Source organism: Loxodonta africana, chromosome 1 (genome assembly GCF_030014295.1).
Source record: "Loxodonta africana isolate mLoxAfr1 chromosome 1, mLoxAfr1.hap2, whole genome shotgun sequence".
NCBI classification, from domain to species: domain Eukaryota; kingdom Metazoa; phylum Chordata; class Mammalia; order Proboscidea; family Elephantidae; genus Loxodonta; species Loxodonta africana.
The window spans coordinates 132,926,275-133,214,632 of record NC_087342.1 but is presented as its reverse complement, the minus strand read 5'-3'; positions in this window follow the sequence as shown (position 1 = coordinate 133,214,632).

Sequence of the window (288,358 nt, the reverse complement as noted above, 5' to 3'; positions counted from 1 at the left end):
AAGTGAAGACATCAGAACCAAAGATAAACCCATGGGCGCTAGGTCCTACTTCTCTCAGTCCTCCACAACATTCTTTGCAATATCAGGCATGTAATAGATGTTCGAAAATAGTTGAGTGAGTGAACACAAATAACAATAAGTATGCCATAAGTATGGTTATTGAAAGGTACCCCTGGCCGTGCAGAACTCTCATATTCTGTCAGCTCTTTTAATCTTCATGAGTCTAAGAGTTTGGTCCGTACCACTGCTGCCCTAGAACCAGATGTTAACCACTGATTTTCTGAGAAAATACACAATGCACTACCTGCAATTTGGTAACACCAAAAGATGCCAGTGGAAGAATAGAGAAGAGAAGTATGTATACCTTCAGGGCTGTTCCACATCTGCTGGCTCCGAGTGGTGTTTTCAAGGTGTCAGTAACTCAGCAGTGCACAGCATGCTTTCATCTTTTTTTCTTATTGAGTTTCCAAGTAAGAGTTTATTTAAACAGTAGGTCTGTGACAACAAAAAGTAAAACTAAAAGTAAAACAGTAAATCTATGGCTTCTCACTCTTAAACATCAATGTAGGGAAAGATATAAATGTGATAAAAATCAGATTTACCTATTACATGCCTCCTCAATAATTTCATCTTGACCGTTGCCAAGAAGGATATTGATAGTTTAGATTGCTTCAGAGAAGAGACTTCCTGAGTCATACTTGCCCCAGCAAAGCAGAACACTTCATTTAAAATAACTATTTTCATAAATAGCTAACACAGGGTATGATATATTTTTTACTGGAGTACATAGAGTAAATATTCAAATAAGTTACTTTTTTTTTTCTATGCACCTGCTTTAAAATTAGTCTATTAGTAAAAGAATTGACTTTGTTATAATTCATTAAAGAAAAAATTCTGACTAACTCGAAAAAAAAAATTATACCACATATTGAAATCAATGGCCATTGCCATTTCTGGCTAGTGCTCAGCATCTTTTTGATTACAAAGGTTTATTGGTTTTCAGAAAGGTGAAAAGTAATAAAAAGATGCCATAAAACTGAAAGAAGGATAGGATGAAACTATTAAAAAAAAAAAAAGATATGTAGAGACTTCTGAGGAAGTCTAATGCCAAAATCATCATCTAAACAAACATTTTTCTATGAATCAGAAAGCTCTCTGACTGGAATATATAACACAAGAGGAGAGGGAGGTGAGGAGAGGGAGGTAAGAAGAGAGGAAAATCACACCAGTGATTTACAAAGCATAAATTGAAGCTACTCTTACCTACTATAAAAATATACTGCACGTTAAGATGATATACAAGGGAGTAAGTGTGTAGAAGCAAAGACCAAGTCTTTCTAGAATTTAAGAAAAAAAAAAAGAATTTAAGAGCAAACTTTAAAAATTAATAAGTCAGGATTTTTACTTTCAGAAAACATGGAGTAAAAAGGACTGGATTTACCTTTCAATCTGAAACAACCACAAAACCAGATAAAGTATCTGAAAAACAGTTTTCAAGGTAACAGACATCAGGCAACAAAGGACAGTGATGGCTGGGAGATGGGAAACACAAAAGGTGAGCCCTGTTACTGTATCAGCAAACTGCCTTAAGAGAGTTACCAGTCTGCAGTGAAGTCAGACAGACTCCCTGAGTTGAAGAGATGGAGCTGAAAAGTCCGTGAATACCAACACAGCTAGAGTCTGCAGGAATATTAGAGAGGAGAGATCTGTATTTAGAGGGAACTCTGGAGATCTGGGAGCCCTGGTAGCACAGTGGTTAAGAGCTCAGGTTGCTAATCAAAAGGTTGGTAGTTTTAATCCACCAGCCATTCCTTGGAAGTTCTATGGGGCAGTTCTACTCTGTCTTGTAGGGCCACTACGAGTTGGAATTGACTCTATGGCAATGGGTGGGCTGGAGATCTGCATGCTGCCTTTTTTTTTTTTTTTTTTTAATATTAACTTTTATTGAGCTTCAAGTGAACGTTTACAAATCAAGTCAGACTGTCACATATAAGTTTATATACATCTTACTCTGTACTCCCTCTTGCTCTCCCCCTAATGTGTCAGCCCTTCCAGTCTCTCCTTTAGTGACAATTTTTTTTTTAATTAACTTTTATTAAGCTTCAAGTGAACATTTACAAATCCAATCAGTCTGTCACATATAAGTTTACATGCATCTTACTCCCCACTCCCACTTGCTCTCCCCCTATTGAGTCAGCCCTTTCAGTCTCTCCTTTCGTGACAATTTTGCCAGCTTCCCTCTCTCTCTACTCTCCCATCCCCCCTCCAGACAAGAGCTACCAACACACTCTCAAGTGTCCACCTGATTTAATTAGCTCACTGTTCATCAGCATCTCTCTCCCCCCCGCTGACCAGTCCCTTTCATGTCTGATGAGTTGTCTTCAGGGATGGTTCCTGTCCTGGACCAACAGAAGGTCTGGGGAGCATTGCCGCCGGGATTCCTCTAGTCTCAGTCAGACCGTTAAGTATGGTCTTTTTATGAGAATTTGGGGTCTGCATCCCACTGCTCTCCTGCTCCCTCAGGAGTTCTCTGTTGTGCTCCCTGTCAGGGCAGTCATCGATTGTGGCCGGGCACCAACTAGTTCTTCTGGTCTCAGGATGATGTAGGTCTCTGGTTCATGTGGCCCTTTCTGTCTCTTGGGCTCTTAGTTGTCGTGTGACCTTGGTGTTCATTTTCCTTTGCTCCAGGTGGGTTGAGACCAATGGATGCATCTTAGATGGCCGCTTGTTAGCATTTAAGACCCCAGACGCCACATTTCAAAGTGGGTGCATGCTGCCTTTTTAAGCTATGTGTCGGTATGTATAGGCCCCTTGGTGGTGCAAACAGTTTGCACTCGAGTACTAATCCAAAGGTTGAAGGTTCAAACCCATTTAGCAGTGCCATGGGAGAAAGGTCTGGTAAGCTACTTCCATAAAAATTACAGCCAAGAAAACCCAGTGGAGCAGTTCCACTCTGTAACACATGGAGTTGCCATGAATGGTAATTGACTCAACAGCAATGGGTTTGTTTGATTGTTTGTTTGTTTTAATAGGTGTGTGTAAGTATAAATTTGACAAATGTTTATAAAATATCAAAAAAATTTTTTGAAGTTAACAAAAGAATGAAAGAACAGATGTGATACTTAGAATTAATGCAGAAATGATAATGAATTCTTGCCTTGTGTTTATATCCACAAGAGAATTCCTGAGACCCTTTGTGTATGGGAATCTCCATTTGGTTTTTCCATTTGATTTACTAGCCCTTAAAATCTTGTTCTAGACAAAGTCTTTGCTAACCCCGTGAAAGTGATGAGCGGCTTAACAAGGTCAGAGGTGTGCATAGCAAGGGCAGCCCAGATTCTGAGAGGGAAATGGGTACGAGGGACCTCCCAGAACAAACAGGGGATACTGAAAGGCTTTTAGCTCTAAGAAATTAGAAGCTGGATTAAAAAACTCTATACTGAATGGGTTAAATCTCTCAGCCATCACAACACAGTGTCACCTGCTTTAATGAGATCACACTAGGTGATGTCAGCCCTTTGAGTGGGCGTTCTGTGTGTAAGAGGTGGAGGGGGAAGGGAGGGAAAGAAGGAAGAGGACTTTTCCCTGGAATAGATGTCTATTCTCAGATAAGTCACCCCTGTTTTACTGTACTCAATTACTTCTTTTATTCATTTGAAACACTGACTATGGGCCCTCAGGGATACCAAGTTTCCTTTATGGTTTATTGTTGTTAGCTGCCTACGACTTATGGTGACCTCATGCACAACAGAGCAAAACACTGCCTGGTCCCACCTGGTCCTCATGCCCATGAAGGGGTGTGGGTGGGACTGCTGTGGCCCACAGAACTTTAATTGACTGGTTTTTTGGGAGTAGCTCAACAGGTCTTCCTTCCTAACCTGTCTTAGTCTGGTGAAGAAACCTGTCCCATATCACAGCAACATACAAGCCTCCACGCACAGAGGGTGTGTTGGGCAGCAGTCAAGCCTAAGTCTCCCACATGGAAGGGAGGTTTCTACCACTGAGTCACCACTGCCCCCACCAATATTTGATGCAGAATTTAACTTAGTATATTTGATAAGTCAAAGAGCCCATTGTTACACCCTGCTTGAAGATTTACTCTGAAGATCTACAGATCTTCGCTTTTCTAAATAAAAGATAACAAAGCTCTTGTTTGGATTGTTCATTGTACATAATAGGATCCCCACAGGCAGTCTGAGCAACAAGGTGAGGGTAGGGGGCTGCCAGGGACTGGGGTTCACTGGTATCTCATCACATCACATGTCCAAGTTTCAGGTGCGTGCAAACAGAGAAACAGTTTTTGATATGAGTGATTTTGCTTCATAAGCAACCTTAAGAAGGATAGAGGGATACCATGAGGACCTTTGTATCATTACAGAAGTGATAGCAAAGCAGGTCGTAAGAGCGGGGGTACAATGAGGAGCTCCTACTCAGGGTAACTGATGAGATAACATTATCTATTTATGTAAGTGGAAGAATATGCAATAAAATAAGTGTAATATATGCAATAAATAAATAATGGGATAAATGAAAGTGATGCAATAAAAATAAGTGATTTGATCATCCTGCGAGAGATGGGAATATATTGTTTTGTGTCCTTTGCTTTTCTATACAGAGAATATTATTGAATGTGTTATACACTTTTCCTTTTTAGAGTTGCCTTTCTGAAGAGGAAGCTTTTACAGAGAAGATTGTACCATAGGGGGCTGTCAGCCATTCCTGGAGGGTTACTGGGAAACTCCTTTGCCTTGCTCAAGGATGTATCTGGAATCTGCAGACTCGATTCAGATTGTTGCCATTGCAGTACAGTTCCAGCAAGTTCTCTTCCTTATGAGCTTTCTTCCCTTTCTCCAGAAGTGCTGAGCAAACCTATCACATTCAAGTGTTAATCACAAATTTTGTTGTCACCTCATTCAGGTGTAGAGTGTTCAATTAGAACAAGAGAAATGGCCAGGGAATGATTGGATTTCTGGCCCCAATGTATGGGTGGATCAGAAGGTCCTGCCCAGTCCCCCCTCAAATCTGAGAGTTTAGATTTATATATTCTGAAAATCCATACAAATGTGGTAACATAATTTGCCATTGTGGTGCTTGACCCGTAGTATTTTTTAGCTTTAAATTTAGCGGAAATAACTATCTACAAAACATTAAAGCAATAGTGCAGAATGCTCATCTGTGTCAAACTGGACAGGATCTCTTGAAGAATCAAGTTTAGATGCAAGAGCAAAACTTACTGAAGGAGCAAGGAGAGATAAGTCTAGGCTCAAGGAATATTTTGAGCAAAAATCCAGAAATAGGATAGGTGACCCCTGTAATACAACTGTCATATAATACCTGGGACCAGCACTTTACAACTTCAAAGAAGATGTCATAAATACTGACGATTTGGCAGCAAGAGTAGCCCCAAGTGGCCTTTTCAAAGTCTGTGTAACTTCCCATCTCCCTCTCCCGTCACTCTCTGCCTCACCCATCCAATTTATAGGTAACAATAAGTCATTCCTCTCCTCCTTTCACCCCTAAGTAAGTAAGTGACCCTATGACCCGGGCGGGGTGGGGGGGGGTGGGGGGTGGGGGGGTGGTGGAATCTAATCAGAGAGATGAATAAAAAACTAACAGAATTAAGTACATTTTCAGTTCAGTGTCAAGTTGATAGCTTTTTGTTATTTAAATAGATTTACAATCTTGCAAATAGATCATGGCAATTGCCAAACGTAAAAGAGCACATGCCAGACCCAAGAATTACATTCTTTAGCATAAGAGAAGAACAACATAGATCTTGTGGATGTCCATGGAAGAATATGCAATAAAAATAAGGGATTTGGTTAACCTACAAGTGGCATTGAGACAAGATCTTTAACATGTGTGATAAGGGGTTTGATGAAGAGAACCATAAAATGAAGAACACAAATCAGTGTGGAGTGTAATGTGTAAGGTATATCCTTGTCACCGAGAACTTCTCCAATTAGCTTTAGAACTAAAATAATTGGATAAAAGTAGTAAAGAAAATATAATTCTGACCATTCAAAAAACCGTTAATACAACAAGCTCTTAGTAGGTGTTAGGAAATTCACTGCTGCAATCTGCTTTACCTCTTAGAAAATAGTGAAGCAACCAGCTTTCTGCCTTCTGCTAGTGACAATGCCCTGAAACAAAGACTAGATCCACAAAAGTTAGACAGGTCATTTAAAATATCCACTCTTTCAAAAAAGACACTTGCAATACTATTTCATCGTTTCATATATTTTTAGAAATAGTGGGATATTTAAACCTGACTCATTTTTTTTCTTATTTGATAAATTGGCAAAAAAAGCCAAATATTAGAGGCAAAGTTACTTGTATTCTTTATTGTGTCATAGAAAAAAAAATTTTTTTGCCCTATTACTTTCCTTTTGCATTGCAACAACTTCAGGAGTTTACAGGTTGGCAGTATGTAAGCTTCTTTATTCCAGATTGAACCTGTAAGTACACATACATTAACTTTTTTTGAAGTCAGATTCAGAATGATTTCTAAGTGCAGACAATTCCTATTCCTTTAAAGGAGAGAAGGAAGGAGTTGTGATTATAGCAAAAAAAGAGCATTTCATTCAGCTTCTTAAGGCCTGAATTCAGTCTTAACAATTAGGGAGATCTTGAAGCTCATTTTGCTTGTTGTTACCTGCTGTCAAGCCCACTCCGACTTATGGTGACCCCCAGTCCTGTGCCTTCTTCATGATCATTGGTATGCTCGAGTCCGTTGTTATGGCAACTGTGTGTTTTGTGCCTGGAAATCTAAGGGGCTCATCTGCTGGCTGTGTATCAGACAATGTTTTGGTGCGATCTATAGGGTTTTCATTGGCTAATTTCTTGGAAGTAGGTTGCCAGGCCTTTCTTCCTAGTGTGTCTTAGTCTGGAAGATCCACTGACACCTGCCCACTATGTGCGGCCCTGCTGGTATTTGAAATACCGGTGGTATAGCTTCCAGCACCATAGCAGCAGGCGTACCACTGCAGTACGACAAAATGACGGGCTGGTGGTGGTAGAGTGTATGTAGCGTTAGCCAAATCCCACACTTTACAGGCTGAAAACCCACAGAGATTAAAGTGGGGAAGATGAAGTTTGTTGGGGGAGATTGTGCTTGAACCCTGCCTCTCAATTCAGTACTTGAGTCTCTAAAGAATTCGTCATCACGGGCCACTCCTGTTACCTCGCTTAGATACCTAGCTGTAATCTGAGGGGAGGGAGACTAGATTCAGGTGCTGTAAAGGGGTAAGATGCGGCAACATGTAGCACTGTGTAATATACAAGGGTATACAAGAAAATGAACAAGAATCTGGAACGCAGAGAGCTGGAGAGTGAAAGCACAAATGCCCAATCTAGAGCGAATTTAATTCAAACAACATTAGCAATAAAAACTAAGGGTTAGGCGTTCTTTTACATCCTATCCCCACCACTCAATAAGCAAACCACACAGGCACAGGCCACTTGCTCCTGGACCTGCAGCTCTTCACCAAGTTTTCCAAGCTACTTTCCAGAGCTGCACGTACGGCCCTTTCCAGTTATGAGAAATTCTATGATGCTGTACTACCACACACACTCTCTCTCATGTTTACCCTGTTCCATATGATTTTTTTGTGCTTCCCATCCTTTTCTTCTTGAAAGTAATAGCTAAATAAAAAAGCAGACAATTCATCATTATGTTATTAAAAGTGAGAAGCAAGGAAAAAGGCTTTACTGACCTTCTGCTCAGTGGTAGATATTGTGTGAAACACGCTTTGCATATACATGATCTCGATAAATTCTCACAACAGTTATGTAAAGTTTGCTCATTACGTTGCTTCACAGATAAGTGAACAAAATCTCAAAGGGGTGAAGTGGCTTACTTAAATTCACCTCAAAATGGAAAAGCCCGGTTTCAGAATCAGATAGATCTCCTTTCTAGTTCAATACTTCCTCACTAAACCACAGTTAAGATTTTCTAAGAAGAGCAGAGATGAATGATACATCTATAGAAGCTATCTAACTCCAGTGAAGTGACTACTCAGTTTGCTTTTATCAAGATGGATACTAAATGTAAGATTTAAATTGGGAGATCCAAAGTACTGGTATTTGTAGATTTTCCATCATGTTGTGTTGGATGATGCAGCTTTACTATTTTACACTGCATACAATCTTATGTGATTCATTAGTTTCTAAAGTTGTACATAATTCCTTTTGAGGTATATTAAGAAATATTATTCTTTCAAGGAAAAATTTTAGCGATTCGGTTTCCTTCCTAATTGTTCACGTGAGTGTTCTGACTAGAAGGAATGGGAAGGCTTCACTCGGTGAAATTTGAGTTGAGATTTAAAGGATATTCAATTTCTTGTTGTTGTTGTTCTTAGGTGCTGTTGAGTTGGTTCCGACTCATAGCGACCCTATGCACAACAGAATGAAACACTGCCCGGTCCTGTGCCATCCTTACAATCGTTGTTATACTTGAGCTCATTGTTGCAGCCACTGTGTCAATCCAATTTGTTGAGGGTCTTCCTCTTTTCCGCTGACCCTGTACTCTGCCAAGCATGATGTCCTTCTCCAGGGACTGATCCCTCCTGACATGTCCAAAGTATGTAAGACGCAGTCTTGCCATCCTTGCCTCTAAGGAACATTCTGGCTGCACTTCTTCCAAGACAGATTTGTTCATTCTTTTGGCAGTCTGTGGTGTATTCAATACTCTTTGCCAACGCCACAATTCAAAGGCGTCAACTCTCCTTTGGTCTTCCTCATTCATTGTCCAGCTTTCACATGCAAGTGATGTAATTGAAAATACCACGGCTTGGGTCAGGTGCACCTTAGTCTTCAGGGTGACATCTTTGCTCTTCAACACTTTCAAGAGGTCCTTTGCAGCAGATTTGCCCAATGCAATGTGTCTTTTGATTTCTTGACTGCTGCTTCCATGGCTGTTGATTGTAGATCCAAGTAAAATGAAATCCTTGACTTCTATCTTTTCTCTGTTTATCATGATGTTGCTCATTGGTCCAGTTGTGAGGATTTTTGTTTTCTTTATGTTGAGGTGTAATCCATACTGAAGGCTGGATTGATCTTCATTAGTAAGTGCTTCAAGTCCTCTTCACTTTCAGCAAGTAAGGTTGTGTCATCTGCATAATGCAGGTTGTTAATGAGTCTTCCTCCAATCTTGATGCCCGTTCTTCTTCATATAGTCCAGCTTCTCAGACTATCTGCTCAGCATACAGATTAAATAGGTATGGTGAAAGAATACAACCCTGATGCACACCTTTCCTGACTTTAAACCAATCAGCATCCCCTTGTTCTGTCCGAACAACTACCTCTTGATCTATGTAAAGGTTCCTCATGAACACAATTAAGTGTTCTGGAATTCGCATTCTTCGCAGTGTTATCCATAGTTTGTTATGATCCACATAGTCGAATGTCTTTGCACAGTCAATAAAACACAGGTAAACATCCTTCTGGTATTCTCTGCTTTCAGGCAGGATCCATCTGACGTCAGCAATAATATCCTTGGTGCCATGTCCTCTTCTGAAACCGGACTGAATTTCTGGCAGTTCCCTGTCGATATACCGCTGCAGCCGTTTTTGAATGATCTTCAGCAAAATTTTGCTTGCATGTGATATTAATGATATTGTTCTATAATTTCCACATTCAGTTGGATCACCTTTCTTGGGAATAGGCATAAATATGGGTCTCTTCCAGTTAGTTGGCCCAGGAAGCTGTCTTCCATATTTTTTGGCATAGACGAGTGAGCACCTCCAGCGCTGCATCTGTTTGTTGAAATATCTCAATTGATATTCCATTAATTCCCGGAGCCTTGTTTTTTGCCAATGCCTCTAGTGCAGCTTGGACTTCTTCCTTCAGTACCATCGGTTCCTGATCATATGCCACCTCTTGAAATGGTTGAATATGGACTAATTCTTTTTGGTATAATGACTCTGTGTATTCCTTCCATCTTCTTTTGATGCTTCCTGCATTGTTTAACATTTTCCCCATAGAATCCTTCACTATTGCAACTTGAGGCTTGAATTTTTCTTCAGTTCTTTCAGCTTGTGAAATACTGAGCATATTCTTCCCTTTTGGTTTCCCATCTCCAGCTCTTTGCACATGTCATTATAATACTTTACTTTGTCTTCTCAAGACGCCCTTTGAAATCTTCTGATCGATTCTTTTACTTCATCAATTCTTCCTTTTCCTTTAGCTGCTCGATGCTCAAAAGCAAGTTTCAGAGTCTCCTCTGACATCCATCTTGGTCTTTTCTTTCTTTCCTGCCTTTTCAGTGACCTCTTGCATTCTTCATGGATGATGTCGATGTCATTCCACAACTCATCTGGTCTGCGGTCACTAGTGTTCAATGTGTCAAATCTAGCCTTCAGATGGTCTCTAAATTCAGGTGGGTTATATTCAAGGTCATATTTTGGCTCTCGTGGACTTGCTCTGATTTTCTTCAGTTTCAGCTTGAACTTGTGTATGAGCAATTGATGGTCTGTTCTATAGTCGGCCCCTGGCCTTGTTCTGAGTGATGATATTAAGCTTTTCCATTGTCTCTTTCCACAGATGTAGTCAATTTGATTTCTTTGTGTTCCATCTGGCAAGGTCCATGTGTACAGTCGCCGTATGTTGGTGAAAGAAGGTATTTGCAATGAAGAAGTCGTTGGTCTTGCAAAAGCCTATCATTCAATCTCCGGCATTGTTTCTATCATCACCAAGGCCATATTTTCCAATGACTGATCCTTCTTCTTAGTTTCCAACTTTCGCTTCCCAATCTCCAGTAATTATCAATGCATCTTGATTGCTTGTTTGATCAATTTCAGACTGCAGCAGCTGATAAAAATCTTCTATTTCTTCATCTTTGGCCCTAGTGGTTGGTGTGTAAATTTGAATAATAGTCGTATTAACAGGCCTTCCTTGTAGGCCTATGGATATTATCCTATCACTGACAGCATTGTACTTCAGGATAGATATTGAAAGGTTCTTTTTGACGATGAACGCAACACCATTCCTCTTCGAGTTGTCATTCCCAGCATAGTAGACTATATGATTGTCTGATTCAAAATGGCCAATACCAGTCCATTTCAGCTCACTAATGCCTAGGATATCGATGTTTATGCATTCCATTTCATTTTTGATGATTTCCAATTTTCCTAGATTCATACTTCGTACATTCCAGGTTCCGATTATTAATATATGTTTGCAGCTGTTTCTTCTCATTTTGAGTTGCACCACATCAGCAAATGAAGGTCCCGAAAGCTTTACTCCATCCACGTCATTAAGGTTGACTCTACTTTGAGGAGGCAGCTCTTGCCCAGTTGTCTTTTGAGTGCCTTCCAACCTGGGGGGCTCATCTTCCAGCACTATATCAGACAATGTTCCGGTGCTATTCATAAGGTTTTCTCTGGCTAATGCTTTTCAGAAGTAGACTGCCAGGTCCTTCTTCATACTCGGTCTTAGTCTGGAAGCTCAGCTGAAACCTGTCCTCCATGGGTGACCGTGCTGGTATCTGAATACTGGTGGCATAGCTTCCAGCATCACATCAACACACAAGCCCCCACAGCAAGACAAACTGACAGGCACATGGGGGCAATTTCTTGTAGTTTCCAATATACACCCAGTGCCAAATACATTACCTTAAATTTTTTGCCCCGTTCCCCAGGTAAAGCTCTGCAAACTGACTTTTATACAAAAGGAAACACCTTTAATGGAATCAAATAGTTCATTACTTGCAACATCAATATTTTAATTATTTTTTCCTTCGTAATTGAAATAATTATTCTTATTTCCCCTCCTGAAAATCTGAATTCTTGCATGCTTGTTCTTTCTTAAGAAAGTGGGGCACATCTGTATCATTGGAGAATGAGTATAAATAGAACATTCAGATGAAGAATGAGACACTGAGCAGAATGTTTTTGTTTATTTTTTCTATGTCAAAACTATACACCAACTTTGAATGTGGTCTCCTTGTAATTAGTTGAGTATTTGTTGGTTTGTTTTGCCATCAAATCATAAATTAATCAAGATCCTTAATATAAGCTGGTCTGGCACAGGGACTATGGTCTGCAAAGGAGGAGTAAGTTGTTAGGTGCTGACTAGTCCGTTCTGACTTATAGTGACCCCATGTGACAGAGTAGAACTGCCCCATAGAGTTTTCTAGGCTGTAGTCTTTACAGGAGAAGATCACCAAGTATTTTCTTCCCTGGAGCCAGCCACTGGGGGGTTCAATTCACCAACATTTGACTTAGCAGCTGAGCCCTTAACCATTGTGCTATTAGGGCTTCTTAAGAGAAGTAAAAGGGAGCTAAAAGTAAACAGAGAAGACACTGATAGATTCTACCAACTTTAAAGGCACTAACAGGCCATTTCTTGATAATGATATGATTCTCTGGTTCATCCTGTTTTGATAAGTTGTTGTATTTTTTTTTTTTTGTATTAGGTGCCATGGAGTGGCTTCCGACTCATAGTGACAGAGTTTTCTAGGCTATAATCTTTTTGGGCCCTGATTGCCATGCCTTTCTCCTCTAGAGCGACTGGGTAGGCTCAAACTGCCAACATTTCTGTTACCAACCCAGTGCTTAATCATTGTGCTGCCAGGTCTCATCAGTGTTTCAATAGGGCTGAACCAAATTATCTTTCCTCTACCTCCTTATTCTGACCTTAGGTTTCTTTATGTTACTTCTTTTTAGAATATATTTTCTTCACTTCCAGACTTCTGTCTTGATGTCTCTGAGCCTATCCTGCTTACTCAATTCTGATTTCTGGTTGCATCCTTTGTATGACAATTCCATTTGAGAGTTCTTGACCTTGGCCTGTGCTTTGTTTTTGTTGTTAGGTGACTCATAGAGATCCTACGTACAATAGAACGAAACACTGACTGGTCCTGTGCCATCCTCATAATCCTTGTTGTGCTTGAGCTCATTATTGCAGCCACTGTGTCAATCCATCTGTTGAGGGTCTTCCTGTTTTTAGCTGAGCCTCTACTTTACCAAGCATGATGTCCTTCTCCAGCGATTAGTCCCTCCTGATAACATATCCAATGTACGGGAGACAGTGTCTCGCCATCCTTGCTTCCAAGGAGCATTCTGGCTGTACTTCTTCCAAGACAAATTTGTTTGTTCTTCCGGCAGTCCATGTTATATTCAATATTCAATGACAAAATCATAATTCAAAGATATCAATTCTTCTTTGGTCTTCCTTATTCATTGACCAGCTTTCACATGCATATGATGCGATTGAAAGCATCATGGCTTGGGTCAGGTGCACCTTAGTCCTCAAAGTGACATCTTTGCTTTTGAACACTTTAAAGAAGTCTTTTGCAGCAGATTTGCCCAGTGCAACACATCATTTGGTTTCTTGACTCCTGCTTCCATGCGCATTGATTGTGGATTCAAGTAAAATGAAATCCTTTACAACTTCAATATTTTCTTTGTTTATCATGATGCTGCTTATTGGTCCAGTTGTGAAGATTTTTGTTTTCTTTAGGTTGAGGTGTAATCCATACTGAAGGCTGTAGTCTTGAATCTCCAGTTCTTTGCACATTTCATTATAATACTTTACTTTGTCTTCTAGAGCTGCCGCCCTATGCCCAGACTCATTAAATCAATTTCAGTGATTCATTAGAAAAAGTACCCTCTTTTTCCCCAATTTATTATATTTCTAATTTAAGTCACTATTACATTTCTAATCCTAGAACCAGTTAGGTAAACTTTTCACATTTTCTTCATTGGTTGAAATATATATTCTGTTATAGAAAATGGTAGGTGTTCAATAAAAATGGATTTTTTTTTTTTTTTTCCCCAGAAACTTGGTGTTTGATTAATATGCAATTCTCATTCTGGTCAACATGGTCATTATTTTGGAATCCAATTAAATTGTCTTCGACATGTTTATTGAATAACTCGTAGGGGAAATTTTAAAAAATTGTGTTTCATTAAGTACTTAAGTGAAAGATAGCTATGGGTATGAAGGTATATAGAACATAAACTCTAACTTTAAAGAGCTGAAAATTTGGTGAGGGTAACAGTTGTGGAAATCAATGAAGTATAATTCAAAATGAAATTCAAAAATGGCAAAAGAAGTAGAATCAGAGTAGGCACATAGTTAATTTAGGAGCTCAGGTTTAATCCAGGAAGTAGCACTTCAGTTAAATAGAGAGTGAAAATTATTTAAGAGCAAGGCTTGAAGATGTTGAAATACAATATGTATCAGATTCACTGGGGTCATTGGGATTGGAGCAGAGGGCTTTGGGGGACGTTGCAGGAAATATGTTAGAGATGAATGTCACCCCTATGATGGTTCTTGCGGATACAAAGCAACTAGAATGAATGGCCTTCTTTGTGAACTATATAGCACACTAGGGAGTATCTATTACACTGAACCAACCTCTGTCCTTTTCTGGGCACATCGTAAATTGCAAACAATTGTAGAACAGGGTTGTAACCCAGGAGCTCCCTGAGGCCTCTTGCTCCCTTTTCAAAAGAACAGACCTTCCTAACAAGGAAATCAGAAGTTTGGTCTCAGTCTTTGGACCAGGCTCCCTTTGGAATATTTTCGTCAGAGTGGCAGGTCTTTCTGTATGTGCTGGCTACCCTGTGGATACTTTCCAGCATGTGATGGTTAATTTTATGTGTCAGCTTCAGTAGCTACGGGGCCCAGCTCTTTGGTCAAACACTAGTCTAGATGTTGCTCTGAAGGTGTTTTGTTGATATGATTAACATTTACAATCAGTAGCCTGTAAGTAAAGGAGATTACCCTTAATGATGTAGACAGGCCTCACCTAATCAATTTAAAGCCTTAACCCAAGTTTCTCAAAGAGAAAGAATTCTGCCTCAAGACTGTAACAGACATCCTGCTGGAGTTTCTAGTCTGTACCTGACCTATGACTTTTGGACTTGTTAGTTCCCACAATTGCATGAGCCAATTTCTTAAATTCTATCTGCCTGCATGCCTGCCTCTCTCTCTCTCTCTCTCTCTAACTCTCTCTCATCTGTCTGCCATCTGTCTATTCATCCATCTTCTACTGGTTTTGACTCTCAGGAGAAACCCTGATGCCATATTTATATCTCAAGTTCTCCCAATATCCCTTGTGCTCCAATCTTAACAGCTCAGGACAGCACTGAAATTTCTGCAGCTCAGTAACTGGTTAGGCCACTGGTGATGGATGGGAGCAGTCTGTCCTGGATATAGGAGGAGCATGTGTGTAGCAAATTAAAAAACAGCAATATAGCTGACCAAAAGTCAGTTTGTTATTTATTATCACTGCGCACTGACAATTCTAAACAATGTCATGTTGTTGTTGTTAGTTGCTATCAAGTCATCTCTGACTCATGGCAACCGTATGTATAAAAGAACAAACTGTTACCTGGTCCTCTGCCATCATGTTTGAGCCCATTGTTGTGGCTAAAGTCATTCCACACATTGAAGATTTCCGTATCCATCCCTACTGCTTTTCCCCAAGCCATGGATCAAACCTGGGCTCTAAGAAGGGGAAATCTTAGATTTAAACCAGGCATAAATTTTATTGAAAATGAATCTATCCTTCTATCTGAAAGTGACCTAAAATTATGGCATCAACCAAGAGCCTCAGAGATCTGATGGTGCCTGTTTGAAAGCAATGGAAGAAAAAAATAAAATGTGTACTGCTAAGTACAGCCAATCAATAAAATGGTTACAATAAAATCCCATCCATAAATAACACTAGTCTGTTGATGATATAGAAAGCTGACAACTCATCTTTGTTCCTCTGAGACCACTGTACATCTTTGGCTTCATTCAGAACGCTTGCAGATACGCAAAGTCTTCTTGCTTCAAGCTACTTGAACTCTGTTCCACCAACACAACTTCTTATGTCTTCCTTTGAATACTTAAATTCCTGCTTCTTAAGGTAGGGAGGCAGCTCTGCAGTCTCCTGGCTCTGGGCTCACCTCTTTCATTATTCTGAAAGCCCCATATTCCAAGCAAAATGGCCTTCATAGAGTGAAAAATGAAAGATTTATTTCCTTTCTTTCTCCTTTCCTTAAAACAATGTTCCCCTTTCCCAATCCACCCCACTCTAATATGGCAGAGAGAGTCACTTCAGGCTCCCTTTGAGACACTTTCTCCCCATCAATCCACAACCTTCTTCACTAGGGGCTTATGTTCAGAGCCAAATTCAACTCCATAGGCTCCTGCTGCTAAGCCTTCAGCCCACTTTTCCTCCTTCCTTACTCTGTAATGCTTTGCCTAAGCTCCTCTCAGTAATTCCCTTTTCTGCTTTTGGGACACCTGGAAAGTTTTCAACTATCTCGAGGAGTTTTGTGTAATTTTCAAAAAAAATTCTGTAAGCCAAATCATGCTGTAAGGCATTTTATTGAGGATGTACACTTTAAAACAAAGTTTGAGGGGTGTTATCATGACACAAGTGTGGAAACTGATTTGTTTATTTATTTATTTTCCAAAAACAAAGATCAGGTTATCTGAAGAACACATTTAAGTGTTGCAGGAAGGGTCTGGAAGATGCTCTCAGTGCTGCAGGGATGAGTGAGATTGCGCAGTGAATATAGAAGGAAGCCTGAAAGGAGGAGGATGGGATAATTAAGAATTTTGTTAAATCTTGGAACTGGTGTCCAGTTTAGAAATGAGTTTACTGCCACATAACTTTTTAAATTTAGCATGTTATGCTTGAGAATTGCGTTGTGCACATTATTTAATACTTACAACAGCCTTTTGATGGATCTAATTACCATTCTCACTTTACAGAGGAGGAATCTGAAGTTTACAGTGATCATCCAAGAAACGGTAACATGCAAACAGTTCTGAATCCTCCTCCTCCACATGGAGTCCTTACCCTAGAGGTGGCTCTACAACATGCTACTCTTTTTTTCCACAACAAAGTGAAAATACTTTGGGCGAAGGGGAGGGGTTGTGTAGTTTATAGTTCCCTTTATGGAGCCACTTCAATATACCAGTAACTTTGTTGTTAGTGTTGTGTGGCGTCCAGTCAATTCTGATGTATAGTAACTCTATGGGACAGAGTAGAGCCGCTCAGTAGGGTTTCCTAGGCTCAAATCTTTACAGGAGCAGATTGCCAGGTCTTTTCTCCTGTAGAGCAGCTGGTGGGTTCAAACCACTGACCTTCTGGGTAGCAGCTGAGTGCTTAACTATTGCGCTACCAGGGCTTCTTTCAGGAACTTTACCTATGCAATTTCTAAGCATTTCAACTATTCTGCAATTAAGCGGTGGTGTGCTAGAGTCAGCTCACACCAGCTTGTAAATCAATTGCTAAATTCTCAGAAAAATTTTGAGCCAGTTAATAAACAGCCATTATTAAAAATTAAGTTATATAAACTTACATTAAAAACAAAGATAAGAAATACTAAAATCCCATGATTTCCTCATTATTTTACTATTACCTATGCTCTTGAACTTGTTTATGTGTACCTATCTGTATGGTGGAAACACTCTATAATGGTGTGCTACTGCACGTCTTTTCCCAATGCCACGTTCAGTGACATCACATTGATAACCTCAAATTGACCATTTTGAGAGTATTGATACAATGGAAATCAACCAACACTACAAATCAGGGCATGATATATTATTTTGCTGATTGTACGGATTTGAGAAAGTGATGTTACTAATGTAGATATAAGGCAAAAGTGTAAAAGTGCTCCTACATCTTTCTTTAATCTAATCTTCATTGTGGCAAATAGCAGACCGTTTCTTATCTCTAAGTGTCTCTAGCTGTTACATTGCGAATAGGACAAAAATTGAGGAGGCATTCTTCGAGTATTTGAAAACTATTACTGGATTCAGTCGAGAAGTCACTCATGTCATTGATGAATGAATGAAATTTTTAGATCTTCACTGTTTCATTCTCATTAGAATAAATGAAAATATCAACCAACATTCACGTTAGAACTGCACTTACTTGTCAATGATATGAGCAACTTCTTTGCTGAATTGGATAGTAATCAAGCATGTATTCTTTATCTGATATTGTGACACCATTGATGACAACCAAATTATAAAAAATTATAGTGAATTTTTAAAGAAAAAATTAGAAAGATATTCTTGCCTGAAACAGCCACAAAAAAGGATAAAATAAGCGAAACAACAGTTTTCAAGAAACTGGGCATTAGGAAAGAAAGGCCTGTGGTCCCTGAGAAACAGAAAACAAATGAGTAAGCCTTAAAATTACTCCAGTTTACTTTTGTGAGAGTTCCAGGTTACAATGTAAGGAGGGAAGACAGGGTACACCTGGAGGACTTCCTGGGCTGGGGAGCAGAGCTGAAGGTCTGGAGAGACAATCATGGCTATAGTTCACAAGGTAAAAGACCAGAGAGTATTGCAAACAAATTAAAAAAAAAATTGTTTTTAATAATACCATTTTCAATGGAATCAAAGAACATCAAATACTTAGAATAATTAGAAAACTGTATTGTCCATTGTAAACTAATATGTATTATTGAGGAAAAAAATTTAAAAGACCTAAATAAATGAATAAATGGAGAGGCATATATCACATTCATTGATAGAAATGCTCAATATTGTTAATATCTAGTTATGGTTTGAGCTGTATCCCCCCAAAAGATAACCCCTGTATCCATGAATGTGACTTTCCTTATAAAATAAGGTCTTTCTTTCAAGTTGTTATCAGTTAAATTATGGAGGTCATGCTAGAGTAGGTTGGGTACTAATCCTCTCTGAGTGGTGATTTATGAAAGAAAAGAATGAAGAGAGACACACACGCCTTGGAGGAAAAATACAGGCCATGTAAAATGCAACAAGAAACACCTAGGGCTACCAAAAGCTAAAAGAAACAAGGAAGACACTTCCCCAGAATGATCTGGGAAAGACAGGACTTGCCAGTGCTCTGATTTTGGAATTCTAACCTTCAGAACTGTGAGACAATAAATTTCTGTTCTTTAAAGCCACCCACTTTGTGGGAGCCTAGTGGCTCCTGGTTAAGAGCTCAGCAGCTAACCAAAAGTCAGCAGTTTGAATCCACCAGCCGCTCCTTGGAAACTCTGTGGGGCAGTTCTACTCTGTCCTATAGGGTGGCTATGAGTCAGAATTGAGTCGACAGCGGTGGGCCTTGGCACTTTGTGGTATTTTGTTATGGCAGCCCTAGGAAACTAAAACAGACGTCAATACCACTTCACCACCACCACAAGGAGCACAATTAAATGTTCTGGAATTCCCATTCTCTGCATTATTATCTGTAATTTGTTATGACCCGCATAGTCAAATGCCTTTGCACAGTCAATAAAACACAGGTAAACGTCTTTCTGGTATTCTCTGCTTTCAGCCAGGATCCATCTGACATCAGCAATGATATCCTTGGTTCCACATCCTCTTCTGAATCCGGCTTGAATTTCTGGCAGTTTCCTGTCAATATACTGCTGCAACTGCTTTTGATGATCTTCAGCAAAATTCTACTTGCGTATGATATTGATATTGTTAGATAATTTCCGAATTTGTTGGATTACCTTTCTTTGGAATAGACATAAACATGGATCTCTTCCAGTCTGTTGGCCAGGTAGCTGTCTTCCAAATTTCTTGACACAGACAAGTGAGCACTTCTGGTGCTGCATCCGTTTGTTGAAACATCTCAACTGGCATTCTGTCAATTCCTATAGCCTTGTTTTTCACCAATGCCTTCATTGTGGCTTGTACCTCTTCCTTCAGTACCATTGGCAAATTCTTTTGGTGCTTTCGGCATCTTTTAATATTTTAATTTCCATCTTCTTTTGGTGCTTCCAGCATCGTTTAATATGTGCTCATGCAGAACCTGTACATAGACCAAGGGGCAGTTGTTCAAACAGAATAAGGGAGTACTGTGTGGTTTAAAGTTTAAACAATGGGCTCAAGCATGGCATCAATTGTGAGGATGGTGCAGGACCTGATAGTGTTTCGTTCTGTTGTACATAGGGTCACTATGAGTTGGAATTGACAGCACCTAACAACAGCCACCAGAATGACTAAGAAAAGAAAAAAAGAAAAGGTTTGCAGTTTCTATGGTTTGTGGGAACGTAGAGAAACCACAAACCCATACACTACTGGTGAGAGTATAAATTATTAAACCAATTGGGAAAAATGTACAGCAATATCTTCTAAAGTTGACCATAGGCATACCCTCTTGTCCATCAATTGCACTCCTAGATATGTGTACATTTAACTAGAAGGCATACGTATGTTCCCCAGAAGATTTGTACTGGAGTGTTCTAGGCACTATTCATGATAGCCCAAAACTTGAAACTACATGAAAGTCTACCAACAGTAGAGGATACAAATAAATTGTGTTCTATTTCCAATGGAATACTGCACAGCAATGAGAATGGATAATCTAAAAGTTGCATGCAACACGGATGAATCACACAAACATATGGTTGAGTGATAGAAGCAAGGTACAAAAGAAAATACATGATTTCTTTCTCTCTCTCTCTCTATAATAAGACAAAACTAGTCTATGCAGTTACCTCAGGGGCAAGTGACTAGAAAGGAAAATAAAAAAAGTCTGCTGTGTACCGGCGCTGTTCTGTTTCCTGACTTGGGTATAGGTGGTATCAGAGCTTTCAGTTTGTGAAACTTCATGAAGATACACATTTCAAATAAGTACACATTTCTATATGTATACCGTACTTTAATAAAAAGATTTTAAAATATTTGATATCCAAAGTTTCAGACCTCGTACCACTCTGTAGAAAATGCTACACCTCTAAAGCTCTAAAATTAGAAAATGTTTCACAACCAGAGAACAGAAATAAATAAAGCTAAGTTAGTCTTCTAAATAGCAGCATATTTTAAATTAATTGCTACAATGGTTGCTACATTGTCAAATACAATTTCACAAACGTATTTCAGTTTTATATAGGCATAGTTTTATATAGGTGCAGTGGTTAAGTGCTACGGCTGCTAACCAAGAGGTCGGCAGTTCAAATCCGCCAGGCGCTCCTCGGAAACTCTATGGGGCAGTTCTACTCTGTCCTATAGGGTTGCTATGACTCAGAATCGACTTGACGGCACTGTTTTTTTTTTTATTTTTTATTTCAGTTTTTTGACAGGCTGTTTTATCTTTTCAAAATAGCTTGTCTTTTCTAATTATAAACTAATAAGATATTTGTAGGAATTACAGAAAATACAGAAAGGCAAAGGGAAGATTGTAGATGTCATTTGTGTTGGGTACAATTGATATTCTAGTATATAGTCTTTCAAATATCTATACATATAATCCTCTATATTCATAAATTTAATACAGTTTTGGTTCTTTTCTTCAAATCTTGGATGCATACTCTATACTCCATTTTGTGTGCTGGCTTTTTACACTAATCATTCTGGTATGAGTATTTCTCCCACGTAATTTAAAAATCTTCAACAGAATTACAATGGCTATATAATAATCCATAATCAGATAAATGCATTAAAATTTAGTTAACCATTTTATTATTTGGGAGCATTAATTTCCTTCCAAATGTTTTGTCGTTATAAAGAACACTGCAGTAAACACCTTCACACATAAATCTTTATTAGTAAGTGCTTATTTAGAATACATTTATCAAAAAGAAATGAGTAAAAACACAATTTTTCCAAGATTCTTTGAAGAATATTTATTGCAAAATTATTTCTAAAGAATTTGGACCAGTTATTTATTCCCAGTAACCGTGTATGAGACAAGCAGTTTCCCTGAATCCTTGCCAAAATGAGCATTTTTGCTTTTACTGTTTTCAATATTTGCAATAATTATTTGCTAGGTAAATATAGTAACTTTTAATTTTTCTTAACTATTAATGCAGATGACTGTATTTCATATGGTTAGTAGTCATTGGTGTTTCTTCTTAGACTAAATTGCTATGGGAGTCCCTGGGTAGTGCAAATGGTTAAAGTGGTTGACAGCTAACCAAGAAGCTGGAGGTTCGAGTCTACCCAGAGGTACCACAGAAGAAAAGTTTGGTAAGCTACTTCCCCAAAATTAGACATTGAAAACCCTATGGAGCACAGTTCTACTCTGACACACATGGGGTCACTGTGAGTCAGAACTGACTCAACAGCAATGCTAAATTTTTATAACAAATGGTTGTCATGAAAAGACTGAAGTTATCATCCCTTTGTGCAGGTGTTAGGTTAGCACGTGATCATCCTCCACATGGTGATCCAGGGACATATTCTTTTTCTTTTGTGGCTCCATCACCCGCTAAAACCTTCTTGTTTAGTCCAGGTCATGCCATATATAGCAATGGAAGGAGAGTGTGGAGTAGACACATCTACTCTCTGAAAAGCCCTGCCCTTGAAGTGGTGTATCATTTCTGCTAAGCTCTCCCCAGAGCTTAGCAATGTGGCCATGAGGGAGGCTGGGGCTGAGTCTAGCCATGCATCACACTTCAATTCTGAAACTACTGAAGAAAAAGAGAATGGATTTTTGTGGACAGCTTGCAGTCTCTACCATGATGTCCTTTGCCCACCATAATTGGGAGATTTCATGGGTTTTCCCAAATAAATCTTTACATGTTGTTGTTGTGGTTAGGTGCCATTGAAAAGGTTTAGACTCATAGCGACCGTATAGGACAGAGTAGAACTACCCCACAGGGTTTCCAAGGAGCCACTGGTGGATTTGAACTGCTGAACTTTTGGTTAGCAGCTGAGCTCTTTACCACTATGCCACCAAGGCTCCAAATCTTTACATAAAAATGATAAAAAAAAATTTTGCCATTAATGTTACAAATATGTTTTCCAATTTATCATTTTTTTGCCTTTGGATTGTTATAGTCTACATAACTCTCTAATTTTTTTAAATAAAATTACAAATATTTTCCTTTTAGTATTCTTGCATTGCTTTTATAGGTATACTCTAATTTTTCAGCTCATAATCAGCTGATCTTCAATATTGTCTTCTTATCTAGTAGTTTTACTTCTTCTATTTAACTTTTTAATACCTCTGGAATTCATATGAGCAAGAGTTGGTGAGGAGTGATCACTTAACTACATACATATTTTCCACGAATAGTTGATTAAATAATCTTTTTTCCAAATACTTCATGGTATCATCTTTATCATAAACTAAATTCCTATACCTGCCTTGTCTATCTATACACTATCTACTCTGTCTGTTCTGTTCTTTTTGAGCTTTTAAGTTTTCGTTTAGAATTACGTGTTTCTAAATAGTGTAGCATTTTATTTTCTACCCGGTATAATATTTCCCACTCGTGACCATAGTTTCCCCAAATTTTCTTGGCTGTGTTTATCAGAATAAACTTGAGATCACTTTCAAGTCTCCAAAAAATACTTCCCCCTCTCTGTCTGTATCATCTGTGTATTTTCTCATTGGCATTCTTACTGAATTACATTGAACATGTACATTGATTTGGAAAGAACTAACATTAATTATATTAAAATATATGATCTTTACAATTCAAGAACATGGTATTTCTTTTCCTTTATTGAAGTTTTTAGTCTTTTTCTTTTTAAATACCCTGTGGTAAAGACTGCATGTTTTTTCTTTAACTTCATTTGGGACGAGGAGTGTCTTAGTTATTTAGTGCTGCTATAACAGAAGTACCACCAGTGGGGTGGCTTTAACAAAGAGAAATGTATTCCCTCACAGTTCTAGGAGGCTGAAAGTCCGAATTCAGGGCTCCAGCTACAGGGGAAGGCTTTCTTTCTCTGTTGGTTCTGGGGGAAGGTCCTTGTCATCAATCTTTACCTGGGTTAGGAGCTTCTCAGTGCAGGGACTACAGGTCCAAAGGACGTGCACCACTCCTGTTTCTGCTTTCTTGGTGGTAGGAGGTCCCTCTCCTCTGTTGCATTCTCTGTTTTGTATCTCAAGAGAGACTGAGTAAGATACAACCTAATCCTGTAGATTTGAGTCCTGCCTCATTAACATAACTGCCTGTAATCCTGCCTCATTAACATCCTACAGGTTAGGATTTACAACACATAGGACAACCACATCAGGATAACCACATCAGGTCACAAAATGGTGGACCACCATACAAAACTGGGAATCATGGCCTACCCAAGTTGACAACCATTTCTGGGGACACAATTCAGTTCATAACAAGGGGTCTCTTGTTGCTTGCTCAAAGAATCAATAGCCACAAGTAGTCAAATAAAATCATAAACACTTATAGAGCACCTACTATGTTCCTGGCACTCTGCTGTTTATTGGGATTACTAAAACTGAAAAAGATATAGTACCTGCCCTGAAAGGATTTACAGGTCCAATAAACCTGTTACCATTGAGTCAATTCTGACTCATAGCAACCCCACATGGCAGAGTAGAACTGCCCCATAGAGTTCCCAAGGAGCAGCTGGTGGATTCGAATTGCTGACCTTTGGTTTAGCAGCCATAGCTCTTAATCACTTTGAGCTCCATACATCCAATAATTGAAGTAAAAAACATATATATTATTATATATGTATACAAAATATGCATATTATATGTATATGTATATGTATATGTATATGTATATGTATATGTATATGTATATGTATATGTATATGTATATGTATATGTATATGTATATGTATATGTATATGTATATGTATATGTATATGTATATGTATATGTATATGTATATGTATATGTATATGTATATGTATATGTATATGTATATGTATATGTATATGTATATGTATATGTATATGTATATGTATATGATATTGTATGGTATTATATGGTATTATATGATATTATATACATATATTATTTTATATGTATATAAAATATGTATATTATTATAATACAACAGATAACCAATTACATAAAAAAGATGCATTTAGAAACCTGTTTGCAGAACATCTCTTTATAAACTTTCTTCCTCACTTCTTTACATATAAACAAGGACACTCAGCAAGAAACTCATAAAACTTGTTCAGGGTCTACAGGAGACTCCGTGTTGTACCCTGACAGTCAGTATAAGTAGAGGCCTGGCTTCTGTCCTTGAACAGCATGCAACCAGCAAAAGGATAAGATCAAGACATCCACAGCAACTCTGACGTAACCAGTACAAATAACTCGACATTTGATAACTACTAATCTATTCATCATAAATACCAGTTGGTGCAGGCTGAATAATTTAAACAAAGAGAAAAGTTGAATATGATCATTATCCTTCAGATATACTGTTTAGCCTGTTTTGTTTTTAACCTCCATGTTTTTTCAATTATTTTTCTTTATCCAGTGATTTTTCAAATGGAATCTATTTTTAAATCTTCATCTTACCCAATAATTTCCCTGTTTCCCATAATAAGCAAGTACTGATTTTCACTGATTTGATAAACCCTGGTAGAGAAAATAAAATCAAATGCCTGAAAAATCATGTGAGATAGTGTTAAAAAAAAAGGAAAAGGGAAGACATAAAGGAGGATTGAGAGCCTCTTGCTGCACCTGCCCACCCGCAGCCTGCTGAGCGGCATTTTGTGGTGCTCAGTTAGCTGGTGCTTGCTCACGAAGGAGGAAAGTTCTATTTTGCTCCCACTCTCCCTGCTCAAGCATCATGTCTGAAACCGTGACTGAGAAGATGTGACTAGGTGCAGTCTCAAGTGGCTGAGTTGCCTCTTTTAGGAGATTCCCTCATCATGAGCTCTTTTCATTTCCACCAGTTATCTTCAAAATGTTGTTTACAGCATCAAATTCCCAAAGTTTCTTATTTTTTTTATTTTCAAAAGAGGTTTGCCTGGTTAAAACCAGTGTCCTTGAAACTAGCACCTCTGCAGCCCAAAATGTGTAAAAATATCTCATTTTAAAAAGGAGCAAGTATTATTCATAATTTTTTTTTTAGAATTATTCTTCATGTGTGTTTTTTCCTTCCTAAAATATCATAAATATTTTCCAAGAAACTCATAAAACTCACTGCCCTTAAGCTGATTCCAACTCACTGCGACCCTGCAGGACAGAGTAGAACTGCCCCATGGGGTTTCTAAGGCTGTACATTTTTATGAAAGCAGACTGCCACATCTTTCTCCCACGGAGCAGCTGGTGGGTTCCAAACGGCCGACCTTTTGGTTAACAGCCAAGCACACTTACCTCTGTGCCGCCAGGGCTCCTTAAGAAACTCATACTGATACCCAATTTCCCAAGTTAATATTATAGTTGAAAGGAGAGGTCCTGTGCTTTAATTAAACACCATCTCCCATCCTAGCACCTAGTGGGTGGTCAGCAGACACGAAATTGCATTTAATTAAACACATCCGTCAGCCCCCACGCATCTGTCAGTTTGCCGTACTGCGGGGGTTTGTCTGTTCCTGTGATGCTGGAAGCTATGCCACCGGTATTCAAACACCAGCAGGGTCATCCATGGTGGACAGGCTTTAGCTGAGCTTCCAGACTAAGACAGACTAGAAAGAAGGACCAGGTGGTCTACTTCTAAAAAAAATTAGCCAGTGAAAACCTTATGAACAGCAGCAGAACATTGTCTATGTAGTGCAGGAAGATGAGCCTTCTCAGGTTGGAAGTTGTCAAAAGACAACTGGGGAAGAGCTGCCTCCTCAAAGTAGAGTTGACCTTAATGACGTGGGTGGAGACAAGCTTTGGGGACCTTCCTTTGCTAATGAGTCATGACTCAAAATGAGAAGAAACAGTTGCAAGCATCCATGAATAATCATAACGTTGAATGTACAAAGTGTGAATCTAGGAAAATTGGAAATGTTCAAAAATGAAATGGAATGATGAACATTGATATCCTAGGCATTAGTGAACTGAAATGGACTGGTACTGGCCATTTGGAATCAAGCAATCATGTGGTCTACTAAGCGGGTAATAACAACTTGAAGAGAAATGGCACTGCGTTCCTTGTCAAAAAGAACATTTCCAGCTCTATCCTGAAGTACAACACTGTCAGTGATAGGATAATATCCATACGCCTACAAGGAAGACCAGTTAATATGATTATTATTCAAATTTACACACCAACCACTAGGCCAAAGATGAAGAAAATGAATATTTCTACCAACTTCTACAGTCTGAAATTGATTAAACATGCACTCAGGATGCATTAATAATTACTGGATATTGGAATGCAAAAGATGGAAACAAAGAAGTATTGGTAGTTGGAAAATATGGCGTTGGTGATAGAAATGATGCCAGAGATTGCATGACAGAATTTTGCAAGACCAATGACTCCTTCATTGCAAATACCTTTTTTCAACAATATAAATGGTGACTGTACATGTGGACCTCGCTGGATGGGGTACACAGGAATTGAATAGACTACATCTGCGGAAAGAGATGATGGGAAAACTCAATATCATTCAGAACAAGACCAGGGGCCACCTGCAGAGCAGACCATAAACGGCTCCTAAGCAAGTCCAAGTTGAAGCTGAAGAAAATTAGAACAAGTCCATGAGAGCCAAAGTATGACCTTCAGTACATCCCACCTGGATTTAGAGACCACCTCAAGAATATATTTGATGCATTGAACACTAATGACTGAAGATCAAATGAGTTGTGGAATGACTTTAAGGATATTATATATAAAGAAAGCAAGAGGTCACTAAAAAGGAAAGAAAGAAAAGACCAAAATGGATGCTGGAAGAGGCTCTGAAACTTGCTCTCAAATGTTAAGTAGCTAAAGCAAATGGAAGATACGATGAAGTAAAAGATCTGAACGGAATGTTTCAAAGAGTGGGTCAAGAAGACAAAGTAAAGTATTATAATGACATGTGCAAAGACTTGGAGATAGAAAACCAAAAGGGGCAAACACACAAAAACCTGGAGATAGACAACCAAAAGGGGCATACACACTCAATATTTGTCAAGCTGAGAGAACTGAAGAAAAAATTCAAGCCTTGTTTTGCAATATTGAAGGATTCTACGGGGAAAATATTAAACTACACAGGAAGCATCAAAAGAATACACAGAGTCACTGTACCAAAAATAATTGGTTGAAGTTCAATCATTTCAGAAGACAGCATATGATCAAGAATTGATGGTACTGAAGGAAGAAGTCCAAGCTGAACTGAAGACATTGGTAAAAAACAAGGCTCCAGGAATTGACGGAATGCCAATTGAGATGTTTCAACAAGTGGATGCAGCGCCGGAAGTGTTCACTCTTCTATGTCAAGAAATTTGGAAGACAGCTACCTAGCAAATCAGCTGAAAGGGGTTCATATTTATGCCTATTCCAAAGAAAAGTGATCCAATTCAATGTGGAAAATATTGAACAGTATCAGTAATATCACATGCAAGTAAAATTTTGCTAAAGATCATTCAAAAGCAGTTGCAGCAGTACATCGACAAGGAGATGCCAGAAATTCAAGTAATATTAAAAAGAGGATGTGGAACCAGAGATATCATTGCTGATGTCAGCTGGATCCTGGTTGAAATCAGAGAATACCAGAAAGATGTTTACCTGTGTTATATTGAGTACACAAAGGCATTCTACTGTGTGGATCATAACAAATTATGGATAACATTGCGAAGAAAGGGAACTCCAGAACACTTAATTGTGGTCATGAGGAACCTTTACATAGATCAAGAGGCAGTTGTTCGGACAGAACAAGGGGATACTGATTGGTTTAAAGTCAGGAAAGGTGTGCGTCAGGGTTGTATCCTTTCACCATAGCTATTCAATCTGTATGCTGAGCAAATAATCCAAGAAGCTGGACTATATGAAGAAGAACGGGGCATCAGGATTGGAGGAAGACTCATTAACAACCTGCATTATGCAGATGACACAACCTTGCTTGCTGAAAGTGAAGAGGACTTGAAGCACTTACTGATGAAGATCAAAGACCACAGCCTTCAGTATGGATTACACCTCAACATAAAGAAAATGAAAATCCTCCCTCACAACTGGACTGATAAGCAACATCATGATAAACAGAGAAAAGATTGAGGTTGTCAAGGATTTTATTTTACTTGGATCCACATCAATGCCCATGGAAGAAGTAGTCAAGAAATCAAACCAATGCTCATTGCATTGGGCAAATCTGCTGCAAAAGACCCCTTTAAAGTGTTAAGAAGCAAAGATGTCACCTTGAAGACAAACACCAAGGCATGGTGTTTTCAAATGCCTCAAAGGCACGTGAAAGCTGGGCAATGAATAAGGTAGACCAAAGAAGGATTGACACCTTTGAATTATGGTGTTAATGAAGAATAGTGAATGTACCATGGTCTGCCCAAAGAATGGAAAAGTCTGTCTTGGAAGAAGTACAGCCCGAATGCTCCTTAGAAGCAAGGATGGTGAGACTTTGTCTCACATGCTTTGGACATACTACCAGGAGGGATTGGTTGCTGGAGAAGGACATTATGCTTGGTAAAGTAGAGGGTCACTGAAGAAAAGGAAGCCCCTCAGTGTGATGGATTGACACAGTGGCTCCTACAATGGGCTTAAGCATAACAGCGATCATGAGGATGGTGCAGGACTGCGCGATGTTTCATTCTCTTGTACATGGGCTTGCTATGAGTCAGAACCTATTCCAAGGCACCTAACAAGAACAACAAACCAAGAAAGTCCCAGTCTCTCAATCTAAAATCTTCCCTTATAGCTGAAAGTTAACTCTAAACATCAGAGAATAAAGAAATTTTTTCAATTTGGTTTCACATAAACACTAGTTTTATTTTTAGTGGTATGGTAGAATTCTAGTCCAAATGATGTATTTTTAAACTTTAATATAATATAAAACAGTATCAATCTAGAAATAGCTGTATGATTTCAAAAAGTCTTCAGTTAATAGTTTCTCTAGAGCCTGTGACATTAATATGGTCTCTTTAGCCTCTATCAGCATACATTTAGAATTTCCTCCAGGGGAAAGATGTAGATGTTTTTCGTTTCCTATTCTGTCTCCCTAAGAACATTCCAGTGCATAATAGCGATGATGTTAGTCCTTGTGATACAGCCATCAACTCTAAAGGCATTAGTAACCAGTGGAAAGGAGTCTCCAAATGAGTTGTAAAGAAGATCATGAACAATAAATTAAAATAAAGAGAAATACACAAACAAGAACTTTCTATAATAATATCTAGAGGTGGAAAAGTGTGATGAACTAATGTTAGCTAATACTTTTCTTTAAATGTTCAGACTCGAAAGATAGTGTTCTAAACTGAATACATGTATATAGAGAGAGAGAGAGAGAAAGAGAGAGACAATGCAAGTTAGGCTTTCACTACACCTGCAGATTTTCAGATCCTGGGCAGCATCTTTATGGTGAAATGGCATGTGAAATGGCACATGCATCCTCATATCATTAAAATCATAGTGGTAGAATTTACAACACATAGGAAAATCACACCAAATGACAAAATGGTGGACGATCACACAATACTGGAAATCGTGGACTAGCCAAGTTGACAGATACTTTTAGGGGACACAATACAATCAATGACAGGTCCTGACTGCATCCTTTCCAACAAGCCACTGCTTTTGTTAGGAAACATATCTAACACCTGCCTGCTCTTTGTTTCTCTGCGTGGCTCTTGAATGTTTCTGGTCTTGTCCTCACAAGTCCCTTGCTACCATGTTGACACACAGATGACACAAGCCTAATGGAGATGAAATTTAAAGACTAAAACAGTTTGTATATTACCCCACCTAAGAAATCAAGAGTGTGTCTTCATTCCTTTTACAAGTCATCTACTTTGCTTTGCACTTTTAACAGTTTCATTCACCTCCGAATATTTGGAACAGGATTATGTTATGTGCTAAGTGAGATTTTACACTACTTGCAAGCTCATTAGTTAGCTTGGCTCGGTTTCATGGATACTGACAGAAGATACAAGATAACCAGGGTCAGAAACAAAGGACTTTGTGGTTTACAGCAATAGCAATAGTCAGAAAACGAGGATTTGTGCCAGTTTCCAGAGCTCCAATTCCCACAGGGTGAACATAAAGAGGGCTTGATGATACTTGCCCATGCAGTGGCTTGTGTTACAGAAGAGAACTCCAAGCTTAGGAGATCCAAATCTTTCATAACTGACGGTATACATGTCTGCCCTTTGCCCTAAAGAAAGACGTTATCTTTGTTACACTGGACGATGTGCAAACATGCCCTTTCCTCAGGCGGTGGGGGTTGGCGGGCAGGGGTACAACCTCTACCTTCCCAGACTGTTCTCAATACAAACGTCCTGGAAGAGGTAGTCTGGAACAAGGACAGTCAGTGCCTCAGCTCACAAGACAATCAGAATTATGAGAAATTCAGGAAAAATTCCATCCTTATACTGGAGTGCCAAGGACAGGGAAAATGAGAAAGGTCTGTCCTGGGTGCAGAAAATAAAAATAGCCAGCAATTTTAAATAATGTCAGTGATAAAATACTCTTCCCTGAGAGGGAGGGGGTAGAAAACACACACACTCATAAAACCTTCTTTTGTTTCTCTAATTTTACATTTGCTGCAAATATAGTTGAATTTTAATAATATATGTCATATTCAAATTAAAAAAAAATTAGCACATTTTAATTACTTATGCTTTAATAATAACTGTATTATTTGTGAAAGTTATCTTGGAGAACTCACAGTTATAAAGTGAGTAGTCCCCTAACACACAGGAACTAACTCATGGGTGTTCGTTTCTAAGAGTAAGTCTACAACAGTTCAGAATAATTCAGACTCACTTTGGTGCAGTTTTTATCCCCAACTGCATGTGTATGACTACATATTCCTGCATTTAAACAGTAACAGCACAATGATGGTAAACATGAAGAAACAGAGCTTAAGTTCCTTCAATTATGCTGTACTATATAGGGCCTCTATGAGTCCGAATCGACTTGATGTCAGCAGGCTTGGTTTTGGTTTTTTATATGACTACTTGGAATTTTCAATTATGTTTAATTTTTTTTTTTTTCCACTGCAGAGATATTTGAAAGCCTCTAGAATTAATCCTGGGAAAAAAGACATGTTGAAATTGCTGGAATTTATTGGAAAATGAGACTTTATGAATCTGTCAATTGTATCTTCATATTTAGTATTTTTTCTAACAATTTAAGCATATGTTGCTTCTTGAAAAAAGTCTTTTTGAGATTAAAATTAGTAAAAATTGTTCCTATGTGAAGTGTAAATGAAGATATGTTGATTATCTGGCTATACTGTCTATTGAATATGAATGTATAAAAAAGAGCAGTTGTCACAAAATCATTGGCACGTTTTTCAAAGATAAATCTCAAAAACAGCAAATGTAACTAAATTATTAATAACTGTGACAAGCAAATATGTAAGCGTGAGATTCTTTAAATAAAAAATACATTATTGTAATTAGATAATGTTAAAGCCTTAGTTTTCTCCCTTGTGTTTTATTTTTAGCTAAAAAATTTACCAACATAATTGTTACATATATGTATGAAGATAAATTAAAAAAAATTCACTGCGTTTTTCTGTCCATTAATATTATTCACTTTGTTTTGTGATTATTACTGAACATAGTTATGCCGTGCAAAAGAAGGGGAGGATAAAAAAAATGATTGTTTCTGGGTGTCAAAAGCTCTAGATGCACCACTGATCTGAGTTCATAAACAATGAGCCCACACAGAGATTATGAATGAAAACCACTCTAAGTAAACAGGAATGGATCCTAAGTCTTTAAGAAAAAAAATTAATAAATGGCTGACTATCATAGAACTAGATCGAGCCTTTGTTTTGTACCTGGTGGGGCATTTCCCACTCATGACAATTTTTTCCCCAAATTTCTTGGTTGTTTTTGTAAAAATAAACTTGAAATTATCTATTAAGTTTCTAAAACATCTCTATCTCTATACCTTTCCTATCCTATCCTATCCTATCTGTCTATCTATCATCTTCTCATTGGGATTTTTATTGAATTGCATTAAACATGTAACTTAAATTGAGAAGACTGACATTAAAATATTCAGTCTAATTCAGGAACAAGATATGTCTTTTCATTTATTTTTTAGATTTTTTTTTCTTTTTAAATATGCCCTGGTAATGACTGTTTGCTTTTCTTTTAACTTTGTATAGGTGAAAGATCTTTTGTAGCTTGCACCAAGAGTTAAAAACCACAATAGCCTGATAAAACCATTGGCATTTATTGAGCACCTACTATGTTTCTGGTATTGTGCTGTCCACTGAGATTACAAAAAGTGAAAAAGCATAGTTCTGGTCCTGAAATGATTTGCAGTTCTAGTAGCCCACTCTCTAGAAGAAAAGAGGAATTCTGCAGCAGGCAGATAGTATAGTTGTTGGAATGGTAGAACTGCTTCTTTATAATATTCTAATGAGTTGAGACTTCTCATTACACCAGATGCTTATATTCCCCTGTGCCAGCTGCCATTTAGGAGCCCTTGAAACAATCCTTCTCTATAACCTAGTAATTATACCAATCATCAAGTTCTTAGTTTGTTGTAGATATTTTATTAATACATGACTTATTTTACTTAATTATTAAACCAATCTGAAGATGCAATTATTATACCCATTTTACAGATGAGAAAATAGCCTTGGAAACCTAACAGAACCCAGTCCATAAGCAGCAGAGTTAAAAGTCTTAACTTGGGCTCCTGGCCTAGCCATTTCACCGAACTTCCTTTCTCTCCTTGAGAAGTTGAACCACCAGCAAATCTTTTATAAAGAGCCCCTGCCGCCACCACCACCAAATACACTGCAGCTTCTAAACACACATGAAAATAGCTGAGGTAGAATTTGCTAAATTTGCTGTTAGTGGCAAAATATGCAAATAGACAAATGGTACATACAACTGGTATGTTTGTTTGCCAACTGCTCCCCCTCCCCTTCAGGTATTTTCATAAGCAGTGCTATGCTAATTTTTTACAGCAAAAAAAAAAAAAATTGGCATAGTGGTGCTTATGAAAATACCTCTGCGGGGAGGGATGGTTGGCAAACAAATGTAGAAGGTGCGGGCGTTATTTGCGTAAAAATACAGTACATTTTCTGCCTTCAGAAGACCTTTGTTAGAAAAATACACATTACAAAGGAAATGAAATTGTACTTACTGTGTGGATAGGTAAATTGTACTTATATTACATAGATTAGATTTAGAGAGAAAAGTAAGATCACACATGAACTATATTTCTTCTCCAAATCAGTTTTCCTAAATATGTTTCATGTGATCTTCAGCTTATAGATACTTCTATTGTTCCTTTTGTCACATAGACATTTGTGAAATATTATACACAGTAAACTAATTTTTCATAAATATGACCCTGTTTAAAGTTCCTAATAATCAAATTTAGCAATTACGCTATATCAAATTTAAGAAAACATGGTAATTGTCATCTCTTCATTGTAACGTGAAATTTACTCCAACACAATGAGGGTTGATTTGCTGCCTTCTCCTTCCCTCTTTAATGAAAAGGAAGATAAAAATACTTCTCTTCAAGTGACTGAGAACTACAAAGAAAAATAACATACATGAAAATATTGATGAGTCCCAAATCTCTTAACCTAAATGAAAAGACTACATTAACAATTCAATCTGTCTTCACAGTAGATAATAAAAAAGTAAATGAGAAAGAATAGTTTCAAATATTATTCTACTAGATTTATCTTGTATTTTATCACCATAGTACACTAGAAACAATGGGAAAAATAAACCTGCAATACAAGGAAAATGGAAAGGATTAGAAATCTTAAGTTGGGAGAAAAGTGTACTAGAACGCTTCAGAAACCAAAGACCATCTGTAGATATCATTGAGATATTAAAGATATTCTTTACTTTGTATGAAATTTGTAACAGTGTTTTTAAGCTCTTCTTGCCTTTTTAAATATGATACAAACTCTGGACTTGGTGGAAATTAAGTAATATTAAGAGAAAAACAGATCTGTAGTCTATCTTGGGGCTAAAGAAGTCAACAATCTTATATTTGCAAGGCCTCTATTAAAAATCTTTTCAGAGGTTCTGAACTCTCAAGCAAAGTGTAGATCTCTGAGAAAACTAAGCAGAAAAGGAGAAATATGGCCAGTCTCTCATTCCCCATTAACTCCTGGACAGACTAAGCCCGTGTTAGAATATTTCCAATAACCCAACTTATTTAGAAGTTTCCTTCCTAAGGGAAAATATAAAGCAAGCAGCTTCTCTTTCTCTCTCTGGGATACACACATACATATCACACACATATACATATCTCACGCACACAAACACACACATACAACCCCCAAAAAAGACTGATAGGGAAGGAAAAAAGTTTTCTAGATCCACAAAAATTCAAGTAGGATAAGAAAGTTTGCAGGACTCCAGGTAAATTTTTCTATCGTCTCTCTCTATCTGGTCTCTCTATCAAGGTCTAGAAATGTCCTGGCAGTAGACTTCATTCATTCATTTTTTTCAACACATTTTTGAGAGTTTGACACGCACTGTGCAAGGTTTTTAGGCCACACAGATCAGTGTGATAACAAGGCTCCAACATCACCACCTTCCTAGGTTTTCAAGGGGAAAACATGGTGTTACATCTTGCGCTGATATCAGCAAAAACCCTCGGACTCAGCTTTTAAATGACTAATTCTCCCAGAACACAGGCTGCCCTCTCCTTTATGTTCTGGAGCTTCTTCCCCTAATCCCTTCTCTGAATTATCCATAACCACAAGCAGCAACCCTGAAAGCTTTTGGACCTTTAAATAAACATCTGAACAGATGTTCACCTCACTAATAAACAGATAAATGGAAATGGAAAAACAATGAGATGCAGTTTTAACCCCTCAGATTTGCACAGTTGGAAGGTGCAGATTATATAAGAATTATCTATGGCAATGTTCTAGAAATATATTGGTGTGATACTATTGCTTCTTGAGATATTATGAATGCACATAAAGAATAAACCACTTCATTTTGGAAACTGCAGGCTAAATACAGAAAACAGGCAGCTTTACTGCGGTACTCTTTGGGGTCTTTAATCTGTTAATGTTCTTCAAGAATCTTCAGTGCACTGGTTATCAGTGTTAGCTACACACCCTTTTTTTTTTTTTTTTAATACTGATACATGGGTCCGACCTGCAGAGATTGCAACTTCATTGGACTTTTGGGTGTTTAAAGACTCCCCAGGTGACTCTAATGTGCAGCCGAAGTTGAGAACTTCTGCATTCTGCATAAAAAAGAGATAGAAGATGTAGCATTTCTCAAGTTGACCTTGAAAGGTTTTATTATTGCAGTTGTTTTGTTTTCTTTACTAACTGCCTAGCAGCTTCTCTTTGCTGTTTTAGGTGCCCTCCAGTCAATTTCTACTCACAGCAACACCATGTGACAGAGTAAAAGTGTCCCATAGGGTTTTCTTGGCTGTAACTTTTACGGAAGCAGATCACCAGGTCTTCCTCCGGAGGAGCAGCTGGGTGGTTCCAACTGCCAGCCTTTCCGTTAGCAGCCCAGCGCTTAACTATTGGACCACCAGGGCTCCGTTACAGCATCTCTTAAAACGCCATTATTTTGCATAATGTGGGTTAAAGAAAGGTGTTTGGTTTGGAGAAGAGAACACTACGATTTTGAATGGTCTCCACTTAATGCCATATCTGTCATATTTAGACATATCGGATGTGTTTAATATTGCTGATAATGGGATTTTGATAGTTTGATTATGATCCCTGGTACAGCTGCATGTCCAAAAGCACTCTAACATTCATAATCTGCAGATGGTCCTGAATTTTTATGGCTTAAGGGATCAAGAAGCTTGAGCATAAATCCACTATACTACTGTAAAAGAAAGAGGTTGAAGTTGTAACAGATTTCCATTATTATAGCTCAGAGATATAACAACAACAACAAAAAAATCCACCAAGTCTGACTCACAGTGACCCTATAGGACAGAGTAGAACTGCCCAGTAGAGTCTCCAAGGAGCACCTGGTAGATTTCAAATGCCAACCTTTTGGTTAGCAGCTGTAGCACTTAGCCACTAAGCCACTAGTGTTTCCATATAGGTCCTAGCCTTGCTTCCTTTTTCGAGTCAGTCTTTTGGAGAGGCTTAGATCCTTGCTGACTCCTTTTGCTTGACTCAAGCAAAATAAAGCTTGCTGAAGATAAGGTTTGTCTTTTGCCTGTATTCTTACTCAGGAAAAGACAAGAACCCTTTGTGTCAGATTGGCAATTGGTAACAGCAGCACTACCTTTAGTTTTTTGAGGAACCATCAAACTGTTTTCCACAATGGCTGTACCATTTTACATTCCCACCAGCAATGGATGAGGGTTGAATTTTTCCACATGGTGTTGCAAGTATTTTAAATACCTCAGTAAGGCATATTTAACTAGAGTATTGGATATAAGTTATATGAAACCTTAGAAGTACACCACCTCAGTGAAATTTCTAGTGCTTCAATAGCCTAGAATATCTTGAGACATCATTTCTAAGTGAAAGATAAGTTGTGGCATCTTGCACCACAAAAAACACAGTGCTTAATGTGCTGTTTTGAATTTGGAAGGCAAAGTATTCCATGTTTGAGTGTGCTAATTTGATTCATTTATGTAGAGGAAATTATACACCTCAAAAGTGGAAAATGGGATGTTTTACATTTACGGAACTAGTTTTCTACCTCACTATCTTTGTGAACAATTTGCACTGGATTAAGAAGCAGTTGAAGTTTTGAGTGAAAAGCAGAGCAAGAGAAAACTGTACCTTAAGTCTAGAGTGCAATGCAAGCTGATTTTCCACCTGGACCTAAATGACCCATCAGATCCAATGGTATCCAAAATGTGTATGGCAAATGTGGGTGCTGTATGCATGGACCCTCTGACATCCAGTTGTAAAAGAGTCAGACCTCTAGGGTAGTGGATCAAATTCTTGTTCTCTCTCTCTTTTTTTTTTTCTGCTTATAACATTTCTCCTTTTGAGAAACAATTCCTAGCTTGTTACTGAGTTCTGGTAGAGAGCAAACCCTCACCATGAGACACAGAGTGATTATCATAAACTGGATATTGTCTGACCAGTCAAGCCATAATGTTGGCCATACAGCTTCAATATAGCCACAAATGGAAATAGTACATAAGAGATCAAGCCTGTGGAGGTCCACATGAGACAAGTAAATACATGAGAACATGTCTCTTTGACACTGATTCCTGCTGCACTGAGTTCCCTCAATCCTACTTATGGCCACCTTGGGAGTGTCTTATGACCATTTAACTGAAGAGGAAAAATATTGGACCAGTTTCTAGATGGTTCTGCTAGAAATGCTGGCAGCAACTAAAAATGGATGTCTGTAGGCACCGGGTTTTTGGGTAGTATTAAAACCCCACTTAGAGGTGGTCTGTGGAAGAATAGAGAAGAAAAATTCTCTCAGTGGGAAGACCTTTGAATGGTATATTTGTTTTTTTTTTTTACTTTGTGTGGAAATAATTGGTCATACATACAGATATGCACTGATTTTTAGGTGATAACTAATTATTATTATTTTTTTAGGGATTTGGAAAGAACAGAATTGGAAGAATGGTGAAGAAATCATCGGGGGAAGAGATAAGTAGATGGAATTATCAAAATAGGCACAGAATATTATGTCCCATGTAAATATTCAGTAAAGGGCATCTCTATAGAGAAGCTTTCAATAATTAGGTGAAAAAATAACATGTTTTGTGAATGCCAGTCAGTCTCTTTCCCCAAATACTCCATGTTTGCTTAATGGGCCCATGTATTAAAAAAAAAAAAAAAAAAATGGGCCCATGTATAGACCCTCACTAAGTCTGACCTGGTTACAATTTGCTGGGGAGTGCCTTACTAATGAACAGCCAAAACCAACACTGAGCCACTAATATGGCACCTGATGTCAGGTTGATTACACTGGACCTCTTTTACCATGGAACGGGCAAAAATTTGTCCTCTCTGAAATACATGTCTATTCAGAATATGGTTCTTTCTTTCCTGTTCCTAACACATCTGCCAACACTACAAACTGTACACTTACAGAATGCCTTAGTCGTCATTACTATATTCCATACAATATTGCTTCTAATCAAGAAAACAATGCTCCATAAGTGAAGAGATACCAGCATCAGGCAAGCAGCACCCACTCCCCAGAGTGGTGAGTTTAAGGTTTGTGGGAAGATGGTTACACAACATGATTGTTGCAATTGGTGTCACTGAATTGTTTATATGAAAAATGTTGAATTGGCAAATGTGTTGTCTGCATTTTTACAACAACTAAAAAAAGAATTACAGAAAAAATATCAACCAGAATACAATTAAAAATTTTTTTTTTCCGCAGTTTTAACTATTCAAACCTCTTCCCTTTGTTCCTTCAGGTCTAGGAGAGAATTCTTTCCCGCAGTTGCTACCGCCATGAGACTTAAAATTCTGTTTTTTACCCTTTCGAGTATCTAGTTAATTGCTAGATTCCTGTCATGGATTGAATTGTGTCACCCAAAAAATATGTGTCAACTTGGTTAGGCCGTGCTTCCCAGTATTCTGTGGTTGTCCTTCATTTCGTGATTGTAATTTTATGTTAAAAGGTTTAGGGTGGGAATGTAACACCACCCTTACCCAGGTCAGACCTGTAAGCCAATGTAAAAGGAGCTTCCCTGGGTGTGGCCTACATCACCTTTTATCTCTCAAGAGATAAAAAAGGAAAGAGAAGCAATCAGAGAAGTGGGGACCTCATACCACCAAGAAAGCAGCGCCAGGAATAGAGCGTGTCCTTTGGACACGGGGCCCCTGTGCCTAAGAAGCTCCTTGACCGGGGAAGATCGAGGACAAGGACCTTCCTCCAGAGCCTACACAGAGAGAAAGCCTTCCCCTGGAGCCAATGCAGTGAATTTGGACTTGTAACCTACTGGACTGTAAGAAAATAAATTTCGCTTCATTAAAGCCATCCACTTGTGCTATTTCTGTTATAGCAGCACTAGATAACTGAGACAATACCTAATTATTCTTTAGATTAAATTCTCTCTGTGCACATAACTGATGTATTTTCTGTCTCCTGACTAGGCTTTGATTGATACCCATGTCAATATTTGTTGAATGGATGAAAAAAAAACAATGTGTTCTTTGTGGAATTCTGCCACAAACTTTTCAAGCAAACGACCCACAAGACTCTTGGTGTGTTCTTATCATCTGGACAAAGAATTTTGTGTTGAAATCTACCTGAGTTGCCACAATTTCATTGTTTGGCTTGCTAATTGATTTTTATTTTATTGCCTCTATCTTGAATGAAAGTATTATGTTATCCTGTTAGCTGCAGTTGCTTATCTAAATTAACTGGGACTGTCTCTTCAGTATGAAATCCAACAACCAGGTTCTGAAAGTAGTAACAGGAATGTATTTCTCATCCTTACGACACCATTGCTACATGGATAAGCTACTTACTTTCTCAATATCATTCTCTACATCAGCTTCCACAAATATAGTTTTTTTTTTCTTTTTTACTTAGTGGTAACCAAACAGCCTACTGCTAAATAAATTGAGAGAATTCAGTGCCTAAGATGTTCAAAACTCTCCACACACCTAAGCAGTTGTTCTCTTTTATAATTCTCTATTAAGTATGATGTTGCGAGTAACTCAAGACAATTTTGAACATAGAAGTTAATATTACTCAAATGATTTCACTTCTGTTCAAGAAAAAATTGCTCCCTAACAATCTGACAACACATTGCTGAATTAAATGTGGCATCTCCCTGGCATATTTACCAGTTTTTAAATCACAAACCAGAACAAACTGGAATTTGAAATAACACAATACAAATTAGGAGACAGCCCCAACTCTTCAAATTTCTAACCAGCAAAATTAAAAAAAAAAAATAGATGTAGCATTTACGTAAAGCTTAATTGAACTTTTAATTTGCTTCTAAACATCAGATGAAGTTTTTGATATGGGAAACCTAAAAAGGAGGATCAGAGTTAATACTTCCTAATCCAGTGCAAATTGTTCGCAAAGATAATGAAGTACAGAAATTGTCCTGTAGATGTAAAACATCCCATCTCCCTCTTTGGGATTCTACAATTTCTCCTAGATAAATGCATCAGTCATCTTAAAGATGTTTCCTTGCTTATCTCTTATGTAAAATAATTTTTCTCCATTTTGTAATTTATTTTGCACCAATCTTGAATTGAGAATGAACTTCTCAATATCATTGACTGACATTTATTTAAGCAAGTCTAACAATCAGTGTGAAACTGGAGATGAAGCAAGTAATTAATTGTTCAATTTAAATAGGGAACTCAGTGCAGAGTAATATCACTCTTTCTGAATGCTCTCTTATTTTGCTCATTCTCCCACAACCTAGTCCTAGTGATAGTATTTGCTGTTTGTAAATAGTGCTAAAGTGACATGAGGAAGGTGAAGTATTTAAATGACATGGCCTCTCACAATAGAGGATGCTTATCTAGAAACAGACAACAGGGTACAAATATGAGGGACAACTCCATGGTCAAAAGCACAGGTGGGTTGGGGAAGTTGAATTATTTAAATCCTCTCTCTACATCCAATGATTTTGGTGATCGTCTTATCAGACCTTTATTTTCCATCTATTTTGATTCTCTTATCACTCTCTGTGGGTTTCTGTAATAACCTCAGTGGCTATATATTCATGTTTTCTTACCTCAGCTCTGAAGCTAAAGGACAGTCTTGCCTCAGAGAGGTAACCTAGGTCATTCATAGCTGCAATGCCAATGACAGCCCAGGGGTGCCTCCAGTCTTTGTACCTCTCATCACAAGGAGAATTGAAACATTATTTCTCTTCGTTTTTTAAAATTTTCCATAGAATAAGAGGTATGATATTGGTAAAACAAGTCACTTGAAATAAGTCTCTAGTGAAAAAGGGTATTTTGCAGCCCCATTTCAAAGTTAATGAAATACAAAGCAAGTAATGTTCAAAATAACAATGAAGTTTGGGTTCTGTTCAATAAAAACAAGTTAAAGCCAAATTTAGGCTTTTGCCACATTATTAGCCAGGCCCCAGTTGTTCCTAGGTATTGCAGCACATATGGTCTGCGAGATCACCCACAGTCTTCAGGCGCCTTAATACATGACCATATGGACTGGCTGAAATCCCAGGGAGCGAGAGGGCTTTGGTTACCCGGCATTGTGAAGCATCTTTGCTTTGTGCATTTACTAACATGTATTTTCCAGGATTATAGGATTTTTGTTTTTTAAATCCATAATTTGGTATATTATTTTAAAACATTTTGAGTTTCAAAGTACAGTTAAACTCTTTTCCCTGACTATACACAATCTCATTTAACAACAATATATGGTCAACAGTAAAATAAGAATTTATAATTTTAATAAGATTGGGGGCTTATCAAGTTGTGATGTTTCTCTTTAAATATTCAGTTATGTATTCTCTGTAAGAATCTTATTTTAAATTCTTTTGCATCTGTAAAAAAAATCCAAGTGCAAATTGCTCAAGTATTTTATTTTTAGCCTTTATAGCTTTATAAAACCGAAGAAATTGTATTTATATATAGGTTATATATCTGTATGTAATATAAAGTTATACATAATACAAAGGCATATGTGTTATGTAAAGGACTGTGTGTATATACACACACACACACATATATATGTATATATATTCTGAGCTTATAGCAGAAGAAATAAAACGAGTTAAGAGTAATGCATCAGGCCTATGTTTTGTGCTTTTCCTATATTATCTCATTTAATCCCTGCAAAATAGGAGATTAAACATGGGACAAAAAGAAGACTCAGAAAGTTTAGACTGCATTTCAGTCTGGTATGTTTTGATCTTCTCTTTCATCCTTCAAATAATATATGAGGCTCCAACTAATATATATAAGGCTTTATAAGATATTATTAATTTTATGGACATCAAATTGATTTTCAAACAGATGTGATTAATAGGCAGGATAAAAGAGTGCAAAGAGCAACAGCATTTAAGTCAGATCATACGCAGGTTTTAGTTGTGCTGTGCAATCTTGAACAAATTAAGCTTTCTCATCTATAAACTAGACATATTAGTATTTACTTTATGAGGCTGTCATGAGAATTAATTCAAATAATTTATGTAAACCTCTTGATCTGTGATAATATGATAGGTGCTCAATAAACATAGGCCCTTCCCTCTTATTAGTTATAACATTAGTTATAGTATTCAGATATTTACATGTGTTCTTTGAGAATCCATTTCCCTCAAACGTGGGGATACTAACGTCTACCCTCAGAGTGATTGTGAGAATTAAAAAAGATTACATGTGTAAACTGAATTTAGTATACAATAAATTGTTATTGCTACTGCTGCCAAATAGGAGTCAATGGAATGACCATTTGTAAATAAGAGCCTATTTTATTGATTAGAAGTCATTATTATTGTGGATATTCTAGAGTGAATTGAAAGCACTCATTATCTCTCTATCCTAACCCTAAAAATAAATGTCCTCAAGTCTGTTTATTCTGAGACCTGGAATGACAAATCTGAGAAGACATAAGCAGGCTGAGATTCTCCTATCAGTAACACTTTGTGATAAAGAATTGCAAATTCTCTGCTCCAAATAGCTATTTAGAGAGACCTTGCCCTGTACTAATACCGCCTGATCATTGACAAGCTGAAACAAGACCATTCTGCTCCCAGATTTTGGCAAACAACTGCTGCTGTCATAATTGGGTTTGCAAAATTTAATTACCCTTTGGATGGACAGACCAATGGCAATATTTTCATCCATATATGATTAGATTTTCTTCAGAAGTTCCCACCTACACGTTAAGTTTAGTCACACAGTCTTGGGGGGCACGTCTCTAATTCAGCTGCCGGTTCCTTGCCCTGCCTTCATGGTTGGGCCTGTGACTGGCAGAATGTGCAGCCTGGTCTGAGCTTGGTGAGAGGTGGATGGAGCTCCCTGGCTGACTGAGTGTCTTCTCAGTTCCTACAGATTGAAGACCCCTGAATCTGTACACTTTCTCCATTCAGCCTCCTGGCTTGGTCATTTACCTGCCACAAAAGACTTGATAGCTGATGCGTTAGAGCTCAACTTAGCATCTATGTCCCATATAATAACTTGGGGAAGCCAAAACACTTCATGCCTTTAATTGCCCACTATATCTTCAAGTTGATATTGTAACCCCCCAGGTTGTTTAAAGGAAGATCAAGGAATCATCTCTTTCAAGAGTTCAAAACTGGGAGTGCAGGCAAGAGTCCCTCCTTACCCCCACCAATTTACCATGTGACTCTAATTTATTTACCTTTAATGAAATAAAGGGACCCTGGTGGTGCAGTGGTTAAATGCTCGGCTGCTAACCAAAAAGGTGGCCATTCGAACCCACCAGCTGCTCTGTGGGAGAAAGATGTGGCAGTCTGCTTCCGTTAAGATTACAACCTTCAAAACCCTACGGGGCAGTTCTACCCTGTCCTATAGGGATGCTTTGAATCAGAAGCAACCCAATGGCAACAGGTTTGGTTTTCTTATTTTTAGTGTTGCTTTGTTTTTTTTAAGCGCATAGAAAGGAAAAGCCAGACACAAACATTTGTTTAGATCTCTTTCCTCTTTGTGCCTCTTCCAGTTGTGCCACAATTCCCACACTGGAAACACCCTAAATTTCCTTGTACTTTTCCTATATCAAATCCTTCCTCTGTCTGACTCCAAAGCAAGCTATAACCCTTGATTTGCTAAACGGAAAGTGGAGGAATTTGGAAAATTCTCTTCCAGAAAAATAGCATGTCTTCAAAAGACATGGCTTTACTGAAAAAGTTTCTTTTGAGGGTCCAAAGCGGCATATTACCTAGATTTTTCACTTTATATTTATCCGGCAGCATTCCTAATTTCCCCATCACAATCCCTTTCCCCCAAAAGATGGCTCTGAGGCTATTAGGATGACAAGCACACTCGTGAAGGTAAAGTAAAAGGGATGTATTAGTAATCATTTTTTATAGCAACTGGGTTTATTATTCACATTTTACAGACGATAAAATTGACACTGAGGATGCTTGCCCAAGGTCACTGAATCAACAGCCTGCACCAGAGCCTGGGCCTGTAAACCACTAGAATATATAATTCCGCGCAGTTAGAATTCATAAACTCCAATTATGTAAGTAGATTCTGATGATTGGCAACCCTATATATATACTTTAACACTGTATTGTGTTTTAGGTGAAAGTTTACACAGAAAAGTAGCTTTCCATTCAATAATTTGTACGTAAAACATTCCATGACACCGGTTGCAATGTGTCATCACTTTCCCTATTTCCACCCTGGGTTCCCTGTTTCCGTTTGTCCTATTTTCCTGCTCCTCCCTGCCTTCTCATCTTTGCCTTTGGGCAAATGTTGCCCTTTTGGTCCCGTACGGTTGATTGTTCTCTGGAGCGCATTCCTCATGGGTGTTATCTTTTATTTTATAGCCCAGCCTATTATTTATCTGAGAGGTGGCCTCTGGGATAATAATTGTGTTTTGATATTATCCCTAGTAAACATGTTAAAAAAAAATTTTAGATCTTAGTTAAATGAGGAGAGAGCCTGAGAGTCTTTTTTAATTTTTTATTTAAATATGGCAATCCTAGCAAGGTTGTGTCAATAGAAGAAACTACCCAGAAATATATTAACATCAGATACCATTTCTTGTATTACAAAATAAAATTCAGCATGTACTGTATAAACACTCTCCAGTGTCTACTATGTTCTTGGCACTGTGCTACTTGTTGATAACACAGACATACCAGACCTGTCCCAGTATTCAAGGAGCTTACAGTTTAACAGGGAGGAAAAAGCAATATAACTACAATAAATATAAGGGCTCTGAAGAATTATTGTGTCAGTGTCCTACCAGGCATGCCATGAAAGTACATACCGTAGTATCTCACTTAACTTTTTCATTCTTTACTATACTTACCAAAATGCTTTAAATCCAGTTCTGTTGAATTCATTTGAATGCTCCCAAGTATGACTAAGCTAAGAAAGAAAATTTCTCAGAATTGAAAAACAAATTCCTAGGAACTTCTCTTACCATTTCTAAGATTTTGCGGTTCTTTCCAGGAAAACATGAACATTTCCTTAGTTTTTCTCTTCGTTTGGATCATATTAATAAAGAATTCTCTTTAAAATAAAGAATTCTCTACTGTATTTAAAACATTCAAATTAATTATCATAAAAAAAGATTTATGGTTCCTGAATATATTCATATTTAACTTTGTAAAATTTCTAGACAATAATGTTATGTTTTTGCTTGCCGGCTACTGACCACAGTTGAAGAAAAGGGGGATTTCAAGAAATGTTTGCCTAGAGTGAAACTTTAAATGAATCAAGAGGGTCTCAGGAATCAGATTCACAGCAAGAAGCATCCACTTTCCAAGCAGCAAACGGTGAGCCTGCCATGTGATATTAAAAAACTTCACCCTCCACCACACACACATTTTAGAAAATGATAAAAATGTATTGCTCCTCGATTCTTTTCTATAATAAAAAGTTTTACAAAAGTAAGGCACGTTCTTGCAAATTTTCTGCATCGGAGTCACAAGAATATTCCAAATTAAGACATTTACTTAGGATTCCATTTGTTTTCACACTTTGCTAATTAAAAACCTGTCCATGTGCTGCAGCTAAAGTTAGATGAAAAACACTAATCAGGGATATTTTAAAGTCCTAATTTTCAGTTTGAGGTTTTGACTTTTGATCTTGATATAGGGGGAAATTCTTTAGGGGCTTTGGAGCATAACATTTCAGAACGTTTTTCTTTCTCACATCAGGGGAGAGAAAAAAATAGGCAGCAGCAGGTTTGTGTGCAGTAGTGAGTTATTGTTGCGAATCTTTTTACTCCCAAGTCTTCTGGTACAGAGATTTCATAAAGAATAAAAATGAATCAAAATTGGCAGAACATAAAGTACATAATCATGGAACCTAGGCAGCTCCAGAGGCATGTGGCACTTCATGAAGAAATGCAATGAGAGATTCAGCATTTTACACTGTTGCTCCTTGGTGAAGAAAATGAAAAAATTCAAAGGAACCACATAGAGTTGAAGCCAGGTGACAAGCCTTTGAATCTGAAGATTCATAAATATAAACAAATTTATATGCTCTTCCTTAACTCTGTTAAGTAAACTTGGAATCCATTAACTGCCAATTTAAAGATGAAAGAATAATTAACTTGTTACTAGATCGATTTTGCTTTCCTGAGGTTTTTATCTATGGACCACAGACTCTATGGAATTTTAGTAACTCAATTTCTCAAACCCCCTTTATAAATATAAAAGTTAATGTTAAACTCCCCTTAAATACTTGTATCAAATTGCTTTCATAATTATGTATATAGCCTTAAATATGATTGAATTTGTTCATAATTCTTCTCACATAGAAATTTCTTCAAATAATTCATTTTTCAATATTTTGAACAGAGCCCTTTTAATAATACGTAAGTATGGGATATTCAAAAATAGAAAAAAAAAAACTATGCTCCAAGAAAAGTCTCGTGTATCTCACCCTCGGAAAGGAATTGGATTAGTAAACTCCTAAGAAACAAATGAAGTAAGAAAATGTTATTACCATACCTGGTTGATTTAATGTGGTGAGTCTATGAAAGAAATGATGGGCAAAATGATTCAAGAAATCTAATTCATTATGATACATTTACTTTTTTAGTTCTGTACTTTTAAAAATATAGATCCTATTATTCTTTTTATCAAGTCATTTTTGCATCCTCATTCTAGCATTACAAACGGCAATATTGAGGAAGACAGATGCAGCAACTTGTCCAATCACTTAAAAATCAAGAAGGACAAGTAGGTGTAAAATTTAAGTTGTCTAACTCCTCAGACCACTCTCGCATTCACATCTGTAACTATCACTTCCTCTCAAAGACTACATGAAGGAATAGCTCCTGTTCTAAGCATGTCTCCGGAAATACAACAGTTTCTTTCCCCCTCATCTCTGATGTCATCCTTGATGCCTTCAGGGTGTGAAAGAGAATTATGAGTCACCCAAACGGGCTTCTGAATGGAAACCACAGCTAAACTAGGACAGCGAGGGCGGCAGAAGGAGGGGAAGCAGAGGCTGGGAGAAGTGTCAGGGAGATAAAGTCACATTTTGTGTCCCCAGCAATCATTCTCTCACCTCCTGACCTTCCTGCTATTTACTCTCCTAGGAGGGTATCATCATGGAAACAGTTGGCAAACTTTCTTTTGAGTCTTAGTTCTGGCACTTGATTGAACTTTGAAAAACTATTGGGCTTTCTGATTTTCCTTTTCCTTTTTCATACGATGCATTGATAATAATAACTGCTCACTTGACCTCACTGGGTTTGCATTCAGATTCAATATGATGATTTGGAAGTTCGAGCATTTTACAAATGGAAAGCCCTGGTAGAGGTCCTTAGCTTGAGGACTGAGGCCCTTCACCCTTGCAGAGCATTCCCCTCGACAGGGCAGGGGTGCTCAAGGGAACAAATTCAGGACTAGAAGATCACTAAATAAAGTAGCATCCAAACAATGTGAGAAAGGATAGTCATAAAGTGCATGAAAAATGACCCATCTTACTTAACAGGGATTTTTCTATTTAACTCAGGAATGGGTATGGTTTTCTACATTCAGAGCCTTCTGTTCCTAAACACTAATGGATAACAATGACCAAATACTTGTCCTTTGACTTTTCTTTTTGTAGACTCCGTGCACATTAGTAGCTTCCTGGTAGCAAATCACCAGCCAGATTCTTTGGTTGTTATCTATAAGCCAGTTACTACCAATAATTAGTAACCCTGGTGGCATAGTGGTTAAGAACTTGACTGCTAACCAAAAGGTCAACAGTTTGAATCCACCAGCTGCTTTTGGAAATTCTATGGGGCAGTTCTACTCTGTCGCTATGAGTCGGAATTGGCTGGATGGCAATTTTTTGTTTTGTTTTGTTACCAATAATTAAGGAGCTCTGGAGGCACAGTGGTTAAGTGCTTGGCTGCTATCTCAAAGTTTGATGGTTCAAACCACCTAGCAACTCTGTGGAAGAAAAGACCTAGCGATGCACTCCAGTAAAAATTATAGCTTAGGAAACCCTATGGAGCAGTTCTACTCCTTCATACAGGTTTGCTAAGTTGGAATCCATTTGAAAGCACACAACAACATCTACCAGTAATTAATAATACTATTTATGAGAGGCGTAATACTAGTCAAGTAATCCAATATAGTTGTAGATAACAGTTTGATCATATTTGTTGCAGTAAAACCCTTTTACCTGAGGATATATTCTAATTAGTTAAATGGAGACTTGGAAAATGTGGCTATTGCCACCTAGTTGGGTGAGTTCTTTATGAACAAAGGTAACCTCCTCCATGACTAGTTTCAATTTGAATTTTCCAGACCTAGTCCTGACCTTACCCTACCCACATGTACTGATTATTGAAGTGTGAAAGTCTTCTGTCTTGGGGCCAATTGGAATGCTAGAATGGTTTGAGAGTCACACTACTTTTGCCACTGCACAGGGCAAAGACATATATGACAGATAATAGAAATAAGATCCATCTGAATAAGACAAAGCCCCATATCCTCAACTATATGGAATAAAATGCATCAACAGTTTGAGATGCACAATAATCAGTGAAGTGTCTGAATGTACCCAGTGGTTAGGTCCTCTCGCAGACCACAAGCCTTCATGGCCATGGGCACTGCCCCCTTAGCAACACTTAAGGCGCTGCTATTCATGTGCAAATTATTTCCTAATCCTCCACTGGTATTCCATCTCCCCCAGGTCTCACCACTCACAAGGCTGCTCCACCAGGTACTTCCTGGGGCATGGGAGGGGGCAGAAAGATGGAGGTAGTCAGTCCTGGTAAAATTCATGGGAACTTTCTAGCCCTCTGTAGATTCAGATGAAGATGGAGAAATGGGATGGTTATGTTATACTTTTCAGCACTTCTCTGCAGTTTTGACACATTTTTGCTTCTTCCAAGAACCACTGTTGTCTGCTTGTGTAGTTTTTAAAGCCCAGCTAAAGCCTCCCTCCTCCCTAAGCCCTTCTGTTTCACCCCGATTGGACTTTTCTCTCAAATCCTGCAGCATATATGCCTGTACCCTAATTTAAGTCATATTTACACTATCTTGAAACTTTCTCAAGTTATCTATAAGCCTCCCCAACTAGACTGAAATAATTCAAATGTAACATAATCTAACCTAGGTTTTCTCAACTGTGGCAATATTGACATTTTGGATTGGATGATTCTTTGTTTTGGTGGGCTGTCCTGTGCATTGTAGGGTATTTAAGAGCATCTCAGGTCCTTGCCCATTAGACGCCAGTAGCACACCCCAGTTCTGACAATCAAAAATGCGTCTAGATATTGCCAAATGTCCCCTAAAGACAGAGTCACTCCTGGTTGAAAACCACTGATCTAACCTGATATTGGAATATTTTTTATATTTGGTATTTTTTATTATAGGTATGATACTTGATTTCCTAACTATAATTTCCATGAAATAATTTTCCATGGAATAGTACAGGCTGTTTGTTCCCACATATCTGCAAATGACATAGCCTTTGGGGGCCTAGAGCCTCTGTGAAGGACAATAGAGGGCTGAGTCCAAATCCTGGGAAAGCTTTCAGGTACTTTCTGTACTTCCTGTCTGAGCACCCTAACGGTAAGGAAGGTGGTCAGAGATGGTAAATGTCCCGATAAAATCCAGAGTTGCTGGTTGAGCAAGCTGCTTTCGTTTGAAAAATCAGATAAAGCCTTTGGAGCTGTTAGTGCCATAGCCTCCCCTGGATGTCACTACTGTCAGCCCCAGGGAATTCTGCTTAGTCAGTGCTCTGACCTCAGCTCCTGCCACTGTCTTGGAGACACCTCCTCTAAAACACAATACTTCAGAGTACAGGCCTAGGTCTTAGTTATCAGTGATGCAGTAACCTCCTATGAGCAGGAGCTTTAGACACAGTACCCCTCAGTCAGTGCTATTGGCTGCTGGGCTCAGGTGGTTCTGCCCTCCTGTTACACTTTCCAGAACTGAATCCCCATAAAACTCTATGCTGACTTAAATGGTGTATCACTCACTGATGAGTTGGTTAATGGCTAAGGCCCAGGAAATTTGTTAGATCTTTTGTGACGACCATATGTCCCTGGTCGATCATTAAGGTCAGAATCAGCAGGCTATTTGCTTCATCCCACTCATGAGCTCCAGGCTTTTGGAGTCCTGGAATTTCTTTCCAGATTCTATTCATAGTACCCTTCTGTCTGGACTGTTAAAATTAAAGACATATCTGTTCTTTCCTGTTCCTGAACACCCTTAAGAAAATAGGTCGGCTTGCTGTGTTTTAATTGTAAAGCATCTTGTGAATCTTTGTAAAGGAAGCCAAGTAAATGCGTGTTGTTGTCAGGGTAATTGTTTCCTAAAGAATGCACACACTTCGGCTTTGCCAACCAAATCACTCCACAGGACACGTAATTTAAACCACCATTTTATCTTATTTGTTGAAATTAAATAACAGGAGGAGAGTTTATTTTAACTGCTTCATTACAAAGGGCTGGAAAAGAAAGCCCAGAGCTTTTTACATATAATTCACAATTATTTTCCTTTTATTTTATTGTTGCCGTATTAAAACAGATGTATACGTAAGTGTAGGATGCTCAGTGACGATAAACAGGACACATATTTCTTTTATTGTGTTCTGTGCATTTGTTTTTTGTTAACGATGCCAGTCTTTTCTCGAAATGAAAAAAATAAATAAATTTCAAAGATAGACTCGAGGGGAAAAAAAAAAAAGCTTCCCCAGCTCTAGACTGAGCATATATTTTCATTGACCGATATATTTCTACTTTGTTGTTTATGCTCAAAACAGTAATCAGATAGGGCATTTCTTTAGAATGGCAGATTTCTTCTCTATATGATCAATTTTAAGTGGATTCCCTCCGGCAGAGGGCGAGCCAAGTGCTACATTTCATGACATTAGGGGTCTCCTTGAAGAACAATCCAGAAAAGAAGAGAAAAAAGGGAAAGAATGTACTGATTGGCTTGACACGAATTATCTGGAGAAAGCTGCTGTCTCAGCTGCAATCTACCAAGTAATTGAAAAAAAGCTGGTAACAGAGCCTTTGATCTTAAAGAAATTTTTGGTCTAGTAGACAAACTTGGAAAGAAAAGGACTTTTGAAATTGCCCATCAAGATAGTCTTTTTTTCTTATGGAAGTTTCTTAGGTCTTAGTATAATCCACACTATTACTGCTTCCTTTTGCTAAGTCTCACTTACTTTTCTAACACTTATCCATCCCGAAAGTCAACTGCTTCTTGTCAACAAAAGTTTTAGAGTTGGTCATGTCAATTGCCCCATCTATGCTGCTTCCATTGTGACAATAGAAGGTGACCAGGTGTAGAGTGGCTAGATTAAAAAGAAGTACTTTTAAAAGCTGAGACTGTCAGGTTAATGTCTACCGAAAATCTACCCCACCCATCAGGAAGTATTCATGCACAAATGGAGGAGTTTAGGCTATTTTATAATCATCCAGTCTTAGGGGAAAAGCAGAAATTTGAGGCCATTTCATAAATATCTTCTCTTATTTGGAGACTTCATAGGCAAAATGGAAGCAAAATAATCTTGCTTAATCTAAAGGATCAATAACTGACTTTGGAGAGTTTCACGCTGAAGAGTAAAAGAGCAAAGATTTGTTTTTCCACTTAGTTAACAGTATCAATGAAGGTAAATGCTTTTACTCAATATAAGTTCTTTTGCAAAAAAACTAGAATGTGCTACTCTTTATAGGGTGTTTGTATGCCAGGAAATACAGCAGGTGCTTTAAGTACGTTAAATTTAGGAGCTGTGTTACAAGACATCAGATAAAATACAGAATGACCAGTTAAATTTGAATTTAAGATGAGCAGTGAATACTTTTTAATATGAGTGTATTTCAAATATTGCATGAGACATACTTATACTAAAAAAATTATTCATTGTTCACATGAAACTCACCTTTGATTGGGCATTTTATATTTTTATTTTCTAAATTTGGCATCCCTAAACCTTGGGCCTCACAGATTAAATTCACAATGTGGTAGAATTGGGTCTATAGCCTTTCAGACACAGAAACCAGACTTGCTTGGTAACAGAGATTACACTCATAGCTCAGTCACGTTAACCAAATTCATAAACATCTATTTACTTACAGTAAAAAAAAAAAAAAAAAAAACCAATAACAGGTCACTGAATACCCAAGTTAGCATGATAGGCCCATACAGTCTCTATAAGCACACCTATAGTGCATTACAGTCACACAGTTGCTGTAAAATTGGTTTTCAGGCACAGGAGCTCATTGGAATGTGTGAATGTTTTATGGTTTAATGCTAATACAGGCGGAAGGATTGATCCCATAGGTGGAGCTTAGCAAAGAGACCTTAATACTTAAAAATCTACTGGCTAAAATTCCATCTCCTGAACAGTGCTCAGATGGATTCTCCTAATATTTGTCTCTGTGACTCCCTTTTCTAGGCTTCCATGGCTTGTCCAACCTCCTACCTCACAGGGGCACATACTTCCGTTAGCTGTATTAATAGCTCCAGTCAGATTACTGCTGCTAGAAGAAGAGCCTGTTTCTATCCATTAGGTGATGATTTTGAGGTTTAACTTTCAAAAGTCCATCTTATTTCTCTCACTTTCTGGAAAACATCTCACTGTGGTCATCATATAATTACTGTAGTTGTTAGACAGGCAGACTTCTTATACTACTATTCTCTCTAAATAAGAGCATTGCTGATAATTTAGTTCAAGCTAAATGTTTATCTGTATAATCTCATTAATGGCTCTGTACAATCCCAGGAGGAAAGTACAGTAAGTCTCCTGCGTTAGGAACTCGGATTTATGGACAAGTGGGTCTTTAATGTTATGTAAGTTTGCCCTCACTTTGAAATGATTGAACCAACACATACTCACAACAAATTCTTCGTCACTATCACCCTCACTTGCTGCACGTGCAGCCTTTAAATCGCCGAAACACCTTCAAGCTCACGCACCTGCTCCAATTTACATACAAATTCTTAAAGACACACTTGGGAATGGACCTTGTTTGTAACCTGGTGACTGCCCGTACTCTTACTGTTCCTCATTCACCAATGAGAGACCTAAGGCTGAGACAGATTAAGTTGCTGAAGGTAGCATAGTTATATAATAGCCAAACAAGTGTAAAATCTAGCTCTGTCTGATTGGGACCATGGCTCAAGTCTCCTACTACCTTTCACAGGAATGGGTTATCCGATAAGCAAGGTACCCGTGGGCTTACTTGTGCGTATTTACTAATCTGGAGTGCACAATTTCACATGGATTGTGCACAACAGATTGGTAAGGAAACACAATTAAGCCCATGAATACCTTCCTTAATGTAAGCCTGTGCATATTTTGCTTCCTGGTTAATCTGCCCCTGTTTTCCACTTCTAACTATGTTAAATATGGATTAATGTGGAAAAAAAAAAAAAGCTGAACAAATTTTAACTTCTCCTGTGGCCGAACTATCATAGGAAACCTAAATAAACTATGGCTATGGACAAACCTAATGGAACACATTTCTTCTCTGACACACATGGGGTCACCACAAGTCAGAATTGACTCAGTGGTAACTGGTCAATGACCAAAGGCACAATGGTACTTATAAAGGAATGAACACAGGGTTTGGGGTAATAAAGACCTGATTAGAATCAGATTTCCATTACTGGGGAGGATGATATAAGAAGACCAATTTAAAACATTAAAAAAAATATATGCTTAGATCCTGATTCTTCATTTTTTAAAAAGGCATAATACCCTTAGGATTGATGTGAACATTAAATTATTAAGCATCTAGCATGGGGCTTTGAAAAATGAGGATGCTCAATACACATAAGAATTATCTCCTTCCTTTAGGTTCATAACATGAAACGCATATTCACTAATTATCCTTGGCAAATTCATTAAGGATCTATTAGGTGTAAATACACCAATCAATATCACATTCCCAATATCTGTTTTCCAACTGAGAAAGGGAAGGCTGTATTTGTTATCCCCAAGTGGTTCTTTATAAACCATTTTGTTTATTCTACAATGCACATTTTTAAAATATATTTTTTATTTTAGAATAGCTTTAGATTTATTTTAAAAATTGCAAAGATAGTACACAGTTTCCATATATCCCACACTAAGTTTCCCCTATTGTTAACATCTTCCATTAGTATGGTGTATTTGTTACAATTAACAAACCAGTATTGATGCATTGGCATTTACTAAAGTAGATACTTTGTTCAGATTTCCTTAGTTTTTACCTAGTGTCTTTTTTCTGTTCCAGAATCCCATCCAGGTTATCACGTTACTTTTAGTTGTTACGTCTCCCTAGATTCCTCTCAATGACAGTTCCCTTGTTTTTTTATGACCTTGACAGTTTTGAGGAGTACTGGTCAGGTATTTTGTCTCTCACTTCGGGCTCATCTAATGTTTTTTCTCATGAGTACTGGCCAGGTATTTTGTATAATGTCTCTCAGCTGGAATTTGTCTGATGTTTTTCTCATGATTAGACTGGGGTTAATGGGTTTTGGGGAGGAAGACCATGGAAGTAAAGTGCCATTTTTACCACATCGTACTGAGTACATACGATCAACATGACATCAATGTCAATGTTTATCTTGACCATCTGGCTGAGATAATTTTGTCAGGTTTCTCCATTGTAAAGTTATTCCTTTTTTCCCCCGTTTCCATACTGTACTCGTTGGAAGGAATTTACTATGTGCAGCCCACACTTGAGGGAGTGGGGACTTATACTCCACTTCCTTGAGGGTGGAGTGTCTACATAAATTATTTGAAATTCTTCTACATGGAAGTTTTGTCTATGCTCCTCTGCTTACATAAACAAATGATCGGATAAATAAGTAAGTATAGGCTCACAGGTATTTATTTTATACTTTGTATTATAATACAGGAAACCCTGGTGGCGTAGAGGTTAAGTGCTACAGCTGCTAACCAAAGGGTCGACAGTTCAAATCTGCCAGGCGCTCCTTGGAAACTCTATGGGGCAGTTCTACTCTGTCCTATAGGGTTGCTATGACTTGGAATTGACTGGAGGGCGCTGGGTTTTTTTGTTTATTATAATACGGGAAACCCTGGTGGTATACTGGTAAGTGCTAGGGCTGCTAACCAAAAGGTCAGTAGTTTAAATCCAGCAGGTGCTCCTTGGAAACTCTAGGGGACAGTTCTACTCTGTCATATAGGGCCGTTATGAGTCGGGATCGACTCCACGGCAACGGGTTTGGTTTTGGTTTTGGTTATAATACAATACTACTTAATTAGTTTGTTGCTCAAATTATTCCAGCTTTGACCTGCTCTTTCAGTTGGAATATCCTTATCATTGTGGGCTTTTTGTTTTTTCTGTTTTTTTTTGTGGGGGAGGGATGCCATTTGTTACCCTTCGTTAGTGCTTCATATACTGTATTTTGTTGATTCTACAATGTACTTTTCATCCCTGAAATTTGTACAACTAATGATATGCTACAATTATAATTGACAGCGTTTTTTCTTCTCTAGTCATACATAAAATAATAGTGTACCTTCCAATCAATAACATCTTAGATTCAATAAAATTCAGAAAGTACTAATATAAAACAATATTGTAGGACATTATTTTTAATTTTTAGCACCCTTGTCTACTCCAGCTTTTAAATTTTACAGAGATTAATTTCTTCAGAGGTTGTTATTGTTTTGATATTTTCTGGTTTGCTGTAGGTGCATTGCTTTTCTTTCTGTGGTTCATTTGAACACATATGCATTGACCTCTTAAGACAAAGAATTTGTAGTTCAGATACAAGGCTATCGGCAATGGTCATTTTCCTTATTCTTTTTGCTATTTCAGTGATTTAGCTCTTTACTCCCTAATGTCAATTCTAAAGCCATCATTTGAGAGGCAAAACTATATATGATTAAAGCATTTAATCATATATAGTAATAAATTCCATTTAATGTAAAATATTTTACAATGCTGGTTACCTCCATTTCAGTAATAATTTTAGGGTGGATAAGAGGATTTCAATTTGCTGATAGTAGAATTTTATTACTTCATATCACTTCCAAATGTAAAGATGCATCATTTTGCCTGGCTTGATTAAAAAAAAAAAAAAAAAGCCACACTTAAGTATTTAAGTCCCTTTATTAATTTGTTAATGTATTTATTGAGCTCTGTCTGTGTGTCCAGTCTAGTGTCATAGGCCTGTGATTGGTCCTTAAAAGCTAATGTAAACTTAAGTAGTATTTAGAGATTGTCTAGGGAACATTTATTTAGTTACTTTTTAGAACAAAAACAAAATAATTTTTTATATGTTGCCTCTGAAAATTGCAGCAAATGTCCCATTAGTGAAAGTTTAAATAGCCTGTCTTAGTCTTCCTTCAATAACTTCCTAGAGGAAATTTTTACAAGATCAGGAAAACTGAATTTTGCAATAGCAATTAACTTTTTCAAAGCCTCTACCAAATATCATATCAATCTTTACATTATATAAAGGAAATTAAGGCTTAGAATGACTATGTATTATAATTTAGTAGCAAACTAGTAATTCAGCTCTGACACACTAATAAAACACTCATAAACTGGGCCCGTTTACTCACCAACAAGGTTAAGATAACTTAGTATATAAGCAAATAAATCACTCAGCATACCTGATGTGCACTCTTCCATAACATTGTTTGCCATCACACATGTTTAGAAACCCTTCTGATGAAATCTAATAGCTACTGAAGGGTCATCCTTCAAACTTGTGACAAATGTGTACTAGAACTGAAATCTTTATGACAAAAGACCCCCCTAATATTCAATTATAGAGTGTCTTTGCTCGATGGCACTGAGGTTGGGGGTTTGCTAAAATACAGCCTGATAGAGGAAAACAAATTTTAATCTATTGTAATGATTAGATCTTTTCATTAAGCAACAAAGGACTTTTTTTTTTTTAGTACCTGAATAGTGTATTAAATTTCCAAAGCACCTTATATTTATTAATTATTACTCTAAAAACATGAGAGAGATAGTTTGAGCTATTTTCAAAACTGCTAGTTTGTTCCAAATTTAGGGGTAAGAAACAAGGATGAAGGTAATTTGGCTAATGCAAGGAGTTATCAGATCTGCAAAATACGCATCTGAAAAAGAATAGTCTGTTAAATTATTACTATGAATATTATTAGTCATGTTAGGGTTTCCCATGTGGCACACTCCAGAATATGTTTCCATCAGAAATTCATTTTGCATGTTACATTCCTCTATTACCACACTATAAATGAAAATTTCAGTCAACTCCATACACTTAAACAATTAACTAATTATTCTGCAGAAAATACATGGTGCCAAATTGATTCCAATAGTAGAAGTCAACACAGCATGTACGGGGTTTTGAAGTTTGTTTGTTTGTTTTTAACAATTTTAGCTGGCCCAATTGCATTTTTGTATGTAATATTGATTAAAATGAATGTTGCTTAAATGCTATATATAGGGTCTGGAGATGTTTGTTATTAATTTTACCTGGCCCAATTGCATTGTTTGTATGCTGTATTGACTGACTTCATCCCACAGAACTGAGAGACAAATTCAATCTGTAAGAGATATTGAAAACCAAGGATGAGTTTACATTTTTATTGGTATAGGTCTCAAATCAGTTTCTCTTCTATTTGCTTAAGGAAATTCTAAAAATTAAAAACATACCTGAGACGGCTTTTATAAATAATACATACTTCTAAATAAAAATCGGATTAATTATTCAACACAACTGTTTATACATAATCTCCATTCTCTGTGGGTATTTAAGATAGCACATTTTAAAATTGCTCTAATAAGCATTTTGGTAACAAAGAACAAGTTATTATTAGATGTGAAGACATATTGTCTGTGTATGCTTGTATTCCTGTCTTTGATGGAACATGTTTTAAAGTAGTGAAAGGTACAGATAATAGAATTCTGTCCATAGATTATAACGTACTTGATACAAGACAGTCAGTGTTCCCATGGAGAAAAACAAATCCAATTTTACCATACATGTTCTTATTATTAACTAACAGATCAGCTTTCTGTATGAACCACTGGAGGCATTAGGCAAGAGCTTCTTTCAAACTATCCTGTGCCTAAGATTCACCTAGGACACTTGTTAAAAATTCAGATTTAACTCTGTAAACCTTTATCTAAAGTACAATTAAAAAAAGATTAAAAACAACAACAACAAAAACCTCAAAAATAAACAATAAAAACCTCAAAATAATTGCATGTCTTAGGGAGGCTTGGGGAAGAGTTTCAGAACAAAGTTTGCACATCTTTCTGGGCTCCAAAGAAGAGAGAAACTGGGAGAAGGTGCTGGGAGAAGAACAGAGGAATTACCTGTGTGTTAGCATCATCCTATAAAATGGATGCTCCCTGAAGATTCAGTCTCTAATTACATCAAATTTCAATTATAGTATCATATTTTCTTGGAATTTTTCACATGTAAAATTTTCTGTTCTGAGTTTGGTCAAATCTTGTTAACTTCTTGCTGATATTACAATTAGTTCATTTGTATGTTTTTATACCCTTTGCTGTTGAGTTGCTTCCAACTCATAGTGACCCTATTGGACAGAGTAGAACTGCTACATAGGGTTTCCAAAGAGCAGCTGGTGGATTTGAACTGCCAACCTTTTGGTTTACAGCTATAGCTTTTAACCAAACTGCACCACCAGGTTTCCATGTTTCTATAGTCATTTAAAGTAAGTCTTTGTTAAAAGTTGTAAGGATTATCAATCCCATTTTATCTTCTGAATTACATGAAAAATATGTCATTAGAAATTATGAAATGTGCTTTCATCTTGCAAAGAAAAGGAACCACAACAAGGTAACTGATACTTGGCTGACATGTTGCAAACATGAATCCCTCCACAGGGTAACTCTGACGTTGGACAAAGCATGGTACCTCTCTGAACCTCAATTTTTTCATCTGTAAAGTGGGGTGTTGAAATGACTATTGGGGTTAGTAGGTGACATAATGACTGAAGCAGAGGTGGGGAGAGGGATAGGTGCTCTTCAATGCTAATTGTTGGCATTCTAGAGTTCGTAGCACCAGACTTCCTGTTTTTCAGGAGATAAATTAGGCACCTAGATTCTATGAGAAATCTCTCCAATTTTTAGCATTAGCAGCTAAATCAAAACTTTATAAAATAGCACATTGTGGGCCAAACAATGTATAAGTGAGGGCTAGATTTAGCCTGTGGATCATCATATATATAATATTTGTGCTACACTAGCTAAGGACGTGTTTTGCTCTAAATTTCTTAGATTCTACTTTTGCAGTTCTCAAAGCATGGAGATATCAGTGATGTGACCCTACATACTGAGTCTAGACTGGGAGGACCTGTCTACCCACATGATTTGTACTGAAGCATTTACAGTAAAATCTCTGCCATTTTGCTGCAGACATCCAGTTCTGGGCCTGGTTCCACAGAGCACTCCCTAGTTATAACCGTTCCTAGTGCCTGGATCACTCTGCTGAGACTAGATATGGGAGTAGAGCTCCTTTGCTGATCTCTGAATAAGATGAGGCTCATGGTTTGAGATACCATGGTTTATTCTTCCTCTTTATGCCTTAAAATTCCAGACAGGGCAGAAATATGAAAAACAAATATCAAGAGTTGAACAACAGCTGTATTTAAGAAGTGTACTTTGACACCTGGTTTTGTTTTTAAACTTAAAAATTAAGTTGACTTGGGAAATATTTCAAACAAAGGTAATGTAAAACACATAAATGTATCTATCTATCCTTGAGATTAAACAAATACTAATAAACATTGACTTTTGCTTTCAGATCTCTCCTTTTAGGGGGAAAATATATGTACATATATATATAAGTCATACAAACATTCTTTACCTCCTCTTCTATTCCAGGACATATATTTGTGCATATCATCCCTGTGCATGTTTTTGTATTTATTCTCCATGTGTGTACATGTAGCCTACATAAAAAATAAATATTGTTTTGTGGTTTTCTAAAAAAATTAAACAAAAAAAATTCAAAATTAAGATGAAAATTGTATAGTCACTCTGGAAAACAACTTGGGAGTTTGTTATAAATTAAGCATACACTTTCCATATGATCCAGGAACCCCATTCCTAGATATTTATCTTGAAGAAATAAAACATCCTGATCAAAAGGGGGTAAATTCAGAACAAACTTTCAAATTTTCATGGAATTCAGACTTCCTGAGGCCATTGAGGCTGGATGAACTCCCAAAACTAATGCCCTAAGCAAAGAGGGATTTGAGGATCCTGACCCTAGCGATGATATTTTCAATTGCCTCGTATGTATGCAAGAGCTGGCCAATGAAAAGGAAGACCAAAAAATTGATATATTTGGGAATATGGTGTTGGCGAAGAATATTGAATGTACCATGGACTGCTAGGGGAACAAACAGATCTGTCATTGAGGAAGTACAACCAAAAACTCCTTAGAAGTGAAGATGGTGAGCCTTCGTCTCACATACTTTGGACATTTTATCAGGAGGAACCAGTACCTGGAGAAGGACATCATGCTTGGTAAAGTAGAGGGTCAGGAAAAGAGAGGAAGACCCTCAACGAGCTGGACTGACACCATGGCTGCAATGATGGGTTCAAGCAAGGAATTGATTGTGAGGATGGGGTGGGACTGGGCAGTGTTTTGTCCTGTTGTACTTGGGGTCACTATGAGTTGGAATTGACTCAATAGGACCTAACAACAAGATAATCTTTAAACCTTAAACCCACAAATATCCCCTGAAGTCATCTTTAAATCAAACAATAGTCTAGCTTAATTAGTAAAGAGTGTATTCCTTGAGCATTGTGCTCTTTTAAAGAACTATCTATATAGGATCAAATTGGCAACAGCAACTTGAAAGGTTAGACAGGACATTTAGGGGACTGTGAGTTTATGTTAATGGTGGAGAAATAATTCAGAAAAGGAGGGTTAGAATGGTTGCACAACTCAAAGAGTGTAATCAACGTCACTGAATTTTACAGGCAGAAATTGTTGAATTGGTATATGTTTTGTTGCATATATTCTCAACAACAAAAGAGTAAAATAAATTATTAAGAAAATAAAAAAGGAAGTTAAAAGGAAATAAATGTGGATACATATAACAATTTGTATGAATATGGAGTTAAAAAATTAGTTTCAAAAAGTTACATATTATGTTTCCATTTATTTGATATTCTTAAAAAAATAAAACTATAGTGATGAAAAAATCAGTGTGTGGTTAAGGCTCAGAATGAAGGGACGTTTTGGGGGAGACAGAACTATTCTGCATCCTGATTGTGGTGGTATTATATAAATCTATACATGTGTTAAAATTCTTAGAACTGTACACCAAAAAAGTCAATGCTGCATTAATTTTTAAAATTAAATACATACTGTATTTTTATGTTTGCTAACTGCACCTTCCCCCCACGAGGTATTTTCGTAAGTGAACTATGCTTTTTTCTTTTTTTACAGAAACAGTTAAAAAAATAAATTGGCAGAGAAACACTTAAGAAAATATCTCACAGGGGGAGGGGGTGGCTGGCAAACAAATGTAGAAAATAAAAAAATGAATAAAAATTTATTTATTTTATTTATTTTTTAAAAATAAGGCATGTGTTATTTGTGTAAAAATACAGTCTCCTCATTTATAAATGTGATAATAAAAGCTTTCTTATCTACCTCATAAGACATTGTTGAAATCAAATGATATAATATCTGTGCATTAGTTAAAAATTGAGTTGAGAAATCACAAATAACCATGATTTAAACCAGATAAGAATTTACTTCTCTCTCATGTAACAAGACAGTTTGTGGCCAGACCCAGATTAGTGTGGTGTCTTGATTTTGTCAGCAATGAAAGCTTCTTGTTTTTTGTTCTTACGTAGGCTATGAATCTTGTCCTCATACTTGCCACATTGATGCTCAGTTTCAGCTAGTATATCCCAGTCCCATGAAGAAGGAGATGGGCAAACAGCAAAGTAACAACAGTAAAAGGAGAAAAATTGAAATCTCTTATCTTTTTAAAAAGAAATCCTTCCCAAGGCTCCATCCAGTGACTTCCAAGTACATCAATTGTATATTATTGGCTGGGACTCACTATCTGCAAGGGATGTGGCAGTCTGCTTCCAGAAAGATTACAGCCTTGGAAACCATACGGGACAGTTGTACTCTGCCTGACAGGGTCGCTATGGGTCAGAATTGACTCGAAGGCAGTGGGAATATGTGCAGAGCTGGGAACAGAAACCAATTCCTCATCTAGTGCTCTTTCTATGTACTGCATGTGCTCTGCTGCTTACTAGTGAGACCTCACACCAACCTTTTGCATTTATTAGTACTTTCTTGTTTTCCTTCCTTGTGTTTAAACTTTAAAACAAAAAAACATCCAATAAAGCTTATTTATGAAGCTGACCAAATTGATGCTGGATGACAAGGAGTACAATTTATAGTATTTGTTTTCCTTAAACTACCGGTAAAAAATGTTTCAGGTTGTAGGGACTTCTTTGTGAAATTGGGTATTATGGCTTGGGAGTTGTAACAAAGAATATCCATGTCCTCCCCCTTAGTTCACAGCTCTCAGGAGGTTAGGGGGCCACGTGACTTGCTTCTGGCCAAAGACATATGAGCAGTATCACTTTTGAACCAAAGGATTAAAGAGCTGGTGCAGTAGAATGATCTCGCACTCTCTTCCCTTGCCTAGGCACACGTGGAGGTCTCATAATGAGGTGTTGAGCTACATTTTGGAACAAGTCTTGGCTTTTGACTTACTACATACGGGAATCTGATTTAAAAAGGTTAAAGACTCTTCACAAGAAATAAACTTTTGGTGTGTTTAGCCTCTGAGAATTTATTAGTATAATGTAGCCTAGACTTTCCTAATACAAGGGCAGAACTAAGAAGATTAATTCAACATGATTAGAAGTAACTAAATGTATTCTTTAATTAAATGTTTTGAGCCTGATAACAGTTCTAATTCCCAGTATAGTTGCTTTCTGTTTTCTTCTGCAGGAAGGAGGGAAAGAAGATGAATCACAGCCAGAAGGTTGTACCTTCTATAATGAATCATAACCAGAAGATTGTACCTTCTACAATAACCCCCACATTGTCTCAAAAATAAACAAGAAATTAACAAAAGACAGGCAGTTTATAAAAACACAGGTTGTATTTAAAACTCTTACTTCACCTTTTATTAGTATATAAATTATAAAATTTCATTAACTGTTCCAAATTCATGACAAGGATGAAATATTAGCGATCACATCAAAAACAAAACAAAACAAACAATAAGCAAAACCTGCTGGCTAGCATTAGAACCATTGCTTCTCTCAAGAAACTTTGTCTATCAACATCCGACTGAGGGGAAAGAGAAAAAAAAAAAAAAGAGACTTGTGTTCTTCTGTGGAAAAGGATTTAGTGTTATTTGCATTTTGAAACTGAGCCAAATCATTTCATGAAACAAGCAGACAGCCAACAAATGTTCGTTGAATGAATATGTTTTTACTCATGACGGGGTTCTTAGGGTAGTGAAGTCATCTCAACTTTTCAGCCTGAGTTACTGGAACATACTCTAGTTTGAGCCCTTCTGCATAAAATTTAAATAATTGTTTAAAATTCAAATTTTCTTATGTATTAGCTTTTTATTGCTGCCATAACAGATCACCACAAATTTGGTGGCTTAAAAAAAAAAATTGCCATACCGTTTGTTCTGTAGATCAGAAGTCTGACACAGGTCTTGGGATGATTCAAGGTGTCGACAGGGCTCCATTCCTTTCTGGGGGCTCTAGAGAATTCATTTCCTTGCCTTCTCCAGCTTCTAGAGACTACTCACATTCCTTGACTCATGACCCCCTTTCTCCAACTTCAAAGCCAGCAACGTTGTGCCTCTCTGACCCTTCTGCTGTAGTTTCGTCTCCCTCTGACCACAGCCAGCAAAGGTTCTCTGTTTTAAGGATCCATGTGACTAGATTGAACCACCTGGATAATCGAGGAGACTCTCCCCATCTCAAGATCCTTAAACTTAATCACATCTGCAAAGTCTCTTTTTCATGTAAAGTAATATATCCCCAGGACATGGACATCTTTGGGGTGGGGGTGGGGCACATTCTACCCACTACATGTTATAAAGAACCTGATGCATTGCAAGAAGCATTTCACTTGGAACTCAGAGACCTCTGCTGTAGACTTGCTCCCCATTTCTGGCTAATGTGGGCAAATATTTAACTTTTCTGGGCTTTGCCTAGGCAAAAACATAGGCACTACCTCAGCTGATTGAAGGTAGATAGTTGGACAGCATAATCTCATGTGGGTTCTTTCTTGCTACAAAATCTGTGATTATATTATTCTAATATGGGGACCCAATTCTATATTTGGAATTCCCTGTGTATAGACTTATGTATATTTTAAAGTTAATTATTTACCTATTTTCTTGTCAAATTTCCTAGTGCCTTCTTCCCCACTTGATTAAGCTCCTAATTGGTTCCCTACCTGCAATCCTGTTTAACAAACTCAATCTTCCCATGTTGCTTTCCCTTGAGGTAATATTCTATATCAGGTGATAAATTAGCCAATGAATAAAGTGGTTATTTGTTTTAAAAGCACATATATTGTGCCTTAATTATACAAATAGGCAACAATGTTTGACACGGTTGGTAAGAATTTCAACAGAATGACTGCCAGTTGGTTTAACATGTGGCTTACAGATTTTTCAGATGTCATCAGTTGCTTCTGTGGAATTTGGGTACAGAGGTGTTAGGAGTGCACATGTTGAAGTTAGATCTGAGTTTAAATCCCATCTTTCCCACTTACTAGTTATATTCTGGACAAATTTCTTAACCTGTCTAAGCCTCAATTGCATTATCTATAATAATACCTAATTCACTGGGCTGTTGAAAAGATTAAATGAGATAATGTACATAAAGTAGTTAGAATCATACTCAGCATAAAAGTACATTCAATAAAGAATGGCTATTGTAGATATTTTTATTGCTCCTCTTTCACTGTAGTATCCAGCCTCCACAGTAGACTGGTGCACTCAGGTCTCTCAAATCTTCTACTTTCACTCACCAAACATTCATTGGGCATCTTTTCTGTATAAGGCACTGGGGATACAGAAGGGAGCAAAATAGACAAAGTGCCTTCTTTTGTTGAGCTTCCATTTTAGAAGGGGAAGATAAAAACAGGAGCACACACAAATAAACAATATTATTTCTGATTGTGATAAGTGTTCTGAAGGAAATAAAAGGGATTATGTGACAATGAGTAGTTGGGTGGGGTGAGGAGGGGCTATACGTGGATCAGGGAGGATCCAGTTTGGGAGATGACATCTCAGCTGCCACCCAAAAGATAAACCTGATCCAGGCAAGTGAACAGTAGACATAAAAGAACTGAGACAGGACAGAGTATGGTGTGTTTGAAAAACAGAAAGGAGTCTTATGTGATCACAGCCTGGTATTCAGTGGAGAAAATGGTATGAGATGATGTCAAAGAAGGGGCCAGGAGTCAGATTACTCAAGTTTCTTAGATCCAGAGTAAACACTGAGAATTTTAGTCTAAGAGCAATGAAAAAAAAGAAAAAAGTGACAAACCATCAAATCATAGTATGCAAGAGTAACATGTTTTTACATACATTTTTTATAAGGTGATAGGTGCACAGGAAATAGATTTGGGTCTAGAAGAAAAGAAGAGTTGGCAAGAATGGAGTCAGAAAGAACAGGAGGTTATTTCAGCATCCTGGGGAGGTATTGTGGAAGTGAACATAGGATGAGAGGAGTGGCTGTCAGGTTAAAGATACATATTTGTCATACGACAGTAAGATTTACATGAAATTGGGAGGTGAGATAAAATTATTACTCAAAAGACAAATTTCAAGGATGCCTCCTAGATTTTTGGCTCACTTATGTGTGGTTTACAGTGGCATTTACATCATTAAATGAGAAAGAATATGAGAAGAATAGGTTTGGAGGGTGGTAAGAGAATAAGAACAAAGAATCCCATTTTGGACCTATTTTGAGCTGCCTATTGTCTATAATTACCTATAATATCACCATGGTCAGGGGATCATAGAAGTTTTCTAAGTAGAAATGACAAACAATTCCCCCCGAGTTTGTGTTCCCTCCTTTGTATGCCAGTAGCATTCTGGATATAACTCTGTCATATGTCAACCTGTCCTGTAATGATCTTGTTGATTACTCAGGTCCTAGCAGTCTGTGAGTGAGCTCCATGAGAACATATTTGTATCTCAAGACAAGACTCAATGTCTAGCCAAAAGTAGTAGCCCCCAAGCAAAGGAACTTGCATAAGAACAACTGTCTATTCTGCAGTCAGCCCCAGCCTGGCTCTAACTGATGATATTGAGCTTCTCTATTGTCTCTTTGTGCCGACGTAGTTGATTTGATGCCTGTGTATTCCATCTGGTGAGATTCACATGTATAGTCACTGTTTACGTTGTTGAAAAAAGGTATTTGCAATGAATAAGCTGTGTGATCTCCAGTGTCTATCATGTGATCTCCAGTTTCGTTTCTATTACCAAGGCCATATTTTTCAACTGCTGATCCTTTTTCTTTGTTTGCAACTTTTGCCTTCCCATCATCAGTAATAACCAATGCATCTTGATTGCATGTTTGATCAATTTCAGACTGCAGAAGTTGTTACCAATCTTCAGTTTCCTCATTTTGGTGTTAGTGGTTGGTGCATAAATTTGAATAATAGTCATAATCAACTGGTTGTCCTTATAGATGTATGGATATTATCCTATCACTGACAGCATTGTACTTCAGGATAGATCTTCAAATGTTCTTTTTGACTATGAATGTCATGCCCTTCCTCTTCAATTTGTCATTCCCCGCACAGTAGAACATATGATTGCCTGATTAAAAATGGCCAGTACCAGTCCATTTCAACTCACTAATGCCTAGTATATCCATCTTTATGTGTTCCATTTTATTTCTGATGACTTTAAATTTTTCTAGACTCACACTTTGTACATTCTACGTTCCAATTACTAATTGATGTTTGCAGCTATTTTTTCTTATTTTGAGTTGTGCCACATAAGCAAATGAAGTTCCTGAAAGTTTTATTTCCTTCACGTCCTTAAGGTTAACTCTACTTTGAGGTGGCAGCCCTTCCCCAGTCATATTTTGAGTGTCTTCCAACCTGAGGAGCTCATCTTCTGGCTCTATATCAGACAGTGTTTTGCTGCTATTCATAAGGTTTTTCACTGGCCAAATTTTTTTCAGAAATATATTGCCATGTCCTTCTTCCTAGTCTGTCTTAGTCTGGAAGCTCTGCTGAAACCTGTCCACCATGGGTGGCCCTGCTGTATTTGAAATACCAGTGGCATAGCTTCAAGCATCACAGGAACACACAAGCCACCATAGTATGACAAACTGATAGATGCATGATGCATGATGGTGTGAATACATATATAAGTGTTATTAACATTGCAATGGTTAAGACTGTGTGTCGGCTTGGCTGGACCATGATTCTCAGTGTTTTGGTAGTTGTATCATGTGACAACTTCCCTTTTGAAATCTGATAGATGATCAACCCCATGATGGAATCTGCTGAGTGGTAATGGTGGCGGTGGGGCCTGTGGCAGCTCACCGTCCCCTCCACCTTCATCTCTCCACCTTCCTCTGCTTCCTTCCTTTCTGCTCGCCTTGCCAGGGAGGGCTTTTGCTTGTTCTGGATCCTGAGCTTTCTCATGTTCATCTGGCCTCAGGTTCTTGGGACTTGGGCTGGTCGCTTGCCTGCAATCTTGCCTGCCGATCTTGAGATTCGTAGATCTTCACAGCCTGCAGCAACACTGTTTTCCAGCCTGCCAATCTTGGGTTCACCAGCTCCTGGAGCTACATGGACCAAGAGAATCCTCTTTCTTGCCTCACAGACTTGGGACATACAGCCTCTAGGGGCCACGTGGTCCATTCCCTTGATGTAAATCTCTCTTTATATGTATAGTGGCATAACGGTTAAGAACTACGGTGCTAATCAAAGAGTTGGCAGTTCGAATTCACTAGGTGCTCCTTGGAAACTCTATGAAGCAGTCCTACTCTGTCCTATAGGGTCACTATGAGTCAGACCACTATGAGTCAGAATTGACTGGACAGCAATAGGTCTGGTTATATATATATATGTGTATATATATATTTTATATATATATTCCCTTTGCTGGTTTTGCTTCTCTGGAGAACTCAGACTGTGACAAACATATATTAATATATCTATTTCTTTGCTCTGTTTTCTGATGGGGGCCTCAAAAAAATAATACCTCACTAGCAATTGAATGCATCTAATGCCTAGACCTTGGTTTCTAAATATCATTCTACAATAAAATGAACCAGAGCTTCTTAGAAAATGTCTAATTCTAGGGCTGGGAAAGGAAAAGTACAAGATGAGCCTAGAACATCGTTTCAGTCCAGAAAACAAGAAAGTACTGAAAAATTTGGGAGATGTTTCAAAAGGACACAGGAGTCAACTTGAAGTGGCTCCCAATGGCCAAATCTGGTACAATTTGAGCAAAAAGAGAAATAGAACAATCCATTATAACCCTCAGAGTAAGACAAATATTCATAAGTCCAAATAAATAAATAATTAAATAAGCAAATAGATCAGAGAGAAAGGGAAGCTCTTCCTCACAATAGAATTCCAACTAGTAAATATAGGGTAAATAATGAAAACAGAAGATCACCATTTTAGCAAACACCCAGTAACAATTTTTGCAGTCATGCATCATCAGTGGATATTAAAATTATGGCCAAAATATGGCGAGGCATAGGATACTTATACAGTCACAGAGAATATCCCCACAAGATGCCTACTTATTTACCAAGGGAAAAAATGGTATCCTTACAGTGAAAAAATCTTGGCAGACACTACCTTAACATCACCATTAATGAGACAGATCAACATCACACACTTCCTGATACCATGCCCAGAGATGGACACAACATTAATTCTACAGTATTCTTGCCCAAGATGCAAAACCTGAATCTAATCATTGGGAGTCATAAAACAAACCTAAATTAAGGAACATACTACAAAATAACTGTCCAGTAGTCTACAAGAGTGTCAAGGTCTTGAAAGACACAAAGAAAAAAAAAAAAAGTGAAAAATTGTGTCAGATTAAGAAAGAGACTAAGAAGGTATAATAACTACATCAGTGTCTGATCCTGGATTGAACCCTGGTCCAGGGAAAGTAAACTAACAGGACAATTTATGAAATTTGAATGAAGTTTGTAGAGTAGTTAATAGTATTGTATCAATGTTAATTTCTGGATTTTCATAGTTGTACACTGGTTATTTAAGATCTTAACTTTTGGGAAAACTGAGAGAAGATACATAGGAATCTTATGCACTATTTTTGATAAGTCTAAAATTATTTTAGAAAAATAAAAAATTACAAGTTCCTATTTATACTTCCTTTCCTAATAATTTTTAATAATTTCAAATATTTAATTTTATTGAATTATTACCCTGCATCTATTAAAATGATAATATTTTTCAACAATTAATATTGTGACCCACATTATTTAATTCTTCTACTGCTAAATAAAACTTGCACTCTTGGGGAAAACAGCTTTGTCATTAAATATTATCTTTCTAAACAATGGAGCCCTGGCGGCACCAGCGGTTAGGCGTTCAGCTGCTAACCAAAAGGTCAGTAGTTTGAGTTCACCCACCGCTCCTTGGAAACCCTGTGGACAGCTCTATTCTGTCTTATAGGGTCACTGAGAGTCAGAATTGACTAGATGGCAACAGGTTCTAAACAGGGCTGAATTAGTTTGTTTTCTTATTTGTAATTTTTGGATCTGTATTTATGAGTAAGATTGGCTGTTACTTTTCTTTCCCATAATGTTTATTCCTGCTTCTCAGTTTCAATTTTGTAATAAAATGACTTGGAGAATTTTCACTCTTTTTTATTCTCTCTCTTTTTTTTTTTTTATAAGTTTGTGTACTAATACGTTTGTCATGGAGTTGATTCTGACTCATGGTGACCCCACATGTATCAGAGTAGAACTGTGTTCCATAGGGTTTTTTTTTTTTTTAATAATTTTTATTGTGCTTTAAGTGAAAGTTTACAAATCAAGTCAGTCTGTCATGTATAAACTTATATACACCTTACTCCATACTCCCAATTACTCTCCCCCAATGAGTCAGCCTGCGACTTCCTTCCAGTCTCCTTTCATGACCGTTTTGTCAGTTTCTAACCCGGTCTACCCTCCCATCTCCCCTCCAGACGGGAGACGCCAACACAGTCTCAAGTGTCCATCTGATACAAGTAGCTCACTCTTTATCAGCATCTCTCTCCTACCCATTGTCTCCACGGGGTTTTTAATGGCTGATTTTTGAAAGTAGATCTCCAGGACTTTCTTCCAAGGCACCACTTGATGATAGATTCTAATATCCAACTTTTTGGTGAACAGAGAAAAGTGTTAACCAGTGTTAACCATTTATATCACCCAAAGAACCTTGGTATTTACTCTATATAGTTCATCATTTTATTATTCATAAATATTTCTTTTCCCAACTCCTGTGGAATAAACTTTCTGACCCCACTGATGTTACACTTGGCAGTGTGACTTGCTTTGGCTAATGGGATGTGAGTAAATGTGATACAAGCCACATCCAAGCAGAGGCAATATTGTAACTGCATGGTTATGGTGGGTCTTTCTTGTTCCTGTGTTTTTATGGTAAGAAAGGTTTATCCAGGAAAGGGGCTGCTCCTTCAGTGTGAGTCCTAGAATTAAAAGTCATGTGTAGCAGAGATGATCACAGTTCACAGCTGGAGAAAAACTACAGCAAGAAAAAATAATATAACATAAAGTAAGCTAGTGCTATTTTATGATTGCATGTTACATAGTATAACCTAGTAAAAATTGACTAATAAACGCTATAACTTAAATATTTTTTTAAAATTTACTAATAAAACCAGTTCAGGTGTTTCCTTTGGGGGAAGATTTTAACTACTGATTAAATTTTCTTGATGGTTATAAGACTATTCAGGTCTTCTATGTCTTCTTTAGGCAGGTTGATAACATTCTTAGATTTTCATCTACACTTAAAATTTTTCGGTACAGCTTTTTTTCCTAGTATCCTCTTTTTATATTTTTAGTGCCAGCAGAAACTTATAGTCATGTCCCTTTTCTCATTCCTTCATATTGTATATTTGGGCTTTCTTCATTTCTTTTCATATCTCTTTCCATTTCAGGCAGAGAGAAGTAAGTTTACCTAGAGATTTATTACTTTTTCAAAGAGCCATTTTTTGGCTTTACTGATTATATTAGGTAGGGTTAGTTTTAGGCGACAGTAGTAGGAAAATCCCAAATAACAATGATTTAATAACTATACAGTTTTATTTTCACCTCACATAAAAGTTCAGAGAGGTCTTTCCAGGATCAACATACTGACTTTGTTCAATGAAGACCTTAAGGAATGAGGCTCTTTCCAGTAGATATTTTCACCTTTGTCCTCATGGTCCAAGATAGAGGAAGAAATAAATAAGAAAAGAGTTACCTAGTAACTCTTTTTAAAAGGACTCCTAAAAGCTGCCACAAAACATGTTCATTAGCCTATCCTTTGCAAGAGCCTCTTTCCATAATCACTCCTAGCTGCAACTGTAATTATTATCCTGGGTCACATGTGCCCAGTTTTTAACTGAGTGTTGTGTTCCTAAGAACAAGAAGAGAAGAGAACAAAAAGAGAATAGATACTGGGTGAAAATGATTAGTCCCTGCAAAGTTGACCTTTACTATTACCTATGAATTTTTCATTTACTAACTTTTGCTCTTATCTTCATTATGTTTCTTTCTATAAAAGTTGAGATAATAATTTTTTTCTCACTTCTTTGATTGTAAAAATAGCTAATTCAAATTCAGAATTTAGGAGTTTGGTTCAAGGTGTTACTTGAATCTCGTAGTTAAAAAAATATAAGATTACTCTTCTAAATTAAGTTCTCTCAATTAGATGTGAAAATGAACTAAATGTTAGCAACGTTGTTTTTGTTGTTAGGTGCTATCGAGCCAATTCCAACTCATAGCGACCCTATGTACAACAAAATGAAACACTCCCTGGTCCTGCACCACCCTCACAATCTTTGCTATGTTTGAGCCCACCGTTGCAGCCACTGTGTCAACCCACCTCAACTCTTTTCACTGATTCTCTACTTTACCAAGCATGATACCCTTCTCCAGGAACTGGTCCCCCCCCCGACAGCACGTCCAAGGCACGTGAGACGAAGTCGTGCCATCCTCACTTCTAAGGAGTATTCTGGCTGCACTTCTTCCAAGACAGATTTGTTTGGTCTTCTGGCAGTCCATGTATATTCAATATTCTTAGCCAACACCACATTCAAATGCATCAGTTCTTTGGTCTACCTTATTCATTGTCCAGCTTGCCCGTGCATATGAGGTGATTGAAAATCAAAACCCAAACTCACCCTTTCTTTCCCTCCAGATATTATAAAAATTTTCTTATGCAAAGGAAAAAAGCCTTGTTTACTTGGACTTACAGAAATTTGTATTTTCCTGTTTTTCTGCATTTTCCAACTTATCTATAATAAAAATACATTGGATTTAGTCAAGAAATTTATTTAACCAAAGTAATGTGAATCAGAGGCAATGCAAAGGTTCTATAAAATATTAACAATAGCAATAGCCACTGTTGTTGTTCTTGTTAGTTAGTTGGCATTGAGTTGATTCTGACTCATGGCGACCCCATATGTGCAGGGTAGAACTGCCCCATAGGGTTTGCAAGGCTGAGATCTTTTGGAAGTAGGTCACCAGGCCTGTCTTCCAAGGTACTTCTGGGTGGGTTTAATCAACCAACTTTTGGCTAACAGTTAAGCACATAATTGTTTGTGCCACACAGGGATTCAGCAATAACCACTAACCAATATAAAACAAAACAAAGCAACAAACAAAATGGGCAAGTCAATCAAATAAACTTGAGAAAGTATTGGAAAGTAAACTAAAAATTATTTGATTAGTAATAGAAAATAGTGATGATTATCTTAGAATAAAAATATATCCAATTTAAAATATCTTGATAAATACATTAGTAAAGAAAATCAAAGTAATAATGATATTGCTGATTGCAAAAGACACCAGATCATGTTGAGTTGTCTAATGTGTCCCTTACTGCTTTGCGATGACCCTGACTTATGCCAAACATATCCTGTGGCAAGAAACCAGTCGTGCGGCCATACTGCATGTGTTGGAAGCCTACAGTCATAGCCAGATCAATAGGTCTCAGTCACATTGCTAACAGAAATGCTGATTAACAGCCACCTAAGTGAGTCTCCTTATTAGTGTATTTACTCAGACAGAAAATTAGCAAATCCCATTTACTCAAATCATGACTACACACTCATCCACTCCTAATCAATGACCATCTCCTTCTCTTCCTGTATGAGGTACTGCATCTTTTAAGTTAGAATTCCATTTCCTAAAACATTGTCTATCCTTTGTCAATACCAATCAACTTAAACATTTGATATTATAACCTGCAGAACAACCTCGCAATGTACACAGAAAGTTCTGAGATTATATAGACAGGTGATGTGTTTTCTGGGGAATCCTAACTTCTGGGACACCTGACAACAACAACAAACAGTGCTTGGAACATTGTTAAGTGCGATGTAAGTGTAAGCTATTGTTATTATTGATATTATCTTTCTCCTCTGCTATCCTCAGTTGCCATTTAACTTAGTCTTTTAGTGATTCCGTAACAGAAATACCACAAGTCAGTGGTTTGGTGAGCAGAAATTTATTTTCTCACAGTTTAGGAGGCTACAAGTCCAAATTCAGGGCCTGGCTCTAGAAGACTGTCTCTGTTCACTTTGGGGGAAAATCTTTGTCTCTTCCAGCTTCTCGTCCTCCTTTGCTTGGTGATCTGAAGGTGGTATCAATATTTCTCCCTTTGTGCTTCTTTGCTTCTGTGCCTAATTCATTCTTTTTATATCTCAAAAGTGATTCACTTAAGACACATCTGATACAGTCTCATTAACATAACAAAGAAAACTCTATTCCCAAATGGGGTTACATCTACAAGTATAGGGATTAGGATTTACAATACCTATATTTGGGGGGACACAGTTCCATCAATAATATCATTATATAAAAAAATTATGGTTCTGTTAATAAGGAAGAAAGGGATATGGCTGTTAGGCAGACAGCTAACAGCGTCTAACACAATACAGGGTTGAAAAGTGTTTTGAGTTGTAATTTCAAAGGCAATTTAAATCACTGCCTGTAGCAAATTGAAGGTAAATGTGATATTTGGATATAAAGATCATGAGGGATCTGGGCGAAAAAAACAGGAGAGCTGTCAGTGCTTTGCGCAAGTTTTTCACAGTGAATTTTAAGTGTAATTGTGTGCATAAAAACAAATTTATTTTTAGAAATGCAAATGAAGCACCTGGAATAACTGAAAACAATATAGCTCTGTGTCTTATATTATCATCCCTAATCATATGTATTATCTGAGTTTATCAAAAATGTTTTGAACTGAAATTAAACTCAACTTTCTCTAGATACCCCTCTAAAAATCTGCTCTCATTTTATTTCCTCCTTATACAGAAAAACTCTGGAAAGAGTTGACTCTAGTCATTGTCTTTACTTCCACTATGCGGTTCTCTCTTGAACCCAATCCAGTAAAGCTCTTATGATCATTGCTCCCGTCTAATCTCTTCTTGTCAAGATCATCAATCATCTCCAAGATGCCACCCCTCCCACAAAAACGTTTGCAACATGCGATCAAGAGGGACTGAGTGTGTTTCATTCAGTACTGGAACAGTGTCTGGCTCATAGTAGTTGTTCGATCCATCAGTGTTGAAAGTATTAATGAATCAATGAATGGCTATTTGCTTAGTAACCACTTTATCTATATGCAACTATATAAATCTCAAGTAGCTTTTGAGACTGTCTTCACTACGGTGAATTAAAGCTTTCAACAGGCTCCTTTCTTTCAAGCAGGTAATGAGAGAAGTGTTTTATGTTTTATGATACACATAACTTAAAGTATAAAACCCTACCTTGTAAATTGCATGACCTTTTTATGTAGTGTTTTTACCAACATTTTGACATAAACGTTTTATCTATTTAACAAAAAATCTTATAATAACTTGAAATCTCAGTGCTTTGAATTAGATCATCTTTGCCATTGGGGGCTCTTTAACAGTAGTCCAATATTTTCTTAATTAAGATCAAATGCTGTGATTTTTTCTGAATATACCAATTAACACCTTGTAAAACACGAGACGCTTCTTATTTCTGTTAGGGCTGACACTATTACATAATTTGTTCCTGTTTTGTGTACAATATTTTGATGAACTTGTTATAGCACAGTCTCATTAAAATTGTAGCTCTTATAAAATGTTAATAGCTTTAGGAACACACATAGATACACAAGGCAATGTATAAATAGATCCAATAAAAGATGTTTTTAGAAAATGATGAAAAAGTAATTGTGTACAAAGCTTTTATTTAGTGGCTGCTAGTACATACTAATACAAATTACCTAAGTTAATCAAATGGAAGAGACTTTTTAAACTTGGCTTCCAGTGTCTTTCTTATCCTCCCCCCCCCCCCCCACATTACCTATATTTTTGCTGTACTTGCTTCTCAAGGAGAATCTTCTCTTAGATCATGACTGGATGAATTCAAATAGCTTTACAAAGCATCAACATTTCTATCTGTGGACTATACGCTCCATTTATTGTGTCCTCCTCTCTCTCTTTCCCACTCTGCCCCATTCCTCTCCTCTGCTTCCTTTCATCCATCAGCTTCCGTTCTTGCTATTGCCCTGGATTCAGTGATTACATTCTCTGTGGGTTGTCGTTTCACATCTCTTATTATCACCCAGAAATAATATAGTAAAGATGCTTCTTTTTTTCAGTCTCTGACCTCTGTTATTCTCTCTGCTTTCTTCTATTGCGATTTCATCTTAATTACAGTTAAACTACCATCCGCCTGGGAGATAATCACAACATTTTGGATCTCAACATCTAACTCATTCCACCCCAATGACACTTTCATATTCAACATCATTGAGAAGACTAAGGTGATCATTTGTTCTCCTAAATCTCCTCCACTTTCTTTTTCCCGATTTCTCTTACTCACATCCTTCTTCTCTGCTTCTCCAACTTACGAGTCTGGTATAATTTCCTACTTCTTTCTCTTTATCTTAAAAAATGATGAGCCTATTCGTAACAGAGTTGTGAATAACTGCTTACAAGTAATGGAGTTTCTTTAAATTTGTTAATTTTTAGTCAGAAAATGTGTTGTTGGGTTCAAAGCAAAATATAAAATTATTTGGAAGACCATAGTGGCATATAAAGCAGCATGAAACTACAGAAAAGATTAACCTTAAGTCACTACACTATCAAGGTAGTTCAAGCTAAAATGAAATTTTTAAATTCTATTGATATATTTTTTCCCTTAGCTTTAAAATCTATGCTTTTCTTTCATTTTGTTAACTGAAACATGTTTTCATATAAACCATCATAATTACCCGCTAACCCCTGGAGTTGTGATCTTGTGCACTAATCCTTCTCAGTTGCACAGCGTTTAGAGTTTGAAATCTACATTTATGTTTCTAAAAGTGTTGAGCTTCATAACAGCACTAGGAGGTAAACATCATCATCACCCATTTATAGATGAGCACATGGAGACTCAGAAAGGTTGTTGATCATGTCACATGGCTCAGAAGAGGCACCAGGACTGGAATGCAGGTATTCTGACCCTCTGGACAATTGCTGGCTTTCACTATTCCACAGATGTCTCTACAGTAGAATATTTATAAAAATGAACATAAAAACATTCTCCTGGTCATTCAGGGATTAGGTGTTCTACAGTGGCATGACAAATGAACACATAATGTATTTGTTTCTCTCTCTCATTGTGTGTGTGTGTATGTGTGTGTGTTTGTATTACTTTTTAGAGTGAGAGAGTTGATTTAAGTTTACCCCCCTCAAATGTTTAAGCTTATCTTTATGATTCTGGAGCAAGATAGAGATTACAGACTATTTAAATACTCTATGTTCAAGTTGCTATTCCTATTTCAATTAGGGAATCAGATTAGATTCTATAAACCTTGCATAGAATGAAAAAGATAAACAGAAGTAACTTGGGATTATCATTTTACTTCCCTGGACCTCAACTTCCTCATCGAATAAAATGGTGGGGATAGACTAATTTAAAATAATAATAATAATAAAACCTGTAATGAATTGAGTGCTTAGTATGTGCCAACTACCGTGCTAAATCTTTGTATTCATTATCTCATTGAGCATTCACAAAAATCCCTTGAGTAGGAGAATAATATTAGCTCCATTTTACAAATGGTGAAGCTGAATCTCAGAGAGTTAAGTAGGCTTCCTAAGGTGACATGGCTGGTAAGTGACTGAGCTGCCACTTACTAAAACCCAGTGGGTAGCAGGTAGTTCTGATAGTTTATAGGAAAATGTGTTTCAGTTAACAAGATGAAGAAAAGCACAGATTTTAAAGCTAAGGGAAAAATGTATTAATAGGATTTTAAAATTCATTTTAGTCTGACCTACCTTGATAGTGTAGTAATTTAAGTAACTATGTTCTCGGACCTTGTTCTGTTCTATCTTAAAGTCTGTCTGTCCTAACTCCAAGGCAGTAATGCTGCTCACTGCTACATAACGTCCGTGGTTTCTAAGGTCCCCTATAGCAATGATTTTTCATTATTCTTTTCTATTAAGAAGACATGAAATTACTTCCTGTTTTCTCATTACCCACTGAAACATTCAGGACTTGCTTTCTTAATTATGAAGTCAAAATTTGTTATTTAAGTTAAAGAACTAGACAAGGGACTAGTAAGTGGAAAACCACTGAAGTTCTTAAATTAATGTTGGATGTTGCTAAATTAAGAAATCTTATCATTCATGGAGAACTTTGTTAATAAAATTTCAATAAAAACAAAATCACTCAGTTCTATTACCTCCAACAACAAAAAATATACTCCAGTTTCTTTCTCATTTGGAACATTAATGTTTGAATAGCATTTCAACTACAAAAAACTATAGATGTTTGTAAAACATGTAATAGCAAGGTCTAGGATTCTCTTGATGAATGATTAAAAAGTACACAATTATTATTTTCAGTTAAATTATTCAGTTAAAAGGTATTAATACTATATTAAAAGTTTTCTTCTTAAAGATAACAAAAAATCAATAAACCATATCAAATATTTTGTAATATGATATTTTTATTGAAAGTTAACTTTGTTCTCAAAAGCATTTGGATTGTTATTTTTCTTTCTTGAACTGATAGAGGGATAGGAATGATCAGAATTAATGTCTCATTAGTACTTTGTTTCTAAATGAGCAAGAAAAAAATCAGAGGGCTACTAATTCTAGCCTTAACACTGAAGTCATTTCTTATTCTGAATGTAATCTTTACTTTCGTGTTGCTGTTGTTGTTAGGTGCTGTCTAGTCAGTTTTGACTCATAGTAACCTTATGTACAACAGAAGGAAACACTGCCTGGTCCTGTCCTATCCTCACAATCATTGTTAAGCTTGATCCAATTGTTGCAGCCACTGTGTCAATCCATCCCATAGAGGGTCTTCCTCTTTTTTGCTGACCCTCTACTTTACCAAGCATGATGTCCTTTTCCAGGGACTGGTCCCTCCTGACAACATGCCCAAGGGATGTGGGACAGTCTGCAATTGTAGCTTCTAAGCAGCATTCTGGCTGTACTTCTTCCAAGACAGATTTGTTCCTTCTTCTGGAAGTCCATGGTATATTCAATATTCTTTGCTAACACCATAATTTGAAGGCATCAATTCTTCTTCAGTCTTTCTTATCCATTGTCCAGTTTTTGTACACATATGAAGTGATCGAAAACACCTTGGCTTGGGTCAGGTATAACTTAGTCCTTAAAGTGACTTCTTTGCTTCTTAATACTTTAAAAAGGTCTTGTGCAGCAGATTTGCCCAATGCAATGCATTATATGGTTTCTTGACTGTTGCTTCCACAGGCATTGATTATGGATCCAAGTAAAATGAAATCCTTTAAAACATCAATATTTTCTCCGTTTATCATGGTGTTGCTTACTGGTCCAATTGTGAAACTTTTCATTTTATGTTGAGGTGCAATGTATACTGAAGGCTTATTTTCATAGTATGATGTATTTGCTATAAAACTTCTACTATTAAAGAAAGAGAAATATATTCAATGACATAATTTGAACTGTCTAATAGGCTCTTGGAGCAGCTGTGGTGGCGCAGTGGTTAAGCACTTGGCTGGTAACTGATAGGTTGGTAGTTCAAACCTACCAGCTGCCCTGCAGGAGAAAGATGTGGCAGTCTGCTTTGTAAAGATTACAGCCTTGGAAACCCAATGGGGTAGTTCTACTGTCCCTTATTGGGTCACTATGAGTCAGAATTAACTCAATAGCAGTGGGTTTGGTTGTGGGGGGCTTTTAGGTAGGCTCTTTAAATTTTTTTCTTTAAAATAATGTTGGCTATACACATATGTGTTAGACAAGAGAACTGATCATAAAATTTAAAAAAAAATACCATAATTGGATTAAGGAGATTATTTCAATTATTTTAAAACTTAAAAGGGTCAGGCAATTCATACTAAGAATTTATGGGTTTGGTTTACAAAACTAGAAAGCATGAAACAGTGAAAATATTGACCAAATCTACCAGGTAATAATTTAGTGTTTAAATTTATTTCTTTAATGTCTTTTGAAGAACTTCTGTTGTATTGGTACTTAATGACTATCTTCCATAATAAACAGAAAATTATTTGTTTCACAAAATATTGATTGGCCTTAATATACGTACCTATTTCATGTCTTCCTTAAACTTACAGCAAAGTGCTCCTAGCATCAGCAGACCAAAAAAGTGAAGCAATTGCTTATAGCCCATTTTAGTCATGTTGAAGAGAGAAATAATTATCTTTCCAAATATCTGGATCTTCAACAGTTTACTATTATGGCCAGAGATACTTCCATTAGGCTCTCAAGTCATTGCTTAGTGCTAATTTAGGCCTGGCTCCAAATCTTCATCTGGTTTTCTGCCTTTGAAAAAGGCTTAGTCCACATATGACTCTCAGAGAACCTAGGTTGAAACTAGACATGGGCTAAGCAAAGTCCTTGCCCATCCCCCCGTGTGCTACTCAAATTACTTTTTCACTTTGTTAGGACTCAGAATCCTATCCTCATCTTCAGAGAAGCCTCCTAAACCCAAGCCCTATCAACAGAATAATTCCACCCACGGACCCAAGCCTCCATACTGGACTACAAGGATAGCTCTCAGGAAAAGATTCATGGCAGAAAAAGATGATGGAAAGGAAGTATGTGCGCATAACAGAGGAAGGAGAGTTACCCTGGAAATTCAGAGGCTAAGAAACGCGAAAATTCTAAGTAGCAGCATCTGGTAGAAAAGAAGGCATTTGTCTTGGTCCCTGAGTGAGCAGGCTGGGCAAACATCCACAACAGCATCCCCAGTTCAGAAGTCTTTTGGGAAGGATTCCTCAGGGGAGGAAATATGAAAACAAGGGGAAATTCAAAGTGGGAAGCAAGAGTTAGAGACTGGAGGAATAACAGAGAATGAGCAGGAGGGGCAAAAGTCTCAGGGACAAGAACTTCAAACACATCTTTACAATTAAGAAAGAGAAGGCCTCTCAATAGAGTTACCATGAGGGCCCAGGGAAAAAAGCATGACCCTCAGACTGTGGGGTCACTGAGCTCACCACTGTAGGAGACCGTGTAGGAATTTGAGGGTGTTAAAGCTCCAGATTACCATGTGTGACTGCTGGAGATCCCTGTTGTTATTAGCTTCCCTGGAGTCAGCACCCAACTCACAGTGATCCCATGCACAACGGAAAGAAATACTGCCTGGTCCTGCACCATCTCCATGATGGGTTATAGATTGGGCTGTTCTGATTGAAAGGGTTTTCATTGCTCATTTTTTGAAAGTAGGTTGCCAGACTTTTCTTCCCAGTTCGTCTTAGTTTTGAAACTTCACAGAAACCTGTTCAGCGTCATAGCAACGTGCAAGCCTCCACTGACAGACCACAAGTGTTGGCTACGCAGGAAGTGCGTTGGCTGGGAATTAAAACAGATCTCCCACACGGAAGGTAAGAATTCTACCACTGAACCACCACCACCCCCTTGCTGGAGGATCTTATGCGCTATGAATTCTCTTAGAATCTGGAGGGGGTGGCAGTGGCCATGTCACGGTTGTTCAGGAATGTGGCCACCGCTTTTATTAGTCAGGACTAGCAAAAAGCACAGGCCAAGCCCTCTTCGCGATTTTGCCAATATTACTCTAAGTCCTTGCTTTAAAGATTTCTGGAATAAAGTAGGATATAAACAAGTAAATACCAAACCCACTGCTGCCGAGTCAATTCTGACTCATAGCGACCCTATAGGACAGAGTAGAACTGCCCCATAGAGTTTCTAAGGGGTGCCTGGTGGATTTGAACTGCTGACCTCTTGGTTAGCAGCCATAGCACTTAACCACTATGCCATCAGGGTTTCCAAATAAGTAAACAAAGAATGATAAATCTGTTTTCTCTTATGCTCACATTTTTCATACCTGTCCTTTCAATTAGGTTCAAGATACACAGGCTGCTTAAGGCAGGAGAGGGAGGTGGTTTTGGTAGTGACATATTATCACCTATTTAACCTATAAATGAGTTTGGAACAGGATAGAATATTCTCTGTATGAAGTGAGGAGCTGAAGACGTAGAGCTAAGGCTAACAAAGAATGAGGAGGAAAGAAAACACGTGGGTAGTAGATGCTGGTGGAGAGATCCAGTTGGAGAACAGAAGTAAAAATCAGAAGGAATAGATACTGTGGGAATAGCTGAATTTTTTTTGGTAGAAACTCCTAATGAGAAGAAAATGTCATTCCTGTACTGTTTGGTATGGGAAAGCGTAGGTGTTAAACAGAGGCCTCAATGAAGAAAATTTGGGCAGCCAATAAGCAAGCCTCACCTGCTTTACATTTCTTCCCAGGGCTGCGCCTATGTGTTTGGCATCTGGGGACACTCAGACACAGAAAGAGAAAAGGATGAGCAAGAAAAGGAGAGAAAACCAGCAGCAGGGAGTAGAAGATAAGTAGATTTCTTGCAAAATATGAAGTATGTAAAACAAATTCTTGTAAATATGAGTTAAGCAAGGGGATAAATTCCTGGGTGGTGCAAACAACGTGCAAACAATGTGTTTGCCTGCTAAATAAAAGGCTGGAGGTTTGAGTTCACTTTATTATGCCTCACACATAATAAGGAAACATATAATAAAGAGAACAATAAAGAGAGGAGAGTATTGATGACATGTCACCAATGAGGCCTCCCCAAAGGTGAAAGGACTGATCCAGAAAAACTTATAATTAGCCAGATAGTCAAGGACTTCGGTTATTCAGAAGATATAATCAGCTAGAAACCCACTGCCATTGAGTCAATTCCAACTCATAGCAACCCGATAGGACAGAGTAGAACTGCCCCATAGGGTTTCCAAGGCTGTAATCTTTACAGAAGCAGACTGCCACATCTTTCTTGTGGGTTTGAATCACTGATCTTTCCATTGGCAGCTGAGCGCTTTAGCCACTGAGCCACCAGAGCTCAACTAGAGTAAAAGCTTATTTTGGCTTTTGCCCTTTCCCAAAGGGCATTCTTAGTCTTCTCTTCCATCTTTTTGTCATAACCCCAACCCCACTTTCTATAAATTTTATTTTTAATAGAAAATAAGTATGGATTCTAAATGAGAAGGTATTTACGCATCTGGAAAAAGGTGAATTTTGTCCTTGAAATGTTATGTTCTGTTTGGTTTAATCAAAGACTGAACAAAATCTTCTTTTGAAAGGAAACTACAGAAACAGCCTTTTCTTTCTCACTTAAAAGAATTCATTCCATCAATCTTGATTCGTTGAAACAGATTGAAATTGTATCTCTTTTGTCTCTGCTGACCTTCATCTCTGAATGAGGCTTCATAGTCTCTTATAATAAATTTCTCCTGAGATTCCTGGTATCAGTTGCAATTTCCAGGAATTAATAATAAAAAAAATGTTACTTTGAAAGAATCACAACAGAAAATTGAAGAAGCCCTATTTCTTTCAGGATATTTTGTTTAATGGAATGAACACTGATCGAGAACCAGATTGAAGACCAGGTCCACAAATTTCTACCTGAAATGACACACAAATGGTATATTCAACTTCATTAGTAATCAAAAAAATAAAGTTAAAATATTCATTAAATTAGTAATGATCTCCCCAAATACCCAGGATTGGTAAAGACTAGGTGAGACACACTCTGTTGGAAAACAAAACGTCAGTATCATCAGGAATCTTAAAAATGCTCATGCAGCTTGACTCAGGGATTCTCTTTCTAGGAATCTATCTCAAGGAAATCATTTGAAAAACACAGACTACACTTTATACACAAAGGTACTTCTACCGGTGAAAAGTTTGACACTTCCTAAATATTTGGAGGAAATCTAAAGACTATCCATGATGTGTACACACAAAGCAACCTTCAAATGCAATATATGTTTATTGATGAGTGCATATGTATGGGCTAGAAATCGGCTGTAACCTATCTCAGGGGCCTCATTATCTGCCGAACATGAAATGAGCCTACATTTCTTTTTACATCCTATTACCATAACTCCACTCCCCATTGGTTTGTTTGTCAAAAGTTCGTCCTGCTTGCAACGTTTCTATGAGCTGTTTGGGGAGTTTCCGAGGTCACTAGCTCACACATGCTCCAGGCTATCCCATCAATTTCTCTCATGTCTTCCTAATCTCACAGCCTTTCTGCTTCTTTGGCTGCAGATGGCCTTCCACTGAGAATGCCTGGTGACCATCACTGAGGCGTCCTCTCCAGCCCTTTGGAAGAGAGGCTGCCTTCTTCGCCCCGCAGCCCAACTGAGAAGAGCTGTGAGATTTATTAAGTCACCCTAATAGTTTAGGAATGAGGAACGTGTAGCTCAGAAGTCCACTACCAGAAATGGCCAAACTGAGTGGCCCAGACCCACCTTTGAGGACCCACTGGGCCACCAACAGAATACCACACGGTGAGGGCCTCCTCAGCCCCTACCAACAGGACTCTTTATGCCTCAGAAATGAGATGTAACCTCACCCCACCACCCATGTGCTCATACCCCAAGGGAGAAGACACTGTCCTTTATGCCCCAGGCCCACTGAGAGAAAATGCATGGTGTTGTTGGAAATCTTATCCTCTATGAATGTGGTCTGTCTCACTCCCATAGCTAGGATGAGATGGTCATAAGAGCTCACAGTCCCCATCCCAAAGTTTGGGTTAATCAATCTTAGAACAGCAGTCTAGACTGCACAGTGCTATGCTGCTAGTCCATTCCAGTTCCTCATCTTTCCACAAACAAGAGGCAAACTGAAGATTAGGGCTTAATACCCCCTCCCACCACGGTCCAAATCCTTATGTCTAGCAAGCAAATTCTTATACAAAAAGGTATATACATCACAGAAAAAAAAAAAGTAATTTTTAGGTATACAGCAGTCTGAATCCATATTTAGGAAAATGAAAATAAAACACATGTCTAACTCCATAAGAAAACAATCTGTAATACAGTTAAGAATACATTTTCATTTCTAAATAAAATACTTGACATACTTTTCTTAAGCTGGCCTAAGTCATTCACTAAATTAAAAATTACTAAGTACTTACTCTTTGCCAGATCTTAGGAATTCAGGGGTGAACAAAGCAAGAAGAATTTGTCCAAGAACGAAAGGTACATATCTGCCTTACAATTGCATTAATAAAAGGGCAGATGGAATACTCCTTAAAAGAACAAAGAAAAGTCTGCTTCAAAGAGAACTTCCATTTTCTGCTCTTAATTCTGAAACTACTTTGTTACTTATAAAATGGTAGTTTCCCAATTTTAATGATTATGAGATTCACCAAGCACCCACACATAATCTAGAGAGAGAGAAAAAGAAAGACAGAGAGCCCTGGTGACACGACAGGTTAAGTTCCCAGCTGCTAACCAAAAGATTATCAGTTTGAACCCACACAATGGCTCCACAGGAGAAAGCCCTGGCAATCTGCTCCCATAAAGATTTCAGCATAGAAAACCCTATAGGGTGGTTCTATGCTGAAACATGAGGTGGCTATCAGTAGGAATCAATGCAATGGCAACAAAAACCAATAACAACACACACACACATACATTCCAAACAATGTTCTGTAAATCACAAATATATTTTGAAAACTTACCAAAACTTTAGCAATGCCCTCAGTTCCTCACTTCTTCCGAGCTTCTCCTTTAGATACCAAGCAGCTTTGCAATTTACTTTAGTTTTTAGTTGAAGTCACTTAGGAGTCAAATGCTGTTCATCTTCAAGTATGGATTTGTGGCAGCTCTGGGTCATCTCATAATGGATGACCAGTGGGAGTTCAGAGCTGTGCATGGGGCTGGGTCTACACTTGGGTGGACGGGGGCACTAAGGCAGGGGTTAGCAAACTAAGGCCCCATTTATTTATAACTCCCTGTTTTGTAAAGAAAGTTTTATTGGAACAGCCATGTGCATTTGTTTACATGTTGCCTATGGTTGCTCTCAACCTACAATGGTAGAGTTGAGTAGTTACGAGAGAGACTGTATGGCTCGTAAGGCCTAAAATATTGACTATCTGCCCTTTGAAGAAAAAGTTTTCCAGTACTGATCTTAGGTAAGAAATGTAGCCTGGGATCAGAGCTGGAAAGCTAGCTCCCTGGTGAATCAGCCAAAAAGACTATAAACTGAAGCAGTACCAAAGAATTATAGCCTCAATAAAAAAGAGGATCAAGAAAAAGAGCACATTAAAAGAAGGTGAAATATGGGGTCAGCAGCTCACCTTGTGAATATCCACTGACTGCATAGGTACACTTTTCTACAATGTAGTGAACGAAGCCTTGTGGCAAAAGGTGATATCCTGTTCTAAAAACCTCACCCTGCTCTCTCTCACACTGCTGATCAGGATAAAGAGGGTACTTTTACAATGCAACTAACACAAAGCTGTCATGAGACTGGAGGTGACCCATGGGGGGATCAAGTGTCCTTGGATCCAGGGGACAGGTGGCTCTGGCTCTGAACCTGGCCTCCACGAGGTTCTAGTCCAGAGCATTTTATAGAAGGTGTTTAGGCTCTCCCTCTCGAACAATTGGAGTAGGTTTCAGACTCAGGACTCAAATGTGGTATCACACAAAGCTAAGCTTGTACACAAAGTGGGTATGTACAAAGGATACTTTTCTCCATTTTTCGGAAACCAGTTTTCCCTGAGGTTGCCTCTGAATCCACCCAGACAATCAGGTTTGTACATTGTTTAGGTATAGGGTGAAGGGAGTGAAAGAGGCCTGGTTCCCCATCTGTTGTTCCTCAAAATCGGCCTCTATGTCATCTCTTATTTCTATCTGCAAATTCCCTACAGATCCCAGCATCTCTCTCTACTACTTTTCCTTAACTCTCTGGTATACAAGACTCACTCTGTCCCCTCGCTAGAAGTTTTACGAGGTCATCCCGGGACTTGTGTTCCTAGACACAGCATAGAAACGGTTTCTTAAAATTTGGAGGAAGAAATCTAAGAGTTGCTTCAAATTTACTTCTCAAATTTATTAGTTACCCTTCATCTTTTCTATTCCTTTTAGGGCCTGCGCTCTTAAAACTTAAAAGCCAGAAGTAGCTCCTCCTCTGCTGCTTTTTGCCAACGTATCGTTTTCATAAAGCAATGAGCCAAGAATGCCCTCTCACCTTTAGTTGGGCATAGAGGAACAAAAGGAAACAGGAAATGGCGAGGGGAAAATTAGTTAAGATTTGGTTAGTATTCCAAAACATAACCCCACTGAAACCAATTACTCAAGTTCTTCCAAAGGAATATGCCATAAGATCATTGCACTACCATACACAAACACGCACACACATACACATGCATACACACAATTAAAAGGCCAATACAAGGGAAACATTTTTTGCAATATAGACCAGAGATCAAAGTTAATATCTTTATATATATAGTCGTCGTTTTGGGGTCCTGTCGACTCAATTACAACTCCTAGCGCAGAGCTACCGGGCAGGTTCGAACTGCCAGTCTTTTGGTTAGCAGCCAAGCTATTAACAGCTGCACCACCAGGTACCCTTCATGTCTATGTTATAAATTAGTAAAAAGAAAATTGGCAAAGGGCACAAAGTAACAATTTACAAAACAAATAACATAAATGACATACGTAAGCATATACTAAAAAATATTAACAGTAAATTAATAAACATAAAATCACATAGGGATATTTATAGGAACCCAGCTCCCCAGTATCCACCCTGGTACACTAACACAGAATTTCAAAGGAGAAGCTTGAGAATCTGCATTTTCAGTTAAGCACTCCCAAATGTTTCTAAAGCCTGCCAAGGGTTGGATCCCACTGGCACCGAGGAAATCATACTTTCTCAGGGATATTAGAGTCTGATTAAATTAGGATCACAAATGACCCTAGCTAGGAAGCCAAAGTTTAAGTTCTCTAAAGTAAGAATCAAAACACAAACAGAAAGCAAAAACTACAACCAGTGCCACCACCACCACCCTAATGAGATGGCATTTATAAAGGATACCTTTATATCACCTATATCCCAATTCTTCCTCAACCTTTTTTGTTTTTTTAATATATACACAAATTTTACTACCACTATTTAATTTCAAATATTTGCATGTCTTTACCTATGAAGATTTCTCTTACCTCAGTTTGGAAGGGAGAGGTGATCAGTTACTGGTTTTCAGATCTTCTTTGGTCTGGTACATGCTGTCTTGATGATTTCTTTATAGAATTCCACTGATAACACAGAAACCATAGTAGTTACCTAAATGAACATATGTCTCCCATGGAACCCAAATATGTGCACGGCAGTCCTGTTACTAGGTGCTAGTTAGGTGCGCTCAAAGTAGCTAACACCACGATGATGTTCCATAGATAAATGCGGGTCAGATGTAGCCTAAATAAAATTCACTTGAAACAGATTTGTTTAAAGTGGCCTGCTCTGTGGTGACAATTCCATTTGCATTCAGTATCTAAATGTAAACAAGATATGCTATAAGCGAAAGGAAAATGAGAAACAGTTCCACCATCACAGAAGATGCCATTTAGAGCGCTGCCTTAATCTCTTGGCAGAAATATCTTACTGGCTTCATTTTGCAGCAGATTGTTTTGATTTTTTTTCCCCCATTCTAAAGTTTTCATGCCAAGCTACATAACTAGTACATTAGTGCCAATGTTTGTTAACTGACCAGAAAACAAGAAAAAATCACATTCTAGCAAACTACCTTATGTCCTGAACCATTATTGAAAAGTCTTTTTAAACACCTGCAGGAAAGTTCTGGCTTGGAAGATAATAGAATAAACAGGTACACTAGTATCTTCCCAAACGTGCTCTGCATCAAGATAACACTCACTACCTTTTCCCACACTTAAATAACATTTTAAAAAGTTCTTCTGTCATTTCACATGTTGTGTTGTATTATAATCATCTCTCTAGATGTTTGTCTCAACTCCCCATCATGAACAACTTGAGGAGGTCATCCCTGGCATTATGGCATGTAGTAGAGTATAAACCTAACAAATGTTTGCTAAGGAAATGAGTAATTCCATAAGCAATGAAGAACAAGGCCTTGATTATATCTTAAGTCTAGCCAGGCTATATGAAAGTGATGGAATAAACCATTTATTCAATGTGTAAAATGGGTAATTTCAAGAACAGACATTAATTCTTAACAAACAGAATTAAATTAGCCTTTTAGTGTGTCATCCACACAGGTTGGGCACTCAGTGAATATTACCAGTTGATTTGCTTTTCCATTTGTAGACTTGAAGACGGTGAAGGAGTTCTGCATAAAGACTTTTAGAGGTTACCCTGACTTGGCTAGCTCACGTGCAACCTCTATTGAAGCCAACTTTAGCCCTTTTTTATTTACCATAAAGAATTCTCTTACATCCAAAGCAGCAGCAAAAAGTGTAGATTTTTTACTCAAGATTTTTCAGTAGGTTTTTCTGAACATTATGAGGGGAAAGAGAATTTAAATGTATACCACACAGCAATCAGCTTAATTAACATTACATTCCTTATTTCTGTTTTCCAAAGTCACTATCCAGGATTCCTATTTCACTCTCTGCAAACCAGTACCTTCTAGAGGCCTTGGAAATCCATTTTCCCTGTATACACAGCCCTCCTTCCTGTCTCCACCTAATGGGTCTTGTCTCTTGGATGACCAGGCTACAGTAGACAGGTCATCTGTCAAATAAATAAACATATTATTATCTCATTAGGTCTAAAGTTCCTCATGAAGTGGCAATTAGTTAAAATAAATTTCATCACAGGTAGAAAGAAATTCACTTCAAGTGTTTGGAGATAATAAAAAGTAGTTACTAGAAATTCAGAATAAACCTTCAACCAAATCTAAATGTTCAAAAAGTGATACATATCTATTATTTAAGAGCTTTTTTTTTTCTAATTCTAATACTCTAATTATTACTGTTGCAAACTTATAGGCTTTGTTAAGACTTCTTTAATAGATTATAGACTAGGTAACATCAAGGAAGAGATAGGAGACATTTACCATTTAATTAATACATTCAGGTCGACTCTGTTGCTGACTGCAGTGTCAGATGCAAATGTCATGGATTGAATTGTATCCCCTCAAAATATATGTCAACTTGGCTAGACCATGATTCCCTGTACTGTGTAATTGTCTACCATTTTGTCATCTGATGTAATTTCCTATGTGTTGTAAATCCTACCACCATGATGTTAATGAGGCAGGATTACAGGCAGTTACATTAATGAGGCAGGGCTCAAGCTATAAGATTGGATTGTGTCTTGAGCCAATCTCTTTTGAGATATAAAAGGGAGAAGTGAGCAGAAAGACAGAGGGACCTCATTACCACCAAGCAAGAAGAGCCAGGAGCGCACGTCCTTCGGACCTGAGATTCCTGCACTGAGAAGCTCCTAGACCAGAGGAAAAAACGGCAGGGAACTTCCTCCAGAGTCAACAGAGAGAGAAAGCCTTCTCCTGGAGCGGGCACCCCGAATTCAGACTTCTAGCCTACTACTAGACTATGAGAGAATAAACTTTTGTTTGCAAAAGCCATCCACTTGTGGTATTTCCATTATAGCAGCCCTGGATAACTAAGACAGCAAGTAAATGTAATCCAGTGTTCACAGATATTAATCTTGAGTTGTTAGAATATGGGAGTTCCTGGCTGGTGAAAACGGTTGTTTGACTACTAACTGAAATGTTGGTGGTTAGAACCGACCTAGAGGTGCTTTGAAAGAAAGGCCTGGTGATCTGCTTGAAAAGGTCAAAACCTTGAAAATCCTATGAAGCACAGCCGTACTCTGCAATATATAGGGTCACCACGAGTCAAAAAAGTAAAGTAGAGGGTCAGCAAAAAAAAAGGAAGATCCTCAATGAGATGGATTGATGCAGTGGCTGGAACAATGGGTGCAAGCATAGCAATGATTATAGGATGGCGCAGGACCAGACAGTGTTTTGTTCTGTTGTACGTGGGTTGCAATGAGTCAGAACTGATTCAGCAGCACCTAATAACAAGAACGTGAGTCAGAATTGACTCCATGTCAACTGATTTTGAAGAATATGTGTGTCTATTTCATTATCCTTTGTGTTTTTCTTTATTTTTAAATTTTTCTTTTCAAAATTTCTTATTATCTTGACCATTTCTTGGTCAAGCAAAGTCACCTTCTAGCTACCCAGTGTCTTCTTCTGTGACATGCAGTATCTTTCTGCTTTATTCTTTGACCCTTCTTTCCCTGAAATACTTTGGACTATCCTCTCCTTTCTCCTCCTATCCCTCATCTATGAATAGTTTTCCAGTTCTGTCCTTGAAGGGTCTCCCAGATAGGAAATCGCAGGTAAAGGGAGCCACTCAAAGAGGCCATGGGATACCTGAGTGGAGCTGGAAAGCAGAGAAAAGCACAGAAAGAAGCTTAGTCATTTGCCTGCAGTGGTTCCCAAACATGTGTGGACTTCCCTGGAAAGACATCTTGATCAAAAGAGGGGAAAAACAATTAAAGCAAGATGAAAATGTCTGTTATCAAGAGTTATCAAAGCATGAAGCATTAGGAGGTAAAAGTTACAAGCAATAAAAATCACAATGTGTAACCTTCAAGAGGACAATCCTTGATAATTACCAGAGTGATCTCTTTAAGAGGACCCTGAATCTTGAAAGCAAACAATTCCAGAAACACCAGATGCCCCAGCACTAATAGGGAATTAGAGCCACTCCCATCAAACATGGCAGAAATAGATCTGGGAAGAGCTCTCTCTGAAGTTAGTGATGCAAAGCCTGTCAGCACACCTTTATTTAACAGGAATCTATTATTACTTCACAAACAAAATACGTAAAGCCATTAAATATCTTAAACTTGAAAACATTTAATAATGATAGTTTTCCAATGCCATTTTATAAGTGCTGCTGAGGGAAATTACCTTTTTCTTTAAAATTTTAATCACAGTATTTACAAGGTTACTTCGTTTCTCATTCCTCAAAGAGCATAATTCATGTACTGTTTAAAAGAAGGGTCATTAGAGCAATGTCAACCCATAGAGCAATGCTTCCTTTTAATAAAATTTTAGGATCAATGTCACTAAAATCCCATCTGAAATTTATTTTCTCTAAATTAATTTAAAAGGAACGTGGGTTTTTAAAAGTACTACTTAATCTCCGACAATATGCAAAAACCCTTCAATGGCATTCATAGTTATTTTAAAACATTCCTTGGGTAAGAATATTGATTAATGCTACAAAAGGATTTAATTGTATTGAATAGCTTTGAATAAATAAAATGATTTTTATTTAGATATGTCTTTATTTAATGGTTCAGGGCATTCCTAAAACACCAGAAATAAGTATTCAGTTTGGGTTGGTAAAAACTCATTTCCTCCTTCTTCAGGCTATAGTTCCCTTTCAATAAATATTTGAAATTCTTATTATAGGCAGAAGAGGATACTTTATGATTTAGTGCATTAAAAAAAATTTGTCAAATCTTTGCTCTTAAACTCACAAACTACTGCATGGATTATGCAAATCCCCAAACAATTCTAATATAAGGCAGATTAAAATTAGTACTGTAAAAGAATATGAATTACCAAAAAAGGAAAAACGAAAGCCTATTAAGTGAGCCTTTTTTAGTATCTTGGCCTAGTATTTTTTTTTTTTTTTTTGGCCTAGTATTAAAATGTTGCAAGTATTATGCTGTTGTGTTGTTACGTGCCATCTAGTCGGCACTGGGTTTGGGTAGTCGGTTCCAACTCATAGCGACCCTATGTACAACAGAACAAAACACTGCCTGGTCCTGCACCATCCTCACAATCATTGTTATGCTTAAGCCCATTGTTGCAGCCACTATGCCAATCCATCTCATTGAGGGTCTTCCTCTTTTTCACTGACCCTCTACCAAGTACGAAGTTCTTCTCCAGGGACTGATCCCTCCTGATAGCATGTCTAAAGTATGTGAGATGAAATCTCGCCATCCTTGCTTCTAAGGAGCTTTCTGGTTGTACTTCTTCTAAAACAGATTTGTTCTTTCTTTTGGCAGTCCATAGTATATTCAATATTCTTCTCCAACACCACAATTCAAATGTGTCATTTCTTCTTTGGTCTTCTTTATTGATTGTACAGCTTTCACATGCATAGGAGGTAATCAAAAACACTTGTGCTTGGGTCAGGCACACCTTAGTCTTCAAGGTGACTGCTTTGCAACATTTTCTTGCAGCAGATTTGCCCAGTGCAATGTGTCTTTTGATTTCTTGACTGCTCCTTCCATGGATGTTGATGGTGAATCCAAGTAAAATGAAATCCTTGACAGCTTCAATCTTTTCTCCATTTATCGTGATGTTTCTTATTGGTCCAGTTGTGAGGATTTTTTTCTTTATGTTAAGGTGTAATCCATACCAAAGGCTGTGGTCTTTTATCTTCATCAGTAAGTGCTTCAAGTCCTCTTCACTTTCAGCAAGTAAGGTTGTGTCACCTGCATAATGCAGGTTGTTAATGAGTTTTCCTCCAATCCTGATGGCCCATTCTTCTTCACATAGTCCAGCTTCTCGGATTATTTGCTCAGCATACAGACTGAATAGGGATGGTGAAAGTGTACAACCCTTACACACACCTTTCCTGACTTTAAACCACACAGTATCCACTTTTTCTTTTCAAACAACTGCCCTTTGATCTACGTAAAGGTTCCTCACGAGCATAATTAAGTGTTCTGGAATTCCCATTCTTCACAATGTTATCCATAATTTACTATGATCCACCCAGTCCAATGCCTTTGCATAGTCAATACGACACAGGTAAACATCTTTCTGGTATTCTCTGCTTTCAGCCAGGATGCATCTGACATCAGCAATGATATCCCTGGTTCCGAGTCCTCTTCTGAATCCAGTTTGAATTTCTGGCAGTTCCTGCAGATGTACTGCTGCGACCACTTTTGAATGATCTTCAGCCAAATTTTACTTGCTTGTGATATTGATACTGTTTGATAATTTCTGAATTTGGTGGGATCACCTTTCTTGAGAACAGGCATAAATATAGAGCTCTTCCAGTCAGTTGGCCAGGTAGCTGTCTTCTGAATTTCTTGGCATAGACAAGTGAGTACTTCTAGTGTTGCATCCATTTGTTGAAACATCTCTATTCGTGTTTCATCAATTCCTGAAGCCTTGTTTTTCGACAATGCCTTTAGTGCAGCTTGGACTTCTTCCTTCAGTACCATTGGTTCTTGCTCATATGGTGCCTCCTGAAATGGTTGAAAGTCAACCAGCTTTTCTTGGTGTAGTGACTCTGTGTATTCCTTCCATCTTCTTTTGAAACTTCCTGAGTCATTTAATATTTTTCCCATAGAATTCTTCAACATCACAACTCAAGACTTGAAATTTTTCTGCAGTTCTTTCAGCTTGAGAAACGCAAAGTATGTTCTTCCCTTTTGGTTTTCCATCTCCAGGTCTTTGTACATGCCATTATAACACTTTACTTGGTCTTCTCGAGCCGCTGTTTGAAATCTTCTATTCAACTCTTTTACTTCATCATTTCTTCCTTTTGCTTTAGCGACTCGAAAGGAAATGTCATAGACCCACTCAATTTCTTTCAACAAAAGGGGGAAATTTATTTGCAAATATAAATTTATCTCATGGAACCTAAGACCAGCCTCCGGAATCAAACACATCTAGAAACTAGATAATTAGAAACCAAAAACTCTCTTTCTTTCCAGAGTGGCAGGGTCTTTCATTTCTGCTTCTCTCCCTTTCATTTTTCTCTTTTTCTACAGAACTGCTCTCTCTACTTTGATGTGCACAAGGCCAAACATGGCTGCCCCATACTTTAATTTGCATCACATCTCAGTTCAAGAGCTAATGGCAACTGGCCTATGTCTTTGAGTCTCAAACTCCAAAAAAGGAAAGCTAAGTGGCCCAGCCTGAGCTAGGTTTTCATCACTGTCCAGATTACTTTGAACTCAAGAGAGAATGAGGCTCACCACTATAGTGGGGTGAGGAAGTTCTCAGACAAGGAAAACCCAGGTTAGGCTATTAACTCAAATGTTGTCTAAGAGACAGGATAGATGTTGCTAAGAAAAAGCTACCAGCTTTAGTCAATAAACATGTTCAGGGAGTTGCCGCTTAAGTAGGGATTAGGTTCTATAGTCAGCACACATTGCAAAACCAAGTCCAGACAAAATATCCTAAATCAGCCTAAATTTGTTTACTTATGAGTGTTATGTGTACAATCCTAGTATTTTTTGCAGTAAATAGTAAATAATTCTAATTGGCTTAATGGAAACCGTGGTGGCATAGTGGTTAAATGCTACAGCTGCTAACCAAGAGGTCAGCAGATAGAATCCACCAGGTGCTTCCAGAAACTATGGGGCAGTTCTGCTCTGTCCTATACGGTCGCTATGAATCGGAATAGGCTTGATGGAAACAGGTTTGGTTTTTCGTTTTTTTGTGGTTTAAACAACACGGAAGGAAGCTTTTCATCTCACAAGTAGTTCCAGGGATTGTTAATTCAGTCATTCGGTGACATCATGGGCACCAAAATTCTGCTCAGGTTTCTGTTCTGTCATCCTTACCATGACTGACTGCCCTGGCTAGCGCTCCTTGTGCTCACAAATGACCACAGCAGATAGGGTGTTAATTCAGAGAGAAGGATACACAGTCTCTTCTGCGTTCCTCTCTTAAAGAGTGATGCACATTGTTTCCAAGTCCACCCGCCTCCCATAGGCCTCCTCTTGAGTCTAATCGGTCGGAACTGGTACAGAACCCACCTCTGAATAAATCCCTTGCCGGAAGAGTAGGAGGTTTGCACTAATCAGTATTTAGCTAGGGTTCGTTCTTGGCAAGGCTGGACACCACACACAATCAGGTCTCTTTTAACATGGAAGAAGAGAAAAATGAATAATTTAAGACTTACCTATGAGGCTCTTAGGAACCCTGGTGGTCCATTGGTTAAGCGCTCAGTCAGTTAACAAACATTAAGTGGTTGAGTTTAAAGCTGTTAAATTAACCAACCCTTTTGATAAGTTAAAAATAAATTGTCACTAAAATTGTCAACCAAAATCTACATGTAATTTTGATCTAGGAAAGGCCACGTATATAACTTTGACTTGTGACTTTAACTTAAAGAAATCTGTTATCAACACAATCCAGAACAGCACAAAAAAGACACAGCCTTTTTGTCAAAATAGACAAGACCAGATTACACAGCGGTTCCAACCGAGCAGCCAGTCTGCGGGGGGAAGCTCTGATAGCCTGCTTCTGTGAAGATTTACCAAGGCCCTGGAAACCGTACGGGGCCGTTCTGCTCTGACCTACAAGGTCGCTATGAGTTGGAATGGACTTGAGGGTAAGGGTTTGGTTTTGGTTATGAGGCTCTTGATTCCAGCTGTTGTTTATTTTAGGTCTAATTAAAAAAAGAACATAAACCTCAGAGCTCACCAAGTCCAATGACTCCAAGTTTCTTTAACCATGAAAACAGCTGTGTGTGTACTATCTACTGGCATCCCGTGAACCAGTAATTTTGAATATTCTTTGGGAACTTCTTGTCTAGGCTGCACAGGTGAAGCTCTAAAACCCCACCTAATTATTGAAGAAATAAAGTAAAATTACTGTTTAATTCCAAATAGAAGTGGAATGGGCTGGCCAGCAACTAACAACAACACCTTGTGAAAAAGTCCTTTGGATAAGAAGAGAGAATTATCTTCACTGGCCCAGTCATTTTGTGGTTTATCTCACAGATGCCTCAGGGGGTCATGCTGGCCTTAGGCACTGCAGGAGACCCAACAATGGATGGCTGAGCATTATAAACCCTGTCCCTTCTCTAGGTCATGAATAGGGTCACATTCTGACAACCTGGAAGATCCACCTCTGTATGTTGATTGGTACTAAATTTCCACTAGCCTCTGGGAAACAAAGCAGCATTATTCTGTAGAAATTTGCCTTCAGGCGGCAAAAATACTTTTATTTGTATCTTAAAATTGTTATCCACATGTCATAGTGCAGATTCTGCTATTAAAAAAATACATATATTTGTGAGCTGAACTATAACGTCCTTGAAAGTGGGGCTTTGTCTGTTACCCACAGCTTCAATTTTGAGTTCAGGGTCATGCTACTTAACAAGCTCCCAATAAAAGAAAAGATATATTTGCTTTCTTTACTCAGTTGCATACATTTACCCATCCATAACATTTTGACAGTTGCTTTATATCTGCATTTACTATCCTCCAAACTAAAGAGCATAATCCCCTTGTAAAATGTTGCAGTGTGGCAAACATACGTATCAAAGGATTAACGTTAAAATTGAGCAGAGTACACTTAGTCCTCAAGAGGTGGAACATAAATCCCCACTTCCTAAGTATGAGCTGAACCAAGTAGTGACTTCCTTCTAAAGTATGGAAAGGGGGGAGAAAGTAGCTTAGCAGTGGAGAAACCTGACAAATACTACCTCAGCCAAATGATAAAGATTAAGAGCAACAGTAATAAGTTGTGTTGATAGTATGTTCCCTTAATAAAATGCAATGAAAACAGCACCTCACCTCTGTGGTCTTCTTGTCAATAACCCATAACTTCAGTCTAATCACGAGGAAAACAGCAGACAAATCTCAACTGAGGGACAGTCTACAAAATACATGACCAGAATGCCTCAAAACTGACAAGGTCATCAAATACAGAGAAGTATGAAAAACTGTGACAACAAAGAGAAGCCTAAAGAGACATGACAATTAAATGTAATCCCTGGATGGGATCCAGGAACAGAAGAAGGATATCAGATTAAAAAAAAAAACCAAGAACAAAGGAAATCTGAATATAGTATGGACTTCAGTAGATAACAATGTATCAATATTGATTCATTAATTATAACAAATGTACTATAAAAATGTTTGGTTAGATGTCAATAACAGTAGAAACTGGTTATAGAGTATGAGTCCCTGGTTGGTACAAATGGTTTGTGCTCGGCTACTAACTGAAAGGTTAGTGGTTTAAACCCACCCACTGGTGCTGTGAAAGAAAGGCCTGGCAATCAATCTAAATCAACTTGGCAGCAATGGGTTCGGTTTTTTGGTTTGAGTGTAGAGCAAAGGGAACTCGCTGTACTGTTTTTGCAATTTTGTGTAAATCTAAAACTGTTCTAAATAAAAAAGTTTATGTAAAAATGTTGAACAGAGTAGCGTATCTCCCATTCGTCGCTAGAGATTTGGTTTTTGTTTTAGAGACATGAGGATAGGTCACCTGAGGGAACATGTGGGCTGCAGAGCAGATACATTTACCCAGGCTTGCTGCCTCACACTGACCTAGAGTGGAGAGGGAGGAAGAGAAAAACAATCACCCAAGTTAAGGACCTTTTAATTGAGTATCATTCTCGGGTGAAGAAATGGATCAACGCCGATGATCCACCAAACAGATAACATGTGCCTTTTCTACGGGGAAGAGTGAATAAAAAGTGAGGCTAGAGGCCAAGCTGGTTATTCTAGTGGAGACCACTCTGCATGTGTATAAAACGACACATTCTTACTTTGGCTACTGACTTTGAATGTTGCCACTTCTGGGTGATTTTTATATTTTTTGATTTGCCATTCATAGATGGTCCTGTTTTATTTTAGATTTTTATTTCAGCTCTCAAATCCTCAGATACTTGGATTTACACTGATGGGCATGCCCCAGTTTATTTCCCGGAATTGTTAATGTTGCAGGTCTCTCCGCTTTACAACAGTTCATCTCTTCACTGAGCTATCCTCTGTCTTCAATCTTCCTCATCCTTGACTAATTTAATTTAGGAAACAAATACACAACATCATGAAGGAATCTTCATAATGTTCACCAGCCAAGAAACTCTTGGGGCCAACAAAGTTATCTACTCAATCTTGGTGAAGATTGGAGAGATCCAGCATTTGCTTCCTTCTGTTGGGCAACATACAAATGTAGCAATGATACTGTGTATTCCAAATTCATTACCAAATATGAGCATATAACATATTATATCTTGGAATGTGCTGTGTATCAGTTTACAGAAAAAGAATTCTAAAGGCTGCCACCAAATTTCTTCTTTGTGTCACTTGACAAGGAGATACTGAAAACAATCACAACACCTGGATATATTCTGAGATCACGAGCCGTAAGTTTTATATAGAAACTGAGAGTTTCAAAAGTTTAAAGCTGTTAAATTAACCAACCCTTTAATAAGTTAAAAATAAATGGTTACTAAAATTATCGACCAAAGTCTACATGTAATTTTGATTCAGGAAAGACCACATAAATAACTTTGACCTGTGGCTTTAACTTAGAGAAATCTGTTATCAACGATTCAGAATAGCACAAAAGAGACACATTCTTTTTTTTTTTTTAATTTTTATTGTGCTTTAAGTGAAAGTTTACAAATCAAGTCATTCTCTCATACTCAAATTTATATACACCTTGCTATATACTCCTGGTTGCTCTCCCTACAATGTGACAGCACACTCCTTCTCTCCACTCTTACTTTTTGTGTCCATTTGGCCAGCTTCTGACCCCCTCTGCCCTCACATCTCACCTCCAGACAGGAGATGCCCACATAGTCTTATGTGTGTACTGGAACCAAGAAGCTCTCTCTTCACCAGCATCATCTTCTATGCCATAGTCCAGTCCAATCCCGGTCTGAAGTGTTGGCTTTGGGAATGGTTCCTGTTTTGTGCTAATAGAAGATCTGGGGACCGTGACCTCCAGGGTCCTTCTAGTCTCAGTCAGACCGTTAAGTCTGGTCTTTATATGAGAATTTGAGGTCTGCATCCCACTGCTTTCCTGTTCCCTCAGGGGTTCTGTGTTGTGTTCCCTGTCAGGGCGGTCATCAGTTGTAGCCAGGCACCATCTGGTTCTTCTGGTCTCAGGCTGATGTAGTCTCTGGCCCTTTCTGTCTCTTGGGCTCATAATTATCTTGTGCCTTTGGTATTCTTCATTCCCCTTTGCTCCATGTAGGTTGAGACCAATTGATGCATCTTAGATGGCTGCTTCCTAGTGTTTAAGACTCCAGACACCACTCTCCAAAGTGGGATGCAGAATGTTTTCTTAATAGATTTTATTATGCCAATTGACTTAGGTGTCCCCTGAAACCATGGTCCCCAAACCCCCACCCCTGCCACGCTGGCCTTCGAAGAGTTCCATTTATTCAGGACACTTCTTTGCTTTTGGTTTAGTCCAGTTGTGCTAACCTCTCCTGTGTTGCGTGTTGTCTTTCCCTTCACCTATAATAGTTCTTGTCTACTATCTGAACACCCCTCTCCCTCCCTCCCTCCGCACTCTTGTAACCATCAAAGAATATTTTCTTTTCTGTTTAAACTATTTCTCCAGTTCTTATAATAGTGGTCTGATACAATATTTATCCTTTTGCAACTGACCAATTTCACTTAGCATAATGCCTTCCAGATTCTTCCATGTTATGAAATGTTTCATGGATTCATCATTGTTCTTTACCAATGTGTAGTATTCCAGTGTGTGAATGTATCATAATTTATTTATCCATTCATCCGTTGATGGGCGCCTTGCTTGCTTCCATCTTTTTGCTATTGTAAACAGTGCTGCAGTGAACATGGGTGTGCATATATCTGTTCAAGTAAATGCTCCTATTTCTCTAGGATATATTCCAAGGAGTAGGATGGCTGGATAGTATGGTAGTTCTATGTTTAGCTTTTTAAGGAAGCGCCAAATTGATTTCCAAAGTGGTTGTACCATTTTATATTCCCACCAGCTGTGTATAAGTGTTGCAGTCTCTCCACAACCTCTCCAACATTTATTATTTTGTGTTTTTTGGATTAATGCCAGCCTTCAAAAAAAAAAAATTTTTTTTTTTTTTTTTCCTGGAGTGAGATGGAATCTCATTGTAGTTTTGATTTGCATTCCTCTAATGGCTAATGATCGTGAGCATTTCCTCATGTATCTGTTAGCTACCTGAATGTCTTCTTTGGTGAAGTGCCTGTTCATATCCTTTGCCCATTTTTTTTTTTATTAACTTTTATTGAGCTTCAAGTGAACGTTTACAAATCAAGTCAGTCTGTCACATATAAGTTTATATACATCTTACTCCATACTCCCACTTGCTCTCCCCTCTAATGAGTCAGCCCTTCCAGTCTCTCCTTTCGTGACAATTTTGCCAGCTTCCAACTCTCTCTATCCTCCCATCCCCCCTCCAGACAGGAGATGCCAACACAGTCTCAAGTGTCCACCTGATATAATTAGCTCTCTCTTCATCAGCATCTCTCTCCTACCTGCTGTCCAGTCCCTTTCATGTCTGATGAGTTGTCTTTGGGGATGGTTCCTGTCTTGTGCCAACAGAAGGTTTGGGGACCATGACCGCCGGGATTCCTCTAGTCTCAGTCAGACTTTTAAGTATGGTCTTTTTATGAGAATTTGGAGTCTTTTTATCCCACTGCTCTCCTGCTCCCTCAGGAGTTCTCTGTTGTGCTCCCTGTCAGGGCACTCATCGATTGTGGCCGGGCACCAACTAGTTCTTCTGGTCTGAGGATGATGTAGGTCTCTGGTTCATGTGGCCCTTTCTGTCTCTTGGGCTCTTAGTTGTCGTGTGACCTTGGTGTTCTTCATTCTCCTTTGCTCCAGAGAGACAAATTCTTTTTGTCAAAGTAGATAAGCCCAGATTCTCATTTAAAATAAATGGATTTGCAGTATTTAAAAACTTATTTTCATTTTTTTTTTAATTAGTGACAAAGATGTGTAAATATATATCCCCATCTTTGTTTTATTTGCTTTTTGGAAAATTGATAATATTAGATTTTATATGTATGTGTATGTAAATAAATAAATAAATTTTTATACACATAATATATATAAAATATATGTATATATAATCATATTAAAAAAACCATTGCTGTCTCACATACTTTGGACATGTTATCAGGAGGGACTAGTCCCTGGAGAAAGACATCATGCTTGGTAAAGTAGAGGGTCAGCGAAAAAGAAGACCCTTGATGAGATGGATTGACACAGTGACTGCAACAATGGGCTCAAGTATAGCAACGAATGTGAGGATGGTGCAGGACCGGGCAGTATTTTGTTCTGTGGTGCATAGGGTTGCTAGGAGTCAGAATTGACTAGACAGCACCTAAGAACAACATAATTATATTATATGGTATAATTACTTACATAGTGTGTGTATAGATAGTATGTGTGTGTGTATACAGTATGTAAAATCTCCATGAGGATCTCTGCTACTCTCTCTACCAACTGTCTTCTAAATATAGTGCATTTTCCTAAGCAGGTATTTGATAATTTACACTAAAGTGTGGTGGATGCTAATAATTTTGAAAGGAATCTCACTACATGGCTAACAGGAGAAAATTTTAGCTAAGTCACTAGAAGAAGAGAGGATCTTAAAAGGGACCATGAGAAAAATATAGCAATACCACTCATTCATTCATTCGTTATTTGTTCAAAGGCAGTTGATTGTCTACTCCTTGGTTTGCTCTGCTAGGCAAAATGGAGGATGGAAAAAAAAAACATGGTTCTGTAAGCTTACCAAGAGTGGAAGAGACGAGGTGTACCTAATAACTAGGTACAAAGTAGGATGTGAAAGATGTAATGACTGACAATTGAAATATTGAGGACTTGAGGGAAGAGAAAGATCATTTCCAACTGAGAAAAAAAAAGTGATAGAAGATTTTCTAGAGATACCTTGTAAATAGAATTATGATAATTAGCATAGCTAAATGAATAATCACCTAAGTGGACCCTGGTGGTGTAGTAGTTAAGAGTTCGGCTGCTAACCAAAAGGTCGGCAGCTTGAATCCACCAGATGCTCCTTGAAAACCCTATGGGGCAGTTCTACTCTGTCCTATAGGGTTACTATGAATCAGAATCGACTCAATGGCAATGGGTTTGGTTTTTAAGTGGACTTACGGAAACTGAGTGACAGTGATCAAAACTGATTCTCTGGATCATGCTAGAATATTATTAAAACAGTGTCAGATGAAATGTGACAGGGAGTCAGTGACAAAAATTCACCTGTTTATGTAGCTACAATGTGCAAACTAACCAACCTGACAGTGTGATCATTCTGATTCCTAATGATTTCATATTAGTTTCATTTAGCAATTTTATATTATAAATTATTAATTTAAAAAATCTCTTTTTTCTAATTTATGCTACCTATGTGCCAAATTTTTTAAAACATTCTATTTGCTCATCACAGCTACAAAACAACTAGCATGAAATCTAGGAGTCTGAGATAAACTAGCTAGAAATTTTAAAAGCCCAGTTAATATGTAACACAAAACCTATTTAAAAATAATGGTAATGAATGTGACTCATGATAACCATTAGAGTTGTGTAAAAATTAAATTAATGGCGGTTTCAAAACATGAAATGATCATTTCAAGGGAAAAAGATTAGTTTTGTGTGACCATATGCTGCAAATCCAGATTAGAGATAGAGACCAATAAGAAAAAAAAGAAGCACCATGATAATACAGAGACAAAAAAAAAAAAAAATTGCCCGTTGTACTTGACTCACTTTCCAAACACTCAGAGATTCTTTACTGCCTTAATGTAACCCCATCCCCACTTCTTTTAACACGGGATACAAGGTCCCCACACTTGATTCTGTCTACTTTTCTAGTATCCAACTCACCCATTCTCTGTTTAACAAGGTTACTTGCTCTTCCTGAAAACACCTGTGGGCTTTCCTTTATCTTGACTTTGCTGCCAAGGAGCAAGGATGAATAGACTCTTCTCCACATCTCTGAATGGAATAAGCCTATCTATTCATTGAGGTCCAACATGAAACACTACTTCTTTCATAAAATAAAACAATCTTAGTTACTGCATCCTTAAGTTTGACTCAACACTGTGCAAACATGTTTTACAATTCACAATGGGAATTGGGAAGAGGTGGACAACTTCTTAAACCAAAGAATACTCAGAGGGCTCAAATGTCAGGTGTTCTGGGACCTCAGAAACAGTGGACCAAAAGGAAGGGAAGGAAGCTGAGGCAAAGAAGAATAAGGAACAACACAGAAACCATCATTTGAGTTCCTTTCACCATTCTTTTATCATTTTTCTCTCTTTTTTATCTATTAGAAATGCCCCATCCATTCCATCTGCTATCCAAATCTTATTCACATGAAATCCTATAGCATTGTACTCTGTATAATACAGTTGTACACTTAAATGTTATAGAAATACATACATACATTATAAACAAATATTATAAATACACAGTACTAATATACTAAATGCCTAATTTGCATTTATAATTAAATAAAAATTTATGATTTGTATAAATACAAATATACTAAAAGTCATTGGTGTACCTTCTTTCAAATTGGTCACCTTAAAATCCGTATACTTATGTTAAGGTAACTTCATACTGGTAATGTCTTTATTGGAATTTGTCTTAGACACAGGCATTGTGATGGTTAAGATTGTGTGCAGACTTGGCTGGGTCATGATTTTCAGTTGTTTGGCAGTTATGTAATGATGTAGTCATCTTTGGTGATGTGATGTGATATGATCAGCCAATCAGTTGTAAGGGGAGTTTCCTTGGGGGTATGGCCTGCATGCAATAAAATATGGACATTCTGGCAAAGCTCGCTTGCTCTGGATCCTGCATCCAGCTCATCATTGTCTGACCTCTGGTTCTTGGGACTTGAGCCCAGTGGCCTGCCATATTGCCTGCTGATCTAGGGACCCATCGGCCTCCACAGCCTGTGAGCCAGCAGACTGCCGTCTAATCTGCCGATCTTGGCTTCGTCAGCACCTGCAGCTACACGAGTCACCAGAAGCCTCCAGCCTGATACCTGACCCACAGACTTGAAACTTGTTAGCCTCTACAACTGCATGAGCCATTTCCTCGAGATAAATCTCTCTCTATTTATATACATGTATACTTCACTGGTTTTGCTTCTCTAGAGAACCCAGCCTAAGATAGGCATATACACAATTTTAATACCTTCTACATGAGAAATATGATTTTCAAGTCAGTAAAAGCCAAGTCAATCAAACTGCCCAATAGCCTCTTCTGGTTAAAAAAAAAAAAAGTGTGTCAATAAGAGACAAGTATTCTTAAGTGGTTTTGGAACAAACTCTGAAGGCAAATCCAAACGACAACATCCTTTCCAAAATTCTTAAGCTATGGCAATATCAATGGACTTAATAGCTCATTTGCCAAAGTGGCCCTTTGAATGACAATGTTCTTTTGCATGTATAAATCACATTGTGTATTTTAATTATCCCTACCTGCTACATATTACTCAAATATTGTTTTGTATTTTGTCTTTTCAAAATCAAAGATTGTAAACTCCTCAATGACACAGTTTCTGCCTCATATTTTCATAACCTTCACAATGACAAACATCTTTATGTTTGATGAGGTGGCCATACAGGACTTCCTGTCAATACAATGCATGAGAGTGCTTCAGCATGTAATTCAAGAGTCAGTGAGCTAGACCTCGTATCGGAAATGACTTTTGATTTTGTTATTAGATTTGCATAATGATTTTGCATTTTAACAGATAAAAGTCCCCAACGGACAAAGCCAAAAGCAATTAAACAAACAAACAAAAAAGAACGAAATGGTAAACTGCATTTGCAGAATTGCTTTTGGATACTGGAATATACATGAAATAATGGAAAATACTGAAGTCCTAGGTTTAATATTATGGTCTCAAGAGATCTTATGATAACAAACAAAACCAATCAATTTAGCTTATTCTGTTTAGTTATTATTCTCACTTCAGGGGAATTCTGAATCATTATACATGAAATAATGGAAAATACTGAAGTCCTAGGTTTAATATTATGGTCTCAAGAGATCTTATGATAACAAACAAAACCAATCAATTTAGCTTATTCTGTTTAGTTATTATTCTCACTTCAGGGGAATTCTGAATCATTAGACTTAGTAATTTCTATAGCTACTATGAGTCTCTGATTACATTGCTCACCTAATGAAACAGTAAACAGATTAACAAATTAAAAGCCCTCAAGGGAGAAAAAGGCTAAAATATTCATTTTTTCAAATTTCAAATGTTTATTCAGAATTAGTAGTTACCTAAGGTAGGCTTAAGGAGCCCTGGAGGCGTGTCGTTAAGTGCTTGGCTGCTAACCGAAAGGTGGGCTGTTGGAAGAACCGGTCCTCTGTGGGAGAAAGATGTGTTAGTCTGGTCCGTAAAGATTACGGAAACCCTATGTGGCAGCTCTATTCTGCCCTAGGGATGTTATGAGTCGGAATCCACTCAACAGCAAGGGGCTAATGAGGTTTCATCATGTAACCAGATTCAAATACTAATTTTTTTTATATATTTTATTTTTAAAAACATGACAATCGACAGTTTTACAATATTTAGAAGTGAAGGATTATATGGACACAATTTTTGAAATAAGCATTTATCAGGACAAAGCAATAGTTTTTGAAGTTCAAGGAAAAAGCTGAAACTATAATTGCACAGTAAATTGATATTTTCCTAATCTCCCTACATTTATGTCCTGCTCCTTTTAAGTAGGAGCTCAGGTGGCGCAGTGGTTAAGAGCTATGGCGAGCTACTCCTTGGAAACCCTATGGAGAAGTTCTACTCTGCCTTACTGGGCCGCTATGAGATGGAATCCAATTGACGGCAACAGGTCCTTTTAAGTAAGTGGACTTCCATATCATGAGTTCTTCCCTGAAAATTCAGTCACTCCATGGACGAACATTTTGCAATAATGACCGTGGGTAGAAACCAACCCTATGGAAGCATTTTTTATGTAAAGTATATCTTTAGAAGTCTGGTGGTAGGTTAAGCAGTGAGTAAATTTCTGTGCCTACAAGAGTTGACACGTAATGTTGAAGGAGCCCTGGTGGTGCAGTGCTTAAGCGCTTGGCTGCTAACCAAAAGGTTGGTGGTTGGAACCCTCCAACTTCTTCATGGGAGAAAGATGTGGCAATTTGCTTCCATAAAGATTTACAGCCTTGGAAACCCTAGGGGGTGTTCTACTTTGTCCTAAAGAGTCACTATGAATCAGAACCTACTAGATGGCAGAGTTTTGTTTTGACAGGGGAGGGTACTATGCAGTTTGAAAAAATAATGTTCAATAATGTTACACTGGGAAACAACCCAAGCTTGACCTTGTAATGCAAACTGCAGAAAGTTATGCTCCATCAAGAATTTTAACAAGGGGTAATGGTTTTTAAAAGGTTGAAAAACACTAGTTAAGCCATTTACAAAGTTATTTAAACTGGGTAAAGTTTGCTTATTCTTTGGCAACTGTTGATCAACTTTACATTTTTGTTTGTTTACTCTCAAATGTGAAATACTTATCTAAACAATCCATAGATATTTGGTTTTGTCTGTCAATTAAAAATGAAAAATGTGTGCATAGAAAATGCGTGTATAATACTCTACATTCTACACTGCATTAAGGAGTTATGCTGCTCTACTTTAAGAGGGATCTAAGTAGACTTTACAATGACACTGTGAACTCTGTGAATGAAATGACTCACCGAGAAGGTGTAATAACGTGGATCTGTTGCTACCATTACTATTAGATTATACTATTAGTCTATAGTACATTATTAGTCTATACCACGTTATTAGTCTGCACCACGTTATTAGCCTATAGCACATTATTAGTCTACACTGTTATTAGTCTACACTACATTGTTAGGCTACACTACATTATTAGTCTACACTACATTGTTAGTCTACACTACATTATTAGTCTACACTGCATTTTTAGTCTACACCATATTATTAGTCTATACCTTATCACCAGTGTATACCACATAATTAGTCTACACTACATTATTAGCCTGTACTACATTATTAGTCTACACTACATTGTCAGTCTATACTACATTGTTAGTCTATACTACATTATTAGTCTATACTGCATTTTTAGTCTACACTACATTATTAGTCTACACTACATTCAGTTTGTGCACCACAGAATCTGTGGTAGGTTTTCAGTAAAACCCAGTCTTCCTCTCTCCCAATCCTGTTGTTCAACCACTACTATTTGATATTCGTGTGATTTAATACAGTGAAACCTATGCTTTTTTTAAGTCACTTAATCTAAACCTATGACACAGCACAGGATTATTATCAATGAATGTGGCACTTTGAATTATTTATGTATTAGTTTATGGCTCAGACAGACTTTTTCATTAAAACCAACATTATTCTTTACTCTTTCTCAACTCCGTGTAGACCAAAAACCTAAAGGAGAACATATTGGAGGTCAAACTATACCATATTGTTTTCAGATATTTGTTTCATATAAAAATATATTTTAAGCAGATATTTGGCTTTCATTATTTAACTCCTCTGGAAGACATTATCATCCATGCCCGTTACCTGGTATCAAAGCAAATATCAGTTTACAGACTTACGGTTTAAAAGCAGGTTATCAGTTTAGAGTCTCTCCGTTATACATGGCTGCATGTGATCAATTTGGAATATAAAAAATGTTTCAGACTATTTGTAGCAAATTCTTCTTTTCAAAGCTATAGCTTGCAACCTTCTCTATTTAAGCCTCTATTTTTTTAAATAATTTTTATTGTGCTTTAAGTGTAAGTTTACAAATCAAGTCAGTCTATCACACAAAAACTTATATACACCTTGCCACACACTCCCAGTTACTCTCCCTCTAAGGAGACTGCCTGCTCTCTGCCTCCACTCTCTCTTTTCGTGTCCATTTCACCAGCTTCTAACCTCCTCCACCCTCTCATCTCCCCTCCAGGCTGGAGATGCCAACACAGTCTCAAGTGTCCACTTGATCCAAGAACCTCACTCCTCACCAGCATCCCTCTCCAACCCATTGTCCAGTCCAATACATGTCTGAAGAGTTGGCTTCGGGAATGGTTCCTGTCCTGGGCCAACAGAAGGTCTGGGGGCCATGACCACTGGGGTCCTTCTAGTCTAAGTCAGACCATTAAGTCTGGTTTTTTTTACGAGAATTTGGGGTCTGCAACCCACTGCTCTCCCGCTCCCTCAGGGGTTCTCTGTTGTGTTCCCTGTCAGGGCAGTCTTCCGTTGTAGCCAGGCACCATCTCGTTCTTCTGGTCTCAGGATGATGTAGCCTCTGGTTCATGTGGCCCTTTCTGTCTCTTGGTTAAGCCTCTATTTTTTAGATAAACGATATTTCTATTTATTCTAGGACTTCAAGAGGTCCTTGCAGTAGACATTCAATAAATACTTGAAGCTGAACTTAAACAAGTGCCCTGTTAATTCAAAATTAATTTCCCCTTTGCAGGAAGTGTTCATCCAGAAGCATTTCACCTCTCTGACCAAGGAAAGTAAGAATCTAGAAATTTCAAGAGAGAACCTAACTCATGATTCTTTGTGTTAACTGCCTAGCATATGCCACTGGGAACAGAAAGTGAGCAAAACATGTTCCCAAGGAGTCCACAGTCTAGTCAGAAAGAACGGTTGGAAACCAAATCACGTCTCAGCATGATATGTGCTGATAGTGGTTAGTGCAGAATATTAGCCGAACAGAGAAAGAACACTTAGTTTGATCTTATGAAGGGAGACGAGGATGCTCAGTCAGGGAAGGCTCCTGAGAGTAGGTAAGTCTTACGTTACTGAGTCTTAGAAGATATAAGTGGGACCAAGCATGGAGTGGAGGAGGCCATTCCTGTAAGAGGTTACAGTATACACAATGCCTGAGAGACATAAGTGAGGAAGGTTTGTTCAAGGAGATGAAAATAGTTCAGCGTGGGCAGAATAAGAGGGGAAGGGGAAGAAAATGGGGAGTAGTGAGAGCTAAGAATGTAATTTGCCACTTTAACGTCAAAAGATGGAAAAATCTTTGGAGGTTTCTAAATGAACGCGAGACATGATCTGATTTGCAGAGTCTGAGTCGTATCATAGACCCTTTCCAGTTGGGAAGGGAGAACAAGAGAGAAGTTAATGCTGATGAGCCAGGGGGACGTGGACAGTTTAGTTCTTCACTGTGAAGCATTAATAGTTTTAAGTACAACGAACTTCTTTCACATTAAAATCTCTCGTCAAACTTAAATATAATATATATTAGCTTCCTGGGACTGTTGTAACAAAATACCACAAACTAGGTGACTTAAAAAAATAGAAATTTATTGTCTCACAGTTATAGAGGCTAGAAGTCCAAATCAACATATTGGCCAGGCCATGCTTCCTCCAAATCTCTAGGGAAAGATCATTTCTTGTATCCCTAGTTTCTGGTAGCTCCAGGTGTCCCTTGGCTTGTAGATGAATCTTCACATGACAGTCTTTCCTCTGTCAGTCTCTCTGTGTCTCTTCGCTTCTATGAAGACGCTACACTGACTGCAGTGGGACTCGATCTATCCTAGTATGACCTCTTAACTGATAACGTCGTTGAAGACCCCATAGTCAGACAAAGTCACATTCACAGGTACCAGAACAAAACACAAACTCGTTGCCATCAGTTGATTCTGACTCATAATGACCCTATAGAACAAAGTAGAACTGCCCCATAGGGTTTACAAGGCTGTAAATCTTTATAGAAACAGACCACCTCATCTGTCTCTTGCGAAGCTGCTGGTGGGTTTGAACTGCTGACCTTCTGGTTAGCAGGTGAGCACTTAACCACTGACTCCTTTCACAGGACTCCTTTCACAGGTACAAAAAAAAAAAAAAAAAAAACCCAAACCTATTGCCATCGAGTCGATTCTGACTTATAACAACCCTATAGGACAGAGTAGAACTGCCCCAGAGAATTTCCAAGGAGCGCCTGGTGGATCTGAACAGCCAACCTTTTTTTGGTTTGTTTTCAGCCTAAATGCAAAATCTTTTGCTTTTAGACAAAAGTAATCTTTTGAATTACTGTTGACTTTTTAATCCCGAATAGATAGTCCTTAAAGGAACATAATGCTCAAGGCAAACATTTTTTACTAGTTAAGCTAAACTACTGTTTGGTTTTAAGAAGACTTCAGAGTATATTTTTGGATTAAGGTTTAAAGATTATCTCAGGGCAGTAGTTTCAGGGGTTCAACTAGCCTTTATGGTTCTAGAAAGTCTGGATTCCAGTAAAATTTGAAATTCTGTTCTGTATTTTCCCCCTTTTGACCAGGATTTTGCTATAAAGAATGCCGGCAAGAAGAGTGGCTTAGTAGAATGGGAGGTGGCACTTCTCTCCTGTTTTCACATGAATATAACAATGTGGTCGACACCATTCCAGAATGTAATAGGGATGTAATCCACAGTTTAAGCAGAAGAAACTTAAGAGAGGAAATGGAGGAATTTTATCCCCAGCAGTGCATTGCAGGGGCTTTGAGTAGAATGTTGCTGTTAGGTGTCATTGAGTCGGTTCCAACTCATAGCAACCCTATGCACAACAGAATGAAACACTGCCCGGTCCTGAGCCATCCCCACAATCATTGTTATGCTTGAGGTCATTGTTGCAGCCACTGTGTCAATCCACCTCGTTGAGGGTCTTCCTCTTTTCCGCTGACCCTGTACTCTGCCAAGCATGATGTCCTTCTCCAGGGACTGATCCCTCTTGACAGTATGTCTAAAGTGTGTAAGATGCAGTCTTGCCATCCTTGGTTCTAAGGAGCATTCTGGCCGCACCTCTTCCAAGACAGATTTTTTTGTTCTTTTGGCAGTCCATGATATATTCCACATTCTTCTCCAACACCACAATTCAAAGGCGTCAATTCTTCTTCGGTCTTCCATATTCATTGACCAGCTTTCATATGCATATGAACCCAATATGCATATGATGCAATTGAAAATACCATGGCTTGGGTCAGGTGGACCTTAGTCTTCAAGGTGACATCTTTGCTCTTACAGGGAACCAGAAAAAAAAGGATATCTAAGTAACTGGCTCCCAATACACATTTATTTAGTACTTTTTCTTCTTTCTTAAAGGCAGGAGAATTGGAAAAATCTTTCCCTCCATAGCTGCTGCTGGTGTTTTTGCAAGTGATGGTTAGTAGAACATGTTGGTAGTAGAAAACAGCTTCAGCATTTCCAGAACTGGCTGTAATTTGTGCCAAAAGCAAATAGCAATAGAAATAGTAACACCAATATTGTTATTACCGTATTGGGAGTCAGATAGCTCTCCTGTGCCTTCAGCTTTCATAAGTAGTGCTCAGTATCCTTATCTTGCCCGACCTCTCAGCACAATTTGCGTATGTAATATAAGGGAGCAGAGAAGGGTAGAGGTGCAGGTTGGAAAACTGTCACCCAGTTAACAGCCGGCTTGACTTAACAAACCATGACTGTCTCTTCCCAAGGGGTTTACCTTTTTTAATTGCAGGAAATGCTTGAAAATTAAGCTCATTTTAATAGAAGTGTTAACTGGTAGAAAATTTCCTGAAAACAATTTAGAGAATTTGGTCATATTTATCAAAAGCCTTTTATAAAATGTCAAACATTTGATCCAGAATGTCATTTCTAAGAATATACCGTAAAGAAGTCATCTAAAATGAGCACAAAGATTTTTAAGCACAAAATGCATATTATAGAGATATTTATAGTAAAAAAGAGGGAAATGTTTTGAATAAATAACAATAAAGTGTTAGTTAAGTAATCATTAACCCATATTGAATATTTTCAGCTATTAAAAAGCATTATATAGAATTTTAATGATGTGAGAAAAATATTACTAAAATTTTCTTTTCTCTCATTTCAAAGAAGAGTTCCACTCAAGTTATCTCAATAAGGGAGAATTTTTTCATAAGGATATACCTGAAGTGAAACCGGCATAGGATAAAGAGCCATCAGGAACTGGGGTGACTTGGAAGTTCTGGCCTGTCCACTCTCTCTGCACTTCTGCCTTTTTTAATATAGCCATCTCACTGATCCCATTTCTACCAATGGGAAGACGGAAGCACATGCTCACGTATTTCTAGACATGGCTGTCTACCATTGTCATGAAGACAGGATTAAGTAGAAAGTGGCTTTGCTCTGAAGTGCCTGTGAGGAAGTAGGCATGCTGACGGTGCTAGTAAATAAAGTAGGGTTCGAAACTACATTTACAGTCTCAAAACGTACTCCTTCTCTCCCTCCCTCGTTCATTCTTTCAACATGTATGCACTGAGTACTTACAAAGGCACACATGGACCCTGCCCTCACAGAGCTTATAGTTTAGAACAAAGTAAAGACAATTAAAATCCACGCATGCGGTGCTAAAATAAACCTGTGCTGGGAGAGTATCCTCAAGGAGAACCCAAAGCAAACTTGGAGGAAAGTTAGGAAGGCATGGGCAATTAACATTTTCTTAAGAGAATAGTTTAGAATGGCTGGAGTTTGAATTTGTGTGTGCTTTTAGGAATTATATCAAGCAGTGTATCTGGAAGGGTAGGGAGAAAGTAGAGCTTTGTAAGCTACATTAAGGACTTAGCATTCCTCTGAGTGCAGTGGATAATTACGATAAGTTTGAACAGGGAGAGAAGGGCTCAAATTTGCAAGTTATAAAAATCCATAACTGCAATGCAGAGAATGCATTGGTTGGTGGACAGCCTAGAGGCAGGGAAATCAATTGGGAGGTGGCATTAGGAATACCAGCAGAGACAAAGTAGCCTGCACTAGCGATATTTCAGTGAGTGGAAGCAAACTACAAAAGCTTGAAAGATATTTAGAACCAACTGGGCCTGGAGAATGAGAATTTTGTGCGGGATGAGGGTGGGGACAAGTCAAAGATAAAGTTCGGATTTATAGCTTAGTGTTATTAACTGAGGGAGAAAAACAAAAAAGCAAGTGAGGGAAAGATTATAAGTTCGTTTTTAAGCATGTTGAGTTTAAAGCATCATTGGGACATCTAGGTGTGATGCTGTATTAGATATATGTGCCTGAAATTCAGGATGCTGCTGGAGACAGGATTTACTAAATCATGAGTATTTGGATAATACTTTAAACCATGGGTATACGTGAGATAATCTGGGAATATTATAAAGAGTGAGAAAAGAAAAATAGCTTAGGATAAAGGACAAACATACCTCAAGGACAAGCAAAAGAAGAGACACCCATGCAGGGAGGAGACAGACATAACTTTTAAATAGGAAGAAAAGTATCCAGCATAAGTCAGTGTCACAGAACTCAAGGAAACATAGTGTTAAAAAAAAAAAAGTCTATTTATAAGATACACCATAATAGTAAATTAAAGGAGAAAAATCACATAATCATATCAACAGATGACAAAAAGGAGTTGATAAAACTCAGTAGATCTGCTGAATAAAACTGTTTGTAAAATGGTTAATGACAAGTGCTTCTTTAATATAATAATACATGTGTATATATGCAGGTTTGCGTGCACGTGTGTGTGTGTGTTGGAGATCCTGAAGACCAACCCCAGGATTGATGACTCAATAGGAGGACTCACAGGACTCAGCACATCATCGTACTTAGCTATGATTTATTACAGCAAAAAGATATAAACTGAAATCAGCAAAGGGGAAAGGTGCATGGCGTGGAGTCTGGAGGAAATCATGTGAAAGTTTCCAAGAGTCTTCTCTCAGTCCAGTTACACAGGGTGTACTTAATCTTCCAGCAATGACTTTACAACATGAGTGAAACACCTACTAGGGGCGCTCATCAGAGAACTCAGTGCCAGGGTTGTTTCTGAGGGCTGATCATGTAGGCACTCTCCGCCTAGTAAAATTTGAAACTCCCAAAAGGAAAGCAGCTGTTCAGTATGAACCATATTGTTTGCACAAACAGTTTAGGCACAGGAAGTCATTTTTATCAGAGCATGGTGGGAACCCTCCCCAAATCCAAAGTTCAGCCTCGCTATGTTAACTATTTTCATCTATCTGTCTGTCTGTCTGTCTACCTAATCTCTTTAATATATATATATATATACATATATATATATATACACACATACACACATATATACCTGGATAATAGCTAATGGCACACCACTGGAAAATCAAGAGAGATGCGCTCTCTCTCCACTATTACTGAATATTATTCTAGCAGTATTAACCAATACAATTAAATGCAGGGGGAGGGGGAAAACAGGAGGCATAAATATTGGAAAGTAGGTAACAAAATGATTAATATTTAAGAATGATATAATTTTATGCTTGAAAAATACAGAAAATTAATTCTAGAAAGTAACAAAACAATGACAGGATTTGGGAAAAGTTATACTAAAAGCAATCATCAGAATGTATAATTAGTAAAAACTTCATTTACAAGGAAAAAAAAAACAAACCCAGTGCCGTCGAGTCGATTCCGACTCAGCAGAAAAGACAAGCTATCTAAGAATGAACTTTTGAGGAAAGTGCAGAAAGCCTATTCAGCTTGAGTGGATATGTCCCAACTGTGTCAGAAATGAGTGAGGGCTGGGCTACCACCACAGACTGCTCTGACAGGGATCACAATAGATGGTCCAGGACAGAGCTGGAGAAAACTCTAGAACAAAATTCTAACTCACAAAGAAGAAGAAGGAAAAAAAAAAAGACCAGACTTACTGGCCTAACAGAGACTGGAGAAACCCCAAGAGTATGGCCCCCAGACACCCTTATAGCCCAGCAATGAAGTCACTCCTGAGGTTCAACCTTCATCCAAAGATTAGACAGGCCCATAAAACAAAATGGGCTGGCACACTAGCCCAGGGGCAAGGACAAGAAGGCAGGAGGGGACAGGAAAGCTGCTAAGGGGGAACCCAAGGTCTAGAAGGGGAGATTGTTGACATGTCAGGTGGTTGGCAACCAATACCACAAAACAATATGTGTATTAATTGTTTAATGAGAAACTAATTTGCTCTGTAAACCGTCATCTAAAGTACAATAATTAAAAAAAAAGAAAGAAAAGAAAAGAAGAGAGTGAGAGCAGTGAAAAAGTGACAAGCCAGTGTGGGTAGAGCTGAGAGTAAGGGGGAGAGAATGCAGAAGGAGGCTGGAGAGTTAAAATGGAGCTTTGTAAAGTGTGATTTGGATTTTTATTTTCTTCATTCCTAAAGCAATAGAAAATCTCTGAAGAGTTTTAAGGGAGACTATACTCAGTTGAATAATAAAAACCCAAACCCAGTGCCGTCGAGTTGAATAATATTCCCCCCGAAATTCGTATCTACTCAGAACCTGTGAGTATGAGCATATTTGGAGATAGGGTCTTTGTTGATATAATCAAGTTAAGATGAAGTCATACTGGATTAGGGTGCGTCCTAATCCAATGACTGGTGCCCTTATAAGAAAACGGAAATTTGGACAGAGAGACACAGGGGAAGTCATGTGCAGATGCAGACACAGACACACAGGGGAGAAGGCCGTGTGAAGATAGAGGGAGAGATCAGAGTGATGCATCTACAAGCCAAGGACACTAAGAATTGCCAGCAACCACCAGAAACTGGAAGAGGCAAGGAAGGATTCTTCCTTTAGGGTCTTAAGAGATACTGTGGCCCTGACAAAATCCTGATTTCAGACTTCCAGCCTCCAGGACTGTAAGAGAATAAATTTCTGTTGTTTTAAGCGATTCAGTTTGGAGTATTTTGTTATGGAAGCCCACGGAAACTAATGCAGGAAACATATAATAACATTTGCACTTTGAAATAATCCTTCTGGCTGCAAACATGGGAAGAGTTTTTATTTGAGTTGTAGTAGATATAAATTTTGGATGGAGATTTATGAGGATAGTGTCCACTATTCTACTATATAGTAAGAAATACAGACAAGAAAAACCACTAGTTTAGGCAATAGAAAAGAAAAAAACGAAACTAGATTTTCCTAGTGATGTTTAAGAAATAAAATTGATAAGACTCTACGATGAATCGAAGATAGAGATAAAAATGGGTGAGGTGCTCACACAAATCTTGAGTTTCTGAATTGCAAAATTGTAAAGAGGGGAACAGCATTTAAGTGAGATAGAAAACACTGAAAGAGAACCACACTGAAATGGTATAAACTCAAAACCTTTTTTCCTGAAAACTATCTCTCTAACATAATTTTCAAGGGTCTACTTTGAAACTCAAAAACTGAGGCATAATTTCTTAGTTATCTTCATTTATCTCTTGAGAATGTCTGAATGGGGCTGGCCCAGGGACAAAAAAAAAAAAAAAAATTCCATAAGTTAGAAATACATCTGTAAGTATATAATAATATTATCATGCCAAATATAAAAGGTTTTATATGATAAAATTATAAGCAGAAACCTTATAACCACATCCTCCTCTAGAGAAATACAGCATTTATTCAATGTTATTACAGAGTTGAGAGTTGATAGGACAAGCAAATTTTAGTTTTTCTTTAGGTATTATCTAAATGTTTTACCATGAGTTTGTACCTCTGATATAGTAAAAAAGAAAAGATTAAAAAAATCATTTTGGAAAAAAACAAGGATAAATAAAACAGAGAAAGAAAAAAAAATTTTTTTTTTTTTTTAAAGAGAGCTGTAATCCTGAAGCAGGTGAGAAGTGGTAGCAGGAGAGACCTGGCAGCAGGGAACCAGTAGCAGGAGGTGGTGCAGTGGGCCTCCTGGTCCACAGACAGAGCAAGCTGAGTGCCTCTGGGGAGAGCGTAGGGCCAGGGAGAGGCGTGCCTGCCAGCACAGTTGGGAAGAGGCTGACCTGATGGGAGAACTGTATCCTGAGTGTTCCTGAGCCTGAAATGTAACTGTTACTTCCCTAATAAATTCTCAAATTGTGAGTATGGTCTGTGAGTTACGTGTGGCCATTGTGGTGAATTATCAAACCCAGTAGAGAGTGCTATGGGAGAGAGCGTTGGTGTCAGAATTGGTAGAGATAGCAGAGAGAGGAGGTGTATCTGACCTCCACCTCATAGGAATCAGCCTTGGGCTGTTGATCTTGGTTCTCCTTCACTGTTGCGAAGTTAGAGGAGGTCAGACACCACTACCATGCCATTTTAACACTTGCCTTTAATATATTTTTTGCCTCAATTTTTTACTTATTTTCTTCAACCTTAAATGTTATGTCAAAGTTTGTAATTCTGAATCCAATTTGTTTTGTATTTGTTTTAAAATTTTAAACTCTAAAATTAAATTTTATTTCTTTTTCAAGTTTTCTCATCATTTTTCCTAAAATTTATGCAAACATTTTATCCCATATAATTGTATAGCAGTATTTGTTTTCTTATACAATATTATTTAATATCATAATTATTTTTCTATAAATTAATCTGCAATTTAATGTTTAATGTTGCCCCCCAAAAAGGAAAGTTGATGCTGTATTAGGTTTCCCCTGAAACCTCAGTAGCCCAGCAGATGTGTGCCCCACAGTTTGCAAAGCCTAGCCTTACGTTGCCCTCCATTTTATAAATTGGTTGAGAAATATTAAGCCAAAGGAGGATGGAATTTGGTAAGACAAGTCTGGTGAAAATACTGAGGCTGAGGAGCCCATCACTGAATACTGCTTCCAGAAAAGTCATATGCCTGCAGACAATGCCTGGGTACAGTAATATATAGAATTGGAGACAGGTTGATATTGTTATATGACATATGGTTATGAGCCTCAAGAAGATAAAAGACAGTGAGGATGCCAAGTTTTCTCCTTCTTTAGCATTGTTGCTGTTGTCGATATGAGGTCCCCATTCTCCTAGTCCATCTGAGTGGCAACTCCACCCTTTGAGACTGAGGCAGCTCTGCTTCCAGTGTTCCTTGTTTCTTCAGCTTCTGCTTCCTGATTCCTTGGCCTCTTGAACCATCAGGCCTCAATGCCCATGTCTGCCTTCCTGGACCAAGTTCCAGAGCTCTTTAGCTCCACAGATTAGTGCCTGGAGTCAGTTCCAGCTCACAGCAATCCTAAGTACAATAGAATGAAACACTGCCCGGGCCTGTACCATCCTCACAATTGTCATTATACTTCAGCCACTATGTCAGTCCATCTCATTGAGGGTCTTCTCTTTTTCACTGACCCTACTCCATCCACATCATTAAGGTCAACTCTACTTTGAAAAGGCAGCTCTTCCTCAGTTGTATTTTGAGTGCCTTCCACCCAAGGGGCTCATCTTTCGGCACTATATCAGACAATGTTTTGCTGCTATTCATAAGGTTTTCACTGGTTAACTTTTGCAGACGTATACTGGCAGGTCCTTCTTCCTAGTCTGTCTTAGTCTGGAAGCTCAGCTGACACTTGTCCACCATGGGTGATCCTGCTGGTGTTTGAATACAGGTGGCATAGCTTCTCATAATACAACAACACACAAGCCCCACGTATGACAAACTAACAGATGTGTGGGTGTCTTTAGCATTAGTCATTTCATATATGTTCTTACTCTTTCAATTTTTGTCCCTTTCATAAAGTCTCCCAAACTCACCCACTTCTTCATTCTAGACACTTCTTCCTGCCTCAGCCTCTCCACATCTCTTTCCACAATGCCGTGACCCCATGCCATTAATGCTGTTGTCCTGTTGTTCGTGTTATCAGAAGGCTTAAACTACTTTTAATTTTGTTCTGCCCACCATGCATCCAAGGAAATATCTGCAAGGCAATTATTGATCACGCAATTAGGCCAGCCAAGTGAGTGACCAGTGGGGATACCAGAGGAGACAGCTAGGTGGGCCCATGTGCCCTAGAATACACAAAAGTGAAATGGCCATGTTCCCTTTTTAAGGAATGAAAAAAGTAAAAATCACTCTATGAGACTATGAGACATACTCTGCTATTTAGCATAGATCGATGTGAACTACTTGTGCCATCAATCTATTTATTTACCTTCTGTGTAGGATGCATGGAAAAACAAAAATGTTATCATTAAACTCCTGCTTACACCGGAGTAAATGATTAGCAAAACACATGAAAATAAAAATGCATGTGGGAGTATCAAAGCTTTGTGTCTTATTTTATAAGATATTTTCTTATGAGATCACTGAAAGTCACTTAAAAAGGCACTTCTGATTTTTTATAAGTCTTTCTCTGGAGTCATTCATTGTACTGTAGTCTGTTTTTTTGACACAGGAAATGAAGGTTTTCCTTGTGAAGCAAGCTCAATGTTCTGCAATGCACAGGCCATGACAGAGTATTCCAGAAACTGTGTCATTTCCTTTTTAAACTTTTTTTGATAGTTAATCAATTTCCTCCACTTTACAAATCTTACACAAATGTGATCTGGACTAAAGAACACGCACTGGGAAAGAATAGGGATTTATATAAAATTCATTTCCGTGTTCTAATGTATACACCTTTTAAAAATACAGGCAGTCCAGAATTCTGAATTTTTTAACACTTGAAATTTTTATTCATATTCTCCTATTATTGGGGAAAGGGACTTTAAAAGCCCAAAACAATTAATTCTAATAAAGAATGATGACATAATCAATAAAATCTTTAATTCATCTCATTTTCAGTACTAAAAAGGAAAAAAGATTTTTCTTTTTTTTTTTTTTTAAGAAACTAATATATGAGGCAATTTGTGGTAATTATTGTGGAATATAAAAGACTAAAGAAACTTTAAGACAATCCCTGAGCCAAGGAACTTCTAGTTTAAATATAGAAATTTGACTATTATTAGGAAACTATGATAATAATTTTTTTTTTTTATGATAATTCTTAGACTCCCAGAAGTCTGCTGTATTCAGGGAGATGATGGAAGGCTCACTTCACCACAGAGGACTGTGGTGATCAAAAGACCTAGTAATCTTTGACATTTCCCTCTCCTTCCTCCCAAGTATCTGTGCCAGTACTGTCAAACTTACTGTACAAATTCTTAAACTTTTCTGCTTCTCAGTTGTAGTTAAAATCCAAAGCTATAGATGCAAACCATCCCTATCACTTCATATTAGATTTCTACAAAGACCAGTTTTCAGAAATAATTATTACAAAAATCCAAATAGTACAACTGTTTCTTCTCTTTTGGAAACCTGGGTTCTTAAATGCAACTAACTGGAACTGCCATGGTTAAATCTTTGACCACACCAACTCATAGCTGTTCTTCCTTTCCTAAATGACATCAACAATGATGAAGAAGTATATATGTATTAGTGGGGGCAGAGGCAGGGAGCAGTGGCTATCAACTTTTAAAAATCACTTTACTGCGCTGTACCATAATTCACCATTTAATGTAAAAGAATTTTTCTCTTTTTATATTTCATAAAGCATATATTAACCCAGAGATACTCCTAATATCTGACTCAAGAGTTTCTGGTTGCAGCTCAGGGACGTGTGTGTGTGTGTGTGTGTGTTAGATTTGACTCAACAGCAATGGGACATACATACATATACAGTCTTTTTCCTTAAGAAAACTTTCCACCTGTGTTTTCCTTTTTAGCAGTAACTATAAAGAAAATTGGAAACCCTGATGGTGTAGTGGTTAAGTGCTAAAGCTGCTAACCAAGAGCTTGGCAGTTTGAATCCACCAGGCACTCCTTGGAAACTCTGTGGGGCAGCTCTACTCTGTCCTATAGGGTCACTATGAGTTGGAATCAACTTGACGGCAGTGGGTTTGGTTTTTGCTTTGGTAAAAAAAAATTATTGCTTGAGATATCTGACTTCTCTACCTATAAACCAAAAAGCCAAACCCAGTGCACTCGAGTCAATTCCGACTCATAGTGACCCTATAGGACAGAGTGGAACTGCCCCATAGAGTTTCTAAGGAGCACCTGGCCGATTTGAACGGCCAACCCTTTGGTTAGCAGCCATAGGACTTAACCACTATGCCAGCAGGGTTTCCTCTCTAGCTATAGAACAAGCAAAAGGAAGACTCCCCAGAAAATATCATATATCCTAAGATTCTAGTATTGTTCCTAACAGCATGGCAGACAAAATAGAGCTACAATTATCCTTAGGGCATCACTTGGAGGCAAAAATTCACCGATTATTTTTCTTTTGGATTATTTTCAAGAAACTCCCTTTTATAGTAGAGTGACTGTTATCCTTCAGAAGGACGCTTAGAGCCATCTGCAGAAATTGAGATGAGTCCTTAAAGCTTGAGATTGATCTTCCTTCTCGACAACGTATCTATTTGAATTCCCAAAACACTGGTCAATAGAAAATAATTTGCCATCCCAAATAAAGTAGAACAATTTCCTTGTAGGATTTTAAAGCCAAGATATATCTATATTCATCATTTTATGTATGAAAAATATAGGAGAAATAGAACTTTGTCCATACTACCCCTTACTTTTGATCTTCTGGTTTTAAAGCATTGGCTGGATTTTTAATCCACTGTTATGTTAGTACTAGAGCTCTTTCTGAACAAAATCCTTTCAGTTAAAAACCTTTGGTCACTGTGGTCCAAATGTCCAGGTGCTATACAAATTTAGAATGTCCTCATCTGTCAACCCTGATCACTCATTGTCTCATATCACAGGCTCCCAGAATCTTTCTCATGAACTCTCCTTTGCTGGTTATTTTCAGAAGCACATTTTTTTTTTTTTAATCTCTCATTATAAATGAGTTGATTTCTTTTTAAATGAATTTATTGTTAAATGCTTTATTTTTCCATAATTTGATGACTTTCTTACCCTTACTCTGTGAACTGGAAGTTCATGCCAAGAGTCTGAAAACTCAAAATATTTAGGTGCTATTTATACAAATAAAACAGTAAAGCATGATAAACCTGAATTGGGATCTATTCCTGGTGGGTTTGTTGTTCTTATTCATTTGTTTTACCATTGTTTCATTCCTACGAATATATAAGGTATATTGTTCTTTGCTTCATGGAATAAATTGTCCTAAAGATAATTCAGTAAAAGATCTCCAGTCTTCTGCTCCTCAAATCCACTCTTCAGCCAATGGCCAAGGGCATCTATCTGAATGCAGATATAAGCATTGTAGCTATCTTCCAAAATTCCCTCATTGTGTACCTGCAGTGCAAATTCTGAGTGACATAACATACAAGACCCTTCATAACCTGATCATATTTGTCTCCAACCTTATCTTGTATTTATGCTTCAACATGAAATACACCTGATTGTAGTCCAATCCTACACACACACATACACACACATGACACATACCTGATTGTAGTCCAAGCCTACAACATGCACACAGTCTTGGCAACATACACCTGATTGCAGCCAGTCCTACACACACACACTCACACACAACATATGCCTGATTGTAATCCAAGCCTACACACACACACACACATATTCTTGGTTTCCATCTACAGTTGTAGTTATGTTGGTTCCACCGTCTGAAATACTTCCTCAGCCTAAAACACTCATATCAAGCTCTTGCAAGCCCTTCATGACCCCACCTCTGGACTGAATTACATGACTTATTTTGATGATCCCATAAAACTGTGTCTTGTTGTTGTTGTTGTTAGGTGCCATCGAGTCGGTTCCCACTCATAGCGATCCTATGCACAACAGAACGAAACACTGCCTGGTCCTGCGCCATCATTACAATCGTTGTTATGCTTGAGCTCATTTTTGCAGCCACTGTGTCAATCCACCTCGTTGAGGGTCTTCCTCTTTTCCGCTGACCCTGTACTCTGCCAAGCATGATGTCCTTCTCCAGGGACTCATCCCTCTTGACAACATGTCCAAAGTATGTAAGATGCAGTCTCGCCATCCTTGCTTCTAAGGAGCATTCTGGTTGTACTTCTTCTAAGACAGATTTGTGTTCTTTTGGCAGTCCATGGTATATTCAATATTCTTCTCCAACACCACAATTCAAAGGCGTCAACTCTTCTTTGGTCTTCCTTATTCATTCTCCAGCTTTCACATGCACATGATGTGATTGAAAATATCATAGCTTGGGTCAGGCACACCTTAGTCTTCAGGGTGACATCTTTGCTCTTCAACGCTTTGAAGAGGTCCTTTGCAGCAGATTTTCCCAATGCAATGCGCCTTTTGATTTCTTGACTGCTGCTTCCATGGCTGTTGATTGTGGATCCAAGTAAAATGAAATCCTTGACAACTTCAATCTTTTCTTTGTTTATCATGATGTTGCTCATTGGTCCAGTTGTGAGGATTTTTGTTTTCTTTATGTTGAGGTGTAATCCATACTGAAGGCTGGATTGATCTTCATTAGTAAGTGCTTCAAGTCCTCTTCACTTTCAGCAAGTAAGGTTGTGTCATCTGCATAATGCAGGTTGTTAATGAGTCTTCCTCCAATCTTGATGCCCGTTCTTCTTCATATAGTCCAGCTTCTCAGACTATCTGCTCAGCATACAGATTAAATAGGTATGGTGAAAGAATACAACCCTGATGCACACCTTTCCTGACTTAAAACAATCAGTATCCTCTTGTTCTGTCCGAACAACTGCCTCTTGATCTATGTAAAGGTTTCTCATGAGCACAATTAAGTGTTCTGGAATTCCCATTCTTCCAAGTGTTATCCACAGTTTGTTATGATCCATACAGTCGAATGCCTTTGCGTAATCAATAAAACACAGGTAAACATCCTCCTGGTATTCTCTGCTTTCAGCCAGGATCCATCTGACATCAGCAATGATGTCCCTGGTTCTACGTCCTCTTCTGAAGCCAGCCTGGATTTCTGGCAGTTCCCTGTCGATACACTGCTGCAGCTGTTTTTGAATGATCTTCAGCAGAATTTTGCTTGCGTGTGATAGTAATGATATTGTTCTATAATTTCTACGTTCAGTTGGATCACCTTTCTTGGGAATAAGCATAAATATGGATCTCTTCCAATTGGTTGGCCAGGAAGCTGTGTCCCATATTTCTTGGCATAGACTAGTGAGCACCTCCAGGGCTGCATCTGTTTGTTCAAACATCTCAATTGATATTCCATCAATTCCTGGACCCTTGTTTTTCGCCAATGCCTTCAGAGCAGCTTGGACTTCTTCCTTAGGTACCGTCAGTTCCTGATCATATGCCACCTCTTGAAATGGTTGAATATCAGCTAATTCTTTTTGGTATAATGACTCTGTGTATTCCTTCCATCTTCCTTTGATGCTTCCTGCATCATGTAATATTTTCCCCATGGAATCCTTCACTATTGCAACTCGAGGCTTGAATTTTTTCTTCAGTTCTTTCAGCTTGAGAAACACTGAGCATGTTCTTCCCTTTTCGTTTTCCATCTCCAGCTCTTCGCACATGTCATTATAATACTTTATTTTGTCTTCTCAAGATGCCCTTTGAATCTTCTATTCAGTTCTTTTACTTCATGAATTCTTCCTTTTGCTCTAGCCGCTCAACACTCAAGAGCAAGTTTCAGAGTCTCCTCTGACATCCATCTTGGTTTTTTCTTTCTTTCCTGTCTTTTCAGTGACCTCTTACATTCTTCATGGATGATGTCCTTGATGTCATTCAACAACTCGTCTGGTCTTCAGTCACCAGTGTTCAATGCATCAAATCTATTCTTGAGATGGTCTCTGAATTCAGGTGGGATATACTCAAGGTCATATTTTGGCTCTCGTGGACTTGCTCTGATTTTCTTCAGTGTCAGCTTGAACTTGCATATGAGCAATTGATGGTCTGTTCCACAGTCGGCCCCTGGCTTTTCCATCGTCTCTTTCCACAGATGTAGTCAATTTGATTTCTGTGTGTTCCATCTGGCAAGGTCCTTGTGTATAGTCACTGTTTATGTTGGTGAAAAGGTATTTGCAATGAAGAAGTCGTTGGTCTTGCAAAATTCTATCATTCGATCTCCGGTATTGTTTCTATCACCAAGGCCATATATTCCAACTACTGATCCTTCTTCTTTGTTTCCAACTTTCACATTCCAATCGCCAGTAATTATCAATGCATCTTGATTGCATGTTCGATCAATTTCAGACAGCAGCAGCTGATAAAAATCTTCTATTTCTTCATCTTTGGCCCTAGCGGTTGGTGCATAAATTTGAATAATAGTTGTATTAACTGGTCTTCCTTGTAGGCCTATGGATATTATCCTATCACTGACAGTGTTGTACTTCAGGATAGATCTTGAAACGTTCTTTTTGACAATGAATGCAACGTCATTCCTCTTCGAGTTGTCATTCCCAGCGTAGTAGACTACATGATTGTCTGATTCAAAATGGCCAATACCAGTCCATTTCAGCTCACTAATGCCTAGAATATCAATGTTTATGTGTTCCATTTCATTTTTGACAATTTTCCTAGATTCATACTTCGTACATTCCAGGTTCTGATTATTAATGTATGTTTGCAGCTGTTTCTTCTCATTTTAAGTTGCACCACATCAGCAAATGAAGGTCCCAAAAGCTTTACTCCATCTACGTCATTAAGGTTGACCCTGCTTTGAGGAGGCAGCTCTTCCCCAGTCATCTTTTGAGTGCCTTCCAACCTGGGGGGCTCATCTTCCAGCACTATATCAGACCATATTCCGCTGTGCCTATTTTACGTAAATGCATTTAACTTCATTGTATTCTCATTTTCTATTAATACATCTTCCTACCCACTGTGAGTGAATTCCTTGAGAACATGGACTCATTTATCTTCAGGTTTCCTGGCTGGTATCAATAAAAAAAAAAATAGGTGCTCATAAATGTTTGTTGAATGAATGAATAAATTAAAAAATCAGTCAGTCAATGTTGTGGCCTAGAGAAGGAAACATGCTTAAACATTAACAGGTTGTCCCATTGGCAAATATGTGCATAAACTTTATAGTCCAAGAATGTAAAGGCAAGATTTACGTTTTTTTATAACTCTATAAAATGTTTTAGTGAGATGCTTTTCTTAATTAATAGTCCTTTTTTTATTTTGAAAGCTTTATTAAAAAAAAAAAATGCAGCCTCCTTTTGTCAGTAATGGCAGGACCCATGGTTTGTGGAAGCAGCACTGGGATCAGTGTGGGAAGACCTGCCTAATGTCCTGTCTTTCCCATTTGTTGTTGTTGCTGGGTACCCTCCAGGCAATTCTGACTCATAGCAACCCCATGTGACAGAGTAGAACTACCCCACAGGGTTTTCTTGGCTGTGATCTTTACAAAAGGAGATGGCCAGTTCTTTCTCCCGTGGGAGCCACAGGTCCCTTAAACCTTCAAAGTCTGTTTCGGTATGTTTAGAATGCTTATATGGGTTTTTTTTTTATAGTAACAATTATCCAAACCACTCATGAGGTTTCAGTGTATATGAAATGAGACAGCTCTATGACAGCAAGAATGCAAGAAATTTTTTTTTTCTTTTCTAAGTAAAGCTCTGGATTCTATGTGCCCCCATCTCAACATCCAGTTACACTTAAAGAAGGAGTCCGACAAAAACCATTACCTGTGCTCCTCAGTGAACATAGTTATAATCCACAACTTCTGAGAATTCCCTCTTCCACCCCTATTCTTCTTGCACTTTACTTGTCTTTAATGCGTTTTACCCCCACCTCATTCTCTCCTTACACCTCCTTCTCAACTCCCCACCAAAAGTCCTTATTCCTACCCAACCAGTGTGGGCTTTTCTCTTCACATGTACCTCCCCAACCTCACCCTCCCCCCACAATTTGCTCCATCAATATCTTTTTTCAAAGGAACAGAAAACAATAAAAAACAGCTCACGAACACTCATATATTTGTAGTTTGTATTCCTGTTTTACATATGTGATGCTTAGGAAAAGACACACAGAGCTCTAGGAAAGACACACAGTCATGCACACACAGGGATTATTGTCTCTCAGAACTCTGCATTCTCACCAGCATAACCCTGATCTCATTTTACTGCCCCATCCCGAAACTTAGCATAGGGCCCAAGCACAGACAACCCCTTGCTTATTCATATTCACTCAGTCATTCAAAGCTTTTAAACACCAGTCTGTATCAGGCACTGTGCTAGCAATGGAAATTCTGGCCTCTGATTTCAAGGACTTCAAAATATAACAGAACAAATACACATGAAAGTAAATGTTTATGCTATTGTATGATAAGTACAATACTTCAATTAACTGACCTTTATTTTTCTCCTTTGTGCAAGGAATTGTGTGAAGATCTAGTGATACTGTAGTGGACATGATAGATACTAAATATATATATGAATATGAATACAGAGAACATGTTGGGTATAGGCATAGTCTAGGAAATCCACATAGGTATCTCTAAAGAAGTGGTCTGTAACCATTTATCTGAAGATTACATACCATTTTTGCCAGCTCTCAGGCAAGGAAGAGATCCCTGAGTGGTGTAAGCATTTGCAATCAGCTGCTAACCTAAAGGCAGGCAGTTTGAACATACCCAGTGGCACCGCAAAAGAAATGCCCGTGATCTGCTTCCATAAAGATTACAGCCAAGAATACCCTATGGAGCAATTCTACTCTGTGACACATGAGGCTGCCATGAGTCGAAATGGACTCAACATTAACAGGATTTTTTGGTACGGGGTAAGGGAACTGGTATGTGTAGAAAGGTGCCTAGAGGCTAGATAAGGCTGGCACATAGCAAGAGCTGAGAAATTTTTATTCCTTTAGAAGCCTAGACAGAGTGGAAGAGGGATAGACTGGAAAGGTGTGCAGGGCACAGCCCACGGGAAGCCTGACAAAATCAACAAAGGAGTATTAAGCTTTATCCTAAAAGCAATGAGAAATCACTGAAGAGTTCTAAACGGGAGAGAAACATCAACAGATTTGTATTTTTGGAAGTTCCTCAGCCTAGTTCAGGATGGACCACAGTCACTTTGAATGCTGAGTGACCAATGAGGAGGTCACTTCACTGGTCTTGCGGGAGAGGCTGGTAGTGTGGACCAGCGTGGTGGCAGCTAAAATGGGAGAAATTGATGTAAAGAGAGAGGTTTATTGGATAGAATTAATAAGACTTAACGTAGATCGGACTAAGGAGGTTGGGGAGAAAGTGGGGTTCTGGCTTGGTTAGGAGGACCTGTAACTGAGATAGGGACGCTAGAGGAGAAGCAGATTGAGAGGCCCGTTTAAAAAAACAAAAAAAACCACTGCCATCACATCAATTTTGACTCATAGCCACCCTGTAGGACAGAGTAGAACTGCCCCATAGAGTTTCCAAGGAGCTAGGAGGATTCAAACTGCTGACGTTTTGAGACTTCTGGCTAACACGAGGCCATAGACAGAAGCACTATGCCATCCCTCCACAGCAAAGACCCAAAAAACTAAGTAAAACAGAGACAAATCTCATTCCTGGAACCTGAAGTGTCAAATGGAGAGATAAAGAACTCAGCCAAACACCGAATGGAATAAGAAACTGACAGAAGACAGAGAGGGAGAAGCAATATGTGCAGAGGGCCCTATCAGCTAACACAGCACAGATCTGCCATCTTGGACTCCTGTCAGGGATTGGCAAACAGGGAGCACGGGAAAAGCAGCTTTGCAGAACTCCCAGTAGGAGACAGAGCACCAGGTAACCAGCGATACAAGCTTTCCCACGCCTCATTCTCTCCCCGCTGCCCTACCTCCAAGCTTTCTGGCTGGCTGTGGTGGCTCAACCAGCCAGGAAGTGCAGTGTCCATGTCACTTGGATTCGTCCCACCCACACTGGAGATCGGCGGACAGGGAGTAGGGAAAGCAGCTTCACGAAATTCTCCGCAGGAGACAGAGCACCCAGTAACCAGGGATGTACGCTTTCCTAACCCTCCCTTCCCCCGCCTTTCTTCCCCCTTCCCCTCCTCCGGCCCACTTTGCTTCCTGCCAGCTGCAGTCTCTTGGCTGGGAGGCAGCTGCTTTGGCCTCAGGCTGCTTGGATTCACCCTGCCGACACTGGTTGGGCCCCTGAGCTGGTGTTGGTTCTTTCCGTCTCTTTTGGTTTCTTCTGTGCCTCCTACCACCTTCCCTTCCTTTCTCTGGAACACCTGGCTCCGTGTGCCATCTTTGCTTCTTCTTGAAAGGCTGTGAAGCCACTCTCAACTGGGGAATTACTCCCCTGGCCTGCGACACTATGTTGGTGGGATCCCTGGGCCTTTTTTTCCCCTTGTTTTGCTTTGTTCTGTTTTGTTTATTTTCTTTTCAAAGCTCGGGAGCCCCTTCTAGCTGGGCTGCACTGCATGGCTTAGGAGCCACTCCCCCAATCTGCACACCCGTGTAGGTAGGATCCTGGGGGCATTTTTTTTTCTTCTTTCTTTTCTCTTTTTCCCCTTCTGCCTTTCTTCATTTCTCAGTTCTCCTCTCTCTCCATTTATCTTCTTTTCCTGTCTCCTGAATGCCTGATGCTGTGTGACGTCTATATCCCCTTAGCCAGGCTACACTGCACAGCCTGGGAACCACTTCTCCAATTTTAGCAGCCCCACCAGTGGAACTCCAGGACTCCTGGGGGCTTTTCTTTTCCAAATTTTTAAGTAGTTATTTTTTTTTCTTTCTTTTTCCCTTTTTCTTTTTGCTTTTCTCCATTTCTCGGTTTCTCATCTCTCTACTCCAACAGCAAGCTCCCTTAGCACTCTTTTTTTTCTTTTCTTTTCTTTGTTTGCTTGTTTGTTCTGGTTCCTGTTTCTCTCTTCTCTATCCTCTTTCCCATACCCCTATTAGGTCCACACATCACAACCTCCCCCCTCTTTCTTGCCTACCTGCACTGTGCACTGAATATCACACCCCCGAGCAGCACAGGGACAGCCTACTAGAACCTGCCCAGCACCGATTCCTAGGCTGCCCTGCCGGCCTTAGTATGTGCCACAAACAACCCATCCCAGCCTCTCCCCTTCAGCTGGACCTGCCTTGCTACACCATAGCTGAATGACTGGCCCTGCTCATTGGACAAGGAGGTGAAAATTATCGTGACTACAGATGAGCAAACAACAAAGAATGCACAGCTCATCTGCTCAGACATAACCAAATGAAACAAAAGAGCAGGACAAAACAAACAAATCTACAATCAAGAAATGAAGAAAATAACTACTGAATGTCCCAAAGACAGCAGGCAATATCAAAACATAAAAAAAAAAAAAAGAAAAAAGAATAGGATGGTTCCAGTAGTCATCCAAAAAAAAAAAAAAAAAAAAAACCAGATGACTTTCCAGTAGAAGAAAAGGCACTAGAACTACCTGACAGGGAATTCAAATCTCTAATATTCAGAGCAATCCAAGAGCTGAAGCAAAAAGCAGACAATAATGAGGAAAAAATAGATAAATTTATGGAAAAGGCAAACAAATTCATGGAAAATACAGACACAAAAATGGGACAATTCAGGAAAGTAATACAGGAACAAAATGCCAAAAGAAATTCACAAGAAATCATACAAAAACAACAATGAGAAGTCCAAAAGATAAACAACAAGATTTCAGAAATGGACAGTGTCATAGAAGGGCTGAGGAGCAGGTTTGAAACAATGGAAGACAGAATCAGTGAAATTGAAGACAAATGCTTGGATACAACTCTGTTTCAGGAAAAATCAGAAAAAAGAATGAAGAAAAATGAAGAAACCCTGAGAATTATGTGGGATACAAGCAAAAGCAAAAATTTATGAGTGATTGGAGTTCTAGAATAGGAAGAGAAAATGGAAAACACAGAGAGGATCACTGAAGAATTGGTGACAGAAAACTTCCTTAATATCATGAATGATGAAAAGCTGACCATCCAAGAAGCTCAATGAACCCCATATAGGATAGAGCCCAAAAGAAAAACACCATGGCATATCATAATCACACTCACTAAAACCAAAGATAAAGACAAAATCCTTCAAGCAGCTTGAGAAAACCAAAAAATCACATACAGAGGAGAAACAATAAGACTAAGCTCTGATTATTCAGCAGAAACCAAGCAGGCAAGAAGGCAATGGGATGACATATATAAAATCTTGAAAGAAAAAAATTGTCAACCAAGAATAATATATCCTGCAAAACTTTCATTCAGATATGATGGTGAAATTAGGACATTTCCAGATAAACAGAAATTAAGGGAATATGTAAAAACGAAACCAAACTTACAAGAATCATTAAAGGGACTCCTTCAGTCAGAGAACAAACAACATCAGACCACAGCCTGAATCTAGGATGCAAGAGTGTACCAGCCAGATACCAACCTAGAAAATGAACTCTCAAGGACTATCCAAAACCAAAACAATTGCAACAGGGAACCAGAGAGGTTAACCTGTAAATGACAACAACGTCAGAACAATAAAAGAGGGAATAAATGGCATAGGTATAGAACTTTCCAAAGGAGAGGAAGGCAAGGCGATAGCAGGTGGTAATAGACTGGCTCAGACCTAGGAAGATAAGGATAAATTTCAAGGTAACCACAAAGAAACTTAACAAACCTACTCATCAAAATAAAGAAGAAAAATATAAAGTCCTTAAAAACTCATGAAAAGGTTTACATACAAACATAAACAATGGTTGGTAGTTACAAGGGAGGAGATGGGTAGGGATGGAAAAACACTTAATATCTATTGACATCTAGCTCAGTTGGCATAACAGAGTTTATAAAGAAGATGTTCTACATTCTACATTGGTGACTAGCGTCTGGGATCTTAAAAGCCTGTGAGCGGCCAGCTAGGATATTCCACTGGTCTCACCCCTTTAGGACCAAGGATGAATGGAGAAAACTAAAGACGCAAGGGAAAGATTAGTCCAAAGGACTAAGGGACCACATCTACCATGGCCTCCACCAGACTGAGTCCAGTACAACAGTGTCTGGCTACCACCACTAACTACTCTGACAGGAATCACGGTAGAGCGTACCGGACATAGCTGGAGAAAAATGTAGAACAAAATTCTAACTCAAAAAGAAAGAGCAGACTTGCTGGCCTGACAGGGACTGGAGAAACCCTGAGAGTATGGCCCCCAGACACCCTTTTGGCTTAGTAATGAGGCCCTCTCCTGAGGCTCACCCTTCAGCCAAAGATTGAACAGGCCGCTGGAAAAAAAAAGACTAAAGGAGTGCACCAGCCCTGGGGCAGGGACTGAAAGGTGGGAGGGAACAGGAAAGCTGGTAATAGGGAACCCAGAATTGAGAAGGGAGAGTGTTGACATGTTGTGGGGTTGTTAACCAATATCATACAACAATGTGTGTACCCACTGATGAGAAACTAGTTCTGTAAACCTTCATCTAGAGTTCAATTTAAAAAAATGTTAAAAAATTGCTGACCTTTTGGTTAGCATCCATAGCTTGTAACCACTATGCCACCAGGGTTTCCAGACTAGGAAACCCACCCCCCCCGAAAAAAAAACCAAACTCACTGCCGTCAAGTCGATTCTGACTCATAGCAACCCTGTAAAGGATGATATGAATTCAATTTGAGGTGTTTGGAGATATCCAGGCAAAGATGTCCAATAAATTCTGAATACACATGTGTGAAGTTCACGGATAAAGAGTAGATGCTACTTTAGGAGTATTCAGAGAAATGAAGAGTCCAGTAACTGAAGATTCCCATTAAGCTTAGCAACACATCCCTATGTGGTCATTGAAGATCTTAGTGAAAATACTTTGAGAGGAGGGGAGTAGTGTAAGAAGGAATGGAGTGAGGAGGAATGAGGATCTAAGTAATACTAGCTTCTGTAATACATCAGTCCCAAAATGTGTGGCTTAATACGATGAACTTTAACTGCCCACTTCACAGTCCAATGAGGGTTACTCTCTTAGGACATTTAAAAAGAAAGTGACATCCAACCTGAGTCTTGAAGAGGAGTTCACCAGGAAATCAAAGATGGCATTCCAGACTCGAAGAACTGAGTATGCTAAGAGCATAACTCAGCAAACATATAGCATTGATCATAAGGGAGATGCGGTGACAGTGTGTATGTCAGAAGTGAGGAAGTTAGTGGTGTTATCCTAAAAATGAAGGATTTTGCCAAATAATTGTCAGTACCTCATCTCAAGGGTATTTCCAGACCAAGTTAGTAATGAGTCTCTAGGATCTGCTCTAGGTCCAAAAAATAAAAAGATAGAAAAGAACTTTTATTTTGCTAGTTTCTTCTCCTTTCACAATACTTATTATACTCTACTGGAGCCCTGGTGGCATAGTGGTTAAGAACTCAGCCGCTAACCAAAAGGTTGGTAATTCAAATCCACCAAGCGCTCATTAGAAACCCTATGGGGCAGTTCTACCCTGTCTTACAGGATTACAATGAGTTGGAATTGACTCGATGGCAATGGGTTTGGTTTACTATATTCTCCTACATGCAATGAACTTATCACGATCAAGCATTTAATACATAGAAATACTACTTACACATTTTTTGCTGTAAGTTTTGTTTACTCACTTTTTTTTTTTTTAATCTTTATCCCCCAACTTTATTTTGTAATTCTCAAGGACAATATTTGACATTTTATCTGTGAGTCTTATGAAACTTCATTGCTATTTCCCTAACAGAATTCAGAGTAAAAAAGAAAGTTTGTTGAAATTTGAGATTCTATTGTAATTAATTAAAAAAAATATTTTTCCTACATAACTGAATTTTTTTAAGAAGGTGAAGAATCTAAAAAGGGCATTTCAGGACAATGTCTCTTATTTCATTAAAAGGCAACAACAAAATGTGATGTGCAGTACTATTGGCAGTAATTGGAAGAGTAATTATTCAAGAGAACTTTGAATTTAAATTGTCACTTCACTGCATATGTTATTAAAATACCTGCCAATCTCTCTAAAGATGTCAGAATCAATGACAAAAATAATGCAATGCCTGATGAATTGATTTCAGAAGTTTTATATTTCAAAATTAATGTTATGTGCTTATATTCAAATTAACATGTATATGCTATAATTTTTAAATGAATTTTATGTTTTGATTATTTCTACAACACAGTGAATTGATTATAAAATATGTTATTCAAATTAAATTTATGTATTAAAATTATTATATAACCTATTTATTAGGTAAAAGTTATTAGCTATATACTTGTAAAATCCTTTTTAAGACATGTTCTATTAAATGCCTTTGAAATCATGCAAACTTAACTTTTAGTATTCCTGTTTCCAAAATGGTAGGTGAAATAAGTATTTTAATTCTACTAGATTCACTGAATGACTTTCAAACAAATGTAAGACATACAAAAATTTTACAAACATTTCTAGGTAACTGAAATTAAAGAATTAAGAACACGGACAAAAATTTACCAAGGCAAAAAGTTCCAGACTATCACACATGCATTAAGAATTTCAACAATGCAGTTATGTTCTCCATGTCACTTGAAAACTCTCATTCGTAGCATTTCCTAACCATCCACAGAGATGGAAAAGCTATACTGCCTCAGGTTGTATCTATTTATACCATACATCTGAAAAAAAAAAAAAATCTGAGGAAACCCCAAAATTCAACAATTCCAAATATTCTGCCACTTGTTATGTAGATGCTGCCAAAGAAGAAAGAGTGCCACCTAGTGAATTCCTTAAGGAATCTTTCCTACCAGTCATTCACTTGGTGGCAGTTCTATACTCTGTCCTATAGGGTCGCTATGAGTCAGAATCGACTCGACAGCACTGGGTTTTTGGTTTTACTGGTGGCAGTAGTTAAGCATTTGGCTGCTAACCAAAAAGTTGGCAGTTCGAATCCACCAGCTGCTTCTTGGAAACCCTATGGAGCAGTTCCACTCTGCCCTATAGGATTGTTATGAGTACGAATCGACTCTACAGCAGTGGGTTTTTTTTTTTTTTTTTTTTTTTTGTCTGTGCTAGGTGCCCTGGTGGCATAGCAGTTAAGAGCTCAGCTGCTGACCAAAGTGGTCGACAGTTTGAATCCACCAGCTATTCCTTGCAAACCCTGTGGGACAGTTCTACTCTGTCCTATAGGGTTGCTATGAGTCAAATCAACAGGAAAGCGGTGGGCTTTGTTTTGGTACTCTGTGCTAAGGAGTTCTGGTGGCACAGTGGTTAAAAGTGCTCCTCTGCTAACCTAAAGGTCATCAGTTGGAATCTACCAGCCGCTCTGCTGGAGAAAGATGTGGTAGTATGCTTCTGTAAAGATTTATAGCCTTAGAAACCATATGGGCAGTTCTATGTCCTACAGTGTCCCCATGAGTGGGAGTTGGCTAGATGGCAGTGGGTTGGGTTTGGTTGGACTCTGTGCTAAAGAGGACCCCTGGTAGCACAATGTTTAAAAGTTCAATTGCTAGCCGAAAGGTCAGCAGTTCAAACCCACTGGTAGAGGGAATCCACCAGCAGCTCTATGGGAAGAAAGCCCTGGCAATTTCTCCCTTGAAGTTTACAGCCTAGGAAGCCCTATGGGGCAGCTCTACCCTGTCCTATAGAGTCACTTTTAGTTGGAATCGATGTGATGGCACACAACAACAAATCTCTGTTCAGGACAGGTACACACTTCTCTCCAGCCACTCATGCTAATATTTTAAAACACTGGAATTCTCCCACCAGCTTTTCCATTGCCCTATGTATACCTTATGTGTTATCCCATGTCTGGAATGACCATGCCCCATTTTCACTTCCGTTAAAAGTCTATTCCCTCTTTATGGCTACACTTCAATGGCACCTCCTCAGTGAGAATTCTCCAACTGCCCCCTCCCGAACCCACCAAAGTTACTTTCTGAGGGTTTTATGCTTCCACTACATTACCTATCTATTTATCTATTTCTCTATCTAATCTACCTATATCTTACAATAATATATATATAATTGTGTTACTATTTTTTAAAATTTACTTATCTGTATATTCCATCCAATTATATTTTTAAGGACAGTGACGATGTCTTCCGTGTGATAAATGATTAATTATTATTGTATGAATCAAAAAACTACTAATAATAAAAAGTCATGGTTCTTTTGCAGGAGTGTTTTCTTTTTTCCTGCTTAAGCAATCTAGATTTTACAATCTATTTTGACAGTATCAAAGACTTGGATGACCACTTCTAGTGTAAGCTTAAATTGGTAGCAGGCTAATTGTCTCTCTGAAAAGGTGTTTATTCATTACAGATTTCTTTACTTCCAGGTGAAATCAGTAATAACTAATAGACTCAGGCTATGAACTTTTGATTATAAAACTAAAAAAAGGCTCACAAGATGCTCAGTGAATGTTTATGAATGGATTAATAAATTGATGTTGTTAAGAACTCTGTCAGTGTAGGGGCTACATCAGAAGGAGTGGTGACCAAAAGATAATCATCAATAGCCAAGAGAAGTCTAAAGGGTACAAATTAAGCCCCATGTTCACTGTCTTAATTGAGACCATACAAATTCTCCAACTCTCCTTATCTCAAAATTATGTCACAGCATAAATACGGCACCAGGTTCGGTATGAGAAAGAAGGATGAGGAGAAGTGAAGTGAGCCAGAACTTAGCTTAGGTGAAGGAATAACAGAGAGCCAGGCAGGTGCTGAAGGTCAGTGCTCACAGAGGAGCCGCCAGCAGGGAATCAAGGCTTGTCTCCAATGACATCAGGGGATCTCTGGTCCCTGGAACAGACCAGTGTGAAGGATGAAGTGGGATCTTATCACCAGAATGAGACAATGGGAGGGAAGTCCAAATAGGCAGGAACTCAGATTGAGAACTCAGGTGAGAAGACAAACTGACACCTGATCAGAGTTTGGCAAAAAATTTAGACAGTGGCAAAAAGAAAACAGGTTCATGCTAAGAAAAAAAGAAAGCTGTTCCAAATGCAGTGAGTGGCCTGGATTCAGAGCGAAGATGAGAGCACAACTGTGCAATCCAATGCCAGTATTTCTCAAATTTCGCTAAACAATTTTTAAAAAATCCCAGTATCCAGGTTGCACCCCATATGAATTAAGTCACAATCTCTGGGCATAGGATCTGAACTTTGGAATGTTTTTAAAACACCCAAGGTGTAATGACTACCCAGCATTGAAGACCACTGCCCTAGTATGATAGCCAAGCAGAATAAACTTCCCACGTCATCTTTGAAGGAATTCAGAGCCCCAGGCAGACATGGTCATGAAGAGGACTGATGGCAGCCACAACGTTCAACATCGTATTGAAAGTACCAGAATCAGACAGAGGAGGCTTGTGGAGATGGCGGGAGATCTAAACCAGAGCCAAAGCGGGACTAGAAGCAGAGTAGAATAAGCCTGGTCTGGGGCTTTTAGGGAAACCAACAAAGCACAGCGATAGTTCAGAACCAGGAGAGAGATTCAGTTTGGGATAATGGACATGCAGCAGAGATTAAAACAAAGCAATCCGTGGAGACATTACTTTAAAGTAATCATTATTGTGTGCTACACATTCTTTGTGGCTTAGCTAGTTCCCACTGAATTAAAAAAAAACTAGAACCCGAAGGTGCGTTTACCTGTTTCCATTGTTTTTGTTTAACCTAGGCCTTGGTGGGGAGGAGTGGGTGGCTACAGAAATAGGATGAAAAGCCTAGAGGAGAGAACATCTTAATGAAAGAAAATATTCCATTGCAGATGAAATCTAAAACTTGAGTTTCCTCCAGATTCCTATTTGTGTAGTTTGGGACTGCTTGAAGGAACTTTTGAATTGGAAAAAAAATTAATTGGAAACAAAACTTAAGTGATTATAACGTTTGAAAACATTAAACCAAAACACATCACTCACTCGCTCTTCTATCTTTGTCAATCCTACCTTTTAAAGAAGGCACTTTAGAACACAAAGGTGAAAGTAACTTTAATAGAGAAATACAATTAATTTTACTTAGGTCGTTTTCTATCTTATTCGATAGAACTCATTCAGAATATGAAGCGTCCTTCAAAAAAAGTGAATGATTCTTATTAAACAAAATAAGTATACACAGCAGGTTATTAAAACTAAATAATAGCATGTAATCTTCCAAAATATAGTGTAGCATTCTCCATCGAAACTGCTACAAACTTACAAACATATATGGGTAATATCTTGGCATGAGCTCCTCTTACCTTTTATTGCCTTCTTGCACCTACTTAAATGATGGTATTTTGGGACTATCTATTTGGACATCAATTTTTTCAGTGTCAAAAGAGAAAGCAATCAGCAGTATCTTTAATACAAAACAAAATGTAATAATATTCCATTAAATTACACCACAATGAAAAGAAATGATCTACAAAATATATGCAACAATGTGGATGAATCTCACAAACATAATGACAAGTGAGAGAAACGTATGCGTCCATCTCTCCGAAAAACAGGCAAAACCTATTTATGCTATTAGATGTTAGGATAGTGTTTAGTCTTATGGGCAGAGCACAAGTTGAGACTTCTTGGGGTGCTGGTAATGTTTCGGTTCTTGATCTTGGTGCTTATTACCTGGGTGTGGTCAGTTTGTGAAAACTCATTGTGGTGTACACGCCTGAAGTGCAGTTTTCTGTAAATTATGCTTCGATAGAAAGTTATTATTAAAATCCCACTAGAAATGTCTCCACGTGCCCCTGTTTTAAATGCCACAGGTTAAATCAGAAGCAATATGAAGTATTGGCTACAAATTGTTGATTTGGAGTCCGGCGGCCTGTGTTTGAGCCCTTGCTCCGTTACTTACCAGCTGTGTGGCCTAGGGAAATGACCCAACCTCTCCAGAAATCAGACATCAGTAATATGGGGATGGTAAAAGACCCACCTCAGAGAGTTAACACACTTCGCTGCTAACCAAAAGATTAAAAGTTTGAGTTCAGAGGCACCTCTGAAGAAAGGCCTGGTGATCTACTTTCAAAAAATCAACCATGAAAACCCTATGGAGCACAGCTCAACACTTACGTATATGGGGCTACCATGAGTTGAAATCTAAGTAATGGGAAAAAACATAGAGAGATAGTGTTATTAGCAAGAGTAAATCAGATGATAATTGTAAAACAGTTCTGTTTCTAGGTTCAGCAGCATCAGGATTGAAGGAAGACTCATAAACAACTTGCGTTATGCAAATGACACAACCTTGCTTGCTGAAAGTGAGGAGGACGTGAAGCACTTACTGATGAAGATCAAAGACCACAGGCTTCAGTATGGATTACACCTCCACATAAAGAAAACAAAAATCCTTACCACTGGACCAGTAAGCTACATCATGATAAACAGAGAAAATATTGAAGTTGTTAAGGATTTCATTTTACTTGGATCCACAATCGACACCCGTGGGAGCAACAGTCAAGAAATCAAAAGATGCATTGCATTGAGCAAATCTGCTGCAGAAGACCTCTTTAAAGTGTTAAAAAGCAAAGATGTCACTTTAAGGACTAAGGTGCACTTGACCCTTGCTGTTGTTGTTGTTGTTAGGTGCCGTTGAGTCGGTTCCCACTCATAGCGACCCTATGCACAACAGAACAAAACACTGCCCGGTCCCGTACCATCGTTACAATCATTGTTATGCTTAAGTTCATTGTTGCAGCCACTGTGTAAATCTACCTCTTTGAGGGTCTTCCTCTTTTCTGCTGACCCTGTACTCTGCCAAGCATGATGTCCTTCTCCAGGGACTCATCCCTCTTGACAACATGTCCAAAGTATGTACGGCACAGCCTCGCCCTCCTTGCTTCTAAGGAGCATTCTGGCCGCACTTCTTCCAAGACAGGTTTGTTCATTCTTTTGGCAGTCCACGGTATATTCAATATTCTTCGCCAACACCACAATTCAAAGGCGTCTACTCTTCTTTGGTCTTCCTTATTCATTCTCCAGCTTTCACATGCATATGGTGTGATTGAAAATACCATGGCTTGGGTCAGGCACACCTTAGTCTTCAGGGTGACATTTTTGCTCTTCAACGCCTTCAAGAGGTCCTTTGCAGCAGATTTGCCCAAGACAATGCGTCTTTTGATTTCTTGGCTTCTGTTTCCATGGCTGTTGATTGTGGATCCAGGTAAAATGAAATCCTTGACAACTTCAGTCTTTTCTCCATTTATCATGATGTTGCTCATTGGTCCAGTTGTGAGGATTTTGGTTTTCTTTATGTTGAGGTGTAATCCATACTAAAGGCTGTGGTCTTTGATCTTCATTAGTAAGTGCTTCAAGTCTTCTTCACTTTCAGCAAGCAAGGTTGTGTCATCTGCATAATGCAGGTTGTTAATGAGTCTTCCTCCAATCTTGATGCCCCGTTCCTCTTCATATACTCCAGCTTCTCGTATTATTTGCTCAGCATACAGATTAAATAGGTATGGTGAAAGAATACAACCCTGATGCACACCTTTCCTGACTTTAAACCAATCAGTATCCCCTTGATCTGTTCGAACAACTGCCTCTTGATCCATGTAAACGTTCCTCATGTGCACAATTAAGTGTTCTGGAATTCCCATTCTTCGCAGTGTTGTCCATAGTTTGTTATGATCCACACAGTCAAATGCCTTTGCATAGTCAATAAAACACAGGTAAACATCCTTCTGGTATTCTCTGCTTTCAGCCAGGATCCATCTGACATCAGCAATGATGTCCCTGGTTCTACGTCCTCTTCTGAAACCAGCCTGGATTTCTGGCAGTTCCCTGTCGATACACTGCTGCAGCCGTTTTTGAATGATCTTCAGCAAAATTTTGCTCGCGTGTGATATTAATGATATTGTTCTATAATTTCCATATTCAGTTGGATCACCTTTCTTGGGAATAGGCATAAATATGGATCTCTTCCAGTCAGTTCACCAGGAAGCTGTCTTCCATATTTCTTGGCATAGATGAGTGAGCACCTCCAGGGCTTCATCTGTTTGTTCAAACATCTCAATTGATATTCCATCAATTCCTGGACCCTTGTTTTTCACCAATGCCTTCAGAGCAGCTTGGACTTCTTCCTTCAGTACCATCGTTTCTGATCATATTCCACCTCTTGAAATGGTTGAATATTGACTAATTCTTTTTGGTATAATGACTCTGTGTATTCCTTCCATCTTCTTTTAATGCTTCCTGCGTCATTTATTATTTTCCCCATGGAATCCTTCACTATTGCAACTCGAGACTTAAATTTTTTCTTCAGTTCTATCAGCTTGAGAAACGCCGAGCATGTTCTTCCATTTTGGTTTTCCATCTCCAGCTCTTTGCACATGTCATTATAATACTTTTGTTTGTCTTCTCAAGAGGCCTTTTGAAATCTTCTGTTCGGTTCTTTTACTTCATCGATTCTTCCTTTTGCTTTAGCTGCTCGACCCTCAAGAGCAAGTTTCAGAGCCTCATCTGACATCCATCTTGGTCTTTTCTTTCTTTTCTGTCTTTTCAGTGACCTCTTGCTTTCTTCATGGATGATATCCTTGATGTCATTCCACAACTCGTCTGGTCTGTGGTCACTAGTGTTCAAGCACCTGACCCTAGCCATCACCTTTTCAATTGCCTCATGTCCACGTAAAAGCTGGGCAATGAGTAAGGAAGACCAAAGAAAAATCGATGCCTTTGAATTGTGGTATTAGTGAAGAATATTGAATATACCAGGGACTGCCAGAAGAATGGAGCCCTGGTAGTGCAGTGGTTAAGTGTTCAGCTAACTAAAAGGTCGGCACTTGAATCTACCAGCTGCTCCTTGGAAACCCTGCAGAGAAGTTCTGCTCTGTCCTACAGGGTCACTATGAGTTGGAATTGATTCAGTGGCAACGGGTTTGGTTTTGGCCAGAAAAATGAAAAAATCTGTCTTGGCGGAAGTACAGCCGGAGTGCCCCTTGGAAGTGTGGATGGTGAGGCTTTATCTTATGTACATTGGACAGGTTATCAGGAGAGATCAGTCCCTGGAGAAGCACATCATGTTTGGTAAAGCCAGCAAAAAAGAGGAAGACCCTCAAGAAGATGGATTGACACATTGGCTGTAAAAATGGGCTCAAGCATAACAACGATTGTGAGGATGACACAGGACCTGGCAATGTTTCATTCTGTTGTACATACAGTTGCAATGAATTGGAAACCACTTGGTGGCACTTCACAGTACAGCTAGATAGTACATTTCTTTCACTTCTGCACAATGCTGAAACAGTCCTTGACATATTAGAATTGTAAGGTTGGCTATCTTTTTTTGATTTTTATTCTTATCACCTCAACTCTAGTAAAAAGTCAGTAAAGGCTGTGAGGAGGTGGGAAGTTCAAATGACTAAAGATTTTAGGCAGATAAGATAAGCAGTGAATCACGCAGGTATTAGTAAGAGAGTCTTAGTCCCATAGCACACCCCACCTAAAGACATTCAAATGAAAAAAAAAAAGTATGTGTAAATACTCTTTACACCCAAACAGAACACCTCCGGGCAGGGAAAAATTTAGCCTTCGGGTTTCTGACCCCTTAGGGAGCATACTATTTAAAATTTTAGCTACTAAAGTTAGATAGACCATGATTCCTGTCTAAGTTTGACCCTTCGTAGCTGTTTCACCTAGAGCAAATTATTCTATCTTTCCAAGCCTCGTTTTCTTCACTTGTAAAATGGAGATTTTAATATCTTACATTGCGTTGTGTGGATTAAATGGAATCACTCTACCCTTGCCTGGCACATAGTTATGGTAGCTAGGAAATAGTAGTATTTTTTAATATCTCCCATCTCCTGAATTGATGAGCAGCACTAAGAGAGAGACAGAAAGCAAAAATAATACTAAAAAAACCCTGTGATTCGGCTGATGGATTGATCAGATGATAATGGGGTTTCACTCTGCAGATTGCAAAAATGATATACAATTTTTCTCCTCAATTCCTAACAAAAGTTGATTGCTGACTACAGAATATACATAGGATTTTGATTTATTTCTTTTTTTTGGATACATGATTTGATTTATTTTGTCAGGATTCGTCATTAAGGTTAGTTAGTTCACTTTTACCTATTCCATCCTTTGACGCAGGAAAAGCAAACACTTGAAGCCCCTGACATGGCCTATGTCTACGAAGTAGGACGATGCTCTCTAGTTTAGGACTTTGGCTTCTCCTGGCCCCATTAATTCATTTCAAATAATATGTATTAAGCACTTAGCATATCCATGCATATTTTTGTGATAGGCACATAAAAAGATATAAATCTTATTAAAGCACAGTTCCTTCTGCAAAAAGACTTAGAGAGAATTAAAGGGAATAAGTTATGCATAGAGCTAATCAACATAAAGCTGACATAATCAAATACAATCTTATATATGCAAAGGTCTCTCGGAGCAAAAGAAAAGCAATAAGGTTTTTAGTTAGGGGTGTGTGTGCAGAGACTGAAATAGATGGAAGACAGAACTTTGGGGAATAACTCCATTTAGGAGGTGGGGAAAAGAAAGAAGATCCAGACGGAAGACATAAAAAAAAAAAAAAAAAGAGTGAACTCAGGAGGAAAATCATGACAAAAAAGGCATTCTTTGAGTGTCACTGGTAAAGAAACTTTTTAAGATGATGTGATGGTTAAGGTTGTGTGTCAACTTCATTGGGCCGTGATCCTCAATGGTTTGGCAGGTATGATGTAGCTTGGCAGCTATGTAATGATGCAATCATCTCTATAATGAGATCTGATGTAATGTAATCACCTCCATGATGAGGTCTGTTATGAGCAGCCAATCATAAAAAGGAGTTTCCTTGGGGGTGTGGCATGCATTCATATAAGTGGACTTTCTGGGCAAGCTTTTGGGCTTTTTGCTCATTCTGATCCTGGCTCACCCACCATCTGACCTCTGGTTCTTGGGACTTGAGCTACTAGCTTACCTGCTATCTTACCTGTCGATCTTGGGATTCATCAGCCTCCACAGCCTGTGAGCCAGAGGCCTGCTGTGTGACTTGCTGATCTTGTGTTCACCAGCCCTTGAAGCTACTTGAAACAGAAGAAGCCTCTGGCCTGACCCACAGACTTGGGACTTTCCAGCCTCTAAAACTACGTGAGCCATTTCCTTGATATAAATCTCTATATATATTTATACACTTCACTGGTTTTTCTTCTCTAGAGAACACAGCCTAAGACAGATGAAAAGTTGAACAGCATCATTAAATACTGCAGTGGCTGGAGAGGATAGAGAACAGATGACTGGATTTGCTATGACATGTTATTTGGAATCACTAGTGTCCTTTCTGAAAGCAGGGTCTGCAGAATGCTAAAAAGGAGAGAGTGCAAGAGGCAAGGAAGAAATGGGAAGTGAGTGAGTTCAAATGTGTAGTTTTTTCTTTTGAAAAGTTAGACAATCTCAGAAAAGATAGAAGGATGTGGACTGCCAAATGAAGAGAGCTTGGGGGAGATACAGATTATGTGAGGGAATTTAAAATGTATCTAAAAGCCTTGGGAAGTGGTGCAGTAGAGTACATGAATCGGGAACTTAGATACATACATGATCAGATTTTGTTTGAGAGTCACCCTGACCATAAAGGGGAGAATTCTGTTTTGTTTTTTGGTTTGGAACTGACTGATGAATTGAAGCGTGTATATATATATATAAAACCCAGAAATACACATACATATATATATACATAATGCCCCTTCAAAAGTTGTAAGAAGGAATCAGTGCAGTAACGCAGGGGTTGAGATTGGAATAACACAAACAAAAAGAAATAATCAAAGGGTATGATATCAAACACAGGGCAGGGACTATGTCCTCTGAGTTAAGAGCCACGAAAAAGAGCAGCAAATAGAGAAAAATGTTTCCTTGCTTGTTATGTGTGTGTTGTGTTACTTTGTACAGAAGAGAAAAATTAAGGAATTAGTGGTCTTCATCCTCTGGAGAGGTAAAAGCAAAAGTCAACTTTTCAGAGTCAGTAGGTGCAGAAGCAGATACTTAAAGGAATAGAAAAATTTGGGAAGAGTCATTGTGAGAAAAGAATGCCACAGTGAGTCAACTGATACTGAGCAGAGGTTAAGGCCCTGTGATGGTTAAGATTGTGTGTCAACTTGGCTGGGCCATGACCTCAGTGTTTACATGTGATCAGTCCCATGATGGAATCTACTGTGAGTAGCCCATCAGTTTAAGGGGAGTTTCCTTGGAGGCTTGGCCTGCATCTGAATATAAGCAGATGTTCTGGCTTTTTGCTTGCTCTGGATCCTCTGGCTGCCTCCTGTCCATCTGACCTCCGGTTCTTGGGACTTGAGCTATCAGCTTACCTGCCGATCTTAGAGTTTCCTAATAAGAGCCTAGATAGCTGTTTCCCACTGACAGGAGGTAAGCAGAGTACATGGGCACAAATGCAATTAGGTCAGCTGATATGGCATAGATGTTCTGGAAGTTTTCTTTTGGTTCCTTCTCTTTCTTCAATGAACTATGAAGCAAAGTCAGTGCCTGAGAGTATGGAAGGGGAATGAGATGCTGGAGGGTTTAGGAGAGATAAAATATTACTAGCATTATTACTATAATATAAATTCTGTTAGAAAAATTCAGAAATTCATATTTTTGGAATAAGGTACAAGTAATTTTCTCACACTTTATGGTTTTGTTTATAATATGTTTGTATGTGATGATTAGTTTATATATTTATATTTATAAAATATGTATGTTAGTGGGTTAGAGATAGTGGTAAGAAAGTTGAAAATACACAAGAAAGAGTGGTTAAATGATCCTGAAAGAATACATGAAAGGGGGATTTCAAACACAAGTGTTAGTCTTGGACAAGAGGGAAGGAGGTAAAGACAGCCACAAGTGCAGATGTGTGTATTCAGAGGGATTTCAAACCTAACAGAATGAATCTCTTTTCTCTGATGAGATGCCTACAGTGAAGAATAGCAGAAGCTTTGGGAGCACAGCAGGCAAGTTAAAGAAACAGCCTGGATTTGGAAGAGCAACTAACCGTGAGGGATGAAAGAAAGTGCTGAACAAGTGTGTGGAACAGACTGTTAAGTGTCATTGAGTAACCAGTTGACATTGGATAGCATATATTTTTGGGATCAGCAGCCCATATGGTTGTATGATTTTCTTCAGCATTTTCTGAAGCTAAAAAATAAACGTCTTGATTTATATGGAATTTAGCTCCTTCCTAAATAAGAGGCACCAGAACAAGAAAATGTTAGGTGAGGCTGGCTCTCTAATATGAATGTAACACTTGAGGAATATTAAATGAATGTTCATTGATTCATTAATTCAACAAAAGGTTACTGAGTGTCTTCTACATGTTATGAACAAAAACTAGAGCCTACAGTCTAAGAGAAGCACACAATCAAATTCACTCACAAATAAATGGAAAATCACAATAGCGAGCCCCCTGGGAGAAGGTGAGGAGAGGAGGAAGGTGCTATAACAGCATACGATAGTGATTTTTTTTTTTTTCCATAGCAGGATGAGCTGAGAAAACTTTCCCAAGGGAGAAAGTGAAGATTGACCAAAGACCTGCTGATGGAGTGGGAGTCCTTAGAGGAAATGGGTGAGGGAAGTGCACCCTGGGCAGGGAAAACAGCATATGTATAAACCCTGGGTCTGTGGCCAAAAGATTGGCTGTTCTAATCCACCAGCCACTCCTCGGAAACCCTATGGGGCAGTTCTACTCCGTTCTATAGGGCCTCTGTGAGTCGGAATCGACTCGACGGCAATGGGTTTGGTTTGGTTTGTTGCGTCTGTGGCAGGGAGCTCAATGAGTAGCAGGGCCTGAAAGACAGCAAGGGGAAGGGTGGAGTTAGTTAATAAAAAAAACAGAGTAGGCCTTGAGGTTCAGGTTAAGTATTTTTGCCTTTACCCTCAGAGCAAAGGAACCTGATGAAGTTGTCAGCAGAAGGTCTAGCGATCAGATTTGCATTTCCCAAAGACCATGCTGATATTAGGAGCAGTGGGGGAAGTTAGAAAGTTCCCTACAAGAGGTAATAGGTATGGATTTGCGAGGGAAGGGAAGACCCTTACAGGAGATGGTAGGTGTGAGTTGGTGAGGGAGGGGAAAGGGTGATGGAGGCAAAGAAGTAAATGGATTCAAGAGATAATTGAAAGTTAAAACTGACAGGGCCTTGTAGTGGATTGGATAAAAAGTACGAGGGAGAAAGAGGGGACAAAAGAACCACCAGGCTTCTGGCTTGTACGGCAGGCTGGATGGTGCAGCTTTGGGCGTCGTGGAGGAAGACCATAAGTTCAGTGTTTGTCGTATTTAAATTGCCACAGTCACAGAAACCGATTACCAGTTGCTGTGGAGCAGACCGAGGCTCACAGTGATGTCACGTGCATGAGAGTAGAACTGCACTCCACAGGATTTTCAATAGCTGATTTTTCAGAAGTAAATCACCAGGCCTTTCTTCTGGGTCACCTCCCGGTGGACTCGAACTGCCAGCCATTTGGTTAGCAGCTGAGCACTTTAATTGTTTGTACCACCCAGGGACTCCACAATCAAAGTGTTGTATGCCGTGGAGTCAATTCTAACAGAGTAGAACCCCTTAACTAATTAGTTTGGCATTAAAAGTATAATCAGAATCAATACGTTTGTTGTTGGTGCTAAATGTAACCTACATTTGAGTGTTTGGTTCTGAAATCGCCTGTGTCTGTTTTCAGATTCTCCCTTTTCTGTCATCATTTATGGGTATACTGAATGACGATACTCTCACATGCAGAGAGACTTTGCCATGCTATGACAGCATACTTTCTATTAGAGAGCAAAAAGTTAACACTATTTTATGGGTTAGGAAATTGCAGGGGAAAGAAGTCAGGAGCAGCATATGGGGAAAACCTAAAAAATCCAAGCCTGCTGTCATCGAGTCAATTCCGACTCATAGTGACCCTATAGGACAGAGTAGAACTGCCCCCATAGAGTTTCCAAGGAGTGCCTGGTGAATTCGGACTGCCAACCTTTTGGTTAGTACCGTAGCACTTGACCACTATGCCACCAGGGTTTCCCATATAGGGAAAGAACAAGGCATTTGGCATATGTAGTTCTAGACTCCCGCTTTGGCTCAGCAGTTAGCTACTAGCTCTCTGACCCCAGGCTGATTACTTAACCCCTAGAAACCTCAGTTTATACCTTTTGAATTTTTGAAGATACAAAGCAAGAATAAATGGGCTGAACCATGATTTCCAAAGTACCTTCTAGCCTAAAACTTAGAGGAGTTACTTGAGATCATAAAGCTACCAGTAAATAGCCGAGGTTCATATTCCGTACTCTTAGATTTTTGAGTTACTTCATGAGGCCAGAGTTCTTCCTCCCTAAATAAACAGGAAAAAAAGAAAGAAACATCCTAAAGTGAGAAGCTGACAGGCTTAAAATAAAGGCAATAAGGTTAAAAAATACAGAAAGAAGATTAGAAAAAAGTGATAATGTATAAAAAATCAAAAAACACATTATTGAAGGGATGAGTTATAAATAAATGCTCAGAAGTAGGTCACTAACATACAGAAATTTGAAACAAACAACAACAATGACAAAAGAAAAATAGTAGAATGATAATAACAATTAGCTGTTAACAACAACATACAAAAACCCTGCAGTAATTAGCACCAAACATGCTGGCATTAGGGCAGAACAAGATTTTCCTGCTTGTTGCTATTGTAAATCTGTGCAGTTTTTGCAACATTAATTATTGCTTTTTCCTGATTATTAAAACAATGTATATAATTTTTTAAATTATTAACTAAAGAAAATAACATTCCTAATTCCACCCACTCTAGAGATTAAAAATGTATTAGATTACTTTTTACTTTTCCTATTTATTTTACTTTTTTTCTTTGCATATTGATAATCATTATAAATTTTAGTTTGGAATAATACATAGCATATACAATCCTGAATACTGCTTTGAACATTTTTAACCTTTTATATTAAATATTTCCCTTTCCTAAATATTTTTCAGAATATAATTTTTATGCATGGGTAGTAAGTAATTATTTAGATACTTCATAATTTATTAAACTAATACCCTATGTCTGGAACTTCAGGGTTTCTAATTATCCACTATAATGAATAAAATAATGGAATGGAAACCTCTAAACCAAAATACATTTGGCTTGTGATTATACAAAGCTGTCCCACTATAAAGATATTGCATCGAATGGCATGAAACTCTTTAACATTTTTATACACATTTTCATTTTTTAAAGATTGTACCAATTTACATTTTCATCCACAATATAGGAAAGTATCATTTTCACCATAGCCTTATGCTAGAACATATTTCCTTTCCATCTTTGGGCAGGAAAGCAAGTCCATTAAGGCTAAATGTAGAGTAGCAAAAGACTTATTTAAACAGGAAACTTTTAATTAACCAAATACTATTTAAAAGAGAAGCAAAAGAAAAGCATTCCAAAGATGAAAAGAGACAAAATGTTTAAGACTGAAATGATTGTTTTCTATTAAACTCTGTAGTTAACACCTGTTGTTTTGCCTGCCCAGAATTCATTCTCTCTTCTCTTAGTGATGGAACCCTTTCTCCTTTGGGTGCCACTTCTTCCCAGTTCTTACTTTCTATGGATTTAGGGGGTTGATTTATATTCCCAACTCTGGGAGGCCACTCAAAGTTCTATATACCCCTATTTACGTGAAGGTGTCTGGGATGGGCCTGTGGCACAAGCTGGAGAACTTCTGCAAGAATTACTGGGATAGAGGTCAGGATGGCGCTTAGGTCAGAATTTAACAAGCGCAGCTAAGAGAATAAACAAGCATTGCAGAGGAGAAGGGAAGAGAAAGAGATAGTGAGAGAGACATGATGACTTGATAGAGAACTCACCCCCTCCCCCAGTGGGCTTGTCTAGTCTCCTGTATCTTTCTGCCCACGGCACTCATCTGACTTCATCCTTCTAAATTAGCTGGGTCTGTGATACCCAGAAACATAAAATGTCTTACACAGAAGCACAAAAAAATACCAAATCCCTCTCTGTAAACCCTGAAGAATCATAAAAAACATTTATTTGCTTTACCTTAAAAGCCCAGGGGTTTTATATAGCACTTCATGAAGAGAGCTTTCAAAAAACCACTTGATGTATTTATCTGACTCCTTAAAACTTCTCACTCTAGACAGCCACACAAATTTTCTCTCCGTTCATCCAGCTCCTTAACTGCCAGTGTGCTCCCTTTTCCTTTCTGCCTCTCCACTTGGGACCCTCCCTCCTATGCTCAGACCCTGAATATGGATTCTGGTCTGTCTTGCTGATGATATTCTCTTACAGGGAACAGCTCTCTGGATTCTGGTAAAAAAATCCTCCACCTTATGACACATAGAACTCATAGTTCCGGATCTAACTTTTCTGCTAGTCACTCTCCATGAGCCAGAATTTTGTTTATTTATTACCCTATATCCAGCATCCAACATCATGCAAAGCATAAAGTCAAACTTAATGAAAATATGTCCAGACTTTCCTAGTGTACAGTAGAAGAGAGCTGTGGAAGAAGCATGGGCAGGACAGAGTAGGAGAAAGATAGTAGAGAAGGGAATGCAAGGGGCACAGAATTAGAGCATTTAAAACATAACCAGGCAGTATCCTTCAGTCAAGTCAACGAATCTCTATTTTCTGACCCATCCCCATTCTTCCTTCTTTTATCATCTTCCTCAAGATCCTTGCATCAGTTGTGTTGTGATAAGGTACAGGGCAAAGGTGCCTTCCAGGTTCCCAGACACTAGGAGTTGCTACCTGGTACACCACCAGGTTCATTCCCAGTTTCTCACTGATAGTAGAAAAAGATATTTTCAGGCATTAGAGAGAATATCTAATGGTGATTTTCCATTTAAGATCATAGGAATTAAAAGATCCTTGACATAGAGAGCACTTTAGAGAGGGGATATGTGTCAGATGTCCAAAACATTTTTATGTCAAGAACAAATACTCACAATTTTGTCCTTTACTGAAATCTTTCAAAACTATATGTATGGAGAGAGGAATCTGAGTTCCTCTTATTAGAAAGCATGCACAAGAGGAATCGGTGATAGTCATTGTCTTCTTAAATGCCAGAAAGAAAGAAAAAAAAAAAATGGAGGAAAGAGCCTATGTAGAGAATTCCATTTTCCGGAAGACAGGGCTTTGTTTTTTGTTTTTGTTTTTTATCCGTTGCAAGAAAAGAAGATACAACTTGTAGTGTTTTGACATTTACTTTGGCAAATACAATCGTCTGAATTTAGCTTTCAGTCAATTCAACTTAATTTGAATCTTAAAAGTCCTAAAATTGGCTTAGAAAGAGTCATCACCCCTGGTTTATTAAAAAATAATAAAGACAAATATATGTGGGAAGAAAGTCATCATTTTTATAAATAGATTATGTCTCTTCCATAAGTGTTGGTAAGAAATGGGAGAAGATGACCTATGAGAAGTCACAATTTTATGAAGTTCGTTCCACTTTGGGTGGCAGAAAGGAAGGGCCTTACATTCTCAATTATTTCCAGAATTAATTACATGCATTAGTAATAGAAGGATTATCCTGAATCTAATACGTATTTTAACTAGCTTTTTTTTTCCTATGCCAGAAAGACATATATTTTTCTCTGTTACACAACATTAGCACATAAGCTTGCTGATCTAGCAATGGCTATTACATGATCAAAATAAATACTTGATTAATTTAATGAATATTAAAAAACACTTATGTCTAAATCCTAGATTTATTTTTGGTGGGCAAGAAGTTAAACAAGTGATGATCTAAGAGGAAGAGGAAGGGTAAAATTTACAAAATATAGGGGAAAATCTTGTAAAGCATGAGAGTTCAACAGAAATAATAGGTTATGTTTGAATCTCTGAAGGAATTATGTTGTTAAATCCCTATTAAAAGTAGCCAATGGACTGGTCCATATGATCACTTGCCCAAAATTCTTCTCAGGCATTTTAACACTTCATACAAGTAATGAGAAATTCTGGTATGTTCCATAAAACTTAACCAGCCTCAGATTTTAGTGGAAGAAACTATCTGCCTGACTATATGGGGGGAAATATTACACTGAGGATACATAACCTTATTTCATGGAGCCCTGGTGGTGCAGTGGTTAGGAGCTTGGCTGCTAATCGAAAGGTTGGCAGTTGTATCCACCAGCCACTCCTTGGAAATCTTATGAGGCAGTTCTATTCTGTCCTATAGGGTTGCTCTGAGACAGAATCAACTTGATGGCAATGGGTACATTGTTTCATGACCAGCTACCCCTCATACATGTGTTTGCATTAAAATCAGCCTGTAGGCTACAAGAAAAGTTGGATATAATGCATGACAATGAAAAGGCTAAATGTTTCCCAAATTAAGTTCACGTAACATGACCATTGTTAAAAACTAAGCAAATCACTTCGGTAAGTGTCTTAGTTATCTAGTGCTGCTATAACAAATACCACAAGTGGGTAGTTTTAACAAACAGAAATTTGTTTTCTCACAGTTTAAGAGGCTAGAAATCTGAATTCCAGGTGCCAGCTCTGGGGGAAGTCTTTCTCTGTTGGCTCTCGGGAAGTGTTCTTGTCTCTTTTTCAGCTTCTGATTCTTGGTTCCTTGGAGATCTCAGGTGCCATGGCATCTATTTTCCCCCATCTCTGCTTCCTTGCTTAATCTGCTCCTCTTATATCTCAAAAGAGATTAATTCAAGACTCTCTCTATGTTAACATAACAAAGAAAACCCATTCTCAAATGGGATTATAACCACAGCCACAGGGGTTAGGATTTACAACACATAATTTTGGGGGACACGATTCAATCCATAACAGTAAGTAATATGCCCATGGAATAAGTAACTACAGAAAAAACATCTCTGGTATTTCAATAAACTGAACTAATAGAGTACTGCATCATGGCACCTTAGGAGTCTAAATCTATAAAGAGCCATTGTAGTGGGCTGAAACGTGGGCCCCCCCCAAAAAATGTGTCCACATCCTAATAGCTGGAATCTATGAATATCACCTTAGTTGGAAGAAGGATCTTTGCAGGTACAATTAAGTTCAGAATCTTGAGATAATATGATCCTGGATTATTTAAAATAAAAAACCAAACCCATTGCTATCAAAACAATTCCAATTCATAGCAACCCTATAGGACAGAGTAGAACTGCCCCATAGGTTTCCAAGGAGCAGCTAATGGATTCGAATTGCCAGTCTTCTGGTTAGCAGTCAAATGCTTAACCACTGTGCCGCTAGGGCTCCCTGGATTATTTAGGTGAGCCCTAAATGTAATATCAAGTGTCCTTATAAGAGACACACGAAGGGGAAGACAGACAGGGAGAAAGTGATGTGAAGACATAGGCAGAGATTGCAGTGAGGTAGTCACGAGCCCAGGGATACCTGACCAGTCACCAGAAGCTGGAAGAGGCAAGGAACAGGTTCTCCCTAAATCTCTCAGAATGAGCATGCTTCTGCTGGATTTTGGATTTCTAGACTTCAGAACTGTAAGAGAATAAATTTCTGTTGCTTTAGACTGTAAAGTTTGTGGTAATTTGTTGTGGTAGCTCCAGGAAACCAACAGCCACCTAGAGAATTCTGTATTTTAAACTTGTATAGAGAACTAATTCCTACTACAGAGAAAACTCTGGACTGGTGCTTAGGATAGATGGCTTCTTATCCAGTTTCCATGCAGAATTAACTACGTGACCTTGAGCAAGAATATTAGTCTTCCTGTTAATCAGTGTACTTTGAGGAGTTGATCTAAATGATCTTAAAGCTTTCTTCCAGCTCCAAAATCTACATCTCTGATAATGACAGCGTAGCAAACTGTGGGGGGAGAAGCACACTACCACAGCGTAAACACATACAGTCTCTCTCTTTCTCATACACGCACACACACGTGGTCTTAACACACTCACACATATTCTTATAAGCAAACTGTTGGGTTTAGGTTACAGTGGTATAGAAGGAAGAAAACATAAGAGTAGCTATAATTGCTATTATTTATTATGCCAAATGCTGTTTCATATAATCCTCAGAATAAATTTTCTGTGTATCAGCCTGGGTCTGATTTAGTCACCTAGTGCTGCTGTAACAAAAATATCACAAGTTTGTGGCTTTAAAGGACAGAAAATTATTTTCTCACAGTTCTGGAGGCTAAAAGTCTAAGTCAGGTCATCAGCTGTGTAATTTCTTCCTTGTCAATAGCCCTAGGTGTTCCTTAGATCCTTGGCATTCCTTAGCTTATAGACAATCTTCACAGTCTCTGTCTATTCTGGTCTTTTTATAACTCAGAAGTGATTAGGTTTAAGATACACTCTATGCTGGTATGGCCTTAATAACATACCAAAAGTAAAACTCTATGTCCAAACAGGATCACACCCATAGGTACAAGGGCCAGGAATTCAACACGTATTTTTGGTGACACAATTCGGTCCATAACAGGGTCTAGTCAGAAGACAGAAACAACATAGTAGGTTAACAGAAGACGTTTAATATAAAGAATTAATAACTATGATAAAAGAATAATTACAAGATATTGTTGTTGTTGAGTGTCATTGAGTTGCTTTTTGACTCAGAGTGACCCCCTGTGACAGAGTAGAACTTCCCCCATATGGTTTTCTAGGCTGTAATCTTTATGGAAGCAGATCGCTAAGTCTTTCACCCATGGTGGAGCCAACATTTTGGTTAGCAGCTGAGTACTTAACTATTGCAACACCAGGGCTCCTTAATCACAAAATGTAAGAAAACTATGCTGTACCCTATATGGCACCAGAGGACTGAAAAAGAGTACCCAAGGAAGGACAAACTTGGAATCAGACCTAATTGAAAGAGGTGTATTTCCGCTTCCAGATGACAAAGAAGTTTACAGGTTTGACCAGGCTGGAGCTGGTCTGGAGTTGCTGGGTAAGCAATAGGCAGGATGCGGACAGGAAGCAGAAGATGAGTAACTGGTAGTCCAGACATGCTGTAAAAGTCTGAGGACCAAATGGGGCAAAGGCCTTCAAAGTGCGAGATTTGTGGAGGATCTTGCAGACAGAAGGACTACCTGTTATATGACCCTCTGGGCCATGCATGCACACTTAGGGGAGGGCAGGCGGCTGCATGCAGGCTGAATAGAGCTCTAGGCTTCACATCCAGAGGGCTACAGAAAGGTTATTATCAGGCAGAGGCAACAGGCTTGCAGAGTGACTGCACGCATTCTGGGCCTGCGGCTGGGGCAAGCTATACAGGATGTCTGCATATGCACACTGCTGACCCCCTGGCCCACAACAGAAATTGTAAGAAACCCCTTCCTTCGGCTACGTCCTTCCAGCAAACTTTAGTAAGAAAACTTAACATTTAAACAGAAAATGCTTAGAGGAATTCTGTTGTCACAGAGCATACATGACAGGGGGCATTTGGGGCAAAAACCCCAGTGCCGTCAAGTCAATTCTGATTCATAGCGACTGTATAGGGCAAGCGGCAATAAATTGATAACTGCGATACTTGTGAAGTACCTATTACCTATAGTCATACATGGAGACATCAAGGCTCAGAGAAGAGAATCCAGACACTAAATGGCAGAGCCAGAAATTATGTCCACAGCTATAAATGATCAATAATTCCTGAAACTAGGCTCTAACCACACCTCAAGAGGAATATGATGAAAATTGTCCACTTAAAGTCTTTTATAGATAGCTTTATGTTTTGAGTCCATTATTATTCTGAATATGACCAAATGATCAAATTACCTAGTGATAATTTTTCTCCACTCTTTATTAAGTAAGAGAAGCAATAACAAGACCACCCCTAAGGTTTCTAACCTTCCCACCACCCCAAGGCTGGGTTAAATGTCCCCCTTCTCTTTGTCAAATGCCCCCCTTCTCTTTGCTGGTAATACGCCTATGGATTTCTTTGTAACATTCATCACACTCAAATGTAATTTTCTTCTTGCCTGTGTGTTCCTCACCCTAAATTCCAAGTTCCTCAGCTATGGCAACTGAGACTTATTTATTCATCTCTTCAGCTCCAGTACCTAGTCCAGCGCCACGGCTCATAGTAGGTATTTACTATCAGGGTGATGAACTCAGCTAAATACAACAAATACATATCAGGGATTTATTCAAAGAAGCCATTTCTGCAATATAACTTAGAGCCAAGATTATCCAGGTGATTGAGGGCTTAAAGAGCACACACCAGTCAGTCTTGAAGAGCCTTGGGTGACAGACAAGGTCTACCATGTCAAAGCATCAGAGAGTGAATTTCCAAAGTCATGTCCTGGAGGGAGGGTCAATATATTTGGAAAGACTAATCCAAGCAAGAACCATATTCAAGGGCAAAGTGGCCAAAAGAAAAGCTGGGAGTATGTAGTTGAAAGATTGGAAGTATTGAAACACAAGGAATGGTAGGGCAGGCTAGAGAGAGGAGGTCTGCATTAACTCCCAATGTGACACGCCTCTGACAGCTTTTGATACCCTCCTGGCCTGCGTTTGTGGAGCTATGTGGAGTAGGTTTAAAGGGTCTGGAATGGTAAATTTAGCACATTATCTAACATTATAACAATCTTCTTGGCTCACTCGTCTGAAGATTCTCACACTGCTGTCTAAAGTCATTTGCATCTGTAGGCTAAACCCCACTTCATCCTAAATGAGTCAGCTCCACAGTGTTGGTAAACTGCTGGAGGAAATAGCATCCTCAGCCTTGTAGCAAGTACCTCTAGAACCAATAACTTCCTATCACTATTAAGTTTTTTTTTCTTTTGTTTCTATCTAGGTCACCTTTTCTCTTTCCTCCACTTCCTTGAAGAATAGGACCTTGCCTGTCCCTACCTATTCCATCTTCTTCAGGTACTACAGTTCTAATTTCCATGTGTCTGCCTGTGTTACCTACACATCTACTTACTGCCAGACCTTCCTCTCCATCTGCAAGTCACCTGTTGCTTCCTGTTGGATTCCTGGTTGTCAAGTCCTCACTAACCAGAATCTTTCCTGCTGACTCTCCTGGAACCTCTCCTTGACAATCTGTTAGCCCTGATCCAAGAACATAAATGCGTCCAGTTTTCTAGATACTGAGTATCTTTAATTTGATCAATATATCAACAATTAAGCCCCAGTTAAGCTACACTGACCACATATACAGTACTACAAAGTCATTTTTTATTTTCAAAATGGAAATATTACTAGAATCACAGATATAGGAGGAACATGAAATTATATTGAGGTATATTAAAATTTCTCTATTTACCAGGTAAATAAATAAAATAATGTTAGAAATATTTTTATCACAGACATGAAACAAGATGTTTCAAATTAATATTCCCTTAACCAGAAATCCAGTTAATCATTACACACAGTTATCAGTTAAGCACAAAACGAATGTGCTTGTACATATATAAATATACATATCACCACAGTGCTTTGATCCCAAATGTAGTTAATAACCTTCCATATCTGCTAGGCTTGACATTCATTTTTTCATTCTTTCTTATACAATTTTGATATGTAGGACAACAGAACTCTGGAACATCAATTTTTGCTGTGAAGAGATATAATGAGGATGTGGAAGAGATCCACATTCTGCTCAAAAGGCTTACAGAATATCTACTAACTGATTCCAGGTTCAGTTTTTAGCACAAGGAAGTCTCCTATAATTTATTGTAAGCACTAACAGTTTTTAAAATTTTATTTTGTTTGACATATCTAAAATATGAAGAACTGGATTTTTACTTTCAACCAAGACAGGGTAACAGACAAGATTCACTCTTTATCTTTAACTTAAAAAAAAAAAAAAAAGCCTCAGTATATGGAATAATAGTTTTTAGACATTGGACAACAGGCAGAATGGGAGAGCAATCTTTGAGAAATGGGACACAAATAAGGTGAGGCCTAGGGTCTCTTAGCTTAGAGTACTGGAGAGGAGAGAGCTGCACAGAGATGAGAGAGTTGCAGAGAAGACAGAGATGCACAAAAAGAGAGAGAGAGATCAAGAAACTGGCAGAGTTAACCCAGAACTAAAACCATTCCTGAAGTCCACTCTTCAGACAGAGATTAGACTGGACTATAAACCATAAAATAGTACTCATGAAGAGGGTGCTTCTTAGCTTAAGCAGATACACGAGACCAAATGGGCAGCTTCAGTCTGGAGGCAGGTTGAGAAGGCAGGAAGCGACAGGAACTGGTAGAATGGATACAAAAAACCCAGGGTGGAAAGGAGGAGTGCGCTGTCATGTTATAGGGATTGCAACTAATGTCACATATCGATATGTGTTTAGATTTTTGTATAAGAAATTAACTTGAGCTGTAAACTTTCACCTAAAGCACAATGAAAAAAAAAAAAGAAATTGGCAGAGGGTCTTTGGCTGTTGGTCGGAACCTGCGTGTGAAGAAGTCACCTGAGGCAGGGAAAGAGCTACCAGAAAAGGGCAGGTAGAATAATCTCCATAGTTCATAATAGGGCTGAAAATAGATCACATTCCCACCAGCTAGAACAGAAGAAAGCTGCAATTCAAAAGGCAGTAGGTAGAGTATTTAGAAGATATTGCCTCAGTAAAAAAACAAACCAAATCCATTGCCATCGAGTAGATCCTGACACACAGCAACCCTATAGGACAGAGTAGAACTGCCCCATAGAGTTTCCAAGGAGCAGCTGGTGGATTTGAACTGCTGACCTTTTGGTTAGCAGCCGAACTTTTAACCACTGCGCCACCAGGGCTTCCTGTGCCACCTAAACCAAAAAAAAAAAAAAACCTATTGCCGACGAGTCGATTCCGACTCATAGAGACTCTATAGGATAGAGTATAACCACCCCATAGGGTTTATAAGGAGCGCCTGGTGGATTCAAACTGCTGACCTTTTGGTTAGCACCTGTAGCACTTAACCACTATTGCCACCAGGACTTCCAGAGCCACCTAGTGGGGAATAATTAGTCCCAGGCTTCAAGGTGCCCTAGTCTCACCTAACAAAGCTTACAAGTAAAACTCTAAAGGATCAAACTGTTTCCAGGTAACTTAACTGCAACCCAGAACAAAGGTCAAAATATTTAAAAATCAAAAAAATATTGGCAACCAACAACATAAAATTCACAGTGTCTGACATCCAATTCAAAATTACAGGTATGGAAAAAGTGGGAAAACACAGCCTATAATGAGAAGAAAAATTAATCTATTGAAATAGCCTCTAAAATGGCATCAATGACTGAATTAGTAGAAAAGGACATTAAAGCAGTGATTATAACTATAGTCCACATGTTCAAAATCTGAACCACTTAATTACTCTAGGCAATAATAAAGCTCATTGCATGCTTGTTTTGTTGTTTTGTCACAGAATACTTCTGTGTTATTCTTTTTCTCTTATTTTAACAAGAATATGTTTTTCTGTATTGAGTAGACTAGGGAGTTAGAAAACCATTTCCGTTTGCTGCAGTCAAAAGAAATTTTTTATGGCTGTGTGGACATATTTCTCTACTTATTTCATTGATTTGTGGAACTTTCAATGTCAAAGCACATCGGAATCCTTCAGAAAAGTTAAAAGGCATCTATCATTCCAAACGACCATCGGTATAGTGGGACTTAGTTAGGATCCAAGGTGGAAGTGGAAGAGGAAAATGGAAAGTCAGATATCAGATCACACTGACATACATAGCAGACAGGAAACATGTTTATGGTAGTGCTGTGCGTTAATAAAATGTTGGCATATCCTGGATTACAGTCAGGTCAAATGAGCCTTTAGGTGAGTGTGATGCATGGTTAAGCAACAAATTGCTCACCAAGTAATCTCTTCCCAGCTGGCCAAATCACCCATATATCTTAAATTAGGGCCCGTCTAGTCCCTTCAGTTAAATGAGAAGAGCTCAAGGGGTAGATGGGTGGTGGATGTGGTGGTGGTGTGTTTGTGTTTCTAGGCTTTTCAACTTTTAACCATATCCAAAATACCTGCAGTAGTAGAGCCAAAAAAAAGCACAGAAGGATAAGGAAGTGGTAATAATATCTGTTGTTAACTTGTCTTCACTTTCATCCCTTTCTCCCCACCGTTTCCCCTTTAGTCTGTGCTAACAACACCTGCCTCTTTACTGCAGTGCTGATTTCATGTCTTCATCTCAAAACACTCTATGTACCTCTGACAGGCTACTGATCCTTAGATGTCACTTTCATCATGTCACTCAGAGAGCTGCAATGGCTTTCTGTCACCTTAAAGCAGCAAGCCAGAATTCCTGTTTCTTATAATTAAGTAATATGTGAAAGATGTGGCCTGATTCTCCTAAAGAAGTAGCCTGAGCTCAGGAGTCAGGCTTTCAAGGTGCCAATCCTGGCTACACTATTCATTGCCAATCCTGACTACACTATTCATTGGCTGTATAACCCTGAATAAACTGTATAAGCTGTATAACTAAGCCTAAGCTTACTTGCTGTGATAGTTAATTTTATCTGTCAACTTGGCTAGGCTATGGCTCTTAGAGGTTTGGCCAGACACTGCACTGGTTGCTATTCTATAATGTAATGTAATACAATGTAACATAATCACCTTTCATGGTGTGATCTTATGTGATCAACCAATGAGTTGAGAAATGAGTTTCCTTGGGAGTGTGGTCTGTCTCCAGAACACAAATGAATGTTACGGCAAAACTTACTCTCTCTCTCTCTGTTGACCCTGTACTCTTTTCATGGCCTGACTAAATGAATAATCTCTTTTATAAGGATCAACACAAAGCTGGTTCCTATGAAGCAGAGGTTAAGAATGTTCCCAATGTCAAACTTCTACAAACTGCTCTACCACTCCATCATCTACTACTCCTCCCTCAGTACCCTCCATTCCAACTTTGGGCTCCATAATTTGCTGTAATGTCTCACAGAATTCACAAATTGTATCAAGGAAATGGCTCACATGGATTTGGAGGCTGGCAAGTCCCAAATCTGTGAGTCAGGTGTAGGCTTCTCCCTACCCACATGGCTGCAGGGGCTGATGAACCCAAACTGGTAGGTTTACAGGCTGCTGGCTCACAAAGCTGTGGAAGCTGGCAAATAAGGCCAGATGATAGTCCACCAGCCCATGGGACTGTGGAAGATGATGAATATCAGAATCAACAGGTCAGACTGCAGGCGTCTGGCTCAAGTTCCAAGAATCGGAGACCAGACAATAATGAACCGGATGCAGGATCCAGATGAAGAGAGAGGATCTCACCACCACCAGAAAGAAGAGTCAGGAGTGGAACGCATCTTTTGGACCTGGGATCGCTCCCCTGAGAAGCTTCTGGAACCAGCAGAGAGAGAGAGAGAGAGAGCTGTAACACAGAAGACGGTGAGAAGCAGTGGCAGAGAAATGGCAGGAGCAGAACCAGGAGATCGGCAGGAGATGGCCCGGACCAAGGAGCAAGAAAGCTGTGTGCCTTCAGGCAGGAGGCTTGCTGGAGGAGTAGGGTGCCTCTAGGCACTTGGTGAAGCTAGATTTGTTGACTCATGGAGCTAGAGCTGAGTACCTTCAGGCTGAGGCTTACTGGCAGAGTGGAGTGCCTCTGGGCACTTATTGGCAGAGCTAAAGGAGCTTTGTAATGCTTGCCTGAGCAGGGCAGAGACCAAGGGACCAGAGAGAGGTGTGCCTGTGGGCATGACTGAGAAAAGGCCGTCCTTATAGAAAAACTGTATCCTGAGCATTTCTGAACCTAAATTGTAACCTGTTGCTTCTCTAATAAACCCATAAATGTGAGTATGATCTGTGAGCTCTGTGTGGCCATTTCAATGAATTATTGAAATCAGTAGAGAAGTAGAGAGTGACATGGGAGGGACAGTTGGTGTCAGAATTAGTAAAGATGACAGAGAGGCATGTTTGACCTCCGCTTCATAGGAATCAGCCTTGGGCTATTGTGAAAGATTTAGAGTTTTGTGTATATTCATAGTATGATGTCTGGTTGACAATTTGTTTCTTATGGATCAGGTTCTTATATACTAACCCTAAGACTCAGCTCACCTGTAGGAGAAGTAATGGAATTGTGTCCTGAACTTCAAAGTTTAAGTCCAGTCCCAGGACCTAAAGTAAGTCATAAGGATATGCGTAACCTGTAGGACCCAGCCCCACTAGGGCAATCAACTTCCCTTTCTTGCTTAAAAAAATACCGTAGAGCACTATCTAAAGAGAACACTTGTAAAAACTTTTAGCAAATAAGGGTAATGTTCATGAAATCGCAGAACTCCCTACTTCCCTCTGGCTCCAGCAATGCTAAACATACCCGTTATTTTGTTCTTTGCATCACGGTGTTGTTTCTCTCCCTCTGCCAGCAACACCCTGTCCGTCCTCCTGGCCTGGTCACCTTGCACTCACCAATTGCAGAAAGACTTCGTTGACCTACTTCCCCCAATCCCACATGCATTCCTGGATTAGTTGTTCTTATCTAGTGTTCTTTATGCATGTTCTTGCTACTGCACCTGCACATTGCTTTAAAATATTCCGTTTTTAGGTCTGCCTCCCCCATTAACTGCAAAGCTCCTTAAATCAAGACCCAGGCCTTATTTATCTTTGAATTCTTAGCACCTTGTATTATGCCTAATAACAGGAATCCATAAGTACGTTTTTGACGAAAAGATGCTTTGCTAACTTATTATAATAGGAGACAAATAGATTTTACCATACAAGTACTTTTAAAAATCTTTGAATTAAATTTCTCACTAGAGCTCAACTTCTATACATTTGCATATAATGACAGTTCTGAATAAGAAGTGATCCTTGAGCCAGTAAATATTTATATTTCCCGGTAATATATTTAAAAATGAATATTTTATCTATGACTTATATACTTCTTATTGCGTTCCAGGAATTATTCTAAGTGCTTTATAAATATTAACTTGTATAATCCTTATATCAATCCCATGAAAGAAGTGTTATCACTATTCCCATTTATAGTTGAGGAAATGGAGATACAGAGAAGTTCTATAACTTGGCCAAGATTGCTCAGCTACTAAGAGGATGAGCCAGGACCTGAATCCAGGCAATCTGGCTCAGAGACCAGGGCCTCCCCTGCAAGCCTAATGGGTTTGCCAATAACTCTTCAGCCACAAAATAAGTGGGCATGTTTGTGCATAGGGGACTTGATATATAAGCCATTTCCTCCCATTTCCCCTTGTCTAACCTTCTTAAATAGATATCTTTTAAATCTCACACTTTAGACAAGCATTCTATTGAATTACTTTCCTCTAAGGAGGCTGGCCTATTTTACAAAAAAAGAAAAACGAAAAACAAAAATAAGAGCTTAGTAATCCTCACAAAATCCATTGAGAAATGTACATGTTAGGAAAAGGAAATATTTTTAAATGGGTATTTAGTTAGATGCTTATCCCTTAGGACAAAACTGAATAGTGATTTCATTCTGCTCTGAGAGTTAAAAAAAAAAAAAAAGGTAGGCTCTAGTAAGCCTTGGGAAGGAAGCAAAAGGATCTTAGAGGTCTCCATGAAAATCTCCTATTTCCATTTTTCTGAAGTTCAAATCCTGCTATAATTAGCTGCAGCTGACCTTAACTCTGTACTGTGCTTAGAGAAACGTACACTATCATAGAAATCAGAAAGCACATGAATTAGAGCTTTCTCTTCAGCTCAAGGCTTTCAATTGCAGCTGGAAGAAATCTTCTGTAGGCCAGTCAGCCCAAAAAGTCTTTCTTTGGAGGCATCCTTGCCAGAAGCAGTGAAAAGAAAGCTACCAGGACTAATTGAAAGCTGTGTAATAAAAGAAGTATTATCAATTAAATTGTTCTGTTCTTAAAAGGATCAATATGGGTTAAACAAAAGCGGTTGTGCCACTGTTTAGAAAATTGATCATGAAGACTCCTCAGGAGATTAGCTTGGAAAATTGTGTCTTCAGCAAGCAAATGTGTAAGGAGCAAATTGTGTACCCTTATCTTGTATACTGGAAAATAAAAAAATTCCTATGACAAAAGTAGATTAGGAGAGACTTAATTTTTTTTTTGCAAAGCTGGGGCATTTGAGACCAGATTTACCCTCAAACCTAAAACAACCAAAAAATAAAAATAAACATATAAGATACAACGGTTATCAAGACACTGGATCTCAGGCAATGAAGGCCAATGATCACTGAGAAATATGAAATAAATGACATGAGCCCTATTTCCGATTTATAGCCTTAAGAGAGAATCGAGATCATGGGGCAGGAAGGAAGAAACCAAGTGAGTCCAACAGGCTCCCTAAATTGGAAGACCAAGGCAGTTAGAATTTTCAGAAGAGAGTACTGCAGAGCAGAGAAATACTCAGATGGAGAAATGTGGATATTTACAAAGGGTCCCCTTGAGTATTCCTGTTGCCATCAAGTCAATTCCGACTTGCAGCACCTATAGGAAAAGGTAGAATTGCCCCCATAGGGTTTCCACGGCTGTAAATCTTTGTGGAAGCAGGCTACCACATCTTTCATCTGTGGAGCTGCTGGTGGGTTCAAATTAGGAACCCTTGGTTAGCAGCCCAGTGCTTAAGCACTGCACCACCAGGGCTCCTTCCAGAGTATTCAGCTGAGTACAGTTCACTATATTAATGTGCCGTCGAGTCGATTCCGACTCATAGCAACCCTATATGACAGAGTAGAACTGCACCACAGAGTTTCCAAGGAGTGCCTGGTGGATTTGAACTGCCAACCCTTTGGTTAGCAGCCGTAGCACCTACCAGAGGAAAGAACTACCCAAAAGAATTGGAGGGAACAGTAGATGAGGCTCACATCAGACCAGAAATAGCATTTGTTCCCACCAGCCACACTGCAAAGCCTAATAATCCACAGGCCTTTGTGTAGAATATTCAGACGGGTTACCTGTAGTGGGGAATAATTAGCCCTAGACTAAAAATTCCACCTAAATCTACAAAGCAAGACCCAAGAGGATCAAACTATTCCCATATAACTTAATACATCACAGAATAAGCCTAAATATAGTTAAAAGATAAACATGATAAAACTCACAATGCCTGAGATCCAATACAAAATTACTAGTCATGCATAGAAGCAGGAAAACAGGACCCAGGATGAGGGAAAAAAAAAAAAAAAAAATCTATCAATCAAAACTGACCCAGAATTGATACAGTTGTTAAAATTGTCCAACAAGAACTTTATAACAGTCATTATAACTGTATTTCATGTATTTAAAAGTTAAATATAAACCTGGAAAATATAAAAAAGATGCAAATCAAACTTTTAGAGTTGAAAACTACATATGAGATGAAAAATACACTGGATGTGATTAATGGTAGATGGAACATTGTAGAAGAAAAGATCGGTGAACTTGAAAACACGACAATAGAAACTAACCAAAATGAGACACACACACACAAAAAATAATAATACAATGATCAGAGTATTAATGACCTGTGGAAAAACTTAAAGTGACCTAATATACACGTAATAAAACTTTCTGAATGGGAGGAAAACAGAGAGAAAAGAAGAAAGTATTTGAAGATATAGCAGCCAAAACTATTCCAAATCTGATGAAAATTATAAACCCTTAATCTAAGAAGGTCAACCAACTCTAAACACAAGAAATATGAGGAAAACAATGCCAAGTCACATTATAATCAAATTGCTCAAAACAAGTGATTAAAAAAAAAAATCTTAAAGACAGCCAAGAAAAAAGACACATTACATACAGAGGAACAAATAGAAGGGTGACATCAATTTCTAATCAGAAAAAAAAACTGAGAAGACAATGCAGGAGCATTTCAAAAATACTGAAAGATAAAAACCAAATAACCTAGAATTATATACTGCAGTGCAATGAATTACTTAATATGGCCCTGCTAGCCATGGTCTTTGTGACTCACGCACAGTGATTGAGTGGGACCATATAAATAAGGCACATGAAACCTGTGATGTTTGGGGTTATCTGTCAACCTGGCTAGGCCATGATTCCCAGTATTGTACGGTTGTTCTCCATGTTATGTGTTGTAAATCCTAACCTCTGCATATTAATGAGGCAGGGTTGGTGTGGGTATATCTTGAGTCACAGCCTTGCAGGAGGATGTGACTCAAGTCCCACCCTTACTCAAGTTACACCCTTTCCTGGGGTGTGGCCTGCATCCAAGGTATATATATATATAGATGTCTAGCAGGGCTGTCTCTCTTTCTCTCTCTGCATTTGGATCCCGCTTCTGATTCCTGATAGTCTAATGTCCAGTTCTTGGGATTTGGCCCAGCTGCCTGCCATCTGACCTACCAATTCTGGGATTCGCCTGCTGCCACAGCCCCATGGGTCTGCAGTCTATCGTCTGACTTGATTCACCAGTTTCTGCAGCCTTGTGAGCCAGCAACCTGTGGTCTGACCTGCTGGCTCGGGTACATTAGGCCCTGCAGCTATGTGGGTTGGAAGAAGCCTAAGCCTGATTCATGGATTAGAGACTTTCCAGTCTCCACAACTCTGTGAGCCATTTCTTTAATATGGTTTGTGAGTTCTGTGGGACATTGCAGCAAATTACGGAATCTAAAGAATGGGGGAAAACTACCAGGGGTGCGGGGGGAGTAGTTGATGTTAGAGATGATGGAGTGGTACAGGAGTTTGGGAAAGTTGGACATTTGGGACCTCTTTAACCTCTGCCTCATAGGAACCAGCTTTGTGTTGGTCCTTATAAAAGAAATTATTCATTTATATACCCAGCGAAAATACCTTTTAAACAAAGACAAAATAAAGTCCTCTTCAGTTCCACAAAAGCTAAAATAATTCCTCAGCAGCAGACAGTTACTACAAGAAAAGTTAGAGAAAGTCATTCAGGAAGAAAGGAAATTATACGAGATGGAAATATTGATCTACACAAAGAAAACAGGAGCACCAGAAATGATAACTGCATGGAAATATATATATATATATAATTATTTAAAATATCATTAAAATGTAATTATTAAATAAAAAAATGTCATATGGTATATATAACATACAAAATAAAGTATATGGCAAAAACAACAGCACAAAGTCTAAGGGGGGAGAAATGGAAATTGTCGTTGCTGTTGTTAGGTGCCATCGTGCCGGTTCTGACTCATAGAGACACTACATACAACACAACGAAACATTGCCTTGTCCTGTGCCATCCTCACAATCGTTGTAATGCTTGAACCCATTGTTGCAGTAATTGTGTCCATCCATCTCATTGAGGATCTTCCCCTTTTTCATCAACGCTCTACTTTACCAAGCATGATGTCCTTCTCCAGGGACTGGTTCTTCCTCATAACAAGTCCACAGTATGTAAGACAAAGTCTCCCCATCATCGCTTCTAGGGAGCATTTCTGCTGGACTTCTTCCAAGGCAGATTTGTTCTTTCTTCTGGCAGTCCATGGTGTATTCAATATTCTATGAGGACACCATAATTCAAATGCATTAATTCTTCTTTGATCTTCCTTATTCATTGTTCAGCTTTCACATGCATATGAGGTGATTAAAAATATCATGGCTCCAGGTAGGAGCACTTTAGTCCTCAAAGTGACATCTTTGCTTTTGAACACTTTAAAGAGGTCTTTTGCAGCAGACTTGCCCAATGCAATGTGTCGTTTGATTTCCTGACAGCTGCTTCCATAGGTGTTGTTTGTGGATCCAAGTAAGATGAAATCCTAGGCAACATCAATCTTTTCTCCACTTATCATGACGTTGCTCGTTGGTCCAGTTGTGAGGATTTTTGTTTTCTTTATGTTGAGGTGTAATCCATACTGAAGGCTGTGGTCTTTGACCTTCATCAGTAAGTGCTTCAAGTCCTCTGCACTTTCAGCAAGCAAGGTTGTGTCATCTGCAAAATCCAGGTTGTTAATGAGTCTTCATCCAATCCTGATGCCCCGTTCTTCTTCATATAGTCCAGCTTCTCGGATTATTTGCTCAGCATACAGATTGAACAGGTATGATGAAAGAATACAGTCCTGACACACACCTTTCCTGATTGTAAACCACATAGTATCTCCTTGTTTTGTTCGAACAACTGCCTCTTGATCTATGTACAGGCTGCACATGAGAACAATTAACTGTTCTGGAATTCCCATTCTTCCCAATGTTATCCATAACTTGTTATGATCCACACAGTTGAATGCCTTTGCATAGTCAAAAAAACATAGGTAAACACCTTTCTTGTATTCTCTGCTTTTAGCCAAGATCTATCCGACATCATTCCATGTTCTCCTCTGAATCAAGCTTGAATCTTTGGCAGTTCCCTTTGATGTATGACTACAACCGTTTTTGAATGATCATCAGTAAATTTGTACTTGCTTATGATATTAATGAAATTGCTCGATAATTTCCACATTCTGTTGGATTGCCTTACTTTGGAATACGCACAAATGTGGATTTCTTCATGTTTATTAGCCAGGTAGCTGTCTTCCAAATTTCTTTTAATAGAAAATGAGCAGTTTCAGCATTGCATCCATTTGTTGAAACAGTTCAACTGGTAGTCTGTCAATTCCCAGCGCCTTGCTTTTCACCAATGCCTTCAATGCAGCTTAGACTTCTTCATTCAATACCATAAGTTCTTGATCATATGCTACCTTTTGAAATGGTTGAATGATGACTGATTTTTTTTTGGCATAGTGATTCTGTGTATTCCTTCCATTTTCTTTAGATGTTTCCCGCGTTGTTCAATATTTTGCTGGTAAAATCTTTCAATATTGCAACTTGAGGCTTGAAAGTTTTGTTCAGTTCTTTCAGCAGGAGAAACGTTGAGTGTGTTCTTTCTTTCATTTTTCTAACTCTGTCTTTTCTTATTTCAGTATAATACTTTGTCTTCTTGAGCAATCCTTTGAAACCTTCTGTTCAGCTCTTTTATTTTATCATTTCTTTCATTCATTTTAGCTACTCTACATTCAACAGCAAGTTTCAATGTCTCTTCTGACATCTATTTTGGTCTTTTTTTCTTTCTTGTCTTTTTAATGATCTTTTGATTTCTTCTTGTGTGATGTCCTTGATGTCATCTCATAACTTGTCTTGTCTTTGGTCATTAATGTTGAATATGTCAAACCTATTCTTGAATTTTGAGACAGTCTATAAATTCAGGTGGGATGTACTCAGTTTGTCATACCATGGTGGCTTGCGTGTGGTTGTGATGTTGGAAGATATACCACTGGCATTTCAAATGCCGACAGGTGGGCAGGTTTCAGCAGAGCAACCAGACTAATACAGAATGGGAAAAAGGACCTGGCAGTCTACTTCTAAAAAAAATGGCCAGTGAAAACCTTATGAACAGCAGTGGAACATTGCCTGGTATAGTGCTGGAAGATGAGCCCCTCAGGTTGGAAGGCACTCAAAATACGACTGGGGAAGAGCTGACTCCTCAAAATCCACCTTAATGACATGGTTGGAGTAAATCTTTTAGAACCTTCATTTGCTGATGTGCCATGGCTCAAAATGAGAAGAGACAGTTGCAAACATCCATTAATAACCAGAATATGGAGTGTACGAAGTTATGAATCTAGGAAAATTGGAAGTTGTCAAAAATGAAATGGAATGCATAAAGATCAACATGCTAGTCATTAGTGAGCTGAAATGGACTAAGGTGCTCCTGACCGAAGCCATACCAAACCCAAAAACCCAGTGCCATCAAGTCGATTCTGACTCATAGTGACCCTATAGGACAGAGTACAACTGCCCCCATAGAGTTTCCAGGGAGCGCCTGGTGGATTCGAACTGCCGACTCTTTGGTTAGCAGCTGTAACACTTAACCACTACACCACCAGGGTTTCCACCCAAGCCATAGTATTTTTAATATCCTCATATGCATTTGAAAGCTGAACAATGAATGGGGAAGACCAAAGAAGAACTGATGCCTTTAAATTATGGTGTTGGTGAGAATATTAAATATACCATGGACTGCCAGAAGAACAAACAAGTGTGCCTTGGAAGAAGTACAACCAGGGTGCCCCTTGGAAGCAAAGATGAAGACACTTTGTCTCATATATTACTAGGAGGAACCAGTCTCTGGAGGAGGACATCATGCTTGGTAAAGTAGATGGTCAGCGAAAAAGAGGAAGACCCTCAATGAAATGGATGGACACAGTGGCTGCAACAATGGGCTCAAACTCAGCAATGATTGTGAGGATGGCACAGTACCAGGTAATGTTTCGTTCTGGTATATATAGGGTCAGTATGAGTCAAAACTGACTTGATGGCACCTAACAACAACATACTCAAAGCTGCTCTTGTGCTCTTGTCTACTTGTTTTAATTTTTTTCAGCTTCAACTTGAACTTGCATATGAGCGATTGATGATCTGTTCAGCAGTCAGCCCCTGGCCTTGTTCTGACTGATGATATCGAGCCTCTCCATTGTCTCTAACCACAGATGTAGTTGATTTGATTCCTGTGCGTTCCGTCTGGTGAGGTCCATGGGTATAGCTGCTGTTTTGCATATTTTACTCAAATAAAGCATGCCTTCTATGTTTGTTTGACAACTGTGCCCTCCTCCAGTGAGGTATTTTTGTTAGTGCCTCTATGTCAATTTTTTTTCTTACATTTTGCTGTAAAAAACAAAAATTAGCATAAGGCACTTATGAAAATACCTCGAGGGGGGAGGGATCAGTTCACAAAGAAATGTACAAGGCACATTTTATTTGCACAAAAATACAGTATGTTGTTGAAAAAATTATTTCCAATGAATAAGTCATTCTATTAAATGACTTAGTCTGCAAAATTCTATCATGTGATCTCTGGCATCATTTCTAACACCAAGGCCTTATTTTCCAACTACTGCTCTTTCTTCTTTGTTTCTGGCTTTCACATTCCAATCATCAGTAATTATCAATGCATCTTGAATACATGTTTGATCAATATCAGACTTCAGAAGGTGGTAAAAATCTTCAATTTCCTCATTTTCAGCATTAGTGGTTGGTTTGTAGATTTGTATAATTGTCATATTAACTGTCCTTCCTTTGTAGGTGCATGGATATTATCTTATCACCGACAGCATTGTACTTCAGAATAGACCTTGAAATGTTCTTTTTGACAATGAATGCAACATCTTTCATCTTCAATTTGTCATCTCCATCTAGTAGACCATATGATTGTCCAGTTCAAAATGGCCAATACTAGTCCACTTCAGCTCAATAATGCCTAGGATATCTATCTCCAAGCATTCCATTTCATTTTTTCCTAGGCATATAGTTTGTACTAATTGATGTTTGCAGCTGTTTCTTCTCTTTTTGAGTGATGCCACAACAGCAGATGAAGGTCCTGAAAGCTTTACTCCATCCACGTCATTAAGGAGGCAGCTCTTCCTCAGTCATATTCTGAGTGCCTTCCAACCTGTGGAGCTCATCTTTGGGCACTATATCAGACAATGTTCCACTGTTATTCCTAAGTTTTTCACTGACCAATTTTTTTAGAAGTAGATTGCCCGGTTTTTTTCCTAGTCTGTCTTAGTCTGAAAGCTCCACTGAAACCTATCCACCATGGATGACCCTGCTGGCAACTGAAATACTGGTAGCATAGTTTCCAGCATCACAGCAACATGTGAGCAACCACAGTACAATAAACTGAAGGATGAGTGGTGGGTTACTGTTTTACAGAGATGAATATCCTTTCCTGTTATGTTACATGTGACATATAAACAAAATGTGGGAAAGCGTTAGGGTAGTTAAGTTCACAGCTAGGTGATGAAGTCGGAGATGTGAGTGATTTTATTGATGTGATTAAAAATGAGTCTGACACTTGAGACTGTGTTGGCATCTCCTGTCTGGAGGGGAGATAGGAGGGTAGAGAGGGTTAGAATCTGGCAAAATTGTCACGAAAGGAGAGACTGGAAGGGCTGACTCATTAGGGGGAGAGTAAGTGGGAGTATGGAGTAAGGTGTATATAAGCTTATATGTGACAGACTGAGTTGATTTGTAAACGTTCACTTAAAGCTCAATAAAAATTATTAAAAAAAAAAAGAAAGCAACAGTAGGAGCAGAGCACGTCCTTTGGACCTGAGGTTCCCATGCAGAGAAGCTCCTAGGCCAAGGGAAAATTGATGTCAAGGACCTTCCTCCAGAGTCGACAGAGAAAGAAAACCTTCTCTTGGAGCTGATGCCCTGAACTTGGACTTCTAGCCTAGTAAAAAAAAAAAAAAGTAGACTATGAGAGAATAAACGTCTATTTGTTAAAAAAAAAAAAGAGTCTGAAACTCACCACATGGTGTAAACTGAACTTCGTGTACAACCACTTTTATTATTAGGAAATAATCAGTGTTTATTACCTTTTTGAGAATCCAAGTAATCAGAAAGTTTAAATCGTAAAGTTTTATTTTGAACAGTATGGTGATAACAATAGTCAAAATAGTAACCAACTTGTATTACTAGGGTGCTCTTTGAATTATTAAAGAATAACACCAGTTATCGTTATGTACAGAAAAGTGACATGTTGCAATAAAAAAGGAACACTATTTTAGGAGTCAAAAGACCTACATTCAAGTCTGCCTCATATTAACTGTGGTCAAATCCTGCAATAACTTTACTATGCTTCAATTCGATCATCTATAACAAGAGGGTTATAATCCCTGCTGCATATGCATCAGAAGGTGACTGTGACGCTCAAACAAGGCAGTAGATATGAAAACGACTGGGGAAATCTGAAGGCATAGTGTTTGAAGCCATCAGCCGCTAACCGAAAGGTCCATGGTTCAGAACCACCAGCAGCTCTGTGGGAGAAAGATGTGGCAGTTGGCGTCTGTAGAGATTTACAGCCTTGGAACCCTGTGGGGTCACTATGAGTTGGAATCAACTCTATGGCAGTGGGTTGGGTAAGCAAAAGTGAGAGAGAGACATTGCATTAAATTGCTGGAAAATTGGTTATCCATGTTTATTAAGCCATGTAAGATAATTCTTTTATAATTAAAAGAATCAATTCCCGATGAAATAGTTAAGTTTGCCCTCTTTTTTTTCATGCCATCAATTTTACAAATGGCTGCCATTGTTCGATAGGACAAAGCCCATGCCTTAAATACTAGGATTAATACTTTATGGCAATAAACTACATAGCATTCTTTGCTTGTAATAAGCATTTATTAAATATATTTATTTGAAAAGATGATCTTGGATACCCTTAATTATTTGGGGGAAGATCAAATCTTATGGCAATTTTAATGAATTATAAAAAAAAAAAAACAACAACCATTGCTGCTGAGTCGATTCCAACTCACGGTGACCCTATAGGACAGAGTAGAACTGCCCCATGCAGTTTCCAAGGAACAGCTGGTGGATTTGAACTGCTGACCTTTTGGTTAGCAGCTGAGCTCTTAACCACTGTACCACCAAGACCCGTTTATAAATTATGTATGTCTTTATTTTTTATTTAGAAATTAGCATGCATGAATCCTTTAAATTTGAGTTTCTTAAGTGTTTTCTTTGAATCTCAAAAATCATTGGAAATCTGATGAAAATGAGAAAACCTATATCCAGTAAAAGGCATGTATACACACATATTTGAAATTCTGCTTAAAATATCAGTGAAGTCACAGACATTCTTCAGCCTAAAAATTGGCCTAGAGTCCACAGACTCCAAGTAAAGAACCACCGTTTTAAATTTGTATGAAAATTCTTAATTAACATAATCAGAGTCCATAGAATAAATTAAGTTTCCTTATTATTTTGGTTGTTTAGACAGCTCTTCTCTATGTTTGCAAATTTGCAGCTTTTATTCTGACTGTATTAGTCTATCCAGCAAACAAAAAGTCATTATTCAATATGAGATAGCATTGAAAACAGTAATGAGGTGGAAAATTAATTAAATATGGCTGAAAACGTTAAATTATTTAACGCTACCCCAAAATTCTGTTAGTGAATAGAAGCTGCAGGGGTGGGGGTCGGAGCTTTTTGAAAGACTTTTTACCTTTTGCAAAAGTAAACCTGGGGTGCAAGACAGTAGCCATACAAATTTTCCAGGAATTTAGGTCAAAGTTTGTCTCTTGTTTCTTTGGAAATTAGCAATACTGCTAGTTCCAAATAATCTGCATAATTCCTATAAACCATGTGATGTGTCATAAATAAAACTGGTAAGTGTATTTCTGAATGTATCTGTGGACCTCAGGCCCTCTTTGCCAAGCCCTGCCGGGAATTTTACCCTCTCCTACAATAGTGCTGGTTAGACTTTTGTCTACAGACTACCACAGTCAGTCTACACTGGGTTGTTTTCCCTGAAAGTAATACCATAATTTTAACAGAACAGGTGTTTTAATTCTGAACTTTTTCCTTACAAATATTATCACTAGAATAACTGAAACCTTTCCCCGGATTAATCAAGTAACTAAGCCACATGATTCTGTTTGTTTCTTTATTTCAGAAAAAATTATGATATGAAAAATAAGTTCTTTACCCAAATCAATCACTTTTGCAGTTCTACTCAGCTAAAATATTTCACAGTTAACTGCAATCAGATTTTTTTTCTTTTGAAAAGAGCTTTTACACATGAGCCACTAGGAAAATCCATTTTGAGCTTAAAATTGATATTCACTTATGTTATAACAGATTGCATAATCACTAGATCTAAAACACTCTGCAGTTTGCCTGCAGTGGTTGAGAGCTCAGCTGCTAACCAAAAAAAAGGTCAGCAGTTGAAATCAATCAGTAGCTACTTGGAAGCCCTGTGGGGCACTTTTACTCCGTCCTATAGGGTCGCCATGAGTTGGAATCAACTGGATGGCAATGGATTTGGTTTATTTTTTGTTTTTTTATCCATATCCCACAGGCAGTCCTGTCAGATTTTTCTAATGAATTAGCCCTCATTTCCATCCTTCCCCATCTCAAAAAACAGATTTTTTTTTTCAGAAACTAAACTTATTAAGGGACTTTTCTCAGATACTTGCATGACCAACTGTATCCTTTTGCAACCCTAAAGCATTCACCAATACCGAGAAATCAAGCACTATATGTTAGGAAATACTCTGCATTTTCTCTTTAGAAAAGCCTTCAATTTTAATGAAAATAAAGAGAAATTTTAGAGAAAATAAAGAATTTGGCAGGCAAGATGATTTGACATCCAAACATTTAAAAAATATATTTATAAATTTGCAGTGAAAACATGTTTTCTGTCATCTCTCCCATCCTTACCCCATCCGCTGATACCAAATAAGCAATGCTGACACTCTTTTTTAAAACTGCTATAGTGGGAGACATCTAACCTTAAGAGAAAGAATCAGCCTTTTCCAAGTGGAATGCTCTCTTTTTCTCAATCCAGGGATAAGACACTGAGCTTTGCCTCTCAAAAATATATGACATATGCTTTGGTACAACAGGGCAACACTGTGAAAATGGCAAAGTGGCAGGAGGAAAACTTGTCTCAGGTCCTACCTGGAATTTAAGCAGCTAGCTGTGAAGGCTCAGCTAGCCCTAGAAAAATGTCAAGAAACACATTTTTGGCATTATTCTTTCATTTCTCTTATTTAGTTGGCCTTGCCTTGCCTCTTTCAGGAAATTCCCAACACTATTAGGTTCCATATATCCACACTACTACCAAAATCTACACAACAAAGGCTGAGAAATTATCGTAATTATGCATTTGATGTCTATAAGGGAGAGTGAACTGGTGTGCCCTGTTCATCACCGAATTCCTGGAAACCTAGTAAGGTGCCTGATATATAGCAGCAGCTCAGTTAATACACTGGTTGGAGGAATGGATGAATACTGACTGTAGACAATTTAAAAGTATTAATCCTCCAAGGGTTTGTATGACTTAACAGATTTCAGACCCTTGAGCTCAAGTGATAATGACTAGACAGTAGATTTCATTGACCAGCCAGCCTGGTGAGAGAAGCATAGGAGTCCCAGAAGATCACCAAAGCCCAATGACTAACCCTGTATCATTTCTGTTTAAGTATGGCTCTGTCTCTTCAGGGTAGATGGCTCCTGGCCCTACCTCCATTGAATTTCTCCCTCTACTAGGGCAGAGAATGACCTAGTATGCTGAAGCCTAGAAACACAGGTGGCGAGGAGGACGGGGCAGCCTGGGAGTTCTTGCAGTCAAATTTGAGTGATCTTTTCTTCATCACTAAAAACAAACAAACAAACAAAAAAAACAAACCCATTGCCATCAAGTTGATTTCAACTCATTGCAACCCTATAGAACAGAGTAGAACTGTCCCATAGGGTTTCCAAGGAGCACCTGGTGAATTCGAACTGCCGGTCTTTCGGTTAGCTGCCATAGCACTTAACCACTACACCACCAGGGTTTCCTCTTCATCACTAAAAACTAAAAAACAAGGCACCTAATATTCACTTTGGGCTGTTAATAGAACAGTAAGGAGACCTAGACTTTGTCATCCTTCTGATTCCTCAACTAATTGAGGGACCACATTTAAGCACTGATAAATGGACTAAACTTAGCTAACACTGACTGAGCATTTACTATGAGCCCAGTCTTGTTCTAGTGCTTGTGCTTCACTAATCTTCACAACAACTGTAAGAGAAGGTGTTACCAGTACACCCCAGCCCTCATGCTACATACACATTTGCTCAAAGTAACCCAGCTTGTAGGAGGTAGAGCCAGAAAAATAACAGAAATAATAGTTATTAATAGCTCATTATGTGTCAAGGCTTTACATGTAATATTTCATTTACTTGTCACTACAACACTATGAAGCAGCTACTACTATTATTGTCGTTGTACAAATATGGAAAATTGGCATGAAATGGTTTTCATAACTTGCCCGAAGTTACACATCTAGTAAGTGACAGAGCCAGAGCTCGAACTTAGCGATACAGGACCCCAAAGTCCCATCCACTTACCCTCTGCAGTTCTGTTTTCTTCATATACAAGGTGTGGGCAACATAGCTGCCAGGAAAGGTAACATTTATTGAGTCCCTACTGTGTGTCAGAAACCCTGGTGGCATAGTGGTTGAGAGCTATGGCTACTAACCAAAAGTTTAGCAGTTCGAATCCACCAGGTGCTCCTTGAAAACTCTATGGGGCAGTTCTACTCTGCCCTATAGGGTTGCTATGAGTCAGAATCAAGTTGATGGCAACAGGTTTGGCTTGGTACTGTGTGCTATGTACTTTAGCACATAATAACTCATTTGATCCTCTATGAGTTGGATATTATTACTATTGCCGTTGTACAGTTGAAGAAACTAAGGCATAAAAAAGTTAAGTGACTTTCTCAAGGTCACACAATGATAAAGTAGCTCTAGACAGACTCCATGCTCTTATCTATCATATCATTATACAATTTCTTGAAGGAGGTATGAATATATGCAAATATTTAGGAAAAAAAATATATATATACATGAAATTGGGTTAATTCTCATGACATTCCTAAGAAGTAAGTAGAGTAAGATAGTATTACTCCCAATTTCAAATGAAGAACCCTTAGACTTATAGAGCTAAGTCACTAAAAGTGTCTATGAACTTCAAGCTAGTGGAGTCCCTACTAGAAGTTGCCTCCAAGTCCAAAGCATTTTATCAGATTCCGGGTAACTTTTATAACAAAAACTTCATCTCATATTGTAACTTCACTCCATGACAAGTGAAAAAACTTCAGAATCTACAAAAGGTCCATATACTTGTTTGGAGACATTCATGCCTTTCTTAACATCAGGAAGCCGGGGAAGACACCCAAGGATAAGCACAGGTCCTGGCTGTGGACAAGGGAGGGGTGAGATGTGCCATGTGACCAGCCAGAAAGCTGAAGAGTGGGGCACTGAGCCGTGAAGAGACTGCCAGGTGGAGGTTAACCTGGAGTGAAGATTTTGGATCCCAAAACCCCTGCAAGGAGGGTTCCCCAGCTACTTATTGCCCAAATGGGCAGGCAGTACAACACCTTCAACTAAACTGCTCCCTGAGAGAGAGGAAGTGGAGCTGGGAACTCGAAGCCCTTCCTTCCAGTATCTCACTAACCCTCCATCATCCCTGTCCTGACCCTCCATCTTCCCTGTCTACTCATATCACTGGCCACCTCTCACTTAGGGCTTGCTCCTGGAAGCATTAGGCACTAGTTACCATATATCAGCATTTTCATTTTCTTCTTCTTCTTCTTATTAGTTGAGTCGATAGAGCACTGAACCAAATCAAATTAGCAAATTTGCAGTTTCAAAATATTACGCAACATGGGCACAAAGGGTCTAGTAACTGAAAGGTTGTCAGTTTGAACCCACCCAGGGGGCTGCAGAAGAAAGGCCTGGTGATCTGCTTCCACAAAGATTGCTTTTGTTGTTATTAGGTGCAGGTGAGTCGAGTCGACATTTGACTCATAGCAAACCCACGTGACAAAGTAGAACTGCCCCATAGGGTTTTCTTGGCCGTAATCTTTATGGAGCAGGTTGCCAGGTCTTTCTCCCACAGAGCGGTTGGATGGGCTCCAACTGCCAGCCTTTCAGAACCTTTCAGTTTGTACCCAAGCGCTTCACCATTGCCACCAGGGCTCCTTTCTCCTTAAAGATTACAGCCAAGAAAACCCTAAGAGGCAGTTCTACTCTGACACACATGGAGTCACCATGAGCAGAAACTACTAGAAGGCAACAGGTTTTAGTCCCCAGAGAAACTGGAATGGGGAAGGATGACAAGGAGGCTCTGTTTAGAAAAGGTGTGTGTGTTGTACCTTATTTCTAACTCTCAGCAGTTTTCACATGATCATGACTCACTTAAGTGAAGAAACTATGTTAATTAATGGCTTATAATTCCCCAGCAATGTTCCCAGTGTGACTTAGGCTGCATGTTACTGGTTTTGGGGGCGGCGGCGGGGGGGGGGGGCTAAATGATAAGTAATATTTTACCCTGCACGGTAATTATTACATTTTTGACAATAAGTTAAACACACCACTCCCAGAAAAGGGGATGTCCCACATGCATTCAAAGAGCCAGCGGTGTTTTTGACGATTTTAAAGGCCCCAGGCTCAAGGACACCTTAAGGGGCAGAGCAGTAGGTAGGTCGTGGAGGTTGGGCCAAAAATCTAAAGCAGAGTTCCAGAAAGGGGTTATTTATTTAGAAATGCCAACATTGGGAAAATGATCGCTGCTGGTTTGAAATAGAAAATTAGTGCATCAAAACAGTCAACCAAAGGAGTCAGAATAACAGAACTGTGGTTCCGTGTGGGGAGAATACACTCCCTGTAACCCCACCCCCCCATCCCCACAACCGCATCATCCATCACCGCCCAGCCCTCTGCGGATTGGGGAGCAGGGAGCTGCCTGAGTTTCTGCAGTCTGCAGGCACAAAATAGAAGCCTTTCTACTGGGGAAGGACAGCAGAGAATCCAAGCTGACTCTCGCGGGCCTGTCCCTTTCGTCCGACCTGCCCTGCGGGCCGCCGCCATATGCTCCCTTCGTCCCAGCTCACTCCTCGGCTCAGCGAGGCTGCGACGCCTACACCATCCGGGGACTGAGAAAAAAGGCTCAGGGGCTCCGGCTCCCGGCGCGCACAGAGAGCTGAGGTGGGGCCAAGCTAGCGCGGAGCTCGGCTCTGCTGCAGGTTCCTCTCGGAACTCGGAGGGAATGCGACCGGCTGGGCTAGCTAGGTTCCTGGAACATCACGCTGCTGCACACAGAGCGCAAATAGGCGCCCAGGATCTTGTTGCCACAGTACATGGCTAGCAGGCTGGCCGGTTCTGGAGTTGACTGTATATGTGAACACTGCGGTGTTGCAACTGCCATTTACAACTAAAAGAGCCGTTTGGAAAGACCTTGCCAGAATTTTCCCTTTTTTGGTTTTAAAGAGCCATTACATATGAAATTAATTTTGGCCATAGGTAGGACTTCAAGGAAATAATTTGAAGTACATAGTCTGTTTGAAGAAATGTGGTCCATAATATGCACCCCTTTTTTATTTTCTGACAAGTTGAACGCATCACTAAAAATCCACACTTATTGTATGGAAATACACCATATTGAAAAATAAGGTCACAGCATACAAATTACACAAAAATTCCTAGAAGCATTATTGTTGTTCAAAAGAAGGCAAGAAGAAATTTTAGAAATGCAGAAATGTTTCTAAAACGCTCCAGAATTCCTGCATAGTTTGTTTAGAACCCAGATTGTCTGCAAGTGTTTGTTTTCACGTGATCAGCCCTGCTTCGGGCTTTGAGAATCCTGTAATCAAGATCCCTGAGCTGCTTCACAAGAGACAACTGACAGAAAACTAGATTCCCCTCAGCATTCCATACAGAAGTTATACCTTATGGGGTTATTTCTTCTAAGGTGAAAATTTATTTATCGTTAATAGTAAAGTTTTTTGTCTAGCTGAGCCCCCAAGATAAAAAAAAAAAACAAAACACTGACTTATGCCAAACTATAGCCACCCCATTAAAATGAATACAATAATTTCAAAAGCTAATAAAAATGGTCAAAATACTAGGTAATAAGACAGTTTCCTACATGAATTGCTTTATAACATGGCTGCTGACTGGTGGTCTTCAGCTCTTTCCTAGTTATTGCTATTGTTAATTCAAGACTATGCTCACCAGAGCCACACAGTTGATGCTCATCCTTTATATAACCAAGCATTTAATGCTGAAAAAAAAAGCTAAGGCAGAAAAGATTTAAAGAATGCAAATGAACCTCAAGATAATCACTATTGTAAACAAGCAAGCTGGAGTATTGACAGGAAAAGTTAAGTCAACAGACACCAATGTTATAGCTATGGAGATGACCTGTTGTTGGTGGCTCTTCTTTGCAGTATCAGATGTGAGGGAAACCCGTAAAATCTAAACCAGTTCTTGCATAGGGAAGGAATGCCTCATAAACTCAAAAAAACTCAAGCAGGGATTGAATTAAACTTGTCAACTTGAATTCTCTACCTGCACACAGGTATACCTTAAGATTGATTGTATTGTCTAGTTCTAAATGTTATGATCCAGGTATACGGCTACTGAAGTTTCAAGGTGAGTCAGGTCTCCACTAAAAACTATGACTTTGAGCTCTATGACTAGCTACTTCTCCATGTCTCAGATTTTCCTCCTGGAATCTGGGGAGGAGCCTAAAAAAGCCCAGCTCCTGGGCCCATCCGGATCTAAAATTCTATCATTCTACAAGTATTCGCTAGAGCAGCAGAAGGCTATAGTAGAAGCCTCAGTAGAGTGGTTGGAGCTTCGCAGTGGTGAACAGGAACTGGGGCCTGAAAAAAAGTGAAAGGTATAGTGTTTGAGAAGGCCTGTTTCTAAGGCATGAAATAGATTCAGCGTTAAGCGGCAAATATAGGAAATTTGAAGAGGACAATAAGGAAATTGTGCTTTCATCCCATCCATTCAATGCAGTTTTTTTTTTTTAAATAATTTTTATTGTACTTTAAGTGAAAGTTTACAAATCAAGTCAGTCTCTCACATATAAACTTATACACACCTTACTACATACATTTACTGTCTCCCTAATGAGTCAGCCTGCTCCCTCCTTCCAGTCTCTCCTTTCGTGACCATTTTGCCAGTTTCTAACCCCCTTTACCCTCCCATCTCTCCTCCAGACAGGAGATGCCAATACAGTCTCAAGTGTCCACCTGATCCTAGAACCTCACTCCTCACCAGCATCCCTCTCCAACCCATTGTCCAGTCCAATCCATGTCTGAAGAGTTGGCTTCGGGAATGGTTCCTACCCTGGGCCAACAGAAGGTTTGGGGACTCTGACCGCCAGGGTCCTTCTAGTCTCAGGCCATTAAGTCTGGTCTTTTTATGGGAATTTGGGGTCTGCATCCCACTGCTCTCCTGCTCCCTCAGGGGTTCTCTGTTGTGTTCCCTGTCAGGGCAGTCATCGGTTGTGGCCAGGCACCATCTAGTTCTTCTGGTCTCAGGATGATGTAGTCTCTAGTTCATGTAGCCCCTTTTGTCTCTTGGGCTCGTAATTACCTTGTGAGCTTGGTGTTCTTCATTCTGTTTTGATCCAGGTGGGTTGAGACTCATTAATGCATCTTAGATGGCCGCTTGCTAGTGTTTCAGACCCCAGATGCCACAGTTCAAAGTGGGATGCAGAATGTTTTCTTAATAGATTTTATTTTGCCAGTTGACTTAGATGTCCCCTGAAGCCATAGTCCCCAAACCTCTGCTGCTGCTTTGCTGACCTTCAAAGCATTCAGTTTATTCGGGAACTGCTTTGCTTTTGGTTAAGTCCAGTTGTGTTGACCTCCCCTGTATTGAGTGTTGTCCTTCCCTTCTCCTAAAGTAGGTCTTATCTACTATCTGATCAGTAAGTAACCCTCCCACCCTCCCTCCCTCCCTCCCCCCTCTCATAACCACAAAAGAATCTGTTCTTCTCAGTTTAACCTATTTCTCAAGATCTTATAATAGTGGTCTTATACAATATTTGTCCTTTTACAACTGACTAATTTCACTCAGCTCAATGCATTTTTTTTTGAGTACCTCTGCATTGGACCAGGTACTAGAAACACACAGGTGTATAATGGCAGATGGAGCCCTTGCCCTCAACTCCCTTACCATGTAATGGAAATACAGACAAGCAAATAGGAAGTATATTCAACAAAGTGCTAGCAATGTGACTATGCTAGGTGGTAAGGTCATTAGGGATGTGTATGATTTTCTGATTAGTTCTCTGTGTTTTCTAAGTTGTCTACAATGACAGTGTGTAGTTTTTATAATAAAAATATATTTAAAAATCTACCTCACACGAATATCAGATTTTATATTTATTAGTGTGGTTTCACACAATTGTTTATTAGAGTTGAATACTCAACAGATGAGCAGTTGCTGAAGTTCAACGGCTTCTGAAGATAACAGCACTGTAATAAAAAAACTAGAAGGGACAGAAGCATACCCTAACTTATAAGATATTTTTTAGCAGGAGAGCTAGGATAAAAACCTAACTCCTTTAAGTCTCCAGATCCCAGGCCCTTTCTTCCACCTGATAGCTTCTACTTAATAACTTCATTATTCACTCACAAGGATCAAGGCAAGAACTGCAATATATTTAGGAATTTTTTAAAAATGAAAGAAATCTACATAAGAAAAACATCTTAAAAAATTTGGGTGTCTCACTTTCTTGCTTTGACTACTTCCTATCACTCTTTTTTGCTTTATTTTTTTCTATTTCTATTAAGGACATAGGAAACCCTGGTGGCATAGTGGTTAAGTGCTATGGCTGCTAACCAAAAGGGCAGCAGTTCAAATCCACCAGATGCTCCTTGGAAACTCTATGGGGGCAGTTCTACTCTGTTCTATAGGGTCACTATAAGTTGGAATCGACCCAATGGCAATGGGTTGGATTAATGACATATAGTTAGTATTTGGGAAAAAAAAAAGGAAGAAAAAAAAATCACATATTCCACTATACTAATATCATGACTGTTAATAAAGTGGAATAATTCCTTTTATTTTTTCCCTAGAATTAGGGATTTTTTTAAATGTTATTATAATTATACCATATACTCAGTTATAAATTTTTTTTTGTGGATTTCTGCTTTAGGTGTCCAAGTTTTTATTAGAAATTTACTCAACATTAAGGGAAAAGCCCCAAACTAAAGTGTCTATAAATACATCAAATAAGCCCCATAGAGTTTCCAAGGACCGCCGACCTTTCAGTTAGCAGCTGTAGCACTTAACCACTACGCCACCAGGGTTTCCAATCAAGTTACCACTAGACCCACAAAATGTTCCTTAAGAAAAAAGTTTAGTAGTAAAATAAGTTTAGAGAGCATTTCATATTCTCATCCTGTTTTGGAGATTCATAATGCACTTTACAAAAATCTCTGAAAGAAAATGTAAATGGAAAAGTTTCAAACTGATGTCAGATGTAAGAATGACAGGAGCAACATGCATTCCCAGGAAGCAAAAGGTCAGGACGTAAACCAGTTATTCATGGGAAGAATGTGTCAAGATGTAAACAATTTGTCCCCAAGAAAAATGTGTTCATGACGGCAATCATGTGTAATTGAACCGGCTTACGCCACCCACCTAGGTGGCAACTCACTCCCACCTAGCCAAGTGGCCAACCTTTAGATTTCAAAGGACTTCAACCTGAAGCTAATCGTATTAATCAATCAATCATTAACCTCCTACGTTTTCTTTGTTTTCTATATATATAGACCCCTCTCTTCTCTGCTTGAGAGGCGGAGTGCTTTGTATTTTTACTTAGCACTATCCAGCTCAAGCTGTATTATTCCGCAAAAAAAAAAAATCCTTTTCTTTTACTCCCAACAGAGTATAAGATTTTCTTCTTTAACATTCCTGGTCTCAGAGGTAGGATTTCAACAGTGTATTCTCTATAACAACCCCCAGGACATCCAGGCATGGTCATGGTACATGCTGAGCTGCTTTGGGCTCTCTGCCTCCAAGAATTCTCGGGAATTGTTTAAGGTAAAAAACCCTCTTGAATTCAAGCTCTACTTCCTTGCGTTGCTAGCTCTTCAAGTTTTATTGTGGATTTGTTTTGGTTCTTACAAGTTAAAGTTTGTTTGTTGTCATTATAAAATTGAGAATGTTGTGCTTAAGGAGATTTGGAGCTATGATCTGGGACTCCTGCTCACTACATGAACAAGCAATATGGTACCTTATCATGCATGTTCTTGTCTGCCTGGCATAACCTCACTCAAACAGTTTGGAAAATCAGGGGCTACTTTGAAATTCTTCCGAGTTCTCTAAGTTAACTTTTCTGCATAGTAAATTAGAGAGCCAAGGCTCTCAGATTAAACAGTCCCAGTGGGATGCCTATTTTAATTGGTATATTGAGGTCTCTAAAAGTAAAAATGCTTCTGTGTAGGACCGTGTCTTTAAATTAACTAAGCAGAATAAAGAATTAAAATGTCAAATTTAAGTACCCATCCTTTCTGCTCCCCTGCCATCTGCTACCTCTTTATACCCTTCTTTGCCTTCCTACACCCCTGATAACACTTTATCTGAACTTCCCTTTCGCTCTAAAAAATCAGCAAACAAACTCTTGTCTGAAATGCCCTTTAAAATTTGCCCCAGCAGTAATACCAGATTCCTCTCATATCACTTTTCCCCATAGATATGCTCAGAATTACATAGCATTGTGAAAGCTTTTCCTGAACTTCATGAGGACCCCTACAAATTTTCTGAAGAACTTAAAATCCTTGTTGAAGCCTACCATCCTGGGCTCCCTGGCTTGTATCAGCTTATTCACATGACCACTGGCCCAGGTGAAGCCCACTTATGCCTAGAACAGGCAGAATAGAAAGACCTTAAGGATAGTTTAGACTTAAATATTGGTAAAATGGCCACCGACCTGCTGGAAGACTCTTGAGCTGTGAGTAAGATATTGCTAGAGGCTATCTCAAAGGTCTTTCCTCCACTAATGGATTGGACTAAAATTCACTCTTGTAAACAAAATAAAGATGAAAGTCTTTATGATTAACAGACTTGGCTGCTCTAGAAGTTTTCTGAACACTCTAGCCTCACTTTGACCAGGCCTGCCTGGTGCCTCTGGTACTTTCAATGTTGTTTACATATACGGTCTTAAACCTGAGATTTCAGTCTTAGTAAAGCAACATTGATTAGACTGGGAGACAGCTCCTATTGTTGAGCTAACCAACTTAGCTTACAAACTCTCCCAGACTCTTAAGGCTAATAAATCAATGGCCCTTCAGTTGCAACAATTACAGTCTCCCAGTCAAAGAAAAATTCTAAACCCAATAGCAAAAAGGCAGGTATTTGTTCCTATTGTTAAAAAAAAAAAAAAAAAAAACCTTGCCATTGGATGAACAAATGCTATAAATTAAAAAATATACACAAAATACTGGCATAAACCTGCTGCTGTTGAGTCAATTCCAACTCACAGAGACCCTGTAGGACAGAGTAGCACTGCCCCATAGGGCTTCCAAAGAGTGCCTATTGGATTTGAACTGCTGACCTTTTGGTTAACAGACAAATGCTTAACGATTGCACCACCAGAGCCCCAGATACTAGTATAACCCCCCTTAAAAAATGCTACAATCTGATTTGGAATGAAGGGTCTTTGGGGACAAAACAGGGACTTTTTCTGTGGTGGCTCTTAATCCACAAGGAGAAACTATTTATTAATAAAGTAACTTGACAATTTTTAATTGACACTGGGGTCACTCTGTTTACTGTTAACCCCACTTGTTTACAAAAGCCCCTGGGCCAGAGTACTAAAACCTCAGAAGTAGTGGGGGTCACCAATTAGGAACAAATGTTGATTCATTCCCAACCTGTTCCAATATCTCTTGGTCCTGTTGAAGATTTACATCCTTTCTTGCTTAATTCTGATACCTCTATGTATTGGGAAGAGATCTTATATCTAAATGGAATTCTCATTTACAATTTAATGGAAAGGGAGAAATATCACTGAGTCTGCCTGATATTCTTAAGTAAACAGACACAGGCTTTGACTTAGACAATATTCTGGAAAAAGAAGGCATTTTTTATATGCAAGCATTTGTCATGCCTCTCCAAAATTTAACTCAGCCTAGTCTTTTCCCTTCTGACATCTTTTGCTTAGTTTTGTAGTCTTTTCCCTTCTGACATCTTTTCCTTAGTTTTGTAGTCTTTTCCCTTCTGACATCTTTTCCTTAGTTTTGTAGTCTTTTCCCTTCTGACATCTTTTCCTTAGTTTCCAAAACCTTATGGGCTACCACATCCACAGACATAGGTTGAGTTTTGTCAGCTGAGCTGATTAAAATTCAAATAGATTTATCTAAATCTCTGTAAAAAATTCCCCAGTATCAACTTAAATGCGAAGCAAAAGAACTAGTTCCTATTACACAAGATTTCCTTTCTAAATGTTTAATTTTCCTTTGTACTAGCCATTGTAATAATCCTGTTCTTCCACTGAAAAAAAAAATAGAAGGGCTGGAGATTTTTTCAAGATTTTCAAGCAATCAACCTTATTATTATTCCTAGACTCCTGGTTCCTAACTGTCATTTATTACTTTCCAATGTCCCTTCAGATGCTGCTCATTTTACAGTTGTGGATCTTTTTGCAGTGCCTTTTTCAGTATTCCCGTACGTTCTGAAAGTCAACTTTTGTTTGCTTTTACCTGGGAAAATCAACAATTTACCTTGACTGTAATGTGCCCAGGATTTACTGGACCTCCCACCTATTTTTCTCAGATTCTGCATGCAGATTTGCAGCCTTTACAGTTTATAAACAAATCCACATTGCTGCAATATGTTGATGATTTGCTAGCTTGCTCAGCCTTTCAGCAAGTTTGCTTTGATTACAGTACACCTACTCCTCACTTATCGATTATCTCATTCTCTGATATTTCACATTTATGACAATAGTAAAAAAGAAACTACTATCCAACTATTTTGCACATTAAAGAAGAGCTAAGGCAAGAGGGGGAGGAGGAGAAGGAGGAGGGGGGCAAGGTTTGTGAGAGGGAATGAGGCCATGTGGACCACTGGCAGTTTGTATTACCCAGATCAGGCAGAGGAGCTGGGCCAGGCCCACGGCCAGTATGTGGCTGCTGGGGAGTGCACAGGAGGTGGGTTGGCTGGGCCACAAGGAGGCAACAGGAGCTGGAGCCACAGGAGTTGGGTGGGGAGCTTGGAAGTCTCTTCTTCCAAAGAGGTCTCTCTGCCACCTCTGCAGCCTCTGCCAGACCCAGCTGGCTGGGCCTCACCCACCCACAGGTCCAGGAGCCACCTGCTGCTGAGGCCCATCTCTGGGGCCAGTGGAGTGGGAAGATGGAGAGGCGAGGAGTGGGGTTTTGCATGGAGGCCTGGAGTGTGGCTAGGTGATGGTATCTCCTGCTGTTCTGGAGGCAGCAGGCAACCCCTGACCACTACCACCACCACCCTCAACACCCATGAGCTCCACAGTGCTGGGGAGACATGGCAGGGAAATTGGCCCCACCATGTTACATGTACCCTGAGACACACCGGGGGTACCCCATGGGCAGTGAGTGACCTGGGGGGACACCAATGCTAAAGACAGTGCATGGTCCAGACTTGCAGATAATGCCAATTTTCACATAAAAACCTGTCTTTGGAACCTAATCATGTCTATAAGTGAGGAGTGGATGTATAGCTTTACTAAAACATCTGGCTGTTTAAAAAAAAAGTGGACATAAAATATCTAGAGAAAAGTTACGGTTGTCTCAGCCTTCTGTTAAATATTTGGGCCACCTAATTTCTGCAGAAACCATCTCTATTGATCCTAAATGGAAAGAAACTATTATTGTCTTTCCTATACCCAAAACAAAGTAACAGTTATAGGGGTTTCCAGGACTCTGTGACTATTGTCAAACCTGGTTCCCAATTTTTCTTTGTTGGCTCAACATTTACATAAATATTTAAAAACCTCTGAGCCCAATTCTTTCCAAAATACACCAGAAGATCAAGGGGCCATAGATCAGTTAAAAGGGGTTTTAATGAACACATCTGCTCGAGGTTTTCCTAAGCACTACCTATATTTTTCCTTTTCTCTACATGAAGTATCTGGAAACACTTAGTCATACTAACTCAAAAACATGGAGGACAACAAAGATGTATATGTTATTATAGCCTACAACTTGAACCTGTAGTCAGGAGATACCCTCCCTGCCTTAGGGCTGTGGCTGCTACTGCCAAACTGGTGGAAACCACAGCAGATGTGGTGCTGGGAAACATTTTAGATGTTTATGTGCCCCATGCTGTGTCTGCCTTACTTAATTCTGCCTTGACACAACATCTTTCTGCCAGCAGACTCACTTTCTATAAAGTTCTCCTCCTGGTTGCATCTTACATTAGACTACATTCCATGGTCAGTTTAAATCCAGCTATTCTCTCCACAACTAATGAGAACAACTATCCGACACATGACTGTGTGTGTATGTATATACATATATCGAGGGCACTGGGTGTATATATATATGTATTATATATATATATATATATAATATATATATTATATATATATATTATATATTATATATATATATAATATATATATTATATAATATATATTATATATATATAATATATTATATATATATTATATATTATATATATAATATATATTATATATATATATAATATATATATATATATAAAGGGATTTATATCAAGGAAACAGCTCGAGCAATTGTAGAGGCTGAAACGTCCCAAGTCCCACGTCTGTGAATCAGAATAGAGGCTTCTCCTGATTCACATAGCTGCAGGGGCTGGTAAACCCAAGATCATCAGGTTGGAGAGCAACGCTCTTGCTCACAGGCTATGAAGGTCGACCAATCTCAGGATCAGTAGGTAAGCTGCTAGCTCAAGTACTGAGAAACAGAGGTCAGACAAACAAGAGGTGGCTGCAGGATCCAGAAAGTGCAAAAGCCAGGACATCTGCTTATATTCAGATGCAGGCTACATACCCAAGGAAACTCCCTTTCAACTGTTAGGCTACTCAGAGCTGATCCCATCATGGTGGTGATCACATAAAAACACTGAGAATCATGGCCCAGCCAAGCTGACACACAATCTTAACCATCACACTGACCAACTTTTAACCCCTCAGAAAGACTTAAAAGAGACCCCTTTAATCCTGATTTAGTTTTGTTTGTGGATGGTTCCTATTTAAAACCTAATCCTACTAGTCATTACTATCAAGCAGTACATGTTGTTATGACTGCTACTGAAGTCCTTGAAAGTCAGGCTGTCCCTGTAGCCACTGTAGCCCAATAACCAAACCAAAACCAAACCCAGTGCCGTCGAGTTGATTCCGACTCATAGAGATCCTAGAGAACAAAGTATAATTGCCCGCATAGAGTTTCCAAGGAGCACCTGGTGGATTTGAACTGCCGACTCTTTGGTTAGCAGCCATAGCACTTAACCACTATGCCACCAGGGTTTCCCTGCAGCCCAATAAGCTGAATTAATTACCCCCTTCAGAGCTTGTAGAATTGCTTTAGGAATATCTGTTAATATTTTTACAGACAGTAGATGTTGTTTTGGATTTGTACATGATTTGATCTTGTTATGGAAACAAAGGTTTTTAACCTCTTCCATAAATGCTGTAAAAATGAAGATTTAGTAGCAAACCTTGTAGGTGCTCTATTACTTCCCTCTGAAATTGCGAAGATAAAAATAAAAGTTCACCAACCAAAAGGAGTACCCCAAATTGAAGAAATTAGAGGAAATAATCTTGCTGATATGGCAGCCAAACTAGCTGAGTCTCAAGTTATTTCTGTACTTATGATAAATAAAGGGATTCTCAAACTTTGTCTATTGATAACTCCAACCTTCATGAATTAACTTTAGAAAAAATTTTAAAACACCGACAATTAACCCAAGAAGACAAAATTAAGGCATGGGAAAAGCAGGCTGTTATCCAAATCCTGCCACTAAATTGTGGACGGGGCCTAATAAGAAAACTGTCTTACTCAATTTCCTGCTTGTTCCTATGATGCAAGCCTTACATGAAGGGTCTCACATGGGACAAGATAAAATGATTGAGACCTTAAAACAATATTGTTAGGGAAAATTTTCCAAGGCTGCTGAACGTGCTGCCACCCACTGCCTTATTTGCCCTCATTACAATTTTGGAAAACATCTTGAAGTCCCACCTGGACAATACCCTTTACCTTCCAGGCCTATGCTTGAAGGGCAGCTAGATTTTACTCAGCTTCCACCCTCAAATGGTAACAAATATGTATTAGTAATGATTTTGTAGCTGTTCACATTAGGTAGAATCCTTCCCCTGCTACTGCAGCCTTTGTAGCAAAGAAACTTCTTGAAAACATCATACCCACCTGGGGAGAACCAAAAACTCTGAGTGATCAGAGAATTCATTTCACCAGTAAAGTTATCCAAGAACTGAGTTTTTCCTGTTTATCAAATGCTACATCATCACTATCATCCTCAGTCTTCTGGTCTAATAGAGACAATTAAGTGAATAATAAAGACCAAATAGCAAAACTTTGTGAACCTTTTTTGTCTTGTACTATGGTCCCTCCCTTAGTTCTTTTGAATTTGAGGTCCACACTATTTGGATCTCACAAATATTCCTCCTATGAAATAATTACTGGGAGACCCATGGCCCTTCATTACGTTGCCTGCACTGATCCTAACATTGTTCAACCTGAATTACTGAAGTATTGCCAGTCTTTAATCCAATATTCAGCAAGGTGAAGAAAATAGTTTTTATTATGGAAAGCTCCTCAAGAAAAAAAAGTCCTTGAAGAAGAAAGGCTACTCCATTGTGGGTGATCAGCACCCCCTAGCAGAGACTTGATCAAAGAGGGGAAAAGTAAACAACGTAAATGGAAAATTTTCAAACTGGAGACACTCATGTCAGATGTAAGAATGATGGGGCCAACATGTATTCCCAGGAAGCAAAAGGTCAGGATGTAAACCATTTGTTCATGGGAAGAAAGTGTCAAGATGTAAACAATTTGTTCCTGGGAAAACTATGTTCATGACCGTGATCATGTATAAACACACCAACTGGCACCGTTCACCTAAGCAGTAACTCACTCCCTAATAGCCAAGTGGTTGACATTTACAAAAAGACTTCAAGCTGAAGCTAATCTTATCTATAATCAATCATTAATCCCCTACCTTTCCTTTGTTCTCTCTCTATATAGATCCCTCTCTCTCTGCTTGAAAGGTGGAGTGCGCTGTATTGTCACTTAGCACTGCTCAGCTTGAGCTGTATTATTCCACAATAAAACTCCTTTTCTTTCATTCTTAGCAGAATACGAGATTTTCTTCTTTTACAAAAAGAACCAGTATTTAAGAAAAGGGAAAACTTTTCTTTTTTTTACTTTGCTCAGCTCAATATTTACTAACTTTATTTGTAAATGAAAGTGGTTTTTAAATATTTTACACTTTTTATTATTTATTTATTTTAGTTTAATGTCCTATGGAACAAACTTTGGGATACACTGAATTATCTTCTCTAGAATTATTTTCAAGTGCTGGATTTTTAAAGAAAGATATTATCCTATATGGCTATTCTTACCTTGCAGTGGCCAATAGGGAAAGACACTGGAAGATAGGGAACTTCTAGATCAGCTAGACAGGAAATGCAGACACCCAGGAACTCTGCATTTGGAAACTACGTTCAGGAATCTAGCATTCAGCATTCAGGCCTTCCAATGTCTTTGGAGTCCCCGCATGACATAACATTTCAGGATTCTAAATTTTCCTTGTCAGAGTTATCAGCTAGTAGAAGAAGCTTGGAGAAATCACAAGTGGAAAGTGAACCACCAACATTATTTTATGATTCCTCCTTTCCTCTTATAAGTTTCCTTTTTTGCCTTGATACCTTAAAACCATCCTTTTTTGTTTGACCCCACACCTATGTCTACATTCAAGTACACAAGTCTGTTGATGGTACTTGGAATATCTCTAATATTCTCTCTCCCCTCTATTCTCACCGCCTCACTCATTCACTTAATAAATATTCATCGTGTACCTACTTTGCTAAGTAGGCATCTGGCGCAAACATGTACTTGCTCTGGAGAATCCCACAACCTAGTGGGGAAGACCCACGCATTCAGGCATTATCACCTCTCACCAAAACCACGATATTAGGTTTTTCTTGCCTCCAGGCCTTACTTGCTCCAGTGCATCTGCTAAACTTCCAATACTTATTTTTTCAAAACTAAAATCTGATCATGTCACCCTCTGGCCTAAGGCCAAGGAATGGCTACCCAGTGTATCAATATACGTATATGTTGAAGTTGTCATTATTTGACTGATTTTTGACCTACAAAGATGGCAATCTTATATAGTTCAACAAAGTGAAATGAAGTTTCTATTTTTCTGTTTGTTGGCTACTATGTCATATAAAATGTTGATAAGCATCTTTTTCAAATTTGGAAAGCATGTTAGGTATGATCAGACTTCAAATATGGGCTATGAAGCATGCATAAAATTTATATTACCGTCAGAGGTCAAAAGTGATAAGGGCAGACTCTTGAATTTTGGGCACTGATCTAAAATCTACATGCTTCTCATACAGACAATTTTTTGTGGTGTGTTCCAGGGTGAATAGCAACATCAATTCCTGCTTCATGTACCTGTATTTTCATAAATTTCATATATTTTCCATTTTATTTTTTTGTTTATATTTTGCTTCTTCGTCAGGCTTTTGCGAGAATTAAAAGAAATAATCCATGTAAAGTAGGTGACTAATTATATTTTCTATTAGCAATAAGGCCTGAAAAATTCTCACTTTTTCCAAGAAACTTGTTTACAACCCCTTGGGAAGTAACCTCTTCTTTACCATTCTCCTAGCATTTCCTTTGTACCTCTAATAAAGCACATAACAGGGTTTGTCTTGAGTTAGAATTATTTATGCATGTGTCTATTTTCTACCCAGGATTATGGACTCCTCCTGAGCAGGAATCATATTTTATTCATTGTATCTCATCCACATTGGGCAGGGGGCCTTGCACTGCGAAAGCAATTTTCCAAGCAGAAAGCACTATCAACTTGATGATGGTGATTTACATCATGCATATTCTGGATTTTATTATGTTCTTTGTTAATGAGGGTCAGTGCCACACCTCTTCTCTAGCAACTTTCATGGAATTAAGAGTAAGAAAATTCTCCTCTCAGTGAGGCATGCCTGGAAGGCAGAAATGTGGGGCTCAAATGCCTCTTCTTATTGTTCTTCCCCGGAGCAATTGCACTTCCCTAAAGATGGAATTGTCTTTTTGCTTAGTCATAGTGTTGGCAAGTACAAGTCACCTTTCCTAATAAGACATTTCTTTTGTCATAGTTTTTTAGACAATGGCGTGACTGCATAAAACTTCCAATTATGTAAGTAAGACAGTATTCAGGAAAATTCAGGGTCTTTGACAAATTTTGCTGTGTTTTGGGAAGTTCAGTCTATGGAGAAAGGCAAATGATGGAAAGCTATTTCTGTGAATGACCTCAGCACTCACTTAGTTCAAACCTTCCTTTTGCATGTAAGGAAAATGAGAACCAGAGAGGTAAAGAAACAAATGCAAAAATCATGTGGTGACAGGAAACAAAATATGACTTGCCTTGAGATGGAATGTAGGATGTGGAAAGCAAGAGATCAATTTTAGATAGTTTCAGAATCTTCTAATTTTAGGCATCATACTTCTCTAATTCCAAGGGTTATCTTGCCTTTGCCATCAAGACGTTGTCAGAAAGAGAAGACAGAAGAAACAGAGGAAAGGAATAGTAGCTTTCAATGCTGCTACATGAAATTCATTTCAGGTACATGTTTGAGGTGGCTGGTTTCCAGGCAGTCAGGAAGGACTAAAACTGAAAACTCTGCAACAGAGAGAGTCACACTGAGGCTCAAGTTTTGAGAGCAGCATATATTTCTTTAGATCTCATCCATAGAGAAGATAATCATAGTTCTATGAATTTTGCAGTTAGTAGGACCAAGTGCAAGATGCCAGACATCCCTGATTGCACCTGGCATGGAGCCAGGTGAGCCACTGATACGAAAACACTTGCTTTATCTACTTTCTCTTCACCACACTTGTTATTTGCTCACCACATCAGCTATGCAGGAATTAAAAACTTTAATCACATTACCTTCTCCATTTTAATACGTTCCCACCCCAATCTTCTGCCCACCATCCCTTGTGCCACCCTTTTACTGCTTTCCACTCTCAGCCTTCCTGTCCTAACCTGTCTTAATATAGCCATATCCAGATTGATTTCAACCATTCCTCTCACCTGACCCCCATCCCTAAATCACAAATGACAGAAAATCATGTTTGGTAAAATTAATTAAGCACATATACAAATGATACATTATCAGATGCAGTAGAGCACTCTGGTTAAGAGGGAAGACACTGAAGCTAGGATCTCCAGCTCAAATCCTAACTCAACCACTCCATCATTTAACCTCCACATGCCTCAGTTTACCCAACTTTAAAATGAGATACCAACTGCCTTAGGATGAAGGCTTGGCTGCTTCTTAGTTTCCTAGGGATGCCATAACAAAATACCACAAAATGAGTGGTTTTAAAGAACAGAAATTTATGTTCTTGCAGTTCTAGAGGCTAGAAGTCTAAATCAGAGTACCGCTGGGTTGATTTGTTCTGAGGATTTTGAGAAAGGAACTTTTCCAAGACTCTTTTCTAGTTTCTGGTGGCTGCCAGCCACCCTGGGTATTCCTTTGCTGGTTATGGAAGCATCTTCCTCTGTCATCACATGGTTTCTGTCTTCCCCCGTGTGTCTCTTTTTCTGTGTCTATTCTCCCCTTTTATAAGACACTACTCAGAAATGGTTAGTACTAGGAATCATCCTAATCTATTATAACTTAACTGAAAATAATTTCAAAGAAAGATCCTATTTCCCCAACAAAGTCACATTGCAGGTTAAAGGGGTTAGAACTTCAACATATTTTTTTGGAGATATCATTCAATTGATAACAGGCTATGTGACAATAAGAGCAAAAATAACAACCACTTAAATAGAAGCTTAATTCTTTCTGATAGAGGAGTGCAGGGCTGATAAGGTGGCTCTATGACTCTGTGGAATTAGACTTCTTCTGTCTTGTTCTTTTGCTGTTCTCAAACCATAGCTTCTCTCTCATGGATCATGGTGGCTGCTCCAGCTCCCATCATCATGTCCACATTTTAGCCAGAAGGAGAGGAGTGAGAGAAAGCATGCCCTCTTTTCCTTTATAGGGCATAATCTAGAAGATTTCCACATCACTTCCACTCAAACCCCATCGGCCAGAACAAGGTAAATGCCCATATTTTGTTTCAAGGATGCCATATGCTTTGTTTAAACGTCCATTACTATAGCAAAAAGGGAGACTAGAAATTATAGGGAAACCCAGTAACCTCTACCACTCCAACACCATACTCATAAACTAAACCTGTCGCAGTCATGTGGATGCTGACTCATAGTGACCTTCCTATAGGACAGAGTAGAACTGCCCCATGTAGCCCCAAGGAGTGGCTGGTGGATTAGAACTGTTGACCCTTTGGTTAGCAGCCATAGCTCTAAACCACTGTGCCATCAGGGCTCCACACTAATGCCATAGTGTTGTATAAATTAAATGAATTACACATGTAAGCACTTAAAACTGTGCCGAAAACATAGTATACCCTTGATGATTGTTAGCTATTAAGGCTAGAGCAATACAAATAGTTATTATGCCTTTTTCCTTCTCCCTTCTTTTGGACTATGTGTTTGTAGACAGTGAGAATCACTTATTCTCAAATGAGAAAATCAGCATTATACAGGGGTACATCAGTTGGTACTGGAATCACCCAGTTCAGTTGTAGCTAAATCATTTACAATCTATGACCTTGGAGACAGAACATAACCAACTCTAAGCTTCATTTCATCATTTTAAAATGATAATAACAATGCCTATGTCATACTGTTGCTATAAGGATTAAATGGAATCTTTTATATCTTGCATTATGACACTTGCCATGTAAGTGCTTAATAGATTTAGCTGTTGTTAATATTATTATTAAAGTCTTCTTTTTAAATATTCTAATTCTCAATTGTTACTTTCCTGTCATGGAAACAGAAGAAAGGCAGTTACCACCACAGACACACAATGGTGCTTCCCTAATATTCCGTGGACTGCGTTATAGATGGGCTTGCTTTATAAGGAGCGAGATTTGAGAAAATGAATTTCTTTGTGGAAGGATTCATCCTATGCTTAATTTCTTTCCTAATAATTGGGTTTGAGAGTGAAAGAAATGAACATTCTTTGTCATTTTAAACTTTGTCCTAAGAGAACATAGGCACTCATAATCAACAGAAGTTTTGGCTAAATATGGCTCGTGGGGTATCCTTATTTTAACTGCTCCTTCTCCAATATAACACCCCTCTTTCATTTAAAATCTGTGCTTGGGATTTGTCAGCTACAACACCAACCACCAAAAATAGTGATGTTTATCTCTTCTACTTATGTACTCAAAAGAATTAAAAACAGGGTCTTACGCAGATACTTATACAACAATGCTCATTGTCGCGCTATTCTCATTAGCCAAAAGGTGGAAACAACCCAAATATCCATCAACAGATGAATGGATGAACAAAATAAGGTATATACACACAATAGAATATTATTTAGCCATAACGAGAAATGAAGTTCTGATACATGATACAGGTTTGTACAGGATTTTATGAACCTTGAAAACATGCTAACTAAAGTAACTCAGATACAAAAGGACAAACATTGTATGTCCCACATATATAAAATATCTAGAATAGGAAGATACATAGAGACAAAACTAGATTAAAGTTTACCAGAGGCTGGGAGGAGAAAGGAATGAGCGAGTTATTGCTTAAAGGGTACTGAGTTTCTATGTGGGGTGATGAAAGAGTTTTGGAAATAGTGGTGATGGTTGTACAACATTGTGGATATAATTAATGCCAAGGAATTGTACATTTAAAAATGGTTAAAATGGCAAATTTTATGGTATATATATATTTTACCACCATAATAAATAAATAGTGATTTCTTTTTCATTGTCTCTTATTATTTCTAGGGAAATACGTTAAGTATTAGACCCCTTACATAAAAAAAATAACATTATGTTAAGAAAAATCTGTTGGTTTTTAAATTAAAATACATGAAAATAAAAAGCAAAATAAGAATCACCCATCTAACCTTTCAATTATAAAAAGTTACATAATTATAATAAAACCAGTTTTGAGCAGTAAAATTTTTCTATGTTATTTTCAGAAAATCTATATATATATATATACATCAAGGTATTAACTAGGGAAATTAGAACACTGTGTAATTAAAAAAAAAAAAAAACCAATGTTTGAGTTGGCATATGATCTCTCAAGTTTGAAAGGAACTGAATTTCCTAACAAAAAGATTTGACAATTGCAGAGCTTTTTTCTTTACAAAAGATCAAAGGATTTAATGTGTTGGCCTAACACCACTTTAATCCAGGAATATACCCAATAAAGTTCACCAGTACCTAAGGTTACTTCTGAGAGAATAAGGTGAAGGCCTTCCCAATTGAAACGTGAAAACAAAAGTAAAATAATTGAAAGTAATCTGGTTTTGCAACCAGATTTCTATTTTATAAAAAGAAAATAATCTGTTTCTTGCAACTGGTAAACCAGCAAGAAGCCAAGCTAGCCAGATCAGCTGCACATAAAATAAAGGTTTATCTCCTATGAGAACTCCTTATCTTATTAAGGTTATCCACAGCTCATTGGGACAGTATGGAAAGCTGATTTTTATACCCAATGGATGGATTTATATTGCCGCTATCTCTTTTTACCCTGTTTGTTACTGTGGAGCTGTTATTAGAGCCTTGGAGACTTAGGTAGAATAGGGTACTAGTGTTGGAGCCAGACCACCTAAATTTAAATCCTAACTTTACTTACTGGCTGTGTGACCTTGGGCAAGTTACTTAACCTTTATGCATGTTAGATTTGTCATCTGAAAATGGGAACAATGATCATATTTACCCTATAGGCTTATTACGATGATTCATTGAAATAATATACATAAAGTTTTTAGAGCAATACCTGGTGTTAGGAAGCATTTGGCTATTTAATTCTTAATATTTTCTGAGTCTTTTAAAAGTTTACATCATTACAAATGTCAACCCCTTTTACACAGTTCAACCAGTCACAAAACTTTCTTATGTACATTGTCTTATCTGACTTTCACTTCAGTTCTCAATTCACTTCAGTAGATATCCCCATTTTAAAGGCAAGAAAATTGAGGTTTATAGACAGAAAATAACTTTCCTGAGATTGCCCATCCTCCAAACCATAGAGCCAGGGCTCAAGTTAACAACATTAGTGCTCTTGCAAATCAGTTTCCCTCCGCTTTCGTCAGAGAGACCCTGGCAATGATGGTACGTGAGTCTTAGGATATACGGTACTAGGAAAATTCTTCTATGGAGAAATTCATGAGCTATGCCACACGACCATGCTTTCCTGAACACCTCTGATTGGGCTGGGGAGAGCACATGACAGCAGTGCAAAATCTCTGCCCCAAAGGAAATGATAGCCGCTTTCTAATCAAATCCTCTTTTTTGGAAATGTGAATGTTTGATGGACCTGACAGTTGAGGGAACAAAGAGGCTAACACCTACCCCATAATCTTTATCACCACCTACCTCAATTCCATAAAATGAGTAATTTTCATAATAATGAAAACAGCATTCTAAAACCCCTCTTCAAACCCTATTGCTGGCTCTACATTCCATCTGTACAGAAATCCTATAATGTCACTGAAAAGAGAGTTAAGCAGTTCTTAACAAAAACAGAAGGTGAAAAGCATGTAGAGGAAGGCCAAGGGGTGGTCGGGTGTGGACATATTTCTCATAAAGACTGCCCAGTGATGATATAACCATTGATAGGTGGCACCAGTCACAGTAGAAGGACAGAGTGATTTTATAAATCAAGTTAAAGGGGGAAAAATACATCTTACTTCCTAGGGTCAAAAATTAATTTAGTTTCAGTTTCTCCCTCTGTATTGACTCCTGCCTGTTTGGGAACCCACCCATGACTGTTTCTTTTTGAAGCTTCTCTGAGTCTTCTTTGACATCGTACAAGTGTCTCAGGGTAACTTGATTGAGTCTTTATTTCTTTCGACCAAAAGCTTAAGATAAGGAAATACATAAAATACTAAGTAAGATGTATACTAGGACTTCCTTATCCCAGAAGACTGGGGAATTCAACTAGATTCACTGTGGATATCAAATTCAAATACGAACACGTACATATGGTCCCAACCAGACTCCCTGAGAAGTCTAGGGCAGCATTAAGTAACACTGAAAACCCCAAACATAATATTAATGGTCTTTAGTTTTGAAAAGACAGGTGCACCAGTGATCTACAACTAGGTGACATAATTGTTGGTAGACAATGCTCCATGAATATTGCCATGTTTCTGTGCAAAGAATACAGGCACCTTGGTAAAAGTTGATTAACAACCCTAAAGATAGAGATGTCCAGTGAGCTATAGAGATTTATTTCCCTGGAGCCACTTGTTGGCTTTCCAGGGTGGTGAAGTTCAGTAGGGCCTTCCTTACCACTCTCCAGACAGGATTTGTTTACATTCCAGGAAAAAGCTCTCTCTTTCCCCACCCTCCCCAGAGGGGAGGATAGGACTTGCCAGCTGCCAATACACCAGTGTGTATTCATAATGTGGGGGTGCCTCTCTTATGATGCAAACCCTACTGCGTGTGCAGATACATATGGCTTTCACAGCCTTATCCCATGGGGGATTGGGGTGTAAGCAACTGATACAGATGTTCCCTGATACAGAGGTCTCATGTTTTTGTTAGTGTGTGTGTGTATAAAACTGTGGCAGGCTAACATGTAAGGTAAACATCTCAGACTCTTCACAGTTTCAGACTTAACGTTACATCCCATATCGCTCAGGACAGTCCCAGTTTATACCTACTATCCAATAATAATAATAATAATCAAAAGTGCCTCAGTTTGGAAAATAAATGATATGGTCACCCCACATAAAACCTACATAGCCTCAAGAGGGATCTTCCGGGCAATGAAATATTACCTGATTTTTTGAAGCTTTTGATACTCATTGATTTATTCTTTTAATTTGCCAACTTAGGTTACTATGCTTACATTGCCATTGAAATAGTAAAGTTGTCTCTTCTTCATCTCAGTTTCTCTAGAAGCTGATACACATGTCGAAATGCACATTACCTTCTGCTTTGTTATGTAGCATATTTATGTGCCCCTCTTGTCCCCTACACTTGTCCAAGACTAAATGAAAAATCTCCTGGAAACGTAAATGATTAGCCCCAAGATTAACTCTTTAAAGATCCAGATTGTTTCTAGGTTTACTTAGAATAAAATTGACCAATGCCAAAGTAGTGCAGCAACAGCTCTCATCTTTCTGTTGAAACAGGTTTAACGTTAATTTTTCTTCAAAAATGGAAGATTGAGAAACAACATTAAATCATTTATCCCAAGCTAATGGCAAAAGAGAAAACAAAACTATAAAATATAGCTACTGGAATTCCTGTTCAGCATTCTATTCTCATATGACTGTTTCTATTTTATGTGCTTGCTTTGTGGACTTTTCTGTGTGGCTGTATTTCATTCATTGTAAGACATGTCCCTGAAATATTATCCTGCCCTCAGTTTAATAACAAAACATTAATAATACTTCATGTTTAAGGGCCATGTTTTATTTATAGAAGATAGGGGAAATAAACCCAAAAGAGATACAGATTAAATTTTGTATATATATACTTATATATATATATAAAGAGACATGACAGAGACTTGGTAAAACTCAATCAAGCTAGGGAAAAAAATAAACAAGAGTGAAAATATAACTGTTGACATTGATATTTTGTATATATATGATGATAGCTACAGAATTAGAAATTGTTGTTCTCTCCTAAAATGGAAATGCTTTTAATTAAATTACAATTTTTTCTACAACAATATAAGAGTATGTTCCAGATTTCTTCACTTTCAAAACTGATGTGTATTAAAGCAAATTTAACTTAAAAAACAAAATTAGCTTCAACTAGAAGAAAGCTTAATTTGGCCCCCTAAATTACAAAAATAATGTGATTCCTTTTCCATTCATTCCTAAACAAAACCATTTAAGGTCATCCCAGGCAATCCTGTCAAACCCAGTGCCCTTCCCACATTTATGAGGAACACTGCCTATTGATAATAAGTTATCTGTCTTCTTTGACTCTAAATTCCTACTTTTCAATTCAATTATTAACCACCCAACTCCTTCTGTCTCAATCCCTTCGACATTTATTTTCTCTGCAGTGGCAACCCTGTCCTTTGTCCTTCATTGGCTTCTAATTCCTTAGGCTCTAGCCTGCTGCCATCTGCTGGGCCTAGTGTCTCCTCTCAGGAGATTTCTCTCAACCCTTCATGTCCAGGGCTCCAACCAGCCATATGGGCCCTATCAGAAAATTCAGATGCCTATGACTTTTTTTTTTTTATGACTTCATCCTGCAGAGTAATTTTATTTCTCTCTTGGTCTCAACCTGTCTCACCCAAATTAGCCATCGTCCTTTTAAAATTATTTTTACTTTTATAATCAAAAGGAAACTTAAGTTGTCTTCCCAAATAAAAGGGCCATTTGTCCAGGAGTAATATTCAATTAACAGGGATAACGACAAGGGCACCAAGCTATCTGACCTGTATGCAGCGAGGCCAGGACTCTGAATGTCAATGCCATGGAAAAGGGATCCTGCTTACCTCTTAAAGCAGCGATTCTCAAACCTGGCTGCATGTGAGAATCATCTGAGGAGATTTTCTAACCCATCAATGATTGGTCCCTATCCATTACCATTGCTGTGGAGTTGATTCTGACTCATGGTGGTCGCCCAATACCCCAGCCCAGTTAAGTCAGAATCTCTGAGGGAGGGGCCCAGGTATTGGTATGTTTTAGAATCTTTGTAGATGATTTTCATGTGCATACAGGGTCAACAACCACTGAATTGGATGAACGAAGTACAAAGCCATGGCTGCTACTGCTCAAATTGTAGCCAGTTTTTAAAACAGTTTTTCTTCTGTTCCTCTGAGGCCCAGAAGGGTGAAATGAATCGATCAATATCAATATAGGAATCAGTAGCAAAGTAGAAACCATACCTTGATCTCCCGACTCCTAAACTAGCCTTCTTTCCACTGCACCGGGCTCCTACAATATAAACTTAACATTCTTATATATTATTACCACATTATATATGCATTTTGTTAACCACTGTGATTGTTTGGTCCCATAGTGCTATGTTATCTTATTGACCTACTGTCTTGAATGCTCACCGAAGGCAGTTATTGTAGATAAGTAACCTATAGCCCTGACTGGAGTGGCTGTTTAAGATCCACCACGAGATGTTTTTCACTAAGCAGGTAGTGGTATTATTGTCAAAATTATCATGATAAACTGACAGAACAAAAGAACAAAGAGAGGAAGTAGGCAAAGCAGAGTTGGGAAGCACTGTTTTATTCTGAACTCATTTCAAGATCTTGATGCTGTCTTGTACCAAGAGAACTCTGGGAATACAGGTGAGCAATATTTACAGGGTCTGTTTGAGGGGGTAGCTGAACTGGTAGCATAGGTTCAGAATGAGTAGAAAAAAGCCATGTTGAATTTATTCCTCACGTAGTCTAGAAGGAAAAAAAAATTTAATAGTCTGGTCCAATCTCCTTATTTTACAGATGAAGCCAAACCATGCAACAGTTTGGAATGCAGAGCTAGAATTAGAACCTGGGCCACCTGATCTTTACTGGAATGCTATCTTTACTTCATTGTGATACCAGGCTCAGTGCCCCTTGTCCACCAAAAAAGGAAGAGGGGAGGGGGAAGAAGAGTGATGGGTAGAGAGAGAGAGATCAATCCATAATCAAGTTTCTTTTGTCCTGATACCTGAATTCTGAGACAGGCAGTCTAAATAAAGATCTCAGACTTTTAATTTTTATACAAAACTGCCTCCCTAAAAACCTTTAGTAATATTAACAGATAATCTATACATTGCTTTTCATTTGTCAAGTTCATGTAATTATATAATAATGCTAATTAAATACAGTGTGTAACCATTGACTTGTCAGGGTTGGAAATACCATATTTCCATGATATTATTTAAATCCTTGAGGCTGTCAGATAAGATTGAGTGGGAGCGACTTCTGGCCAGTTTCCTCCACTTTTCCCAGAGGCATGGGGAGAATTACACTGTGCAATATGCCCTAGGCTGTTTTGGAAGACAGCTGCCATAACAACATAAATTTATAACTTGGGGCGGAGGGTATGCATAAGGAACAGAAATTCTAGCAGCACTAATAACTAATACAATTCTGAATTTTGAGGATATATTTCAAACTCTAATCCCTCCTATGTCATTTCAAATATTATAAAACACACTCAATTATAAAGTGTTTCATTTTAACAACCTTGCTTGCTGTACACCCAGTAGTGTTCATAGCTCTTCTCGCCTTCTAAAACAGAGATACTGTAACCACTAAGAATCAATGTTAACAGGGCTCTGCTGTGATTTTTAATTTACAAGCAACCAAGGAGAAGGAGGAGAAGCAAGGGGAAGAGGAGGGAGAAGAAGATGGAGAAGGATGGGGTGGGGGAAGAGGAAAGATAAGAAGAGGAGGAGGGAGAGGAAGACAAAAAGAAGAAGAAAGAAAAGAAGAGAAAAAGAAGAAGTGAAGAAAATCCAAGCTGCAGCACTACGATGAGCCTTAAATACTAAATACTTAGGCTCAAGGGGTCTGTGGCAGTTTAATCCAGCTGCAATATTGGTTTACCAATCAGGAAAAATAACTTTACACCTCAGAAGCAAAATTAAAGTAACAATGATTAAGTGGTGTAATTGACTGAGTGTTCTTATAAATTTGAGCTACGTTTCAAATAGAGGTGTGCATTTTCCCATTGTCTTAAATTGCCAATAATTAAGGTCATTGCTTAATGTAGTTTACTTAGCAACTATTAAATAACCCAAGAATGGGAAAGACTAATATACTGTGTAAATGTATTTTATTGATGCACTGTCTTTAGGTCTGTGAGTACATGTAAATCTATGTCATTAACTTTTTTTTTTTTTTTCTTAGACACCACTAATTTAGAGAGGGAAACCCTGGTTGTGCAGTGGTTAAGAGCTATGGTTGCTAACCAAAAGATCGGCAGTTTGAATCCACCAGGTGCTCCTTGGAAACTATGGGGCAGTTCTACTCTGTCCTATAGAGTTGCTATGAGTCGGAATTGACTCGATGGCAATGGGTTTGGTTTGGGTTAATTTAGAGAGTGGCTTATGCACGTACTGAATTTTTTTGAAACTGTTAGCAGATCTGAGATCTCTGTTCAAATTAATGTAATGCAATGCAGCATTGTTGGTTACATGGTAATATGCATATCTTACTGACATGGAATCACTTGGGAAGTTTTTCCAACCCATCAATGACTAGTCCCTACCCTAGTCCAACAAGTCAAGTGCCTGAAGTGAAAAAGGAAAAAGTTCAATGTCTTAGAGATTTTTCTAGGTTAGATTTTTATAATTGGATTACCATTTTGAAATTAAAGTGTTAATTTTAAGGTGTGTTGAAATTCACTGGATGAGAAAGTACAGCTTCTCCTCACTTATCAACTATCTCGTTATCTAATATTTCGTATTAATGATAACAGTAAAAATCTACTATCCAACAATTTTGCACATTAACCATGTACATCTGGCTGTACAAATGCTGAGGTGCAAAGCTAGAGTCACTCTGACTGTGATGGTTAAGGTTACGTGTCAACTTGGCTAGTCCATGATTCTCAGTGGTTTGGCACTTATGTAATGAAGTGATTTGGCAGTTATGTAATGATATAGTCATCCTCCATTGTGCGATCTGATGTGGTCATTCTCCATTTTTTAATAACACCGATTTTGAATAATGACTTGGTCTTTGGAACCTAACCATGTTGGTAAATGAGAGGATATATTTGGGAGCTAGAATAACATGGATGTTAGACTCAAACTAATGGGGATTTGAATCCTAGCTCTGCCAGTTAAACAGTTACATAAGTTAGCATTCAAGGAAATTTTACCTTTAATGCACAAAAGAGGAGAAGGGGAGGAAGTGCTTATACTCGCCACCACTTATCAGTCAGTTTGTTGTACTTTGGTGGCTTGCATACTGTTGTGATGCTGAAAGCTATGCTGCTGGAATTTCAAATACCAGCAGGGTCACCCATGGTGGACAGGTTTCAGTGATGCTTCCAGACTAAGATGACTAGGAAGAAGAACCTGGTGATCTACTTCTGAGAAAACTACCAGTGAAAACCTTATGAATAGTAGCAGAATATTGTCTGACATAGTGCTGGAAGATGAGCCCTTCAGATAGGAAGGCACTCAAAATAAGACTGGGGAAGAGCTGCCTCCTCAAGGTAGAGTCAACCTTAATGACATGGAAGGAATAAAGCTTTCAGGACCTTCATTTGCTGATATGGCACAACTCAAAGTGAAAAGAAACAGCTGCAAACATCCATTAGTACAAAGTATGACTCTAGGAAAATTGGAAGTAGTCAAAAATGAAATGGAATGCTTGAAGATAGATATGCTAGGCATTAGTGAGCTGAAATGGACCGGTATTGGCCATTTTGAATCAGACAATCATATGGTCTATTACGCTAAGAATGGCAAATTGAAGATGAATAACATTGCATTCATTATCAAAAAGAACATTTCAGAATGTATCCTGAAGTACAACACTGTCAGCAATAGGATAATATCCATACACCTACAAGAAAGACCAGTTAATATGAATATTATTCAAATTTATACACCAACCACTAACTCGAAAGATGAAGAAATTGAAGATTTTTACCAACTTCTGCACTCTGAAATTGGTCAAATACTCTATCAAGATTCATTGATAATTATTGGTGACTGGAATGTGAAAGAAACAAAGAAGAAGGATCAGTAGTTGGAAAATATGGCTTGGTGATAGAAAGGATGTCCAGATCACATGATAGAGTTTTGCAAGACCAACAACTTCTTCATTGCAAATACCTTTTTTAACAACATAACTGGTGACTATACACGTGGACCTCATCAGATAGAATACACAGGAATCAAATAGACTACTTCTGTGGAAAGAGACAATGGAGAAGCTCAATATCATCAGTCAGAACAAGACCAGGGGCCAACTGCTGAACAGGCCATCAATTGCTCATACGCAAGTTGAACTTGAAGATGAAAAAAGTTAAAACAAATGCACAATAGCAAAAGTATGAACTTGAGAATATCCCACCTGAATTTACAGACCATCTTAAGAATAGATTTGACACATTGAACATTAATGACTGAAAACCAGACAAGTTGTGCAGTGACATCAAGGACATCGTACATGAAGAAAGCAAAATGTCATTTTAAAAACAGGAAAGAAAGAAAAGACCAAGATAACTGTCAGAAAAGACTTTGAAACTTGCTCTTGAACAGAGCAACTAAAACGAGAGGAAGAAATGATGAAGTAAAAGAGCTGAACAGATTTCAAAGGGCGGCATGAGCAGACAAAGTAAAGTATTATAATGAAATGCACAAACACTTGGGGCTAGAAAACAAAAAAGGGAAAAACATGGTTGGCATTCCCTGAAGATCACTCAAAAATGATTGCAGCAGTACATCAACAAGAAACTGCCAAAAATTCAAGCCAGGTTCAGAAAAGGGCGTGGAAAAAGGAATGTAACTGCTGATGTCAGATGAATCTTAAAGCAGAGAATATCAGAAAGATGTTTACCTGTGTTTTATTGACTATGCGAAAGCATTTGACTGTGTGGAACATAACAAATTAAGGATAACATCTTCAAAGAATGGGAATTCCAGAACACTTAATTGTGCTTATGTGGAACTTGTACATAGACCAAGAGGCAGTCATCTGAACAGAACAAAGGGCTACTGCGTGGTTTAAAATCAGGAAAAGTGTGTGTCAAGGCTGTATCCTTTCACCACACTTATTCACTCTGTCTGTTGAGCAAATAATCTGAGAAGCTGGGCTATATGAAGGGAATGGGCATCATGAGTGGAAATAGACAAATTAACAATCTGCGATATGCAGATGACACAACCTTACTTGCTGAATGTGAAGAGGACTTGAAGCACTTGCTGATGACGATCAAAGACTATAGCCTTCAGTATGAATTACACCTCAACATAATGAAAACAAAAACCTTCACAACTGGACCAATAAGGAACATCATGATAAACAGAGAAAATACTGAAATTGTCAAGGAGTTCATTTTACTTGGATCCAAAATCATCATTCATCTAAGCAGCAGTCAAAATATCAAACAATGTATTGCACTGGGCAAATCTGTTGCAAAAGACTTCTTTAAACTGTTAAAAAGCAAAGATGTCACTTTGAGGATGAAGCTGCACCTGATCTAAGCCATGGTATTTTCAGTTGCTTCATATGCATGCAAAATCTGGACAATGAATACAGAAGACCGAAGAAGAATTGATGCCTTTGAATTATGTGTTGGCAAAGAATATCGAATATACCATGGACAGCCAGAAGAACAAACAAATCTGTCTTGGAAGAAGTACAGCCTGAATTCTCCTTAGAAGCGAGGATGACAAGGCTTGTCTCACATACTTTGGACATGTTATCAAGAGGGAGCAGTCCCTGGAGAAGGACGTCATGATGGTAAAGATAGAAGGTCGGTGAAAAAGAGGAAGACCCTCAACAAGGTGGATTGAGACAATGGCTGCAACAATGGCTCAAATATAGCAATGATTGTGAGGATGTTGCAGGACCTAGTAGTGTTTCATTCTGTTGTATGTAGGGTCAAAACGAGTCAGAACCGACTCAACAGTGGCACCTAACAACTTACTCTTGAGTCTGTTCAAGAAAATCCTGATCATTTGGTAACTATGTATATATCCTTATCCAGACACTTACTCAAATAGACACAATTCATTACATAACAGAAACCGAAATACCTGACACTCAGTCATTGCTTCCATAAATAAGCCCAATCACTAGCCCGAAGCCATTCTAAAACAAGGCCACATATGATAGAAAGGTGAGATTTGAGGCCCAAAAAGGCCTAGAGAACTAAGTCATCATGGCAAGTCATTCAACTTCTCTGAACTTTATTGTCATTCATTATCAAAATGGAAATAATACTTAGCTTATAAGGTTGTTTGAAGTTTTCAATTTAGTGAAATAATAGTTCAATAAATGTTAATTTTTATTATTAGGCAATTTTTAAACATAATTTAAAAAATATGTTCTACTAAGATAAAATGTCTCAATAATGGTTATTTGAACATAACTCAGTCCCTGGAGAAGGACATCACACTTGGTAAAGTACAGGGTCAGTGGAAAAGAGGAAGACCATCAATGAGATGGATTGACACAGTGGCTGCAACACTGGGCTCAAGCAGAACAATGATTGTGAGCATGGCACAGGATTGGGCAGTGTTTCATTCTGTGGTACACAGGGTAGCTATGAGTCAGAACTGACTCGATGGCACCTAACAACAGTGTATTGAAAGTCAGATAATCAATTTTTTTTTTTTTAAGTTGAAAGCAACATCACCTTGTCAATGCATTCTAGGGTGATTTAGTGGCTGCTAAATAAACTTAATCTTTGCGTATTAAGAAACTAAGATTCAAATTCAAAAGTTAAATAATTTGTCTAAAATCACATAGCTAGATTATATCCCAGATGTCTTGATCTCTAGACAATGATCTCCCTGTTATATCTGTGGCTTTTACTTCTTCCTCCTTTTGTTCTACATTTTTCTAAATAGCAAAATCAGTTTTTTTTCCAAATGAAGTCTTACTTGGAACCACAATACCTAAAACAGAAAAAGTGGGAGGGGATTCCTTTCTCCCCTACAACTCATCCAAACCCCACATCCTTGAGACATGATTGTGGGAAACCCAAAGGCTCTGTGGAATACAGAGTGAAAGCCATTGTACTCTACACCTTTGCACTCTTTGTAGACAGCCCACTGGGAGAGATAAGAAATGAATATTCTTTGTCACATTTGGAGGTAATAAATCTGTTTGCACATTATGCCGTACTTAACAAGGCTTCTTCTATTATGAATTATTGAAGAAATGTCAGACACATGTGTTAAACTTTACTAAAAGGCTTTTCTCCATAGAACTTACATGACGAAATGTATTAATCTAATTTAGAAGCAAGCATACTTTTTTATGTAACTTCCTAGCCCCTTTAATATCTTTTACGCCATAATTTACTTCTCCTGAAAAATGTCAACTAGAACATCATAAGAGATACAGACACACACACACGTTTATTCCTTGCTCTTTTTAAAGTATAAGAGAGCAAACTGGAAAGAAAATGAGTGCCCTAATACAATTAGGCTTGTATTACGCCTTTTATATTTGTTTCCTCACTTGATTCTCATATAACTTGAATATACTTAGCCTTCATCTCCCATGGAAATGAACGAGGACTTATTAACATTAACATCCACCTTGCTTGCTCTCTCACCTACTCAGAATAGAATTCCCAGTCTCCTAAAAAAACCCTGTTATAAACTGAATTATGTCCCCCAATAATATGTGTTCAAATTCTAAATCCTACTTAGAAAGAGGATTTTCTTTGTTATGTTAATAAGGCCATATCAGTGTAGGGTATATCCTGAACTTAATCACTTCTGAGTTATAAGGAGCAATATAGACACAGAGACAAAAAACAGACACTGAGGAGTCGGAAGCATATGTGAGGATTGCAAGGAAGTGAGGAACGCCTGAGCTATAGAAGCTGAGACAAGGATTTTTCCCCTAGAGCCAACAGAGAAAGCCTTTCCTAGAGAAGGCACCCTGAATTCAGACTTTTATTCAGAACTGTGAGAAAAATAAATGTCTGCTTTTCAAAGCCACCTACTTGTGGTATTTCTGTTTCAACAGCACTAAAAAACTAAGATGCCTTTCTCAAGTGTTTCCAGGTGTCCTCAAAGGATGTCTACCAGAGTCATATTTCCAAAACTACCTTGTATCACCGTCACCATATTTGCCCAATCTAGCATAAAAATCTCTATGTTTGAATCTTGGTTGTGAACAAAGCTCAAGGTTTTTTGCATGCGTGTTTCTCGGAAGTTTCTTCAATCCAAAAAGAATTCAGAGCATCCAAATAATATGTAGGGAAGAGGGAGTATTGCTTAACCCCTGCCAGACACAAGTCTCAGATTTAACTCAGAATATACTTCCATCAAAGATGTGAGGTAGGCGTTATTATCCCCACTTTACAGTTTGTCAGGACTTGTGATTTCCACATAAGCCCAATTAACAAAAATAGTATTGGGGCAAGCACACTCAGTTGAGCTGAGATGTAGCAGAATCTCCAGCACTTGTTCCAGGTGAGTTTGTAGGTTCCTTGGACCATTTAGTCTGAAGAGATAAAGAGCCAGATTTACTCTTGGGTATCTTCTAATGATATTCTCCGGTTGGAGAGAGGGACATTAGATGGACATCAAGCAAAACTGAAGGCCCTTTACTGGGAAAAAAAAAAAGGAGGGCGGGGCTGGATTTTACAGAACCTGGGTTGAGAAAAATATTATGACTTTTAATTTCAATCCAGCATCACTAGTCTAGACTATTTTTCCCAGTCATTTCAGTTTAGCACAGTATTTTATCATCCAGTTCTTACCACGAACCAACTAGGAGAAAGAAGAAAAGATGGAGAAAGAAATAAAGCATGTGTGGCACTTATATTTCCTTGCCCACTTTTTCAGGCTTCGATAATTAAGAACAGAAAACTTCCATGGGATTCTCCCATTCACAGCTGTTCTAAAGTGCATGCCCCAAGAACGGCCTGGATTTGCTGCATAGTCTTCTGTACCTTGTAATACCGTTTTGTTTTGTTTTGCTCCATAAAATGGTGTCTTGACACAGTTTTGAAGCCCTGGCTAGAGGCAATCTCCAACAATTTCACCTCCCTCATCTTATTCTCATATTCCTAAGCCACCCATCACCCCGATCAAAAGGTGGGCAGTTTGAATCCACCAGGCGCTCCTTGGAAACTATATGCAGGAGGTTCTACTCTGCCCTATAGGTTGCTATGAGTTGGAATCGACTCCACAGCAAGGGCTTCTTTTTTTTTAATTACCCCAAAGCCAGGTATCAAACAGCTAGGGACAGCCCCAATGCCCAGGAGCCTGCAGAATTATTCAAAATACACAGCGCCCAGGAATCCTGGGAAATCTAGCTCACTCCACCCTGCTTGCCATACATAAGCCACCTCTTACCCTGTCCCTGAGTGCAACCTCCTGAGTGGCGTCCTATGTTCTCCCCAAGGAACTGTGAGTATAATAAAAACTTTAAAACTTTCAAGGTCTCTTTCTCTCTCTCGATCTGCATCTAGCCTTACCATACCTCATACACCTGTTGCCATTGAGTCGATTCCGACTCATAGCAACCCTAAAGACAGGGTAGAACTGACCCATAGGGTTTCCAAGGAGAGGCTGGTGGATTCGAACTGCTGACCTTTTGGTTAGCAGCCGAACTCTCCACTACTGCACCACCAGAGCTCCGCTATACCTCATACAAGGTAATATGATTAAAACGTTCTTACTATGCACAATACAAATAAGAATTTTAGTTGTTAAAGGCATAAACTGATTGTGCTACCAGCCAGCTAGTGATACTTCCGGAATAGCCACTCTCTGCTTATTAAAAGATGATGAGGCAAGTCAGCCTCTTGTAGGAGCTAGATTTATTTCAAATGAGAACAAAGAATTCTCTCTGCATTCACCTGAGAAATAAGACTTTCTCAGCACAAAATATTGAGATGTTCAATACTTCAAAGCAAATAGAACAGATAAATGAGCAACAAACAAACAAAACAACCTTCAGAATCTGGTATAGCAAAAAAAAGGCATTGCACTTAGGCCCACAAATCTATCCCAGGTTTGTCACCAGCTTTGGGAACTTTGGCAAATTACTTAAACACATTAAGCCCCAATTTCTACAATTTTAAGAAAGACAAGAAAATGCATAGAAAACTAAGTCCATGATTATTTTGTTGGGAAGATAAAATGAGATAAAGCACAGGAAAGCATTCTGTAAAGCCTTTAGTGCTGTGCAGCTGGAAGACATTATTTTTGCACTGATACCTATTATGAGAAAAATGAAGGAGTACTTGTAGACCGTGCTATATGGTTATGAAAAACTCTGTTTTAAGATTTTCAGTTACATTAAAGATCCCCATTACCATTGACATAAGCATTTAATCAAACACTGGCAAAGATGAAACCAACACCCCAAAAGAGCTTTGTCCAAGAAAAGCCAATAAAACAGAGTCATGCTGTGTTTCCTTCTTAATCTTCCATCAGCATCCTCCTACCCACCCTGGCTACATACTTAGCCATGGAGAGAAAGAGAGAGAATATATACATGTATATAGTTATATATGTGTGTGTATAAATATACATATTCTATATAAATATATGTTGTGTGCTGTTGAGTCAATTCCAACTCATATATAAATATTTGTACGTATGTATATACACGCATAATTTTTTTTAATGGAAACAGTATGGCAGAAATAAATGCCATTATCATAGTGGGTGAAACTGTAGCTTCGGGGACAGTATCTGTAGTCAAATGTGCTGCTAACTCAGTAAAGCTTAGTTTTCTCTGTTATAGAGAAGGTATGCTGAATCTGCATGTGAGTAAAGAACATTCTTTCCCTTAGAACTTTATCACTTCTGCCGCTACACCTCACTGGTTTTATCATTTTGATAGATTCTTTAAAATAGGAGAAAAACAGAAAAACATTGGTATAAGGATAGAAAACATGGAAGCTACCATAAATAAAAAAGCTATTAAGATATCTATTTTAGGTCAGAAACTTAATTTTATACCTATTTCACAAAATTACCACAATTGTAGGCATGAAACAGAGGCAAATTTTTCTGCTTACTTAGCAATGTCCTATTTTCCTTAGCTATTCTTAAAATCTGAGTGAGAACACCTTTTTACATCATTCTCCTTTCTGATTCTAAAAATACGGGGCAAAAGTAATGTGATCATGGTATGTATAAAAATACCTCCCAGTTATTGAGCATCTACTCTGGACCAGGAAGTTTACATACATTGTTTTATGACATTATTCTTTGGGAGCCTTCCAATTAGGTATTATAATTGAATTTACAAGTGAGGAAACTAAGTCTCAGAAAGATTAACCCTTTCATGCTCAGCAGTACATATAGCGACCATGAATTTTTCAGCCTCTGGGGTTTATTGGGTTCTTCTCTACCACTGACAGTGTGTGCTGCCACAAGGCTGGGACCTTTATGACTGTTTGAAACTGAAAAAAAAAAAAAAAAAAAGGGTTTGCTGTAAATTACAGTGTTTGTATGAGGTGTCTGAATTTTTGGTATTTTTTAAAATTTTTGTTACACATATGTACCTATAGACCCCCAGTGAGGACTTAGGGGTATAATTAGTGGTACTTCTTATGAACCACTAAATACTTAGATTAGTGGGAGATGGCAAGAAAAAAAAATCTGTACTACCCACCAAAACTTCAGATACACTGAATGATTCGCCATGCTTCCATTAATGAAAACACATGGTATCAACAAAAAATCCAAAGCAGAAAATAATCGAATCACCAATTAAATGATTTGATCAAGGTAACACAAGTAGTAAGTGGGAGAGGGGCAAAAAGAGAATATAGGGGATGACTCTCCATTTGCTAGTGAACTCTTGTTAGTCAGGTAACAGGGCATTTAGGGAATGGAGAGTGCTGTAATTTTCTTGATAACTGAAGAATAATCAGAAAATTGTTGTTTTAACCATTGACACAACATCTTCCAATAATGTCCGCTTTTATGCCCTTTTACTGAGTGGATACAGCCACTTGAAAACCTTTTAGAATAAAGATAGGGGCTGATAGGAGGAGGGGAATGAGGAAATGAAGACAGAAACAGAAGGAGGAAAGACAAAAAAGAAACAATTGATTTTTCCTTCATTATTCAGAGATCTTCCAGAGAATCAGGTCATTATTCTACACATGAATTCCAGCTGTAATTGAATAAGATGCAAGGCACTGTAATGATTCTATTGTGTAACATTTATTATTATTATTATTCAGGACTCAGTTTCAGTTGCAAGAGAAAAAAATAATCAAACCATCTTTTAAAAAAAAAAAAACCAGAGGCAATGTATTTGGCTCATGTAACTGGGAAGTCCTAGGAAAGGAGCTAGCTTTCAGTACAACCAGATCTGGAAGTTCAAACAATAACATTTTCATTTGCTCTGACCTTCTTATTTTGACTTTCCTCTGTGATGGCTTAATTCCTAGGCAGGTCTCCTCATATAGCAGAGAAGATGGCCATTCATATGTCCAGCCTTATACCTTCCTTGTAATTAGCATTCCAGAGAAAAGGCCATGCCCCTCATTCCACAGTGTTCATATCAGCCTGCCAAATGGATGCTGTCCTTGCTTGGCTCACATACCCACAATCGGACCAATCATTGGGTCCAGGATGATAGAATACTCTGATTAACCATCTCATGTCACCTGTCCACCGCCGTGAAGGGAAAGAAGGACAACATGGTAAACAGCCTCATTCACTGGGAATAATCTCTTTCCCAAAGGAAGAAATAAAGAACAGGTGAAAAGAAGTAGCTGTCTACTGTAATTGCCTTGATATTTTCACCACTTCCTAAAATCTTTCCTTGACATTTGCCTCTTTTCTCCTCAAAGCAGAATGTGGAAAAAATAAAAAACATAATTGAAGAAGACCTTCTGCTATTTCTGTTGAGGTTAGTCAAGGTTCTGACTATTTCTTCCTTTGTGTCTTGCCAGAGCACATGAGTGGAATTTCTGACTCTATTAACATGGAGGAATGGCTTCTTCTTCCCTTGACCCTGCCTCTTTGCTTGAATGAGCCACCAGCTGGTTGGAGCAGAGAATGGCTTTCTTATAGCTTGGAGCCTTTGGGCACCAGTATTTTTCTTGTGTTATGCTCAAAATATGCAAAGAAAAGAACTGAGAATAAAACATTCACCAATATGTATAATAACCATATTTACCAAACCAAAAACCTGGACAAAAGATTTGACAAAGAAATTCGATGCTATTTCTAGGCATCTGGGAATTATAATTTAAAAAGAATATTGGAAATTCAGTCCATTTCAATGGTTTATGGGCACTAAGATATTAGCAGTTCATAGGGTGCCATAAATGCGTCCTCTTTTCAGAAAGTGAGATGGAAGATCACTCTCAATAGAAAACAGGTACACAAAATCAATAAATAGAACAAAGCATGCCAGAGTTGTGCATTACATAAAAAAAAAAAAAAAAAAAAAATCCTTCCCTATATAAGGGAAGAATGTGTCAGAAAGGAACTGATCAGCCATGGAAGTGAGATTAGAAAGAAAAACTTTGGCATGATTCATCCAAGACCTCTCTGAGTTAAGGGTGTCCTTGAACAGAGATCTAATCTGTTGTATTCTCTCTTTATTGAGATGGTGGTCATAGAGTGGAAAAGGCATACATTTTTAAAGTCGTACATTGGAAAGATCATGGGCTTCACAGTCAGATAAATCTTTTGTTCATTATGGAATTATTTGCTTAGCACCTACCATGTCCCAGATACATTTTCTAGATACGCAGTGTATGTCAGTGAACTAAACAAAGACCCCAGCCCTATGTAACAGACAGACAATAATTAGTAAACATAATAAGTAAATAAATCACATAGTGTGTTAGAAACCAAATAAGTACTGTTGAAAATAAAAACATAGAGCAGGATATAAGGGATTGTGAAGGCTCTGAAGGAAGGGGTGGATGTAGCATTAATTAGAATGGTCAGGGAGTCTTCACTGAAAAATGATATTTGAGCAATAATCTAAAGATGGGGAAGGAGTTTGCCAAGTGAATATCTGGGGGAGAACATTTCAGGCAGAGGGAAGAGCTAAAGCAACTGCCTGCCTGAAAGCAGGACCATTCCCACCTGTTTGGGAAATTTCAAGGAGACCAGGATGGCAGGGCTTGAGTGACACAAAGGAAAGTAGGAAGAGATAAGGCAAAAGAGATCACTGTAGTGCAAGGACTACTGCAGCGATTCAAGTGAGAGACAATGGTGGCAGGTTCTGGGATGGTAGTAGTGAAGGTGGTAAGAAGTCATATTCTGGATATGTTTTAAGGATAGAGCAAATAAGATTTTCTGAAAGATAGGATGGGGAGTATGAGAAAGACAGTATTCAAGAATGACATCAAAGCTTTTGGCCTGAACAACTGGATTCAAACTCTGGCTACACTACTTGTGAGCCATGTCATCTCTGGTAATTTACTTCTCAGTTTTCTCCTCTGTAAAATGAGCTCAAATAGTGTCTATCATGCAGGATGGTTGCAAGGATATTAAAGGAGATACTGTTTGTAAAATGTCTTGTACATGGCAGACATGGAACAAGTGGTCATTGTAAGCCATTTCCCTTTTGTGATTCCCATTCATCAATGGAAAAAATGCAAGAATCTACTCAATTTTGCAGTTACATTTTTCATTCTAAATGTGTTGTTATTCCAGTTTTATGCTTGAGTCTTTGTGAGCTCTCGTACTATCAGTACAACCCTGAGAGACTAATTAATTCTTAGTGGTCTCTTAGACCAGGAGCCTGAGCCAGAATAACCTACACCTCTACTCTGGTGAATTCCCTCAAAACTGTGGCACTTCTGAAGTCCTTTTAGTGAACAATCAGTCTCTCATGGCCGTATCTGATATCACCAAGTGTTCATCTAACAAGATTATGATAAACATCTAAAATTGAAACTCACCTAGACATTTTGGGGATTTTAGCAACTGTATCATTTTTAACTCCAGTAAACTGATTTAAAGACACTGATTGTGCTCTACAGTGTGAAAATCTAGGAAATGTGAATTTTTTTCAAGGACATTTATAGTATCAAGAAAGGAGACATTTCAGAGTATGGTTGTATTAAACCAATAAGTACCATTTATTGAACACCTACCACATTACAAGTACTGTGTTAGATATTTTATACTGTGTAAGCTTTTAAGCTTATTTAACCCTCAACACAATCCTTCAAGGCATTGTTAGCTTAGCTGGACACGTGAAAAGGGTCTAGACCTAATTGCCTGCACCTGGTTCACAGGCTGAAGCACCACTTCTGAAGCCAGTTTTCGCTACTACCTCAATCCATGTGTTTGTTGTTGTTTCCCTTTGTTTTCTTGTTTTACAGAGGGGAAAGAGAATTGTTTTGCTTTGCTTTGTCTATTTTTACTATCATGCAAATGATGGATTTTGTTTATTTTTAAGCTAAAGATTTACTGATCCACTCTTAGCCCTCAATCAGACTTGAGAGTACTGGGAATGGGAAGGACAGGGAAGTAGCCACAATTCCCAAAATATGTTCAGCAGAAAAATAGGCTTACCAGTGGCTACCCCCAAAATGATTCCTTGGTTAAATAAACTCTTACAGTGAAGAAATTATGTTTAATCTAGTAGTTTCCAAAAATTATTTAACCACTCAACCCTTTTATTGGAAAATAACTATTAACATTCTGAGACTAATTCAGAGGGGCAAAATTTGGGAATGTGGCTGTAGAGATTAGGAACAAGAATATCACTAGCCTACTTTCTCAGAGGGGTCAGAAAAGAAAGGTTAAAGTTTTTTCCCATGAAAATGAGGTTCTTGAAATAATGAAGAAACAGAATTTCCTTGTTAGTCAATTCAAGCTGCTGAAAATCTTTGCAATCCAAGACAGAAATGTGAGTAATGATGCCTTTGTTTGTTGGGATGACAGATCAAGCAGTAAATTTAGAATCAGAATTGAAAAGCTGCTGGTGCAGAATACAGGGCAGCTTCCGGAACGTGCCTTGAAATCTTGTCACACAGATACATCTTGCTGCTCAGCCACAAGACCTTGGATGGGCCCTAGCCTTTTCACCTTGTATCCCAGTCAAATGTCTACATATTCCGCAGCCTCTTAAGAACACGTGCCATGTTCAGAAATATAAGAATCAAGAAATAAACTAACAAAAGAAAAGAGTAGGGAGACTCGCCTCAATTTGCATATCTTCAGGAAAAGCTTGAAATAATTTTTTTTATAAGAGAAAGCTACCCTTCTATGCCACTTCCCACCAACCCCCACAAACATTAATGGAAATCACAACACTGTATGGGCTTCTCTGCCTGTGAATCCCCCCTGCCTGTCCAACCTTAGGTCTGAGACTTGCTGTTAACTCCAGGCCAGTTACTGACCACCTCACACCCTACTTTACTTCTCGTAGCTGTGTTTCTCCGGGGTTGGGATTAAATTACTTAATTAAAATAACCACTTTATTATTAAATTAGTTTAATTATTAAATTAGTGACTATATGGAAGGATTATTTTTAATTTTGAAAGGAGTACCCACCATCATTTTTATTTAATGTTCAATTTATTAAACTCACACCTAATTACCAAAATTATGAAAATTAAATTTTCTTAAACAATTAAACACTGATGAAAGTTTTAATTAAAGAATTGGAGCCAACATGGCACTATAGACAAAAGCACCCTGCTGTCCCTCTGCAGCAAAGACCCAAAAAACTAAGTAAAACAGATACAAACATCAATTCTGAAACCCCAGGCATCAAATGCAAGGATAAAGAACTACATCAAGCACCAAATGAAAGAAAAAAACTGACAGAGAACAGAGAATGTGGAGAGAATATGCAGATCCCCTGCCAGCTAACACAGCACAGATTTGCCATCTTGGAGCACAGTTAGCAACAACCTGGGACAAGGAGTATAGGGAAGCAACTTCAGGGAATTCCCAACAGGAGACAGAGCACCTGGTAACCAGGGAAACATACTTTCCCACCCCTAATCCTTCTGCCCTGTATGCCACTTCCACCTATCTGGTGAGGGGCTGGGAAAGCTCCCACACTGTGGATCAACATTAGGAGGCAGACAACACCCTCCCATTCCACCCTTAGCCACCTCACCAGTATAGATGTGGTAGATGGGGAGTGGCACTGGCTTATTTCACATTATTCAGCAATTGGTCAATTGGTGGGAAGGGGGGCAATGCAGGGCCAGTGTGGCAGCTGGCCTGAGCACCATGGGATGCTCAAGCTGTGGTGGCACATTGGTGGCCAGTGGAAAGGGGGGTGTGGTGTACGAGGCTAGGTGGGAGGGAAAAAGAAAAGAGAGAGAAAGAAAAAAAAGGTAGCCGGTGAGGGGGTGCTGAGTGGACCTGGGGGCTGGTGGAAAAGTGGGGGGAAGTGGTGTAAGAGGCTAGGTGGGACGTAGAAAGAAAGTAAAAGAACAAAAAGAAAAAATAAGTAGCTACATGGCAGGGGTAGGGCAGACCCGGGGAAGTGGTGGGCCAATATCTCTCCAGCCACAGCGGGTCCGGCAGTAGTGGGAGGGAGGTGGTATGGGGCTAGGTCTGAGGGATGAGGTAAAGGAAGAGAGAGGAAGGAAAAAAAAAAAAAAAACTGGCAGCACTATGGGGGCCAGTGAGTGGGGGTGGGGTGGATCCAAGGGCCAGTTGGAAGGGTGGGGATGTTGTGTGGGGAGCTAGGTGGGAGAGAGAAAGAAAAGAAAGAAAAGAGAGAAACAAAAGCAAAAAAAAAAAAAAAATGGTGATGCGGTGGGAGCCAGAAGGTCAGGGTAGGGAGGACAAGGGCATCCATGGGCTGGTGGCTGTCTAGCTTAGGCATGAGGTGTGGCCTGGTAGGACCAGGTAGAGGTGACATACAGGGCTAGGTGGGAAGAAGAAAGAAAAGAAAGAAAAAATGGCAGCATGCAGGAGCTAGCCGATAGTGGCTGGCCAGACCCAGGGTGGTAGTGAGCCAGTGCCTCTCCAGCCAAGTGGCATGGCACAGCCCATAAGGAAGGGACAGAGGCAGCACAGGGGGCTAAATGGGAGGGAGAAGGAAAAGGAAGAAAGGGAAAGAGAAAAAAAATGGTGCTGAGGAGAGTTTCAGGATACAAGATAAACATACATAAATCAGTTGGATTCCTCTATATCAACAAAGAGAGTGACAAAGAGGAAATCAAATCAATACCATTTACAATATCCCCTAAGAAGATAAAGTACTTAGGAATAAATCTAACCAGAGATGTAGAAGACCTATACAAAGAAAACTACAAGACACTACTGCAAGAAACCAAAAGAGACCTACATAAGTGGAAAAACATACCTTGCTCATGGATAGGAAGACTCAACATTGTAAAAATGTCTATTCTGCCCAAAGCCATCTATAGATACAATGCAATCCAAATACCAGTGACATTTTTTAATGAGATGGAGAAACAAATCACCAACTTCATATGGAAGGGAAAGAGGCCCTGGATAAGTAAAGCATTACTGAAAAAGAAGAACAAAGTGGGAGGCCTCTCTCTACCTGATTTTAGAACCTGTTATACTGCCACAGTAGTCAAAACAGCCGGGTACTGGTACAACAACAGATACATAGACCAATGGGACAGAATTGCGAACCCAGACATAAATCCACCCACATATGAGCAACTGATATTTGACACAGGCTGAAAGTCTGTTAAATGGGTAAAAGACAGTCTCTTTAACAAATGGTGCTGGCATAACTGGATCTCCATCTGCAAAAAAATGAAACAAGACCCATACCTCAAACCATGCACAAAAACCAACTCAAAATGGATCAAAGACCTAAATATAAAATCTAAAACGATAAAGTTCATGGAAGAAAAGATAGGAAAAATTCTAGGAGCCCAAATACATGGCATAAACAGCATACAAAACATTACTAGAACTGCAAAAACAGCAAAAGAGAAATTAGATAACTCGGAGCTCCTAGAAGTCAAACATGTATGCTCACCCAAAGACTTCACCAAAAGAGTAAAAAGATTACCTACAGATTGGGGAAAAGTTTTTAGTTATGACACCTCCGATCAGCACCTGATCTCTAAAATCTACATGTTACTCCAAAAACTCAACAACAAAAAGACAAATAAACCAATTAAAAAAATGGGCAAAGGATATGAACAGGCACTTCACTAGAGAAGACATTCAGGTAGCTAAGAGATACATGAGGAAATGCTCATGTTCATTAGCCATTAGAGAAATGCAAATCAAAACTACAATAAGATTCCATCTCACACCAACAAGGCTGGCATTAATCCAAAAAACACAGAATAATAAATGTTGGAGAGGTTGTAGAGAGACGGGAACACTTATACACTGCTGGTGGGAATGTAAAATGGTACAACCACTTTGGAAATCGATTTGGCACTTCCTCAAAAAGCTAGAAATAAAACTACCATACAATCCAGCAATCCCACTCCTCAGAATATATCCTAGAGAAATAAGAGCTGTCACACAAACTGATATATGCACGCCCATATTCATTACACACTGTTTACAATAGCAAAAAGATGGAAGCAACCAAGGTACCCATCAACGGATGAATGGATAAATAAATTATGGTATATTCACACAATGGAATATTATGCATTGATAAAGAACAATGAAGAATCTGAGAAACATTTCATAACATGGAGGAACCTGGAAGGCATTATGCTGAGTGAAATTAGTCCGATGCAGAAGGACAAATATTGTAGGAGACCACTATTATAAGAACTCAAGAAATGGTTTGAACAGAGAAGAAAATATTCTTTGATGGTTACGAGATGGGGGAGGGAGAGAAAGAGGGAGTGGGTGACTCACTAAAATTAGATAGTAGACAAGAACTAATTTAGGTGGAGGGATGGAAAACACACAGTACAGGAGAGGTCAGCACAACTGGACTATACCAAAAGCAAAGAAGTTTCCTGAACAAACCAAACGCTTCAAAGGCCAGAGTAGCAGGGGTGAGTGCTTGGGGACCAGGGTTTCAGGGGACATCTAGGTCAACTGGCATAATAAAAACTATTAAGAAAACATTCTGCATCCCATTTTGGAGAGTGGTGTATGGGCTCTTAAACGCTAGCAAGCAGCCATCTAAGATGCAACAATTGGTGTAAACCCATCTGGAGCAAAGGAGAATGAAGTACACCAAAGACACAAGGTAAGTATGAGCCCAGGTGTCAGAATGGGCCACATATATCAAAGACTACATCAGTCTCAGACCAGAAGAACTAGATGGTGCCCAGTGACAATCGATGACTGCCCTGACAGAGAACACAACAGAGAATCCCTCAGGAAGCAGGGAAGCAGTGGGATACAGACCCCAAATTCTAGTAAAAATACCAGACTTAATGGTCTGATTGAAACCAGAGGGATCCTGGAGGTCATGGTCCCCAGACCTTCTGTTAGCCCAAGACAGGAACCATACTCGAAGCCAACTCTTCAGACAGGGATTGGACTGGACTACAAGACAGAAAATGATACCGGTGAGGAGTAGGATTCTTGAATCAAGAAGACACATGAGACTATCTGGGCAGCTCTTGTCTGGAGGGGAGATGTGAAGGCCGAGGGGGACAGCAGCTGGCTGAAAGGACATAGAAACACAGGGTGGAGAGAAGGAATGTGCTGTCTCATTAGGAGGAGAGCAACTAGGAGTATATAGGAAGGTGCATATAAGGTTTTGTATGACAGACTGACGATCTGTAAACTTTCACTAAAAGCCCAGTAAAAATTTAAAAAAAAAAAAAAATGGTGCAGAAGGAGCCAGCCATTGGGGGTGGGACAGACCCAGGGCGGCAGTGAGGTTGTGGGGATATTGAAAATCTCATGCACTGCTGGTGGGAAAGTAAAATGGTCCAACCACTATAGAAGTCAAGATGGCACTTCCTAAAAAAGCTAGAAATAGAAATACCATACAATCTAGCAAACCCACTCCTAGGAATATATTCTAGAGAAATAAGAGCTGTCACACAAATAGACATATGCACACCAATGTTCTTTGCAGCATTATTCACAATAGCAAAAAGATGGAAACATCCTAAGTGTCCATCAACAGATGAATGGATAAACAAACTATGGCAAATACAATGGAATACTCCACAACTATAAAGAATAATGATGAATCCGCAAAATATCTCACAACATGGATGAATCTGGAGGGCATTATGCGGAGTGAAATAAGTCAATCACAAAAGAACAATGCTGTAGAGACCACTATTATAAAAACTCAAGAAAAGGCTTACACACAGAAAGAAACAATCTTTGATGGTTACAAGGGAGGGGAAAGATGGGGAGGGAAACCATCAACTAAATAGTAGGTAAGTGTTAACTTTGATGGTGGGAAAGGCAGTGCACAGTATAAGAGAAGTCAGCACAAATTGACCAAGACAAAGCCATAGAAGCTTCATAAGCACATCAAAACACTCTGACGGACTGAGTTACTGGGGCTGAGAGCTGGGGACCATGGCCAAGGGGGTCATCTAGGTGAATTGGCATAACAAAGTTCATAAAGAAAATGTTCTATCTCCAAATTTGGTGAGTAGCATCTGGAGGTCTTAATAAAGCTTGCGAGCAGCCGTCTAAGATACATCTACTGGTCCCTTTCTAGCTGGAGCAAAAGAAGAAAGAAGAAAACCAAAGACACAAGGGAAAGATTAGTCCAATGGACTAACAGACCACAAATACCACAGCCTCCACCAGCCTGATCCCAGAACATCTAGATGGTGCCCGGCTACCACTACCAACAGCCCTGCAAGGATCACAAAAAAGGGCCCCAGACAGAGCAGGAGAAAAATGTAGAACAAAATTCAAATTTGCAAAAAAAAAAAAAAAAAAGCCAGACTTACTGGTCTGACAGAAATTGTAAGAATTCCCGAGACTATGGACCCTGGTACCCTTTTAACTCAGAACTGAAGCTGCTCCAGAAGTTCACCCTACAACCAAAGATTAGATATGTCTATAAAAGCTAACAGAGTCTTGGTAGCACAGTGGTTAAGAGCTCAGCTGCTCACCAAAAGGTCAGCAGTTTGAACCCACCAGCTGCTCTTTGGAAACACTATGGGGCAGTTCTACTCTGTCCTGTAGAGTTGCTATGAGTCAGAATCGACTCAATGGCAACAGGTTTGGTTTTTTACAAAACAAACAATAATACAAATGAGGAATATTCTTCTCAGTTCAGTCATGTATATAAAGCCAAACGGCAACACCTGCCCAAAAGTAATGACAAGAATGCAGGAAGGGACAGGAAAAATGGACAAATGGATTGGGGAGTTGAGATGTGGGAAAGTGTTGGCACATCGTGGGGATTACAACCAATGTCACAAAACAATTTGTGCATAAATTGTTGAATGAGAAAATAATTTGCTATGTAAAGTTTCACCTAAAGCGCAATTGAAAAAAACCTTAATTAAAATCTATTAAATTATTTAAACAATAGTTATAAATTTACTACAAATAAGTCTTTTGAATATTTTTAAATTCCAAAAAACAGAGAAAATGTACACAAATACAGTGAGTACAGAATTTATTTCTACATGTACACTATTCTGTAAAAATTAAAATCCTGGGTTAACTTTTCTCATTATTTCTATCTTTGTTCACACACTTTCTTTCATTATAACTTTTTTTTTTTTTATACCTAACCTGCTTTCCCCTCCCTCCAATGGAGCCCTGGTGGCACAATGGTTAAGAGCTTGGCTGCTAACCAAAATGTTGGCAGTTCAAATCCAGTAACCACTCATTGGAAACCCTATGGGGCAGTTCTGGTCTGTCCTGTAGGGTCACTATGAGTCAGAATCGACTTGACTCTGCACTGAGTTTGGTTTTTTGGTTTGTAACCTGCTTTCTTCTCCCCTCCATTAACATCTCAGATTGATTAAGGTACCAGGATTTGAGGAGCAACCAAATGATTTTTGGCTGGGTCAAAGAATCTGGTCTCTTCTTCCAAAGTGAGTCATATGTAAACTAATACTCATCTATCTGAGGCTTTTGTTTGTTTTAGTTTTTATAGTTAAATTTTATTTTTTCAGAACACTTAATTGTGATCATGTGAAACCTGCACATAGGACAAGAGGCAGTCATTCGAACAGAACAAGGGAATACTGCATGGTTTAAAATCAGGAATGATGTATGTCAGGATTGTATCCTTTCACCATATTTATTCAATATGTATGCTGAGAAAATAATCCAAGAAACTGGACTACATGAAGAAGAACGTGGCATCAGGATTGAAGGAAGACTCATTAACGATCTGTGCTATGCAAATGTTACAACCTTGCTTGCTGAAACAGAGGACTGGAAGCATTTGCAGATGAAGATCAAAGACCACAGCCTTCAGTATAGATTGCACCTTAATATAAATAAAACTAAAATCCTCACGACTGGACCAATAAGCAAAAAAAAAAAAAAAAAGATAAACAGAAAATATTGAAGTTGTCAAGAATTTCATTTTACTCAGATCCACAATCAATGCCCATGGAAGCAGCAATCAAGAACTCAAACAATATATTGCATTGAGCAAATCTTTTGCAAAAGACCTCTTTAGAGTGTTGAAAAGCAAAGATGTCACTTTGAGGACTAGGCACTAAGGACCCAAGCCACGATATTTTCAATTGCCTTATATGCATATGAAACCCGGACAATGAATAAGGAAGACTGAAGAAGAATTGAAGCCTTTGATTTATGCTGTTATTGAAGAATGTTGAATATACCTTTGACTGTCAGAAGAAGGAACAAATAAACCTGTCGTGGAAGAAGTGCAGACAGCCTGAATACCCCTTAAAAGCAAGAATGGTGAGACTTTGTCTCAGGTACTTTGAACATTTTATCAGGAGGGACCAGTCCCTGGAGAAGGATATCATGCTTGGTAAAAAAATAGGGTCAGCAAAAAAAAAAAAAAAGGAAGACCCTCAATGAGATGGATTGACACAATGGCTGCAACAATGGGCTCAAACATAGCAATGATGGTGAGGATGACACAGGATTAGGCAGTGTTCCATTTTGTTCTACACAGGGTCATTATGAGTCAGAACCGACTTGATGGCACCTAACAATATGCTTTTTTTTTTAACTGCGTGCTTTCACCTAGGTTTTTTATAACCTGGCATCTTACCCTCTCTTACTATTACTATTTTTTAATCTTGCGTGGCCAGTGTGTTACAACTCATTTGTCATGCTATACAGACCTCATCTGCTAGCATTATAAAAAATGCACTTATGTTGTATTACATTGTGTTAGAGGCACTTTTGAGGTTTCTTCTCCTAGGAGATAATGCATAGAGTTTATCCAGTTATCAATTCTTTTTATGACGTGTTGGTTAGTTTATTATCTTAGAATACAGTGTTGATTCCTTCGACTTGCTATTGTGGTAGACCACCCCTTCTGAAATGTGTGGGACCCTCTTCTCTCTGGTTGCTCAGTGTGCCCACAGTACCACAAGTTCTTGGTCCAGTTCCTATATTTCCCAAGTCCCTTTGGGTCCCTCATTTCCTACTTCCACATAATAAAAGAAGTGCATTATCTATATATTATAAATATAAATTTAATAACAAAATCAAGATATCATATAAATATTCTTCTACATATTAAAATCAATAAAATAAACATGTACCTTTATGTTTTCTATAGAGTTATTGTGTCCTTTGTATTAACTTCTTGAATATTTAAGAATTAAAAAAAAAAACACTGATTTTCATTACTTCTAATCAAATTGTCACCACTTTTGCCAAAACAAGCCTCATTAAACTGTTTCTTTATTCTTTTGGCACTACCCTCCACATTCTTCAAAAGATTGCCTCCTTTCCAGCAACAATAAAACATTCTTTGCTTGTTTCGTGTTTTCCATTGCCCACAATAAGGAATGAGCTACTCCCCAAGGAACCCTGGTGTTTCTTTGTGGAGACAAGTATTAGAAATTAAATCTGTACACAGGGTTATATAGAATTAGTATGTCGGTGGTGGCCAAATGCACTGCTTGCTCTCTTGGTCACTTTTCATATGGAGCTAGAAAATGTATTTGTTTTTAAAATCATAAATTTACTTTGCTTTCTCCATTATGACACCACAAATTATTGTACTGTATTTTTCTTAAAAACTAAGACTTTAAACCCCATACTTTAGCCCCTCGAGAAGTCATTTTCCATCAGCTGTATCCCACTATAGTAAGGGGGATCCTACCTGGATCAGGCTCACATGTCCTTTTTCATGACCGTGAGTTACTGGGGTCCTACAATGACAGGACCCATTCCCGAGTTTTAGCCTTCCTCCTCCTTTACTATCTCCTTATTATATGTTATACCTCATATTTATCCCTTTTCATACTACTCTTTTAAGTTTGGGTCTTCATTCTAGACCAGGGGTTCTCAGCCTTGGCCCTACCGACATTTTGGGCTGGGTAATTCTTTGCTATAGGAAGATGTCTTACGCGCTTATGCATTGCAGGATGTTCAGCAGCGTGCCTGGCCTCTACCACTAGATGCCAGTAGCATCTCACCCCAATTGTGACAACCAAAAATGTCTCCAGACTGTGCCAGTTGTCCCCTAGAGGATGGACAAAGTTGCCCCTGGTGGAGAAACAATCCATGTTCTAGGTTACAGTATTCTTTGATTTTTTTTTTTAATTCTGTCTTGCAGCATATTAGCTAAATGTGTCCCACATTTTAATAGTCAGAGCCTGTTTTCTAGGGATAGGACTTGCCATCTAATTGCTCGCTGCCCATAGCATATCATCTGTCCAAAATTAGGTCTGAAGTTTTCAATCTTTTTTTGCTTCTTCTACCTTCTGAGCAATAAAAATGTCCTCGTGGACAAGCAAAGAATTTTCAGACATTCTGCTTTGAGGAGAATTCTATGTCTGTTGGATAATTAGAGAGTTAAAAGACCCTGGATCACAAGGATGTATATCTCTCTTTTTGCTCTGTAAGTAAAATTATCTTAACAGTGAAATACCGTCTTAAGAATTAGGCTCTTTCCCAAATTACAAAGCTTCAAAGAGGTGCAATGGGAGGTAATCTCATCTACTTTTCCCAGTTCCTTGGGCAACATTTCCTAAAGATCCCTGCTAGTAAACAGGGACACCGGCCACAGGCAAACCACTTAGTAAGTGCATATTCTGGAAGGTAGAAGCTATTCTATTTGTAGCATTTCCCCAGGGAACTTCATTCATGGAATGGGATACTTTTTTCCTGCCAGAATAAAAGGCACTTAGTCCTTTGGTAAATCTTAGACATTTGCTATTTCCTCACCTGAGTAACTAGGATATACCTGTCTACTCCTCTGAGATATTCTTTGCTGTTCGGTGCCATCCCAGTATCTCCTGGAATAAATAGGCTCAAAATATTAATATTATTTTTATTACTTAATTCATCAAGTATATATCACAAATTGAGCACTGTTGTTACATATCTCAATTAGTCCTAATAACAATCTCTTGTAATAGTATCATTTTTATTTGATTTTGTAGATGAGAAAACATGAACATAGAGAGCTGAAGTAACCCAGCTTAGAAGTGATGGTACAGGGATTAGAACTCACAGTTCCACCCTGAAGTCTGTATTCTTAGCCACTAGTTTTACTTGCTTGTTCCTTTTCACCCTTGCTCCTACCTTAATTCTGCATTTAAAGATTTGCTCCCAAACTAGATTTTATATTCCATTATTCTAATCATTGCACAATTCAATTTGGTTACACTCCTAGAAACAGCACCCATTCCTTGTCTTTAAATTGTAATTGACAGTAACCTAGAGACCACACGCTGCTTCCAAACTATCCCCACTAAGTTTATAGAACATCATACACTCAGCTTCTCCTGTTGTTCCGTACAGCTTCCCTTCTGGCCTCTTATCAGTGAAATCAATTACAGACTCATGTTCTTGCTTTTCACATGTTGTCAAATTCATTCTCAACTACACACTTAGGCTAGTTGTGTGAATTCCACTTCCCTGAGTTACTGGCTTTGAAAGGTTGCTCAGCTCTGTCACCATCTAGTCACCAACACGGTCACAATCTTCCTAAGTGGTACTTTGGCCTTATTCAAATTAACCCTTTTCTACCACACCACCAGGGTTTCCCTTTTTTTGGTTTTGGCCACTCTGTGTTGTCTCATCTTTCAGTTCCAGTTTTCTCTTTCAGCAGCAACTCCATGTTCGGATTTAGCACCAATGCCAATTTTGTCGCTGTATGCAGTGAACAGAAAAAAGTAAAGTTGAAACATAAAGACAAAACCAAAAACATGTATTAATCGACTTCTTGGAATATAGATATTTATTGTGCACAAACGGTGGGAGGTAAAAACACAGGTATGGTAGAAACTAACACATCTAATTATATATATATATATTTCAATATATCATAAGTTCTTATGAATTTCAATTTTTTTTAAGTCCAATTTGAACATATGGTGATTTTAAGCTTTCAGATTTTTACAAATAATGCTTGCATTTCAATGTTACCTCACTTGATCTTCCTGACGGGAAGCGATACATGGTTTTTCAGAACCCAGGCCTCAGGTTCAGCCCTCAAACACATAAACTTATGTTCTTTTGGACCTGGTTGCTCAACATTTTGAAATTGTCTACGTATAGACATTCAATAGACTTTCATAATAAACACCATTTAAGAGCCTTTTGTATCTTGGCCTCTGTTCCTCTTCATCTTATTCCCTAATGTACAATTTAAATTCTCATACATAACATCAGTATTGACTGCCATGATTGCAAATAATGAAATATCCAAGAATGCCTCTTAGATGATAAAATGGAATTTGAACAGTACTCTTAAATCATTCCCACCATTAGGAAATTCTACATTTGAAAGAGACCTTACAGGTCACCTATAGCAGTCCCTTCATTTTATACATAAGGAATTTAGATATTTGTTTATAGGAAATAATGAAGATAGCTTTGAGTTAACAAGAATATGCCAAATCTATAATACTTTTGGAACCCTTGTCCAAATTTAGAAGGAAATTTACAACTCCTATGTTCAGTGATAATGGAAAAATTTGTAATTGTTAGGTTCCACTGCATTTCTGAAATGATACTGGCTCCATCTGGTGGCCAAAGTAATAATTTTCAGTCAATAGCATCTGTGTCTAAGATTATTGAACTTTGTTTTCTTGATTTGAAAATGTCCACTTAAGTGCAAATATTGAAGAACTTAGAATATAAATGTAGGTTCAAGAATGTTACCATTTCTACTTGTGATTAGTCTCTTTCACAACATATATGATTAATAAATTTTTGTTTAACTAAATTGAAATTGTAAAAGAGGTAAAAATCCAGTATCCAAAATTATTTCTTCAACTATCTTCCAAAAACACTTGTATTCATCTAAAAATATATTGATATGTTTAACATAAAAAGCAACAAAATCCATTACTATTTTTAATCAAGTCATTAGAATTAGTACCAGTTTATTATTTAGTGTACATTGCAAGTGAAAATGTAAAATACAACATAAAGTTCAGTGATAAAAGAAATCTACGGGATTGGTAAATAATACTGTATATATCTGTCCTTGGAACTCAGAAACTAAAACAGAATGAATAGACTCTTCTATTCACACAGAAAGGAAATCACATTTTATGTTTATGTAGTACAGGAGTTCTTACCTGTTCCAACTTTGGAATTTTAAACTAAACCTTTTGTGTGTGTGCATTTTCTGGAACAAGAGATTATAAGTTTATTCACATTCTCAAGAGAGTTCCTGAAAGCTCAATCATTTATGAAACTCTGCATACTTGTTAGAAACCCTGTTGGCACAGTGGTTAAGAACACTTCTGCTAACCAAAAGGTCGGCAGTTCAAATCTACCAGGCGCTTCTTGGAAACTCTATGGGAAAGTTCTACTCTGTCCTGTTGGGTTGCTATGAGTCAGAATCAACTTGATGGCAATGTTTTTTTTTTGGATACTTGATACAGAAGTGGATTTAGTTTGTAAAAATACATCAAGCTGTGTGCTTAAGATTCCTGGGGAAAAGACTTGAGGAGTTTAAGGACCATTTAACTGCATGTGCTTCCAAACTTAAAACACATAAAATAGTTAATCCTCACCAAGTGCTGAGGTAAATATATGGTAAAAGTTATTAAAGTCTTTTGAGATTTGATTACTCTCATCATGTAGTATTAATAACTTCCCTTAGGTTGTTAAGAAAACTACTATGTTAAAAAAAAAAAATTGTCTGAAACTTGATCCCTGCTTCTGAAATCCACCTGTGCTGCTTCTCACTAATTCTCTCTCTAGAGCTTGCTAAATGAGGCTTAGAATCATCAGTGCATGGCCTGAGAAATAGAATTACTTGTGTATACTCATTATCCCACAAGAAAAGAAACATGGGAAAATAAATTAAAGGATACGTACATTTTAAATTATAGCATCAAAATAAAATTAAAGCCTCTTTACTGGTTATTTATGTATTACTTCTCAGCTCCAAATTTACCGCACATTGCCTGCTCTGTGAAAATGGATGTGGGCCCTTTAAATATTTTTCCTTGGCCAGCTGGTATTATGCCAAGCTCTGTCAGTAGAAGGCACTGGAGAGACATTTCAGGGGGAAGGGATTTTCCTTCCTGGTTTCAGTGTGCTCCACTCAGCAGGTCCCAACATGGGGTTTCTGCAATGCAGGCGGCTTCTCCAGAACCAGCTCTCACGGTACACAGTGTTCAGCAACACCCAGCAGCTGGCAGCTCCCCCGGCATCACTCTCAGACGGTGCTGCAGCAGAGTGCCACTGATGAGACGCCTCCGAATGAACAGTTTTCCTCAACAACCTACACGGCAGATTTCCAGAAAGTTTCAGAGGATGAATTTCCAGCAAGTTCCACCAATGCACACCACAGCAACTTCTCTGCCATCCAGTGGGCTTGCAGTTGTGCCCCCTCCAACAAGGTCTGGATTTCAGCACGCGAGGGCTCTTCTTTGAGCATCTATTCAGCCCTAGGGGTAGTGGCTGTTCCTTCTATCTGCTATTCCTATACTCCTAAGAGTTGCTTTCAGTCCTTACTACCTTGTATTCTAAATCTCTGTTACAGTTAATAATTCTTTATACTAAACTTTCCCTGTTCTACTTACTGTGTGGTTTCTCTCTCCTGATGGAACCCAGACTGATACGACCTTTTACTATTCACTCAACAAAGATGTGTAAAGGAATCTGTTAAGTACATGAAAAGAAAAAAATAAATAACTAGATTGCATTAGTTCTGTGGAACACTTGGTCTGATTACACACAGTTCGTATAGCTTGCAAGTTTTTTTTTTTTTAAACAAGAATTGAAAATACATGAAGAGTAGAGACTGACCTTTACTGATGGAATTCATGCAAACAGTACTAACTTGTGGATATGTAATTTAGGAAAGCTTGAAAATCAGATATTCTTAACAATGAAGCTATCACATAAAGACCACAAACATCGAACATTTTTGAGAATTATTTTAACCAGTCAAATACAGTTCTTTTCCCCTAAGGATCTGGAGACTTCTTGCCAATAGGATATTGAATATTGTTGGGGATGCTAAGGTTGGATTATTGTGGGACAAATCGCCTATTTCTGCATAGCATCCTTTTAACTTTATAATTTTTAACTGGCAAACCACGCCTTCCCCCACCTATAATCCATTGTGTGGTTCTGACATGTTTGGAGACCTACATCCTTCTCCACCCCACTCCAGGCCCCATTCTGGGCATGGTAATATGACACAGGCCTGATACCCTTGGGGTGATGACTGGTTCAAGGTGGCCGGTGACACAAATCTGTCAAATGAGTATCAAACTGAAGACTTTTGCTGGAACTTTTATGGAAAGAGAAGGTCTCTTTCTGCTGGGGTTGCTGAGCCACGAGAATGTAAGCCTGGAGCTGCTCACCATTACCTTTGCCAGTGCATGGGAAAAATTTCTCTGATGAAGAAGGAAACACAGGAAAGCAGAAACAAAAGACGTGAAGAAAGACATTCCTAAAAAAAAAAAAAAAAAATTTTTTTTTTTTTTTTTTTAATGGTATCTTTTGGCAACCTAGAACTGGCCTCTGGCCACAGATAGGTGAAGTTTTCAGTAATGTGAGACAATAAAGGCCCTAACTCAGTTTGAGCTGGATTCTGTCACTTATGGTCAATACAGTCCTCCCCGCCCCCCCCCCCCCAGTGCCATCGTTTTAGGACTATATTTTATATATTTTAGGACTATATAAAATATAGTCCTAAAATGGTACAATTATTGAGAATGATTTGTCTAACTGAGGCACTTCAGTCATAGACAGGTAATTCATTGTTTCCTAGGTCAAAGTCAAGTAAACTTCCGTCAAGTTGTGTATTAAACACTTAACTGTGCATGCAGCACTATGCTAGCGAATGACCATTAGACTGGTCACATGTGAAAATTGTTGCAGTTATGGTCGATGTCATTAGCAGAGCAGTCACTTCTATCCTTTGACACAGTCAATAACCAAGCTAGGTGCTCTGGGTCAGATGATCTTTCTTAGAGTGTTTGGAATAAACACTGGACAAAATGGACAAACATAATGTTTTATGGTGCATTGTTTTGCAATCTCTGACCTATTGTTTGCCATTCTTTTACCACCTGATGATGGCAGAGATACAGAGATAGAAATAAACTGCAAAAATCTAGCTTTGATTTCAGAGAAACCAAAACGGTAACAGTGTAGCTGGTTAAAAGTTGAAGTGTTCTACTCTTTTCCCTGTCTCCGTAACAGTCACATTTGCATGCTGCCCACACCGACATGTCTCCTGTCACCTACTATGATTGATTAAGGGATACATTTTTTATATTTCACCAGTGTCTTTGTTTTTATTTTTTTATTTTCAAGACTGCCTGTCACATGCCCCAGGTCCATGAGAGGTTTGTATAAAATACAAAAGCAAATTTTAAGAGAAATACAATGTGTGACATGATGACAAAAGCCAGAAAATTGTGCGTTCAGACGGACATGCCACTCTTCCCTCAGGTCTCTGTTTTGTTTTCTTCAACTGGGAGAGTGACAGACTGCAGGGCCTGGCATTTGTCAGTGTATGTCACAACCGTAATATTTAAACATAGGCCTCTTTTTAGTTATTTTCTTCCAGCCCAAGTCTTTTTGGAAATGTGCCAAATACACATTTACTCAAATAAATACAAAAGGTCAAGTTTTCTCTCTTGCCTTCCCATTGAAAGGAAAATATTTTTTCTTTATTATATTTATGGAACCAAGTTAAGTTTATTATTTCTATCACACCTTACCATCTTGCTTAAAGACAATTCATTATTAAGGCTAGTTGTATATTCTAATCTGTTTTTAGATTAGAATATACAAATTTTCTTCTATCTGCCTATTTCTATTTGTCAAAACTTGTTTTTTTTTTTGTTGTTCTTTTGTACAGGGGAGATGGGTTCTTTTGTACTTAAAATTCAAAATTCATTGCCCATTTTTAAAACAAAAGCCTCTATAATTCAACTTTTTTTCTTAGGAATTTTGTGGGAAGGAAATGTGCTTAAAGTAGTGGTTACATTGCAATCTTGGATTAAAATAATGTGGTTACATAATATAATCTGCTAAATGTATTATTTTATATAAATCTGTCACAGGGTAGATTAATATAAAATTGTCCTAGAATACTACTAATTCATGTTACAACAAACTGTATGTTACCAGTAAACTATCAATTCTAACAAGTACAGTTTCTAAAAGATCTAATTATAAAGTAATATACTATTTAGTGTTATTTATTGACACTTTGTCTTAGACGTTAACAGTTACTCTTTTTCTTGAAATGAACATCAGACATTACAGAACTAGAACCTGTTTTTCAAACATTCTAAAACAAAGTAATGTAATATCATTCAGAGTGAACAGAATAAATCTAACCTGTTTCCAGTTTCTTATCTCCCCTAAAGTCACTTTGTTGACTGATGAGGTGTAGCCACTTCTGCTAAGACCATCAAGATTTCTGTAATTCTAAAGCTGCGCCATTGACTCAACAAGTACCTACCCCCAGAGAGCTGTATAAAGGGGACTTAAGCAATATTCTCACATATTGGAACCTTAAATGTATTACAAATAATTAAAAATATAAATTTCTAACAAAACTGAGGTATGGCTGCTCTACAGTCACCCATTATTACTTAAAAATGGCTGCTGTTGAATCGATTCTGACTCATGGCGACGTGGCACAAATGATTAATGTGCTTGGCTATGAACTGAAAGGCTGGTGGTCAAAGTCCACCCAGAGATACCTCAGATGAAAGGCTTGGTGGTCTACTTTGAAAAAAATCGGCCACTGAAAACCTCATGGGACACAATTCTACTCTAACATGCATGGAGGTTACCATGTTGTTATTTTAAAAGATGAAAATAATCAGTCACCACTGAGTGGACTCTGACTCATGGAGACCACATGTGTTGCAGAGTACAACTGCGCTTCATAGGGTTTTCATGGCTGTGACCTTTTGGATGCAGATTGCCGAGTCTTTCTTTTGAAGCACCTCTGACTGGGTTCCAACCACCAACAATTTGGTTAGTAGCTTTGTGCTTAACTGTTTGTACCATTCAGAGACCTCTGTTTTTATTTACATTGTGTTAATTTTAATCCAGGTGTTTTATTCTATCGCCAAAGGATTTGAAGTGTTCACAATAAAACATGTCATTAAAATTATTAGGATAAAAAAATAATCCAAATAAAGAGATATGGAGATAATTTTAACCGGGGGTGGGGGGGAGGAAGGCGAAGAATAGCTAGTATAAATTTTGCTTTGAGCTTCCTGCTTGCCCAGTCAAAAAATAAAGCAAGGGCGGAGCCAAGATGGCGGACTAGGCAGACGCTACCTCGGATCCCTCTTACAACAAAGACATGGAAAAACAAGTGAATCGATCACATACATAACAATCTACAAACCCGGAACAACAAACACAGATTTAGAGACGGAGAACAAACTAATACGGGGAAGCAGCGATTGTTTCCAGAGCCTGGAGCCAGCGTACCAGTCAGGTACGGCACAAGCACAGAAAGCGGCTCCACCCCCCTGAACTAACCCCGGGAGGGGGACCAGCCAGTTCCGCGGGCGGCGTGGGACGCAGCCGGTAGGAGAAGTCCCCGGGAGGCAGTGACTGGTCTTGGAGCAGAAAGAGCAGCGTCCGAGCCAGGGAACCGTCCCGCAGGGATTTGGACTGGATGCAGCGGATTTTCTGGAAAAACTAGTTTCCCAGTGATGGCTCAGAGACAACAATCCATATCAAACCACTTAAAGAAGCAGACCATGACAGCTTCTCCAACCCCCCAAACAAAAGAATCAAAATCTTTCCCAAATGAAGATACAATCTTGGAATTATCAGATACAGAATATAAAAAACTAATTTACAGAATGCTTAATGATATCACACATGAAATTAGGATAACTGCAGAAAAAGCCAAGGAACACACTGATAAAACTGTTGAAGAACTCAAAAAGATTATTCAAGAACATAGTGGAAAAATTAATAAGTTGCAAGAATCCATAGAGAGACAACATGTAGAAATCCAAAAGATTAACATTAAAATAACAGAATTAGACAACGCACTAGGAACTCAGAGGAGCAGACTCGAACAATTAGAATGCAGACTGGGACACCTGGAGGACCAGGGAATCGACACCAACATAGCTGAAAAAAAAATCAGATAAAAGAATTAAAAAAAAATGAAGAAACCCTAAGAATTATGTGGGACTCTATCAAGAAGGATAACCTGCGGGTGATTGGAGTCCCAGAACAGGGAGGGGGGACAGAAAACACAGAGAAAATAGTTGAAGAACTCCTGACACAAAACTTCCCTGACATTATGAAAGACGAAAGGATATCTATCCAAGATGCTCATCGAACCCCATTTAAGATTGATCCAAAAAGAAAAACACCAAGACATATTATCATCAAACTCACCAAAACCAAAGATAAACAGAAAATTTTAAAAGCAGCCAGGGAGAAAAGAAAGGTTTCCTTCAAGGGAGAATCAGTAAGAATATGTTCTGACTACTCAGCAGAAACCATGCAGGCAAGAAGGGAATGGGACGACATATACAGAACACTGAAGGAGAAAAACTGCCAGCCAAGGATCATATATCCAGCAAAACTCTCTCTGAAATATGAAGGCGAAATTAAGATATTTACAGACAAACACAAGTTTAGAGAATTTGCAAAAACCAAACCAACGCTACAAGAAATACTAAAGGATATTGTTTGGTCAGAGAACCAATAATATCAGATATCAGCACAACACAAGGTCACAAAACAGAACGTCCTGATATCAACTCAAAAAGGGAAATCACAAAAACAAATTAAGATTAATTAAAAAAAAAATACACATAACAGGGAATCATGGAAGTCAATAGGTAAAAGATCACAATAATCAAAAAGAGGGACTAAATACCGGAGGCATTGAACTGCCATATGGAGAGTGATACAAGGCGATATAGAACAATACAAGTTAGGTTTTTACTTAGAAAAATAGGGGTAAATAATAAGGTAACCACAAAAAGGTATAACAACTCTATAACTCAAGATAAAAGCCAAGAAAAACGTAACGACTCAACTAACATAAAGTCAAGCACTATGAAAATGAGGATCTCACAATTTACTAAGAAAAACGCCTCAGCACAAAAAAGTATGTGGAAAAATGAAATTGTCAACAACACACATAAAAAGGCATCAAAATGACAGCACTAAAAACTTATTTATCTATAATTACCCTGAATGTAAATGGACTAAATGCACCAATAAAGAGACAGAGAGTCACAGACTGGATAAAGAAACACGATCCATCTATATGGTGCCTACAAGAGACACACCTTAGACTTAGAGACACAAACAAAGTAAAACTCAAAGGATGGAAAAAAGTATATCAAGCAAACAATAAGCAAAAAAGAAGAGGAGTAGCAATATTAATTTCTGACAAAATAGACTTTAGACTTAAATCCACCACAAAGGATAAAGAAGGACACTATATAATGATAAAAGGGACAATTGATCAGGAAGACATAACCATATTAAACATTTATGCACCCAATGACAGGGCTGCAAGATACATAAATCAAATTTTAACAGAATTGAAAAGCGAGATAAATACCTCCACAATTATAGTAGGAGACTTCAACACACCACTTTCGGAGAAGGACAGGACATCCAGTAAGAAGCTCAACAGAGACACAGAAGATCTAATTACAACAATCAACCAACTTGACCTCATTGACTTATACAGAACTCTCCACCCAACTGCTGCAAAATATACTTTTTTTTCTAGTGCACATGGAACATTCTCTAGAATAGACCACATATTAGGTCATAAAACAAACCTTTGCAGAGTCCAAAACATCGAAATATTACAAAGCATCTTCTCAGACCACAAGGCAATAAAACTAGAGATCAATAACAGAAAAACTAGGGAAAAGAAATCAAATACTTGGAAAATGAACAATACCCTCCTGAAAAAAGACTGGGTTATAGAAGACATTAAGGAGGGAATAAGGAAATTCATAGAAAGCAACGAGAATGAAAATACTTCCTTTCAAAACCTCTGGGACACAGCAAAAGCAGTGCTCAGAGGCCAATTTATATCAATAAATGCACACATACAAAAAGAAGAAAGAGCCAAAAGCAGAGAACTGTCCCTACAACTTGAACAAATAGAAACTGAGCAACAAAAGAATCCATCAGGCACCAGAAGAAAACAAATAATAAAAATTAGAGCTGAACTAAATGAATTAGAGAACAGAAAAACAATTGAAAGAATTAACAAAGCCAAAAGCTGGTTCTTTGAAAAAATTAACAAAATTGATAAACCATTGGCTAGACTGACTAAAGAAATACAGGAAAGGAAACAAATAACCCGAATAAGAAATGAGAAGGACCACATCACAACAGAACCAAATGAAATTAAAAGAATCATTTCAGATTATTACGAAAAATTGTACTCTAACAAATTTGAAAACCTAGAAGAAATGAATGAATTCCTGGAAAAACACTACCTACCTAAACTAACACATTCAGAAGTAGAACAACTAAATAGACCCATAACAAAAAAAGAGATTGAAACGGTAATCAAAAAACTCCCAACAAAAAAAAGCCCTGGCCCGGACGGCTTCACTGCAGAGTTCTACCAAACTTTCAGAGAAGAGTTAACACCACTACTACTAAAGGTATTCCAAAGCATAGAAAATGACGGAATACTACCCAACTCATTCTATGAAGCCACCATCTCCCTGATACCAAAACCAGGTAAAGACATCACAAAAAAAGAAAATTATAGACCTATATCGCTCATGAACATTGATGCAAAAATCCTCAACAAAATTCTAGCCAATAGAATCCAACAACACATCAAAAAAATAATTCACCCTGATCAAGTGGGATTTATACCAGGTATGCAAGGCTGGTTTAATATCAGAAAAACCATTAATGTAATCCATCACATAAATAAAACAAAAGACAAAAACCACATGATCTTATCAATTGATGCAGAAAAGGCATTTAACAAAGTCCAACACCCATTTATGATAAAAACTCTTACTAAAATAGGAATTGAAGGAAAATTCCTCAACATAATAAAGGGCATCTATGCAAAACCAACAGCCAATATCACTCTAAATGGAGAGAACCTGAAAGCATTTCCCTTGAGAACGGGAACCAGACAAGGATGCCCTTTATCACCGCTCTTATTCAACATCATGCTGGAAGTCTTAGCCAGGGCAATTAGGCTAGACAAAGAAATAAAAGGTATCCGGATTGGCAAGGAAGAAGTAAAGTTATCACTATTTGCAGATGACATGATTATATACACAGAAAACCCTAAGGAATCCTCCAGAAAACTACTGAAACTTATAGAAAAGTTTGGCAGAGTCTCAGGTTATAAAATAAACATACAAAAATCACTTGGATTCCTCTACATCAACAAAAAGAACACCGAAGAGGAAATAATCAAATCAATACCATTCACAGTAGCCCCCAAGAAGATAAGATACTTAGGAATAAATCTTACCAAGGATGTAAAAGACCTATACAAAGAAAACTACAAAGCTCTACTACAAGAAATTCAAAAGGACATACTTAAGTGGAAAAACATACCCTGCTCGTGGATAAGAAGACTTAACATAGTAAAAATGTCTATTCTACCAAAAGCCATCTATATATTTAACGCACTTCCGATCCAAATTCCAATGTCATATTTTAAGGGGATAGAGAAACAAATCACCAATTTCATATGGAAGGGAAAGAAGCCCCGGATTAGCAAAGCACTACTGAAAAAGAAGAAGAAAGTGGGAGGCCTCACTCTACCTGACTTCAGAACCTATTATACAGCCACAGTAGTCAAAACAGCCTGGTATTGGTACAACAACAGACACATAGACCAATGGAACAGAATTGAGAACCCAGACATAGATCCATCCATGTATGAGCAACTGATATTTGACAAAGGACCAGTGTCAATTAACTGGGGAAAAGATAGCCTTTTTAACAAATGGTGCTGGCATAACTGGATATCCCTTTGCAAAAAAATGAAACAGGACCCATACCTCACACCATGCACAAAAAATAACTCCAAGTGGATCAAAGACCTAAACATAAAGACTAAAACTATAAAGATCATGGAAGAAAAAATTGGGACAACCCTAGGAGCCCTAATACAAGGCATAAACAGAATACAAAACATTACCAAAAATGATGAAGAGAAACCCGATAACTGGGAGCTCCTAAAAATCAAACACCTATGCTCATCTAAAGACTTCAGCAAAAGAGTAAAAAGGCCACCTACAGACTGGGAAAGAATTTTCAGCTATGACATCTCCGACCAGCGCCTGATCTCTAAAATCTACATGATTCTGTCAAAACTCAACCACAAAAAGACAAACAACCCAATCAAGAAGTGGGCAAAGGATATGAACACACATTTCACTAAAGAAGATATTCAGACAGCCAACAGATACATGAGAAAATGCTCTCGATCATTAGCCATTAGAGAAATGCAAATTAAAACTACGATGAGATTCCATCTCACACCAGCAAGGCTGGCATTAATCCAAAAAACACAAAATAATAAATGTTGGAGAGGCTGCGGAGAGATTGGAACTCTCATACACTGCTGGTGGGAATGTAAAATGGTACAACCACTTTGGAAATCTATCTGGCGTTATCTTAAACAGTTAGAAATAGAACTACCATACAACCCAGAAATCCCACTCCTAGGAATATACCCTAGAGATACAAGAGCCTTCATACAAACAGATGTATGCACACCCATGTTTATTGCAGCTCTGTTTACAATAGCAAAAAGTTGGAAGCAACCAAGGTGTCCATCAACGGATGAATGGGTAAATAAATTGTGGTATATTCACACAATGGAATACTACGCATCGATAAAGAACAGTGACGAATCTCTGAAACATTTCATAACATGGAGGAACCTGGAAGGCATTATGCTGAGCGAAATGAGTCAGAGGCAAAAGGACAAATACTGTATAAGACCACTATTATAAGATCTTGAGAAATAGTAAACCTGAGAAGAACACATACTTTTGTGGTTACGAGGGGGGGAGGGAGGGAGGGTGGGAGAGGGTTTTTTATTGATTAATCAGTAGATAAGAACTGCTTTAGGTGAAGGGAAAGACAACACTCAATACATGGAAGGTCAGCTCAATTGGACTGGACCAAAAGCAAAGAAGTTTCCGGGATAAAATGAATGCTTCAAAGGTCAGCGGAGCAAGTGCGGGGGTCTGGGGAACATGGTTTGCGGAGACTTCTAAGTCAATTGGCAAAATAATTCTATTATGAAATCATTCTGCATCCCACTTTGAAATGTGGCGTCTGGGGTCTTAAATGCTAACAAGCGGCCATCTAAGATGCAGCAATTGGTCTCAACCCACCCATAGCAAAGGAAAATGAAGAACACCAAGGTCACACGACAACTAAGAGCCCAAGAGACAGAAAGGGCCACATGAACCAGAGACCTACATCATCCTGAGACCAGAAGAACTAGTTGGTGCCCGGCCACAATCGATGACTGCCCTGACAGGGAGCACAGCAGAGGACCCCTGAGGGAGCAGGAGATCAGTGGGATGCAGACCCCAAATTCTCATAAAAAGACCAAACTTAATGATCTGACTGAGACTAGAGGAATCCCGGCGGCCATGCTCCCCAGACCTTCAGTTGACACAGGACAGGAACCATCCCCGAAGACAACTCATCAGAAATGAAAGGGACTGGTCAGCGGGTGGGAGAGAGACGCTGATGAAGAGTGAGCTAATTATATCAGGTGGACTCTTGAGATTGTGTTGGCAACTCTTGTCTGGAGGGGGGATGGGAGGATAGAGAGAGAGGGAAGCCGGCAAAATTGTCAAGAAAGGAGAGACTGAAAGGGCTGACTCAAGAGGGGGAGAGCAAGTGGGAGTAGGGAGTGAGATGTATGTAAACTTATATGTGACAGACTGATTGGATTTGTAAACGTTCACTTGAAGCTTAATAAAAGTTATTAAAAAAAAAAAAAAAAGAAGATGGAACGCAAATGCAGAGTCACTGTACCAAAAGAATTACCACATAACTCAGCATTTCCACACCCAAGTTTATATCTAAAAGATTTAAAATCAAGGACTCAGACAGATACTTGCAGAAAAGTTATCACTGCAGCTTTATTCACAATAGCCAAAGAGTGGGAAGAACTCAAGTGTCCATCAGTAGATGAATGGATAAACATATTGTGGTATATGCATACAGTGGAATATTATTCAGCCGTGAAAAGAAAAATGAAAATCTGTTACATGCTGTGACATTGATGAACCTTGAAAACATTTTTTGCTGAGTGAAATAAATTAGACACAAAAGGAAAAAAAATAAAAATAAAAAAAATAAAAAAATAAAGCAAAATACATTATATAATGATCATTCAACAAAAGGAATTATAACCATTCAACAGAGGAGACATTTTCTAAGCACTAATCTCTAAATATTAAAATATATTGTTTTAAAGTTTATAAAAGGAAAAATTATACTACCATCTATAAAAATTTTACCAAAGTACCAAAAAACTACCATACTACCAGCTTTTGCTTATTAACTATTGGTAGGAGCTAAGGAATAAATGTTAAGTCTTCTTTTGATCGATGTTTAATCATTTCAGGAGATAGCATATGACCAGGAACCAATGATATCGAAGGAAGAAATCCAAAGCGCACTGAAGGCATTGGTGAAAAGTAAGGCTCCAGGTATTGATGGAACACCAAATGAGATGTTTTGACAAACAGATGCAGCACTGGAGGTGCTCACTCGTCTATGCCAAGAAATTTGGAAGACAGCTACCTAGCCAACTGACTGCAAGACATCCATATTTATGCCTATTCCCAAGAAAGGTGAAATGCAGAAATCATCGAACAAGATCATTAATGTCACATGTGAATAAAAGATCGTTGAAGATCATTCAAAAGCGGCTGCAACAGTATATCAACAGGGAACTGCCAGAAATTCAAGCAGGATTCAGAAGAGGGCATGGAACCAGGGATATTATTGCTGATGTCAGATGGATCCTGGCTGAGAGAATACCGGAAAGATGTATACCTGTGTTTTATTGACTATGCAAAGGCCTTTGACTGTGTGGATCATAACAAATTATGGATAACATTACAAAGAATGGGAATTCCAGAACACTTAATTGTGCTCATGAGGAATCTGGACATAGTCCAATAGGCAGTCGTTCAAACAGAACAAGAGGATAATGTGTGGTTTAAAGTCAGGAAAGATGTGTGTCAAGGTTGTATCCTTTCACCACACTTATTCAATCTGTATGCTCAGTAAATAATCTGAGAAGATGGATTATCTGAAGAAGAATGTGGCATCAGGATTGGAGGAAGACACCTTAACAACCTACGTTATGCAGATGACACAACCTTGCTTGCTGAAAGTGAAGAGGACTTGAAGCACTTACTGATGAAGATCAAAGGCCACAGCCTTCAGTATGAGTTACACCTCAATATAAAGAAAACAAAAATCCCCACAACTGGACCAATAAGCAACATCGTGATAAATGGAGAAAAGATTGAAGTTGTCAAGGATTTCATTTCACTTGGGGTCACAATCAATACTCACAGAAGCAGTAGTCAAGAAATCAAAAGACGAATTGCATTGGGCAAATCTGCTGCAAAGGACCTCTTTAAAGTGTTAAAAAGCAAACATGTCACCTTGAAGACTAAGGTGCACCTGACTCAAGCCATGGTATTTTCAATAGCCTCATATCCATGCAAAAGCTGGATGATGAATAAGAAAGACCAGAGAAGAGCTGACGTCTTTGAATTGTGATGTTGGCAAAGAATATTGTATATATCATGAACTACCAAAAGAACAAACAAATCTGTCTTGGAGGAAGTACAACCAAAATGCTCCTTGGAAGCAAGGATGGCGAGACTACATCTCACATACTTTGGACATGTTGTCAGGAGGGATCAGTCCCTGAAGAAGGACATCATGCTTGGTAAAGTAGAGGGTCAGCAAAAAAGAGGAAGACCCTCAAAGAGATGAATTGACGCAGTGGCTGCAACAACGAGCTTAAGCATAACAACAATTGTGAGGATGGCGTAGCACCAGGCAGTGTTTTGTTCTGTTGTGCATAGGGTCACTGTGAGATGGAACTCACTCAAAGGCACCTAACAACAAGTGGAGACCAGAGAGGGGTTGATTTACTCTGAGCACCATGTGCATTTTTTTCATGACATTTACCAGTGCAGCAATTCTTGAGCTTGCAAGCTAGAGATTTGGCTGATCAAAGAGACCATCTCTCAGTATTATTTCAAAAATTCCCAGGAAGCAGATTCTGATTGGCCCAACTTGAATCTGGGTCTAACTATCTATGACAGGGCCTGTATGATTATGCTGTAAAAAACGACTACCAAGAGCCCATTAGGGTGATAAGGGAGTCCTTGTGTGATGGGTAGGCATTCCAATAGGTGTCCAGTAGAGGGCTCATCAAAGAAAAGAGTTCTTAAAGACTTTTAGATACCAAGGCTGAGGGCCTGTCAACAATGGGTGGCAGAAATAGGTACTGTTAAAGGCAAAAATTGACATACACATATGTCCAACTTTTCTCCTGCTTCTACTTGCTAAAGAGATTTCTGGCTCTGAATGCTCAGGTTCTTTCTCTCCCACACCCTCTAGGAAGGAATAATTTTTTTTTTTTTTTTGCTAAAAAGTGATTATGCTCTTGTGCTGAAGAATTGAGAGAGGAAAGAGAAGTGAATGATCTAGAGCTAACAAAGGAGTTTTGGGGAGAAGAAATACTCAGATGTAACTGCATGTTGTAGATGGAAGAGGAAAATATAATTACAAGAAGCATTTATGTGGACTACATATTGTTTCATTATGTTAGTGACCACAAGAAAATGATTGCAACCATACTGAAAATACTTTTGGCCACTGGAGTGTGGACTGTGGAGTGTGTGACACCACTCTCAGGCCAGATCGCACGGATCTTGGTCTCAGTGAGTTTTCAATGAGCCTGGAGGGAAAACTGAGCTCTTAAACATGGGGCACATGTCACGATGACTGGGTGTCTCAGCAGAGCTATCTCAAACAGTTGGAGATATGGTCTTGGAGCTCAAATGAGTGGTCAGGGCTGAAGTAATAAGTATGGGATTTATATACATAGAATTAAAAGTTTCCTTTGAGACTAAATTGATTATTCACATACAGAGGATAAAAACAAACTATGATCACCTGAGCTTCATAAAAGACTCAAAATTGGGAAGCACAGAAAGAAGAAATATTAACATTTATGTGGTTTACTATGGCAAAAACCAGAGGAAAATATTCCAGAAACAAAAACTGAAGAACTAAGCCCATTTGCCGGCTAGCCGATTCCCACTCACAGCCACCCTACAGGACAGAGTAGAACTGCCCCATAGGGTGTCCAAGGAGCAGCTGGTGGTTTTGAACTGCTGACCTTTTGGATAGTAGTCGAGCCCTTAAGAAGCCAAATAATGAAAGAGTTTTAAGGAATCCAAGAAGTCTCCTGCACTGGAAAATATCTGTTTACAGCATCTTTGGTGACATCCTTCTAGCCTCTGTGCAGACATTTCTTGTTATGAGGAGCTCATCCTACAAGGTAGCCCACTCCATTGCCGTACCACTCTAGTTGTTATAGTTTATACCATGCATTCTCAATGGGCGCTATATTGCCCCCAACAGGGCAAAAATTTATTCTTGAGGGAAAAAGTAAATACTCTTTACACACATACACACACATACAGTACCTAAACGGATGTGCAATGTGTTCATGGTATTGAAATGTCACAGAGGGAAGATGAGTAGGAAAAACATGGACTAAAAGTCTTCTTAAAGGGGCAAAATGAAACAAATTGGTTGAGAGATACCACTTTATATCAACTTGCAGTTAGCAAATTCCAGTAGCTGTAAAGAACAAAATTCATGTTGCTACAATTCATTTATGGACAACAAGGGCTATGATGATAGTGGTTTGGGGTTGTCTGCTCACACAGTGACTCTTGGACACAAGGTGACAAGGCTACAGCATTTGGTGGCTGGCACCATGATGGAACACTTCCTTGATGGAAAGGGAAAGACTGGAGAACCACTCTTGGGCCTTTTACTGTCTCAGTCCAAAAGGCACACTCATCTCCTCTGTTCACAGTTCCTTGGTCAGAACAGGACACATTGTCTAAATTCGAGGGAACCAGGAAATATAGATGAGCAACTGCCTATTTGGTGAGCATCACCATGCCTGCCATTGTATTTTCATACTAAGCTGAAATCTGCCTCTACGTAGTGACTTCCACCCCACTAGCCCACGGTCCTTGTTTTGCACCCTTGAGCAACACATTGCTACTTTATTCCTTTTTCACAAAAGACAAAATTAATTCTCTCTAAATCCCTTTCACCGCTTCTGCCATGAGACTATTACCAACACATTTATCAAACTATTCCCTCCTCAGTATGCTGTGCCATTTGCCAATGACCATTCTAAAGCATCAGGCAAGCGGGCAGTCCCTATGGGGAGGTGCATGAGGCAGCGGCCACAGTTCCAGACTAGTGCAATCAGCAAAGTTCCAGCTTTGCCAACAAGGACTGGAGGCTTGGACAACTCCCCTCACTTACCTGGCTCTGGTATTTTAAATAAACCAATTCAACGATGTGTCACTTCATTGCAGTGTTAATGTTTTTATGAATCTACAAATTTCTATGTGGAGTATGGAGTATGATGGGATTATGTTCCCCCAGATATTAGTATGCTATTTCATGAAGCTTAATTTTTTTTTTCTTTTGCCCATCATGTTATGAGCTGGTACTAAGCTTGTGGTCATACAAAATCCTGATATATATTTTACACATTTTGCAGCAAAGCAAGAAAGGCATTGTGTTTTATTAAGGATTAAAAACTGACAGATAATGTTTATCAATCTGATATAGATAGGTAGACAGAACTTTCAACAATACATATTTTTTGTTTATTCGCTCTTTTGTTGAAAAGAAGTTGAAAATGAGGATTGTGAAAGTAATAAGTATTTAAAATTTATGGATTAAAAAAAATACAGGTACATAAGCACCGAGCTGGGTTTTTAGTGTTTATTTTGCTTTGTCTCAAGTGATTGTATCTTCATGGAACTACTGAAGCTTGCCCCAAGCACAACAGATAATTAAGAAGGTGAAAATCAAGTGGCTGGGGATTTTCAACAGCTTTTATTCTCAAGACAATGTTTCAAGTTTCCTCTCGATTTTAGTGACAACTATGATTTTACTTTCTGTTCCTTTTTATATCCTTTTCCCACATGAAAATGCACTTTCTCATTTCCTAGATCAAAAAAAATTATGTGAAAGGCACTCTGTAAGTATAAATAATAAAATTTACAGATAAAATTTTGCTCATACAATAATGTTTCTTACCTCCCTTTATGTCTTCAAGGAGTTTCTATGTAGAGAAAGAAGACAGGATGGAGGAAGGGAGAGAGGGAGAGAGAGAAAAAGAGAGAGAGAGCCAAGACAAGTTTCAAAGGATTTACAGAGGCAACTTATAGAATTTACATGAACTAGAATCTCAGGAAAAAGCCCATGGAAAGAGAGAGCCTTCAACTTTGTCTAAAGTAAGAATATTATTTGAAGAAGTATGCTGACTGGGACAAGCAATTCCACATTTTTCCATATTCCATATTTTGGGGTATAGGATGAACAAAGCGTGGAGCCCTGATGGCACAGTGGTTAAGAGCTCAGATACTAACTGAAAGGTTGGCAGTTTGAATCTACCAGCCACTCCTTGGAAACCCTATGGGACAGTTTTACTGTGTCCTATAGGGTCACTATGAGTTGGAATTGACTCAACAGCAATGGGTATGAACAAAGGTGAGAGTCCTTGGGTGGTGCAAACAGTTAATGGGCTCTACTGCTGACCAAAAGGTTGGAGGTTTGAGTCTACCCAGAGGAACCTCGGAAAAAAGTCCTGTGACCTACTTCTGAAAAATCAGCCATAGGAAGCCTTATGGAGCACAGCTCTGATACACACGGGATTGTCATGAGTCAGAATCAACTGGACAATAACTGTTTTTCTTTCTTTTTTTAGTGAGCAAAGGTAAAAGTGGTGATGAGAAAGTTGCATGACTAAGGGGTCGATGAGTAGAAAACCTTCACGAATCTCACAGTTTGTACTGAGTGTAGCAAAAGAGAGGTTTACAAAGACATGTTGGGGTCATGTTATGCTGGCAACAGAGTTTTGGCTTGGCAACGAAGAGCAGTGAAAGACTTCTGTTGAGAGCAGCAATATGATCGAAGTCAATTTTATGACAAATACTATGATAGCATTATCTAAGATAGATTGGAGTATGAATAGAATGGCAGTAGAAGCTTAGAAAACTAAGGCACTAACCCACTGTGATATGACAAGAGCCTCAACTGGGGGCTAAAAGGACAGTGGTGGGAATAAAAAGAATATTAAATATAAGAAAAGTTACAAAGGTGGGGGGATAAACATTAGACTTAATTGACTGTATGACTGCAAGTGGGAGAAGAAAAAAGACTTGTCGATACAGCAGAGCAAGCTGCTGGGTGAAATATCCCCTCCCATTTTAACCACTGAGACATAAAACGTAACAACAACATTAAATTCACAGCTGAGCTGAGCTAAAAGTCAGAGTAGTAATGTTGTTGTTGGGTGCCATCAAATTGATTCCAATGCATAGTGACAAAGTAGAATTACCTCATAGGGCTTTACAGAAGTGGATTACCATGTGTTTCTCCCTTGGAGCCACTGGGTAGGCTGGGACCGTTTGCACCACCAGGGCTAGAAATAGGGAACTGAACCTGAAGGCTTCATGAAAGAATTAGAATGGGTGTTAGCACTTTTCCAAGGGAACGCACAGAGAACTGGAACTGAGCTATTGATATGCAGCATAGAGTCAGGATGTACTGTTCTGTCAGTGAAACAGAGATGAGAAAACCTACATCTACCAGGCCCTGGAAAGCGGCTAGAAAGCTTACCATTTTCCCAGAACCATGTTTAGTAAAGATTCATCTGTGAGAATCAAGCCTGTGGCACACACATGTATCATTTGAAAGCAACCCAAGTGGTACAGAAACCCTTTTATGAGAAATTGGCTTAAAAGCAATCTGGGGCCAGTGAAAACTCGTAAGTCCCCTGCAGAGGCAAGCACAAATCACTCTGTAAGGTTTCTTATACAACCTAGGACATAAACTACAACCTACACAGTAAAATGGACCAGTATAAAAATCAGTTAGCAGATGGAAAGAGAAAAATCAAGAATTAGTACTTCTGAAATAGAAGCTAATACAAAGACAAGGCAGAGTCAACAATGATTTGGCAATCAAACTTGGGTGACTGGAAAAATGATAATACTAATGGCAAAAACATGGAAAAGCAATCAAGTTTGTAGACATAGATTTAGTAATAATTGACCTGGTGGTACTAGTTGAGATAATGTATAGAATTCAGATTTTTTAAATAAACATAGTAAATAAAGATCAGAAAGTAAAAGCTTAAATCTTCAGAAAAACTAATAGTGGGAAGAAGAAAGGTGAAGAACTAAGAAAACAGGCAAATTAGATTTTGGAAGACAAAGGAAGAAATGATGATATCCCAGAAGGCAAAAACTTCAAAAGGACTGGAGTGATTGCACTTGTTAAATCTTGCAGTAAAGTCAAAGGAAATACACACTGAAAAGATTCCATTGGATTGGGTGATAAAGAATTTACACATAAACTCTGAGACAAGCTTCAATACTATGGTGGATTTAGAATTCATATAACAGCAGTTTAAAGAGGAACTGGGAGACTTCAGCACAAAGATAACACATAAAAGCATTTTTACTCCCTCCTGTTCCCTTAAAACATGAGAAAACAATAACAAACACAATAAAAAAAAAAGAGGAAAAATAAAACGAAGTGAAGTAACTGCCACAACCACAGATTACATACTGTAGCATTCTTGCCTCTTTAGACCTCTTAGACAAGAAAAACTGCGAGAGATAAGGTGGAGAAAGTAAAAGGGAGAAAAAGTAATGATAGCTACAGTTACACCCCAACACAGAGATATTATACATCAAGGGACTGTATGCACCTATTTATAGCTAACAATTTTGTAGAGATGTGACTCCAGGGCAAGAAAACTTGAGCATAGGTCACTGACAGCTTCTATACCTCTTCTTACCTTGCCAAGGAGACAGTCCTATTCAAAGATGAAAATTGATAGTAAAGGAACCATTGTAAGCCACATGCATAAAAACTTTTTTAAAAAGATGCAAAACGAAGGAGATTAAAAAAAAAAAAATGCACACAAGAGAAATGATACTACAAAACACCAAAGGAGTTTAAACAAACCAATTTCTATCATTTCAATGGAAATGTAGAAAACATAACTTCGCAAGAATAAAAAAAAATATTAAAAATTAAAAGAACCCAGAAGAGATATTTTAAAAATGAAGACTATTAGGGACTGAATCGCATCCCCCCCAAAACGTGTGTCAACTTGGCTAGTTCACAATTCCCAGTATTGTGTGATTGCCCACCATTTTGTCATCTGATGTGATTTTCCTATGTGTTATAAAGCCTACCTCTATGATGTTAATGAGACAGGATTAAAGTTAGTTATGTTAACGAGGCAGAGCTTAATCTACAAGATTAGGTTGTACCTTGAGTCAACCTCTTTTGAGTTATAAAAGACATAAGTGAGCAGAGAGACAGGGAGAACTCATTACCACCAAGCAAAAAAGAGCTAGGAGCGCACATCCTTGGGACCCTGGGTTCCTGAGCTGAAAAGCTCCTAGACCAGGGGAAGACTGATGACAAGGACCTTTCCCCAGAGCCAGCACCCTGAATTTGTACTTCTAGCCTCCTAGACTGTGAGAGAATAAATTTCTCTTTGTTAAAACCATCTACTTGTGATATTCTGTTACAGTAGGTCTAGATAACTAAGACAGACAAAAAAAGTAATCTGGCATATCTCAGGAAAGAATTGAAAATATCACAGAAGTGAAAGTCTTTTATAAAGAGAAAATACAGAGCAAAACTCAAAACATAGTAATAAAAAAGAAAAAAACTAAACTCGTTGCCATTGAGTTGACTCCAACTCATGGCAACTCTACAGGATAGAGTAGAATTACCCCATAGAGTTTTCAAGGCTGTGATCTTTACGGAAGCAAACTGCCACATCTTTCTCCTAAGGAGCAGCTTGCTGGGTTCCAACTGCCAACATTTTGGTGCAGCCGAGTGCTTTAACCCTGCTCTTTTAAACATAGCCATAGCCATAGACTTAGTAAATTACCCAACATAAAAGATAAAAGAATTATTTTTAAAAAGTGATCATTTTGAAGATGTAGAATATGAAAGACAAAGAAGAACTAATTAGCAACTATTTTGTGATCGTGAAAATGAAGTAGAAATATATATTAAAAAAAAAATTTATGCCAAGGTAAAAAAAAAAAAATTCTGGAAAAATATTTGTATCTGCAAATTGAAGGGCATACATTTTCCCAGGAGAAAAATAATATAGAATCATCACACCAAGACATAGTATAGTGAAATTATGTAACTTAACAAAGCTAAAGGAAGAATCATATGGGAATCTAAGCAGAATGAGGTAACCAAAATAAAACTAAAAAAAAAAAAAATCAAGCAGACCTCAGACTTACTCTTAGCAAATTCAATGTCAAAAGATTGTGGAGCCAATGTCTGAAAATTTATATGGGGAAAAATAAACCAAGAGTTTTATGCCTATCTGAAATGCTCTTCAGATATAAAGGTAACAGGCAAACTTTCTTATGCAACCAAGACTTTATGAAATACCATAACAGAGTTATTAGAACAAAACAGACCAGAACTGGGTGATAAAATGTATCTAATACATGAATCATACAAAGAACCAGGAATGTTAAAACTGTGGTAAAGGAGAGATCATAAAAGTCATAAAAATCAGATCTATTTCATTAGAGAGCTAGGATTAAGTAACTATGTAAATTACAGTTCTAGAATGAAATACAAACCAGACAACGTACGGAAAATAATATAAGCAACAAAAATCAAGTGTTAGGGAGGAAAAATGCAGGAAGTATGTTAATTATTCTTCACAGCATGACTTGAAAATATTCTCTGTAAACCTGAAACATAATTTAAAAAATTTCAATGACTGTGATTTTTTTGGGGGTGGTGATGTTTTAAGTATTTATTAATCTTCTTTTTTTATTTCCAGAGGGATCTTTTAGGAAATATCTCATACTAAAGAAACATTTGTCTGAAGTTTAGAAATTCTATTAATTTCATTTCAGTTTCTTTTTCTTAAACTGTGTTCATTTAAAACTAAACTGAACAGGTTTCCACCTCTCTTATGGAAGTGTGAGGACCTAAAAAAACAAAAACAAAAACCATTCCTCAATAAATAAGGTCACAAATTTCTGGAAAAATAAAATTTAAAAGAGAAAAGAAAGCAACTACTGAAGGGCTCCAGAAGGTCCCTGGGTGGTTCCAATTGTTTGTGCTCAACTACTAACCTAAAAGATGGCCGTTTGAACCCACCTAGCAGTGCCACAGAAGAAAAGTCTGGCAATCTGCTCCCATAAAGATTATAGCCAAGAAAGCCCTATGGAGCACTTATTACTTATACACATGAGGTCACCATTAATTTAAACTCAATTCATTGACAATGGGTTTGGTTTTTAATTTGGAGGACTCCAGAGACTGAAAGAAAGTAAGAAGTTTTTTTAAAGTGGAGGTGAAACTTGGAGCAAGTTACCTACATGGAATTAGTTCTCTATATTTTGTGACTTATCCCCAGAGCAGTCATAAGACTATGGAAGCAGCACTAGGACGCTAAAACTTCTCTATAAAATGCCTTGTCTTTCTTATACCAGGGAAAAGAGACCTCACAACAACCACAGCTGTGGGAGAACGAGAAGGAAACTCCATGAAGGGAGAGTTAGAGAAAAAACATCCAAACTTCTATGTTTAAATTTAGCTCAAATCTCAGACTAATTCCTGCACCACACATCCTTGGGACAAACGGAAAGCAACTTACAACTAAGACTAAGTTGATATCTGAGCTGTCAACCACTATAGGCATGAGAGTGTACAATTTAAGAGTAGTCCATTGCTCACTAAAACTAAAACAAAAACTTCAGCACTCTTCAAAGCAGTATGACAGAATCAGGATCCTACACAACATAATATCCGCAATGTTCATGAGGCAATTCAAAATTACTCAATATTCAAAGAAAGAGGAAACTATGACCCATTCCCAATGAAAAAGACAATCAAGAAATGTCAACACTGAGATGAGCCAGATGTTAGAATTATCAGAAAAGGACTGGACTACAAAACAGCTATTATAATTTTTCTTAGTGAGGTAAAGGAAAATATGCTTTAAGTGAAAAGATTATAAAGTTTAGAGCAGAAAACTAGAAAATTAAAAAAAAACTAAATGGAATTACAGAACTAAAAAATACAGCATCTAAAATTAAAAATTTACCTGAAGATCTAAATAGCAGGATAGAAATAACAGAGGAAAGAGTCAGTGAAAATAGATTGATAAAAGTCATTCAATCTGACAAAGAAAGAAAGAAAAAAACAAGATTACGCAAAGCAAAAACAGAGCTTCAGGGGTCTGTGCGACAATTTTGTAAGGTCTAGATACATGTAACTGGAGTCCCAAGAGGAGAAGAGGTAGAGAATGGGACCGAACAAAATACTTGAAGAAATAATGCCTGAAAGTATACAAAATTTGGTGAAATACACAAAATTACATGTTCAAAAAGTTCAGCAAACTCCAAACAGGATTAGTTAGAAGAAAACCATGCCTAGGCAAATCATAGTCCAACTTCAGAAAACCAAAGATAAGAAAATCTTGAAAGCAGCCAGAGAAAAATGACACATTACACACGAGGGAATAACAATTCAAATGACCATGCACTTCTCGTTAGAAACCATGGAGACCAGTCAAACAATGTCCTTAATACTGAAGAAAGACAATAAACTGTTGGCCTAGAATCCTAAATCTAGCAAAAAATATTCATTAAGAATGAAGGTGAAATAAAGACATTTTCAGATTAAATAAGCAAACAAACGGAAACTCTAAGATAACTTGTCGCCTCCAGATCTACGTTACAAGAAACGTTAAAGGAAATCCATCAGACTGAAGAGAAACAATACCAGAGACAAATTCAAAAATAGGCTTCAGGACAGAGTGTTACTAAATACAAAGAAGAACATTTTATAAGAAGAAAAGATTCAATTCATTGAGAAGATATAATAATTATAAATGCATATGTGTCTAATAACAGAGCCTTAAAATACATAAGAAAAACTGATACAAATAGAGAAATAGTTCTACAATCACAGAAGGAGAATTTAACATCCCTATCTGAATAAAAAAAAAAAATTTTTTTTTTTATCTGAATAAGTGATAGAAAAACTAGACTAAAAAAATCAGCAAAGACATAGACTTGAACAATACTACCACATTGACTTAACTGATACACAACACTACATTCAGGAGATCTCTCTAGAAGAGACACAGAAGGCTATATACTTTATGACTCCATGTATATAAAATGCAAACAAATACGTAGCAACAAACGGCAGGACAGTGGTTACCTGGGGCTTAGGGTAGAGGAAAGGAATGAAATGCAAGGGGGCAGGAGAGATCTTTCGAGAATGGTAGAAATATATTGGTTTTTGATTGTGATGATTTCATGGGTGTATATAACTGTCAAAACTCAACGAACTGTGCACCTATTGGATGCAGTTTATTGTACATATATTATTCCTCAATACATTTGATAAGAAAAAGAAATAAATTGAATACTTTTAATTTGAAAAGGGCATGAATTGTATGATCCCATATTTCTAAGACTTTTAAATGTGTCTTTCTATTGTTTTGAGTTGGAGAGATTTGGGTCTTGAGTTACATTCCTCAAATGTTTCTGGTGACGATTTTTTTTGGGGAGTTGGAAAGTTGGAAGTGAGATTTTTTTTTTTTTTAACTTTTCTATGTTGCTTACATTTCATTGTATAATGGTCATGTATCATTTTTTTTTTCAACCAAGAAGTTGTTAAGTGAATTTTTAATGAAAAACTGATAACAACATGGTAGAACACTTCTTTTATAAGGTTGACAGCAAATAGAAACAAGAAATTATAATATATTTTGGAGGAATATTAGAAGAGCAAATACTTTTCACCAGAGAAGAACCTGTTAAGTATGTGACACAGAAATGTTGAGGAACCCTGAGCCTTTTCTTCACAGAGTCCTGAACTCTGTTTTCATTGCTAATCAATCTGTTAAACAAATGCATGCCGACATGCAAGAAGGCACATTTTCTTTTAGGCCACGTCAAATTTCCTGTACCTGAGGCCAAAGAGACACCTGAGGCCAAAGAGACCAATGCCTTTTTTTAAATAAGGGGTAACAATGTAGCAAAAGAGATAATTTCTGGATAGGGTATATTGTATAAAATAAATCCTCAATAATTGTAGTTTTAGCAAATGAATGAATAGTCGATGAAGACAGAATAGAATTCCCGCATTGCTCAGATTATACTCCATCAAAAGTTGCAATATTCTGTCATGGCATATATCAGACTTCTTGCAAATCCTTTAGGTTTCTGGTGATTAGTTGTAAAATCAGTTTCTCAAATGATAAAAAGGTCATATACAAAAAAAAAAAAAAAGCACCTCATTATATCACAGATGAGACTTTATACTTCGGTTCATATCATGACACCTGTACATACAATGTATAATAGACAGACACCTCTATCTATGCCCATAATACAGAAAATCTTAAGATCCTTGTCTCCCAGCAGTTCTTGGAACTGAACTATAATATGCGGCAGTAGTAACCAGGCTTCCATGAAATACATCATACACCAGGGATAGTTTGCCTTTTGAAGAACTCAAATCATCCCTTTTTCAGGTTTTATTGTTTTACACATGAAACAAAACATAAACCAGTAATAAAAAAAACTCCAGGCATCCAAGAGAAGCTGGAAAATTCTATGCAGTTTTCAAATATTATGTTTAATAAAATAATATCATGAATACTATCCAAGTATTTATATAAATAAAGTTTTTAAATTATATTTTTTCGGTTTTATCTAGGAACTAGTCATTCTTAAAAGTCCCTGTAGGTGATAATTTGTGAGTCCTTCTAATATAACCTATTTTTGTGATGTTATTTTTGTTCACTACTTGAAAGAGTTGATGCTGTTGTTATTAGCAACAAAAAGGATACCTAAGCCAAGCAGTATCCAGAAGACAAACCTAACAAAATGGTGGGTCACACTTGTGGCCCAGGAAGCCCACTTAGGGATCCTCACCTGACATTCAAACTGCAAAGACCATACAAATTTTAGGCCACATCATGACCACTGCTGTTATTGTTAAGTGCCGTGGAGTCAATTTTGACTCAGAGTGACCCCAATGAGACAGAGCAGAACTGCCCTATAGGGTTTTCTAGGCTCTCACCTTTATGGGAACAGATTGTCAGGTCTTTCTCCCATGAAGTCGCTGGGTGGGTTTGAACTGCTAACCTCTGGTTAGCACCCAAGTACTTAACCAATGCACCACCAGGGCCCTTTTCATGGCTACTGTAGGAATACAAGTGTAAAATCTCACAGAATACCTATCTTTGTGAAAGAAAGAAGAAAAATGTGTGGCTCCGAATTGTCATATTATAGATTCTGGCTGCATGCCTAGGAAGTTAAAAAATGAAAGAATTCACTCCTGTGTCTCACTCCCAGAGATTCTCATTTAATTGGCATGAGATGTGTCTGGCCATTAGGATTTTTAAAAACTCTCGGATGATTCTAATATGCAGCCAAATTTGAGAACAATTGTGCTAGAGTACCCTGAAACCTTCTTTTCCAAGAGCTGATTGATTTTTTTGGCAAGAACAATAACAATTTTGGTTTTTCTAGTAAGTGTAAGTAATTTTGAACTTTATCCGAACATACTTATTTAGCTGGCAAAAAGAAACAGGGATTCAAATTTGGGGATAAACTGCACACTTCTACAAGGGCTATAGGTAGTAAGACAGTCAGTTAAAGGTTAAGAAATGACATAGGTTTTTCCTTACGAAGTCCACAAGGCAAATACTTCACAAGTAAACATTCATATTTGACTTAAAAATCTTAGACTTCAATATTTTAAATAGAAGAAATGAAAAGTATGTTTGATAAATGCAAATATATACACACCATACATTGTCGTTGTTAGGTGCCATTGAGTCATAGCAACCCCACGCACAACAGAAACACTGTCCCGTTCTGGTTGTACTTCTTCCAAGACAGATTCGTTCATTCTTTTGGCAGTCCTTGGTATATTCGATATTCTTCACCAACGCCGCAATTCAAAGGCCTCAATTCTTCTTCAGCCTTCCTTATTCATTGTCCAGCTTTCACATGCATACGATGTGATTGAAAATACCATGGCTTGGGTCAGGCACACCTTACTCTTCAAGGTGACATCTTTGCTCTTCAACACTTCAAAGAGGTCCTTTGCAGCAGCTTTACCCAATGCAATGCGTCTTTTGATTTCTTTACTGCTGCTTCCATGGCTGTTGATTGTAGTAAAATGAAACCCTTGACAACTTCAATCTTTTCTCCATTTATCATGATGTTGCTCATTGGTCCACTTGTGAAGATTTTTGTTTTCTTTATGTTGAGGGTTGCTATGAGTCAGAATCGACTCGACGGCACTGGGTTTGGTTTTTTTGGTTTTTTATGTTGAAGTGCAATCCATACTGAAGGCTGTGGTCTTTGATCTTCATTAGTAAGTGCTTCAAGTCCTCTTCACTTTCAGCAAGCAAGGGTGTGTCATCTGCATAACGCAGGTTGTTAATGAGTCTTCCTCCAATCCTGATGCCCCATTCTCCTTCATATAGTCCAGCTTCTCGGATTATTTGCTCAGCATACGGACTGAATAGGTATGGTGAAAGAATACAACCCTGATGCACACCTTTCCTGACTTTAAACCAATCAGTATCCCCTTGTTCTGTCTGAATAATTGCCTCTTGATCTGTGTAAAGGTTCCTCATGAGCACAATTAAGTGTTCTGGAATTCCCATTCTTTGCAATGTTATCCATAATTTGTTATGATCCACACAGTCGAATGCCTTTGCGTAGTCAATAAAACAAAGGTAAACATCCTTCTGGTATTCTCTGCTTTCAGCCAGGATTCATCTGACATCACCAATGATATCCCTGGTTCCATGTCCTCTTCTGAAACCAGCCTGAATTTCTGGCACTTCCCTGTCAATACACTGCTGCAGTCATTTTTGAATGATCTTCAGCAAAATTTTGCTTGTGTGTGATATTAATGATATTGTTCTATAATTTCCACATTCAGTTGGATCACCTTTCTTGGGAATAGGCATAAATATGGATCTATTCCAGTCAGTTGACGAGGTAGCTATCTTCCATATTTCTTGGCATAGACTAGTGAGCACCTCCAGTGCTACATCTGTTTGTTGGAATATCTCAATTGATATTCCATCAATTCCTGGACCCTTGTTTTTCACCAATGCCTTCAGAGCAGCTTGGACTTCTTCCTTCAGTACCGTCGGTTCCTGATCATATACCACCTCTTGAAATGGTTGAATGTCGACTAATTCTTTTTGGTATAATGACCCTGTGTATTCCTTCCATCTTCTTTTGATGCTTCCTGCGTCGTTTAATATTTTCCCCGTAGAATCCTTCACTATTGCAACGAGAGGCTTGAATTTTTTCTTCCGTTCTCTCAGCTTGAGAAATGCTGAGTGTGTTCTTCCCTTTTGGTTTTCCACCTCCAGCTCTATGCACATGTCATTGTAATACTTTACTTGGTCTTCTCAAGACACCCTTTGAAATCTTCTGTTCAGTTCTTTTACTTCATCAATTCTTCCTTTTGCTTTAGCTGCTTGAAATTCGAGAGCAAGTTTCAAAGTCTCCTCTGACATCCATCTTGGTCTTTTCTCTTTCCTGCCTTTTCAATGACCTCTTGCTTTCTTCATGGATAATGTCCTTGATGTCATTCCACAACTTGTCTGGTGACCAAAGACCAGATGAGTTGTGGAATACCATACATACATACTATAAGACCCTTCGCCGTCGAGTCAATGCCAACCCATGGCGACCTTATATGACAGAATAGAACCATCTTTTGGACACCAGGGCCCCATTCATACTACATGTGATAAATATGTATGTGTTTGTGTTCTTTCCTCACCACAGGAGAGTTGATACCACTTAAGAGTTCATCCTCAATTCTGTAAGGCATCATGCTGAGTGAAATTAGTCAGTTGCAGAAGGACAAATACTGTATGAGACCACCATTATAAGAACTCAAGAAATAGTTTAAACAGAGAAGAAAGTATTTTTTGATGGTTACGAGGGTGGGGGGTGGTATTTACTAATTAGATAGTAGGCAAGAACTATTTTAGGTGAAGGGAAAGACAACACACGATACAGGAAAGGTCAGCACAACTGGACTAAACCCAAAGCAAAAAAGTTTCCTGAATAAACTGAATGGTTCGAAGGTCAGAGTAGCAGGGGCGAGGGTCTGAGGACCATGGTTTTAGAGGACACCTAGGTCAATTGGCATAATAAAATATATTAAGAAAACGTTCTGCATCCCATTTTGGTGAGTGGCATCTGGGGTCTTAAATGCTAGTAAGCGGCCGTCTAAGATCCATCAACTGGTCTCGACTCACCTGGAGCAAAGAAGAATGAAGAACACCAAAGACACAAGGTAATTATGACCCCAAGAGACAGAAAGGGCCACATAAATCAGAGACTACATCATCCTGAGAGCAGAAGAACTAGTTGGTGCCCAGCTATAACTGATGACTGCCCTGACAGGGAACACAACAGAGAATCCCTGATGGAGAGGGAGAGCAGTGGGATGCAGACCTCAAATGCTCCTAAAAAGATCAGGCTTAATGGGCTGACTGAGACTAGAAGGACCCTGGAGGTCATGGTCCGCAGACCTTCTATTAGCCCAAGACTAGAATCCTTTCCAAAGCCAAAGCAAACAGGTATTGGACTGGACTATAAGACAGAAAATGATACTGCTGACAAGTGAGCTTCTGGGTTCAAGTAGAGACATGAGACTGTGGGCAGCTCCTGTCTGGGGGGCGGAGATGAGAAGGTAGAGGGAGACAGAAGCTGGCTGAATGGGCATGGGAAATGCAGGGTGGAGAGAAGAAGTGTGTTGTTTCGTTAGGGAGAGAGCAACTAGGAGTGCATAGCAAGGTGTATATAAATTTTTGTATGAGAGACCGACTTGATTAGTAAACTTGCACTTAAAGCACAATTAAAAAAAATATATATGTATATAAAATATATATATATATAAAGAGTTCATCCTAGGATTTTTGAGAAGGAAATTTTCATTTTCAAGTTTATTTATATTTCAATATAACAATAAGGCATGCATATGAAACAGATTTTTTTTTAAATCCAAATGACAGAACTCTTGTAATACCTTTCGTTATTATTATCAAAATTTTCAAACATTCATTAAAGTTCAGAGAATAATTTTTTAAATGTAATAACCACCTAGGCTTACTAAAAAGGCTTACTACATATTATTTAACCATATTTTTCTTAAATTCTTTTTCATTTTAAGAAATGAAGCATTACATATACAATTAAAGGTCTTTCGTATCCTTCCACCCCCCGTTCCTGATGTGAATGAGCACAAGAGGAAATACACACAAACACACACACACTCACACCCTGGAGCCCATTTCTCTGGCAACCTTTGCAGAGGTAAACATTTAAGGTTGATGGGCATCCTTTTCTTCCATGTTTTGACAAACAAGTTTACTACATCAGTGCTTTATCACCTGACATATTTTCATGATAAATCCATGCTATTAAATGTAAACCCAGTCTATTTAAATAGCTATACGGTATTCTATTGTCAGGCTATATCAAGATTTATTTTTCTGTTGATGAATATTTAAATGCTTTGAATATTTTTGCATTTATAAACAGCACTGAAAATAGTATGTATTCCTTGTGCATACAAATGTTCATGTTCCAGGATTGGAATTTTAAGGTTTTAACATATACACAGCTTCAGCTTTACTAGGTATTGACAAATTGTTTTCCAATGTGGTTATATCAATCTATACTCTCACCAACAGCTGACATTGTTAAACTTTTCATTTTGGTGCTTCTACAGTTTAAAAAATGGACCTTGTTTTGACTTCCATTTCTTCAACTATGAGTTAGGCTGAATATCTTTTCAAATAATTAGTAGCCATTCGGGCGTCTTCTTCCAAGAACTGCCTGTTAAATTTTATTAGCTTTTTGATTGGGTTTTAAGTTTTTTTTCTCGTCAATCGTAGGAGTTCTTCATGTATTTTGACAACTAATCTTTTTTTTTGTTTTGCATGTTTCAAGTATCTTTTCCAGGTGGGTAGCTTATTTCTAACTTTGCTTATGGTGTCTTGGAAAACCTGGTGGCCTAGTGGTTAAGTGTTATGGCTGCTAACCTAAAGATTGGCAGTTCAAATCCACCAGGCGCTCCTTGGAAACTCTATGGGGCAGTTCTACTCAAATCAACTCGACGGCAATGGGTTTTATGGTGTCTTAGTTTTTTTTTATTATGTAACACAGTTTTTAATATAGCACATGTATCAATCTTTTCCCTTATGGTCTATGCTCTTTGTGTCTGCATTAATGTTTATTTTCATGGAATACAGTGCCAGAAATGTAATTATTTGATACAAATAGGTATAAACATTTTGAGGCTCTTGATAAAATGGTCAAATTGCTTTCCAAAATTGCAAGAGAGTAGTTGTGTTCTGTTACACAATTTTTGTTTTTCATGCAAGTTAGATATATACTGCCCAATATAATTCACAGTTAATATGAAATGTCAGGATTTCTGATTCCAATCTTCTATTAGAATCATTCTTTATTTCAAGAATGGTATTTACCCCCTGTCCTTTGATCTCCATCTTAGCCCCTGTTTTGGTTGACATTTCATTTGGGTTGGCTGTTCATAAAACTATGTCCCTATTCAAAAAGATTTTGTACTTGGGAAGTGAATTTCCATTTATCAGATCTCTCTATATCACCCTAAATTATCAAATCATGGGCATATGCAATCAATTTGCTTGAGGAAATGTACGTTTTCTAATTTTCTAGCAAGCTAATGTGGTGTGTCAATAAAACGGTACCTTATAAAAGAAAAACAGTTTCTAATTACTTAAAGTATTAAGCTCACTATGGTTCAAGGGGAAACTTACATCAGTAAAGACAACAATGGAGTTATTTTCCAGTTTAGAAAGCATTTTTAAAAACAAATATTTTTAAAAAGCAGCTTCTGTAATATTTTGTACACAAAATTTTGTATATGGACATATCTATAGGGCTGTGTGGAAGAAAATCATTACCTGATCTGTACAAATTATTTTGATGCTTTCTTTGAAATACCCATTGCCATCAGTTCTGACTTATAGCGACTCTATAGGACAGATTAGAACTGCCCCATAAAGTTTCCAAGAAGCAGCTGGTGTTTTTGAACTGCTGACTTTTTTTTTTTTGGTTAGCAGCCAAGCTCTTAATCACTGTGAGCTCAGCTGCTAACCAAAAAGGTCAGCAGTTTGAATCCACTAGCTGCTCCTTGGAAACCCTGTGGGGCGGTTCTACTCTGTCCTGTAGGGTCACTATGAGTCGGAATCAACTCGATGGTAAGGGGTTTGGGTTTCTTTGAAACATAGTTTGAAAAGCAAAATGAATCTTCAGTAAACAATCTCATGGTCTGAAAATGGAAAACTTAGTATTTTCCAACTTTCACAGTAATCAACCTAGCCTTATTCACATTCTACACCAATAGCCAAATGCCATTCATGGGACAAAATTATTGCTGTTAGCAACAGAAATAGTCTTAGACTACCCTCTTCTTTTTATTCACATCTGTTTGGTATTTGAATGAATTTTGTTTTAGAAAATATGCTTAACTGTATATTAAGTAGTTAGGGTCTGTATGTGTGAGTGAGCAAAAGAAAAGCTGACACGGAATAGGACTATATCATGATATGGTCACAGTTACCCATGCTGGTCTTCCCCTTTTGGGACAGAGTGTAATAGAAGTCTTTATAGTTTTCCAAACATAAACCTACACGTATTTGTGTGTCTTATCATTTTCAAATTGTGATGTATTTTGCTTAGAAATAAACACCGGCATTAAAAACAGAGACTTGATTCCAATGGATCTTTATAAGGTTTGATTTTATTGCAATGAAAAGTGCCATGTGTTTTTAATACTTATAAAAACTATATTTCCTAGTTTGAAAGAATATAACAATTGGGAAATATGCTGCTTTTTTTTTAAATTGTTGTCTTAATGAAGTAGTAATTATAGCCGGTGCTCAGGAAATCCTAAATAAAAGTCTCCATAAAACACAGAAACTCTGAGAGAAAAGAGCCCCTCCATAACTGTAATCCTATACATATTTCTTTCTCTGAAGGAAAAAACGATTTATTTCTCTGAAAACTACTTCCTTTTTTATGTGACACGATCTTCGTATTGGACTTGACTAGTCTATCACCCTTGGGGACGGTTAGGTCTTCCCTAATGCTTTGCCTGAGGCAGTTAATGATGTTTTTTTCCTCGCAGGGACTCCCTTCGAATCATGAGTCCATCCCTCCTGTCAGGCTTGTGCCAGCACTTGCAGTGTCTCCCCAGCAGAATAGGTCTTATGAACATGAGTGAGGTCATGACGGTAGTAGTAAGAATAGCATCGATCTGCAGCATGCCGATTATTTTTTAAAGAAATTTCCCATAGAGTACGTCCTTTCACATGGGTAGATTCAGTTATTGCTTTTTTTTTTTTTAATGGCAGAATTGAAGCTAAGAATGTTGTTTCTCCAGCACAAGTCTCATAGCTATGGGTTGTCTTCATTCCACTTCCCCTTACATCCCATATCTTACCCATCAGCAAGTCTTGTCAGCCCTATCTTTGAAATATATCCCAACTTCAACAAGTTGTTACCACCCAGTCCAAGAAACAATAACCTCTCTTCAGAACAACCACAACAACCTCTAATTGGTCTTCCTGTGTGCATTCCTGCCTAACAATTGTTCAGCTTCCACACTGAACTGGAGGGATCTTCTAAAATGTATATCAGATTGGGTCTCTCCTCTGCTTCCAAATCCTCCAGTGGTTTCTCATGGCCTGCAGGGATTTTCATGATTTGACCCTGTCTATATTACTTGCTTCCTCTTCCTCAAATTCCCCGCTAATTCACTGCAGTCCAAACAAATTGGCTTTCTTCCTGTCTTCAAACATGCCAAGTATGTTCCTGTCTCAGGGCCTTTGCACCTGCTGCTGCTTCTGTTTCTTTCCATGGTTGCTTGTTTATGATCGGTCATGTCTCAACTCAAATCCTGCATCCTCAGAGAAACCTTCCCTTCCCACCCTTGGAAAAACAGCCCCTTCCCAATCCCTCTATCATATTGTCCTAATTTATTTCTTCATAACACTTACTGGTACTTGAAATTATCTTACTACATTTATGTATTTATTTTATCTCTTTGTATATATTAGTTAGCAATTGCTGCATGACAATTTACCTACAACTTAGCAGTTTGAACAACAATAAACACTTATTATCTTATATGGTTTCTGTGAGTTAAGAATTTGAGACTGGCTTAGCTGGTGATTCTAGCTTGGAGTCTCTCTTGAATTTGTAAACAGTCAGGGCTGCAGTCATCTGAAAGCCTGACTAGGACTGGAGAATCTGATTTCAAGATGGCCAACACACATGCTTGACAAGTTTATGCTATTAGAGGTCTCAGTTTCTCACCACATGGACTTCTCCATAGGGCTACTTGAGTGTCTTAACAACAAGGCAGTTGGCTTCCCCCAGAGTGAGTTATTCAAGAGAGAGCAAGAGAGAAGTCACAATGTATTTTATGACAGCCTCAGAAGTAACATACTCATCCCTGTAATATCCTATTGATTATGTGTATCATTCCCGTGCAGTATGAGGGGGGACCACACAAGGCCATGAATATCATGAGGTGAGAATCATTGGGGGGATATCTTGGAGACTATAGATCACACCCTGGAGAGGACAGAAGCTGCCTTGTTAAATAATATCCCCAGTGACCAGGAAAGTACCTGACACTGAATGAATATTTGATTGATAGTTAACTAACTGGTTAGTGCCAGACTTGTGACTCAGTTTCTGAGTTTGTGTTTGTGCATATGTGTATGTGAAAGATACTAACTAGGAGTTAAAGAAAATGGATTCCTTCCTATCTTTGCACTTAGTTAGCCATGTGGCCTTGTAAAATCACTTAGCCTACGTGGTCTTCAATAGCTTCACCTGTGAAATAAGAATAATGCCTATTCTGTGCTATTCGCAAGTTTGTTTTAAGCATTGTGTAACAGAAACTCAGTTCAACTGGGAGTTAGGAGACCAGGTTCTAGATTCAAATTCTGTGATTTTCTAAAAGGTAACATTAGCTCTAACCCTCTATTTCCTCATGACAGAATGAATAGGTTAAAATAGATAATCTATAATGTTCTTCCCACCATTCGTCTGTCAGTGTATCATAACATGGTGGCTTGCATGTTGCTGTGATGCTGAAAGCTATGCCCCTGGTGGACAGGTTTCAGCAGAGCTTCCAGGCTAAGACAGACTAGGAAGAAGGACCTGGCAGTCTACCTCTGAAAAAATTGTCCAGTGCGAACCTTATGAATAGCAGCAGAACACTGTTTGATATAGTTCCAGAAGATGAGCCCCTCCGGTTGGAAGGCACTCAAAATACAACTGGGGAAGAGCTGCCTCCACAAAATAGAATTGACCTTAATGACATGGATGAGGTAAAGCCTCCAGGACCTTCATTTGCTGATGTGGCATGACTCAAAATGAGAAGAAACAACTGCAAACATCCATTAACAATCTGAACACTGAATGCATGAAGTATGGCTCTAAGAAAATTGGAAATTGTCAAAAATGGAAAGAGTCATATGAAGATCGATATCCTAGGCATTAGTAAGCTGAAAGGAACTGGTATTGGCCATTTTGAATTGGAGAATAATATTGTCTACTATGCCAGGAATGACAAATTAAATAGGAATGGTATTGCATTCACTATCAAAAAGAACATTTCAAGATCTATCCTGAAGTACAACATTGTCAGTGATAGGATAATACCCATACACCTACAAGGAAGACCAGTTTTTACAGCTATTATTCAAATTTACACACCAACCACTAATGCCAAAGATGAAGAAATTGAAGATTTTAACAATTTCCGCAGTCTGAAATTGTCAAACATGCAATCAAGATGCATTGATAATTACTGGTGACTGGAATGTGAAAGTTGGGAACAAAAAAGAAGGAACGGTAGTGGGAAAATATGGCCCTGGTGACAGAAATGACACTGGAGATCACATGATAGAATTTTGCAAGACCAATGACTTCTTCATTCCACATACCTTTTTTCAACAACATAAACAGTGACTTTACATGTGAACCTCGCCAGATGGAATTCACAGGAATCAAATTGACTACATCTGTGGAAAGACATGATAGAAAAGCTTAGTATCATAAGAACAAGACCAGGGGCCAACTTCAGAACAGATCATCAATTGCTTATATGCAAGTTCAAGTTGAAGCTAAAGAAAATCAAAACAAGTCCATGAAAGCAAAAGTATGACCTTGAATATATCCCATTTGAATTTAGAGATCATCTCAAGAATAGATTTGACACATTGAAAACTAACGATCAAAGACCAGATAGGTTGTGAAATGACATTAAGGACATCAGACATGAAGAAACCAAAAGGTCATTAAAAAGACAGGAAAGAAAAAAAAGGCCGTAATGGATGTCAGAAAAGCCTCTGAAACTTGCTCTTGAACGTAGAGTAGCTACGGCGAAAGAAAGAAATGATGAAGTAAGAGAGCTAAACAGAAGATTTCAAAAGGCTGCTAGATTAGACAATGTAGTGTTATAATGAAATATGCCGAGACTTTGAGTTAGAACACCAGAAGAGAAGAACATGCTAAACATTTATCAAGCTGAAAGAACTGAAGAAAAAATTCAAGCTTCGAATTGCAATGTTGAAGGATTCTATGGGTAAAATATTGAATGACTCAGGAAGCATCAAAAGCAAACAGAAGGAATATACAGAGTCATTGTACCAAAAAGAATTGCTCCATGTTCAACCATTTCAGGAAGTAGCATATGATCAAGAACTGAAGGTACTGAAGGGAAAAGTCCAAGCTTCCCCGAAGGCATTGTCAAAAAACAAGACTCCAGGAATTGATGGAATACCAATTGAGATGTTTCAACAAATGGATGCAATGCTGGAAGCAGTGACCTGTCTATGCCAAGAAATTCAGAAGACAGCTACCTGGCCAACTGACTGGAAGAGGGCTGTATTTGTACCCATTCCAAAGAAAGGTGATCCAACAGAATGTGGAAATTATCAAACAATATCATTTATACCATGCACAAGTAAAATTTTGCTGATGATCATTCAAAAACAGTTGCATCAGTGCATTGACAGGGAACTGCCAGAAATTCAAACTGGATTCAGAAGAGGACATGGAATCAGGGAAACCATTGCTGAGGTCAGATGGATCTTGGCTGAAAGCAGAGAATACCAGAAAGATGCTTACCTGTGGTTTATTGACTATACAAAGGTATTCGACTGTGTGGATCATAACAAATTTTGGATAACATTGCAGAGAATGGGAATCCCAAAACACTTAGTTGTGCTCGTGAGGAATCTGGACATAGAATAGGCAGTCATTTAAAGAGAACAAGGGAATACTGTGTGGTTTAAAATCAGGAAAGGTGTGCATGAGGGTTGTATATTTTCACCATACTTATTCAGTCTGTATGCTGAACAAATAATCGGAGAAGATGGATTATCTGAAGATGAATGTGGCATCAGGATTGGAGGAAGACTCATTAACAATATGTGATATGCGAATGATCCAACTTTCCTTGCTGAAAGTGAAGAGGACTTGAAGCACTTACTGATGAAGATCAAAGACTACAGCCTTCAGTACGGGTTACACCTGAACATAAAGAAAACAAAAATCCTCACAACTAGACCAATAAGCAACATCATGATAAACAAAGAAAAGACTGAAGTTGTCAAGGATTACATTTTACTTGGATCCACAATCATCGCCCACGGAAGCAGCAGTCAACAAATCAAACGCCATATTGCATTGGGCAAATCTGCTGCAAAAGACCTCTTTAAAGTGTTAAAAAGCAAAGATGTCACTTTGAGGACTAAGGAGCACCTGACTGAAGCCATGGTACCTTCAATCATCTCATATGCATGTGGAAACTCGACAGTGAATAAGGAAGACCAAAGAAGCAATGATGCCTTTGAATTTCAGTGTTGGCAAAGAACATTGAATATACTATGGACTGCTAGAAGAACAAACAAATCTGTCTTGGAAGAAGTATAGTCAGAATGCTCCTTAAAAGCAAGGATGGAAAGCCTTCGTCTTATGTATTTTGGACATGTTGTCAGGAGGGACCAGTCCCTGGAAAAGGACATCATGCTTGGTAAAGTAGAGGGTCAGTGAAAAAGATGAAGACCTTAATGAGATAGATTGACACAGTGGCTGCAACAATGGGCTCAAACATAGTAACAATTGTGAGGATGGCACAGGATAGGGCAATGTTTTCTTCCGCTGTGCATAGTGTCACTATGAGTTGGAACCAACTTAAGGCAGAGCCTCAGGCAGCTTTGCATCAGAATCCTGTTTCCTTTGCTTGGCTTCCTCCCCCACAGCTCTGAAGTTAATAGCAGTCCTGGTGGCAGCAGTTCCAACTGACTTCTTTCCTTGGGCAATGAAATAAAGTTGCTTTTCTGTCTTCCCACCTCGGTCTCTCTTTTATCGGCCAATACAAGTCATGCTAAGCAAGAATGTGGGGTTTCCACCTGTAACATTTCTGGTGAGACAACCAGGAGCCATCCACTTGTTTCCTGAGGTAGGTCAGACAACAGACTGGCCCAGGTGTCTGGTACCACCAGGAGATTTCTCCTAGAGACTTCAGAGGAACCCTGAAAGACCATCCACCATGGACTGAAAAGATGGTTCCATGGGAGGCACAAAATGCACCTGGTTTGTTTGATAAGTACCTAGGTAAGGTCTTAGAGGAATCCCAAGAAACGAGAGGAATTTTCTATTGAGAGCATTAGGAATCTGAGGTTATTTGGTAAATAACAGGGTAATTCCTAGGTAAGACCTTAGAAGAGCCCTCAAGAAGTTGGACGAATTAACTGTTGAGGGCAAAAAGGCTCTAGGTACCTATTAGGTTGGTGCACAGGATTAGGTCGTATGAGCGTGTAAGTGTGCATATCTAAAGAATGGGGAACATTCAAGGGATCCCAGAATGCAGCCTGCTAAAATGCATCCTTAAGGGCTGAGAGCAGAGACTCAGGCAGACATGGCTCTAGCAGCATGCTTGTCCATTTCCTTCTTTTGCCTCTTTAAATATATGCTGAACAAAACCTTTCTTTTTGTTTTGCTAAACTTTGTGGGGTTTTCACCCTACAACTGTTAATGGTGTAGTCAAAGGGACCCTAAAACCACAAATCCAGTCAACCTCGAGGAGACCTGGACTGCAGAGCAGAAGCCAGCAAAGACAGGTTTTATCTTCTGGACCTGAGCTTTCACACTCCACGTCCCTTCAGCACTAATAAGGTGAGTGCTCTGGGAAAATGAGGCTTTGCTTTTTCTTTTTGTTCCTTTCTCATGTTTTCTTAAGTTTTGTTTGGTGTATCTGTTTTGAAAACCAGTTGTTTAAGGAGGATCTTTCTTAGGTTTTTGCTTGGTCTTTTGGTAAAGAGTGACATTTACTAATTCTTTTGATGAACTGAATTTTAGTGTCCAGATTCAGGCACTTGAAACATTAAAGAGGTAATTCTATTTCCAAAGACCTCTGGGTCACTATAAGCCTATCGTAGAAGAATTTTAAGAAGCAAAAAAATAGGAATCACCATGAGATACACCTAAAATGGCCTAGAAAAATGTTTCTACCCTTAGCCAGAGACTTAATGTTATATCCATATCAATGAATTGATCAGTTGAGCAAAGACTTTGTGATTTCCAAAGCTTCTTGATAAAATCTTTAAGGGCTAAAATTAGATTGAGGAAAATAAGAGAAACAGTAAAAGTTGAACAAAAAGTTAGAATGTTTAAAGAAACTTCATTTCAACAGTTATGTTTTATGGTACACAAGGTAAAAATAATTTCCAAGACCTTTTAGGTAACTTACAGATATTAAATTGAGTAAATAGATATTCATCATAATTTAAGCTTATATACTTTTGCTTTTTATGGCACAAAAAATGTACATATTTGGGTCTGCTAATGAGTGTGTTCATTTTTGCCATTTTAAAAGGATGTACTGTAAGAGATATGGAACAAAGAAATATTCAAGAGGTTTATTAAAAAGAAATTTATTTGATATGGTCAAAGTTTTATCTGTCTGACTAAAGTTTAATGGTTTTATTTATGAGATTTTTAGGAGCTTTAATGTTAATCGACTCGACGGCAGTGGGTAACGTTAAATAATATATAACAACAAAGAATTAAGTTTCTCACTGTCAAAATAACAAAAATTTTCTTTGATTTCTGAGTGAAAAAGTTAATTTATTCTTTGTGTAATCTGCCTTGAAGACAAAGGTTCAGCCTCTTATTAGAATAACATTCTTGAGTCAAAAACCAAGCCACATGGCTTGAGAAAAAAAAAAGCTAAAAAGGTTTTTACCTTTAAGATCTGTGGTAAATAACTAACATAAACTCCTGACAACTTTGAAAACTTCATGGAAAGTCACAAAAAAAAAAAAAGACTTTTATAAAAGAAAAGAGCTAAAAAGATTTATTTAATACGTTATAAAATTACATGGACTATGTTGTCAAAATCAAGAGAAGTGCCTGATTCTCTTTGGGTTAAAATTTATATGTATTTCCTCTTGTGTTTTTGCCTAATATTAGACAGCAAATGCATAATATTATGTTGTAGTTTTATTATTAATTACTAACTTGCAATTTATTATTATTATTTTGGAATCTGGCATCAAAGCTAATGGTTTGGAGAATTCACATCATTTACCTATGAAGCCTTTTTTTTAAAATTACTAGTCAGGTATTTAGAGACTTGATAATCTTGGTATATCCTGGCTGTATGGTATTATGTCTCAAAATTATAATGTAATGTATCATATCTCAAGCTCTTTGAAAATAAGGTTAATGATTATATTTAGTAATATTTTTGTCTAAAGAGTTTTTTTTGTAACTAAATGTATTTGGCTTTGAATTTTTGTAATTGAGAGTATTATGTTTATAAATTAATCATGACCATACTAACATTTGTTGTCTGCAGATAAGTTTTTACTTTGCTGAATTGCTGAAAATGTTTGACCAAAATACCTCAACAAAAAGTTGGACTATATTGGACTTATGAAAAGGACTATGACTAGACTGAATAAAGACTTCAAGAGCTCTTAGAAGCTAATGGGTTCACAGACTGTGGCTGATCCAGAATCACGTGGAACATGTGATTATGTAATTAACATAAATCCGAGTAAAGGAATACTATGGGTTTTATGTGGGAATATTGCTGGCGTTTTTAGGTCCTACTTTTTGGACATAAGAAACTATTTTCCTTTCCCCTAAGTTAGCTTATTAATGGGTTTAGATATTGTAACTCTTGAATTAGAAGTTTTTAATGGTAAACTTAGCAAAGTTGTAAATATCATAACCACAGAAGTGTCTGAAATTCATTCGACCTTTGATTTTACAAAATAGAATAGCATTAGATTTCCTATTAGTTCTCTCAAAAAACAGTTTTGTGCCACTTCTGCTTCTGAGAAAGTGACCCATGACTGTTAATAGGTATACCAAGGAGGAGCATCTTGCCCTCAGGAAGAACATGTAATATGTTTTAAACAGATTAACTGAAAACCTCCAACAGGAGAGGTCCATCCTGTATTATCCTGCTAATCATGTATTCGCTAATGGAATCTTAGTTGTCACATGTAAATGTTTCTATACCTTCTGTTTCCTCTAGACAAACTTTGTGTTCTCCTTATAGATATGTGTTTTTGTGTGGTGAATCCAGCTATACTAGTTAAGACGATCCCTTTCCAACTGACAGTGAGTTTACATGGGCAACCTCTTGTTTAGATTCTTGGTGAGTACATGGGCAATGCACTTTGAGAATTTTAAGATTACCTTTAGATATTCACAGTAGTGATGCTAGTAAATATTGAAAAAGTTATGTTAAATTGTCACACATTATAAAACAAGAGTCAAAAAGAAACCCATTGGTCCAATACTCAGGGTGGGATTGGTAGCTTTAATTCCTGTTATGGTATAGTTGAATTGGAGAAATCTTTAAGAAATTTGTCATTCATTATAGGACAAATAGTAGACAAAGTTGCTAGTAGGATGGACACGCAACAGCAATCTCTGACCTCATTAGCCAAGGTGACATGAGATGACAAAATAGCCTTAGATTTTTTACTACCCCAAGAAAGTGTAATTTGTACTATAGGAAATACCTCTTGTTGTATTCAGATAAATAACACAAGAAAAGTAAAACAGGATATACATAGCCTTAGACAGCAAGCTACTTGGTTACACCGTAACACCCATACAAACACCAGATTTATTTGGTTAGTTACTATCAACAATAAATACATGAGATAAATCACTTTTGGAAGGAATAGTAATATTCTCAGTCAGCATCCTGGTAGTACGAGGCATAATGAAGCTTACCTTCTATTGTCTCACACACTTAAGAAAGCCTAAGGCTAAAATGTTGATGTACATAGTCCGCTCACTTCGACAATGAGATTTATGGAAACACTGCTCTTACTTAAGATCCTGGTAAAGAACCAGATGGTTTCCGGTAGAAAATCAGCACCGTAAGTTTAAAGGGCCTGCCATGGCCACCGTCTAGGGGCTCAACTAAGTCCAGGTATTAATCATCAATATGTTATCTCCAATCTCCAATCAAAAGAAAAGAATGATTTAGGAGATAATATCAGAGCCATTATTCCCTGTTCTTGAGCATAAAGTATGTGATCCAACTGGAGCCAGACTCACAAGGACTCATAAAGGCACGTCAACTGAGCACTGAAGTATAAAGACAATAGCTACAATCTTGGAAAACATCGTATAGGGAAATATTCACATAAGCAAGGCATAAAAGCCACTCTTATCTTTTTCTTTTAGCGTTTAGTGAATAGTCCGCTGTAAACCATACTGCATAGGCAAGAATTATCCATAATCATTGCACCTCTTCATCCAACTCACTAGCTTAAAGAAGACAGGGTGCGCTTTCTAGGTCCAATATTGGCCCCCTCCCCAAGAACATACCAAACAATTCTGGGCCAGGCTATAGTTCAAAATGGGCACTGGTCCTGGAGCGAATGAGGCAGAGCCTTAGGCAGCTTTGCATCAGAACCCTGTTTCCTTTGTTTGGCTTCCTCCCCCACAGCTTTGAAGCTAATGTGTAAACCCCATTGAGCCTTTGTAATATGATAACGAATGTTGTTGATGTAACTTTTATGAACTCCCTACTTGTAAACCCCTTAAAAGTAACTTTTCCCCTCACCACTGGGGAGTGGTCTGGGCTGCGGCAGCTCCAACTGACTCCTTTCCTTGCACAACGAAATGAAGGCGTTTTCTGTCTTTCCACCTCCTTTGCTCTTTTATTGGTCAAGAGGACTCATGCTGAGCAAGAAACTGGGGTTTCCACCCAGTAACAAACTTGGTGGCACCTAACAACAACAACATAATGTTCTTCCAGCCCTCAGCTTCTACGGTCTTTATGGGTAAAGAAATACATGAGATAATGCAATTTGAAGGTACTTTGGGAAATAGTGGAGTCCATGGATGATTGCAAATAGTTAATACACTCAGCTACTAACTTAAAGGTTGGAGGTTCGAGTCCTCTCAGGCACCTCAGAAAAAAGTCCTGGTAATTTACTTCTGAAAAATAAGCCATTGAAAACCCTATGGAGCACAATTCTATCCCGGCACAAATGGGGTCACTATGATTCAGAGTTGACTTGAAAACAACTGGTCAGATGATTTGGGAAACAGTACTGTGTGGCTTAGCTAAAGAGCCAAGAGAGTCAAAATACAAGTCTGTAAAGCATTTGAGGTGATCTGATTGAGAAGATAAAGCAAGCCAGCATGGTAATGCCACACGTTGTTAGTAAGGTCCCATGGGACTGTTAGGGTGGGTATCGGTAATTACTGGCAAATCCAACTTTAGCCAAACATGCAACGGCTATCACTTCACAGGCCCCACATTAGCAGGGTGAAACTGTCAATGGCTTTTGAGGTTTCTAATGTGAGAGCCCAGAGAATTCAAGAAAATGTGAGGAAAACTTTTTCACCAGGGCCCAAGAGGGCACCCTTGTGCCTTTCTAGAAATGAAAGGGAAACTCAGCCTCAACTATTGGACAACTGTGATACTGTGCCTGCTATAAATACACACTTTCATTTTGGAATCCCAGTCTGCCTCCCTCAGTCCCTTTATTAATTCACAGAACTCAGCCAAGAACAATTTTTTTTCCCAAAAAAGCATAAGAAATCTTCTAATAGTCACCAAATCATTATATGCAAAAGACTCTTGTTAAGACTCCTCATTCATAAGATCTGTTTAAGATTCTCCCTGCTTTTGTTTTAAGCTAGTTTATTAGAAGTCAGTAAGAATTGAGGCAGTTACACCTATCCTATCCATTTATACTTCAATTATGTTTGTTCTTCCGCATCATTTTGAATATTAAGATTTACAGTAGATTTTAATGGACACTGGCAAATATAATCTACAATGGTGGCAACAGCCTAAACTCCCATAATGGGTGAGAATGCCTGTTCCCCACACTGTCACCCCAGTCATTACCAGCACTTTGTATATTTGTGTTTTTAAGGAGAGAACATGGCATCTCATAATTTTACTCCAATTTCCTTAACTAAGGGATATATTGAGCACCTTTTAACATATTTTACATCATTTTTCTTTTCCTTTAGACTACTTGTTCATATTTTTTCTGTTAGTTTATCTTTCTCTTATTGATTTTTATGACCTTTGTAAAGTTTAAGGCAATTAGCCTTTCATTTATCATAGGTATTATAAAAAACATACCTATATTATAGACATGCTCCCCAGATTTATTTGTTTTAATTTGTTTTGATTCTTCTGTGTCAAACATAAATTCTTTTATTTTTTAATGTAATCACATGTGTTAGTCTTTTCCATTATGGCTTCTGGGTTTCCTGTCCTGCTTAGAAAGGCTTTCCCTCCTCTAAGTTAAAAAATAAACTCGTTCAAACTCTCAGAAAAAAAAAAAGATTTACAGTAGATTTTATAAAAATATTTTTAAAATTTGACATCAAGACAGGTTAGCTTTCAGATCTTTCAGTGATTGCTTTTCTTACTAAAAAACAGCTTCCATTTTGACAACCATAACCCACTTGATCTTCATAGAAGGCAAACCGATTAGCAGCCTACATTATATGAATTTTGTTTTAGTTTTTGTGATTTATATTGTGGCAGAAAAGGAAATACCTAGAGGCATAGTGAAGGTGGAGGGCAGAGCAGAGGGAGGCCCTTGGCCCTGGGCGCAAGTCCAAAGAGGGGGGGCAGCGAAGCACAGAATGACAGTCCGAGGTGCCACAAATATGAAAGGAGCCTGACTGAGGCAGCCAGACAAGAGTTGGGGAGGCGTTTCTGCTGTGTGTCACCACTATCAATGTCTATTCATCTTGAAAGTGGGGGAAGGGTGCAATTTAGAGATTACCCTGGGTGCTTGTACCCTCACTAAGCCTCTGGAAATGCCTCAAGGAATTTTAATGTTTATATCTTATAAAAATTCCACAATTCCCATGCTTCTAAGAACTCAGAAACTTCTTTCGTTTGTGTTTAGAATAAAATCTGGGGTATAAGTTTCTGAACAATGGTGTAACTGATATATTGGGGCAAACATCTGTAGGGCAAGACAAAGTGTCATAGATTTGTTTGTGGAACTGGATCATTTAAAGTAAATTAAAGATTATGGGAGATCTTAGTGGCTTATTTGTCAGTATTCTGACCAGCTAACCAGTTTATAATAAGTTTAATACATCCAAGCATGTTAGCCCAGTCTGGGCCTTGGACCCAAAAGAAAACATTAGGATTCAAAGCACTACAAAACCATGCTATCTATTGTACTGCGTTATACATCTTAAATTTTTGATACTTAATACCTCAAAGCTATCTTGAACCATGAGCTGAAGCCACCAAGAGTGTGGAATGAAAAAACCCAGCGGGATTAAGCAGTCATTTCCGCCAGAGAGAAACACATTTTCTCAACTGTTCTGGCTTCTACGAGGAGGCATGTTCCCTAAACACTGCTGCCCTCTTCCCTCCACTTTACTCACTTTTCCCCTGGGAAGTAGAGTAACTCATCTGATTGGGAATTTAAGAATAAACCTGGCATGCTCAGTGCAGTTCCACCCTTCACATCTTTCAGAGAGAGTTGCCCCTCCTCCTCCACCGTGTAAGTCCCACCTGGCAGGCTCCCTGACATGGGGGGGCCCCACCTGGCTCCAGCATCGCAAATAGTGTGGGCAAGTCTCCCTGAAAGTCAGTTAGCAGGACTATTTGTGGCTCAAAAATTACAACCTTTAACTTTGCCTGTATTTTGGGTTTCTATCTATCCATCCCTTATTTCTCAAGACCCCAACAGTTTCCAGCAAGCCAGTTAATAACCTAATTCACAGAAATGTCCTGGCAAGCTTTCGCACACCGTCCTATTTCCCACCCCAAGCCCACACTGACAGCTGTATACCAGGTTTAAAGAAATTTCCATGCTAAGAAGGTAATTAAGGTTAACCAATCAAGTTGATTCTGACTCATGATGATCGCATGCATGTCGGAGTAGAGCTGGGCTTTATAGAGTTTTCAATGGGCTGATTTTTTGGAAGTGGATCACCAGGTCTTTCTTCCAAGGTGCCTCTTGGTGGACTTGAACAGCCAACCTTTCAGTTAGTAGCCAAATGTGTTAATCATTGCACTACCCAGGGAAAAAATGCCCTTGATGCCATGTTAAGTGAAAAAAAAAAAAACAAAAAACAGTGCCGTTGAGTCGATTCGACTCATAGCGACCCTATAGGGCAGAGTAGAACTGCCCCATAGAGTTTCCAAGGAGCACCTGGCTGATTTGAACTGCCGACCTCTTGGTTTGCAGCCATAGCACTTAACCACTGCACCACCAGGGTTTCCCAAGTGAAAAAAGTAGTATACAAATTTCTATATTTTAAACACTATTAAATGCTCATGTCAGCCAATTTTTGTGTATATTTATAAGGATTTTTATCACTAATATAAAAGCTTTTTTTTTCAATTTTTAGTTCTCTCCCTGCTGAACTATGTAATATTTTTAAACTAATAGATGTTCTGAGTGGAGACCTCCTGCCTATCATACAATCAAAGCATTTTTTTTCTATTTTATATGTGTATATATGTATATACATATGTATAGAGATATCTATATCATCTATAATGTCTTGAAGTTATATTACTAAGTGGAACCTTAGAAGTAAGGTGAAAAATGTGTTTGGGCCAAGAGGCAATTAAAAAAAAATTATAGGCAGCAAAAATAGTTGTTTTATAATCAGTAAATGAAATAACTGCAACTATGCATTTATTTATTTTATCCAGTCCTCGTGGAAACAATGAGCCTTCTAGTCTTTCTTCCTTATGTGTGTTTCTTTCACTTCTTTGTCCCACACTTTGTCCTGTGCTTAAAACATGGACAAAACTTCTACTTCCCTAGTGACAGCCACCCTCTGGGACTGAGACCAGGGTGGAGAGAAGCCTGCCTGGGATTACACAAATCCATGAGGGCTTCCTCAATTCAAGCACATGAGCGAGTCCATGAGATTACTATCATTTGACTTTTTTTTTTTTTTAATTTCATAGTCCTGTTATTAGATTGATATCTACATCATGAAGGTAGGAGAATCACATACACTTCATTGGCAGGGACTGCTCATTAATATTATAACATACTAAAATGAACAGAAAACCCTCACTTTCTGAAGGAAGATTTTATGTCACTAACTGCTTAAATGTTTCTATTAACATGAAGGTTTAAATTTATTGATGATCCTACATCTTTAGCCCACACTCTAGCTAGAAATGTTCAATCTCTCTTAGTATCTGTGGTTCTTGAATCCCTGTCATGTGCAGGTATGTGTTTGTGGGTGTGTATAACAGGTATGAATGACCAAACCAAACAACCGTACCCACTGTAGTTGAGCTGATTCTGACTCATAGTGATCCTGCAGGACAGGCTCAGAGTAGAACTGTCCCATCGGGTTTCCAAGGCTGTAAATCTTTATGGGAGCAGACTGATACATCTTTCTTCCTGGGAGCGGCTGGTGGTTTCAAACTGCAGACCTTTTGGTTAATGGTCGAGCACTTAATCACTGTGCCACCTAATTCATGTTCAGTTTGAATGCCTGTATCAGAGCCTTTTTAGCTTTTTCCGGTTACCTGGACATTAACATCTGCTTTCTCAGATATCAACTTGACTCATTCCTTAAAAACTACTTACCAAAACCAAAACCAAACCCAGTTCCTTTGAGTTGATTCTGACTCATAGTGACCCTATAGCTTTTTCTTAGTTTTTCAGGGTATAAGAAAAGACAACAGATCTACAAGTCTGTGCAACAGTCTTTCTCTAAAACTACTTAAGGATTTAGATGGAAGCTTTAATAAGATTTATTTCAAGGGGGAAATGAATAGGCTATAGCAGGACCCAGCATGAAATGGAATGAAAGAAAAGAGACATGAACAACTAGAAAATGTTCTCTGGATCAAGCCGTGGATGTAGACATGAGGTGATGAACGGCTTCCATCAAAGAGTTAAATGATTTTTAATTTACTTGAACTACATGGACAAATAGGAGGCTCTTTTAAAGTGATTATTCATTTTGTTGACTGTGCCAAGATTTTCTTTTTTTTTTCTTTTTATTATTATTGCTTACTATGAAAAGAGCACTAAGACAATATCAAAGGAATTTCTAATCATGAAAAACACTGTTTCCCATGACCTTAACTGACTACATTTTTGTGTCACTTCCTGAATCGCCTCTTCCATCCCAGACTGGATCAGATGTCCTGGTAAAACTCCATGCACTGGTTTACACAAATTTAGCTCAGCAGAGCATGGATATTTTACTCTCGATGACACATGCAGCATCTAGCATGGTACAGGACACAACAGGTGTTCAATAAGTGTTTTTGAATAAAGATGAGTGAGTAAATACTCCTCTTAATTATCTGTCCTTGAAACACCTATGTCTTCAGGTCTCACCAGTTCGTAGGTACAAATGACATTTAAACTGGCTCTCACCAGCTCTAAGATTTTACCTGATCATGTAGAAGTTCTTCTCCCCTGAAAAAAGCACTCTTAATTAATTTCCCAAGATTTTTCCCTGGGCAGCTCTTTTTCAATCATACCAACCCCAAGACTCTCTCCATGCCATGTGAAAGGAGAATGGCTCCCTGCCTCCCTCATCTCTTTGATACACTCAGTTATAGGGGCACCACCGTAAGGCCATGTGGGCTCCGATATGTCATTAATCTTAACAGTCACACAGTTCACTTCCTCCCCATGGTAAACTCGAGCTGCAAAGATGTGAGTCAATTAATTACCCCTTTTGTGTTAATCAACACAAAGAAACACTAAAGGGAGAGTGGTGCCTTCTATCCTACTTCCAACTTTTACACCTATGTGCTTAGGAAACCAGTTTAGCAAACAATCTTATCTTGATAGGGACAAATACATGTGTTTATTTCTTTCCTATCATTGTATTTAACCATCATCTGTGGACTCTCCCTTTTCAATGGCTTAATGTTATCTCCAAAAGATACTCTAGCTTTCTGGTCTCTTTCACATATTAGAACAGCATCATTCAATTCTTCTCCTTTTAAATTCTGGTCTCCTCTTTTGCCTTCCCCTCAGCTCAGGCTTAATCTTTGGCCTGAAGGACCTGTAGTTCTTAAGAGGCATTGTCTCTTCTTTTACTTTCTGTTGGCAAGAGGAAATACAGAGATGACAAGGGTCTTACATATCTGACTGCCTGTTGATGGGGGACGATAACCCTAGAATCTACTCCTTAAGGTCTCCACCAATAGGACAGCCTCTGCATAGAGACTGTGCATGATTTCTTAGGGGCATTCCTCAGCTTCACCCTGACCTCTTCCTTTCTTGGAGAACTCTTCACATTCCATTTTGACTACACCACGGATCTATGCTTCCAAACCCCTCTCTGAGTGAGGCATCATCTTGCTTGGCCAGAAGCTGCCTGAACAACTCCATACCTTCTGTTTCTTCCTTTTTTATGCGTCTTCTTTTACAGCCACAGGAACCTCTGAAGATTGTTAAACATTTTCCTTTTTTCCCAAGAATCCTACACCAGGGTTGCCACACACTCCACTGATTCGGCTGCTCTACTGAGGCTTCTGCCTTGTGAAATTACCACATAAGAGCCCAGCACCAGTCTTCATGCTCCCTTTTGGTCCCTTACTCCAGAGTACATGCATTAAGAACTCCCAAGGATTCCCTCGCCTTCTCTCTCAGGGTAGTACCAAGGTGGTTCTGCCAGTTTTGCAGCTCAATAAGCAATAAGAATGAGATGCCGCATCTCCCCTTCTTGTAATGCAGTTTCCTCTTCAAACTTCTCAACTTTTCCCTTCTGGGCAAAGAGAGTTAACTATGAAAATGCAGGCTTTCCCTCCTACAGTATACTTGTCTCTGGGAGACCAGGACCCAGACAAGGACTATGTTTGCTAAGGCATCTGGCATCTAGGTGGGGCCATGCAAATTGCTTTTACCAATGGAATGCAGGTGGAGGTGATGTATCACTTCCAGGCCTAGGCTTTTAAGAAGCTGCTGAGTTCTTGCTCTCCCCCATTCTGGCAGTTGGATGCAGACAACTTTGGCTGCCTAGGGGATGACCAATATACACCATACTAGGAAATTTGGTTTCTAAATGACTACATCGAAGAAATCCACTCTCTGACCTATAACACATGCATGGACTTTATGTGAGCAAGAAATAAAGCATTTTTGTGTTGTGCCTATTTTGCAGTCTGTTACAGCACCCACACTTACCCTAATACACCATACCTAACATGTCTGTGAGAGAAGGCAAAGGATCTTGAAGTGGTCACTGGCAGTCACAGGGCAGTTTTGCCACCTCTAAATGAGCTCTACAGATATCTGGATGTAATTATTGAATATAATCTTTAAAATATTGAGCATGAACTGGCCACCTTTTCCCAGCTTTGAGCCCTGATCATTATCATCATGTCACCATCATCATAGCTAAACTTTGTGTGCCAAAGACTATTCTGAGCACCTGCTGTGTGTCAGCTCATTTAATCCTCACAACAATTACATTTTACAGCTGAAGAAACTAAAGCACAAAAAAGTTTATGTAATCTGCCCAAGGCTATATATCAGGAAGTAGGGAACCAGGATTCAAAATCAGGCAGTCTTGTTCTAAAGCCCACTTTTTTTTTTTTTTTTTTACAACCGAAGTATATAGTCTCCAATTCCAAAGCACTCTCACTAGTTTCAGGACTTCAAAATCCCATTCAATATCTTCTTATATGCGTATTTTTACACAGTCGTATATAACCCATGTTTCCCTAGACTGTGTGTAAAGAATATAAACACTAGCAATGGAGTGGAGAAACTGGTTTTCTCCCATTAATTCAGAGGCCATGTGCTCCCAAATGACATTATATTTCTTTCCACTGTCCAATTACATCTGTTCTGTCCACAGCTTGAGTCCCCCAATAAGTGTGATTCTGGCTTGACTTCTATTCCAATCATCACTGTTCTGAAAAGAAAAATGGTCCTACTCTTGACATTACTAAAACTGCATTTTTAGAATACAGAAGTTTTTATCTTCTTTATATTACATATACACACACACGTTGTTCAGTTTATTCATTTGACTTCTTTTTCAGTTTTAGCTTCACTCCAAACAGTGCAAATGCTGGGGAATGGGAAAGAGCTATGGAAGAGGTTGGGTTTGAAGAAAATCCGAGTGGCATTTGCTAAGTATTGTACTCAAAATTGACCCTACCCTCCTACCTCCCCCGCCCCGCCGCCCAGCATCTATCAGTGTCCGCACAAAGCTTATGTACCACAGCTCTCTCTCTGTTATCTATTTGGTGAACTTCCCAACAGAAAAGTGCAGCCACTATGCCTTCTCCTTCCTCCCTGCCTCATATTTATTAAGTCTCATTACTGGGACAAGCCAATATGTCCAGCCTTGCCTCTCTGGGAAAGCTCTCCAAACTTTCATGGAAATAGAATACCCAACAGGGTCTTTTTCCTCTCAGTCCATTAAAAAAAGAAAAAAAATGAAGGAGATAGCCCTTGATCAACCAGAATGCAAAGCAGCTACCAGCTAAAAATCCTCACTCTGGGACCATCACTGTGATTTTAACCCTAGAACATAGAAAACACCGTGCTCTGCATTTACTGTTACCGTTATTTCATGCTACTCTTCTACGTACCTCCACTGTTTTTGTTTTCATGGTTGCGTGAAATTAATTGACTTAACTATCTTTTTATAAACATTTAGGATTTTTTTTGTCCAACTTCAGTTTATTTTTACTAAGAAAAAAAATCAGTATCATAGTACCTTCAAAAACTCAAATTCCTGAAATATAAATAAGCCTGGTACTCTGAAAAAATATATTTACTCTGTGAAGTAACGATTTCCTACAGGGTCTCAGAGTACTAGCTGGTAGATTCCGGCACTCTAACCAAGTCTGTAAAACTATGTGTGGTATGTGAAAAGTTACCTACTTGTTAATAATAAACTTAAGAACACGAATTTTTCAAAGTCTGTTTACTTGGGAATTCTGGGCCCTACAAAAAGGCAAATGATTGTGGAGGCTGCTTAATGATCCAGATATTCCTAGAATTTCCACAGTGTATTATGATGTTTGATTATTAACCTTATCTTCAGAAAAGAAGGTAATAATGATGATTTTTGCACTCTATTGTTACTGCCACCTAAGAGCATTGATCCCTCACTGCCACCCCACTGAAGTTTTTGTGTTGAACAACTGTGTAGCATGAATAAACACAGCAGGGACTCAGTGAGGAAAGGCTTTACCAAGTGAAAAGGCACATGGCCTCCAGTCCAAGCAAGTCTGGAGACCTGAGGCAATTGAAAAGAAGCAACAAAATCTTCCATGTCCATGTTTTGAGAATAGTGCTCTAAGGATTCAAAAGCTGTAGCTGCAAAAGCCATGCTGAAGACAAAGTCCCAGGTGAAAGTCACAGGGGAAAATAGAAGAACATGTAATGGGGTCAGAATTCCAAAGACTGGGAAGTTAGAAGGGAATGTTGAGAACAGGTACTGGATTTGGCTTTAAAGGTAGGTTCAGCAACTTAAAAGGACCTTTAAGTTCAGTGCCCGCGCACTCTATTAACAAGTATAATTACAGAGCAAAGATAGTCTATTTACTTAACGATAACCTGAAGGTAATTAAAAAAACAAACCTTTTGTCATCCAGTTGATTTCCACTCATAGGGACCTTACAGGAAGAAGATATAATATTTAAAATGCTTCCAAATGATCAAAAATAAAATATTTCATCAAATCTAATATGCTTTCTCGTGCAAGATGCATCTGAATGTTAGGGGGTTAAAACCTGAAAGAAGGTGCAACTTAGACTCTAAGAAACATGGTAAAGTGAATTCTCTTCACTATAATTTATAATAATTTATAATGCTGGGCACTTTATTACACATGATTCTTTGAAAATGTGGAAATGTGCAGTATATTTGGCAACTATTAACTCATTCCACAGACATTTACTAAATCTCTGGAAAGGAACACACTCCGTGACAACCACTAAAGGTGGGAAATTAAAGGATCACATCAGACACTTTTTCCCAGGATGAAACTGTTCTACAGCCCCTAAAAAAAAATCTATAGGTGGTGTTTTTTTTTTTCTTTTTTTTTGAGTTAGGATAGCCTAGGGCACAATGAGGCAACAAATTGCCCCTCAAATCTCAGTGTGTAACCCTTGGGTGGTGGAAAATGTTGAAGGTTCATGTTCACCCAGAGGCATTTTGGAAAAACGTTTGGTACTCCTGAAAAATCAACTATTGAAAATCTCAGGGAGCACGATTCTACTCCGACACATATGGGGTCACCATAAGTTGGAATCATCCTGGTGGCAACTAGCTTTCTGGGGTTTTGCTCACATCACAGCCTGGTGCCTATCAGGAAGCCCCCCTCCATCTTGAAGCTGCACCATCTGAACCACCAAGCCTCCCACTTACTGCTGCAGAGCGGGTGGGCCGAGGTAGTTAGCAGCTTTGGCCCAAAGCTATTCCTGTCCCTTCTGGTCACAGTCCATTAGTGCAGTAGTCATCTAGGCCAACTGAACTGTAAGGGAGTCTGTGGACTGTAAGAAATCGCAATGGAAAGTTCTGAAAGCTCTCCATGGTATAGCAGTTCTGTAGAAGAATCATGATCAAAAGGCCAAAACTCAGAACAGAATTTTAAATTCCCAAGGAATCCAGAGTTTTTGGATTCATGGAGACTGGATGACCCCCCAAAACTATTGCCCTGAAATAATCTTTAAACCTTGAACCAAAAATATCTCCTGAAGTCTTCTTAACACCAAACAATGGTTTATCTTAACTAGTAAAGAATGCCTTCAGCATTGTGCTTTTTCAAGAACTAGCTATATAGGATCAAACTGACAACAGCAACTGAAAAGATCCGATCGGAAGCTTAAGGGAGAGTGAGTTTATATTAATGGGGGTAGAACAATTCAGAAAAGGAGGGTGAAAACGGTTGTACAATTTGAAGGATGTAGTCAATGTCACTGAATTGTACATGCAGAAATTGTTAAACTGGTATATATTCTGTTGTGTATGTTTTCAACAACAAAAAATTAAATCGTATTTTTTAAAAAAGCTTTCCTCGGACAGAAGTCCCTCCAAACACCATGCATGTTTTCATCAGGAGCAAACAATCTATGAAGACACGACTTGATGCTGTAATTGGCATCTTCTGCTTCAAAGTTTTCCCAGTGTATATCTTTTGGAAAATAAGTGGGGCTTTCTTCTAGCTTACTATTTTATAAGTAGCATATTCACATAGTATTTCCAAAGTACTATGAACAAAGTGTGTAGAACTTCACAGTAATGGTTAATGTATAAGCTCCCCTTTAGCTTTCAAGCTTTAAGTATTTAAATATAAAATAGACTAAATAACGGTGATGTAAGACAGACCTGCTGTGTCCCTCAGGCCCAGGGATTGTCGCTCCTGTGGCGCTGGGTGTGAGTGGCACAGTGCAAAGTCACTCATAAAGAACAAGGCTAACAGTGTGCCCTATGGCAGCCTCGAACTGAAACCTGAGAAAGCATTCATTTTAATCTTTATTGAATAAAATCATCTACGTTGGAAGCCATGATCAAGGACTCTCAAGAAGAGAGCAATTGTGAAGTAAAGTTAAACATTTTTGTCTAAAACAGTCTGTTTTAGATCAGGTGAAAATGAACTAATAAAATAATTTAGCCTCTGGCCTGAAAATGTACATCAGCATAGAAATAAGTAGAAAAAGAAATGCAGGCACCAGTATTTTGGAAGAAGATCAGGAAAGTGGAGATTTAAACAGGTAAGAATCCTTAGAGCCTCAGAGGCTTCCTAGCAAGGCAAGCGGGAGGGTCAAAACTTCTCCACTCCGAAGTAGCTTCCCCTACTTTTCATTACTCTGTCTCAAATCTGGTAACAAAGTACTGTTGCTAATTTTTGACAAACATGCTAGAATTTATGCATCCAAATGAAAGCTCCTTCAGTTGGAGTCATCACTTTGAGAGGCGGTAGGCTAATTTGATTGATTTTATCACTGTTCAAATATTTTGGAGGAACTCCTCTTTTGGAATTACCTTCAAAGTCAACATCACATTCTTTTGAATAGTGACAAATCAATGCCCCATAAAGAAGAATCTGATTTGAAGCCACCAACAGTCATCTGAAGTTACGTTTACAGCATAAGGTAAGTTACCAAACTGATTAATATAACTTTAAATTTAAAGAATATATATAAGATGATATAGTTTTAATACTGAATATAATTTTAATTCATCTCAACACACAGTTTGAAAGATAGTTTTCTTTTTAAGTGTTTTGAGCAAAGAAAAATAGTATTAATATTATTAAATTAATATTAAAATATTTTTAGTCACACCTTACGTTTTCAGATACAAATTCTTAATTTGATTGTTTTAATCAAATACTGGCAGGGAATGTATATATCAAACCTTCCATCACTTAAAAAAAAATTATGAAGTGATTTTACATTTCTCTTTACTATCTCATGAACAGGAAACCCTGGTGGCGTAGCTACGGCTGTTAACCAAAATGTCAGCAGTTCGAATTTACAAGGTGCTCCCTGGAAACTCTAAGGGGCAACTCTACAACTCTACTCCGTCCTATAGGTTCGCCACGAGTCAGAATCGACTCGACAGCAATGGGTTGGCTATCTCATAAATGACTTTATAAGCAAATTAAAAATCATCATAGTTCTTTACCCAAATTACATTAAAAGCTATTTGGAAAACTGTACTGATTGGTGCAATACTAAAAGAAGCATGAGATGAAAGGAAGACCATAGATTTTGGATTCTTAATCAATGCCAGGCACTACACCTGACTGAAATCAGAAACTAACAGGGGAAAGAAACCAGGCAGAGTATGTATCTTGATCCTCCTCTCAGACCAGGAGACAGTGGGGCCTACCTAACCAGACTAGGACAAACCTTCCGGGGACCACTGTTCTATCCCCGCAACCATGCAACGAAAGCAGTCTCCCACTTTGAAGGCGCCCTGACAAGAACACTGGCTTTCCTACTGCCAGGGCAGCTAAAGCACAGACTTGATGTCCCAGTCCCGACCACAGGACCTTGAGGGAAAACCTCTGCGAATACAGTGGAGATAAAGACTTGGGTCAAGGGGAGGCTCCTGCAACGTGAGGAGAAAGCCCTACCCCTTTCCTCCCCAGGTGAGTGTTTGAAGAAAGTCAGAATCGCGTAGCCCTGACACTCTGAAGTAACCCTTCAGGATCAAGCCTATTAATCTATCTCATTATTTCTAATACCAAAAAAGAAAAAAGTTGCCACTGAGCTGATTCTGACTCACGGTGACACCACTTGTGTTAGAGTAAAACCGTGCTCCATGGGGTTTCAATGGCTGACTTTTTAGAAATAGATTGCCAGGCCTTTCTTCTGAACAGCCTCTGGGAAGACTTGAACCGCCAACCTTTCAGTTAGTAGAAGAGCATGTTAACCTTTTGTACCACTAAGAGTATATATAAAACATAGAGGTAATTTCCCATAGGGCACTTCCAAACTTGTTATGTAAGATGTTACTCCTTAAACCAAATCTCTACAGAGTAAGCTCTATGTTAAGAAACCAATTTTTCTTACATGAATCATCATTTAAAATTTGGTGGTGGAAG